The sequence below is a fragment of the Grampus griseus genome, assembly GCF_964374135.1.
Source record: "Grampus griseus genome assembly, chromosome: 1".
NCBI lineage: Eukaryota > Metazoa > Chordata > Mammalia > Artiodactyla > Delphinidae > Grampus > Grampus griseus.
In genome coordinates, this window is record NC_139017.1 from 20,578,360 (window position 1) to 20,866,717 (window position 288,358).

The following is a 288,358-nucleotide window of genomic DNA, read 5'->3' on the forward strand; positions in this document are numbered from 1 at the left end:
AAGAGGCAGAAGGAGGACATTCCAGGTACAGAGGAAAACACACGCAAAAACATTCAAAAAAAAAGATTGGAAAGAGTGGCGGTGGTAGTGGTAATAGTGGTGGTTAGAGGTTCATCTCATGGAACCTTCTAGCAGGAAAGAAGGTTTTGTCAGAGGGGATGAAGAGACAGGTAATTACAGGGGAAAGTAGAGAGGAGGAAGGTGGAGGATGAATCTGGAAAGAGAGCTGGATGTTCTGAGTAGGAAAACCCATATCTGCTTATGAACTGAATTTTATCCCATAAGCAACAGGAAGCCAACTATGTTTTCAAGTGTGGTAATAGTCTCTATCACATATATTACAGTTTCAATGTGCTAGGCATTGTCTTTTCAGATTCGTTAACTTATTTAGACCTTATACCAATCCTATGCGGTAGGTACTGTTATTATCCCCATTTTAAGCTGATGAAACCAAGAACAGAGAGGTTAATCAAGTTACCTAAGGCCACACAGCTAGGATATGACAAAGCTGAAATTTGAACTAAGTAAGGGAGCTTCGGAAAAATAACTGAGAGCAACGAGGACTGTGGTCCAGGGTTAGTGGCAAGAAGTCCAGTCTGGAGGCTATTATAATAAATCAAAAAAGAGAGTTTATACTGAGACAGTGGCTGGGATGGAAAAGTACATCAAAAGGATTCTGTGCCAAATTCTCTCTCACATGCTAGTTATGGGATCTAAAGCACTCTGAGTTCTCTAGGATGATTTCATCCTAGATTACAACCTTGATGAAGAGTCTCATTAGAAGAATTTAACAACTATGTATTACATGCTTGCTATGTGCAAGGCCCTGGGCAACTTTGTTTTACTTTCAGGTATCATTTGCTTCATTTTTCTTACAACTAAATTTCCTTGCAGGAACATAGTCTAGCATTTAAAACGTGGCATGGTATTTCCTCAGTGCACAAGTATTCCTAGAGAGATGTTCTTTTATATTTTAGGACCAAGCTAAAATAAGCTGTTCAGTGTCTTGCTATGAATTCCTGTCAGAAAGTGGCTAGGGTTTTGGCAGGGTTTTGGTGGGCAGTAGACCAAACACTAATGCTTTTGGTAAATAATTTTAACCCAAACACTCTCTTCTTGTTTCAAAATCTCCCTGGGCTAGCGGTAGCCTAAGGACTGATTGTTCCTGACTGCATTCTCCGCCCATGCCCTCTTCATTCTGCACAAACTCCCTCTGCGTAGGGGATGGGAGTGGGAGGTGGGTGTTTCTGCTCACATCGCCACCCTGCAGATGGTCTACTTTGGCAAGACAGACCAAGGCAATTTTCTGAATACTTAAGGGGATAGCTGGGTTTGGGTGTCACGTGTCCAGGCATTGGTCTCAATTTACTTTGTCAGTGAGTGGATATGATATTTGTTTGTTATTCTTTCAACAAACTTTGATTGAGCACTGTTATATGCTAGGTTTTGTGCTAAGTGCTTGGAGTCAGAGGTGAATAAAAACATGGTTTGTGACTTCCGGAAAGTTACATTCCAGCTCCCTTATCAGTCAAGTTCCAGTCAGGAAAAAGAAACCATGCAAGATATCTTAACAGAGAGAATTTAGTATTGTGAATTCATTAAATGGGTGATGGACTGCTGGAAAGGGAAAAGGGGGCATTGAAGTCATAGGGAGACAGTAGCTGCAGGAAGCAGCTCATGACTTTAGGGCTGTGGAAACAAAGAGAGAAGCAGAGTCTACAGAAGTGAAGGCTGCACTCAGAGGTGAGGCTGCATTTCTGTAGCAGATACTGTGAGGGACCTGATGAGGCTGGCTTTGGGAGTCGGCTTAAAGGTGGTAACTTGTCGTAACAGCCATTTCCAAGGTGAAGGGCCATCATAAATGATGCTGACAGGAAACAGGAAGTAGACAGGAAGGAATAAGTCCCTCTCCTGCCTCTGGGCTTCCAATCTCCCTTTAATGCCCCCACTGGCAAAACCTAACAGAGAGCAACCACCAAAGGAGAAATGTCTGTGGGGCTGCCACGTGGTGACAGAAATGCAAACAAATCAGTCATTCTAGCAGGGAGTCCAGGGTGAGCCTAAGCTGGAATTGAGCATGTTGGAGCATGTTGCAGGCTTGAGAGTTGGATTTCCAGAATTTTATTTCCGTGCTCTGGCCTCAGGGCCTTTGCCCTGGCTATTCTTTCTGTCTCTGTATACTTTTCCCCAGACATGCCTTTTTTTTGCTTTTTTCAAGCCTCTGCCCCAATGTCACTTCTTGATGATTGTAATTGCAATCCCCACCTTTTCATTGGGCCCTGTTTTTTTCCTAAGGTATTTATCACCATGTTAAATAAGCATGTTAGATTACATTAAACATTTATCATCGTGTTAAATTAATATGTTAAATTGTAATAAATTTAACATTTATTTATTGCTTTATTGTTGATTTCCTTCTCCCCAACCACCCCCCCCCCCAACCCTGCCACCTTCCCATGAGAATGCAAGCTCCACAAGGGTAGGAATTGTTGTCTCTTCTGTTTACCAGTGGATCTCTGGATATTTGTTGAATGAACAAATGAATGGATGTATGCTTAGTTGAGGAAGAGTAAGAAAGTTGTGTGGGACCAAAGGCTAATAAGACTGATTTAAAAAGACTAATAAGGACAGGTATGGTGAATTAGATATGTTGATTTCTCTTCCATGTGGAAAGAGGAGTTGCAGGAAGAAGATGAAGATGGTGTTTGGCGAACTGTATTTGCAAGATGGTTTTCAGCAGTTCTCTTTTGTGTTCAGGGGATAGAGCAAGACCTGGGTGGGGAGAGGACGTGGGCAAGTACCTCCACATTGAAGCCTCAAGGCCTGGCATCTTAGATGATAGATGTAGGCAGGTTCCTTGGGCCAGGGCAGCAGCGATGTCTCAGAAACTATATGCAGTTTGTCTCTGTTGGAGCGAATGTGGAGGCAGAGAGGTCAGCAGAGTCCATATCTATTTGTTAATGGAGTCTCACTGTTCCATTTTCCAAAAGTGCCACATAAATTTCTCCAGCATTCTTTGGGCTATACTCCTCTAATACCAAATTTCTACTTGATTGCCAAAAGAAAAAAAAGAATAAAAAATATAGAACATGACTCAAAAACCAAACAAATAAACAACCAAACCCACCCTAAAGAAAAGTACTTTAAAAGTAACTACAGTGAAAAGACTAGTCTGGTTCAATAGCACGTGTCCACTCTGTGCTCAGGTAAACTCCTAGACTCACATACTAAATAACAACCAATCCATGAGTTATTACCTTATAACCACAGGGAGATCAGATCAGTTTCTCTGATTCAGTCTTACATACTTTCCATTTAATTTTTAACAATATCCATCACAGATCTTTGGCCTTGCTTCTCTTTTTTTATTGTAAAATATTAAGAAGGATACAAAGGTGAATAGTTGTCATGTAGTACATCAACAGTCCAATGTTCTATTCATACTTTGGTGGGAGAAAAGCTTTGATGTATTTAAGAAATCTTTCCTTTAGAAATATTTAATGAATCTTGCTTGTGTGCCATAGGGTTACCAGATTTAGCAAATAAAAATACAGAATACTCAGTTAAATTTGAATTTCAGATAAGCAATAAATAATTTCTTATTAGAAGTATGCCCCATACAATATTTGGGGACATATTTATACGGAAAAATCTGAAACTCAAATTTAAGTGGGTGTCCTGTATTTTATCTGACAACACTATGTTCAGGGTAGTTTCTTGGGCAGTAAGTATTTGCAGTGGAGAAGGTCTGTCTCAGGATGAAAGACCAGAGGACTCAGAAATAACCCTCTATGATTCTGTCATGTCTACTCAAGGCAGATATATCCAACCTGTACAGTATTGTTTGATTTTTAAAGTTTTTAAGAGAATGTTAAAAATAAAGGAAGTGACTTCTTACTAATTAATCAGGATTCTTTTGTAGAGAAGGCATATTCCTCTTTAAGACATAACAATTGTTTTCACAGGGAAAGTTTTGCCTCAATCTTCCCAGCCTGTAGCTAATTTCTTCTTTGGAAATAGTTTGTATCATTGAAGCTCAGAGCTGAAAATTCAGTCTACCTAGTGGTGAGATTTTCAAGTTAGGAGAGGAAATGTGTGCCTATTTCAGTTACCAAACTGGGGAGTGAAATCATTATTGAAGAGGAAAGGCTTGTTTTCCTAGTCCTGTTGGAATTTAGCAGGTGAAGCTTTCTCTGGCAGGAGCATTCCTGCTTAGTTGTGATTTTTTTGGGAAGAAAACAAAGTGTGGTTTGTGCCCCAGTCAGATCTGCGGAATGCCCATTGCTTTTGCAGAAAGAAAAACAAGGATTGGAGTTTAAGATCATTAACTGTATAAAACTCCTTCCAAACACACCCACCCAAGCTTTCTGTTAATGAGTATCATGTCAAGTTTCCCTGGTGTGTTTCTCTTTTACACATGGAATTCCCATTGGTGTGGGTATTAAAGAGGTAGAAATATCTGATCATTATACAATGTGTCCCTGTGGAAATCACGTTTCATTTAAATTCCACAAGGGAAAAGAGGTGAATAAGACACTATTTTATTTCTATTTATAAATATGTTTACCTCAAGAGGGTATGAATCAGTGTTGAAAATATTTTAATGGGATACACAAACCTATAAAATTGACCAAAATTAGACTTAAGAAGGAATGGGGAGTTATTGTTTAATGGGTACAGAGTTTCCTTTTGGGAAGAGGCAAAAGTTCTGGAGATGAATGGGGGTGATGATTATTCAACATTTTGAACGCACTTAATGACGCAGAAGTGTGCACTTAAAAGTGGCTAAAATGGGACATTTTATGTTTTATATATTTTACCACAATAAAAAATTTAGACCAAAATATCAAAAGTCATGATTTTAAATATTTCAATTGAATTGCAACATTCCTGGGGCAGCTCCCTCTTTAGGAAGAAAACACCACCCTCAATGTAATAAGAGTCATGTTTCACTTTAGCCTAAGCGATGTTTTTGGATCACAGAAGATTGAGATCTTCATAGAAAATACCTTGCTTTTGGTACCCTGCAGTAGAGATGGGAATTATTAACTGGAGAGCCCTGGATGACCTTAATTCTCACTGATTCATAATCTTTTACTAATATAATTTTACACCAGACTATTTATACCCCAGGGAACATGCTGTTGTGATTACCTCCAATTATAGACTAGTTTATTTTTCCACAAATGACTAAACTACTGCATTAGTGTAAAGGGAAGAGGATGTAGTTTTAGATGTAATGGCTGCTGACGTTGTTGTTTATGTTGGTGGTCAAAAGAATAAATAAAGATAAGAAAAACACTCATGTATGAAATAAAGCAAATGTAGAATGTGTAAGTAAACTTTTTAGACATCTAACCTTATTAGCTCTGTTAATTAACCCATCTATCTGTCTGAACCAGTCAGTGAGTACTGAAAAAATAAGTAGGAAATTTTTCCTTAAAAATGTTCTCTCCTGGTTCACAGGAACCTGTCTATTACCCACTGTTACTCACAAGTGTCTCCTGAATAGTTGTCATGGTTCTGCAGTCAGGCTGATATCATTATATAGATATGGGTAAACTCCAAAGGCCAGGAGGGAGGTGGGGAGGAAGCTGGGTAGTAGTACAATTTTAAGGATTTCACAATAGCCTCTTGGGGGTATCGGCCTCTATCCACACCAGATAATCAGGTAACTGTACTGGGAGAGAGAAGATTTTGAACTAGTCCTGTCTCTGGGACCATTGAACTATTAGACCTTAGAGAAACCACTATGTCTAGCTGGACTTTAGCTCCTGCCTCTGTAGGATGAAGAATTTGAAATACTAGTTTCTAAAATCTCCCACCATATTTGTATATTGATGGTATGATTTGCCTCATCCATCAACCCCATGGTAACTCTGACAGTTTTCCTGTAGGGACCAGGTAACAGTGGAGGTGTGAAAATCTTCCTCCTGCCATTGGCCTGGAGAGAGAAGCTGACTCCAAAGTTCTGGTGAGAAGAGAGTGATGCAGAAAAGAGAATGCGCAGGCAACCTTGCGTCTTGTGAATTGATGTCTTGGTGTTTCATTGCTAGGAATAGAAACCTACTAACACTAACCCAAGTCAAATGGGAAATTTACTTGAAGGACATAGAATTTTCATAGAATTTAAGGACAGAAAGTTTAGCTGGACCACATGAGGGATTGGAATAAAAAACTGGAAAGATGGGAACTAAGGTGACCCTCTCTGAGATAATTCTGTCTTCTCTTTCTGCTTCTTTATCTCTTCCTTATCCTTTCCCTCTCCTCTTCCCTCTAGTTCCCCTAGCTGTTTTTTCTCTACCTGCATGGGATACCTTGCTCATGCCTAACTCAATCCTAGGCTTACGTGGCATTTCTATTTCAACATGAAAGAGAGACCAATTGGAGCACTGTATGTCAACTCTAAAATCCATGCATGAGAGACCAACTTAGCCTGTTTGGGTTGTGTCTACATCCACTTCAGTTTGCTGTGGCAATGAGTACGGATCATTTGGCTCAGGGGCTCTGGGAGCAGATTATCTTAAGCAAGATTACTTCGGTTGCAAGTAGCAGAAATCTTTGGCTAGTCAGGCAAAAAAAAAAAAAAAGTTTTGGAAGTACACAGGGATATCTCCTGTAATCAAAGAAAACAGGGCAGGTCCTGGGTCCTTCGTAATGGGTGTTAATAGATCTTTTCTTTAGGGCACTGCCATTTATGTGACTCAGCTCTTATGGCCATCTCCTGTGTTTCCCTATGCAGTGTTTAAAATTCCCTGAGGGAAGAGTCTAAATGCCCTAGTTTAGGATGTGTTCGTATCTGGATTAATCTGTTTACAGGGGACATGATAGTGCGACCAGTTTTCCCAGGACTATTCCAGTTTAAGCACCAAAAGTTCAGCGTCCTGGGATGCCCCTAAATCCTGGGCAAACCCTAGAACATGATCACTTGTGCATGAATATATGGCCCTTTAAGGGATTGGCCTATGTATTGGGGCCATTCCTACAAAAAGAGGAATGGTGGTGAGCTACAGGGAAACATCTCATGGAGTGTCTATTATATTTTATTTCTTGGTGGCCCAGCACACACACACACACACACACACACACACACACACACACACACAGACACACCCTCACCCACACAAACCCCACATATATCACACCACACATACATACTCTCTTCTTCCCTTTCTTTCAAAGACACACCTCTCTACTATATGATTCAGTTATTTCACGTACCACCACAAATGGACTGCTAACCTTCCCAGAGGGAGAATGCTCAAAGCTGTGTCTTTCTACTCCATCCACAGGTGATACTGTGCCTTCTAAGTACAGACTTTCTACATGATGTCCAGTCTTCCTTTTATTTTACCATAATCCTATCTCCATATATTGCAATATAGTTTGTTGCTGGCAAAAGGAAAAGAATTGGAAAAAACTAATATGCCATTTCTTTTCTTTTCTTTTCTTTTCTTTGGCGGTATGCGGGCCTCTCACTGTTGTGGCCTCTCCCTTTGCGGGGTACAGGCTCCGGACGCGCAGGCTCAGCGGCCATGGCTCACGGGCCCAGCCGCTCCGCGGCATGTGGGATCTTCCCGGACCGGGTCACGAACCCGTGTCCCCTGCATCGGCAGGTGGACTCTCAACCACTGCGCCACCAGGGAAGCCCCCATTTCTTTTTAAAAAGGAAAAATGGGCTCAGTGTGCAAGAGGGTATTTATTAAACAGTAGTAGCAAGCAAGGAAATAGAGGCAACGGCTCTCATTACTGTAGCTGGTAAAGAACTTTCTTCCTCCTTGGCCCATTGATTCCATGGTTCCCTAAGGCTTCAGCTGGCAACTCAGTTGGTTGGGGTGATTTGCCCAATGGGCAACCCCAGGGGTCTGAGCCCTGGTGGTCCTGCCTTTATAGAGTTGTAATCATCCATTGTTTTTAACATCTGGGTATGACAGTTTGAGAAAGCACCCTCACTTGTAAAATGTTCTCTCCGGGATTTTTCAAGTTCTTATTTTTCTTTGATGACTAGGTCAATCATCCTAGTCAACCCCATAACTCAGTATTTTGTCTGTTCCCCTAGAGATACGCACTGATTCCCTGTTACATGGAGTCTAAAGTCCAAATCTCTTAGCATAATACACAACAGTCTTCCTGATCTGGGCTTGCCTCCTTTCCTTATGCTTCCTCCTGCCTCTCTGACCGCAGACCTTGCTAAATTAACTGTACCCTCCTCCAGCTCCCTGATTCAGCCAAGCTCTCTCTGGCATCCTTCTCCTCTGCATGCCCTTCCCCACCTTGTCTGACCTTTAACTCTTATTCATCATTCATTTCGGTCTCAACGGAGGAGCCATTATCTTTAGAGTCTTGGGTCTGCCCAGCTCCCTGCACCACGCGACTGCCTGCAGCACGGCTATAGCTCCTCTGATGCTCGATGGTTTCATTGCACTTGTTTGCCCATATATCTGTCCCTGTACTACCTTAAGCTTCCCGAGGAACAGGTAGTTGTTTGATTTATTCTCTGCCTGGTTCATTGCCCTTAGTGCCTCCCTCGCTCCATAAGATAGGGGCTTTCGTCTGTTTACAGCCTACTTGTTTAATGAGTGATATATAGCAGGTGATAAAAATTTGGATTAAGGAATGAAGCAATACTGCCTTGCGGTGTGATTAACCTCTGTTTATATTTTTGTCAACTTTCAACTAGATTGTGAGGGCAGGGGTCAGTGTCTGAGTCATCTTGCTCCTCCAGGTGCGTGAACACAGGAGACCCTTGATCAACCGACTGCAGGTCGGTTGGCTGATCCGCTGGAAATAGAAGCAGCAAGGAGAAAGATTTTTGGCGCCTCGGCCCTTCAGGGTAAGCCCTTCTGCTCCCGGCCGACTGCCGGCAAACCCCTCTCTCCTTCACGAATCCTCTCTGCGATCTAGTGAGACCCCGCTGCCTCGGCAGGCAGAGCTCGCGGGGCGGGACTTCCGGTCCCGCTCGCGAATGCCTTCCGGCGCGAGGCGGAAGCCCGGCTCCGGGTCCTGATCGGAGCCGGAGAGTCCCAGGCACTTGTCTCCTCAGTGGATGCCTCTCCGCCCCGCCGCCGCCCCGCGCCGCGGGACGGGGGAGACCGGGTAGGGACGGGAGAGTCGGGACACCTCGCGCGGGCAGAGGGAGAACCGGGACCCCAGGTTTGAGGGAGGGGACCAGGATTGGGGGTCGGGGGACGGGGGCAGCCCTGAGGGCAGCCGTGAGGGGCTGAGGAGGGAGGCACCGGGGACCCTGAGGCCGAAGAGGCCCTGAGAAGGGGAGGAGGGTGGCGGGTGACACTGTGCAGGAGGCATCTCGGAGGAGAGCAGTCCCACTTGGGGGAGTGTCCCGGCACTTGGCAGATTGTCTGTGAGGGTGGCACGAGTTGGCGAAGGTTGACTTCCAGGGGAGGTTGGAGAGGAGGGAGGCAGTCCTTCTCTGAGGGTCGTAGATGAGAAGGACGTCTTGACCTAACGGATCAGAAAGATGACCAGCCACCTACGGGATGCTGAACTCGTATTGCCTCCTTTGCAATTAATGCTGGCTTTTTGATGTGCCTTTTATTTATTCATTTATTTATTTTAACCTGTGTGGATTTCGGGGAAGAATTTACATTCCCAGGGAAAACTTGAACTCTTCCTCACCCAGGTCCAACTTATGCTGCATTTCTTTGTGAAACAGATAGTGCTTTAAAGTTGTCTTCATACCAGCAAACCAACCAAAGTTTTCCTTTTGGAATCTTCTCTACCTTGCGGAGTTTAGGTTATTTCCTTTGTCATGGAATGAACTTGTAAATGCGTTTGGAATTACAGTGATAATTACATGGAAAGCCAGTGCCGTCACGTTTGCAGTTACTATTCATTGTTTTTCTGCCTAACTTTCTAATAGAGTTTTACTAAAAGTTATCCTGTTGTATTTAGGTTTTGAGTTTAACCAGTAAAGGCAATTTTAGATTAGGGTGCAGCCAATTACTAGCAATTCCTGTGGATTTACTGTTACTTTTTATTTCTGCTACAAAGAAAACGTATATATTTGCCATTGGTAGATTGTTAAAAAATATTGATAACCCAAGTTCTGTTGTTATATACACATTAGCATATTTAGTTTTCCTCATTGGCCATCGTGTACTATGTGGGCTCACCTTTATCATTACCAGAGGTTATTATTAATTTTAGTTATTGTCTACATTTTATTCATGTTTTATTGACTTGCAATTAATATGTACTTCCTAATCTACATCATATAATATCTCACTTCTGCATAATTACAAAGACTGTTTTAGCTTTAGATAGATGGCAAATTTGTATTTTTGTCACAAATGGGGTGAGGTACCTAGGGAGCGCCCTAATATTGTCATTGGTGGACGGTGATATCTGATAGTTGAATCTTTTGCTTGTTTCAAGTGTTTCATATTTCAAGTGTTAACATTTTTTATTTTTAAAACTACTGTATTGGTACAGGTATCTTTTAGATCTGATTTGGTGGTCTGTCTTGCTCTAATTCAAGTAAACTAGAACAGTTTATGTTTATTGATGGCTTGGTGTCTTGCTAGCTTGTAAACTTTTTTCCCCTAGCTTTAATGAGACATAATTGACAAATCAAAATTGCATATATTTAAGGTGTACAACATGATGATTTGATATACACATATATTGTGAAATGATTACCACAATCAAGCTAATTAACAAACCATCACTTCACATAGTTACTAATTTCTCTCTTTTTCTTTTTGTGGTGAGAACACTTAAGATCTACTGTCTTAACAAATTTAAAATATACAACATAGTATTATTAACTATAGCTTATAAACTCTTGATGGCCTTGAGAATTTATGCTTGAGTAAGATAGATCATTTCCTTATGTTTAGGGGCACAGCTGATACTTAAAAGTGGAAAGCATCGCCTAAACATAAACAATGCTGGAACATGGAAGTGAGCAAATTGAATAGTTTTTCAAATTAGAAAGTGAAAAGATGACACTGACCTTTAAAGTTATTCAATTAACTGCTATGTAGATTTCTATATGTCTTAATCTTATTTCTTTAAAGTAGACAATACTGTTTTTCTGAAAGGTTGATTTGATTTTTCTATATAATCTTGATTTAAAAATGTGTTCTTCCCCCTTTTCTCTTGGTTTTGGGAGAAAGCCTGTAGGCCATTAGATGTTAGTTCATAGGAGAGGATGTGATCATGTTGAAACACAAGAGCCCTGCATTCTGTGGCAAGTTTCTAATTATATATCTGAGTAGTATGTTTGAAATTTGATTGCCTTGTCTTCTGGATAATCTTTGGAATTTTTGTTATTTGTTCTAATTGTTGAGTACATTTCTTAACCTTCTCTAGATGAATTCTGTTTATTCTGTAGGATTTAGATGTATTTAACAGTTTAACCAAGGGTGGCGTTTTTTTTATCAGGGTGCAGCAAATTACTAGTTATTCTTATGGATTTACTATTTCTTTTTATTTCTGCTGCAGTGAAATATGTATCTGTGTATTGGAAGAACGATTAAAACAGCTGTAGTCAAAAGTGTCTTCATATACACATACTAGCACATTTTGTTTTCTTTAATAACCCATTTGTAATATGTGAAGTAACTTGCTATATTGAGTTTCTGGTTCTGTACTCTCTGATTATCAATTTTATTGTTATCTAGTCCATTTTCAGTTATCTGCATACCCTAGTGAGAAAGGCATTCCCTGCCTTTTGATAGAATCGGGAGGATTTGTTACAGCTGAGGAATACAGCTGGACAGGGAGATACCAAGCAGAGTGCTGTCGATCTGCTGATTTACCATCCAGCTGCTGCATTGCCTTTGATGCAAGATGGCCCTCAACAAGATTGGCCGAGACATAGTCGATCTCTTCTTTTAGTATCTCTTTTTGTCCTTTTCCTTTCGCTGAGTTAGACCTTTTTTCTCATAGTGTCTAGGATGACCTGGCCCTCAAAGTGTGATGCAGGGCGATTAGAGCAGCCATAAAGGACTGCAGTTATGTTAGTAGAGCCTTGTCTATTCTGCTGAGTCTGATCCCATAAGTCTTGGCAAATTTTCCAGCCTCCAGGCATTAAGTGATGGCTGTGAACCATTTGTTTACATTATTGTCGTTTGAAATATAGTTTTAATACTAAATCATAATTGATCTGGATTATATAAATGGACTCTACTTAGTTTTGTTTTGAGTGAGGCATCACATTAAATTATATATGAGCTTTTCTATTAAAGTGATAATGATATACCTCACAATTACCAATACTGTAGAAAATACACTGATTACCTTTAGTCTTTGTTGTTGTTATTATTAGTTTTTGTTTTGTTTTTAATTTGAGATCCTGAGGAAAAGAAAAACTATTGGATAAAAGATTTTGGCAGAGGTTGGGAAGGCTGACCATTACTGGTGACATATTAAGGGGTGATGTTTGGAGCTGTCTGCAATGGTTTGAAGGAGTGTCTCAACACTAAGGTTGTTTCTAATTGCCAGTGCCTGGTGATGATAAAAGGCAGAAAGACTTTTAGTTGCTTTTATCATTGTTTTAAAATACCCTACAGACAATGTGCTCCCTCTTTGCCTGCAGCTGGCTGGGAAAGAAATCCCTCCCACCTCTCCCACCTCCTTGAGAAGGACCTGGCAGAGGCTGGGAAGTCAAAGTTTGTACGGTTATTAGGAGTCTTGGAGAGGTTTGAGGGAAAGGTTGAAATGTGAATAAAAAACAAATACTGAAGTTTATTTTCAAAATTGAGAGGATGAAGGCATGGAGATGGATGAGAACATTGTATATGTGAGAAAACCAACCACTGTATATGCGTGAAGGTGTCTTAATTACAGCAGAGGAGGGAGGGCAGGCCCTAGGAAGTGATACATAATCAAGTCCTAGACTTCCCCATAAGCACTAGTAAGATAAGAAGTATCATTCAACTCCTAATATTTTAAACCTAAATGATGACTATTTCACAGTAATTGAATAAAGTTGCAAAAATCAAGATAGTACAGGGAACCACCTGTATACCCTTTATTCAGATTCACCTATTTTTAACATTTTATCTCATTTGCTTTATCACTTAAGAATAAGAGCACTTCTTTTTTTTTTTTAACATCTTTATTGGAGTATAATTGCTTTACAATGGTGTGTTAGTTTCTGCTTTATAACAAAGTGAATCAGCTATACATATACATATATCCCCATATCTCCTCCCTCTTGCATCTCCCTCCCACCCTCCCTTTCCCACCCCTCTAGGTGGGAGATATGGGGATATATGTATATATCAGCACTAGCTGATCTCCCTGTGCTATGCGGCTGCTTCCCACTAGCTATCTGTTTTACGTTTGGTAATGTATATATGTCCACGCCACTCTCTCACTTCGTCCCAGCTTACCCTTCCCCCTCCCTGTGTCCTCAAGTCCATTCTCTACATATGTGTCTTTATTCCTGTCCTGCCCCTGGGTTCTTCAGAACCTTTTTTTTTTTTTAGATTCCATATATATGTGTTAGCATATGGTATTTGTTTTTCTCTTTCTGACTTCACTCTGTATGACAGATTCTAGGTCCATCCACCTCACTACAAATAACTCAATTTCGTTTCTTTTTATGGCTGGGTAATATTCCATTGTATATATGTGCCACATCTTCTTTATCCATTCATTTGTCGATGGACACTTAGGTAGGTTGCTTCCATGTCCTGGCTATTATAAATAGAGCTGCAGTGAACATTATGGTACATGACTAATAAGAGCATTTTTGATTAAAGTAGAAAGCTCATATAAAATATACCCCCAAGTTCAACTGCTAACTTTATTTCTTTTCCTAATAAACAGTTATTTATTGGTTCTAATTCTCTGAGTTCTAGTGCTGGAAAGGACCTCGGGAGACAATGTGATTTGACTCCCTTAAGGCTAGTAAATGTTGACCAATCCAGGACAGGTAGGTTTTGAATTCTAAATGTCCATAGCCTCTTCCAGGGTCTTATCATCTTGACAGGTAGGATTCCTTTGTCTTTTTGTTGCTTTGTGGCTTATACATTTTCATTTGATGAAAACAAGCATGTAAAATGTTATTCCCTAGACCTAACTGAAATCTCCCTTGCATTCATTTAAATCCACCTCTTCTCATTCTGAATCTTGTTTCTTCTTCCTGTAGAAAACAACTGAACAACATCCTTTTTAAGAACACACAACCTATTCTATAATAAATACCTTTTACCTTTCCTTGGGTAAGACTTTTTCTCATGAGGGTTTCTACCTAAAACATGCTTTCTATCTCTTTAGTCAAGTTACAAGGCTTTATCTTGATCTATTAGGATTCTAGGTTTTTCATATCCTTTTTCTTTTAAATTTAATTTATTATTATTTTTTTATACAGCAGGTTCTTATTAGTTATCTGTTTTATACAAATTAGTGTGTATATGTCAATCCCAATCTCCCAATTCATCCCCCCGCCACCACCACTTTCACCCCTTGGTGTCCATACGTTTGTTCTCTACAGCTGTGTCTCTATTTCTGCCTTGCAAACTGGTTCATCTGTACCATTTTTCTAGATTCCACATATATGTGTTAATATATGACATTTGTTTTTCTCTTCTGACTTACTTCCCTCTGTATGACAGTCTCTAGGTCCATACACATCTCTGCAAATGACTCAATTTAGTTCCTTTTTGTGGTAGAGTAATATTCCAATGTATATATGTACCACATCATCTTTATCCATTCATCTGTCTGTGGACATTTAGGTTGCTTCCACGACCTGGCTATTGTCAGTAGTGCCGCAATGAACGTTGGGGTGCATGTGTCTTTTTGAATTACGGTTTTCTCTGGGTATATGCCCAGTAGTGGGATTGTTGGGTCATATGGTAATTCTATTTTTAGTTTTTTAAGGAAACTGCGTATTGTTCTCCATAGTGGCTGTATCAATTTACATTCCCACCAGCAGTGCAAGAGGGTTCCCTTTTCTCCACATCCTCTCCAGCATTTGTTGTTTGTAGATTTTCTGATGATGCCCATTCTGACCGGTGTGAGGTGATGCCTCATTGTAGTTTTGATTTGCATTTCTGTAATAATTAGTGATGTCGAGCAGCTTTTCATGTGCTTCTTGGCCATCTGTACATCTTCTTTGGAGAAATGTCTATTTAGGTCTTCCGCCCATTTTTTGATTGGGTTTTTTTTTTTATATTGAGCTGCATGAGCTGTTTATATATTTTGGAGATTAATCTTTTGTCCATTGATTCGTTTGCAAATATTTTCTCCCATTCTGAGAGCTGTCTTTTCATCTTGTTTATAGTTTATAGAAAGTTGTTAAACTTTCTTTTAAGTTTCATGAGGTCACATTAGTTTATTTTTGTTTTTCTTTCCATTACTCTAGAAGGTGGGTCAAAAAAGATCTTGCTGTGATTTATGTCAAAGAGTGTTCTTCCTATGTTTTCCTCTAAGAGTTTTATAGTGTCCAGTGTTACATTTAGGTCTTTATTCCATTTTGAGTTTATTTTTGTGTATGGTGTTAGGGAGTGTTCTAATTTCATTCGTTTACATGTAGCTGTCCAGTTTTCCCAGCACCACTTATTGAAGAGGCTGTCTTTTCTCCATTATATATCCTTGCCTCCTTTGTCATAGATTAGTTGACCGTAGATGCGTAGGTTTATCTCTGGGCTTTCTATCCTGTTCTATTGATCTATATTTCTGTTTTTGTGCCAGTACCATGTTGTCTTGATTACTGTAGCTTTGTAGTATAGTCTGAAGTCACGGAGTCTGATTCCTCCAGCTCCATTTTTTTCCCTCAAGATTGCTTTGGCTATTCAGGGTCTTTTGTGTCTCCATACAAATTTTAAGATTTTTTTGTTCTAGATCTGTAAAAAATGCCATTGGTAATTTGGTAGGGATTGCATTGAATCTGTAGATTGCTTTGGGTAGTATAGTCATTTTCACAAGATTGAGTCTTCCAATCCAAGAACATGATATATCTCTCCGTCCGTTTGTTTCATCTTTGATTTCTTTTTTTTTTTTTTTTTTTTTTGCGGTACACAGGCCTCTCACTGTTGCACTGTTGCGGCCTCTCCCATTGCGGAGCACAGGTTCCAGACGTGCAGGCTCAGCGGCCATGACTCACGGGCCCAGCCGTTCCACAGCATGTGGGATATTCCCGGGCCGGGGCACGAACCCATGTCCCCTGCATTGGCAGGCAGCCTCTCAACCACTGCATCACCAGGGAAGCCCTCATCTTTGATTTCTTTCATCAGTGTCTTATAGTTGTCTGAGTACAGGTCTTTTACCTCCTTAGGTAGGTTTATTCCTAGGTATTTTATTCTTTTTGTTGCAATGGTGAATGGGATTGTTTCTTTAATTCCTCTTTCTGATCTTTTGTTGTTAGTGTATAGGAATGCCAGAGATTTCTGTGCATTAATTTTGTATCCTGCAACTTTACCAAATTCATTGATTAGCTCTAGTAGTTTTCTGGTGGCGTCTTTAGGATTATCTATGTATAGTATCATGTCATCTGCAAATAGTGACAGTTTTACTTCTTCTTTTCCAATTTATATTCCTTTTATTTCTTTTTCTTCTCTGATTGCCGTGGCTAGGACTTTCAAAACTGTGTAGAATAATAGTGGTGAGAGTGGACATCTTTGGCTTGTTCCTGATCTTAGAGGAAATGCTTTCTGTTTTTCACCATTGAGAATGATGCATACTCTAGGTTTGTTGTATATGGCCTTTATTATGTTGAAGTAGGTTCCCTCTCTGCCTGCTTTCTGGAGAGTTTTTATCATAAATGAGTACTGAATTTTGTCAAAAGCTTTTTCTGCATCTATTGAGATGATCATATGGTTTTTATTCTTCAATTTGTTAATATGGTGTATCACATTGATTGATTTGCATATGTTGAAGAATCCTTGGATCCCTGGGATTAATCCCACTTGATCATGGTGTATGGTCCTTTTAATGTGTTGGATTCTGTTTGCTAGTATTTTGTTTCATATCCTTTTTAAAGTTTGGTGAACAGAGCTTAGAAGACTCTGATCAATGTAGAATAATAACAATGATAATTTATGTATAAATTATTTAGTCAATGTGTTCCTTATACAGTCATCTGATCCTTAGGGCAAGACAGGTGGTATCCCTATTTCTGAGGTGGAAAAACCTGAACTACAGAAGGGTTCAGTGACTTGCCCTACATCCTGTAGAGCTAGGCTGGGTTGGAACTGGGATGCAACCTCAGTCTTCTAACCCTAAATCCAGTGCCCTTTTCCACTGCATCTCACTTTGAGTTCCTTATGTACCATGTATTTTTAAATGTACCTTAGAATCACTTTGGCCCTCTCAATTCTTCTCCCCTTTTACCAGCGTAACTTGCTATTAGGGAAATAAAGTGTTTGTTGACTTAACTTGTACTTTTTCTTCCGCCCTTAAAATGATATCATTGCAGAATTGGAGTGAACCTGTAGCAGTCTCTTAATCCAATCTTCTACCTGATTTGGGTACCCTCTTAACACTTCTTCTTGCCTGAATACATAGAGAAACAAGGTGTTCACTTCCTTTTTATACAACCTTGGTTTGTTGTTGGGTGGCTCAAGTTATAAGGTTATTCTTTTATTTATAACAGATCCAAATTACCTGTTGCGGGTTTTTTTATCCATTGGTTTTAGTTATATCAGCCAGAGAAACATGGAAGATCTATTTTTTCTTTTCTATTTAAAATTTTGTCACATATTTAAAAAACTGTCTCTTATTATCTCTTCCTCAGGTTAAATAATGCCAATACCTCGATCTCTCACTATCCTGATTGTCTTATGGATGCTCTAGGTTGTCGGTATTGTGAAAATATGGCTTCTGTAATTGTCTGCACTATTTTAGATGTCTGATCAAGGCAGCAAATAGTGGGACTATTACTTCCTGTAAGGTGGACACCATACTCTTTCTATTACTGTATATTCAATATTATTGAAGTCCAAAATTGCATTAATATTTAAGCAGACATATCTTGCTCTTATAGTAAGCATTTGGTAAGCCAAAGCTCCCCAGATTTTTGCAGGAACTCTCTGTTAGTCTGGTCCCTGTACTTGTATGGCTGATTTTTAAATTGAAATATATGACCTTACACCTACTCTGTATTAAAGTTTTCCTGCCTGTTTTTCAGCAGTCCAGCATTTTAGCCTGTAGAGATGTATTTTGTTCTTAATATTCTTGTTTGCTTCTTAGCCATCCTTTTCAGCTGTGTCTTCTTCATTTATAATACTTATCCCTTAAAGCTTGTGTTGAGTTGGGACTGGCTTTGGGCTGATTATAGCTAAATAGCTAATGCGCCTTGTAGGGTTTAGAAGCAGATCATTTGTGGATAATTTTATACAAAGTTTTCTGCAGAGAAGTGTGACAAGTGCCAGTTCTCTGGACCTGGTTGCCTTATTCCCTGGGAGACCCAAGAGTTACTTATAGGCCATTTCAAAGCCTTTATTTTATTTATTTATTTATTTTTGCTCCCTACCACTCACTTTTACATGCATGTCTCTGAAGAATAGAAAAAGTAAATCATTAGAATTATGTTCCAATATACCTGTCTCTCTTAGCTCTTAAAACTAAATGTCACCACTTAACCTAGAATAGTTGAAAACTTGATTTAAAGAAAGTTTCTGGGACCTGACCTTGCTTATGTTTATGGTTTTGCTTTGGAGGTTAGTCTTTGAACTATATATGGACTCTTATCGACACTCTAAAGACTTAAAAACTGCCATGAACTATAAAAAGGTTTTAAAAAAAGACTTACAGAGGGAAACAATAATTAGTATTCTTGGAAGCGAGGTTTGCCAATGGCTTTAGTCAATTAATATATGTGTGTATGTATATAACATATATATATAAAATAGATAGACTTATGTGGAGATTATTTCCACTTTTAGTCAATGTCAAACCTTTAAGTTTTAAACTAGTAGTCTCTTATATAGACAGTGCAGATATTGAACATTTCTGCCCTCTTGGAAAATGGACTCTCAGTAGGAGCTTTGTGTCTGTTGCTCAAGGGCAGTTGCTTCAGTGATGACTGGGTTCTTTCATTGACTCTGTTAATCACTGCCAGTTCTCTTCACAATTGGGTAGAAGTAATCACAGCGACAGCTCCAGTGTACTGGAGGACTTAGAGGTCCTAAGCACTTGGCTTTCACAGTCATTTCTTGTATATTTTATAGAGAAGGGAAAAGGAGATATGGAAGCTGCACCTATATTGAGAGATCTAGTGTTTTTCTGTAAAAATGGCTTCAGATAGCCAGTTAAAGTTGTGTTTGAACCCTTGAAGCACATTAGATTTGTTTCCAAATTTTGGGCAAGATTTGTGTCTGTGTTAACGCAATTTGGTCAAAAAGGCTTCATTAGTTTAGATTAGTGGTTCTTAACCTGTCAGAGCCAACACTCTATTTTTATAACAAATGTTTTATAGTCCCTCCTTTACTATCCTGAAATGAATTCATAGATATACTGTAACTACTTGCAAACCTGACTGCAAAGAAATGAATATAATGTTCTAACTGTAATATAAAGGAGAAATAAAAATAAAGTCATTAAATATACTTTTTAATATGTATATGCTCTACACATACCAAGCGGTTAACTTTTTGTACCTGTGTCTAGAATTACTGTGATGGAAATCATTACAAATGCAGGCTTATTCAGATAAATTGTACTTACATACACTGAATTATATTGCTGTCATTGAGACGATTTTCCAAAATGGTGAATAACTCTTGGCAAAATTCAGAGAAAAGTTAAGTACAGTCTTACTTTGACTTTCAGAGCAGTTACATTTTGGGAGAACTTAGTGATTATTAAAAATGTGAAAAAGAATTCCTGTTTATTTGTTAAATTGAGTTACAGTCTAGGCTGAGATAATTTAAACAGTTTTTCATCCACATCTATTTCTAGTGGGATATTAAAACATCATGGGGGATGTAGGATAATCCTCTGTTGTGCAGTACTGTCCCTAGTGTTGCAGGACATGTGTCATTCCTCAGTACACCAAGTGCCTTCAGTGTCCTCAGTCATTGTCACAACCAAGAAATATTTTCACAAACTTTCAAAACATGCCTTAGGGTTTAAAATTAAACCATATTATTTTTCAGCTTTGTAAACTTAAAGGAAGCCAGTTTCTTTTCAGAGTGTGTGTAGAACTATCCTTTTAGATTAGGGATAACAAATATGTTTTAACATCACAATTCTGATTCATTGGAGATGGTTGTCTTGAGTGTTGTGTTAAAAATTCTGAGGCAAAGGCCAGCCTCACAAGGAAAGAGTATCTGATTGATTAGTCATGTCTGCCATAGGTAGAAGGGGGAATGGCTGCATGGGACAGTTGCCACATATCCCACCTCAGTATAGCTCAATATATCTTAACCCATTGGGTACCAATACCCCTACCCTATGGGATTTGGGAATATGTGGGGAAAGTTTTGGTTGTCATAGTGATAGGTGTATATTTGTGTAGGTAGCATTTACTCTTCAGGAACCAGGAATGCTAAATGACCCACAGTGCTCTGGTTAGTTCCACACTGTGGGAAAATATCCCATCCTTGAAGTCCCTCATTGAGGAATAACCAGTCTAGCTTGGAAAACAGTCTGTTTATGAAACTGTTCTGAGCCAGATGGTCACTGGCACTGGATATAGAGGTGTTTTGGCATTGAATGGGAGTGTACCATATGACCTCCCGGGTCTTTTCCAGCTCCATGATTTCATGAGTCAGAGGTCAGCAAACTATGGCCCAGAGGCCAAAGCTGGTCTGTTTTAGTAAATAAAATTTTATTGGAATATAGCCATATTCCAATTCATTCATTTATGTACTGTCATTGGCTGCTTTGGGGCTACAATGGCAGAGTTGAGTAGTTGCCAAAGAGACCTTATGGCCTGCAAGGCCTAAATACTACTGACCCTTTACAGAAAAAGTTTGTAGGTACCTGGTATCAGTAATACTTTTTGAATGGAACCAGCATGCGAACACTATTGAATACTAAATATGTCATTCTTATGTCCTTAATAGTTTCTGTGTATGTTGTGATTCTAGAATATTTTTCTATGTCAGTGTAGCATGGAGGACTAACTAATCGATGGGTCAACAATAAAACTTAGAGTTGGAGAATTTCCAGCTTGGTTTTGCAGATGTCACTCGATAAAGTAGAGCAAAGTCTACTACTTCTCTTTGTCTGGTTCCTTAATCTTTAAAATTGGGCTGATAAGTGACTTTCTTCATAGTCATGTTATAGTAATGGCTAGTTATGAAACACTTTGAAAGCCATGAAAATGAGAAAAAAAATGAATCTCAGAATCTTCTGAAATCAGTTTTGGAGTTTAAAAATTCAGTGTGGAAAACACCACTTTTTTTTTTCTCCCTGTGTATTTTAATAAAGAAGAGCACAGTGAGATAATAGCGTCGCTAATTTGTTGGCATTGTGTAGGAAATACTAACTTAAAAAATAACATTCCGGTTACATATTTAAAATGCTTTAATATTTTAAAGAGGTTACAAGAAACAGACATCTATCTGTTAATCCTCACTTAAAAAAGAACAAAATACCAGTCTGAGTATTCAGTATGTTAATGTATCAGTCAGGGTTCTCCAGAAAAACAAAACCAATATCATTTGTATATGTGTGTGTTTTTTAAAAGAGATTTGTTTTCATGAATTGGCTCACGACATTGTGAGGGGCAATTCCAAAATTTGTAGGTCAGGCTGGCGGGCTTAAGGTCAGGTTGATGCTTCAGTCTTGAGGCAAGATTCCTTCTTCTCTGGGAAACCTCAGTTTTTGCTCTTAAGCCCTTCAACCGATTAGATGTGTCCCACCCACATTATCAAGGGTAATCTCCTTTACTTAAAGTCAACTTACTGTAGTTATTAACCATATCTACAAAATACCTTTACAGCAACACCTAGATTAATGTTTGATTAAGTAACTGGGTACTATAACCTAGCCAAGTTGACAGGTAAAACTAATCATCACAGGTAGTATTTAGAATGCTTTTTGTATATTAAACAAATATGTGGTATTTGAAATATTGCATAGTGATTAGTTAATAGGAGAGTGTGTATATTCATAGCCTAGTAGTCTTTTAAGGGATTACCTGGGTTTTCAGTCATGTGTCAAATAAAGAATGGAAAATGGACAATTTAATCAACCTTGTCACCCTTTGAAGTTTAAAAGTTTTTCTCTGTTTTTGTTTTAATATGTTGTGTATTAATTTTTAAAAATCTAAGGTGCCTTAAGTAATTAAAAAAATTTATAACAATTTTTCCATTTTTATAAGTTAAGGCTTTTGGTAATCTTTTTGCCTAAAAAAACTTGTAGATCTGGGAATTAGTCTTGAGCTTATTTAGTCTAATTCCCCTTGTTTATGGTTGAGAAACTAGTCCTAGAAAGGTGGAGTGATTTGCCCAGGTATCATATCAAGTAAACGAACCAAGATTAGAAGCCAGATCTGGTTTCCAATCCAGGGCCTTTCTGCTACAAGAATAATTACAGTTAAATGATGCTAATCACGGGCAGGTTTTCTGAAGAGAGAGGGATTTTGAGTCTCTATTTAAGGGAGTGAATATGAATAATAGTTAAGAGAATAGAGGTGAAATTCATGCCATTCAGTGACACTGTGGGGAGGGAGAGGGCAGAGAGGTGACATGGGATACCCCTGGGGCTTGAAGAGATTTTGCTGGTAAATACAAGTGAGCCATTGGATGATTCACAGGGGATATTCCAAAGGACCTTAAGAGTAGGGGACACATGGACCAAGAGAAGTTACTGAGAGAGCTTTCTTTGTTGAGAGGTTATTAATAGAGAAACGTGTAGCTGTTGAAACTCAGGTGCTCTCTGTAAGCAGTATAGGGCAAGAGTTTGGAAATCCTCTAGGAGAGGATTTTAAGGACATAAGGCATAGAGAAAATGTTATCGGATGTAAATGGATCCATTTTAGAAGGTTGCCAGGTTCCAGGTGTAATCTGGGCTTCCTTACCTGTAAAATAAGTGTAATAATACCCAATGTACAGAGCTGTCATAGGGAGTAAAGGTGATAGTTTATATAATGTGCTTAACATAATGCCTGGCACACAGTACTCAATAAGCAATAGGATTTATTTTATTATTATTACATCACGGCAGTTGGCTGAGGGTCTTATAGAAGCTATCACTAGAATAAGATCCATTTTTTCCCACTTCCCTTTCCCTTATTCTTTACGTCACCTCCACAGCTCTTTATCATGCTTTTTTTCCCTCTCAACTATTTTTTATTATCCCCCCAGCAAAGGAGAAAATTATATTAAAAGACAGAAATGAGACACTAGGGAAATTTTCAGCATGCTTGTTGCTTCAGGTTTGTTGCTTGTTGCTTCCAGGCAGGTGCATATCTCTGACTCTGTATAGTACTTCTCTAACTCTATGATCCTCAAGCCAGCTCTTTTTTGAATAAACTGTGCACCTTTTGGGGGACCATATTTCAACTGCAAAATTCCGTTGCATCAAACTGAAAGGATGTACTTTACTACAGCAGTATCTCCAATTAACTTTATTGCTCCTGTCCTCCCCCCCTACACACACTTTGGAATTTAACTATGAAGATATGGTTGGAAAGGAAAATGGAGAGTACAAGATTTTGAAGTAACTTCTCCCTTTCCTCTTCAGAGGGTTATTCCCTTTAGGTTTAAGGAAAAAAAAATATTTGATGGATGTCAACTCCAAAGATAACTGGTTAAACAAAATGATGTTTTCTATGATAATTGTATCTTAAGATACGAAAACACTTAAGAATGGAGACTCAGTGGTAATCAAGTGACAATTTTTTTTTGGTGTATGGACTCAGGGTTGTTGGTTTTTTTTGGCCACGCTGTGTGGCATGAGGGATCTTAGTTCTCTGACCAAGGATCGAACCCATGTCCCCTGCAGTGGAAGCACAGAGTCTTAACCACTGGACCTCTAGGGAAGTCCCATGGGCTCAGGATCCAAAAGTGAGATTACTAGATATGAAGCATAGAGTATCTGTCTCAACTTTGGTGTGACTATTTCTGAACCAGACCTGGAAACCATTTTCACTTGTGTTCAGAAGGCTGGTAGAGTTTGCAATTGACTCAGACTGACTTAGTGTGTTTAGTTATCATTCTAAGGAGCCTTTGCAGTGCTTGAAGATCTGTTAAAGAAGGTTCTTTCTTGAAACCTTAAAGCTGAAAGAGGGCTTCTCTGCACAATTTTGTATGTTAGGGGTTTTTTTTCCCAATTTTATTTATTTAGTTTTGGTTGCATTGACTCTCCGTTGCTGTGCGCAGGCTTTCTCTAGTTGTGGCGAGCGGGGCTACTCTTCATGGCGGTGCACGGGCTTCTCATTGCGGTGGCTTCTCTTGTTGTGGAACATGGGCTCTAGGCACACGGGCTTGAGTAGTTGTGGCTCACGGGCTTCAGTAGTTGTGGCTCGTGGGCTCTAGAGCGCAAGTTCAGTAGTTGTGGCACATGGGCTTAGTTGCTCTGCGACATGTGGGATCTTCCTGGATCAGGGCTCGAACCCATGTCCCCTGCATTAGCAGGCTGATTCTTAACCACTGTGCCACCAGGGAAGCCCCTGTATGCTAGGTTTTAAATTTAAATTGAGAAATTTGTGTATGTCTACATTCATAAGCAAAGGAGTTCAGAAAAGGCCTGTAAGAAGTGAATTTGAATGTTTCTTTCTGGTGATCCTTATTTTTTTCCAAAGATGCAATTAAATAAACATTACTTTTTGAGTGATAATGATTTTTCTATAGTTTGATCAGAAGATAGGACAACTTCATATTTTCAGACCCCAGTGTTTCAAAGTATGTGGTATTCTGTTTCACAGTCCTACAGTTGATTAAGTATTGGTAGTCTATAGTAGCATTTGGTCTTCAGTAAGACACACTGGCAATTACTGTCTTTAAGAAAAAACAAGGGACTTCCCTGGTGGCTCAGTGGTTAAGAATCCGCCTGCCAATGCAGGGGACACGGGTTCGAGCCCTGGTCTGGGAAGATCCCACATGCTGTGGAGCAGCTAAGCCCGTGCATCACAACTACTGAACCTGCACTCTAGAGCCCATGAGCCACAACTACTGAGCCCGTGTGCCACAACTACTGAGCCCACGTGCCACAACTACTGAAGTCTGTGCGCCTAGAGCCCGTGCTCTGCAACAAGAGAAGCCGCAGCAATGAGAAGCCTGTGCACCGCAATGAAGAGTAGCCCCCTCTCACTGCAACTAGAGAAAGCCCATGCACAGCAATAAAGACCCAATGCAGCCAAAATTAATTAATTAATTAATTAATTATAAAAACAAAACAAAACAAAAAAACAAGTAAGTGGTGTGTTGATCATTAGTGTTTGTTCTCTGGTGCTTGGTGCACTCTCCTGCAATCTCTTCCTTTCCCGGCTGTTATTTCCTCCATTGGATAATGATGCTTTCTCATCTCACAAGTGCCCCTTGCATTAAAATCACTCATTTCTCTCTTTTGTCCCTTAATCTCTCCTCCAGATGAAATCCATTTCTCTCATAACTGATAGCTAATCCATAATTATTTGATTAAGTTAATTCAGAGTAAGGGTGGAATGACTGATAGACCTAATCCCAAGGTACATTATGTAAGTTATATGTATTTTTAAAGTGAAAAAATATGTAAAACTAAACAAAAAAACCTGTTGACTCAAAGAATTAGCAGGTGGTTTAATATATAGAGATTGCTTGTTTGCCTTGTTACTAAGAGAACATATTTCTTCCTTAGAGGAGTTGAGAAGAGGAGAAAGAATAAGGGGAAGAGACAGGACCTTTTCAATTTGACAAATAGGTATAGCTACTTCTTGACTTTTTTCCTTCTCCAGGTCTTCCCTCCATAATCTCACTATGTATTTTTTGTTTGTTTGTTTAAATACTCTTCTTGTGAAATGTAACTCATCTCTTAGTTGAAGGTTCCTATCTCCCAACCTGCTAAAAGAGATTCTCCTAATTTATATGTTGTTAAATTAATGTTTTTTTATGAAACTTACGATTTTACTTTGTTTTTCAGAATGGTTATAAGTTCTATTGACACAATGGATTTTTTCCATCAAGGAGTAAGAGTCACTACTAAATGTGTCCTGTTGTTGAAAATGTCTCTAATAATACTAGTCTCTATCTCTTGATAATATACTATATGCCAGGCACTGTACTGGGCATTTAATATACATTATATTCAGTTCTCACAACAACTCTTATATAAGGTAAATATTTATATTTCCCTTTTAGAGATGAGGAACCTTCAGAGAGTAAATGATTTGTCTAAGTTTATACTACTTATAAATGGTGGAACTAATTTTAAAGCCCATCTGCTTTTGATTATACACTGTTTTCCTCTGCATTTCAAAAGCACCTTAAATATTTTGGTGCCTATACCTACAGTGCTTTTTAGAGAGTGAGCAGCATGTTGAGTCTAGAATTTTTTTGTTTTGTATATGTGCGTACTCCTAAAAGTGTTTTATGATTCATTTATTCCACTTCAAACTTTTATTAATGCAGTCAGTTTATTATTGGTGAATGTTTTTTTTCAAGGATGGTGCTATGTAGCATCTAGCATAAAGTAGTAGATGCCTAATATTGGCCGCATGGATAGAAACAACAACAAAAAAAGAGGTGACAGATAATGTAGGGGGTATTCACATAAAAATTCATTTATTGGGGAATGTGAGGCAGGAATGTTCCTCATATTACAGCATGCTGCAGGGCAGGGTTAGAATGCAAACTTTGATTAAAATCACCCAAAATCTTTTATTTCTTTGCTTTACAACCAGAAGTTTTTGCCAGCTGAAAAGAATAATGGAGACTAATGATGAACGCATTTCCATCTGCTGCAAAAAAAAACCCCAGAACAACATTTAGACAATTTCATTCTTTTTAAACCTGGATAAAAAGGGTGCTTTGAAATGAAGAGTAAATTAGTGGCTAGCTAGTAAGTAGTTATTAGATTCCTGGGCTAGAAGCCTGTTCAGGTGATACTGACAGTGGTAGCTGCCAGTTAACAGCTCAGTCTCAAATAGTTTCTCCCTGGGGGATAGTATAAGCATTCAGGCATTCTTGGGAGTCTTTCCTTTTCACCCCCAACTGAGAGGTTTTAGTTAAAGGTGTTACTTTCCCTGAACTGCTTAGGTTTTCTTAGGCTGTCAAGGTCAAAAGCAAACCAAACTTTTAGAATTATCTGCAGTAGATCCTTTTACTCATTGGGACATGAGAGAACTAAGGTGGTTTTTTTGTTTTGTTTTGTTTTGTTTGCTGTACGCAGGCCTCTCACTGTTGTGGCCTCTCCCGTTGCGGAGCACAGGCTCCGGACGCGCAGGCTCAGCGGCCATGGCTCACGGGCCTAGCCGCTCCGTGGCATGTGGGATCTTCCCGGACCGGGGCACGAACCCGTGTCCCCTGCATCGGCAGGCAGACTCTCAACCACTGTGCCACCAGGGAAGCCCCTAAGGTGTTTTTAATAGCTAATATCTCGAATATATTGCTCTCCCTGCCAGCTGCTAAAGCTGGAGGATGGGGGGAAGATTGAATTGCTGTGTTTACAGAATAGTTGATGGTTTTTGATTCTTTTTGACATTGTTATGGTTTTTCATGGTTGCCCCTCAAGATTGATTTCGGGTGGCCTTGGCCTGCAGCGGCTTGAAGCAGGGTTTCGGTTCCTGGCTAGAGATTGAAGTCAGGCTGCAGCAGTGAGAGCGCTGAATCCTAGCCACTAGACCAGTGACCAGTGACAAGGCCCTGGACCTTCTTCAGCTTTGTAGAAATGAATTCCCACAAAGACAGAAAGAAGTGAAACAAGTAAAGTGTTTATTAGGAGGAAAAAGAGTATGTGTGAATAGGCACACACGGGCGGGCTCAGAGAGAGTCCCACCCTCATGGTAGTTTGAATCACTTATATGGGGCATTTCTTCTAGGTTTCCTCTGGCCAGTCATCTTGCTTTGTCTGGTTCTGAGTCCATATTTGGTTTATCTCAGGGTCCTCCCACATGTGTGCACGCATCTCTTAGCCAAGGTGGATTCTAGCGAAGAGGCCTATGGGTAGGTTGACATCACTCCCTTTTTGACCCAAGGAGCCTTTCTGTGCATGTACAGTCAGGAAGTTCTCCTTGACTTCGAGAATGAGAAATATGTGGTCTCTATCTGTTATCTGGGCAGAGCTCAGCTCTTCTCTTACTCCTGCTGTTTTGGAGTATCTGTCCACAGGGGACAAACTCCAGCTGCCCAGCCTGGGGTCCATTTATCCCCTGCCTCAAGATCACTTCAGCAGCAATATAGTATAGAAGAATTTCATTAGTCCCTTAATACTGTAATCTAATTATTAGTAATTAGATCTCTGGGCTCAAGTGAGTAGATTAGTAGTAACCTATATGCCTTACTAATTTTTAATGATTTAATTTGTGGTTCTTTGGTGTTGGCGTCCAGGTTATTATATTTGTGGAATGTTGTATGATGGGCATTAGGATTATCTACTTTCATCAGGGAGTGAGAACATAATTTCTTTCTTTAACTACTTAAGGTGATTTTGGACACTTCTGCTAGTGTGGTGTTATAAAAAAAATTTAGAAAGAGGATAATAATCATACGAGTAGCTAATAAATACTAAGTATTTACTGTGTGCCAATCATTGTGCTAAGTGCTTTACATCTGTTATCTAATTTAATCCTCATTGCAATCTTATTAAGGGCCATTATTATGACAACTTCACAGATACAGAAACGGAGGTATATGGAGGCTAAATAGCTTGCCTAAGTTACACAGTAAGTAGAGCTGGGATTTGAATGGGAGCAACCTGACTTCAGGGCTATAGCCCTTAACTGCTCTGCTGTACATCAAACTGATGCTTTCTGTTTTATACATAATATAGCTCTATTATTAAGATTTCCACTCAAAATTCGCCCATGTAGTGTCCTGTTAGAGTCTGTGTGTATAGATTTTCCATTTCTATTCTCATAAAACTTTCATCTTTAGTTTTAGATTCTTGCCAGTTGGTTTCTTGCAAAACTTTTAAAGCTTTTACCATTTTTATTCCAGCTAAGAGGATCATGTCACCTTGCTGACAATTTAACATATGTGCTTTAAAGTTGAGGGTAGTCAATCCTTCGTTTCGGTAGACATGAGCAGTTAAAGCATTTATACTTTATTTTGGATTATATTATAAGTTTTTGGGCAGATTTGCCACTTGAAGTTTATCTTAGACACATATAGAAATTAATTTTTATTCTGTAAATGTGCAGATGGGGAAATTCTGGAAGCATCCTGTGCAGAAGAGAAAAAAATCCACTCAGAGTTTAAGATAGATCATGCAGAATTTACAAGGTGGGTGGGGGTATGGATAATCCATATATAGGCTGTTGAATTAAAAGTTTTTTACATTTTTTTGTCCTTAGAGTCAACCTTTATATCACTGTTACTGGGAAATATCTGACTAACTAAGCTTTTACTGAACACTTTAATTCTGGGAGCACAATATCTAAATCCATGAAATAATCTTCATACAACAAGATGTTATTTTATTGTATTTGGGGATTACATGCTCATTCTGAATTTCAACAAATTGTGATTAACTAAACTGAGTTACACATCTTTGAGGTGACATAATTAATAGTCATTTTTTTTTCCCCTAGCAAGTAGTGGATAGGAAGAGTAGGTAACTATTTAATAAAGCAGCCACTGGGTTTTCTTTATCTTATATGAAGTGTTAACCTTTGTATTTTGCTATGGAAGGGGCATTTGCTTCAGATCGAACTTAATCTTTCTTCTGGAAACCTAAATATGTTTAAGCATAGTTTGGGAGCAATAATAAGCTGGAGGTACTACACATAATATAATTTTATTTAGAAGCTTTTTAGTCCTGAATAAGGAAGGAATATAATAGAAAGCCAAGGAGGCAAGTATGACTGAATTCTATGTAATAGTTGTGGAACTCATGATTAAATGTCTCATTCAGCCTAAAACAATGACCTGCTTATTAGTGAATGTGCTTCAGTGTCATGAAAAGAAGGGAAAGGAGAAAGGTATTTGTGCATCTTTGTGGCAGGCACTGTGCCACTATTGTGTTTGCACGTTCCTAGGTTAAAAACTTTGTGTTATTATCTCTTTTTTTTGAAGATGAGGAAACTGAATTTTAAAAAGCAGATGACTTGTCTGTGGTTAGAACTAATACTTGCAGAGCTGGGATTTGAACCCAGGAATATCTTACTCTAAGGCCTGAATTCATATCCTATGCTTTCTGTCTTCTTTTGGATTTTCTTCTTATTCCATTTTTGCCCTTTAACTTTGTTGGAAGTTTTCAGTTTTATTTCTTTTCTTTTAGTGGTTACCCTAAGAAATATTAATATGTATACTTGACAAAATCTAAATGTAAATAGTATCTTTACCCTCTTCCTGAACAGTAAGATCAACCTCCTTCTGATATAAACTATTTTTATTAGATGTTATAGTTCCAGGACTTGATCTTTTAACCCCAGAAATAACAGAGTGACAGTGTTTAGATTTACCTATATGCATTTATCATTTCTTTTTTCCTTCTGATCATTTGCCCATTCCTTCATGCGTATCACCTGTAAAATGAATTGGTTTTTAGCCATCCCCCCTCCCTGCCTCCCCCCTTCCCCACCCCATGGGGCTTTGTGTGGGAGGGCCTCTGCTCTGGCTCTTTACCTTGCATAGGCCCTTAGTTTTGCCTCCTGTTACTGTATTTCATATGGCTTCCATTCTCACCCCAATCAAGTTCTTACCATCAGGACTATGCAGACGCCCCTAGGGCATGCTGGCTTCAGAACTAACTCACCTCTCTAGATTTGTGCTTTCTTATCATTCCTGCCCTGGGAGCATTCCTTTTACTTTATTTATAGCTAGCTCTGCCATACATTTTAAAAAGAATTTTAAAATATTTAATGTAGCATTTTTAGGTGATCTCCACCCATTGGGTTGCCAGAAATAGAAGTTCATATTGTCATTGTGCTTGATTGGAGTGTTTTGCATTGGCCCTGGGAGGTAGGGAGAGGATTTTTGATTTATTTTAGTCTACTGTGCCCCTTCCTAGTAACTGGCAAAATTCTTTCATTGAGAGCATAAGAAATAAACTGTTTGAAGGAGAATGATGGCGTTCAGGACATGTTACCCCCCAAATATGGCACCTTGACCTATTGAATATTTTAAGCTGAAGGAATTTGAGAAATGTCAGGTACAGGTCCTGACCTTCCCCTAAGCAGGTCATAAGACACCTCAATGTATGAGGTGTCCTCCCAGTACACTGAGGAAAAGAGCATCCTTATCTCCTAAGACAGAGTAATGACAGAGGAATCTGAATGAACAGTTCTTGCTAAGTTTCCCCCAGTTTACTACTCTTAGCTCATACACATTTTTGTCCTATCATATTTTCCCGTGACTCTACTCTTCATCAAACTTGGTATGAAAAGACTCAGGTTTAACCATTTCTTTGGTCTTTATTTCCTTATGAAGGCTCCTGTGTCACATAAAACTTATATTAAATCAATTTGTATGCTTTTCTTTTGTTAATCTGTCTTTTGTTACAGAGACCCAGCTGAGAATTTAGAAGGGTAGAGGTATTTTTCCTCCCCTACAGTTTCTGGTGACCATGAAGGGATGGCTGGGACACCCCACTCGCTCCGGAAGCTGCATTTGGGATCTTGGGAAAACTGACAAAAGTCAATGAAATATCAGAATTCTTACCAAAGTCAGTTCTTCCAGGTCTCTGTCTATAGTGCTCAGTCAAGAGAGGAAGGTAAAAATTCTTTTGTCCATTCTTTTCCAAATTCAGATTAGCAGGAGAAAAACAGTTGTAAAAATTAGCTCTTTGAAGTTTGACTCTTGTGAATTTGGTTTCTGGTAGCTATTGATTATTAATCCTTTCCCTCCCAGGGACAGCTGTTGTTCTCTTCCTTGTCTCCTGTGTGTCCTTGAGAACTTGACTTGGCTTTCTGCCTGCTGGGGCATTCAGGTTATTAAACCTGTATGTGTGGGTGGTGACCTGTCAGATTGGAGGCACCTAGAATATGGCTGGACAGAAATGTGGGTTGCACCCCATTTGTGGCTAACGTCCCACCCACCACTGCCAGTTCTCGGGTGGGGTAGGGAGTTGTCTAAGTCTTTCTTTCTTTCTGCTATCTTTGGGAGTGGCTCTGGATCTTGGGTGGGGTAGGGAGTTGTCTAAGTCTTTCTTTCTTTCTGCTATCTTTGGGAGTGGCTCTGGATCTTGGGAGGGCTATATCTTCTGTACCCTCTTTGGGGAAGCCTCTTGTATCCATGATTGAGCCATAAAAGGCTCATTGGTTTTAAGTCCTAAAAAGCTTAATAGTTTTGAGTCAATTAAAATAGGCATACCTTTGGTTTAAAAAAAAAAACAACTTGCAAATATTTACTGTTTGCCTTGTGTTGAAACCTGATGATAAGATATTTGAATGGATGTATTTTTTCCAAGAGCTCTATGGTCAGAAGTTGGCATAATTGGAAGCTGATATTCAGCACTTTATAGGAGTTTTTGTTTGTTTGTTTGTTTTTTAAAGTCCTCTCTGTTCTTCTTTGGTCCTGCTCCTCCCATGGGAACTTTTCTAAATTGACTAAAACTCCCTTCTGGAACTCTTGCTGACTATATGTTCCAGCAACTCTGTCTCCTTCACTTCTGATTGGCATAATTTTGCTGAGGATAATTTGGAACTTCATTGGCTTCTTTGGGAGACTTAAGATCTCCAACTGGCTCCTCTAGACCTCTTTCTTCCATTGCTTATGCTCCCATTTTCTCCTTTTGCCACCCTTGATCTTCCATTCAATTTCCTTGACTCCTTGGATAGGTCCCTCTTCAAGCCCCTGTCTCTTCCACCCTCTTCATCTCTGCCACACCTTTTCCACTCCAGCACCTCAGTTACGTGAACTTTAGGCTCCTGCTCTCAGGGGACCCAGGGTCCCCCCAAAATAGCTATCTGAGGTTGAAAAGGAAGAAGGCTAATTGGATGGAATATTTTATGTACTCAGAAGAGCTTTAGAGACATCCAGCTGCTAGATGTCTCCTCAGTCACTTGCCTAAAATATAGTTCACAGCCTCCATAAGAGTATGTATATCAAGGAAAGTGAAAATTTAAAAAGTCTTCTCCACAAATATTGGTAGAAAGCATTAGCCTCATATTGAGTAAGTTACCTCAACTGGTCCCATTTGACAGAAACACAATTCAGATAAAGATATAAATAAAGTGGATAAAATCCAGTGATTTTGTATTACTGTGTTTTACTGACATATGGCTAGAATTTTAGAATGAAAGCTATAAAATCTTTGTTTGCATTTATCTGTATGTCTGTGTATGTCTGTGTATGCATGTTATGTATATGTGCTGTTTTTCTATCTCTGGAAGGTATTACCAAATTAATTTATAAAATCCCTTAAAGGAGTTCTGTTCAAATTGGCTTGGAGATAAATGAGCATTTATATAAATTTAGTATTCCTAAAATTCTCAGGAATATAGAAATTAACCCAAACTTTTTTTAAGTTCACATTATCTGGGCTAAACTTTGGTAAATAAAGCTAGTTTTAATATTCTTCGTAAAATAAAAACAGGTATGCCTTCAGAGTTGTCATTATTAAATATAATGCAGACATGCCATATTTTTTTCTACCTAGGCTTACTAGTCAAACAAGCTTATATTGTCTCTAATAGATATTTAAGATTATGAAACTATAAGTCCAACCTAAGAACAAAATGTGTAATAAAAATAAATTGCTTGATGTATGTCAAGCACAACAGTAAAAAAGAAAAAACAAAAACAAACAGACAAAATAACCAGGTGGGGAGAATCATGTTTAACTTTTTAGATTCTTTGCATTTGTGATATTTTTTATACTTGCCTGATTTGTCAACAAGAAAAATAACCTAAAATGATGGCTAGCTTTGTTTAATGTCTCATGAAATTTTCATGAGTAAGTCAGGCATAATTATTAAGAATAAGTGAATTAATGTAAGTAGGATAAAAGTTTATAAGCGAACTTTTCAACAATAATTATATTTTATAATATGTCTACTTAAAGATAATTTCCAAAATCTTTCTGGTAACTTGAAATATACTAAGTTATGTTAGAATGATAGATATTCATTGAATATCTAGATCATTTCCAAATAAGATAAAATACTGAAACATTAATTTGCTGAACAAAACTTATCTTCTTTTGGCTTCCTAAATTTTGTAGAGACCAAAGATATTTGGTTCTGTTAGCAAACATGTTCTGTGCCACACCAAAAAGCTATACTAAGAGGAAGCGTATGCCTCTAGAAATTGTGAAATGGTGTATTTATAAATTTGCGAAGCTACGACAGAATGTTAGTATGTAGTAGGCATTCACAATTGCATGCTTTCTAGTTTTCACTGAAAATTAGGGTTACTAAAGATTAAGGATTCTTACCAATTATGTCAGTGAAACTACTAGGAATAATGAGGACAAAGAAAAAAAACCTCTGTATCCAAAGTATACAAGGAAAATAGGATGTGTTTCTGATAAGGAAAAGTATACACAGTATGAAGAATGTGTTTTTGTTAAGGGAAAAAGAAAGTAATTTTATCCTAAAATAGAACAACTGGCTGTTCCACAGTGAGAAAGAGGAAAAGTGTGGGACAAAAACAGAGTGTATATAGAAAAAAGGGGGGGATGTAAAAGGTTTGAGGAAAAGGAATTGTATGTGTGGTCAAGCTTCTAAGATTGAATAGATTTATTTATAAGTTAAAGAAAAAAAAGATGAGCCTTAATACCAAAGTATACTGTGTGTAACTAGAATGACAAAGTTTTCTTGGATTATTGGTTTCTCTTATTAAGAAATTGTAAAAAGGTTTTTCCTTATCTTTCAAGTAATCTGTTTGCAGAACCAAATTTTGTGTTTTATCAGAATGATTTCCTGTACTTCACAGTTGTCTTTACCAGATCTTTGATTACTTAAGATTAAACAAGCTAAGCGTTTGTAAACACCTGTATAATCTTCTATAATCTGCCTTTAAGATTTTTTGTCACTTTGGTTAAGTAGACAATTAAGTATTATTTTATAATCATCTGTGATCCTATTTAATCAACTGCTCAAACATTTTGACATTTTTGACAAACTTCCCTAAATCAAATTCTAAATAAAGTCTTTTTTTTACTTAAACTAACTTTGGGGTTTCCCAGAGGGTCCTCAGAAAATCTCAAAAGATTTGTCTCCCACCTTGTAAAAGAGAAATGTTAAACTAATTAGGTTTATTTGATATATTAAACTGCATGGGAAGTGTTGTCAAAGTGATGATAAATCTTCTTTAGGTTTTATTTGTATGGGGACATGTTATTAATATAAGTATTTCAGAAATGGTATGAAGTTGATAGAATTGTCAGTACTTGATGTTCAGCATTATGTTATCAGTCAAAATTCTGGTTGTTGTGTTAAAACATTGTATGTCACTGAAATAAACAAATTTCCTTGTCAATTACATTATAATGACATCTCATCAGATCTTTAACCATGGCCATTTCAAAGTCTTTTGTCATTCACAGACAGGTGTGTTTCACTCCTGATTCTTCCCTGAAAGTGTTTACAGTCAGCTACAAGGGAGACAGCTCCATGATGCCATCACTTGAATAACTTTGAGACCAGGCCAATGGACTGAGTAAGAATTTTCTGAAGTAATGAAGAAGTTCATGGATTCATAAAACTGCTAACTCAAGATCAAACAGAACAAGTATTAATTACATGAGATTGAATGAATTGATGGGAATAATTGTAATTTTTTTAATGACTTTTGTTTGAAACATTGCTGCTTCTTTAATGTTTTGTTTTTCTCTTTTAAGCTATCTATAAGTTACAGAAATTTGGTAAAGTATACCTTTGTGAACAAAGATGAAATGATTACTTTTCTCCCTACCTGATCCTTCCAGAATTCAGAAACTCTTATTGAATATTTTTATTTTCATGGCATTATAGTTATTTGCATAAGTCCAATAAGAATCTGTTTTCCTTGTAATAGGACATAATAAAAACACTGGTTGTATTACCAAGGCTTTAACTGGAATGTTATATTGGAGAATGGTATATAAAATTATATGTGACCAGACAGATTTAAGGAACTAAGGTGGTCTTTATGGAGCTAATGCTTATAAACCCTCTTGGAAAAAAACCCAAAACCCCCAAAAAACCTGGCCTGGTACCTAGTTTACAGGGTACTCAGCATTATAGGTAAGTGAGGAAGGTCACTTCCAGGGAGACGCAAGTACCTTAAAATATTTTGGGAACTCAAGAAGAGAGACATTCAGCCAAGTCTATACGTATTGAAGGCAAAGTCTGGTGGCAAGTTTCTGGCTTGGGTACCCAGCCTTGAGAGGCTTTTAAAAGTCTAATTTGAGATTCCTTATTTAAAGGTCTGGCCAAGCAAACTTAAAAAAGGTCTATATGGTCAATCACTATTCTTGCTGCACTTATGTAAATATCAGGCCAAATTGAACAAGACGGCTTATTTTGCAAACAAATTAGTCATTTATTATCTTTGCTAGAAATGGGGGTGACTATAGAGAGAAAAATAATGTTTCAGTAGGAAGCTATAGCACACCCTTATGGGTCTGAAGTTCTAGTCCTGTTCATTGTCTTTAAGGTTTTATCTACCTGTTAATGTGACTGGATCCTGAATTCTTCTAGTTTCCTCCAGTATTTGGCTACAACTCTCTAAATTAACATTTCCAGTTTTTCTCCCACCCTTCTGACTTGGAATCACTGAGAACTAAAACTGTCCTTTCCTGAAGCCCGGAAGCTGAGGCTGGCTGACTTGATTTAAACTTCAGAGAAATCACTACAACAGATCATATATGGGCAACCTTCATGCCTGTTGCTGTGTGGGCCACTCAGAAAGTTCATGGAACACCTGATGACCTCACCAGAGACATTTTAAACTGCAAACCAGGAAAATCCATCAGATTGCTACTGCCTGTCCTCACTGTATCACCTAAAGATGCTTTAAGCCCAACATCTAGAAGTCTTAACTGACTGCCTTCTGGACTCAAAAACTGAGTTTATGTTTGTTCTAACCATCAACCTTTGTGGGTTTTTTTTGTTTCCATAGAAATGCCCCTTATTAAATGCTTGATTACTCACACCATATACTCCTACCTATACCACCACCTCCTGAAATGAGACACAACTGTTTGAATGGACTGACCAATTTCCAGGACTGAGGTTGATTCAGCGGGTTATGGGACATTCTGCCAACTCAGTTTCTGGACTATGAAACTTCTTGGGGAAGTTTCATATGGAGAATGACAGGGTTTAGGACATACTACTCCAAAATATGGCACCTTGGCATGTTGACTAATTTAAGGTGAAGGAATTTGAGAAATGGCAGGTGCAGGACTTTCTGACCCTGAAGCATGCCATAAGACCCTCATGTGAGTGATGCCGTACCTATGCCCAAAGGAAAAGGGTTAGATGGATGGACATTGAGAAGAATTTGAACAAACTGGCCTTGCTAAGTTTCCCTGTTTACTGCTCATACTCCTCTTTGTCCTATCATATTTTTCCGTGACTCTCTACTCTTCATCAAACCTAGTATAAAAACGCTCAGACTTAACCATTTCTTTGGTCTTTATTTCCTTATGAAGTTTGCTGTGTCACATAAAATTTATATTAAGTAAATTTGTATGCTTTTTTCTTGTTAATCTATCTTTTGTTTGGGCGACCTAGCTGAGAACTTGGAGGGGTTCCTCTCCTACAAGACCAAATGGTTTCCACCAAACCACTTTCCAAAAAACTTAAAAAAAACTCCCTTTACTGGAGGCTTATATTGACTGCCCTCTGGAGGAAGAAAAAAAAAATCTGAAAGCAAATCTTTTAATGGGACATTAAGTATTATTTTCTTTTGCATCTTATTCTGAGATAAACATGAACTAAGGATTACTTGATACGAGCATGGATTGCCACTTGTAAAGCTCAGGTAGGAGCATATACTCTAAGAAGATTTATAACATTAGTCTGAAATTACAATGAACATGTAAAAACTTTTTTGTATTGGAATTTTGCAGAGTTTGTTCTGTGGACTTCTTCAAGGGCCTCAGTAATCTTCAAAGAGATGATAACCATACTTTATCAGCTCTCTTTATACATTTTAGGGTCAAAAATAGTTTTTCCTTTTTTATAAAATATTTATACAAGAGAAATTTTTCTCATGTGTGTTTTAATTGATCTTCAAGTGAGAAAATCATGCATTGTGAAAAATAGTGCCTGTACTATTTTTTACTTGTTCTCCTTATTTAGCAATAAATATTAGGAGGACATCTAGAAGTAGAAAATAACTTTAGAGCAGTGTTTTCTATATTCTTGTCTTTCGTATAAACTTGTGATATGATTATCTATTTAAGATGTATGTGTTTTCCTTTGCTCACTAGATAAACACTGTAAAAATAATATTTTAATTGAAAAGATGCTTAACCCATATTTTTTTAATGGGTTAAGATTAATGTTTATTTCTGTAGTGGGCGGTGTTAATTTAGTGTTTTTGGCAGTGACTTTGTTAGTGCTAATAGAAAAGATGAGCATTCAAAGGGAAACAGTTGCTTGCTTTGAGTGGTGATGTTGAGTAATGACTAAGTACATTCATTTGCACAGCCAGTATAAACTCCAGACAGATATTTCTGTGCATTTTCCTCAATGGGAAAAGTGATTTAATCAATGGGTCATGTGATTTGGTGTTTATCACTGACTTGAGTATCTTCAAGTCTTACAGATCACATAACTTGACCATGAAGTCAAGCGGCTGTTTCAAAGGACTCTTTGCAAGTAGATTTCATTTTTTATTTTTTGGGCCATTGCCATGAAAGGAAGATTGTACAATTTGTGTATGCATATTGGAACTTATTTCCCTCCTTCCTTTCCTTTCTTCCTTTCTTCCTCTTTCTTTAAAGCAAGTTTCAATGGAAAGATTTCTATAGTACTTTTTGGTTGGTCTTCCCCTCATGGTCCCTGCCATTAGCAGATTTAGCTTTGTTCCATGGCTATTAGGCCATTACATTTTTATAAATCTAATAGCGTGTATGTTAATTGGCGGCTGTCTGTTAGAGATGACAGTAAGTCAGCATCTGTGAGACTGCAACCTCTGCATTTTATTTAGATCTGCTCCCTGTCCTTTTGTTTTAGGGTTGATGGAGAAGGAGCCTAATCCCTAAAGAATGGTATCTGAGTTTGTGAAGAACCTGCCAAGGTTGTTGTGGTGACATGTGACTGATGAACCTCTTGGATTTAGATACCTGCAGTGTTTTCAACATATGTTTAGTATTAAAATCGTTCGTGGGTCATTTCTCTTGCAGGATATGTATACATACTTGTTGTATAGAATCTTTAATACGCTGACCTTTGATTGTACTAAAGTGAAATGCTTCTCTGATGATAATTCCCTTAAAAACTAGGTTATTTCTTTTTTTTTTTCTGTCCGAGTTGCTCAGCTTCTGGGATCTTTGTTCCCAGACCAGGGATCGAACCCATTCCCCCCTGTGGAAGCGCAGAATCCTAACCACTGGACTGCCAGGGAATTCCCTAGGTTATTTCAACACTGAGAATTTCAGCATTATTATCTGGTAAAAGCTACTACTCAATTTTAAGTATTACACAGTTTGGCATTTATATATACACATACATATATGGAATTGTGAATTAAAGTTAGGTAAAAAAATGGGAAGATTATATCAGAGGCAGTGGGTTTTTTTTTGATAATAAATGTATCTTAAATTTAACAGATGTATGCTAAATGCCCATATAGACTGTTTGATGCTAGATAGAATTTATAAACAGCCATAACTTCTTCTCCCTTATCCTTAAAGACCCCACAGCTGTACTTGATGAATGTAAGTGTTGTAGTAGTTCAGATGAGAGAGGGATTATCACAGGACAAAGAGATTAGAGAAAACTTTATGGATATAATGACCTGGGCTGGGATTTGAAGATAGGATTTGGAGAGGCATAGGTGTAGAGGAGGAAATACCCAGTAGAGGGAGCTGGGGTGAAGGTGGGACATTGCAGGTGTGTTTAGTGTATGGGACACATGTTTAGGGAATAGGGAAGATAAGATTGGAGCTAGGACATGTAGGACACCGAATACCATCCTGAGGAAACTCTAAATCTTGTGAAACTGTGAGATGATTGATCATCCATTCATTAACTAACCAACAGAATAGGGTAATGGGTAAGAGCCCAGACCCTGGAAGGCCTAAACTTCCAGGTTTGAGTCCTGATTTACTACTCAGTGGCTTAGTAATTTTGCACAGGTGTCTGGACCCGCTCTGACAGGGCTTGGTTGGTTTGTGATGACAAATTTGCTAAATCACTGTGTCATTGATTTTATCAAATTTTCTAATGTTTAAGGTCTTAATAGTTCTTATAAGAAAGAACCTGCATTTTGGGTTACTGATCATAAAATATATAGAAAACTATCTTCTCATCACTAACAAAAATTTTATTATTTTACTTAGCAGTTTTTCAGTTGAGGATTTTTTAAATGAAGGATTGTTTTATATAATTTTGCTTTCTTTTGGATACTGTTGAATTAATTTTAAGTTAAATTTAAAGTGAAAATAAACACAAGATAAATTAGATTAAAATTTTAAGTTTAAATTTAAATAAGTTAAAGATAAAATCGAAAAGCACCCCAGAGGAATCACAGTTAATCCGAACAGTCTTGTACCCATTCAAGGAGTGGAATGGAAACATCGAGGGCTCTGTGTTTGACAACCCTACCCGTACCACATGTAGTGGGGAATAATTTTCACAAAGACAAGGTGGATTGATGTCTATTTGTTTTGTCATTGCTGTTGTTTTCTTAATCATAAAAGTGAGTTTGGAAAGCGTGCTGGACAGCCAGAATCATAGCCTCCACAGCCCAATACAGACTGAAAGTGGAATAGATCCCTGTCTTTGAGAATAAACCTTTAGTGAAGTGGTATGGATAGTTGAGATGAGTCACAAGTACAACCTCACAGCAGCAGGTATTAGAGTGGCAAAAGTGTGGGTATTATGTAGGTCCTTCCAGACTATCTCCTTTTTTGTTCAGGGACACTTCATGGGCTCTGATCTTGGGTTCACAGTATTTAACGTTTGGATAGCCAACAACTACTCTCTTGTACCTTGCTTATTATGACCATAATAATGGTCATACTTTTTGATCTTTAACACTGTTGTTGGACAGTTTAGTTACGTATTCAAACTGCGTGGCGAGACTTGTAACGGAGAGTGGTAAACGGGGTTTGGCCTGCGGAGAAGGGAGTAGGAAAGGCTCAGGCCTGCTGCTGTGCCTCAGTCTTTAGAATTTGTGTCCCTTTGGTTCCTGACCGCTTTCCTCATAAGACCACTGCTTTGCCATGACCGTGTGAAACTATGATATGATGTTGGGGTATTAGGCATTCATTTCATGTTATGAATTGGGGTCTAAATTCACTTGACAGAAACCAGACTCCTCCTCAGAGACCCTTAGTGAAGTAGAATTGGAGCCAGAGGACCTGGGCTTGATTCTTGGCTCCTCCTCTTACTATCGGTGTCACTATGTGCAGAACATGTTGTTGTTCTTAATCTATTTTCTCTTTAATAACGGGAAGGATAGTTATTTCTATTTCAGGTTGTTGCAGTGAAACTTAAATAAGATGCTTAGAGAGGATTTTATAAAGTTCTAAAGAGCTATTGAAATGTGAAGTGTCATTGGTAGATTGTGAGTCTTTGGAGGCAGGCAGTGTGTCACAAGTACCCACAATGCTAAGGCACAGGTCTTTAAGTTGTGAGCTCTGTGAGGGTAGGACCTTGTTTGTTGCAGCACTGTGTACCCAGCATTTTTATACAGTTGTGCTTATCTCGTGTTCTCTAAGTGTAAGAACTTTTACCATTTTTTTTCTGTTTCCCTGTTTCCTCAGAAGTTTGATTATTCCTTCTCCATCTTAGGAAAAAATGATAACAGAGCATAGCACCCTATTCTATGGCTGGATAGATAAGCTAACTAACTCATTGTGGGCTAATCCCTAAAGTAAAGAGGTGGGAAGTTAACAACAGGTTCTCTGTCTGCCTCAGATAAAAAGGAGGAAGATAGTAGATGGGAATCTGGAGGACACACATATTGAAAAGAAAAATATTAGGGTAAAAGCTAGGCAGACACAAACAGGCTTAGCAGTTCAGTGGAGAATCCAGAAAAGGAGTTTGGTTTGGGTCCAGGAAAGATAACCTAGATCATAATGGGGTACACGAGGCTTTACTGTGGAGACATTCTGTCACAGCCACGTAGTGCAGACTTTGCTTACACATCTGACGTGTTATCCAGGCTGCATGCTTTCAAAATGCTACCCTCTTTGTATTTTTATGTATGTTTACAGTGTTTGTATACTGATAGTTAAGACTTTATATTTTTAAAAACATGCTCCTATGACTCTTTTTAGTAAGCTAAGTATATCCTTCAGGTTAGTTTTCCTAAAAGTGAACTATTGACTCATATCCTGGCTCTGTTACATGTGAGCTATGTGATATTTGGCAAGTTAGTCAATTTCTTTTGAATCTTTTATCAGCTGTAAAATAGAAAAATACCTTGCAAAATTGTTGGGGTGGAGAAATATTTAAAGTGCCAAATACAGTGCCAGGTGCACAGCAGGGATTCAGTTAGTGATCGGTAGTATTTTTTGATCTAGGCTTAATGTCTAACTATTTGTATATCATTTGGCAGTACATTCCATTAATATAATATGAGCGCTAACTCATATGAGTGTCACTCTTGGGAATTTCAATATTTATTTTTCGATTAAATATACACTGTGTTCTTTCCTAGATTTGTGAGAGAGCAAGACACCATATTAGTTGTGTTGAATTATTTGCAGTAACTCAAAAGGTATATATTAGCTCTCATAAGCAGCTTCATTGAAAAAAAGGTAATTTCAAATTTTGAAGGGTCATTTATTCTTTAATTTTACTTGGGTTATATTTGTATCCCTGACAAAGATAACTAATAGTCCTCTCCAACTAAATTGGAGTCAGGCTATAAGATATACCAGTTATATCATCTTCTCTCTGTACTGGAGTTGTCATCTACTTCCCCCACCCCCTGCCCATCTTTGGTAATACAGTTGATTTTCCAACCCTAATGATCACTACTGTGCTTGATGATGTGGCCAAAGTAAGTAAGTTGTTGCCTTGCAAATATTAAAATTCTTTTTCCCAAACTATTTAAAATATATTTTGTTTAAAAACAAAACGTCAGATACATTTGGAAACATCTCAGTGCGGACTTTGTTACTAGGGTGGGAAGAAGATAAACTTGAAAGAAATGGTGTGCAGTTGTAAATTTTATACTTCTTTTAGGTAACTTTGGCATCTGTTTAGAAATTCAGCTTAATTCAGCAGGCATTATGGATTTCTATTTTGTATTTAGGATAGTAGCAAAAAGTATCAAATAAAGGAAATAGAGCTTGTAGTTAAGTATGAATAATTTTGACTCTTGAGATAGAAGGAATATGGTGTTTCATTCTCTGAGCACCAACTTGGTACTGGGAAATTTTAGTGACCATGAAGGTAAACACAACTGGGAAAAAAAAATCAGGCTTAAATTCTTCTATTCTAATGACGTAAGTGAGCACACTAGAGTTTAGAAATATTAGTACAGGGAAACTACTGTGACAGTGAAGGTTTCCTTCTTTAGCTTTATGTTGGTAAGATAACATTGCTTGATGAATTCTCAGTAAATGTAGAGAAGTAGTAATGTGTGACCAAACTTTAGGATTTACTTGGGACTAAAGCTTTGTTATCACTTGAAAGAAAAAATTATCGTTTAAACCGTTTAACATCTGGGAATGATTGTAATTGTGACAGGACAAACCTTACTTTCACTGGAAGATAGAATAGGATAGTGAAAAGAGCACTGGAATGGAAGTCTGAAGTCTAGAATCTCTACTTACCTTGTGTATCTCTACTTACCTTGACAATGGTGTGTTGCTGTGCATGCCCAACTTTAGGGCTTGATGGGTCAGATAACACTCAGTTCATGATGGGCAGCTGAAGTCTCTTGGTAACTTGGTAGCCCATGGTCAAGCATTTGGTTTCTACTAAGGCCCAGTAGCAGGCCAAAAATTGTCTTGTAAAGGGAGAATGGTTATCTGAAGATGATGTAGGATCTTGCTCCAAAATCCTAAAGGCCTGTTCCGTGATTCACTGTGGGGACCTGCAAAGGCTCACACAGCATCCCTACCTGCCAGTGACCCTTCAGGCACCATGGGATCTGCTGGATCATTTGCCCCAAGTGGCAGAGCAGTTTGCACAGCAGCCTAAACCTGTTGTAAACCTTCTCTGGTTCTGGGCTCCCCCCTCAAACCAGCAGCTGTTTCAGCCACTTGGTAAATGGGCAGGAGTAACACACCCCAGTGAGGACTGTGTTGCCTCCAGAATCCACACTGGCTCCCTAAACGTTGTACCTCTTTCTTGGTTGTGGGAGGGGCCAGATGTTGCAACCTGTCTTTCACCTCAGGAGGGATATCTTGACATGCCTCACACCACTGGCCCCTAGAAATTTCACTGAGATAGAAGGCCCCTGAATTTTAGTTGGATTTATTTCTTGCCTTCTGATATGCAAATGTCTGACCAATTAGTCTAGAGTAGTTGCTGCTTCTCACTCACTAGTCCAGTCAGTGTCAGGTCATCAGTGTAATGGACCAGTGTAATATATTGTGGAAGGGAAAGACAACTGTTAAGATCCCTGTGAAGTAAACTATGACCTGGAGAGTTGATATACCCTTGAGGTAAGACAGTGGAGATGTATCACTGGTCTTACCAGCTGAAAGCAAACTGCTTCTGGTGGGCCTTACGGACAGTCTGGAGAAAAAGGCATTTGCCAGATCAATAGCTGCATATCATATACCAGGGGATGTATTAACTTACTCAAGCAATGAAACCACATCTAGTACAGCCGCTGCAATTGGAGTCACCACTTGGTTAAACTTACCATAATCCATCATTCTCCAAGATCCATCTGTCTTCTGCACAGGCCAGATAGGAGAGTTGAATAGGGAGTGGTGGGAATCACAACCTCTGCATCTTTCAAGTCCTTGATGGTGGCCTGATCTCTATAGTCCCACCAGGGATGTGGTATTGCTTTTGATCCACTGTTTTCCTAGGTAGAGACAGCTTTAATGGCTTCCGCCTTTCCCAACGTGATAACCTTCACTCCACAGGTCAGGGAGGAGCCAATGTGGGAATTCTGCCATCTGCTAAGTATGTGTAATGCAATTATGCATTCTGGAACTGGGGAACCCACAGGATGGGTTTGGGGACCCACTAGGCCCTCTGTGAAATGGACCTGAGCTAAAAACTCCATTGGTAACCTGTCCTCCATAAGCCCTTACTGTTGGTGGAGGGCCGTAGTTTTGGGTCTTTCGGAATCAGTGTCAGTTCGGTGTCCATTAGACCCTGAGAGGTCTCATTATTTTCTTTTCCACCGTCCATAGTTACCCTGGTAAAAGGCTGTAGGTCCCTTTGGGAAGGCTGGGAGAATGATTAACAGTATACATTTTTGTAGTGTATTGGGGTCCTTTCTCAAGGGAACCAGGCTCCCTTTCATTTAAGGGGTTTGGGTCTGTAAACTGGCTCAAGTCTAGGAATTGATTGAGGGGCCATGACTCTGTTTTTATGATTTGAGTTAGAATTTTGTTCCTTTGACAGACTTTTTTGCTTATTCAGATCAAGTAAGAAGTTAGTAAGCTTTCTGTCTATTTCACTTCTAGCAATACCATGATTAGCCAACACCGTAGGTCTGTATGAATCATACTGTTCTAATCGCTGCTTTGACTCTGTTGTCATTACGGTAACTATGCCCACCTTGCCTTTGGCAGCTGAGTGCTGCCACTTGGCCCCTGCCACTCTGGGACCCAATTACTCCCATTACATTTAGGTTTTCTGGTTGAATGGTTGCAGTTCCCAGTGTAAGGTCTGGCTTACAGAGAAGAGTAATCAGAAAGCTCTTCAAGGATGCTGGGGCTCCTCTCACAAATTTATTTCTCAGAGTATTGGTGAAAGGTGTGTCTTCTGGACCCTCCCATTGTGTGTGAGTAGGTCTTATTTGACAATTCACTCTAACATTCCAGTTTCCCTAAGCCTTTGAGTCCCTTGTGCATTAAATCAAAGGGGACCCAGGGGTCAGGTATTTTAAATTTGCTCATGGTGGGCCATCTTTTGATGTTTCAGCCAACCAATCAAACTATTAGAGCCCTTTCTAATGCCCCCAGCTGCAACATTAGATGCAGAATCTTTGCTTAGTGAGCCCATATCAAGAAATTCAGCCTGATTCAACTTTATGTTCCTTGTACTATTATCCCACACCCTTAAATATCCATTCCCAGACATGTTCCGTGGGTTTCTGCTTGCATACATTAGAAAACCCAAATAGTTCTTTTGGAGTGCATGTAGCACACCTCCTCATGGGTCACACTTTGTACCTCACCCTTTAGGGACCTGCTAGGACTTGAGTCTAGTTATAAATCTAGAAGAAAAGAGGGGTGGTGGAGGTGAGTCAGCATTGTCTTACATGGCAGCTCCCTCTGGGGAGACCATTACTGTTTCATTAGGCAGAGTGGGGTTAATCCCCTCAGAGGTGGAAAGGCTGATACCAGTGTGGGTGGAGAGGCTGCTACTGCTGGACACCCAGGACTATTTGGTTAGAACCAATCCAGTTCTGTCACATTTAGCAAGAAATTTTACAATATATATGCATTCCTATTGTTATTTAACATGATTTAGTGGAAATAGTATAGGATCAAGATGGAGTTGAATCCTGGCTTAATTATTTTTAGCTATGTGGCCTTAGGCAAATAGTTCTGATTTTCAGTTTCTATGTTTATAAAGTAGAGATTATAATACATACCTGTGACAAAGACTGCCAACTATGCCCTAAGAGCCATTCTTTTTTTTTTTTTTTCTTATTTTGAGAAATGGAATCCCCAGTTCTGCCCCAAGTTTTAGCCAGCCATGACCACCGAACTACAGCTGCATTTCTCAGCTAGATGCACCTAAAAGGGGCCCTGTGACTAAGTTTGGGACATTAGGATGTTAAAGGAAGAGAAATGGACAACTTTTTGGGTCATCTTCTTAAAGAGAAGGTCATTTGCCCTGGATGTCCTCTTTGGGAAATGACAAGAATTGAAGCAGAAGCCTTGGATCCAGAGATGGACGCCAGTTGATGAAGATGGCACAACCGACTGGCTAGTCTGGGTTCCCTGGGGCAGAGCTGTTTACCTGCCCTAGATTGCTCACTTACCTTCAAACTGTTATGTGAGAGAGAAATAAACTTCTATCTTATTTAAACCCTTGTATTTTTGTTTTCCTTTGTTACAGCTGTTAACAGTTTGTTACAGTCTGCCTAAACACTGCCTTAAAGAGCTGTGAAGACTGGAGATTATAAATTGCCTAAGTGTGTGACACATAGTAAGTGCTCTGTCAGTGTTTTCTATAATTTGTTAAATATTTACTTTCTACCTGTTGTGGTGAGGCACAATGCTAAATATAAAGATCATGAAAATGATTTCTATTATCAATGGGTTTAAGAAAATTAAAAACAAGAGGCCTTTCAATTAAAAAGATGTAAAATAACTAGCAGCAACCAGTTAGAGAACAAAATTTTTGTGGTGTCATTCATAATAGTAACCAAAAATATACTTTATCTAGAATGAAATAATAAGAAATGGGCAAGAGGACCTGTATGAGAAAAATTTACAATTTAAGATATAAACGAATGTAAAAATGAATGGAGAGATTAAAATATTTAGTATTAAAGTGTTTCCATTCTTTTATGTTACTTAATGTTATAAAATGTTGTCTCTTACGAAGGTTAGTTTGTAAGTTTAATTAATGTTAAAGACTCAAGTAATGAGGTAAAGTGTGTAATGAAAAACATTGATCCTTGGCTAACTCCTTCTCAACCTTGGGTTGTTATCCCCAGAGGCAACTATTTTTAATTCTCTTTTAGCACTTTCTTCTGGTATTTACTTCCATATTTTTCAATGTTACTTATGATCTCATTTCTTAATTTTTCAATTTTAGTCACTCTGTGTTGACTTTTTAATAAGGCAAATGAAGATTTAGCTCTTTTATACCCACCCCCCCACCATCAGTTCTTTCCCTCTCCCCCTCAACTTTCTTCTCCCATAATAGTACAATTTTTGGTTAGTCACTGTCTTCATTATTATAATTATGTATCATTCATAGCTGAGCCACAAAGTGATTATTATGGTTACATTCACTTTTCCCCATAACTTATTTTTCTTGGAATTTATGGGAAATTTTCTTTTATTATATCTTTGATGATATCTTCTGCTCCTTTTTCTGTCTTCTAGAATTTCTGTAGTCTAATATTGGATCTCCTGGATTTTGATCTAATTTTCTAGTGTCTGGGAGATTTCCTCAGCTTTATTTTCAGTCTTACTGTTATATATATATTTTAAGTTTCTGCTCTCATTTAAAATTTTCAAAAGCTTTTTCTTGTTTTCTGAGTTTTTCTTTAGGCAATCCCCTGTTCTTGTTTTATGGATACAATTTCATCTCATCTCACTGAATTTTAGATTTTAAAAAACGGTTTCTTTGTGTACTGTATAATTTTTTTTTGTTTTTCTATCTGATTTGGTTTCTTTTTTTTAATGATAGAATCATTTCTCAATTGTTCCTCAAATGTTTAATTAATGCTGAAAATCTTAGTGGAAACTCTGTGTGTGTGGGTTTCACTCTAGGGCTGTTAGTTGAAGACCAGATTCATTTTATTGAGACATCTCTGATTCTTAAAACTAACAACCTTTTCTCTTCGATTGATTTGTCTTCCCAAGGAGGAATCCTTGTCTCCTCCGTAGACAGTAAAAGGCTGGCCATCAGTTTATGGCAGTTGAGTAGGAGAAGAGAGCTGGGGAGTAGGGGTTCATCTCTCTGCTTAGTATGTAAACTTGTATTTACTCTCCTTGTTTTCAGTACAGTATCTTATCCTCACACTCAGTGCCTTTAGTCCCTAAGTCAAGTCTGTCAGATTCAGTTTTACCAGAGAGTAAGTGCTTTTCTCTTGCCAGAGTGAGAGTTAGTTGGAGAATTGGAAAGGAGTGTCTAACTGTTCCTTATGCGAACTTTCTGTCATCCTCCTGATTTTAGCCCCACTCATAACTGCTCCATTCTATGCCTTTCTAGATTCTTTATTGTGAATTATTTTCTTGTTGGCATCCTTCTCTTAACTACAGATAGTTAGGTTTCAATTTTATCTGTTCTGCTAAGTCAGAAAATATTCACCCCTTTGCTTTCCATCTTCCAAAATTTTATTAATTTCTTTTGTCTTTAATTTCCTCCTGTTTTTATCCTAAGTATTTAATACTTAAACGTTTTTTCCTTTACTGTCTTTTTAGTGGAGTTTTGGGAGCGAGTGGAGATAAATGTATGTATTATCTTTTAACCAGAAATCTTTCAGTTTTTAAAAATAGTAAACAAAGTTTAAATAAAATAGCATAAAAACAAAAAGACTGGTAAGAGGAAGTAGTTTGATGCTCTCTGGGTTTCTTCAGAGGCAAACCTCATTTAAGAATGTCTTGTTTTCTCTCTGGCTCCAGCATCTTTACCCTTTTCTACACAATTGTGTTAGCACATGCAGGACCTCTGGTGTTTGGAATGCTCAGTTTTCCTGGCTCTTGCAAATTGCATTCTTGCGACTACTAAAACTCTCCCATGTCAAGCATATTCTTATTTTTTTTTCTAAGCCATTTCTGTATGACGTCTTAAATTTCTAGTCTAAAACTTGTATTGAGTCTAAATCAGTGGAAATTTTAGTGATAAATAGTGCTTTAACCTTATATCCTATATATCAGATAATGTTTCTAGTTGCAAATAACAGAAAACCTAACTAGCTAAAACAAAGGGGATTTCTTTCATTTACTTAACCGGAGAGTTTAGAGATAGGTCAGTCTTCAGGTGCTATTTGATCAAGACTCTGGCTCTGTTTCTCTGTAGTTCTCTCAGCTCTGCTCTAATCTTCATGCTGATTTTGTTTTTAGGCTGGCTTTCGTCATGGTTGCAAAATGGCTGTAGCAGTTCTAGGCGTCATATTTCATACCACATCATACAGAGGAGGAGAGGTGTTCTTTCCCAGAAGTTCCCAGAAAACATCTCCAGACGTCAGGGTGAAGTGGGGGATATTACACTGAACACCTTGCACCTGAGTCTTATGCCTTATTGCTAGAGTGAGGGTGGTTGTATTCACTCCAAACATATAGGTTGTGTGAGGCAGGAGTAGTACTACCAAAGCAAAGTAGGGGCCATGGTCATTGGGAAGGCAACCACAGTATCCATTACTGTGTTTAGTTTTAATCTCCCTGCTTTGATCACTATATAATCATTTTTATATTTTATATCATGCTTTTTATAAATTAATTTCCCATAATTTTTCAAATTTCACTAGTCTTACCCATGAACAAACCATCTTTGTCTTCATCCTAGAGGCTTTTCTTGAGAATTTGTTTCATACAAATTCTTCTCCCAATAATTCTTTCGTCTTTAGAGACTTTTTTATTCTACCTTTTTTAAAAAAATTCTACCTTTTTTATTCTACCTATTCTATTTTAGTCTCTTCTAAAGAAAAGGAACTTTTCATCTCTGTCCCTCCCTCCTTCTTTCAGTTTTCTTTACCTCCCTTCTCTCATCTTAATGAAGGCTGAGAAGAAAAAGAATTGTATTTTTACTGCTTGACAAGCTGTCTGTCTCCTGAGAGGAAGAAGTGTTCTATGGTTCCTTCTTTCACATGCTGTGTCATCCCATCTCCCTTTCTTTTTTCCAGATGTGCTTATTGAATGACAGTAATATCAGCATAGAGCCTTCTTAATGTCTCACTGTGTTTAATTTTAGTTTGCAGTATACCATTTAGTTTCTTCATCTTGAGGCAGTGTTTTTTGATTGCTTTTGAGATACTCTCTTTGTCTTTGGTTTTTTTAGTTTCTTCATAATGCGTCTTAGTGGGATAGGTTATGTTGGAGGTTCCTAAATCTGATGATTAATGCCTTCCATCATTTTTGGAAAATCCTCACCTATTATTTCTTCAAATATTGCTTTTCATTCTATTCTCTTTTTGATTTGCTGTAAGATGTTACTGGATCTTCTATCCTATGCTCTGTATTTCTTAATGCCATTTTTTCATTTTCCATCTGCACTCAGAGTAATTTTCTAAGCTTTTTCTTTTTTAAATTAATGATTTCTTAAGCTGTGTTTAATCTGCAGTTTAACCCAATGTATATTTTCTTTTTATTTCAGTGCTTATAAAACTCTGTGTTCCCTCCAAAATCTGTCTGGCCTTTTTGATATGTTTTATAATGTCTTTTATGTTTTTAAATAATTTTAAGCATACTTTGTAAGTGCTCTCTGTACTATTAACTGAAGCTTTTATTGTCTAATTCTGTTGTTTTTTGTGTCTTCTGTTTCCCTCATGGTGGCTTATTTCTTCATGTGCTTTGTAACTTTGGATTATAAGCTCATCTTTAGTGAGGCTTTATTTTTCGGAATTCTGTAGGTTCAGAGTAGTTTTATATTTGTTTTTGCTAGGTATCCAGGGGTAGTATTGGCCTGCAGTCAGTCTTTTTTATAAGTTTCAAAGCCTCGGATTTCTTGAACTATGCAGGCAGTATGAATTTGAACTTCAAACCTCTGTAAAGGCTGGCCCACAGTTCACGTTCTCAGTGTAGACTTTTTTTTTGGTCTGTTTAGAACCCTGGCCAAGATAGTTAAGCTTCTTTGCTGGGTAACTTGGTTTTATGAGGGGTTTTATTCTAACTCTCTGTCTCTCAAGGTTAAGGCCTCATCTCCAGCTGCTTGTTAGGTGTTAAAATTCAAGCCTCTTGATGATAGAAACTAGCATATCTCCCCACAGCAACCACAATCAATTCATGCGTACTGCTCCGGTTTTCAGTTCCTGTCTAAGTTTTGGCCTCTCAGTACTTAATTTCCTTCTATGTATTTAAGGGAATGTTTGTTCTATTTCATCCAGCATTTGTGAGATGTTTAAGATTGTTTTAGTTCTGGTTCTCCAGGGAATAGAGATTTGAGGCAGAGTTTCGCATGCAGGAGATTTTTGAGGTGATTCTCTTGGCAACAACACCAGTAGGGAAGTGAAGGATTGTGAAGCAGGATTGAGCAGAGGGAGAAGCTAACTCGTAGTGCAGTTGCAACTAAGACTTCAATTCTGTGGGGAGCTCTGGACCTGGGATCAACCTTCAGAGATATCCCAAATCCAGGCATGGGGCCAGGTCTTTGTACCTCAGGGAATCCTGCCCTCTTAACAGTATTTCCTCTGGTCCAACTGGCCTAACGAGGACAGCTACCACTGAGCTGAGCAATACTGGTGCCCTTCTCAGCAGTGCATTCCTTACTGCTTTGGGGAATGTAATGACCTCTGGACCCTCCTGTGGAGTATGGTTGGCAGGCAGCTTTTTCAGCCATACCTGGTATATGCTCTCTGGGATCCCGACTTCTCTGAACCTTTCATTGCTTCACTTTACTGTCTGCCGCAGTAGTTCTGGCATTTTTCCATCACTTATTGTGGACCTTCACTTATTCCAAGCTTTTAAGAGCCATCTTAGCTGTGGGGTGGTATCTTTTCCAGGGTCATTGTCAAGGTGTTAAATCTTGTATCATGGGAGGATACCTAGATAGCTCTCCTTTATCCAACTTTATATTCCATCTCCCTTGATCCAGCATCTTCAGGATCCAGCCCTACATGTACTTTTCCAGCTGCTGAGGGTACATGTTGGCTAAGTCAGTCCTGCAGCTCCTTCAGCATATAGTCCCTTTCTTCCTCAGCACATTCAGCCCTTCCCAAGCATGTTATTCGTGATTGGTTTAGAGGCCCGGAGGGGAAGTAGAGGTTGATCCTGGAGGACATAGGTTATCTTGTAAGGTAGAAACCTCTGCATCATCTTCAGGCAAGGGAAATGCTAATTCCTCAGGATCAGATAGTTCCTGGAAATCTGGAGATTCACGATTTTCAAGCACATCACCCAAATGTCCTCATGCTAAGTCTTAGGGTTCCATGCCTTCCTAATCAGAACGCTGACCTTGGTGTAGCTGATTTGAGGGGATTGAAAATTCAGCCTGGAGCTCAGCTACCCTTGTGTTCAGTCCTGGGCCCAAGCTTCAGTTTTTGTTTTTGTTGTTGTTGTTGGAGATGAGAGGCTCTTTATATGCTGCCGAGGACGTCCTTTGACTTTTGTACTGTACCATCCATTGGTGATTAATCAGTCAGTTGCACATTGCACCAGTAGCCCCCAACAAGAGCCATCTGATTGCATAGTTCTTATTATTACTGCTTTCCCCTAACTTCTCAAAGCCTGAGATGTGATATCCATCAGTGCATTCCCCTTTTACTGGTGTTTCATCCCAGATCACTAGTTGTGAAAGTTTTAACAACTGTACTACCCCCTACCAGGGGCTAATAGTACTCCATCTCCCCCTAGTGATGGGGTGCTTTGGGTGAGGGCAATTCCTGGTGTGACTCTTGGCTGTGAGCCAACAGTAGCTAACATTCTTGGCAACTGGGGGATGGAGTCTTTAGGCACAAGACCTGAGCAGTGAACCATAGTGTCCACTGCAGAAGGGTCTCAAGTATCTTAGTGTGCAGTACAGCCACAAATAAAAGCTAGCCCAAGCGTGTAGAACATACATTCTTATGTGGACTCTTTTTTTCTTAGTAGGTAATAAGTTTGGATATGATTTCTTTGAGTCATTCAGTCCTCATCTTAGCAGAAATTTCATTTTCAAGGTGTGTAAATCATTAATCATGTCACTGAAATGAGAGATCATGATTTTGAGATAAACCTAGGCATTATTGATTTATTACTTCAAGGGGTAGATACTACTTTTTGGTGATGGTGATACAATTTCTTTTTTTAGCAAGTTTTGTAATAGTGTGTCACATTGCCAGCTTATTTAACAAAAAAATACTTTTTACAGATCCAAGTCCTGAAGCTTTAACTACTGACATTCCTGAAAAAGAAAAGTCAGAAAACATGATCATACAGTTCAGTGGTTTTTTGTTTATTCGCATTTGGTTGTGTAACCATCACATCTAATTTTGGAAAAAATTTAACACTCCCAAAGGAAACCCTGTACACACTAGCAGTCATTCCTCATTCTGCTCCTTGCCCTTCCTTCCCTGCCTCACCACTAGGCAAGCACTAGTCCGCTTTCTGTCTTTATGGGTTTGCCTGTTCTGGACGTTTCATATAAATGGAATCATACGATATGAGACCTTTTGTGACTGGCTTCTTTCACTTAAAGCTAATATCTTTTTATTCCACTATATATTATATATTAATCCTAGTAGTAATTCTCTTTCTTATAATAAGAGAGAGTTAGAACATTGCAGAACAAAGCTGAAACTCTTCTAATACCATCTCTACTTTATGCCACTACTGCTCCATCAGCTGTGGCTTGGTGAGGAGTTTCTAGTTATGGGTAGCAACCATAGTATGTCACCAAAGTGGCTATATTTCAGCAGTCTCAGTATTAATTAATGAATTAATTAGTATGAATTAATCAGTAATTGATGAAGTCATTTTGGTGATTTATTTATTTACTTAATTTATTCATTGATTCATTCATTCACTTATCCATTCAAATTGACTTTGTGGAAGAATAGGAATGAGATATTGTATATATTTCAGCCTGCTCTCAGAAAGAACTGCATTCCAAGTAATAATGGGTAGTGGTTCTGACTTTTTTTTTTTTTTTTAAAAAGAAACAGCCCAGGTATTTTTTTTAAAGAAATAGAATAGTCTCATTCCATTTCTTCTCTTGTTATCTGATTATAAGAGAAGAAAAGTGCCTATTATCATCATAGTTGTTATCTTAGTATCATTTATTGGTTGCTTATAATGTGCTGGACACTGTGCTAAGCATGTCACATGAATTATTCTCTATTATTCTAACAACTTTGTCAGATAAGTGGTATTATCTTCATTTTAAGAAAAGAAAAATGAAACTCAGAGGTTGAATAACATTCAGATTCACATCTGTGCCAGCTTCAGTGTTCATGCATTTCTAGATGGCTGTTGCCTGATTATTCCTTTATAGTCTGTAATATTAATGTTAACCCTTACAAAGCTTCTGTGTAATGCATTGGTCATGATTGAAATGATATCTTCATGAAAGCCAATGGAACTCCGTAGTTTTGTGCCCTACAGCTCAGTAGGAAGGAGTGTTGCTACTTAACAGTGTGCCCAAAGAGCTGTATGTTCAAATTTATCGCCGCATATTAATAGTGTCTTTTTTTTAGGGTAACATTTATTGAGTGTTTATAATGTGCCAACCTCTATGCTAAAGGCATTGTATCATTTGAACTTAAAAACAACTTATGTGATAGTGACTTCTAGTATCCTCATTTTCCAGATAAAGCAGCTAAAGCTTTGAGAAGTTAAGATACCTCCCTTAGGTACCCTAAGTTTATAACTATGAAGAGCCAGCGCTGGGATTTGAACCCATACATTCTAGTACCAGAGCTCACACCCTTAACACACTATGCTATGCTGGTTCTCTCATTGGACATTGGTAACAGTCATTTTTACTTGTCTTGGTGAAGTTGGTCTTTCTTTCCATTCCTGTGCTGTTTCTACTTAGTGATTATCTCCTTTCAAGACCACTGGCCTTGTCTTTTCAATTTTGATAGACTGGTGCATTGATATGACTTATTTACAATTGTAGATTAATTGTATTTTAGGAAGAAAATTTGAAAGATAATGCTTAATCAAGCCAATTTAAAAAATTTTATTCTAAATTTTTTTCCATAGCAGAAATAACACTTTCATTATAAACAAAAGGGAAAACACTGTTAAACCTATTGATATTTCTTCCTTTTCTTCTTTAAATTTTTAATTTTCATTTTAAATGCTTTTTTATCCAAAATTATCATAGGACAGTAATTATCTTCTTAAAGAAATTTTAAACATCAGCAGATAAGTGGAAAGAAGTTATTTTTAAGTGGCTGTGCATTAAAAATTGCACTGTGTATATGTGAAATCCCAAAGGTAAAGCCTGATTTATTGATACCTTTAAGGATGAAGGCAGGGAAGGGCATGCTCTAATCTAGTTTCTTTCCCTTAATTCAGATAGCCTTTGGCTCCTTTGAGGAAGATAAGCCCAGAGGTGGAGGTCTGTATCTATTAGAAGCATACTTTTCAGAGGTGCTGGGTGCAGGAGAACATGGTCCTGTTTTTACTGGCTCCGCTCAGAATCTGTACCTTGCAGCCCCTTAGCGTGCATTTGCCAAGAAGGCCCTCTCCCCTTCCTCCCTTCCCTGCTGAGTACAAGTTACACAATCTCAACTTTTCCTCAATACTCCTGGATATAATCAGTCAGTTTCCTGGCACACTTGTACATGTTCTAATATTTAATAATATTTTCTTAAGGAAACCCCTTCTCTGGAATGTTGGAATGCATTCCTGTGCCTCTCCTTTTTTACTACCTATAAAAATTTTTTGATAAGGAAGTATTTCATTAGAAAACATAAAGGCTGGTAGGGGCTTCACTTATGCTCTTTCTTTTAGCCTAATTTTCTAGGCTATATGAACCCTAAATGTGCTAAAACATCAAAAAGTCGTAATGATTGACATGTTCTCCTTTTTTCCTCTCCTGGGATAATTCATACATGTTTTAGATACGTTAGGTTTTAGAATAGAATCATTGATGAGTGGTTTGAGAGTATTTATCCAAACTTTTAGTACCTGTTCTCTGAACCTTATTATGTGCAATTTGGAGTACCACAGTTAAAATTTTAAAGGGGCTGATTAGAGTTGAGTACATCTTTTTTGCCTGTAAGATACAGAAACAGGAAATTAATGATATAGTCTGTGTGTGGGGGTGATATTCATAATAATACAAAAGAATGGTGAATATTTTGGTGGCATTAAAATTTCATGGGTGAGCATGGTTTGGGGGAAAATGTCTAAAAAGGCATCATAGGGAGATGATAATGAAAAAAATGGTGAGAAATAATGGTCCAGAGTATAGATACTTCTCATATAGTATATAGTGTACAGATAGTACTATAAAGCAGGACCCACCTGTACAGGGTAATTATTATCTCTTAGTTCATATATACTGTACATTTTTATATTCTGGATGCTAACCTACTTCAAATAGCAAAATATCTAATACTGAATAGAAAACCATGTGATTAAAATATTTAGTTCTTAGCAGTTTTAAAATTTGTTTTTCATAGCATGCATGAACTTGTCATTTAAAACTAAACAGTACAAAACAACAAAAAAACCCTAAACAGTACAGATTTCTTTTTTATTTAGTATACTTATTTTTTAGAGCAGTTTTTAGGTTTACAGAAAAATTGAGTGAAAGTTAAGAGAATTCCCATATTCTATTCCCACCTCCACCAGTTTCTCCTATTGCTAACATGTTGTATTAGTGTGTATGTTAGTTACAATTGATGAGCTAATGTTGTTACATTATTATTAACTAAAGTCCATAGTTCACATTAAGATTCACTTATTGTGTTGTACAAGTCTATGAGTTTTGACAAATGCATAATGTCGTGTGTACAGCATTACAGTTTCATACAGAATAGTTTTACTGCCTTAAAAATCCTCTGTGGTATGTTAAATGAAAATAAGTCCTTTTTTCTACCCACTTTTCCAGTCTGACTCCAAGAAACTACTGTTAATATTTTCTTGTGTCTTTTCAGAAATGTCTTGCAATTTTACTTTTAATGAAACAATGAATTTTGGACCTCTTTCCATATAGTACATGTAGTTACCACGTATTTTCCAGTGGCAGCAGAGTAAACAATCTGGAAACCTCTTAAAGGAAGGGATTTTTAGTGGCTGTGAGGACCAAGCCCACAATGCATTTGCTTTGGACCAGTGCTCTTAGAATGAGACTGTAAGGTAGCATAGCTAATGCTACACAATAATGCCACTTTGGTATGAAAATTGAATGTTGTAACATATAATTCAAGGTTTTAGGATTATTGAACACATAATAACATATTATTAACGGGAGATGAAGAAAGTACTCTGACATATGTGCATATGTGTATTATGTTCACTTCATGAGTACCTTTGTCTAAATAGAAGAGCTTTTACTTAATATTATTCAAAAGAATAATAGTTCCTCATTCTTGATATTTTAAACCTTTAGATAGCTTTCAATGATTATGTGATTAAACCCTTGTCAGAAAAAAGTGTATTATGTTTTCTCTTTGAAATATAGAGCTTGAAAAAAAATATGTCAGTCAGTCAATGAGCTTGTAAGGATGTTTCAGGAAAAAAAATCAGGCATATTTTAAGCTTTCCCATAAAATTATAAGAGTATTTGCCACGGAAAAATATTTCTGGAGATTCCTGCATGATAAATTCTTGATACGTATTTTTAGATATCAGAATTAAATATTGTTCAATTGACCTAGTAGACGTTTAAAACTAGTTATGAAAGAAAGAGAACTTAGTGACAATTCAAATAAGTAAATGGACTTTTTGCCATTTTCTGTTTCCCATTTCACTGAATGGAAATTAGCACCCTTTATTAGAAAACCAAGTGTTGAATTTATTTTCCTTGACTTTCTGTATTTTTCTTACCTTTCATGTGCATCATTGAATAATTTGGTAATATGAACTTTTGATGAATCATTTAATTTACACTCATGTTCATAGCAACATTATTCATGATAGCGAAAAGAAGCAACCCAAGTGTCCATCAGTGGATGACTGGTTAAACAAAATGTGGTATATACATACAATGGAATATTATTCAACCTTAAGAAGGAAGGAAATTGTGACCCATGTTACAATGCAGATAAACCTTGAAGACATTATGCTAAGTGAAATAAGCCAGTCACAAAAAGGCAAATAGTATATGATTCCACTCATATGAGGTAGCTAGAATAGTCAAATTCATGGAGATAGAAAGGGGGCTGAAGGAAGGAGAAAATGGAGAGTTACTGTTTAATGAGTGTAGAGGTTCAGTTTTACAGGATGAAAAGTTCTGGACATTGATTGTACACAGTGTGAATGTACTTAACAATACTGAACAATACACTTAAAAATGTTTAAGATGGTAAATTTTATATGTATATTTTACCACAATTAAAAATTTTTTTAAAGCAATTTAAAGATAAACACATTAAACTAATTTTGTCCAATGGAATAGTCTAGCAAGAAGTAGAGAAGTCTAGAAGTTTGAGAGACTTTTCCTAAGAATGTACTGTCACATTTCCTAAATATTTGGGAATATGTTACTGATTCAAACTGCTAAGGCAGTGCAGAGGGAGAGAATTATTTTGGTAATTATTGTCTGCTCTTAAAAGGATTATAGACTTAAAGCTTAAAAAATTTTCTGTATAAAAGTTTTCTTTTAAATGCCATTTGACCATTTATTTGTATCCATTAGTTTTGGGTGCATGGTGTCTCCGATATAAATAATCTAATCTAGAGAGTTATAAGTCTAAGTAGATATAAGGCCAGGTTAGAAGGAAGATACCTATATCAAAATGCTAAGATGCAGGTTGAAAAAGTATAGCCTACCCACAACAAAAATTTGAAGATGTAAGAGCAACCATAAGTTTACTTCAGAGAAAAGAGGCAAATTGCGTGCTTCAAATTACTCCTGTTCACTTTTCTCAGAGTGATCAAAATTATTTGATAACAGAAAACAGTATTAGTTTCTTTTAAGTTTAGCCACCAGAACTAGGCTTTCATTTCCAACATTCTTTAATCAGTGCTGGGTTCTGAGAGGACAGTGAGGAGAAAAATGTGTTTGGATATGCTTGTCCGTCCGTATCACCAGCCTTCAGCTTTTATTTGCAGTATGTTTAGAAGGGTTCTTTAAAAAGTGATGACAGCAACAAAACCACATTACTGTGCAACAAAACCACATTACTGTGCATAGTTATACCATTTAGTTATATACTATATCACATTTTCTTTAAATTCTTAATAAATGCAAGAGTGAGCAGAGTACCTGATTAATCTTGGGTCACAGATTTTATCTTATTTATCTTTGTAACTCTAACACTTAGCCCAGTGCTAGGCAAATAAGAAGCTATTAATAAGTGTTTGAATGACTAATGAATATGTACTCCTTTGTGAATTGGGATAAATATCATTTTCATCTGTAAATCTTTCTTTTATGAATATGTTTCATTTGTTTTGCCGAGACGTTTGACTCCTTCCTTTTGAGTTCCATAAATGTCAATCAAGTAAAGTTGGCGACAGTGTTGACAGATCTTCAACATCCTTATTGATTCTGTGTCTGCTTATCCTATCAATTATTGTAAAAGAAATATTGAAGTCACCAAGTAGAAATGTGAATTTGCCTATTTCTTTTTTCAATTCTATCCAGTTTTGCTTCATATATTTTGAATCTCTTTTTTTATGTGATACATATTTAGGATTGTTACGTCTTTTTGATGAATCAACCCCTTTATCGTTATGTAGTGTTCCTCTTTACCCCTGGCAATGTTCCTTATTCTGAAGTCTACTTTGTCTCATTTTAATAAAGCCAGTCTAGCTTTCAGTAAGGAAATAAATAAAAATGAAAGCTTACTTAGCTTTTTTTAAAGTAATTTTCTTTTGTAATAGGATTCCAACAACTAAATAAAAGTATATTTAACAAAAATGTATATATATAGTGTTTACTTTGTGCCTTGTACTCTTCTCCGTAAGTCATGTAAAACTCATAAAAACCTATGAGGCGGTTATTATTATTAATGTTATCATTCCCTTTACATGGGAAAACTGAGGCACAGACAAGACAGGTAACTTACTCAAAGTTTTCCAGCTAGTAAGTGTCTCAGCTGGGATTTGAACCCATGTCTGGATTTCGGAGTCTGTTTTTAAGCACCACACTAAGCAGACTCCTATTTTTAACAGATAGCAGCTCTAAAAATTATTTCCATCTCCCTGGAAGACTGCCCATACTAGTGAGCTTATCTTATTATTTATAGTAAATTTTGTTAAAATAGAAATTTTCTAACAGTAATATTCACTGTACTTATCATCAAGCTTATTTAACGAGTATGCTGTGTTATTTTTACAGTTATGTTTTTTATAAACATATTTAAAATACGCCTAGTAATATGTATATTAATAAAATATTGATAGTGGTAAATGGGCATTATTTCAAAATGTAATGGTGTGTTTGTGTGTGACTATTGGGGTGCTTTAACTTTCTGTTGTATTGGTAAAATGTTCTTTCTGCCTGAAACATCTTTTGAAGTGTCAGAGAAGAAATGGGAGGCATGGGATCAGAAGCATTGGATTTTTTAGACATCTAGCTATTATTTTCGACATCTGTGCTAGATACCAAACAAATTTTGTACCTTGTAACGCCCTTGGTCTGCTAATTGTCTTGGTAACTGTGAACTGGAGTGTATCTGTTCCTTGCCCAGTTCTGCGATCTAGGAAGGAGTTCTGAAGATTCAAGCTCTAGATGAGTTTGAGTTTGATATTTCACAAATCAAGATACTCAATTCACTTTTTATTTATGGTTATTGCAACCCATCTTTAAAGCCTTTGGGGATATTTCTTAGTATTTCGGTTGTTTAAAGTCCCCAAATAGCCTACATTTAAAAAAAAAAAAAAAAAAGTCTGAATTCACTGTGGTATCTATTTAACGAAACCTGTCATTTTTTAAAAAAGGAATTATCTGTTATATTCAAATATAGCTACAGCAGAAGGCTTAAATATGGACAGAGCACTATTTGTCTTTTCAGGTGTAACTGTTTTAGAGAGGAATAATAACTACATTTCTTTTTTTTTTAACCTTTATGCCTTCTCTCTTTCCCCTAACTAGTACTCTTACAAATGTAGTATCTGGCAGAAATTGCTTTATGTTAAAAATTAAAAACAACAACTAATAGTGACCATTTTCTGTATAGTATTTTCCAAAGTATGTTCTGTGGGATCTAGTCTTGGGAGATGATCTGCTAGAATATGGTTTTGTAATCATAAACTGAGGAACAATTGCATAAATACTGCTCCCAGCATACACAGATCCATGTGTCACCACACAGGCGTGGAGGAGTTACAGGATACATTAACATATTAATGATACAAAGAAGTCCTATAGTAATAAAAACTTTGTTAGCTTTGTTTGTTTAGCTCAACATTTCCTGCATTTATTTTAACTCAGAACCTTTTTTCCGTTAATATCAGTTAGATGTCTGATGCCCTTTGTGCGCCACAGACTTCTCTTTGGAAAATAATGCTATCCAGTATAAAAGTATAACAGTATATTATTTTAATGAGGTTTCAAAGTACTGACCCATCAAAAATCTACCATTATTATTTCATTTATAGTTAATAAATTGATATATTTAATAAATGTTAGAAATTGTTAGAAACTTAAGGTGCAGTGTGCCTTCCCCGAATTTATTACACTATAGTAGCGTGTATTTATTAACATGTTACTTTCAAAGACTTTTAATCTCTCTACTTGATAGAATGATAAACTTCCTTAATTTCAACTAATTGGGGAATCTATGTGAATCCAAAATAGTGTAAAAAAATGCAGAGTGATTTTTAAAGAAATATAATTTTATCACTGTAAACACTTCATCTAAAATTATACTAACAGAGTATTCCCAAGTGGAGGAATCTGGGTGGAAGTTCTTTAAAGAATAAATAACAGTAACTTGTACTTAGTTCAGGTGCAGATATATAGGTACTTCTGAAATACTGAGATTATTTTAACATGTTTCTTTCAAAAGTTTTAGCTTTTATTACATGAATCTTACTTGTGCTATTTGCTTGCCAAACCATTTCTTTATAGATTAATCTATTGCAAATTCTTAATATGGTATATCTTGTAAAACCTTATTTAGCGATCCATATCCCAACTGAGATTAGAATAAAACATGGAAATAAGGCAGAGGAGAGATCTTCTCTAATGATTGCAGAAGGAAAGAAGAAAATCTCTTTTGAGCACTGGTGAAAAAACAAGAACCAAAGACTCAACCATTACAGCTAAAAGGAGTGATTAATAATTAATAAACCAAAAGGGAAGGCATCTGCTTGTTGAGTTCTATAAAAGTCCAGACTGAAGGTCAAGAAGTGTTAAATCGGAAATTGCAATCAAAAAATGACAAAGAGAAAAATGAAAAGATGCTGGAAAAGAAGGATGAGATTAATAGTGGTGGCTGTGGCAACTAAGATAATTAGATGTTGGGAAGGTCCAAAGCAGGTGCCACTTCACAGAAGAGCCATCATCAAAAGGAGCCAAAGCAGCAGCAAAAGCAGATAAATGGTGTCACTGTCATGGTTTCTGACGAAAATATTGGCGTATCACACCCCTGTTGAGGTGTGGTGTCAGGGCTAGGAAAGAAGCCCAGGGAATTGCAGTAGCTCTTAAAGTGCTATCTTTTCACATGCTAAGCATTCATTTCAAGAATATATCTAGAATAGCCCATTCTCTACTCTTTATTTTTGTATTTTTAAAGTAGCATTTACACATTTGTTCCCTAAAATCTTGTCAAACCGGTGTTCTTACCAGGCTTTAATAGACGTGATGTGTTGAGGTTTCCTCCAAATCCTTTTTACTTCCTTTGATACTTTATATTCCTTTGTGGTACAAGGAAGTATAGTAAAGCATAGTGTAGTATCACCCATTTTGTAGAAATGGGGAAATCAAAGCGAAGGTTAACTGGCTTTTCAAGGAATGGAGGGAAGGAGGCTTTAAATGTAGCTTAGAAATCAGGAGTTTGGTAAATGTGCTGCCGAAGGGAGCACAGGAGTTTGGTATTTTTATAGGAAAAAAATATTATGGCTAATTGAGCAGACTTTCTGAATTTAACTTTTTAATGCTTGATTCTACACTTAAGTATTAAATCTTTCAAGTATTATTTATATCAGTACTAACTAATCTGCCTTTCATTATATAATAGATAGCTGATCCAGCCTTTCCTTTTAAGAAAAGCCTTGATATATTAGATCGTTAAAACAAATTCTAACATTTGGTGTTCATTAGTGTTGTAACCGAAACAAAAACATTTTAATGGCTGATCCCAGAGTATTTTGAAGTTAGTATAACTTTGTTGGAAAGGTATTTAAGCGATATAGTATCAGTTGCAAATAGGCCATGAGCCAATTTTCAAAGCTGTTTCTAAGTAAGACATTGAGTATGTCAGACTGCAAAAAATACATAATGTGGCACCGTGCCACGTGGCAAGGAAACAGTGAAATAATTACAGTGGGATTTGTATTGATAATTGTATTTCTAAGTGAGTAATTTAAGATATTGTGAAGCAGAGTTTAGAATAACTACCCAGTGTGTTCAACAATCGCTTTATTTTAGTTGTTTGAAAGAGGTGTTTGGAATATAAAGAAGAATGAGAATTGCTGGACAAACTTCAAGCTAAAAGGTAAAATTTTCACTGAAGATACCTTACTGCTTGTGTTTGGCTGGCCAGAGTTTGGCAAAAGAATACTCAAATAATTTACTTTGCTTGTGGTAAATGCCGAAGAAAGGCACAGTTAATGATACATGGACATTCAAAATTGACTTGCACTTCCTTTGCCATTCTAAGGCAAAGAAAAGAAATGGAAGACAGAATGATTAGATTGATACAATCTAATAGTTTATATGTGTGTTTTGACATTTAACCATAGACATTATTGCTTGCAAGAACTCTTTTTAAAAAAAAAATCGGTATTTTTTATTCAGTTGTTTTCATTAGTGTAATTTTTCAATGTAAGATAAAAAACTTAAAAATGACATAACTATTAGATCTGTTTTCAACAAGTGTTTCTGAAACGTGTAGATTTGCAGTGTTATTCACATTACTACAATAAACATTACCTAACACAGTCCGTTATGAGTTTCTGGTTATTTGAACAACATGTTTAGGTTGTTTTGAATTATTTTCATTATGACTGTGAACTGATTTGTTTTTGTGTGTGTATTTTGGCTTTATCTGGACCTCAGTTAGTTTAATGCCAATTCTATCATAAGATAATTTTGAAGCCTTACTCTTTACTTTTTTTCCCTTCTCCGATATACTTTTTGGTTGGAAATATGTTTTGGGATATAGTATTTGGAATGTATGAATCACTTGGCATGCTTCAATATTTAGAATAATTTATGGTGAAGCTGAATTTTCAGTGACTAGTCAGTATCCTTTGATATTTTTACTTAAGCTGTAAATTTGTCAGGTTGAATTTATAGGATACTTTGAAAAAATGTTGGTTTTCTACCAGTTTAATTTTGAAAAAAATTCAACTCATTTAAAATAAAGTTTTGATTTTTAGTTTATTAACTTGTTTTTGTGTTGGTTTATTATTTATTTTGTTCTCAATCCACACGATAGATTCTTGCTCTTAGAATAAAATGTCATTAGATCCAAATAGGCTTGAGTAATTTTAAAATCATCCTAGTGATACTTTTGTAACTTTCTGTTGTTTCTTGAGCCTGTTGTTTTGAGTGAATGTTGCCTTCTGATTGTTTCCGTCTATGCTAGCCAGTATGATTTGTATGTAAAGTAAGAGCAGTGGGTGTTCGTTAGGAAGAAAAAAGATAGAAGGTGGGTCGATTTTTTTGGAAAGCATTTTCAATGATGTAAACATTGACATACTGACTAATAAAATCAGAATGTCATTTTTATGATGATGAATAAGTATAGGTAACAAGTATGGGAGAGTTTAAGAACTATTGTCAGAAAGAAAAACTATTGTCAGTTTCTGACACTCTTCTAGTCAAAGGTTCAGTAAAGCTGGAAATCTGTAAAGCTATAAGAGGATATGGTCTCTCATTTTCTGATTATGATAAATATCACTGTGTTTTATGGGTAATGGCTTATATTTTATATATTTATTTTTAATCTTTTAAAAAATTTTTAATTTATTTTTGCCTGCGTTGGGTCTTTGTTGCTGCGTGCAGGCTTTCTCTGGTTTCAGCAAGTGGGGGCTACTCTTTGTTGCAGTGCGCAGGCTTCTCATTGCGGTGGCTTCTCTTGTTGTGGAGCACAGGCTCTAGGCGCGTGGCCTTCAGTAGTTGCAGCATGCAGGCTCTGTAGTTGCGGCACATGAGCTCAGTAGTTGTGGCTTGTGGGCGCTAGAGCACAGGCTCAGTAGTTGTGGCGTATGGGCTTAGCTGCTCCACAGCACATGGTATCTTCCCGGACCAGGGTTCGAACCCATGTCCCCTGCATTGGCAGGCAGATTCTTAACCAATGTGCCACCAGGAAAGTCCCTTGTATATATTTTAGGTTACTTTAAAAAAATAGATACCATAAGCACATGGTACAAAATTCAAAAGAAATAAAAGTAGAATATCAGTCTCTCTAACCTTGCCCTTCAGCCAACCATTCCTCTCCTTGGAGGAGGCAGATAATACCAGTTTCTTAAATATCTTTCCAGAGACTTTATGCAAGTACACGCATATATGTAATGTGTGCTTGTATTTTATTTTACAATTTATTATCCAAATCATAGTACACTAAAAACAGTGTAATATCCCCTTTTTCCTTTTTCCCTATTTAACAACATGTCTCGGAGATCATTTATTTGAGAGGTGTTAATTGAGTGAGCATGAATTGGATGGAGAGTAAAGATGAGGCTAAAGCTTATGGTTCCAGGAAACAGTATGGCCTGTGACCAGGACTGGACTACAGCAGAAGGAAAAGGTTTATGATGAATGGACAAGGGTTCTATTTTCACACTATTGAATTATGTGATAGCAGAACATTTAGTCCTTGTCCACATGCACACATGTTGGGGCACAGCCAGATTCTTAGAACATTTCTTTCTTTAACCGACTGTAACCAGTTTTCGATGTGTTACATAGTCTCCATTATGTTAATTTTTATGGCTTCACAGTTTTAAAGTTTTGTAGTGAAGCTACTGTATCTGCTGTATAAAAGAATGATTTGGACTTCCCTGGTGGTCCAGTGATTAGGACTCTGCACTTCCACTGTAGAGGGCGTGGGTTCGATGCCTGGTCAGGGGAGTTCCGCATGTAGCGCAGTGCGGCCAAAAATAAATAAATAAACAAACAAACAAACAAACAAATAAATAAATAAAATGCTGAGAGAAGAGGCTAAAAAAAAAAATGAAAGCACGATTTAAAAATTGTTTCCATGTATTTCTCTCCTGTTTCCATCACAACATAGCCACTAATAAAGATATCTTTCAGTTTTTGTCTAGATATGCAGACATATCATACTCTTCACATAAGTAAGATTGTTATTTTTATTTATTTTGATGCCCAAATTATACTAGGAATGGCCAATGAAAACAGGCTACTTCAAAGCTGACTCTTGTGTCCTTTTGACATGTCCCTGTGATTGAGCCCTTTCTTATATTCTTTCATAACAAAATATTCTAGGCTCATTTTGTACTTGCCCTGCCTAAGCCTTGTACTCAGTCATTTCTCCAAGTAGCTCTGGCTCTTTTTAGTGGAGAATGGTATTTAGAAACAAAGATCTAGATACTAGCATTGCTTTTAGGTCCTGTCAGCAGACAGAGCTTGGAAATTATATATAAATGTGTGGGTATATACACACAGGTATATATATAGAACATATGTATCTATACTTACTTTTATATCAATCCATCTATATAAATAACCATGAGTTTATACCTATACCTTTAATTGTAATCCAATACCATGGGTTTTTCCCCCTAGGCTTTCCTCTTTCTATGTTAGGAAACCTGTCTTCCATTGACTGCAATATATTTACTTATTTGCTCATTTCCCTTATATATCGCAAATCTTCTGGCTACAACTGGCCAAATTTTTGCTCCAGGACATGCTGACTCTTCTCTCCCCAACAGCTGTGCCCAGCCCAGGGGAAGGGAAAAAGGCTGAAAGAGAAGGGAGAGGGAGGAAGGTCCTCCTAGTGAATTTTGGCTCAATTATTCCATTGGATGAAAAGAACTAAAGGAAGAAATTAGCCATATCGAATTTTAAACTTGAGAATAGTAAATCTCTCTTTAAAAAAAAATTGTTTCTGGCTTTCATATCACTTTTTTTGCCTTTTATTTTAAACATTTTAATCTTTAACCTACCTAAGATTTGGGAGGATTTATTCTAGGATCTAATTATATTTTGTTTTTCCAAATGGATAGCTAGTTATTCCAACATTAATATTGACTTATTTATCTTTTCCCCAGTGAGTTGAAATGCTGTCTCCATTGGATTCTGTTTTACGTTGTTCTATTTCTGTACTTTTATGTTCTATTTATATGTTTGTTTCTTCCATTGCATGCCTGATAGTGGGGTAGTGTAATAGTACTTCATAGGGTGATTGTGAGCCTTAAATGAGAATTGCATATAAAATGATTAGATGCCAGCCATATAGTATAAAGTAGCAAATACATATTAGCCATTATTATTATTATCATCTCAATGTAAAAGGAATCAATTTTTAAAATAGTAGGGGAGTAAACTGCAAAAAAGGGGAAAAAGTATAGTAAGAAATACTGGCATCTCTTTTTTTCCATAAAAACTTAGAGCTCCTCATTTTTTATACTATGCTTATAGAAATGTCAAGAGCTCATTCTTTTTATACAGATAAATTATATTAAAAAATGCAACCAAGATTACATGATGTTTATTCAGGATTATAGGTGTTCTAGATTACAAGCTCTTTGAGGGAAGAGACTGTGTCTTATTTCATTTAACAAATGTTTATTGAGCACCTCAGTATGCCAGGCCCTGAGCATAAAACAAGACACAACATCAACCTTGAGCAACTCACAGTCTAGTTACAGAAACAGTCATATGAACAAACAAATACAAATAATGTGAAAAGTGTATACACACACACACACACACACACACACACACACACACACACACACACACACCAATGTTTTTAGCTGCCTTCCACTGATGTGGAAATACTTATATCAGAACTGCACACATTCACTGAGACATTTTCCTACACATAGGGGTGGGATGATGAGAATATTTAAATAGTGTTTTTATGCTACCTTCCCATGAACTGTTTCTCAAAGTACATATTTGTCCCCGACTCCCTACCCCCTAATCTTTGTACAATACCAATGACAAAGAAGGTGAAAAGCCACATTTTTGGAATGCTGCTTTTGTATATTTTCTGCTTTTAAAGATATTAACTCTATGTACTCCATGTTTTATCCTGAATAGTGAATGCATATACTATACTACATATTAACAAAATGATGGTGATTTCAGTACCTCATTCTAACATTATTTTCTCTGAATACTTCCTCTAGTTCTGTGACTAAAATCATGTAATTAATTCATATTTTTGTAGGATCAAGTTGATGCATTTTTAAATCTAAGCATCTGTTCTATATATGTTGCACACCTGTGACAAGATGATTTTCACCATTCACTTATAAAAGAGAAACACGTTTTTAGGAAAGGGTACCCCAGCTTTGAAGCATACATTCTATTTTTTGCTTGGTAATCATGTGAAAAATACCAATTACTGAAACTCTGAGATGAATGTAGTTACTTGGAAACCTAGGATTCATACCAAAAAGGCCCTCTAAATCAAAACCATACTGCAATGCAATGGACCAAATCTGTATAACATAAACCTTTCAAGACCAATGTAGCTAAAAAATATATCCGTGATTTGGGAAGGCAGCTTTAACAAAACAGTATTGTTAAAAATAACTAAAGTGAAACAGCTGGCAACCAATCTGACAAACATGGACCATGCCAGGAAGCTGTGGAACTCAAACCACCATAGTGAGTATTCAGAGTAAATATTAGTGGACTGTTAACAGGCTGTATTTCTTTACAGTTTTGATAATCTTTTAATGCATTTGAAGTATTTTGACAAGTGGAATTACAGAATTTCCAAAGATTAAAAACCTAAATAAAAGTACCATTTCAGTTGAAATGAAAATCATGACACACATGTTATATGGCAATTGTCTCTCAGTAAAGTTGGGATAAAAAAGAAACTCATGACAATTTCAGATCTTGATGAGAGTGTAATTTAGATTTTGGTATAGTGTCTATTAAGAAAGATAATGTATCCTGGTGTCTCCTTCATTATTAGAAAGTTGTCTTTAGGAGGAATACAAATAGAGGTCTAGGCATGCCTTTCAAGTGTCAGAAAGACAGGCTGTATAGCGGGCATTGCTATAAAAATGTAGAGGCTGGCTTTGGGAGCAAACAACAGGTCTGTTTAAAACCTAGCTCTGCTGCTAGTCCATTGAACGGTATAGTTAACCTTTCTGTGCCTCAGTTTCTTGAGCTGTGAAATGTATAAAATAGATCCCCTATGGATGGTAGTTGTGAGATTTAAGTGAGTAAATACATGAAAAATGCTTACTGTGTTATTTGCACTCCAGCAAGACTTGGTAAATGGTGGCCATAAAATTCAATGTAAGCAGACATCCTTCCCTCGTGCATTTTTGCTCCAACTTTCTTCTCTCCTCTGCTTACTCTCATTTTCCCCCTTTCTCTTTAGTTTTCTAATTTTCCCACTTCTCTTTCTACTCTCCTCGCTCCTATGTTGTTCACTCTTTCTCTCTTTCTTTTAACTCTCTGTTTTCTCCCATTTTACCCCAAGTTTCTATTATCTTTAGAAATTTCCCAATTCCTATTACTTTGTCTGACAGGCCCAGTGGGCTACACTTTCTACCCTTCATAGGCCTTCCTGTATCTCTGCCTCAGGGGCTCTTAACCTGAGATCTTTGAATGCCCTTCAGAGGGCCTAAAGAACCCCTGAAATTGTATACAAAATTTTATGAAGACTCATTCTTAGAATAAGGGACAGTTTCCGTAGTTCTTTACCAGGGTTTCAGAGGGTTTCACAAATTCTCCAAGGTTGAAAACCATTGCTCCATGGGATATAACTACCCTCCCTCCCAGATGATTTGTTGGGCCTTTTTGCCATTTGCGTCACTGGTATTAGTGTACCTCTCTACATATGGAAAGGTGCTCACTACTTTGTTCTCTATACTCAAAGAGTACATGAGATTTGTACCATAGTATTTATTATAAAGGAACTTAATTCCCAGGTTATTCATTAGTTGTTGCATACTGTGTTGTGATTTCATATTTGTATGCATCAGCTTTGTTTTTAAAAATGTTAGTGGTTTTAGAAATACAACATTATGTATTCCATAAAATTATTTTCACTATTTCAAATATTCATGACAAAAATGGCCAGCTTAGTTTAAAACAAAGTAGATATTTCTCAATTTAATTTTATTTTTTTCCATTTCTGGAAACAAAGCATTCAATATTTTAGAAGCTAATTGTATACTGAAAAAACAGTTGGAATCAGTTATAAATTCACTAGGAAAAAATCCCAAATTGACAGCATTTTGGGTTTCTTTTAAGCCTTTGAAGGAAGGCATGTCAGCTATGACAAAACAGTAATGTAGACTTTTAGTATTTTTTTTCCAGTTGGTCAAAGAGCCAAAGTTGTTTTCTTAACTAAAATCATCATTCACGTGAATCATCGTGACAGCTTGAAAAATTTAGAACTCCTCTAGGGAAAGGAGATAACCAAGAAAGTACCCTAAGAAAGTATCATATTCTTCATATGTCTTATCATGTGTAAAAGTCTAGAGAAGAAAAATATTCCTTTGAAAATAGTGCTTCTTTCATCTCTGTGCTGATAATTCTGACCTCAAAAATAAAATGCCCATTTTCAAAGGCTTTGATTCTACGGGGAGAAATCAAACCAAATTAACAAACACAAACCCCGTGGCCCCATCTTTTAAAAAAAATACTGGTAATCAATCCTGGCTTAGCTAAGTGCTGTAACTGTGTGAGCTTAGCTAACACAGCGCTATATACATACATGACAAAAATAAATTACGTGCCTAGGTAGGTGCTAGGATCTGGGTGTACAATACTAAACATGGCACCTAAGGTTCTTGCCCTTAAGAAGAACAAATATATATATATATATATATATATGTATGTGTGTGTGTGTGTGTATATATATATACATATATATGTATATACACACACATATATATTTGCATATGCACATATATGCATATGCATGTATATATGTATACATACTGTATATATTTATATACAAATAGTGCAAAGTGCAGTGAAGAAATGAGTAGGGCCTGAGGAGGGAGTAAATTTTGCTTTATAATGCCACCTGCCAATAGTTATTTGATAGAAAAAGTAGAGCCCTTCACTTAGTGTTGATTAACCTGTTTTCTGTGTTTTAATAATAAAGTTAATGGCAGGCCATGATTTTTGGCTGTTCCACAAACAAGGAGCTCTAGTCATCTAAAAATTTTTTGTACCTTGAAACATAAAATTTGCTCTGGAAATGAAAACATGTAGGTATATATGCAAGAGATGTTGACCACAGTCTATATGGGGGAGTAAAACTGGAAGAGCTTTATTATTTTTCATCACTGTGTTTCCCTTACTAGTAGATCCTTTAACAAGGATGAATCGTAGAAACTGATGTCCTAGGGTGCCTGTTTTGGAGATAGCTCTGAACGCTGGGCTCTAAGGAATAATTTTAATTTTACCAAAACTAATCTGACCCTTTCACTTTTCAGGTGATAAAGTGGAGTGCTTTAGTGCCCTCCTTTTAGTTGATGAGAGGAGGATCTTATTGTGGAACCTAAGTATTCTGATCCAGTATTTGTTTGTTTCTTTTCATTGCAAATGGCTTCCCAGAAGACTGTGTTTTGAAACCTGAGTGTTAAGGAGATGAGTGGGGGTACCCAACTTCTTGAGATGCTCAAGATTTGGGGGACTAGGAGAGTAGCTTCTCTAGAGCTCTAGCAATTGTTTGTTTCCTGGGGAACTGAGGCAGTTCAGTCTAAATCATTTTCAAACTTGTCTTGGGAGCTTAAGGGTCCCTTAGAGAACCCTCAGGGTTCTCAATGGGAGTAGGTTTATCAAGAAGGGAGAGGTCTCTGCTGGTCTCCCCTTCTCTCACTTCCCTTAACTAGGGGACTCCTACTAGATACAAAGCAAAGCAAAGAACTTGAAAACAAAAGCAGATTCTTTGTCACAGAACCCTCCTGAGTTAGAGGGTTTGTATACCAACTCTTGAAGATTCCATATGAAAAGGAACCTCATCGGGACCTTTCACCTGGACTCCCCTATTCTTTTCTCCTTCTGCCATTCCTCCTCTGCCCCTCTCCTCACACAGCCATTTTGTACCAAGGGAAGTAAGGAAAAGATATACAACACTTGAACTTTCCACACTGTGGAGCTGTATAATACCATTTAGGAATGATAGATGTAAACAATTAATATTTGAAAGCCCTGAAAGTTATGTTTTTAATTATCTAATTAAATGGGAAAATATATTATCTTCATTAAGAAGAATGTATGTGGAAGTAACCAACACACTGAACTATTTAGAAAGCAACATATTTTAGCCAGTAATGAGTCTTAACCTTCACAGGATTAGCACATGGAAGTCGTTATTATGTACTGGTAGATCCACGTCACCATACTTCTTAAGTCAAGAGCGAAGTCCTCATTATAGCAGGGCATTCTGCTTTTCACAATTAATCTTAGTTGCTTGCTAAGTGCTTTCCATGCTTAATGAAACAAAATGTAGAGAGATGACTTGCTTAATTTTGCAGTGTAAAATGCTTCCTCCTTTTTATTTCAAAACGTGTTTTTCTCCCTACCTTTTGAGGACATTTTGACTTATTCAAATTTTGCATAATATTAAGAGTACCATAATTTATAAGCTATAATAATAGTATATGATTTGAATGCTTCCTGTCTAATGTCCCTGGAATTTTTCTCCAATTATAGGAGAGGCAAGACCATCACTCTCCAGTTTCAAAAAAAAGAATGCAGCTGCTTGCAAGGGGAATGCTAAACTAACAGAACATTTAATATTTTGAAAAATATGTCCTGGGGGAAAAGGCTTTTCTGTTCAAAAAGATATTAAATTATTTAATTTAGCTTGGCGGCTCCAGGGTGTGAATATTTTGAGCCGCATCACTGTCATTTATTTTTTGTTGAGTTCAATTGGAAAAATTGAAAACTATTCTGACATGCAGTCCTTTATTAGATATCATATAAACTTTTGGCTGCAACTGCCTACACATTACTGTGATCTGCATAGGCACATTCCATTTTTAGTGGATCAGTGTTTAGTTTTCAAAATTCTCAGCAAATAGCAGAGCTGCAGCCAAAAATTCCTCCACTGAGATTCCTTCCGGCCCAGATGAAACTAATAGTTCCAGGCTGTGTTGCTGTCATTCATTACTAATCCAGGTATGGCTGCTTACTGTGTTTAATTTTCGTTTTCTGAACTTAAAGGCAGTGTTTGACTTTTTCCCATGAGAAGCCAGTGATAATGTGCCTGAAATTCCAGCAACTGGAGATAGTGGGCCTTTTCCACACTGACATAACTAGGCTTTGTTTTAGGGCTAGTATAGTTATGACCGTGATGATAGACATAATACAATGGAAGACAGGCTTACAGTAGGGTATTAAGGAAAAATAAGGATGTATTAGGGATTTGCCCCAAGTTTTTGAAGTTGGTGTCATAGATAGCAGCTGTTTCCTACCACAAAATATCCTCTGATGCTGCTTGCCATTTTGGGACAGAATGTTGAATTGGATAGGCAATATGTTTTCATTTTTCTTAGAATTCTTGTTATAAAATTAGTAGAACTTTCAGAAACATTCAAAATGTTATCACCAATTATCATTTTGTTAAAGTCAGAATCATGTTGCATTTTAACCTGTTTTCTTTTTTTTTTTTTCTCGGTATGTGGGCCTCTCACTGTTGTGGCCTTTCCCGTCGCGGAGCACAGGCTCTGGACGCGCAGGCTCAGCGGCCATGGCTCATGGGCCCAGAAAACAGTGTGTAGGACTTCCCTGGTGGTGCAGTGGTTGAGAATCTGCCTGCCAATGGAGGGGACACGGGTTCGAGCCCTGGTCTGGGAAGATCCCACATGCCGCGGAGCAGCTAGGCCCGTGAGCCACAACTACTGAGCCTGTGCGTCTGGAGCCTGTGCTCCGCAACAAGAGAGGCCGTGATAGTGAGAGGCCCACGCACCGCGATGAAGAGTGGCCCCCGCTCGCCACAACTAGAGAAAGCCCACGCACAGAAACGAAGACCCAACACAGCCAAAATTAATAAATAAATAAATAAATTTTAAAAAAGAAGAAGAAAAAAAACTGTATAATATAAAGATCATAGAATTTGGAATTGGATAAAGTTCTGGCTTTATCTCTGCTGTATCTGTGACCTTAGGTTAGTGTTATAAGATCTCTGAGTCTCAGTGTTTTCATTTATAAAATGGGATAATAGATTATAAAGTTGGTGTGAGGATTAACAATATGGTAGATTTAAAGTACCTATATAAGGCCCAGGGCATATCTGGTACTCAGCAAATGGTAGATTATATATTTATTATAAATTATCTCTGTCCAGTCTGTCCACCTGCCCACCCACATGCCTATCTACTTATATTTATCTTCTAGTTCTTTTTTTAGGCCTCCCCATTTTTTGTTAATTCAGCTCTATTCTGTTGAAATTTATTATAAATTATCTCTGTCCAGTCTGTCCACCTGCCCACCCATGTGCCTATCTACTTATATTTATCTTCCAGTTCTTTTTTAAGCCTCCCCATTTTTGTTAATTCAGCTCTATTCTGTTGAAATTTAAAATATAAAATATTCATATTTTCATAAATGAAAATGAATAAATAATGGAAAATGGATAAATGAATCCATTTATCCATTGAATAAAAAGCAAAAGGTTTGCTGGCTATCCCCCAAAAGGTTTGTACGGTTGTACTATTTTAGTGTGACTTTGGTCTGGTGGTGTGTCAGCATCCTAAGTGTAGATATGTCTCCTGAGGAGACTTTACCAAGGTCATAGCCCAATGTATATGGAGTTACTACCTGCTAAAAGGAATAAATAGGATGAGTTTTCTAGCTATCGCTGGAGTATACCTGTATAAGAAGCCATCATTATCAAGAGATTTCCTGAAGAGCAAGGGGATGTAAAGAAGGGGAGTTGGTTGTAGGATTCAGATATGTAGCAGTAAAGGTAAATATGCTAGATTGACCACATGCTCCATTTTCTGCTCCACACTGAAATGACTGTAGTCTAATGGAGAGGTGAAAACAGTAGACAAAAGTTGAACAGAATTTTGGAAGATAGAAAGTGGTTGGACTAGTACTTCCTTATTCAGTAGAGCGGAGAATACAGAATCCTAAACATTTGAAGGTTGGAAGCAAATAAGAAGCAAAGTAATTGAAGAGTGGAGCCCTGGAAAACGACAGAAATTGAGGGTACCAGATATTTCTGAAAGCAGGCATGCTGGTGGAGTTGAAAACAAGAGAATTGTTTGAAAATTATATGAGGAAAAGTAAGATTCCTGGGCTCCCGTTTCTGCCGCATGCTGCCAGGTGACTGCCCTTTCCCACTCTGATGGAAGACTAGAGGTATATTTTCTAGAACCGTTGAATTGGGCATAGTTAAGGACAGGGGCTTATACCTGTTATGTGCTTGGCACTGTTATAGATATTGAGGATATATTAGTGATAAAAAACAGACAAAACTCTGTTTTTGTGAGAGGAGTTAAACAATAGATAGTAGACACAATAGTGATTTGTATAGTGTGTTAGAAGGTGATAAATACTTATGGAAAAAGGAAATAGAGTAGGGTAAGGGAGGTTGTGAGTGCAGGGTGGGAGGAGTTGTAGTTTAAAACGAGGTGGCATGGTAGGAGTTATTTGAGCAATGACTTGGAAGACAGGAAATGAGCCATGGGGATCATGGGGGAGAGTGCTGCAGGCAAAAGAACGGCCAGTGCAAAGGCCCTAATGTAGAGGCAGGCCTGAAGCAACAAGGAAGTTAGTTGGTTGGAGGAGAGTGAGAGATGAGGAGCATGGGGTGGGTGGTAGAGATCATGTAGGGCCTTTTTGGCCATTGTAAGGACTTGATGTTCTCAGAATCAGTTGGGGTAACATAGTCTGATTTAAGTTTTAACAGGATCAAAACCAGAGTCTGCCTACTAGTTGCAATACTCTCTACCCACTTCTGGCTAGCACACCGAAGGCTGCCAGGTTTATTACCGCCTCTCTCCCTCTACCCCAACAAACACACACAGGAGAATGGAGGATATCTCTCCAGGGGAAAAGAACAGCTAAAGAAAGAAGAGCTACATGTAAGGACATTGGGGTCCCCAGTGAAAAAACTGGTTTGCTATGGTGAAATCTACTAGTCAGTAAGTTCTACCTTCTACGTACAGCTATTGCTCATCGTTTTATTGTCTCATGCTTAACTTGAACAGACATGTTAGAGGAAAAGTCTTTAATGTGAAAGAAACCAAAACAAACAGGAAAATTTTAGAAAAGAATGTGAAAGGAACAGAAACAATGTACGAGCAAAAGATATTTCAAAAACCTGTAATTAAAATCTCAGAGGTAAGAGAAGTTATTGTATCTATAAAAAAATAGGATGTTCTAGAAAGGATCCTTTAAAGAATAAACTCTTTTGAATATTTAAACGATTATTAATTCAGTAGGAGTTTTGAGAGAGAAAATTGGGACTGTCTTCCAAAAAAGTAGATTAAAAAGATGATGAGACAGAAAATAAAATGGAGGTGGAAGAAAAAAGAAAATACAGTTAGAGGAAAACCAGGCTGTCTAATTATTTGACTAATTTAGGAGGAATTCCAGGAAGAGTTTGGGGTAAATTAATATTGTCCCAGTTTGTTATACATTCTAGACTCTAAATTCTGTGAGGTCAGGAATTGTATAGCATCTTGTTCATTATCACAGTATGTGTGCATGATTGATCCTTAGATACTTTGACTGAAATTATCCTCATATCACTGAGATGTATAGCAAACTGAGCAAATTAACAAAAGCAGGGGCAGCTAATTAGAAGGAAGCATTTTTTCAAGAAACAAAATCCAATCATCATTCTTTTAGTGGTTCAGTTGGGAATAATTTTTAGTCATAATAATGTAAAACACCCAATGTTGATTTAACCAGCAGTCGTGATAGAACTATATTGAGAAAGTGGGGAGGGGAATGCTATAGACAGCTAAATCCACATCCATCTATAGTTGGAAGTCAGTGTGTAATGCTTGAAATTTAAAATTGTAAAAAGCAGTTATGAACGTGTTATCTAGAAATACTAGTGGAAGGACTAGAAAGTGATAGCTGGAGAAAGATGGGGCAGGGGACCACTTTTTCACTCCCATTATCTGCCTTGTAGAACTACTTTTAACACTGTAAATGGATTGTTTTGATAAAAATAAAAATTTAAGATATTTAATGGCACTGGGCTACATCCTCCTCCACATTAAGGCAGTGCTTCTCAGCAGAATGTGGCTGTCCTTAGGCAAAGGAACCCTCTCTCTGACAGCCTTTCTGTTTTCTCTCCACTTCCATTGCTGATGCACCTCTCTTCTGAATTAATGTATTTCTTTAGACATGTTAGTACAGTCAATCAAATCATAGCCAAGTGGCTAGGAATATTCTCCCTATAGATTCTCTTTATTTTGTGGTGACTGCATTTAATTCTGAGGATACTTTTCCCCAAGACTTTTAAGTCATTGATGGTTACGTTATTGTAACTTCTAAGTACTGATAATACATTTCACTATAAAGAAAGATACTAATTTTTTTTAACATCTTTATTGGAGTATAATTGCTTTACATTGTTGTGTTACTTTCTGCTGTATAACAAAGTGAATCAGCTATATGTATACGTATATCCCCATATCCCCTCCCTCTTGCGTCTCCCTCCCACCCTCCCTATCCCACCCCTCTAGGTGGTCACAAAGCACCGAGCTGATCTCCCTGTGCTATGCAGCTGCTTCCCACTAGCTATCTCTTTTACATTTGGTAGTGTATATATGTCCATGCCACTCTCTCACGTCATCCCAGCTTACTCTTCCCCTGCCCCGTGTCCTCAAGTCCATTCTCTACGTCTCTGTCTTTATTCCTGTCCTGCCCCTAGGTTCTTCAGAACCATTTTTTTTTTGATTCCATATATATGTGTTAGCATATGGTACTTGTTTTTCTCTTTCTGACTTACTTCACTCTGTATGAAAGTCTCTAGATTCATCCACCTCACTACAAATATCTCAGTTTTGTTTCTTTTTATGGCTGAGTAATATTCCATTGTATATATGTGCCACATCTTTATCCATTCATCTGTTGATGGACACTTAGGTTGCTTCCACATCCTGGCTATTGTAAATAGTGCTGCAATGAACATTGTGGTACTTGGCTCTTTTTGAGTTACAGTTTTCTCAGGGTATATGCCCAGTAGTGGGATTGCTGGGTCATATGGTAGTTCTATTTTTAGTTTTTTAAGGAACCTCCATACTGTTCTCCATAGTGGCTGTATCAATTTACATTCCTATCAACAGTGCAAGAGGGTTCCCTTTTCTCCACACCCTCTTTAGCATTTATTGTTTGTAGATTTTTTGATGATGGCCATTCTGACTGGTGTGAGGTGATACCTCATTGTAGTTTTGATTTACATTTTTCTAATGATTAGTGATGTTGAGCATCCTTTCATGTGTTTGTTGGCCATCTGTATATCTTCTTAGAAGAAATGTCTATTTAGGTCTTCTGCCCATTTTTAGATTGGGTTGTTTGTTTTTTTGATACTGAGCTTCATGAGCTGCTTGTATATTTTGGAGATTAATCCTTTATCAGTTGCTTCATTTGCAAATATTTTCTCCTATTCTGAGGGTTGTCTTTTCATCTTATTTATGGTTTCCTTTGCTGTGCCATTTGTCCCATTTGTTTATTTTTGTTAGGTCCCATTTGTTTATTGTTGTTTTTATTTACATTTCTCTAGGGAGTGGATCAAAAAGGATCTTGCTGTGATTTATGTCATAGAGTGTTCTGCCTATGTTTTCCTCTAAGAGTTTTATAGTGTCTGGCCTTACATTTAGGTCTTTAATCCATTTTGAGTTTATTTTTGTTTATGGTGTTAGGGAGTGTTCTAATTTCATTCTCTTACATGTAGCTGTCCAGTTTTCCCAGCACCACTTACTGAAGAGGCTGTCTTTTCTCCATTGTATATTCTTGCCTCCTTTGTCAAAGATAAGGTGACCAGATGTGTGTGGGTTTATCTCTGGGCTTTCTATCCTGTTCTATTGATCTATATTTCTGTTTTTGTACCAGTACTGTACTGTCTTGATTACTGTAGCTTTGTAGTATAGTCTGGAGTCAGGGAGCCTGATTCCTCCAGCTCTGTTTTTCTTTCTCAAGATTGCTTTGTCTATTTGGGGTCTTTTGTGTTTCCATACAAATTGTGAAATTTTTTGTTCTAGTTCTATGAAAAATGCCATTGGTAGTTTGATAGGGATTGCATTGAATCTATAGATTGCTTTGAGTAGTATAGTCATTTTCACAATGTTGATTCTTCCAGTCCAAGAACATGGTATATCTCTCCGTCTGTTTGTATCATCTTTAATTTCTTTCATCAGTGTCTTATAGTTTTCTGCATACAGGTGTTTTCTCTCCTTAGGTAGGTTTATTCCTAGGTATTTTATTAAAGAAGGCTACTAATTTTTCACTTTTGTTCCAGTGAGTTATGTATAGTAGACTGTAAATTCTGTGAAATCAGGGATTTTGTTGTTACTTTTGTTCACTGTCTATCCAGTGTCTGTCATAGTATGTGCATATAGAAGATCTTCAGATATTTTGACTGAAATCATCCTCATATCTCATTGAAAAGCAGATTATGTAGTGTTTAAGAGCATGGCTTTTGAGTTAAACAAACCTGGAGTTTTGAATCCCATGTCTATCACTTACTAGCCATGTCTCTCAACTTCTCTTCCCAAACATAGTCTCCTCATCTGTGTAAGGGGGGAATTGTTCCTATCTAATGGAGGTTGTTGTGAGGATTAGGTAAAATAAAGCAGATAAAGTACTCAGCACATAGTAAGTGCCCAGTAAATGTTCACTATTGTTCTTTCTACCTTATTTTTGAGTGATGTCACTACCATTTGCTCAGTCTTTGAAAAATCCAATCTGGTTGTGAAGTAAGAGTTTTTTCTATTTGTAAGCATTCAACAAGTGTCAATGACTCGAGTATATTTCTTCAGTTCTGTCCTTTTATTCTATGTCTGCACCCATGTCTTAAGTATTATCACTTTTTGTTTCCAATTAACACCTAAAGGCCTCTACTTCACAAATATGTTTTCACTTTTTCATCATTTGTTGTTCCTGATCATTGTGTTATTGTTCTTTCAAATCACAATGAATGATTAATTTGGCATTTAAACATAATATTTGGCATTAATAAAGCAAGTTATACCCCCCAATTCTTTAGTAATGTTACTGCAATGTAGATTATATCACAACTCAAATATTTTTTAAAACAAAAATTCTGTCTCTCAGGAGATAGATTTACTTATTTTTAGTAATGTTTATTATATAATTTCTAGTATAGTGGGGAAAATGTTCTAGTCCTTCACAATACATTTTCCTCATGAGGTGTTTTGGCTGCATTAAAAGAGAGTGGTAGTAAGATAATTCTACAACTTGTTTTTTTGAAAGGCTGAGCAACCGTTTTAAGACTGGGATGTCCTCAAGGGTAGGAATCTTGTTTTCTACCTATTTTTGTCCACTGTCTGACATATAGTAAAATCTTAACTGTTAACTGAACGACTACATTCATTAATGAATTAACTATAGTGTTTCATTTGTTTATAACTTTTTATTTTGACATCAATTCAAACTTAAAGAAGAGTTACAAAGTTAGCACAAGGATATCCCATATACTGTTTACTGTTTACTAATTTTTTTAAAAATAAATTTATTTATTTAGTTTTGGCTGCGTTGGGTCTTTGTTGGTGTGCACAGGCTTTTCTCTGGTTATGGCGAGTGGGGGCTACTCTTCGTTGCAGTGCATGGGCTTCTCATTGCAGTGGCTTCCCTTGTTGTGAAGCTCGGGCTCTAGGCGCGTGGGCTTCAGTAGTTGTGGCTCGCGGGTTCTAGAGTGCAGGCTCAGTAGTTGTGGCGCATGGGCTTAGTTGCTCCACAACATGTGGGATCTTCCCAGACCAGGGCTCAAACCCGTGTCCCCTGCATTGACAGGCAGATTCTCAACCACTGCGCCACCAAGGAAGCCCACCAATTGTTTTCTAACTGTGAAATTTTTTTATATACGCATAATGTTTTTATGAACCATTTGAGGAAAAGTTGCCAACATGGTGCCCCTTTACCCCTAAATACTTCAGTATGTAGTTCTTAAGAAGAACATTCCCTTATATAAAATACAGTATACTTATCAAAATCAGGAAATTTAACCTTGATATAATACTATTTTCTACTATTTTTTTGAATCTGTAGTCCATAGTCAAATTTGTCCATTGTCTCAATGGTATCTTTTATAGCTATTTTTTTTCCTCAGTCTAGTATTTAATCCAGGAACAAACATTCCATTTACAGTTGACCCTTGAATAATGTGGATTTGAACTATGCAGGTCCACTTGTACACAGATATTTTTTCAATAGTAAATACTATTGGGCTGGCCAAAAAGTTGGTTTGGGATTTTCCTTAAGGTGTTATGGAAAAACCCAATGAAATTTGTGGCCAACCCAAAACTGAGCTTTCAAATGGCAAAAGTAATGGTTTTCTCATCAGTCTCCAATTACAGACTTGAATACACAGCAAAATTACCTGGAGTTTCTGACTAGCCACAAGAGACACACTGGGCACCCTGGACCCTATGTGAATAAATTTTGGACTCATGGAGTTCTGCTTTTGGTGAATTGGATACCGAGTTAATATCTGAGTTTGGTCTAGGTGACTTTGGATCTGCCAGATGCCTAGGAATGTTGAGGGAAAAACTATACTTTTTTTTCTGGCTGGACCTAAAATCTAGTTTTCCCAGGAGGTGAGAGTCGTCTTGTATGAGATCCCAGAGAAAATTGTAGGCACAGTGTTTTGTTCAGTGCAAGTCAGGTTTGCTCACTTAGGCACTTGAAGATAAGACCAGCTAGAACTGTGTTCCTGAGGCAGTTTTGAAGCTGTGGACATCTAGCTATCCAATGAAGAAAGTAGTTTGTTCCCTCTAACTCTACATAGAAATACTTGATCCCAATGGCCTTTTACCCTTGATGTTGCTCAGAAGACACAGGAGAGACTTTTGGTGCAGTGTGTTCTTCCACGAAAAGTAATGCAGACGCCAGAGTCCTTCGGGTCCTGAATGGCATACTAGAGTTAATGCACTATATTTTCTAAGGCTTCATGAAATCTCCTGCATGCCTAACTTCGTTGTTAGGAAAAACAGGACCTTACTTTGAGACTATCAGTCAAGTTCAGTTTGCCCCTTAGCTAAAGAGTGCTGTGGGATCAGCTTCTATCAAGGAATTGCAGGCACCCTGTTTTTTTTCGGGAATACTCTTTTTCTCATGTGGCATTCCTGCGGTGAATGGAAGACAGGCAAAAACAGTGTTTTTCAGGCAGTTTTGAGATCGCAACTATTGGCCTGGCCAAAAACTTAGTTCAGGTTTTTCTGTAAGATGTTATGGAAAAACCAAATGAACTTTGTGGCCAACCCAATACAGTACTACACAGTCTATGATCGATGCAGAGGAGCTGCAGATATGGGGTGCTGACTGTAAGTCATATGCAGAATAACACCCGCATTGTTCAAGGGTCAACTGTAATTTTCATGTCTCATTAAGCTCCGTTAATCTGGAAAAGTTCTTTAGCCTTTGTTTCTTTTTTTGACCTTAACATATTGTAAAGAGTAGAGATCAGTCATGTTGTACAATATCCCTCAATTTGGATTTGTCTTATATGTTCTCATGATTAGATTGAGGTTTTGTAGTTTTGGCAGAAAAGCAATCAAAGGGAGGTTGCGCCCTTCTCAGTATCAGTAAGCACATGATATCAGTAAGCACATGATATCAGTTTGTACAAATATTACTGATTTTCACTTGTTTAAATTCTGTCTACCAGGTTTCTCCACTGTAAAATTACTGTTTTTCCTTTGTAATTAATATGTAATTTGTGGGGAGGTACTTTGAAACTGTAAATACCTTGTTCATCAAACTTTCACCCAATAGCTGTAAGCATCCATCATTCTATCTTTCCATATTTATTAGTTGGCATTTTGCTCTAAGGAAGAACTTCCTTTTCCTCTTTATTTTTAATTTATATTATTCAAACTCATAGATTCTTATCTTATTCAAGGAGTTATATTGCATTACTGTCATTAATTATTTTGATGCTTGAATTATTCTGGATTTGGCCAGTGAGACACACTGCTCCTCTTTCCTTTTCATATGTCTTCATTGTTCTTTGAGAATTTCTTACTTTGGTATAACAAGATGTCCTAGGTTCTTTTTGTACTTTCCCTGCCCCAGGCTTTCCCTGACTCAGCCTTTTTCTAAGGTGCCCTGGTTCCTTTTAGTGGAGAATGGTATTTAAAAACTAAAATCTGGGTTATTGGCTCATTGCTACTAATGTGTCACTGGTTCTAACCCCTCTCAAGTCTCAGCTCTCACAGACTGAGCTAGAAAATATGTGTGTGTGTATGTATCTATGTCTAAATTAAAGTTCTGTAACTAATTAAGAGTTCATATTAATTTTTCCACTGAAATCCAACACCCCAGGATTTATTCTAATCTCCCTCTATATTTATAACTTCCATCTCCAACAGTGAGAAACTTAGCTCTGTGGTATTGTTTTGTATCTCGAGTGTCTTGTCCAGCCTTGACATTAAGTGATGAATACTTTAAGTATTTGAGTAAATGAATGAGTACATGAAATAGTTGTGGTATTATCTCTGTACATCCTCACGGCTGTGACCAGTACTTGGCATGAGGTAGATATTGATTAAAGCTTTGTTGAACAAATGGCTCTCTTCTTTCCAATATCTTCATTTTTCACTTTCATACAAGATGAGATATAACTCCATAAGAATATTCTTCTTTTCTACCGTTTATAGCATGAATTTAGATAAATTATTCAATGAATATGAAGTCAATCCTTTTTTTCATAAGAAAAAGTCATAAATAAAATTGCTCTATAAGAAAAATAGTTCCTTTGTTTTGTATAAAAACCTTCAAATGTGGGCAGCACCATTGAAAAGGTTTCAGCATTTCTAATTACAAAAATTGTAGCTTGCGGAGGCTATCTGGCACATTTTTCACTTTTGTCAGCTCTGGTAATGTGAAATATGTTCTTCATCTGAATTCTCTTCCTATACACCCTGCCGTCAGGCAAAAAGAATTTCCATTTCACTGCTGCTTGTCATTAAGCTGCTATAAACAAGAATGCTTGAAGATAACTTATGAGCAAGGGACTAGAAATTTCTGATAACCTTAAGAATCATTGCCAAATTATATTACTAACTCTGTGAGTAATCTGGGGAAAAACAGTAGGGTTTCATTCACCTATGCCCTCAAAGGTTATAGATTTACAATTTAGGACAAGCATTAATGATGGTACCTCTTGAAGTGGATTTTTTCCCCCTTAAACCTCAGGAAATGAGGTCTATTTTTCTCTCTGATGTAATTGAAACTAACAACTACTGGCACACAAACTCTTCGTTTATCCCTAGAAACTTGCTTAAGAACTATTCTATTTTTACTTTTTCTGTTTAACTAAATATGTTAAATATAGCATATGTATTGTAACTTCTAGTGTAGAATTCACAATGTATAATTTCTCATGTCACAGTACCAGAAAAGTAGGAAAGAAGCAAGGGGGTTAGTTTTATGTTCAGTATGACGTTTCCATCAGATTGGCCGGGAATTGATTAGTTTCATTTTAAAGAAGTTTTTCTCCAACATAGCTTCTTTAACCCTTTATAGAAACATTTATTTTAAAAAATTTCCCCTGGGCTTCCCTGGTGGCGCAGTGATTGAGAGTCCGCCTGCCGATGCAGGGGATGCGGGTTCGTGACCCGGTCCGGGAGGATCCCACATGCCGTGGAGCGGCTGGGTCCGTGAGCCACGGCCACTGAGCCTGTGCGTCCGGAGCCTGTGCTCCGCAACGGGAGAGGCCACAACAGTGAGAGGCCTGCGTACCGCAAAAAAAAAAAAAAAAAAAATTTCCCCCATGTATACAAGGGGGTGTCAAGAGTCTGTGTCTTTTAAAATGAATAGAGAAATCAAGATATTTAAAGCACTTCAGTCTGGAAAGCATTCTGTAAAGAAAAGCTTTATAGCAGTTTACCTAAACAGTCTTCTTTCCCAAGATTGAATTGTTGAGGGCAAGGTTTTAAAGAATTTTAAAGGTTCTATGTATTCCTCTCTCCCTTTTTTTTTTTTTTAACTCATGATTATGTTTTTGTTGCAGTCTAAAGGTTATCTTATATATTGTTGTTTCAGGCTTTTTATTTTCCCCATCCAGTTTTATTGAGATATAATTGACATACAGCAGCATATAAGTTTAAGGTGTAGAGCATAATGATTTGATGTACATACATCATGAAATGATTGCCACAATAAGTTTAGTAAACATCCATTATCTCATATAGATACAAAAAAAGAAAAAGAAAATGAAGAAACATTTTTTCCTCCTGGTGAGAACTCTTAGGATTTACTCTCTTAACTTTCATATATAACATACAGCAATGCTAATTGTATTTATCATGTTGTGCTTTACATCCCTAGTACTTATTTTATCTTATAACTGGAAGTTTGTACCTTTTGATCATCATCACACAATTCTCCCTCCCCCTCCCTACCTCCTGCCACTGGTAACCACAAATCTGATCTCTTTTTCTATGAGTGTCTTCATTTGTTTTGGAAGTATAATTGACCTACATCATTATGTTAGTTCCTGGTACACAACGTAGTGATTTGATATTTCTGTACATTACAGAAGGATCATCACTAGTCTAGTTAATCATTTGTCACCATACAAAGATATTACATTATTATTGACTTATAGTCCCTATGTTGTGCATTTCATACCCATGACTCATTTATTTTGTAACTGGAAGTTTTTACCTCTTAATCTCCCTTACCTATCTCTCTCACCCTCAGTCCCCTCTTCTCTGGCAAACATCTGTTTGTCTTCTGTATCTATGACTATTTCTGTTTAGTTATTTTGTTCGTTTTGTTTTTTAGATTCCACATATAAGTGAAATTATATGGTATTTGTCTTTCTCTGACTTATTTCACGTAATATAATATTCTCTAAGCTCATCTATGTTGTCACAAAAGGCAAGATTTCATTCTTTTTTATGGTTGAGTAATACTCCATCGTACGTGTATATACCATTTCTTCTTTATCCATTCATCTATCAATAGATATTTAGGTTGCTTCCATATCTTGGCTGTTGTAAATAGTGTTGTTATGAACACAGGGGTGCGGATGTCTTTTCAAATGAGTGTTTTCATTTTCTTTAGATAAGTACCCAAGAGTGGAATTGCTGGATTGTATGGTAGTTCTATTTTTAATTTTTGAGGAATCTCCATACTGTTTTCTATAGTGACCACACAAGTTTACATTCCCACCAATAGTGCATGAGGGTTTCCTTTTCTCCTCATCCTCATCAACACTGGTTATTTATTGTCTCTTTGATAATAGCCATTCTAACAGGAGTGAAGTGATTTCTCATTATGGTTTTAATTTGCATTTCCCTGAGGATTAGTGGTGATGAACATCTTTTCATGTGCCTGTTGGCCATGTTTATGTAGGATTTGAAGAAATTTCTATTAAGGTCTTCTGCACATTTTTTTTTTTTTTTTTTTTTGCGGTACGCGGGCCTCTCACTGTTGTGGCCTCTCCCGTTGCGGAGCACAGGCTCCGGACGCGCAGGCTCAGCGGCCATGGCTCACGGGCCCAGCCGCTCCGCGGCATGTGGGATCTTCCCAGACCGGGTCACGAACCCGCATCCCCTGCATCGGCAGGCGGAGTCTCAACCACTGCGCCACCAGGGAAGCCCCTTCTGCACATTTTTAAATTGGATTGTTTGTGTTTTGGATGTTGAGTTGTATGAGTTCTTTGTATGTTTTGGATACTAGTCCCTTGTTAGATATATCATTTGCAAATATCTTCTCCCATTTAGTAGGTGGCCTTTTCGTTTTGTTGATAGTTTCCTTCACTTTGCAAAAGCTTTTTAGTTTGATGTAGTCCCATTTGTTTATTTTTGCTTTTGTTTCCCTTGCCTGGGGGGACATATCCAAAAAAAATTACTAAGACCTGTGTCAAAGAACATACTGCCTATATTTTCTTCTAGAAGTTTTATGGTTTCAGGTCTTAAATTTAAGTCTTTAATACATTTTGGGTTTATTTTTGTATATGGTGTGAGAAAGTAGTCCAGTTTGATTCTTTTGCATGTAGCTGTCCAGTTTTAGTAACACTATTTATTTAAGGGGATTATCCTTTCTCCATTGTATATTCTGGTCTCCTGTGTCACAGATTAATTGCCCATATGAGTTGGGTTCGTTTCTGGGCACTCTGTTCCATTGATCTATGTGTCTGTTTTTGTATCAGTACCATACTGTTTTGAGTACTGTAGCTTTGTAATATAGTTTGAAACCAGGGAGCCTAATACCTCCAGCTTTGTTCTTTCTCACAATTGTTTTGTCTAGTCAGTATTTTCTGTAATTCCATACAAATTTTAGAATTATTTGTTTTGTAGTGTGAAATATGCCATTGGCATTTTGATAGGTATTGCATTGAATCTGTAGATTGCCTTGGGTGGTATGGTCATTTTAACAATGTTAATGCTTCCAACCCATGAACACAGTATATCTTTACATTTGTTAATGTCATCTTTCATTTCTTTCATCAGTGTCTTACGGTTTTCCGAGTACAGGTCTTTTACCTTCTTAGTTAGATTTATTCCTAGGTATTTTATTCTTTTCAGTGCAGTTGTAAATGGGATTGTTTTCTTAATTGCTCTTTATGATAGTTTGTTGTTAGTGTATAGAAATGCAACAGATTTCTTTCTTTCTTTTTTTTTTGGGCTGTGTTTTGCGGCTTGCAGGAGTTCCCTGACTGGGGATTGAACCTGGGCCATGGCAGTGAAAGTGCCGAATCCTAACCACTAGACCACGAGGAGACTCCCTGCAACAGATTTCTGTATATTAATTTTGAATCCTACAGCATTACTGAATTCATTGATGAGTTATAGTAGTTTTTGATGGCGTCTTTAGGATTTTCTATGTTTAGTATCATGTTATCTGCAAACAGTGACAATTTTACTTCTTTTCCAATTTGGATTTCTTTTTCTTGTCTGATTACTGTGGCTAGGACTTCCAATACTATGTTGAATAAAAGTGGTGAGAATGGGTATCCTTGTTTTATTCTTGATCTTAGAGGAAATGCTTTCAGCTTTTCACCATTGAGTATGATGTTAGCTGTGGGCTTATCATATATGGTCTTTAAAATGTTGAGGTGCATTCTCTCTGTACCTACTTTGTGGACTTTTTACCATAAATGGACGTTGAATTTTGTCAAAAGCTTTTTTTGCATCTCGAGATGATCATGTGATTTTTATTTTTCAATTTATTAATGTCATGTATCACATTGATTTGCAGATATTGCACCATCTTTGCATCCCTCCTACCCAACTTGTGGTTGTTCCTTCTTTATATCTTTAGTTGTAGAAGAACTTTTCTGCTAGTCTTCTGGTTTTTCTCATCAATGGTTGCTCTGTAAATAGTTGTAAATTTGGTGTGCCCATGGGAGATGGTGAGCTCACTGCTTCCTATTCTGCCATCTTGGCCACTCCTCTGGATTTATATCTTTTAAGTATAGGCATATAAAGCTAAAATCCTAAAATTGTTGTTGAAAAAGTATTTGGGGGTGGGTGGTGTTGTCATGTCATAGATTCCTTGTTGCCTGTTTTGGTTATCTCTGTAAATAGAAATAGCCACTTGATCATGGTGTATGATCCTTTTAACATAATATTGAATTCAGTTTGCATCCCACGGATGCAATGATGGTTCAGTATCTGCAAATCAATCAATATGATACATCACATTAACAAATTGAAGAATAAAAGTCATATGAACTTTAATTCTCCACAAAGTGGAGAATAAAAGTTCATATGACTTTTTTTTTAATTTATTTTATTTTATGGACTAGTACCAGATAGAGGCAGCCTCTATTGTTGTTATTATTATTTTTTTGGTTTGCTTTTTTCACCGTGCTGTGAGGCATGTGGGGTTTAGTTCCCTGACCAGGGATTGAACCCGTGCCCCCACATGGGGAGGCCAGAGTCTTAACCACTGGACCACCAGGGAAGTCCCCTGATACACTTTCTAATTAAATAATTTGTACTTGAAGCTCCCAATGGCAGAATTCTGCAAATAGCTGTAACAACTGCAGACATGCCTATAACTAGCTCCATCCATTTTGTTTGCTTCTGTTAATCTTGAGACAAAAGCATGGTCATGATATTATATCTCAATATAGTACCTCCAGATGCCATCAGGTGATCATTGCAGGTCCTGCTTCTGGAGGGCATTTACCTGCCAAGGAAGAAGCGTAGGTTGGCCTCTATGTCCTGGAGATCCCATTTCCGTTTTCACCGAAAGCATTTCATGGAGCCCTTGGGCCACTGCATACACAGCATTATAGACGAAATAGCTGGTGACAGACATGGTCATCATGTCAATATTTATTGGCATAAACTCTAAGGAAAAACTAGGTGGGCAGTCTCTAAGTATTCCACAATGAGACCCAGCAAGTGAACAATGCAAGAAATGTTTAACAAAGACCTAGAAGAATTAACAAACACCTAGAAGAATTAAAGAACAAACAAACAGAGACGAACAATACAATAACTGAAATGAAAAATACACTAGAAGGAATCAATAGCAGAATAACTGAGGCAGAGTAACAGAGAAGTGACCTGAAAGACAGAATGGTGGAATTCACTGCCACAGAACAGAATAAAGAAAAAAGAATGAAAAGAAATGAAGACAGCCTACGAGACCTCTGGAACAACATTAAATGCAACAACGTTCACATTATAGGGGTCCCAGAAGGAGAAGAGAGAGAGAAAGGACCTGAGAAAATATTTGAAGAGATTATAGTCGAAAACTTCCCTAATATGGGAAAGAAAATAGCCACCCAAGTCCAGGAAGCACAGAGAGTCCCAGGCAGGAGAAACCCAAGGAGAAACACACTGAGACACATAGTAATCAAATTGACAAAAATTAAAGACAAAGAAAAATTATTGAAAGCAACAAGGGAAAAACGACAGATAACATACAAGGGAACGCCCATAAGGTTAACAGCTGATTTCTCAGGAGAAACTCTACAAGCCAGAAGGGAGTGGCATGATATATTTAAAGTGATGAAAGGGTTGTAGGTAAAAGATTTCTCTATCGGGCAAGGATCTCATTCAGATTTGACGGAGAAATCAAAAGTGTTACAGACAAGCAAAAGCTAAGAGAATGCAGCACCACTAAACCAGCTCTACAACAAATGCTAAAGGAACTTCTCTAAGTGGGAAACACAAGAGAAGAAAAGGGCCTACAAAAACAAACCCATAACAATTAAGAAAATGGCCATAGGAAAATACATATCGATAATTACCTTAAACGTGAATGGATTAAATGCTCCAACCAAAAGACACAGGCTTGCTAAATGGATACAAAAACAAGACCCATATATATGCTGTCTACAAGAGACCCACTTCAGACCTAGGGACACATACAGTCTGAAAGAGAGGGGATGGAAAAAGATATTCCATGCAAATGGAAATCAAAAGAAAGTTGGAGTAGCGATACTCATATCAGATAAAATAGACTTTAAAATAAAGAATATTACAAGAGACAAGGAAGGACACTACATAATGATCAAGGGATCAATCCAAGAAGAAGATATAACAATCATAAATATACACCCAACATAGGAGCACCTCAATACATAAGGCAACTGCTAACAGCTCTAAAAGAGGAAATCGACAGTAGCACAGTAAGAGTGGGGGACTTGAACACCTCACTTACACCAATGGACAGATCATCCAGACAGAAAATTAATAAGGAAACACAAGCTTTAAATGACGCAATAGACCAGATAGATTTAATTGATATTTATAGGACATTCCATCCAAAACCAGCAGATTACACTTTCTTCTCAAGTGCACATGGAAAATTCTGCAGGATAGATGACATCTTGGGTCACAAATAAAGTGTCAGTAAATTTAAGAAAATTGAAATTATTTTAGGGGGTGGGGGTGATGGTGTGATGAATTGGGAGATTAGGATTGACATGTATACACTGATGTGCATAAAATGGATAACTAATAAGAACCTGCTGTATAAATAAATAAGTAAAATAAAATTCAAAACTAAAAAAAAAAGAAATCAGATATCTTTTCCGACCACAAAGCTATGAGATTAGAAATCAATTACAGGGGAAAAAATGTAAATAACACAAACACATGGACGCTAAACAGTATGTTACTGAATAACCAAGAAATCACTGAAGAAATCAAAGAGAAAATCAAAAAATACTTAAAGACAAATGACAATGAAAACATGATAATCCAAAACCTATGGGATGCAGCAAAAGCAGTTCTAAGAGGGAAGTTTATAGCAATAAAAGCCTACCTCAAGAAACCAGAAAAATCTCAAATAAACAATCTAACCTTACACCTAAAGGAACTAGAGAAAGAAGAACAAACAAAACCCAAAGTTAGCAGAAGGAAAGAAATCATAAAGATCAGAGCTGAAATAAATGAAATAGAAACAAAGAAAACAATAGCAAAGATCAATAAAACTAAAAGCTGGTTCTTTGAGAAGATAAACAAAATTGAAAAACCTTTAGCCAGACTCATCAAGAAGAAGAGGGAGAGGACTCAAATCAGTAAAATTAGAAACGAAAAAGGAGAAGTTACAACGGACACTGCAGAAATACAAAGCATCATAAGAGACTACTATAAGCAACTCTATGCCAATAAAATGGACAACCTGGAAGAAATGGACAAATTATTAGAAAGGTATAACCTTCCAAGACTGAACCAGGAAGAAATAGAGAATATGAACAGACCAATCACAAGTAATGAAATTGAAACTGTGATTAAAAATCTTCCAAGAAACAAGAGTCCAGGACCAGATGGCTTCACAGGTGAATTCCATCAAACATTTAGAGAAGAGCTAGCACCCATCCTTCTCAAACTCTTCCAAAAAATTGCAGAGGGAGGAACACTCTCAAACTCATTCTATGAGGCCACCATCACCCTGATAGGAAAACCAGACAAAGATATTACAAAAAAAGAAAATTACAGACCAGTATCACAGATGAATATACATGCAAAAATCCTCAACAAAATACTAGCAAACAGAATCCAACAACACATTAAAAGGATCATACGCCATGATCAAGCAGGATTTATCCCAGGGATGCAAGGATTCTTCAATATATGCAAATCAATCAATATGATACACCATATTAACAAATTGAAGAATAAAAACCATATGATCATCTCAATAGATGCATAAAAAGCTTCAACAAAATCCAGCACCCATTTATGATAAAAAGCTCTGCAGAAAGTGGGCATAGAGGGAACCTACCTCAACATACTAAAGGCCATATATGAGAAACCCACAACAAACATCATTCTTAATGGTGAAAGACTGAAAACATTTCCTCTAAGATCAGGAACAAAACAAGGATGTCCACTCTCGCCACCATTATTCAACATAGTTTTGGAAGTCCTAGCCGTGGCAGTCAGAGAAGAAAAATAAAAGGAATACAAATCGGAAAAGAAGAAGTAAAAGTGTCACTGTTTGCAGATGACATGATACTATACATTGAGAATCCCAAAGATGCCACCAGAAAGCTACCACAGCTAATCAATGAATTTGGTAAAGGTTCAGGATACAAAATCAATGCACAGAAATCTCTTGCATTCCTATACACTAACAACGAAAATCAAAAAGAGAAATTAAGGAAACAATCTCATCATTGCAACAAAAAGAATAAAATACCTAGGTATAAACCTACCTAGGGAGGTAAAAGACCTGTACTCAGAAAACTATAAGACACTGATGAAATAAATCAGAGATGACATAAACAGGGCTTCCCTGGTGGCACAGTGGTTGAGAGTCCGCCTGCCGATGCAGGGGACACGGGTTCATGCCCCGGTCTGGGAAGATCCCACATGCCGCGGAGTGGCTGGGCCCATGAGCCATGGCCGCTGAGCCTGTGCCTCCGGAGCCTGTGCTCTGCAACAGGAGAGGCCACAGCCGTGAGAGGCCTGCGTACCGCAAAAAAAAAAAAAAAAAAAAGACACAGATTGGAAGAATCTTGGATTGGAAGAATCAACATTGTGAAAATGACTATGCTACCCCAAGCAATCTACAGATTCAATGCAATCCCTATCAAACTACCAATGGCATTTTTCACAGAACTAGAACAAAAAAATTCACAATTTGTATGGAAACACAAAAGACCTCAAATAGACAAAGCAATCTTGAGAAAGAAAAATGGAGCTGGAGGAATCAGGCTCCCTGACTTCAGACTATACTACAAAGCTACAGTAATCGAGACAATATGGTACTGACACAAAAACAGAAATATAGATCAATGGAATAGGATAGAAAGCCCAGAGATAAACCCATGCACCTATGGTCAATTAATCTATGACAAAGGAGGCAAGGATATACAATGGAGAAAAGACAGTCTCTTCAATAAGTGGTGCTGGGAAAAGTGGACAGCTACATGTAAGAGAATGAAGTTAGAAAACTCTCTAACACCATACACAAAAATAAACTAAAATGGATTAGAAATCTAAATGTAAGACCGGACACTATAAAACTGTTAGAAGAGAGCATAGGAAGAACACTGTTTAACATAAATCACAGCAAGATCTTTTTTGATCCACCTCCTAGAGTAATGGAAATAAAAACAAAAATAAACAGATGGGACCTAATGAAACTTAAAAGCTTTTGCAAAGCATAGGAAACTACAATCAAGATGAAAAGACAACCCGCAGAATGGGAGAAAATATTTGCAAACGAATCAATGGACAAAGGATTAATCTCCAGAATATATAAACAGCTTATGCAGCTCAATATTAAAAAAACAAACAACCTAGTCCAATAATGGGCAGAAGACCTAAATAGACATTTCTCTAAAGAAGACATACAGATGGCTAAGAAGTACATGAAAAGCTGCTCAACATCACTAATTATTAGAGAAATGCAAATCAAAACTACAATGAGGTATCACCTCACACCAGTTAGAATGGGCATCATCAGGAAATCTACAAACAGCAAATGCTGGAGAAGGTGTGGAGAAAAGGGAACCCTCTTGCACTGTTGGTGGGAATGTAAATTGATACAGCCACTATGGAGAACAATATGGAGGTTCCTTAAAAAACTAAAAATAGAGCTATCATATGATCCAGCAATCCCACTACTGGGCATATTCCCAGAGAAAACCATAATTCAAAAAGATACATGCACCTCAGTGTTCATTGCAGCACTATTTACAATAGCCAGGTCATGGAAGCAACCTAAATGCCCATCGATAGATGAATGGATAAAGAAGAAGTGGTACATATATACAATGGAATATTACTCAGTTATAAAAAGGAACGAAATTGGGTCATTTGTAGAGACATGGATGGATCTAGAGACTGTCATACATAGTGAAGTAAGTCAGAAAGAGAAAAACAAATATCGTATATTAAGGTATATATGTGGAACCTAGAAAAATGGTACAGGTGAACCGGTTTTCAGGGCAGAGATAGTGACACAGATGTAGGGAACAAACATATGGACACTAAGGGGGGAAAGTGGTGGGGGGTGGTGGTGGGATGTACTGGGAGATTGGAATTGACATATATATACTAATATGTATAAAATAGGTAACTAATAAGAACCTGCTGTATAAAAAATAAAATAAAATTCAAAAGAAAAAAAAACACATACATCATGGGAAAAAAAAGAGGAGGGAGAATGATTATGAGGAGCATAAATTATGGTACGTCCGTAGTGTGCAGTGTTTTTATAGGTATTAAAAAGACTGGGTTAATTGTGTGTCTTCTGATGGAAGGCAAAGCCATGATAGCAGTGCAAAAGGCAAGTTGCAGTGTAATATATTTCATTAAAACTAAAGCAAAACCATATATATATATGTGTGTGTATATATATATATATATGAGATGTTTATATATTATTGCATTGACCAAAAAGTTCGTTTGGGTTTTTCCATACAATGTATAACAGAAAAACCCGAATGAACTTTTTGGCCACCCCAATTATTTGAATGAACATGGAAGAATAACCAGGCTATTAGCATTTACTATTTTATGGAGTCAAATTTGGTGGAGGAATGATTAACTATTTCTTCATTTATTGTTATACTGTTTAACTTGCTACAGGAAGCATCTATTACTTTTGCTATTAAAGAGATCTAACAAAATTTAAAATCAATCTATAGCTTTTTGTATTTATGATTTTTTAAATGAACTTGTAGTTGTGAAGTTAGTTAAGAGAATTTCCCACTGAAGAAGACAGACAGATTATCTGGCCACTAAATTGCTGAACTCTGGTAGTTTCTAGTTCACTGAAATTCTTCAGTAATAACATATATACAGAAAGTAATATCTTGAAGATAATTTTTAGATGTGCTTTCCCTAAGATCAAACTTTTTTAATGCTCATATTCTTGATTTACATAATGTTAAGTATTTTTTCTTATTTTATTTTAGAAATCTTTTGTATTTAGCAGTGAACTGATTAGATTAGTATATTCACCAATGAAAGGTGAATATTGTTTCCATGTGAAAGAAACCACGGCTAAAAAATAATGCCCTTGATTCAGTTAAGACTCAAACCTTCCTTTTGCCAAGAAATATATATGTAGTGTAATTAAAGTTTTTATTTAAAAAGGGAACAAAATAAACTCTTTGCATCTTGTGAATTTTCATAAGTTCTAAGGCTCTGAGCCTTCAATAACTCTAAATAAGTGTAAATGTTCTTGTACTTTTCCAGCATTAGAGATGCTTCAGGTCCTAAGAGGTTGTTTGTTTGTTTTAAATCAGAGGTACTAATAAAAGAAAAATATTTTTGAATGTAAATATTTACCAGGAGTCTGTTGGTCATAGGTTTCATGTAACATTAACAAAGCTGTTCTTCACATAAAATTTAAAAACTAGTCAATTTAAAAACTATGAAAAAAAATACCAGTAACAGTTTGAGTGTATTTGGGCTGGAGAAAACAAAATACTAACCCTTTTCTTGAGTAAGATGTGTTATGAGTTGCTCTTGTAGAAAGCTTTTATTTTTTCACCAAAGTAGCTCAAAATTAATATCTTTAAGAGACCATAAGATTGTAACCTAGACCTGATTCAAGCACTACATTTTAACCAGCGAATTCTTTCTCTCTGAGGAGCCAGTAAAGCTTGCAGAAACCATGGGCATCTGATCTAAAAGCTCATGATAACTCTAAGGATTAGTTGATTCAGACTACAAAGGAACAAAATAAATTATACATGATGAAACAATTATAAAGAAAAATAGAGGGATCTTATCTTCTCCTTGATTTTTTCCGCATTTTGAGATGTGATTTATAGGCATCTAAATTTGCATAGTTTTATAAATTATAAGTTTGCATAGTTTCCTCTTCAAGTGAAACATTAAAGTTAACCCTTCATGAGTTCTGACCATCTCTTATACCTACTATTATTATAACTCCAAGTGAAAATTAGATATTTATCAGGTCAAAGGAAACCATTACTTTAGTTTACTAATTTTGTGGAGGGGTTAAGGTGAAGATAGAAAATGAGAGAGAATTCTGGGCTTGTAATGGGGTTGGACTGGTGGGTCATTGAGGTTGGGCCTTACATTCTTGGAGGGCCTTAGATTTAAATTTTTAATATTATCCCCCAATAAGGTCATGATATATGATTGTATGTGTTTTGTCTTTGTGTTAAAGACATTAAACTATAAAATATACTATAAATTATTTAAACTCTATTTTGGCTTTTTTTTCCTTTTCCATGTACTAGGAGCCTAAAAAGAAGGGAAATAGCCAGAGCCTCTCTTGATCTGTTAGAGGGGCAAAGAGTATTTTGGATAGGGAATAACATCAGAAAACATTTATTAGATGTTTTTATTATGAATTTAAATTTAAACATTCTTGATCTTACTATCGCATTTTAAGATACATACATGATTCTAAAGCTAACCTTGAAGAAAAAAATATGAAAATAGCCAGGAAAATTTTGAAAAGGAGAGTTATGAAGGGAAATTTGATCTATCAGATAATAAAATGCGATAATAATATTTACCTCTTAGGGTTTTCTTGAAGATTAGATGGTATTATTTATTTAAAATTCTCAAAATAGCATCTGACACAGAACAAATGTTTAATAAATTTTTAACTGCTATTCTTACTTCCCTGATTTGGATATTCATTTTATTTCATAAGCATTCATTGCTTGCTATGTGTGTATGGGGAGAGGTATGACTGATTAGTCATGGTGGGGGAAGAAAATAATAAGATTAAGCTTCTGGAGTATATAATGTGATATGTCTTTATTTTTTAATAAATTTATTCTATTTATTTCTGGCTGCGTTGGGTCTTCGTTGCTGCACATGGGCTTTCTCTAGTTGTGATGAGAGGGGGTACTCTTTGTTGCAGTGCATGGGCTTCTCGTTGTGGTGGCTTCTCTTATTTTGGAGCTCAGGCTCTAGGCACTCAGACTTCAGTAGTTATGGCATGCAGGCTCAGTAGTTGTGGCTCACGGGCTCTAGAGCGTAGGCTCAGTAGTTGTGGCGCACAGGCTTAGTTGCTCTGTGGCATGTGGGATCTTCCTGGACCAGGGCTTGAACCTGTGTCCCCTGCATTGGCAGGCGGATTCTTAAACGCTGCGCCACCAGGGAAGTCCCTGTGATATGTCTTTAATCTTTAGTTAGTAGATTAAAAATGAAAGTAGAGTACCAATACTTTGGTGAGCAGTTTTGCATTTTCTATTCACAAATCCTTCTTACCAGCAATTTCATTTCTTAAATACACTGGAGTAATTCCTACATATATACAGGAGACATACATAAATAGGTTCTTTACATCACTGTCTATAATTGTAACATATCAAAACTACCTATGTGTTCATCAGAAAAGAATAGGTTAATAAATTTTGATGTCTTTATACTGTTAAGCAGTTAAAAAGAACGAAGTAGAGCTGTGTATGAACATAAATCTCAAAACCAGCATTGAGAAATAAAGTTGCAGAATGATAGGTACGGTATGATAGTGTTGTATAAAGTTTGAAAACATGCAAAATAGTACATATATTATTTATAGGTACATATATGGTAGTATAAGATAGGCATGGAATGAAAACTCCAAATTTAGGAGAGTGGTTACCTCTTTGGAGGGAAGAAAGGGAATAGGATTCCAGAATGATCCGCAGGGCCTCCATTTTGCTTGTAATGTTTTATTTAAACAAACCAAAAAAAAGGCAAATAAGTCAAAATTTTAAGATTTTTATAAACCTGGGAAACAAGTACATGGATATTCATTATATTAGTCTTTATATTTCTCTTATGTTTGAATTATTTTACATGCATGCAAATTAAGATAGATATGTGAAGATGTTCTAAAAGCAGCAAGAAGAAAGAGAAGGAACATGGCCACTGGAGTAAGAGGCGTGGGTTTGTCCTCTCTCTGCTTCTTCTTGCCTCTGTAGCCTTGGGCAAGTTGCTGTTATCTCTCTGAGATTGTTACCTCATCTGTAAAATGAGGATAATAATATCTCCTTCCCAGTTTGCTGTGAGGAATAGATAACATACCTAAAGTACTTTTAGTTCTTGAGATGCAGAAGTGCCAAGCACCGGGAATAAAATATGAACATCAACAGACACTGTCCGCACCCTTACGTAACTTCAGTCTAGTTGGGGAAATAAATGATCAATTAATCACCCAAACAAAAGTAAACGGTACCTGTGATCTGTGTCTTAAAGGACAGGTGCAAGGTACTATGAATCCTTCTAATAGGGAGTATTATGGACCATGTGTATTTGTGCCCGCCCATCCCCTCCAAATTCATGTGTTGAAACTCTTAATTCTCAATGTGGTGGTATTTGGAGTGGGGTCTTTGGGAAATACTTAGGTCTGAGAGTGGAGCCAACATGATGGGATTAATGCTCTTAGAAGAGACCTGAGAGAGCTCGCTTCCTGTCTCCTAACTGCCATGCAAGGAAACCAGGAAGGGGGCTCCCAGCTGAGCCCAGCCATGCTGGCACCCTCATCTCAGACTTCAGCCTCCAGATCTGTGAGGAATCAATGTTTGTTGTTTAAGCCACCCAGTCCACAGTACTCTTATTATAGCAGCTCAAACTGACTAGGACAAGGGGAAGTCATGAAAGGCTTCCCTGAGAAAAGCCTTAGAGCTGGGCTTTGAAGAAAAAGAGCAGGAACTTCAGTGAAGAGGGGAGGGTAGAGTGGTCCAACCTGAGGGAGCAGCCTGAAATGTTGTAGGAGGGAGCACAGCCATTAGGAGCTGAAAGGAGGCTGGCTGGTGGGATGGAGTGGAGAGTTCCAGGGGGAGAGTGGAGGTGCCGCATAATGCTGAAGAAGTAGGAAGGCCAGGTCTGCAGAACTCTGTAGGCCCTGTTGGGTAATTTGGGGTGTGAGAAGAGCAATTGGAAGATGCTGACCACTAAGCTAGAATTTCATAAATCAGGGTGAATGGAAGAAATGCTTGAAGGACAGTTTGGAAACAACTTTAAACAATGTGGCATTGTTAGGAGGTCCTAGCAAATGGTCTGCCTAACTGGCCCAGAACAATCAGAGCTAGTGGTGATGGCCTTTTAGAAGACAAGAATTAAGAAGCTGAAGTTGCATCCACAAACCAACGGGTAGTCTGTTTTAACTTTTATGCAATCAGAAGAGAGCGTTGGTCACCCAATAATCCTATTTTACCAATAATTGCTCACCTTAATGGTCATCTTCTTTAAATATCAACGTAATAGAGTCCTTAGTTGTACAGATTCTAAGTTTATGCTGTATTATACAAAGTTAGAGCCTAAAATAAATAGTGAACCAATACCAAGGAATTTAACAGTATTCTAAATAGATTCCATTGTGTGTAAGCACTGTTACCAAAATGACCACTGATATGCTTACCCCTCCTTCAACTGAAGGGCTTAACACATTAATGTTTAAAATGTTTTCCATACATTAATGAATTAAACAAATACTTGCTGAGGGTTTACTATGTCCAAGGCCCTGTGTCACATGGCAGGTGATGGATAAATGAGTTTGTTGGTGTCTTGCTTCTCACTCTGAAAGATCACTCCCTTCCCTTCCCCTGCTATGGAGCTGCTCCCCTTGGTTTCTGAAGCATTTCTATGTCACCTCCAGCAACAAAGAGGTGACCAGAAATTGGATGAGAGAAGAGAAGTGTGGGCTGGTTTTTAAAAATAGGTTGAGAAAAGAAAAACATCTCTTTCCTTATTGGTCACATTTAGAGGATGCTAAGGAACCAACTTGTTATTCTACAAACTGGTAAGTAAAGGGAAAGAAAGAATCAAGGACTGAAAGTATAAGTTTAAAAGTAGAGAATTATGAAGGTAAACATTTTTTTAATGGCTGCATACAATTCTGTTACAGGAAAGACCTTTATTTAACTAGTTCCCCATTGATGGATAATTTGTTTCTTTTCCCTTCTCTCTCCTCTAACTTTTTTTTCCCTTCTTTTTCTCCTTCACTAAATAAAGAATGGTACAACAAACATCCTTGTATACGTTATTTTCATGAACTTTTAGTTTAGTCATAGGGAAAACTGTGGTAATTAGGGATTTCTGGGTTAAAGGTATTTTTAAAGATGTATTTTTAAACTATTAATAATAATTACTGTGTTGTCCTCTAGAAAGGTTGCACTAGTTTACATTACCTCCCACAGGTATACAGTGTACTTTTCCCCGCACCTTTGCCAGCATGATATATCAGCAAACTTAAATTTAGCCTATATGATAAGTTACAATAGCATCTGAATGTTTTGAGTGTAATTTAGTTATGAGTAAGTTAATTTTAATTTATTATTATTATTATTTTCTGGCCAATTGTTCACATTTTTTAGGTGGTGCTTTTTATTACTCATTTCTATTTGCCATATAAAATACGTTGAAGTACTTTAAACCTTTGCCATATAAAATACGTTGAAGTGCTTTAAACCCAAACAAGCAAGTTTGATGCCTATTTATTTCCTTTGCCATATAAAATTTCCTTTGCCATATAAAATACGTTGAAGTGCTTTAAACCCAAACAAGCAAGTTTGATGCCTATTTATCACACGTATGTTTAGTAATAGTTGTTAAAAAATGTGGAGTAACTGTGTTGGTGAAGGAGGTGGTAATGATGAAATGAGTGAACTATGTCCTGTTTATTTTTTAGTAACCTCATGTGATGACTTGAAGGACTAAAGAAATTTTTGAAATTGTATAAGGAATATCCATATATTATAGAATTTGCAGTTTCTGTAAAATACAGCTGTCTACATTTTAACCTATAGATTATGAAGAATGTATTTTAAAGTCACTTTTTTAGGACATAAAAGTTATAAACAAAGGGAGAAGACAGAAAACAAGCTAGTCATGCTGTAGTTGCATCAAAAATGACAAGATTGCTATCTATGAAATATAAATTGTTAAAAATACAGATTGATAAGAAGAAAACTAAAATCTTAATAGACAAAAAGGCAATCACGAAAGAGGACATATATATTACCACTATATAACGGAAAAGATTTAGTTTCCCTAGTGATCAAAGAAGTGTACATTTAAAATAAGATACTGTTTTCACCTATTAGATTAACAAAATAAACACTCCATATCGTTGAAGATATGTTGAAATGAACATTCATGCGTTACTTATGGAATATAAATGGGCAGAACATTCAAGAGAGCAACTTTATAATATGTATCAAGACTCTACTTCTAGGAGTTTCAGGGAAATAATAATAAATTTACAAAAAGGTCATGTATAAAGGTATTCATTGAGATTTTTTTTTATTGTAACAAAAATCAGAAGCGATCTAAATGTTCAATCATGGGGGAATGTTTGAATAAATTATAAGGTATCTGTGAAATATGCAACTGTTACAGTTTATATTTATAAAATTTAAATTAACTTGAGAAAGTGATTTTTGTCATATTAAGTGGGGAGAAAACAGAAAGCACAATCTGAGTTATATTTCTGAAAGAGAAACAGACATGGGCCTATAAAAAAGAAAAGGCTAAAAATACCTGTGCCAAGATGTTCAGAGGATATTCAGGCATGGGATCATGGGTGATTATTTCACTGTTCATGCTTTTCTGTGTGGTCCAGTTTTTCTTCAGTTTGCATGTACTACTTTTGTAATCATAGAGAGAATGAACATTATTTACTCAAAATCATTTATTTGCATGATGACATTCCATGCTAGGGAATGCAGTCTTCCCAGGCTTTCGTAGCAGATTCCTTTTCCATGGTGTAGGCTATTCATCACAAGGGAGAACTTAGTTTTTTTAAAAAGAGGGCAACATTATCCTCATTGATTGAACCACTCAAGAATATAGATGGTTCTGTGGAAAGTGTGACTTTCCTGAGTGTGGAGAGAGAAGACCACATGTAACTTGGTGGATAGTCATCCTAAAATGTAATGTCTAGAAGAGTTCTAGAAAAGTGTTATGTATAGGAAAATTGGTTTTAACTTGTTTGAGAAAACCGAGAGGCCTACTATATCTTACTAAAGCAGAACTTGTCAATGTCCTTTAGAGTTGTTGATAAAGAAACATTTCAGTTCACACTAGTGGATTTTAATAAAGGAAAAAGATATTCACACAAGTGCTTTTATTTTTTTCTTCCTTCTTGCAGTTCTCTTTACAGTGTTGAAGAGCTGTGTTTGCAACTCTGTAATGGATTTATTGACAAAAGCCTGCTGGCATTAGGGATAGTTCAAACTTGTAAAATTAGCAACATAATATTTTCATTTGTTTTGCTTGAAGGTTTTTACAGGTCATTTATACCTTTGGTTTAAAGGAAAAATACTGCTTTGACCATCTTTAATTCTAGATTTTGGAAGATATTCCTATTTTAAAAAGAGTGGACTGGAATAATTTTTTTGGTATTATGTGTCTTTGTGTATCCAACATGTACACATAAAATAAGACTATTGTACCAAATTAAAACGTTTATGAAGGCAGTTAACAAGAATGGACCAACAAAAGGGAAATTTTAAGGTGGGGAAGGTTATGGATTTTATTTTAACAATTAACATTTAATTAATGTTAATTAATTAATTATTGATTAAAAGCAGATATTTTCATTTCTATAAAATTGGGATTTTGACAGATCTTTAAAGGAAATGCTGTATGAACATACAAGGAATTATCTAATTTTTATCTGAAATTGACATGAAGAAGTTTCAGATTTTCTTAATTTTTTTCATTATGGTTTATTTACCATATGTATTCATGTTGTGAGGTAATCAAGAATAAAATGCTGTACATTGCAAATAATTTTAAATAAAATGTACATTGCAAATAAAAATAATAATTTAATTTTTGATGATTTTTGTCTCATCTTTTAAGATTTAACCTTTAAATTTAATTCCTCACTTGAAGGCAAATGAGTTTTTCTTTACTTCTAGAGGGCTGTTCTGTCATCTGCACTACAAAGGAGCAGTTTCTCATTCTATTTTAGTAATCTGGGAATGGCAAATATTTAGAAGAACTCCAGTACAATGGCAGAAAGAGAGGGAAATTGAAGTTTGGTGGGATCTTCTCTTGTCTGCACTATATTTAAAAGTATCTTTGTCTAGGGAGGGAAGAAGAAATATTGCAAATTTTCAGGTTAATGTGAAAGAACTAAATTTTTGCCTTTGTAATTTATGAATGAATGAATGGAGAAAAATATTCTATGTATTTTTCCTTTGTTCCAGTTTTAAAACTTCCTATATTGTATGTTTTACTTTTAGGCCATTTGTCATTTCTCTGACTTGGTTTTCTATGGAATTTGACAGAACAGAGAAAAGAATTTTATGATGGAATTATATGAATTCCTTATCTTCTTATGACATGCTAAACCTACTGGAAATAAATGATGATGATGAGAATTAATATATTAAATATTGGAATAGCATATCTATGTAAATATTTAGAAATTAATATAGTGAAAAAAATTTAAATATCATATAAACTAAAAAGATAAATTTTTGCAAAGAAAGTTTTCGGAAAGAATGCTGCAGTCTGTCACATGTAAAACTTTAATGAAATGTGTAAGATTATGATTGGACCAGGCTTTAGAACATATATATAAATATAGAAAAAAAGATATAGAATATATATAAATATAGAAAAAGTGTATATCTCCATATACCAAAAAAACTTATGGGATGGTACCATTACTTAAAGAAATGCCAGTTAAAATAAGGTAGGAGAATAATTTCATGTCTTTTAAACTAAATATTTTTTGTTTTTTAAAGAAGATGATAACGCCCGGTATTTGTCAGGTTGTAGAGTGTAGAGTGCAGTTTGACAGTGCAATTTAAGTTCTATAAATATGTTCATATCCTCTGACCCAGTGATTCCAAGCATGAAAATTTATGCTAAGAAAATAATTTAAAAGATGACAAAGAAGAAAGCAGCAACAACAACCAAGGATGTACATATGTACAAAGTTTTTTACAGAAACATTACTTTTTTCAGTTTCCACATTTTCCATGATAAAGATCATACATTGTTTAGAGACAGACTATGCAAGAGTTACAAGAAACAGTTGCATAGGCATAAGCATACATGGGTTTGTAATTATACACATATGATTATAAATGTGCTTGCAAAAGGTTTATTGGATATATACATAAGACTCTGGAAATATACAATGTTTAGTGTTACAATTATATACTGAAACAAGGAAACTTGACAGTATGCTAAATTTGCTTACAAGTAGGCAAAATGCAAAATACATCTTCTGTACTAAAATGGAGGGCAATCACACTATAAGCTGAGCGGGACTCTGACCCTAAGAAAAACTACCAGACTGACAGCTCTTTGATGATAAGAACCCATCTTGTCTTATTCATCTGTCAACTGGAGAGTAGTTGGCTCTCACCAAACGATTACTGATTGGATCTGTCATTTTTTTTTTTCTCAAAATCCTGGTTGCTAATTAGGTTCCCAGACTCCTGCCAGGTGACTACTTCACAATCACTTGGGCTATTTAAAGATGCAAATTCCTAGGTCTCTTTCCTCTGGAATTCTTACTCATTCACCTAGGCTCACGGACTTTCTCTTTTTTTTTTACTTTTAATTTGAAATAATTTAAAACCTTCAGAAAATTTACAGAGAGTTCCCACTTAACCTTCACTTAGGATCATTTGTTACTGTTTGTATTCAGTTTAGGGTTTTATTTATTTGTTTATTTGTATTGTGATTATGTGAAACATCATGATTCTTAGAATCAGACAGTACAAAAAGGTGTCCTCAGAGAAATGTGAATCTATTTTTTAAAAGTTCCCTAGATGATTCTGATATTCAGCTGTTTCAGAACCACTGGTCTAGCCTATCGGGTTTGAAGTCAGACCTGAATTTAAATCCATTTTCTCTCAAGTATGTAATGGGGGTAAGTTACTTTCCCTCTCTGAGCTTCCAGTTCCTACTTCTAAGGATTGTTGTAAGGATATAAAAATATATATAAAATGTTTATGACAACGCCTGCAAAGAGTGAGAGCCCACGTAATAGCTGTATTTATGCTCTCATACATCCATTTAGCAAATATTAATTACATTGCTACTAAGTACTGAGGCACTATACTGTTTCTCAGTGATACAAAATACCTAATACTTGGTTCATGCCCTTGAGTAGTGCACATTTTATGGGGCTCATAGCAGTTTTTCAGAAAATATAATGATCGTTTCTTAACTGATGTGCCATCTATAAGGCTAAGATAAAAATTAAGTCATGATTTTATGGAAGCTTTTCTCTAGAAAGGCTAACTATCATGGTTAAAAAAAGTCTAGAGAAGCACATAGTTATGTATCTCTGACTCAAATATAAGTCATTTCAGGGTTTTTAAGATGTATAGATATCAGACCATTTGAAGTTGAATTTTCTAGTGAGTGCCCGTAGACAGGTTACGTGTTCTTAGGTACTAGACATTCAAGTGATATATATATATATATATATATATATATATATATATATATATATATATATATGTCATATGTTTTAGAACAGTGTTTTTTATTTTGGCCTTTATAATATTCAGGTATGTTCCCTGTATACCCACTTTGTGAAGTTTTTACGATAAATGGATGTTGAATTTTGTCAAGAACTTTTTCTGCATCTCTTGAGATGTTCATATGATTTTTATTCTTCAGTTTGTTAATGTGATGTATGATTTGCAGATATTGAACCATCCTTGCATCCCTGGGCTAAATCCTACTTGATCATGGTGTATGATTCTTTTAACATAGTGTTGAATTCAGTTTGCTAATATTTTGTTGAGAATTTTTGCATCTGTGTTCATCAGTGATATTGGCCTGTAATTTCCTTTTTGTATGATATCTTTGGCTTTGGTATCAGGGTGATGTTGGCCGTGGGGAATGAGTTCAGAAGCGTTCCTTTCTCTGCAATTTTTTGGAATAGTTTGAGAAGAATAGGTGTTAACTCTTCTCTAAATGTTTGATAGAATTCACCTATGAAGCCATCTGGTCCTGTACTTTTGTTTGTTGGGAGTTTTTTTATATTACTGATTCAATTTCATTACTGGTAGTTGGTCTGCTCATATTTTCTATTTCTTCTTGATTCAGTCTTGAGAGATTGTATACTTCTCAGAATTTGTTCAGTTCTTGTAGGTTATCCATTATTGGTGTATAATTGTTTGTAGTCATCTCTTGTGATCTTTGGTATTTCTGTGGTATCAGTTGTAACTTCTCCATTTTCAGTTTTGATTTTATTCATTTGAATCCTTTCTCTTTTTTCCTTGTTGAGTATGGCTAAAGGTTTGTCAATTTGTTTATCTTTTTAAAGAACCAGCTCTTAGGTTCATCGATCTTTTCTTGTTTTAGTCTCTATTTTATTTATTTTCACTCTGATCTTTATTACTTCTTTCCTTTTCCTAACTTTTGGTTTTGTTTGTTCTTCTTTTACTAGTTCCTCTAGGTGTAAAGTTAGGTAGTTTATTTGGGAATTTTCTTGTTTCCTGAGGTAGGCTTGTATCTCTGTGAACTTCTCTCTTAGAACTGCTTTTGCTGTGTCCCATAGATTTTGGATCATTGTGTTTATGTTTTCATTTGTCTCCTGGTATTTTTAAATTTTCTCTTTGATTTCTTTAGTGAACCATTGGTTGTTCAATGGTATATAGGTTAACTTCCACAAGTTTGTGTTTGCGGGTTTTTTTCATTTATTTGATTTCTAATCTCATTTCATTGTGGTTGGAAAAGATGCTTGATATGATCAGTTTTCTTAAATTTACTGAAGCTTGCTTTGCGGCCTAGGATGTGATCTATCCTGGAAAATGTTTCTTGTGCCCTTGAAAAGAATGTATATTCTGCTGCTATATGTCTTGGTGTGGACCTCTTTGGATTGATCTTGTGTATGACTCTCTTTGCTTCCTGGACTTGAATATCTGTTTTCTTTCCCAGGTTAGGGAAGTTTTCAGCTATTATGTCTTCTCTGTCCTTCTCTCTCTCTCTCTCTCTCTCTCTCTCTCTCCCCTCCTTCTGGGACCCCTGTAATGCGAATGTTAGTATGTTTTATGTTGTCCCAGAGGTCTCTTAAACTATCCTCATGTTTTTTCATTCTTTTTTCTTTTCTCTCTTCAGCTTGCGTGATTTTCACTGCTATATCTTCCACTTTACTGATCTGTTCCTCTGTATCATCTAATCTGTTGATTTCTTTTACTGTATTTTTAATTTCAGTTAATGTATTCTTTAGTTCTGTTTGGTTATTCTTTGTATTTTCTAACTCTTTGTTAAAATTCTCACTGTATTCTTCCATTCTTCTCCCAAGTTCATTGAACATCTTTAAGATCATTACCTTGAATTCTTTATCAGGTAGATTGCTTATCTCAACTTTGCTCAGTTTTTCTTCTGAGGTTTTATCTTGTTCCTTCATTTCAAAAATATTCCTCTGTTGCCTCATTTTTTCTGATTCTCTATTTTTATTTGTATATTGAGAAGGTTGGTTATGTTTCCCCATCCTGGAGAAGTGGCCTTATGTAGGTGATATCCTATGGCATCTAACAGCACACTCTCTTCTGTTCACCAGAGCTATATTCTCTAGGGGGGGGCCCCAATGTGGCTGTGTTGGTCCTTCTGTCATGGTAGGGTTGACTACTGTGGGCATGCTGGTAGATGTGACTGGCTCCCAGCCCATTTGTTTGCCAGGCCCTGCCTAGTGCAGAGGCTGCTGGCTGCTGGTGGGCAGAGCTGGGCCCTGGGGCTGGCCTGCTTGTGGGTGGAGCCAGTTCCAGGGTGGTTGGCTTTGGGTTCTGGGGTCCCAGTGCTGGTGTTGGCCAGCTGGTGGGTGGGTCTGGAGTTGGGGTTGTCCCAGGGCTGGTGCCACCCACTAGTGGGCAGGGCTGGGGTCTGGGGAGTACTGATCCTGTTGTATGCTGTTGGTAGGCAGAGCCATGTCCCAGTGTGCCTGGCTGCACAGCCTGGGGAGTTCTGGTCCTGGTACCAACCCACTAGTAGACAGAGCTGTGTCCCAGGGTCTCTGGCTGCAGGCCTGGGGGTCCCAGAAATGGTGTCAGCCTGTAAGTGGGCAAGGCTAGATCCCAGCTGCTAGGGGACTCAGGAGCGCCTACTCGTCCTGCTGGCCTGCTAGTGTCCCTGTGCAGGCAGCTGCTTGGCCTAGGGGGCTCCAGGACTGGTGCTGACCAGCTGGTGGGTGAGTTTTGGTCTTGGCATTGATAAGCTAGAGGGCATACTCCAAAATGGCTCTTGCCAGCACCAGTGTCCTCCTGGTAGACTGAGCTCCCCAAAATGGCTGCTGCCAGTGTCTGTGTCATTAGGGTGAGTCCTAGTTGCCTGCTGCCTTCTCTGAGAGGCTCTCCAAAATCAGAAAGTAGGTCTGATCCAGGCTTCTTTCAAATTATTGCTTCTGCCCTGGGTGTCAGAGCATGTGAGATTTTGTGTGCGCTCTTTAAGAGTGGAGTCCCTGTTTCCCACACCCTCTGCCTTTCCTGAAAGCAAGCCCTTCTGCCTTCAAAGCCAAATAGTCTGCGGGCTTATCTTCCAGGTTTAGGACCCCAGGGCTGGGTAGCCTGAACTTGATGTGAGGCATGGGCTCCTTGCTTCATGGGGAAAACCTCTGCAGTTGTGATTATCCGCCCATTTGGGGTCACCTCCCTGGGGGTGTGGGTCTTGACTGTATGTCTCTGCCCCTCTTACCTCTCTTGTTGTGTTCCTTTCTTTATATCTTTAGTTGCAGAAGATCTTTTCTGCTGGTCTTCAGGTTCTCATTGCTAGTTTCTCTGTAAATAGTTGTAAGTTTGATGTGCCCGTGGGAGGAGGTGTGCTCAGGGTCTTTCTACTCTACCATCTTGGCCACACACCCAGTGCTTCTCAATTTTAATATGATTCTCAGATCATATGAGGATCTAATTAAAAAGATTTGAAGTCAGTAGATCTGGCATAGGGCCTGAGAATCTGCATATATAACAAGCTGCAGGTGCAGTGGTGTGAATTACACTTTGAGTAACAAGAGTTTATTATACTTATGTATAGCCGATTCACTTTGTTATAAAGCAGAAACTAACACACCATTGTAAAGCAATTATACTCCAATAAAGATGTTAAAAAAAAAGTTTATTGCACTGACTTTGAAACTCAGTCCTTCAACTTCTTAGATACGTGCATATTATTAATGATTAATTTCACTCTATGTGCCTGTTATACCTTGATGTATTAGCTATTGAAGTCACCACTTATGGCATTTTAAGATTTTAAATTAACACTCAGTACATGAAGACAAACCTCTAACAACTAATGGGTAGAATTGAAAAATAAATGTCATGATTTGGTAATGCAGCTAAAAATATGCTTCTTCCATTTGGATCTGTATATAATTTGTGAGATTTTCTCCCCACTGTGACAGCCACTATAAATACCTAAATAAACTGAAATTGGAAACTGACTTGCAAATACCTTTATCACAAAGGGTTAAATCAAGATTTTCTTTAAAAAAGTATATATAACACTGTTCTCACTGTATCAATATAGAAACAATAAAACAATGTTTCATGAAACAGTTTTGGAACCATTAATAAATAAAATAGAAGGCTTACTTTATTATTTCCTTCATCTGTCCTTTTAAAATTTCTAATTTGTATGTGTTTGAATTTACCTAATTTCTTGATACAGAAGTACATTTCTATAATTTATATTCTAAATTAGGGATATGTGCTCAAGAATACTTTTCTAATGGGGGGTAGAAGAAAAAAGTTTAGATTTTACTGCTACGTAGCACAGAAAAGATGACTTTCTTTTGAAAAAAAAAGAAAAACTGAGGGCAGATGTTTATAATTTGCCGTCTCTACTGAATAAAAATCTCCTCAGGGCGTTTCCAGGGTATCTGATATTCAGAAGCTCTTTATGACCACCCTATGTGGTTTAGCTTGAATTTGGCACTCTTCATTCAGAACTAAATATTTATGGCAATACAAGATCCCTTCTTTCCCCCCCACAGCAGAGGATAATGGATCTTTAAGTGACTAATTAGTGTATTACATTAAATTAAGTTAAATTGATCTAGTCCCAATTAATGAGAGTTCTGGGATCTTCAAAACATAAAATAATTATTACAGGGACAGGGCTATAAATATAAATGAATTAACTCACCCAGGCCCTGTGAAAATGCAGGTTGCTTCAGTTTTATTTATTCTGAGCCCACATCTAAGTTTCTGATATACTTCTTTTCCTTAGCACTGTCCTTTCGATCTTTGCCTAGTCATTTCCTACTCTCTAAACCAGAGGCTGTCAAACTTTTTGATCTGTAGAACGCTTTATACTCTTAAAATTGGTTGAGGACCTCAAGGAGCTTTGTTTATGTGAGTCATGTCTATCAATCTTTACCATGGTAGAAATTAAAACAATTTTAAAATATTCATTGTCATTAAAAAAACAAACCTATTGCATGTTAACATAAATAACATATTTCATGTAAAATAACTATTTCCCAAAATAAAAAATTAGAATAGTGGCAGCGGTTTACATTGTTTACAAATATCTTTAAGGTCTGGCTTAATAGAAGACAGCTGGGTTTTCCTGGCTACTTTTACAAACCATCTGTTGCAATATTGCACATCATGTAGCCTCTAGAAAACTCCATTGGACACTTGTGAGAGAATGAGTGAAAAAGGCACATAATGACTTAATATTGTTTCATGAAAATAGTTTTGATCTTGTAGATCCCCTGAAAGTGTCTCTGGGCCCCCAGGTGCTACCCTTCTTCCTAAGTTAAGGAGGGAGTTGCCATGGCTGTCTAGGACCTCCGAAAGGCTCAGTCTACTTCTCTGAAGAGGTTTGGCAGGGGCATAATTAGGGACTGCTTCGGAGGTGCAGTCATCCCCTCTATTTTACTCTCCCTGATTATGTCATAGTTTCATTCTCAAACATTCATATCTCACAAGCTCCTAGCTTGTGTCTTTGCTAGGTATAGTAAAGGTGGTCTTTTCCAAGTTGGCTGAAAAATGACAAATGGATAGAATTTGCTCAGTTTTGAATTTTTCTCTTATAAGTTTTCATATGTTATTACTTTCTGTTAGTAAACATGAGGTGGGAAGACAAATGAACAATTAAATCATATCATCACTGATAATCATATAAAATTCGTAAGCTTGTTTTGTATTGTGATATATGGACCCTTGGTTGAGTTTTGTTAAAAAATATATACACAGCAATACTGTCTGCTATGAAATTATTCCTCGTTCGTATGACAGAATTAAACATATCCTGTTATATAGCATCTCACCAAGAGTCAGCATGGTATTTCCTAAAGAGCATCACGATTTTCTGGTGCTCTGCCATATGAGTAAGTTTGAAAACCCTTGTAGAGGGCAACTTGGAAGGAAATGTATAGGCTTAAACCAGTCTATTTAATATAGCATATAGAGTCCCGCCATCTCCAGTATGAGGAGATAACGGGCTGAAGGAAAAGATTTTTCACTGATGCCTCTCCAAATTGGGTAATGGCGCTGATCCACAAATTCCTTTTATGTTTCTCCTCTACGGTTTTCTGATTCAGACGACAAAGAGAGCTAGCTAGGCAGTGGCAGATCTGAATAGTGAGTGCTGAGAGATCATCTGAGGCAGGAAGCAGAGCAACATCCTGAGGTTTATTAGGTAACACTCCAGATGATGGGAGTGGCTGCCACACCCGTTACATTGCCCTTGTTTTGTACGCTATCAGATTCCGGCATTCATGCATTCACAAAATGTTTATTGGGTACTTACTATGTGCTTTAAATTACACTGAAAAAGTCAACAAAGCTCCCAAACTTATTTTCAGGCAAAGCTCCGCTGACTCTCAGAAGGCACAGTTTAGATCTCTCTGGTAAATAATACCTGCATTTCTTACTTAAGGAGGATTAACTTAGTATCAGAGGCAACTGAGCACTAATGTGGTTGGCTGGGGGCCAGCTCTTTGAAGTTCCTTAACTTGCATAGACTAACCTTGTCAATTCCAAAGGTATAGGAAGCTGGAGTGTACTTTGATGTCACAACTGTTTTGAGAGACCATCTTCTGTTGCGTTTCCTTTGAAGCAGAGTGACTCAAGGCAATCTTTGCTTACACAGGGCCAATCATTTGACCTAGAAAGCTTAGAAAGAAAAATCCTTTGCCAAAAGGGAGTTGAAGATAGCTACAAGTGATTTGAAACATCATGTTTACTTAAAGAGTTTCCAGAGAGATCATTTGGAATTAATCTGGTTTACCTAAAGGCAGAGGATTAGTGTTCAAAATTATTCCTTATGGGAACTTACAATTCGGTGTAATGCATCTCTCAGAATTCTCAGGCACCAGCATGTTTTAACTGCAGACATTTCTGAGAAGGGCCAGTTTATTGGTAAATGCACAACTATCCGTAAACACAAAGTGTGTAACTGAAATATTTTTTAAAACCAGCTAAAAAGGACTTTGAATGGGAAAAAAAAAATCACAGAAGCTGAAGGTCCAGTTTCAGAGATACCAAGTTATCAGGTTTCTCCCCTGATGTCAGGTTAATGGGAAATTGGAAACTGAAAGCTGGTGTATGTTACCCTCTTACACCTTAAAATGTTGCTTGTTAAGACAGGCACATTTTTAAAATACCTGTTTGAATACCTGAAGTACAAGCCCTTATTTTCCTGCCTGCTTGTCATCCTTCTGATTGGCTGTTCTTCTGATCATAACCAGAACATCTGGATATTTTTCAGGCAGTTGAGATTAAAAGAAACTTGTCAAAGTATTTTCTTCTCCATTACGCTGAAATTCATGGTTTAAGATACTTGTTAGTTTCAGGCATAATAGTTTCCTGAACTATTGAATAGATAATTATTTATAAATATCACAATTGGTTTTGTTTTTAATATTTTCATTTTCAAAATATTGATGTCTTTGAGAATGGAAACAGAGCATTTGTCCTAATTTAGCAGGCTGGAATGGGGTTTGGAGGTCATAATAGCAGAGAAGTGACATTGCTGACCCGTTATCATTTGATTGTTTCAGTCACTAATCTGAGTTACTGATCCTGGGTTCAGATTGGTACCCTTCTGTGTCCTTGGCTACAAATCCCTAGAATATTGACTATGGGACTTTTAGGAGTTCACAGTTTTGGGTGGGTTTGCAAAGTGGATCTGCCTGAATAGTAGGAACAAGTTGGCATTTCATACCACTTGTTTCATTTAAGATCATTTTTAGATGGTTTGACTTTATAGAGTTACCGAAAATAGTCACATCATGGCCCTACTTGAGTTTCCCCCATTCACTTCTAAGTGATGGGTGTGCAATGGAGAGAAAGGCCCGCTAGTAATTTTTAATTTTATACTAGCCAGTCATACTAGCCAATCATAATAAGCATCACATGTGAAATACAGGCTGATTACTACATGGATGTGAATGACATGAAGTAAATCTCTACATGCAAATATATAAAATACATATTGAACAAACCATCTTTTAAAAAGTAAACATTTCAAGTTATTACATGTGTTGGACAAGCCAATCTTAAAAAGGAAAGAATTTTTAAAGCAAAATTTTCATTTTTTTATTGAATGAAAAGAATTAAAAGTTCTACTTTTAGTCAATTTTTTCTGGAGCAAGGGAATGCTGAGAGTGGGGCAGTATAAAAATGATGAAATTAGAATGTCCACAATAATGGGAGAGTATTTTATTTTATTTAAAGAATTAATTTTATTTATTTATTTATTTTTGGCTGCGTTGGGTCTTTGTTGCTGCGCGCGGGCTTTCTCTAGTTGCGGCGAGCAGGGGGGCTACTCTTCGTTGCGGTGCGCGGGCTTCTCATTGCGGTGGCTTCTCTTGTTGCCGAGCACGGGCTCTAGGCGCACGGACTTCATAGTTGTGGCGCATGGGCTTAATTGCTCTGCGGCATGTGGGATCTTCTTGGACCAGGGATCGAACCCCTATCCCCTGTATTGGCAGGCGGATTCTTAACCACTGTGCCACCAGGGAAGTCCTGGAGGGTCTATTTTAAATTTTGAGTTTTTAAGTGTTTTTTGTCTTTTTTTTTTTTTTTTTTTTTGGCTGTGTTGAGTCTTTGTTTCTGTGCGAGGGCTGTCTCTAGTTGTGGCGAGTGGGGGCCACTCTTCATCGTGGTGCACGGGCCTCTCACTATCACGGCCTCTCTTGTTGTGGAGCCCAGGCTCCAGACGCGCAGGCTCAGTAGTTGTGGCTCACGGGCCTAGTTGCTCCGCGGCATGTGGGATCTTCCCAGACCAGGACTCAAACCCGTGTCCCCTGCATTGGCAGGCAGATGCCCAACCACTGCGCCACCAGGGAAGCCCTAGTTTTATCAGTGTTTTTATCAGAATGTATTCTGATAACAAATTCTGCTGCACATTGAAGATAGCAGATAAACCAGAAAGTGTTCAAATAGTCCTTATTTTCTCTCACAAACTGGGTGAGAGTAACTAAATCTTTCTAAACGTCAACAATGTTAACTTTTCTCAGAACTATGAAAATCTTAAGATTTCTTTTTATGTCATTTTATTAACTACCTTATCTTGAGTGACTGGTTTTGTTTAGTTTTTTGTGGGTTTTTTCTATTTGAAAGACCTTTTAGAAATTTCTTAGTTTATTTGGTTGTTTACTTCTTTTTAATCTTGAAACATCTAAGATAAATAATTTTTTCTAAGATTCTAATTATTTTAAAAATCCATTTTATGTTTTGAGTAGCATATGTATTATATTTCTGATTATGGTGATTTTGGCAAAGGGTGTTGAGATCCTTTGTGAGGTCAAGAATTTTTAAGGTTAAGAATGAGAGAAGGAAAACCCTCAAAATCTAAGGAAGCTAGTATTAAATAAATTGATGTTTAATCCCTTGAAAGCCACGGTTTTGCTTGGTGTCCAGTTACCTTGTGCACCTTGTCTGTTGAACTGATTGATGATAGGTGAATCTGTTTTTCCCCCAATAAGTGCTTTTCTGCAATTCCTAAAGATTCCTGTTTAAAAGGCACTCTTTCAAGAGATTTTCAGATTAGAGGTGACAGAAAACAAACAGTAGCACTTGGGACACTATCTCTTGGCTTTTGTGTACTGTTTTTGTTCCAAAATGTAGTTTTTAGTTGGTTTATCATTTTCCCCACGTGACTATTTTTCTTATAGTCATAGCCACATGTTATTCAGCTACATAAAATATATATGCTTTGGATCAAAGGCTACAAGAAACATAGAAAAAGGAAAATACCTATTATATTACAGACGTGGGATAACGGGTGAAAGTAATTTTTTAAAATGTCTTAATGGGGGCTTCCTTGGTAGTGCAGTGGTAAAGAATCCACCTGCCAATGCAGGGGACATGGGTTCGAACCCTCGTCTGGGAAGATCCCACATGCCGTGGAGCAACTAAGCCCGTGTGCCACAACTACTGAGCCAGTGCTCTAGAGCCCATGAGCCACAACTACTGAGCCTGTGTGCCACAACTACTGAAGCCCGCATGCCTAGAGCCCATGGGCTGCAACAAGAGAAGCCACCGCAATGAGAAGCCCGCGCACCGCAACGAAGAGTAGCCCCCACTCGCCACAACTAGAGAAAGCCCGCGCGCAGCAACAAGGACCCAACGCAGCCAAAAATAAATAAATAAATTTATTTAAAAAAATGTCTTAATGTTGCTGGCATTACTTCAGCAATACATAGCATTCAAAGGAAGACAATTTTCATTTTTAACAATCTTGAAAAAACTTTTGAAAAGCCGTTTCCATTTTGCTGTCTTAGAAAAGAAACCTTAACGAAGAAAGTGATAAAAAGTTTTGTATCTTCATTCCATTAATTTAAAACATTTTGAGATCAGTCATAGCTGAGCCTTTTGAGAGCTTAGCCTTTTGCGTTCTTTTGTTGGCAAATATTCTTAAATATCAAATATCAACTGAAAAGCAGAGGTAAATTGATGAATAACATATTCTTACTGATAAAGATTTCCTTTAGTATACGGAAGATTACAATCTCCAAACTTTTAATATTTTTAAGTTGCTGATAATAAAATGCCTATCGTTAGTAAATAGGGTCATTCATTCATTCAACATACTATATAATTATTGAGTGCTTTCTATATGACCAACTTCCTATATGTTGAACACTGGAGATACAATCAATAGTGAGCAAAACAGTCATGGGTTCTCGTCTTGGAGTTTATTTATGCCTTAGTTCATTTAATAGATAGTTATTAAACACCAACCATGTACCCAGCACTGTTCTACAAACTGGGGTTTTGCTCTGCAGAGGGAGAAACAAGCCATAAATAAGAACAAATAAATGATTATGATCATTTCAGGTGGGGATCAGTGCTTCAAAGACAGTAATGCAGGGAGAATTAATCATGTACCTGTGCTGATCTATTTTATAGACTAGAAGAGGAGATAAATATTAGTACAATTAGTCACGCTGACAAATCTGATAAATGCTATAAGGAAAAGTAAAGAGTGCTGTGAGACCATGTAAGTGAGGGAGGGGGGACTAGTCCATTTTGAGGGAGTCAGGGAAGACTTTCTGGAGGAAGTGACATTTGAGCTAAGACCTGAACAATGACTAGGTGTGTTAGATTCCAAGGGCTGTCATAACAAGTGCCACAGACTAGGTGGCTTAAACAACAGAAACTTATTGCTTCACAGTTATGGAGACTAGAAGTCTAAGATCAAGGTGTCCATGGTTGGTTGCATCTGAGGGCTTTGAGGGTGAATCTGTCCCATGCCTCTGTCCTAGCTTCTGGTGATTTGCTGGCAGTCTTTAGTGTTCCTTGCTTTGTAGACACATCACCCTGATCTTTGCCTTCATCTTCACATGGCATTCTCCCTGTGTGCATGTCTGTGTCCAAACTTCCTTTTTCTATAAGGACACCAGTGGTATTGGAGGGTCCCACCGTACTCCAGAATGACCTCATCTTAACAAATTACTCTGCATCATTTACCAATGAGGTCCCATTCTGAGGTACTGCGGGTTAGGACCTCAACATATGAATTCTGAGGGCACACAATTCAACCCATAACACTAGGAGTTAGCAAAGTGAGGAAGAGGGGAAGGGAAAACACGTTTTTTTTCAGGAAGAGAGAACAGCATCTGTGAAGGTCTTGTGCTAGAAAGAAGCATGGCTCATTCAAGGAATGAAGTGTAGCTGAGGCATGGCAACTTGAGAGCGAGAGTGGAGTGAGATGATTCCAGAAACATTTTGAAGGTAGAATAGATAGACAGGACCTCACAGCCAGCCAAATGTGGTGTGAAGGAAAGAATAATCAAAGATAACTTCCTACAACTCTAGTCGTGTTGAGTTAAAGTGCTTTTGCCATTTCCAGGTAAAGATACCAAGTAGACAGAAATTTGTATCTGCAGGTCAGGAGAGAGGCTGAGGCTGCAGATAAGCATTTGGGAGTCAACTGCATTTAGGCCAAAGCTGGCTAAAATGACTCAGGAAGACTCTTTCTAGATGAGGGGGCTGGGACTTAACTTAGAACCTTGAAAAGCACCTATATTTAAAGAGGAGGCCAGAACAAAAAGCCAACAAGAAGGCAAAAAACAATATGCAATAATATTAATTTAAAAAAACCTGGATCGAATACTACTTAGAAAACCAAGTTAGGAGAGAATTTTGAGAAAGAGGGACTAGTTATTAGCATCAAATACTACACAGAGGTCAAGTAGAATGAGACCTGAAAAGAGATCTCATTTGTCAATTTGAGGTCATTAGCAACCTGGTAAGACCAGACTCTGCAGCCTGGTGAAAGTAGAAACCAGGTTTTTGTGTGTTGAGGGGTAAAAAGCAAATGAGAAAGCAGAAGGAGTAAATATAGAAAATGTATTTATATGCTATATATTTATATACTTATACTATAAATAGTCAAATATGTTAAGAATTGGCAATGAAGGGAATGGGATAAGTAGGGGGGCACAAAGTTATAGAAGATGGTATGATCAAAAGCCAAGAGCAGAAAATCAAAGGGGGGTAGGAGGGGCTGGGGGGATAGGTAGGGAGATAAAGATACCTAAGAGAAATATTTCCATGTGGGATTTGCTTCCTTTTTTCCAGATTCCAAATGGTGGAGAAATCAGGAAAATGGGGAAAGTATAATGATGCTCCTGTAAGAATTAAAGTTTAGCTACCAAGGCAGAGATTGTGGATTCAGAGGAATCCATTGATATCAAGTCCAAAGCAAGAGTGGAAAAGACACACAGAGAGTCACGGGTTAAGATGAACATTTCTGAGACCCTGGATAGGAGCACGTAGGAGAAGAGGATTCACAATCAGTCTTGCCTGTGGCCGTTGCCATGTATTAGTGTGCATCCCCTGCCCTGTCTACTGCTAATTGTTAGTCATTCTTGAAAACAAAATAAGTTTACTCACATAGTCCACTTTGTATGATTCCAGTGAGTGATATCCCAAGAAATAACAAGTTTTGACAGCAAATAAGTTCTTAAATTGGTAATTTGGACATGTGCTTCTATGTTATATTATTAACCTGCTAAGAGACCCAAACCTTATGTAATTCCCATACTACCTAATAATGTTCAGAGGTTTCCAGTGTTTGGTGTTTGCCACAGGCTATGATTATTTGTAAATACTTTAATAGAACAAATGCAAAGAGATGTGAATGTGGCCACGTAGTACTCCAACATGAAATCAGAAACTGATCTATCATCTGAATTACCAAAGTACTGTTGACTTTAATGGCAAAACCAAAAACAGGGCAAGCAGACAAAATAATTTCATTGTTCAAAAAAGAAGCGAGGGGGCTTCCCTGGTGGCGCAGTGGTTGAGGGTCCGCCTGCCGATGCAGGGGACACGGGTTCGTGCCCCGGTCCGGGGGGATCCCACATGCCGTGGAGCGGCTAGGCCCGTGAGCCATGGCCGCTGGGCCTGCGCGTCCGGAGCCTGTGCTCCGCAGCGGGAGAGGCCACAGCAGTGAGAGGCCCGCGTATAGCAAAAAAAAAAAAAAAAAAAAGAAGCGAGGGCTTCCCTGGTGGCGCAGTGATTGAGAGTCCGCCTGCCGATGCAGGGGACACAGGTTTGTGCCCCGGTCCGGGAGGATCCCACATGCCACGGAGCGGCTAGGCCCATGAGCCATGGCCGCTGAGCCTGCGCGTCCAGAGCCTGTGCACTGTCAATGGGAGAGGCCACAACAGTGAGAGGCCCGCGTACTGAAAAAAAAGAAAAAAAAAAAAAAAACAGAAATGAGCTTAAATGAAGCAAAATGTACCTGAATGCCCAACTTGGAGATCACACCATCTATATAAAATGAAAGAAAATTTTCTATGCCTGGCGTGTTTGTCATGAAACAAAGATCAAGACTGTTTTGTGCGTTTTAAAATTTCCATTTAAAAAATGGTGATTTTTATATATCAAATATTTGTGGTATTACCTTTCAATTTTCAAGTGATTTCTATTGGCCATTTGTGTTACTGTTCACTTCACTTAATGTTTTCTATTATTAGATGTCTATATCAGGTACAGATCATTTTTACATGTTGTTGAAATATATAATCCTGTCACAATATATTTTGGTTGATAATAATAATAAACCACACCTTTATTATTAAGTCTCTTGTGTTATATAGAAAACCTCTGAAACTTGTAGTATAACCCTGTCATGGAAAAATTATTCACTGTATATATAATTACTGTCACTTGTTATTTACAAACATAAATAAGGGTATGAAAAATACAGAATAACTTATGATATTGAAAATTCCTGGGGATTTCAATTTCTTGTTTTCTGAATCTCAGGAATGCCACCTAAGACGCCGATTTGACCCAAAGGATAAAATTAAGGATATAGGTAGAAAAATAAGCATCTGAGTAGGACCTTTTCTTTTTTCTTCTGCTTCCTTCTTGGGGTGGAACTAAGGATGTGTGGAAATATAGATGAATTTCAGAATCTAAAGGGTGGTCAGTTTTCTCTCTTAAGAAGGAGTGAACTCACACCTCTTGATTGTGATGGGCAAATAGGCCGACCTAGGATGCCAGGGCTGGGTGATTATGGTTAGGAACGGCTGACCAGGGAGGAGGCTAAGGAAGCATGATCCAGCTGAAGGCCAACTGAAGCATAATAGGGAAATTCTGAAAGGCTTGTTGGTGACCTTTTATAGAGCAACCCCTCACCCCTTGGTGCTTTTTTGCTGCTGTATTAAATCCAAGTAGTTAACTGAATAACAATCAACTCAAAACTAATTCAATACATTTTAGTATTACCTTGGCTTATACTTATTGTCTTAAGAATAACTGATCATTTTAAAGAATACTGAAAATCAAACTTTTGCCATTTTTTTCCACCTGTGAGTTACTATTTCTTTATGAAGGGTTGCTGGCAATGCATCAGCAGTTACCCTGGTTCTAGACTCCTTATTTCAAAATAGAGGATATAATGTACAATTTACTTCTTTTTTTTTTTTTTTTTTTTGCGATACGCGGGCCTCTCACTGTTGTGGCCTCTCCCGTTGCGGAGCACAGGCTCCGGACGCGTAGGCTCAGCGGCCATGGCTCACGGGCCCAGTTGCTCCGCGGCATGTGGGATCTATCCGGACCGGGACACGAACCCGTGTCCCTCGCACCGGCAAGCGGACTCTCAACCACTGCGCCACCAGGGAAGCCCCCAATTTACTTCTTTAAAAGAACATTACTGATAGACAAATGGATCAGTGGGACAGAAAGGAATCTAGGTATAGACCCACGCATATTTGGCCAATTGATTCTTCAGCAAAGGTGCTAAGGTAATTCAGTGGAGAGAAATCAGTCTTTTCAATATAAGATGCTTGGTTATCAAAAACTTACCAAAAAAATAAATCATAGACCTAAATGTTGTAAAACCTAAAAGCAAAAATTTTACAAGAAAACAGAAAATCTTTGTGGCCTTAGGGTAGGCAAAGATTTGTCTTGGTTCATTCAGGCTGCTGTAAAAAAACAAAACAAAACAAACAAACAAAAAAGCCCATAGATTGGGTAGCTTATAAACAACAGAAATGTAGTTCTCACAGTTCTGGTGGCTATATGTCTGAGGTGAGGGTGCCAGCATGGTCATGTGAGGGCCCTCTTCCAGGTTATAGACTTCTCTTGTATCCTCACATGGTGGGAAGGGCTTGGAATATCTCTGGAGCCCCTTTTATAAGGGCACTAATCCCATTCATAAGAGCTCTGCCCATATGACCTAATCACCTCCTAAGGGTCCCACCTCCTAATACCCTTACGTTGGGCATTAGGATTTAACATACAAATTTTGGGGGGATACATTCAGACCACAGCAATTTCTTAGAACCAAAAAAAGGCACTTTTCATAAGATTAAAAAAATATTTTGATAAATTGGATTTCAAGATAATTACAAATTTTTGCTCTTCAAAAGAAACCATTTTAAAAATGAATAAGCAAGATACAAAGTAGGACAAAACATTTGTAACACAGTGCCTGTAAAAGGACGTGTATGTAGAATACTTTAAAGAACTCTTACAACACAATAATAAGGCAAACAATTTTTTAAATGGACAAAGATGGAAAAAACACTTCAATTATTTAAAACCCACAATGAGATACTACTTACAACCACCAGAGTGGCTTAAATTAAAAAGACTTAGAATAACAAGTATTGGAGAGAAAGCAGAACAAATAGAACATTTCTCATGGGAGTGTAAAATGGCCTAACCACTTGCAAAACAATTAGGCAGTTTTTTAGTAAACATACATGTACCTTACGATGCAGCAATTCCATACCTTTATATTTACCCTAAAGAAATGATGAACACATATGCCCACAAAAAGACTTATTCATGAATGTTCGTATCAGCTTTATTCATGATAGACAAAAACTGGAAACAACCCAGATGTCTATCAGTAAGGGAATGGATAAATAAATTGCAATATAGTTATTCAGTGGAATACTCCTCGGCAATAAAAATGAAAAGACTGATTCGTGCAACATTATGGATGAATCTCACAGACATATATTGAGTAAAAGAGACTTGGCAGAAAAGAGTACATAATATATGGTCCCCTTTACAACGTTCTAGAACAGGCAAAAGTAATGTATGAGTACAGAAATTAGATCATTGGTAGCCTAGGGTGGGACACGCTGAGGAGCTGGGCTGTAATATGGTATACAATATGGTATAATATGGTACAAGATGGGCTATAATATGGTACAAGAAAACTTTCTGTGGTGGTGGAAATATCTTGTAGCTTGATTGGGTTTGTTGTTACATGGATGTATCTATCCATTTGTCAAAACTCATTGAACTGTATACTTAAAATCTGTACATTTTGTTGTGTGTAAATTATATTTCAATAAAGTTTAAAAATAACATGATAGGGGCTTCCCTGGTGGCGCAGTGGTTGACAGTCCGCCTGCCGATGCAGGGGACACGTGTTCGTGCCCCGGTCTGGGAAGATACCACATGCCGCGGAGCGGCTGGGCCCGTGAGCCATGGCCGCTGAGCCTGCGCGTCCGGAGCCTGTGCTCCGCAGCGGGAGAGGCCACAACAGTGAGAGGCCTGCGTACCACACACACACACACAAAATAATAATAACATGATAAAATTGTTTTTAAAATAATTAAAATATTGTTAGCATCTAGTTTTGTGTATTTTTGAAAAAGCGTTTGTCACTTAAATTTATGGGGAGTTGGTCTGTATTCCTAGGATGCTTTATTAAACTTTCTAGGAGGCAATTCAGTGATCCTGTCATGAATAATTTAATTTTGCACCTAGTAGTTTTAGTTAAATCCAGAAATAATGAGGTAGGCCCCATTCCCTTAAGGAAACATTTCTTAACATCTGTAGCTTTCACTTTCATTTGAATGGTTTATATTTTAAAAATACATACCAGTTTTATTATATTTACTCTGCTGTATTTTCAGCGGCTAAAGTATTTGACGGTTTTAGTTAAACTACACATGCTTTAAAAACAAGAGTATGCCATTTTGGACTTACTTTCAGAAAAATTCTATATCTAATCTGAATCATAAGAATGTATCTTTTTCAATCCAAGTCTTAAATCTTCAGAGTCAGTAGTGCATTTTTGCTGTCATTTTTTTTCTGCTTTGTGTCTTGATGTCCTGCAGATGAATTTGTTTGCATCTGATTTTCACTAGCCATGTTCTTTGAGAAAAAAACATAAGCTTTCTTATTAAATCCTCTTATTTGTAAAGTTCTGGTCACTTTCTCAGGGATTGTAGCTTATAGTATATGGAAGAAATTTAACTGCAGGGACATGAACATTGTTTTGAATAGAAAAAGTCCACACTAGCTGATGTATTATAAAAGTTTAGGCCAGTATCAAAGTTTCTTTTTCAGAGGTGGTAAAGAGAATTATTTTTTTAAAGACTGAGGTCATACAGCAGGGGAAGAAACACAGTTCTTGAAGTTTCAACTTTGTTTTTAAATATGTGGCATAGAGTGTTCTTTAAAGTGTAAAAGTGATTCTATTGAAAAACAAATGGAAAATTCTTAGATAATTTATAACTCTTGAAACCCTTCCTGCTGAATTTTTAGTTTAATGATAGCAATAATAATCTTTTTCAATTAAAAATGCCTCATGGTTTAAAACATTTTCAAATGCATCATCTCATATGACCCACACAGCAGAACAGCTCACTGCGGAAGGTACGGTTTCCATTTTTAATAATGTGTGAGGTTGCATCAGGGTTTGGTTGGATTACATTACTTGCATTCCCTTACATCTATCTCTTATATATCTGAGCTCAGCTTTTGACTAGTTTAAATTAAATTATCTAGTTAGTGTACCTGGGCCCGGATCTGGTTTTTCTAAGCACACACCTAATATTGAGTTAGTTTAACTTTTGTGTTGTTTAATCTTTAATGTTTCTGGAGAAAAGATTTAAATGTCTTTTTAGAAAATAAATTGTAAATACCTTTTTAAGCATCTTCTATACAAAATAACACTTTGTATGAATATAGCCTTTTTCAGTTCATTCCTACAGTAAAGCCATGAGAGCCAAAGTTCACAAAAATTATGTTTAAAAACACATCTTTCCATGTCATTGTGCTGTCTCCCAAAATTTTCAACCTGCTGATTTTAGGGGAGAAATCAACAAAATAGAGTCTCAGATTCTAATGCTAAGAGGAAATTTAAAACAGTTTTAAGGTTATTTGCTTTCAGTATCTGCCTGAGAAAGTTAGAATGTCTTCTAAACTGATGAATTATCGTGTGTGATTTCCAAGTTGGTGAAATGGTTAATAGTAATTAAATAAATGGTTGAGAGTAATTATGAGCATTGAATGCCAACTTTTACGTGGACCGAGTATGCAAAATAAAATCTCCATTTTAATTATGTGTTCATTGCAAAGGGTGAGGGCCTTATTTTATATTGTCTGGCTTGAAGGAATGAGATTATTTAACTAAAGCAAGAGGAAACTTAATGTTAAGTACTATATATAGCTGTCTGTTGCCTTAATAAAAATTTTCAAAAAACAGTGGTTTGTTTTTAACACCCTCAAAGGTTTCTGATTTCAAGAGTTCAAATAATTTTATTATAAAGTTTAATTAAAAAGTATAATATGTGCTGTGTAATTAGGTAAATTAGTAAGATTAATTAAAATAAGTAAAATTCAATGTAGTTTAATTCCTAAAATCCTCATAGGATTCATGCATTGGATAGTGTACATTTCCTTATTAACATTAATCCTGAGAATTGAGACTGATAGTACAATGGTTAAGAGTTTAGGCTCTGGATTCAAACTGCCTAGGTTTGGTGATCAGTTCTGCCACTTTTTCATCAAATAACTTGGGACAATTTTTGTAAGCCTTAGTTTTCTCATTGATAAAATGAGGTTAATCATAGTACTTGCCTCTACAGGTAAGAATGAGGATTAAATGAGATAATATATGTGAAACATTTATGTCATACATACAAATTTACATGATACAGTTAATTTGGATTATTATCTATATCAGTAGTTGAGATACATAAAAAAGAAAATCCAGTTGATGAGCGGTTTTGACTTTACTACACACTTAATTTGTTGATTTTCAGTACTTCTGTTTTCTTTGTTCTGTTGGAGATCCTATGGAGTAATGGATTAGTCAGAATGTGGGAAAGTAGTGACCCTCAACAAATTTGCAAACTAGGTGATATATAACTAGATAGTCTGAAAGACTGAACCTTGCTTGTAGTTAAGCTTTAAATGAAAATAGCAACAACCAAAATAACCCAGAACCTACTTTTTAAAAAAACAAACTTTTTTCTAGAGCAATTTTAATTAACAGCAAAGTTTAGAGGAAGGCACAGGGATTTACCATATACCCCCTCCCCCCCCCCACATGCTTAGCTTCCTCCACTATCAGTATCCCCCCACCAGCGTGGTACATTTGTTACAATTGATGGACCTACACTGACATATCTTAATCACCTTAAGTCCAGAGTTTACATTACAGTTCACTCTTGGTGTTGTACATTCTGTGGGTTTGGGCAAATGTATAATGACATGTATTCATCATTATAGTATTATACGGAGTATTTTCCCTGCCCTAAAAACCTCTGTGCTCTGCCTATTCAGAGAATTGCTTGACAGTGTTCTTTAGTAGGTGAAAGGGAATGGAATCTAATACATAAGTGTAGGGGTTAGCCTTAGAAATGAGAACAGTTTATCTCAAGAAACAGGCAAGATGGCAGAAAATGAATTTGTGTACAGGTGCTGGTAGGTGAGTAGCTGTGATGGTTTGCAGTTGTGGAAGGTCTCTTCTGATTGCTTGTGTAGTGAAATAGATACCCAGATCACGAGCCCAACGTGAAGATAGAGAAGGATTTGTCAGAGGATTGAAGTATTAATAGTGACTAGAGACAAAAGATAGGTTTTGTACCAAGAATGAAAATTAAGATTGACCCCAGACTTCTTAACAGATGCCAGAAGGCTGTGGAAAAATATCTTCAAAGTACTGAGGGAAATAACTTAAGAGTAAAAGTGAAAAGAAGGTATTTTGGAACCTGCAGAGACTGAGGATGTATACTATTCATAGATTTTTGCCAAAAGAGCTGCAAAAGCATATGCTTCAGCTAGAAAGAAAGTGAACCCAGATGGAAAGCATGAGATGCAAGAATCAATATAAGCAAAGAAATGGGTGAATATTTTGGTATGTCTAAGTAAGCATTAATTGTAAAAAGTAAGTTTTAAAATGTAAAGTTGTATATTTAAATATATCTACTCATATAATAATGTGAAGAATTTGGAACATAGGTTTTCTTATATCAAGTTGGCGTTGTGTTTTTCCCTTTAGAATGAGTGAGAAAACAAAAAACTCTGTAAGCTGGTTTTGAAGAGCTCGTGTTATTTAGACTGCCTTTGTGATCACTGTTTAGAAACCTGAGGTGTAGTGTGACCTTAATCTACACTATGTAAAATTAGAAAGTGCCAGGCATATTTGACATTACCTTCTAAGTATACTGATCGTTAGTACTCTAAATCCTTGATTTATCAGATACCAAAGACATCCCCAGGCTCTGAGAAGGGAAGAGATCTCAGACACTAGGGAAGAGATCTATTCTTGTGTTTTTGTTTTACTTTTCGTTTTAGATATATTTTATTGAAGCATAGTTGATTTACAATGTTGTGTTAATTTCTGCTGTACAGAAAAGTGATTCAGTTTCATACGCACACACACACACACGCACACACACACACATTCCTTTTTGTATTCTTTTTCACTATCGTTTATCACAGGATTTTGAATATAGTTCCCTGTGCTATACAGTATACAGTAGGACCTTTTTGTTTATCCATTCTATGTATAATAGTTTGCATCTACTAATCCCATACCCCAAGTCCATCCCTCTCTTACCCTCCAACCCCCTTGGCAACCACAAGTCTGTTCTTTATGTCTGTGAGTCTGTTTCTGTTTCGTAGATAAGTTCATTTGTGTCATATTTTAGATTCTACATATAAGTGATATCATATGATATTTGTCTTTAGAAGACTTACTTTGGGATATTCCCTCAGAAGGAGACAGAGTGAATAAATATCAAATTAGTGCTTAAATATATTTTTAAATTTCCTAGTTTGCTTCAGAATTTGTGTTCAGATCAAATAAAACCTAGCATATATGCTGTGTACTCCTGCAATTCAGATACCTTTATGGAAAAGAAATGTAGTCTGCTTATTCCTTTCCCTAATCAGGGAGGATGAAGCTAATAGTTGTTGGACCACAGCTGAAAAATATTCTCATGTCCTTTATGTAAAGGCTTAGACACCTTTAGAAATTACTTGAAACATGGAAGGTGTTTGACTACCTGCCAATGTGAGGTTTTTCATCTATTTTATTTTTCCAAAACTAAAAAGTAATCTCCAAAATATATTTATGGGAGCTTCCTAAGCCTCTGCTCTTAAGTAATCATTCAGCCTTTGGTCTATTACATCATGATGTCATTACTGAGCCATTTGTTCTCACCTATACCAAAGGTGTTATTTATATACTAACATATTTCTAGACTTTTTCATTATCAATTAACACTAGCATTCTTGATGTTCAAAAGAGGCTAAAAGTTCATTTCTGACATCTTTTCTCTTAGTATGATACTTTATATTAAATTTAGAAAGGGTAATTTATCCTTAGTTCATTCAGGGGCTCATGTCCTAATAAAGTGATCTCTACTTATTTGATTATATTATTGGAATATTTTATTTACCTTATTAAACTATATTTTACTCTGTTACTAGAAAAATATAAAGTATACTCATGCTGCAAGTGATGTTTGCCGGTAAATGCAAATCCTAATTTATTTTGAGGCTGATCTTATTTACTTTTCAGATGAGGATTTTATTGTTAATATTTATAAAATAAAAAAGAAATTAAATAACTGCCATAAACCCTTTTAGGAGCAAGTTGGAGCACAAAAAATGCAAAAATAAGATGGATTATGACATATTAAGTGTTCTGTTGGGTTAACATTTTATTTTACTGGTAGTTAAATAATTTAAGAAAAATTTCTTCCCTTCAGTGTTAATTCCAAATCAGGCTAGTATGAGATACATATTAGTAATGCTCAGAATGGAAAATATACACCTGTGGTAGAAGAATATGTCATGGTAAATATGTTTATACAGCTGTGTGATAATGTTAGTTATTACAGAGTACATTTACAGAATCATGTAACGAAACTCATTTTCAAACATCCATTAACTTTTGCATAGAAATAGCTAATTAAAGAATAACTTCATTTTTCAAATGCAGACTGTACAAACAGTATATAGCATCACTGTCGCTATCTGAAAACTCTGAATGCATAAATTTGATTATAAGTATATGTTGGCTAATTTCTGAGGAATTATAGACTTCTTGTAAGACTATTTCTTATTTATAATTTATGCTTTCATAGAATATAACCTATTCTTAGTAACAGACTGAATTTCCATTAAACTTTATTGCACTTACATGGACTCTTCTGTCATGCTTTAATAGAATTATAACATGATTTAATTGGGTCTATGTGAAAGCTTCTTTTAGCATTAGTAATTCCATTTATTCCATAGGGTTATTAGTTTTGGATAACTTGTATGGCTTCATTCAGATTTGTACTAGAATATGAATAAATATTGTTTAAAAATTAAGTAAGCATGAGTAAAAGCAAATTTTAAAATGTACTCATAGGGGCTTCCCTGGTGGCGCAGTGGTTGACAGTCTGCCTGCCGATGCAGGGGACACGGGTTCGTGCCCCGGTCTGGGAAGATCCCACATGCCGCAGAGCGGCTGGGCCCGTGAGCCATGGCCGCTGAGCCTGCCCGTCCGGAGCTTGTGCTCCGCAACGGGAGAGGCCACAACAATGAGAAGCCCGCGTACCGCAAACCAAACAAACAAACAAAAACCTCTCATTAAAAAAATGAGCCTGCAAACCTAATTGCCAAAAGAACATGTTTAAAAAAACTCCCCTAGCTGACAAAAAAAAAAAAAAAATTAGAACATGAATTCACTACTATGCAACTTTGACCAAGGTTGTAAAATAAGTATATTTGGGATGTTCAAAGAGCAGAGGAGATAGGTTTACAGTTAAACCTATTTTTCACTTTGTTCATAGTTGATCTTTAGACTGAATAAATGCTGATTAGGTATTAGTATAAAGTAAGGATATCATAGTATTGGAGAATATCTTCTCTAAACCAAAGCCTCTTGCTGTTTGCAAGTTGAATTGTCTAGGAGACAAAGGTATCTTTGCAACAAGGGGACTGGGAGAATGGATTTACTTTGTTTCAAGTGTAAGTCTGTGTAGAGCAAAGTTAAGGAACTCTTAAAAGGAAGGATGCCAATATCCCGTGCCTTTTAATTTCTTTTGCAGATGGAAGAGATCATTTTACTGAGGGAGTGAGGTTGTGTGGGCCATCTCAAGAAGTAGCAAGGAGTGGGTGCATGCTGGCAGGCAGCAACCAGCGCTCGTATGACCCTTGTCCGTAGGCCAGAGGAGGCTGACTCCTGTTTCTGGAAGTCCAGTGGTCAGTTATTTTTCAGAAACTCTTACTAATGTGCTTTACTCAAGTACCTGTGTGTACAGCATTATAATGAATGATATGGGGTTCTAAGAAAAAAAGCGGTCGGAATTTCAAGAAGAACCACAGTGTGCAAGAGTGCTTAGTCATACCTTTGCAGTAACTGTAGATACGTGTAATGTTGCCGTTTTCTTCATTTGTTTCTTTTCTCCTATTAAATTGTTTTAAAAGCCCAGATTCCTACTCTGTGTTAGATTACAGCATAAAACACCTAATTTTTCTTCCACCTTATCTATTTTCAGTGTTATATTTTGTCCTCTCCCCTCAGTTTCCTATTTCCCCCTCAGACTGCCTCAGTTTCTGCTTGCTTCTTTTCTTCCCCATTATTTGATGTGTGTGTCTTAAATTTATCACACTGGGGCTTCCCTGGTGGCGCAGTGGTTGAGAGTTCGCCTGCTGATGCAGGGGACACGGGTTCGTGCCCCGGTCCGGGAAGATCCCACATGCCGCGGAGCAGCTGGGCCCGTGAGCCATGGCCGCTGAGCCTGCGCGTCCGGAGCCTGTGCTCCGCAACGGGAAAGGCCACAACAGTGAGAGGCCCGCGTACCGCAAAAAAAAAAAAAAAAATTTATCACACTGATACTCCGGCTGTTTTCCATTTCCCATGTTCCTTTTACCATCTACCTTCTGTTGCCCCTCTCCTTACTCTCTCCTCTTCTATCCCTATTGGCTTTAGTTTCCTCATATGTTGAACTCTTTTTCTACAAGGGATTTCTTAATTATAGGGGGTTGACTCATGTATTAGTCAAATTGTTCCTTTTAACTTTAATTTATTCTCAGAGCTTATTAGGCAGCAGAAAATAAAAGGTAACCACACTATATTCATAAGCTTCAGTAAACTTTTGTTGAACTTATTTGGTTATTTGAGGTTTCACTAAAGAATGTGAACTAGAAAAATAGCAGTGTGATAGGGAAGTGCTTTTAAGTCTGAGTATTGACATATGACGTAGTGGGAGCAAGAATGAAGTATAGCTGCCATATGCAGTGATGTGATCTTGGAATATGAGGCAATGTGCAGGACTCCCAACCCACAGGACCAGATTTTTATAGCAGGAATGCGAAAAGCAAAAACAAAACTGTACTTTAGAAAACTTTGAACTATACTTCAGAGTTTTAGAATTAAATAAAAAATAGTGACTGGAACATAGTACATTAAGATTTATTCCGACGTTGTAAAAAGTATTGCCCCCCCACCTTTCTCCTTGGTTCTTGGTCACTTGTATTCTCCTAAAAAATTTAGCTGTGAAATGGCTAGAAGTGAAATATAAAATTAAGACTGAATCATTTTATAAAATATGAAAGAATTAAGCAAATAAATTGATGGATTAAATTTATTTTTCATGGATCACATAATTTGCTTTCACATAATAAAATATTAGCTTGTATGTTTCAAAAAAGAGTGGAGATGTTACTGTTAGACCCATATTATCTAAAATATGAACTTCCACGTTAGAGAGTTTATTTGAAAAATAAGTTGGTTTACAGCATATTAAAACTACTTGAACTATATTCCTTTATGTGCTTAGCCCAAGATTTTACCCGAGATAGTCTTCCTTTTCCTATTTTCCTCTCCTTTTATTAAAAAATCTTTTGTCTTGAAAAAAGTCGCAAGATGTTAGCATTAAACATTTAGTAAAAGAGTAGATAAGAATATAAAAATGAAATAGGAATCTCTTCTTAGCATTCATCTTTGAGATAACTTTTATGAAATTTGGGATTCAAACACTCCTTGTTTCTGTATAATTGGTACACTCCAGAGCCAAGTAGGGATAACTTATTTTATTCCCTGGTTTGTACTTAAAAGTGAGAGTATTTTATTAAAAAAAAAATAAGATTCTAAACAAAAAATAAGTATGGTCTGCTTATATAACTAATAATATTATATGTTTCTCTTACCCACGCCACTATACTCTGATGCCAGGTGATCCAAAGGAAATCATTAAAATCGTCGGGCTGTTATAAAATCCCTTGCTTCTCTATCTGAAGTTAGTTTTGATCAAAGGGACAGGAATTTAATTTTTTAAAAGGAACTTTTTAAAAAATAAAAACTCTTTTAGGGAGACTTGTGCAAACCCACAATTGAACCTTCCAAGTATACTAGTACCAGAATCCAGAAATAAATGTGTGTTACTATATACATACTTAATTGACTTTCAAAATATATTATGCCAATGGGATATTAGTTTTATGCTTTGAAGTTGGGATCAGAAAAAAAATTTTTTTCTTGTGACATGGTGAGGCCTGTACATTATTACTAATTTGGATTCAAATTTTCTTTGCACCAGTTCAAGGGGCTTTGCCCTCAGAGACAAGATGACATGGACACCAGGACCTTACCTCCTTTTTTCAATCTTCTCACCTCCCCGATTTTTTCACTTACCCTCTTGAAAAGGATACAGAGTTATTTATCACTGTGAGAATAAGCACTGTCAATACTGTCCCCCTCTTAGGAGATATAATGAGAGATCTTGTAAAATTTAGTCTTCGACGGTGTCAAAAAGGGTAATGAAGTTAAGATCACAGTAGCAGAGACTGAGTGTCTATCTCTCATATACTCCTGGCTTTATAAAATCTGAGTTCAGCTGTAGCTGTCCTGGACACTGTGTTTGGGTACCAGTTGTCAGTGTGTATCAACAGTAGCCATCATTGCAAATATAATCCAAGACTAAGAAAAGCAGTTATTTCCAAAAGTTAGGTTTCTTTGATCTAAGTAAATGGTACATTTATGCAAGATTAGGGATCATTTTAGAGATTTGTGACAGTTCTACTTGTTTCTATGTAGGGCATCTGAGCTGGATCCTTGATGCTGGGTTTGACTTCTTGCAAAGCCAGCAGGGTGTGGATGCATATTACTAAGGCATTCCACTTGGCAGGGAAAGGAATGAACGCTGCATTGCCTAATATCCCATAGGGATGGCAAGGGGGAGTGCATCATGTTCCTTCGCTGTGACTGAGGGCTGTGTTGATGGTGTGCTATGTAAGGGAATGTGGCTTGAAGATATTAAGTAGAGCACATACTTAGGAATTCTTCGTCGTTGACTGAGATATCCAGGAAAGCAAAGACTATTGGGTGACAAAGCAAGGCAGACACCTTAATTTAGGAATAAAACAAAGAACTAACTAGTCTAATTCTTCAACCCCTCAATTTTTTCATCCTTCATTCTCGTTTAGTATAAGGCACTTTCAGTGATAGACCTTTGTGAAGTCTAAATACTGGATAATAACATTGTGATAAGTATCACTTCTCTGTTTCTTTTTAAGGCAGAGGTTGTGTGTATGGATGATACAATGACCTGCTTAATAAATAAAGTACTTTCTTGATGCCAGTAATCGTGTAAGCTTATTTTGTTGTTGTTGCTTTGTATTCAGAGTAACGGAATTCCCATCTCCTTTGGTGTTTCTTTGCAAAGGCAGTGCTTGAACCAGTGCTTGTTCCATATTTATCGTGGTAATTTTCAATATACAATTGGGTTGTGAGTTTTGTTATAAAGGAATAAAAATGTTTAAATTCACTTTAAGTATTTTCTCCCCACATTTTTGTCAAAAGTCTTGTGGTCTTAGGTTATTTTAGTGCCTGGAACAGGTTAACAAAGAAAGTTGTGGAATTTTCTTCTCTAAAGATGTTTAAGGTTAAGGACGCCTCAACTGGCTGCTGCAGGTTTTATCTAGCCCCAGTTATAGTATCTTGAGCCTTTTGGGGATGCCAGAATCTAGTAGTACAGGGGTCCCCAAGCCCCAGGCATGGACTGGTACTGGTCCGTGGCCTGTTGGGAACCGGGCAGCACAGTAGGAGGTGAGTGGCAGGCCAGCAAGCAAAGCTTCATCTGTATTTACAGCCGCTCCCTATTGCTCGCATTACCACCTGAGCTCCGCCTCCTGTCAGATCAGTGGCGGCGTTAGATTCTGATAGGAGCGCGAACCCTGCTGTGAACTGTGCATGTGAGGGATCTAGGTTGTGTGCTCCTTATGAGAATCTAATGCCTGATGACCTGAGGTGGAGCTGAGGCGGTGAATCCAGCGTTGGGGAGCGGCTGCAAATACAGATCATCATTAGCAGAGACGTTTGACTGCACAGAGACCATAATAAATCAGTTGCTTGCAGACTGATATCAAAACCCTATCAATGAGTGGCAAGTGACAATAAAGCTGCATCTGGTGGCAGGCTTTATAGTGGGAAGTGAGTTGATGTACTTCAACTGTACAGCTGCATCTGGTGGCAGGCTTAAAGTCAGAATCTGACACTTATTTTAGTCCGTGCGTGGCCCGCCCATTATTTGATTCACCACTTCTGTCTGTGCCTCTTTCCTGCACTGCACACTTGTCTCAGTCACAGTTTTGGGAAGCCCACAAGCTAACCCTAGCCAAAAAGAGTGAAAAACAAACGTCACGGGAGAGCTTCTTTGCAAAGGGGGAAAGACCCAATGATGAGACAGCAGAAGACTCTAAGACTGCCCACCAAAAGCAAGCTGTATTTAAAAGAAAATACCAAGAGTCCTACTTAAATTGCAGGTTCATTGCAACAGGTGATTCACATTCTCCAAGCCCGCTTTGTATGATATGTGGCGACTGGCTATCCAACGAAGCCATGAAAGCTTCAAAACTGCTTTGCCACGTGGAGACCAATCACCCTGCATTAAAACACAAGCTTTTGGAGTTTTTCAAAAGAAAAAATCGTGAACACGAAGAACAGAAGCAATTACTGAAGGCCACCACTTCATCAAATATGTCTGCACTGAAAGCATCATTCTTAGTGGCTAACCGCATTGCTAAAGCTAAGAAGCCCTTTACTATGGGTGAAGAGTTGATCCTGCCTGCTGCTAGGGACTTCTGTTGTGAACTTTTAGGAGAGGCTGCAGTTCAAAAGGTGGCATGTGTTCCCCTTTTGGCTAGCACCATAACTAGATGACTTGATGAAATAGCAAAGGATATTGAGGCACAATTGTTAGAGAGGATTAATGAGTCACTGTGGTATGCAATCCAGGTTGACAAGTCTACCGATGTTGACAACAAGGCAACAATGCTTGTTTTTGTGCAATATATTTTTCAGGAGGATGTGCACGCGGATATGTTATGTGCACTTTTGTTGCCAACCAACACCACAGCTGCAGAACTATTCAAGTCTTTGAATGATTACATATCAGGAAAACTGAATTGGTCATTTTGTGTCAGTATATGCACGGACTGAGCGGCTGCCATGACTGGACGGCTTTCTGGTTTCACTACTCGGGTCAAAGAGGTCGCATCTGAATGTGAGTCGACGCACTGGGTCATCCATAGAGAAATGCTGGCTAGCCGAAAAATGTCACCTGAACTTAACAACATTTTGCAGGATGTGATTAAAATTATCATCCACGTTAAAGTATACACCCTTAACTCACGTCTGTTCGCACAGCTCTGTGAGGAGATGGACGCAGAGAACCCACGCCTTCTCTTATACACAGAAGTGAGATGGCTTCTAAAGGGAGATCACTGGCCAGAGTTTCTGAGTTACGAGAGCTGAGCTAGAGATTTCTTTTAGAAAAACAGTCACCCCTGGCAGCACAATTCAGTGACACAGAATGGATCGCAAAACTTGCTTACTTGTGCGACATATTCAACCTGCTCAACGAACTCAGTCTGTCACTTCAGGGGAGAACAACTGTGTTCAAGTAGGCAGATAAAGTGACTGCATTCGAAGCCGAACTGGAATTATGGGGGCGATGAGTGAGCCCTGGGATTTTTGACATGTTTCAATCATTAGCAGAGATTTTGAAAGAGACTGAGCCAGGGCCTTCTTTCTCCCAGCTGGTGCATGGTCACCTATCTCAGCTTTCAGAAGAGTTTGAGCATTACTTCCCAACCACAAAAGACCCCCGAACTGGGAAGGAATGGATCCATGACCCATTTGTGAATAAGCCAGGTGAATCGACTTTGTCTGTGCTAGAAGAGGATCAACTGCTTGTGATCGCAAATGACGGTGGCCTTAAAAATTATGTTTGAGACAACTTCATATCTCCATACGTTCCAGAATAAAGTCAAGGTGGAATATCCTGAAATTGAAACAAAAGCACTGGAAAGCCTGCTTCCATTTCCAACATCCTATCTTTGTGAAGCAGGGTTTTCTGCAGTGACAGCAACGAAAACAAGATTACACAGTAGACTGAACCTAAGCAACACACTTTGGGTATCACTGTCTCCCATCACTCCCAGATGGGACCATCTAGTTGCAGGAAAACAAGCTCAGGGCTCCCACTGATTCTGAATTATGGTGAGTTGTATAATTATTTCATCATATATTACAGTGTAATAATAATAGAAATAAAGTGCACAATAAATGTAATGTGCTTGTATCATCCCGAAACCATGCCCCCCAACCCTGCGTCTGTGGAAAAATTGTCTTCCACAAAACCAGTGCCTAGTGCCAAAAAGGTTGGGGACAGCTGTAGTAGTACATGTCACAGCACACCCATGGTGGCTTGGTATAGGCATCGGACATCTTCCCTGTTGTATCCACACTTCCCAACACTGGAGCTGGAGCATTTACCAGTACATACCCAGGAGGTCCATTCTGGCTGGCAGCCCAGAAAGGTCTACCATTCAGGTATGGTAATGACCACCAGAGCTTGCTTAGACTTTCAGCATTGGGGGTTTGCAAAGAATGTGCCAAAGATGCCTTCTTTCTGAGGACCACCAATCGTTGTGATGATTTTTGTTTCAATGTCCTTGAAGTGGCATTTGTCATGCTATTAAGTTAATATGTTAAATATGTTAAGATAACCTTTTACTAGGATAGAAACAGAGGGAATATTTCCTAACCCATTCTCTGAGGCAAGCAGTAGTCTAATACCAAAACCAGACAAAGAATTACAAAAAGAAAACTACAGACCAATATCTCTTGTTAACATAGATGGAAAAACAACTCAACAAATTATTAGCAAATTAAATCCAATAATGTATGAAGAGGATTACAGTTGACCCTTGAACAACATGGGGATTAGGAGCCCCAACTCCCTGTGCAGTTGAGAATCCATGTCTGACTTTTGACTTCCTCCAAACTTAACTACCGTTAAGCCTACGGTTTACCGGGAAGCCTCACTGATAACATAAAAAGTCAATTAACACTTATTTTGTATGTTGTTTGTGCTATATACATATTCTTACAATAAAGTAAGCTAGAGAAAAGAAAATGTTATTAAGAAAAATCATAAGGAAGAGAAAATACATTTTAAGTGCGGTACTGTATTTATTGATACTGAGAGTTTGCATTGTCTGTTTACAGGATGAATTACCCGTCAGTACTTACATCAATATTTTCTTATATGATACAAAACACTGTAGATGTTATACATGTTACTAACACTAGACATTAAAAATAAAAGATAATGTGGAAAAAAAGATAACCTTTACTGTCCATAGTAACTAATCCTAGGTTCTAATGCACCCCATTTATAAATGTATTCTTTTAGCCAGGCCTATATTTTGAGTCTGACAGCACTGCCATGTTGAGATATTTTAGTCTTCTAGTATATATCTCATATTCTTATGTTCTGATAGAAATAAATATCCTTACTCCTTTCCCGTTTGTTACTGCATTTCTTATCTTTTTACAGCCATCTCACAGAATTTTATTTCATATAAACATATGAAATATGTAGCCAGACAGAACATGAGTTTCATAATTTTGAACTGCTTGAACTTCTGAATAACTAATGAGTGTGTTTTCAACATATAAAATAACTCCCGCCGTTTTTATGAAATATCTAACTCTCATAAACGTCTTCAGTCTTAGTTCGGGTAGTTTAAGGTTCTTTCCTTGCCAAACATAATATTACCACATGTTATAAAAAGTATACATAAATAAAATAGGATTAGAATTTTCATTTACTTTCATCCAGACAACTTCATTTTATATCAGAGAATGTGTCATAGTGTTACTTAATCTAAGCCTTTAGCAGTGACGACAGGTGTTTGTACGCAAGTGACACATATATTTTCCTATAAAGTCTGACTTTTGGAAAATTAACTTGCATGTATTTTTATTTCATGACATAAGTAAAGTAAGTGTAACTTTCTCCATAAATATTAGAAGTCAAACTTACAGAAAATTTCAATTTATTGGTCATAATCCTTCTTAACATATGCTGTAATACCACATTCATTTAGATTCATTTAAGGTTTGGTAACAATGCAGCTGAAACCACTAAAATAATGTTCTAATTAGATTAGAGTTAAGACACCCTAGTCTTCATTCTAGGAGTATATTTCACGCTAGGAGCATCTATTGTAAAAGTAAAAAATCTTACTTTGAAATCCTATACTGCAAACCAAAAATATTTTGGAACCTCTCCAGAGCCCATGGCTGCACTGTGCTTTGCTTTTAAATCATCGTGTGTCACCAGATTATATTCTTAGATGATCTATAGTCTAGTTATTTTGTTATGGCTGAAATGATCCAGCTTGTTTTTGATATAAAACTATCAAATCTGAGCCTCCTCTCCTCCTCTAAAATATAAAACATTCTTCATGCTTTGTGTGGGAGAAAGGCTCTCGTGCAGCATGCTGTTTACGCTGCTCATGTCAAGACAAGATGTTCACCAGAATACCAACGTGAAACCTATAATAAACTAACTTGCTTGAGTTATTTTTCACATGTAAAAAGTTCTTTTTAGTAGCAATTTTTTTGTTAGGTCAGGAGAGCTGAAATTTTTGCCTGTTGTTTTGTATTGCACAGTAAGATTTTTTTCCTTCACAGGAACAAGACTACTTTTTCTCTGAACGTTACCAACCTCTGTGCTTTTTGCTTAAAATATATATCCCAACTTCTGATCTTCATTAAAATTTTTGGTAGTGATAAGTGAATTTCATTCTGGATGACCAAAATGCTTTCTGGATTATTGAAAAAATGCACATGGTTACCTAGTTTTTAATCAAACCAAGCAAAGGATGTAATGAATAAAAATTAAGATTTCCCAGATTCACTTGTTTACAAGGCATTTTATCACAGAAATCATATTTGCTACAATAAAATCAATTGGCAATTAAACAGAAAGTCTATTGTCTATTAAAGTGAATGGCTCACTGTGGGGAAAAACTCATTTAATTTCGTTGCTTAAAAATATTTTTGCTCATGCCAAGGAAAATCCTACCTTAGAAACAAAACAAAAAGAAATTTAAAAAACTGCCCAGGAATAAGCTTGCATATTAGTTTCTGGAGTGACGTCTACTGGTTTGGAGAAAAGGGTGAAAAGCCAATTACTGACATCTCTTAGTATCCTGCAGAAATTTAATATTCAGAATTTAAAAGCAGAGAAAAGGGACTTCCCTGGTGGTCCAGTGGTAAAGAATCCACCTTCCAGTGCAGGGCATGTGGGTTCCATCCCTGGTCAGGGAACTAAGATCCCACATGCCGTGGGGCAACTAAGCCCACGTGCCACAGCTACTGAGCTCGCGCGCCTCAGCTGGAGCCTGCACGCCATGAACTACAGAGGCCATGCGCCCTGGAGCCGGCGCACCACAACTAGAGAGAGAAAGCCCATGCCCCACAACTAGAGAGCCTGCAACGAAGATCCTGTGTGCCACAGCTAAGACCCGACACAGCCAAAAATAAACAAATAAATAAATAATAAATTTTTTTAAAAAAGCAGAGAAAAGTGCAACATATTGCAGTCATACTTAAAATATATTGAATCTTGGCTGTTGTTTCTTTCCTACAACCATAGTGGAAATGGTCCTTAGGGCCCACTTAAATCAGCAGGAAAATAGGATTTTGTGTATTGAATTTTATTTTGCAGACTACATTCCAAAACTACATTTATTCTGCTTAATAAAGGATATAGGTCATAGTAACAAATTGTAAAAAATCATTTTTTCAATAAGTATTTGTCAAGTACCTACCAGGTGCTAGATCTTCCTAAGGAATATAAAAATGATAACAAAAGAGCTTGTGCTGTTAGGTATAGATTAAGAGGGTAAGAGACGTATACAAATGGCCATGATAAAAAAATTAACACGTGCTAAGTGCCATAAGATAGCTCTCAGGGTCAATAACTTAGGAGAGGATGAAAGAATTCCTGGCTTAGGCAATCAGAGAAGGCTTCATGGAAGATATGTTGCTTGTCATGTGTTGTAAAGAATGGATGGGATGGGGCTTCCCTGGTGGCGCAGTGGTTGACAGTCTGCCTGCCGATGCAGGGGACACGGGTTCATGCCCCGGTCCGGGAAGATCCCACATGCCGCGGAGCGGCTGGGCCCGTGAGCCATGGCCGCTGAGTCTGCACGTCCGGAGCCTGTGCTCCGCAACGGGAGAGGCCACAACAGTGAGAGGCCCGCGTACCGCAAAAAAAAAAAAAAAAAAAAAAAAGAATGGATGGGATGATGGCAGCTGGAAATGCAAACAAAGACCATTGCAAGTGGACGTAAGAGCATAAGCACTGAGGGGTTGTGTGCAAGCTTGTTTGGAGTAAAGCAAATTCTGTTTGGCAAGGGGACTGAGTAGGAAGGGAAAGGGCCCAGATATTGGAGGGTCTTGCGTGCCAGCTAAGTAAGATGTTTAAACTTTACTTAGTGGCATGGAGGAGCCATTTGTGTTTTCTGGACTGAGGTGCAGCTTGGTTAGATCCTTCTGTTATGATGATGAATCGGAAGCTCTGTGTTGCTTAGATTGGAATTTTAGGGGACCATAGATTAGGTCATATCTAGTAGGCTGTTGCAGTAATTCCAGGGAATAGTACATAGGAAGTGGGATAGGGAATGGAAAGGAAGGGAGGGTTTATGTGACAATGGCTAGGTCTTGAGCACAAATAAATAAGGGTACATGGTGGTGTAAAAGTCAAAGGTGCAGATCAGGTGTTCAATAAATAAATATTTTAAGTTAAAATTTGGGGGCTTAAGTGACTGTGTAAATAGAAATAGGAAAATCAAGAAGTTGTTTGAACATGAGAAGATAATTTGTATTGTACTTTATTGAATTTGAGCTGCTGGCAGGACATATATATTGAAATGTCCTTAGAAAGCAAAAGCGCCAAAAGTGGAACTTAGAAAAAAAGTTGAATGTGATGACATAGGCAGCAAGTATAGAGCAGAAAGGACAAAGGACAGAGCCTTGGACATTGCCTAAGATTTAGAATAAGAGAATTCAGAGGATCTGCCAAGAAAATGGGATAGAGGTTAAAGAGGTCGAGAGTGTTAAAATAACGGAAACTGAGCAAGGAGAAAAGAGATTACCAGTGGGGTTGGGAAATGAAGAAATGTAAAGAAAATGAATATTGGGACTTCCCTGGTGGTCCAGTGGGTAAGACTCTGTGCTCCCAGTGCAGGGGGCCCAGATCCCCTGGCAAGGGAACTAGATCCCACATGCCGCAACTAAGAAGCCCACATGGGGCTTCCCTGGTGGCGCAGTGGTTGAGAGTCCACCTGCCGACGCAAGGGACACGGGTTCGTGCCCCGGTCCGGGAAGATCCCACATGCCGCGGAGCGGTTGGGCCCTTGAGCCATGGCCGCTGAGCCTGCGGGTCCGGAGCCTGTGCTCCGCAACGGGAGAGGCCACAACAGTGAGAGGCCCGCGTACCGCAAAAAAAAAAAAAGAAGCCCACATGCTGCAACTAAAAGTTCCCGCATGCCACAACGAAGATCCTGTGTGCCACGACTAAGAAGTCCGCATGCCGAAACTAAAGATCCTGCATGCCACAATGAAGATCCCGTCTGCTGCAACTAAAACCTGGTGCAGCCAAAATAAATAAATAAAATAAATAATAAATAAATATTTTAGAAAATGAGTATTCAGAAAGGACCACTGAATTTTGGTTTTGAAGGAACAGTTGTATTAGATGGTGAGTAAGATTGTTAGAAGTTAAGGAATGAGAGGAGGTGAGGCTTGAGTATTGCCTGGCAGTGAAAGGAAAGGAAAAAATAGACCTGAACACTAGCAGGCCAAGAGAAGGATTACTTGTTTAGGCTGGGGGAAAGGAAACATTTTTTCTAAGGATATAATGAAGGAGCTAGCAAAGAGGAAGAGTTGTAGATGGACTTGGGGAGGGCAAGTGAGATAGGCTAAAGAAACAGGGCAGTGATCTGGAGCATGTAGATCTAGGGGAGCGCTGTCCAATGAAACTTGGCAGTGATGGGCAAAGTTTTCTCTTTGCTCTGTCCAGTGCAGTAGCCACGAGCCACATGTAGCTGTTGAGCACTTGAAATGCAGCTAGTGCAACCTGAGTGCAAAAATTTTAACTGCATTTAATTTTAATTACTTTAAATATAAGTAGTCACATGTGGCTAGTGGCTACCTTATTGGGTAGCACAGACCTAGTGTGTAAGTAGTTAATTTAGGAAAGAGGCATGGACATTTTGAGAGATAAGGGATGAGTTCCAGAAAAAGTTTGGGGTAGAGATGGTAATATTTGCAGGCACTCGTGGTCAAAAAGTTTCATTCTTTTTCATAAAATAGATAGCATTTTTCACAGAGAGGGTTAAGGTGGGGAGCGTGGGAAAGCTTTCCAGCAGTCCCTGTGGGGATTTCAGTGAAGAATCTGTGATAGATGAGACGAATATCAGTAGTTCCGAGAACCCTCCAGAGGTGAGAGTCTGCATTTGGTTGAGGTCTCCGCTTCCCTCTCTGGTGACTTTTTTCAGTAACATTCGCAAACCTTGGAGGAAAAGAAAAAGAGTGGGAGAGCAAGTTTAGGGGAGACCTTTGAAAGGCTGGCACAGTAAAAGGCTTGTAAAGTAAATAAATGATGACTGTCAGATCTGTATGAAGAAAGTGCAAAGCAAGGAAAACTAGAAGAGGACACGGTTAAGGACTCCAGGGCTGGAGGTTACTATGAGGGTGAAGAGCAGATTCTTTAGATGTCAGACTGTGGAAGATAAGCAAGGTGATAACATTTTCATTTGTAAGAATTGTAGCTTTTGGAGGTAGAGTTTTCAACAGGAAATGAGATTTACAAAGAAGTGATAAGATTTTAAAATGTAAATTCAGGTGAGAGGAATATGTAAGACTGACAGCACATATTTCCACCTTGATGGAAAGGAATTTTAGCATCACAGTTATTTTGTTTCTGCTTCAATTTGCTTGCATTATGGTCTTTGCTCCAAACTCACTGACTCAACTTTGTATATTTTTTTTCTTAATCCAAATTTGAATAGTAAAACTGGGATTCGTTTTATCCATTTGAGTGGTATCCAAATTCATAAAAACTGAAATCAGAGTCGAGAGGGACCTGTGAGATTATTTCATCTAATGTATGGACTTTGTAAGTAGGAGGCCCTAAGCTCTGGATTAAGTGACTGGTTCAAGGTTACAGAGCTAGTGAGTGGCAGTGCTGAGACTGCACTTTAGGACTCCATGGATTTCCCTGTTCTGGCTCTGACTTGAGCAACATAATAATGTTCTGGGCTGAAGTCTTTAGCGTGTACCTAACAATCTGTACTCTAGAAACACTAAAACACAATGTAGAATATTATCTGAAGAACTTTCCTGTCATTACTTTTCTGAACTTGTACTTTCCAATGACAAAGCTATTGACTTCACCCTACTGAAGTAAAAATCTTGCTGAAGCAGAACTCTACCATCTACCTTAGACCGCTGTTTATTCATTCGTAACTGTTTTGACATTTAACACACACACACACACACAAAGATTAATAGATGGGACTTCTAAATGTCAATAAATATAACAACATCTAGAATCACATTTTGGACTGAGTTCAGATGTGAAAGAGTTTAATGAACCAGCAGGTGTTTTTTTTCACTTTTTAAAAAGTACTAACTGTTGTGCCTCTCTGGCCAGCTCTTGTCTCTCTGTCCCTCTCCTGTAACCTTTCCGTGTTCCTAGTAATGAAGAAAGATACCTAAGTAATGTGATCCAAGAAAAAAAGGGATACTGTTTTCAGAGAACCTTAGAACTTTGTAAGGTTATTAGCATTTTCTTTTTCACTTTAGTATGTTGAGAAACATACAAAGAGATTGGAAATAATCCTGATTATTATCTACAAAATAATAATGGATTCCATGTGACAATACTAGAAGTGTACTTTAAATTGCACTGTAATTGTATTTTAACATAGACCCATTTTTAAATAAAGTGATTAAATGTACAAATCAGTACCTTTGCTAAAAATGGAAATAAGAATTTACATGTTTATGAGTTGAGTTCAGGTCTTTGGTTTCTGTGACATCTTAACTAATTTAAGAGGTTTCTTGAAGTAATTTATGGGATCCACAACTCTAGAACCTTTGTTTACATCTCTTGCAGTAACATGCACAATGAAATGGGATTAGCTGTTTTAATAAACTAAACCAAAGTACTATTCAGATGATCAAAGAATGTTAAAAATACCTTCATTTTCATTTAAATTCTGTAATTCCTTTTGGGGGATTTTTAGGTACTACAGCATTTGGCATACGTATGGCATGAAACCAGCATACCCTAAGATTTCAGGGACTGACTCTTCAATATATTTACTTGAGTAAATACTTCTCCTTTTCCCTCCCTCCCTCCCTGTCTTTTTCATCCCCAAGACTGGCTCTTTTCTAGGTAAATTTAGAAGATACAGAGATGAAAGTTACCTTTCCTACCCTCTAAAAGTTCATATACTGTCTTTAATACACTGGTTCTCAAAATGTGGGTTTCAGACCAGCAGAGTCAGCATCACCTACGGACATGCACAAAAGGAAATTCTCCGGCTCCATCCCAGACCTCAGAATCAGAATCTTTGGGGATGAGACACAGCAATCTGCCTCCTCCCAAACCTTCTAGGAGATTCTGGTGCACATTCAAATTTGAGAACCATTGGGCTAATGGCTAGAATATTATACCTTCCTTATTTTCCTATCAAGATAGAATCCACGTACCATAAAATTCACCATTTTAAAGTGTACAGTTCAGTGGGTTTTACTGTATTCACAAAGCTATGCAACCATGATCACTATCTAATTCTAGAACATTTTCATCACCCCAAAATAAACTCCAAATCTATTAGCAGTCACTCCCTGTCCTCTGTCTCCATCCCCCAACCCCTGGCATCCACTAATCTACTTTCTATCGCTATGGATTTGACTATCCTGGATATTTCATGTAAATGGAATCATACAGTATGTGACATTTTGTGTCTGGCTTTCACTTAGCATAGTGTTTTCAAGGTCCATCCATGTTGTACCATGTATCAGTGCTTTATTCCTTCTTATGGCTGGATAATATTACATTGTATGTGTGTACCACATTTTGCTCATCCATGCATCATTTAATGGACATTTGAGTTGATTCCTTGGTTGTTGTGAATAATGCTGCTATGAACATTCATTACAAGTTTTTTATGAACATACGTTTTCAATTCTCTTGGGTATATATACAGTCGATTCTCCTCATTTGCAGTAGTTACATTCTTTAAAGTCTCTGCAAACACTGAATTAGTGAATACTGAGTCATGGTTAGGTTCCTTCAAGACTCTGGTCACATTTTTGATATATAGTCAATACATGACCTTGCTTTGTGTGTGTTTCTGTTTAAAGTTACCTTATCTAATATATGTTGTTGATTCATTAACATTGAACTCACATCCAACAGCACCATTAACTCATGCCTAAGTAAACTTATCTAACACATGTATTTTCTCTGTAAGGAACATCACAGCCTTCTTGAGCTTAGGAACACTAGACAGCACTGCGCGTGACACTTTAGGGCCATTTTAAACAGTGAAATTGCCAACAAAAGCACAAAAATGTGAAAAACATGGCACCAAAATAGACTGCAAAAGGAACACTTGTTTTCAGTGTGAGAACTGAAACAAGAAGGCAGTGTGTCACCTTGTTCAACCTCACCTGGGAACATGTTTATTGGAAGACTCAAATTTTCCCCTACTCTGTGTATGTACATGTCTGAAGGACTGAGAAACACCGTGAGGATTATTTTGGGATCACAAATTTTAGCATGTAGGCAAATATGCAAATACGGAATCCACAAATAATGAGGATCAAGTGTACCTGGAGTGAAATTGCTGTGTCATATGGTAACTCTGTGTTTAATTTTCTGAGGGACTGCTGGACCATTTTCCACAGTGGCTATACCATTTTATGTTCCCACCAGCAGTGTATGATGTTCCAGTTCTTCCATATTCCATATCCTTGCCAGTATTTGTTCCCTCCCTCCCTCTCTTCTTTTTTTTTTTTTTTCTTTTTTTGCGGTACGCGGGCCTCTCACTGCTGTGGCCTCTCCCATCGCGGAGCACAGGCTCCGGACGCGCAGGCTCAGCAGCCGTGGCTCACGGGCCCAGCCGCTTCACAGCATGTAGGATCTTCCCGGACCGGGGCATGAACCCGCGTCCCCCGCGCCAGCAGGCAGACTCGGACTCCCAACCACTGCGCCACCAGGGAAGCCCCTGTTTCTTCTTTTGATTATAGCTATCCTAGTGGATGTCAAGTAGTTTTTCATTGTGGTTTTAATTTGCACTCTTTAATAACTAGTGATGTTGAACATCTTTTTTATGTGCATATTAGCCATTTGGATATTTTCTTTAGAAAAATCTCTATTCCAAAACCTTGCCTGTTTTTAAATTGGATTATTTGTCTTTTTATTGCTGATTTGTAAGTTTTTTATATTTTATGGTTACTAGCCTTTTAGTTATGTGGTTTGCAAATATTTTCTCCCATTCTGTAGGTTTTCTTTTCACTTTCTTGATAATGTTTTTTGATGTACAAAAGTTTTTTTTATTTTGATGAAGTCCAATTTTACCTATTTTTTCTTTGATTACTCGTGTTATCGTCTTTAATTTTGAAATTGCTATCAGTACAGCCTGTTAAAAGAGTTGTTTATACGTTTTTATTAAAGAAGTCATGAAAAGTTAGATTTCATGGATGCAGTAAATGATCACTTATTTGCCAATGGATGTCATGTGTAAATTTAAAGCATTTGTTTGCAGGTTTTTGTAAGGTTTTTTTGTCATTGTGGCTGTGAAATTTTTAATACTGGCATCAATAGGACCACAAATTTCTAAAAAAGCAGTGTCAAATTCATGTAACAAACTGTTTTTGTTTAGGAAAATTGAAGAGAAACACAACTGCTTTAAATAATACTTTCCTTTTTAATAGAGAAGACTCTGCCTCTTTTAAAAATTATGAACTTTCTGCCTTAAAAGCAGAGTCTCAAAAGCCATTTGTGAAAGAACACAAGAATCCCCGGAACTTGGAAATAAACACGGATTGGTGTTTATTTGTGTTACTTTAAATGCAGTAGCCCTATGTGTCAGAAAACTGAATCTGTAACACTTAAGTTAGCCTAAGCAAGCAAATAATATCAGCTAGCATGGCTTTAATCTACTAAGTAACTTTAAATCCAAAAGATCAAAGGAAGTTATAACTAAAAACAGTCCTTCGTGCAATTTCCCTGTAGAAGCAGGAAAAGGCTAGAAATTACATGTCACCTTCATATCCTGGCTTGCTGACCTTGTGCTCAGATCAAGCCCCTCTGTATGCCAGCTGTTACCATTATTGAGACCTTGCCCCCAGGGGTTAAGTAGGAGAAAAACTCTCCTGTCCTATAGGAGAGCAAATACGGAAAGTTCCAGCCCCGAACGAACATGCTTAATTCAAAGCAATCTGCATGTGCTTGTCATTCCGTCTGTCCCGCCGCTCCGAGGAGCTACTCCTGAGACTCCCTGGTTGCTCTCTGTGTGCTCTGTTCCTGCGGCCAGTTTCGGCTGTGGCCACTGCAATCATTTGCAGACCAAACTGAACCAGGGACGTTTCTTCTTTTAACATAAAGGTAATATATTTACTCATGCTTCTGTGAATGTGTTATTTGGGGAGAATTTATTTAAAAACTGAACTTTGCTGTGCGCTTCTTGGATTAATTTAAAATTCCAGCTCACAATTTTTTTTCAGTGTAAGCTTTGAACGGCATCTGAATGCATTAAAATCTTACGAAGTTTTATTGAATGATAGTCTAGCACAGTAAGGTAAGGTAAGTTGTTTCTTAAGGTTTATTCAAATGTGCTTTTTTTATGAAGTTGGGAAGAAACTTTAGATTTCAAGTTGTTTAGCTGTTTCATGATTTGAGATTCTTCTTTAACCACTATCTAGATCAGAAGTTGGAAAATACGTGCTTCTCTCATCGCCAGTTGGTAGAAAAATAGATGTAGGATTGTAGGAATCACTTTAACCACTTTTGTGAATTAAACATTGTAAGAAAATAGTAAAATATTACATCTTCCAACTTATAAAAAGAGAAGTTGAGTGAAGATATACACTTGCGAGCCAAACTTCCACAGCAAGTTGAATTTTTATCAATGTTCATTTTAAATACACATCTCGCTATACACCCTCAATTTGTTTTTGAGGTGATTAAACGTTTTGTGCATTGTATTCATTTTAATGGTGGCAATGACAGCTACATTATAATTGTATTTAGTACATAAAGTAGAAATCAGAATGTATTTGCCATATTTACTTTTGCTTAAAATTAGAATGGATAATTTACATGTGACTAGTAGAAAATTTCAAACTGGTTTAACTTGTGAAATATTTGTATGTTTTGTAGTAAAATGTAAAATTTTTTAAAACCAAGTGGATAAAAATTTGGCAAGAACCAAGGTATTTCATGCAAATCATTGACTGACCATAAATGACTTTCTTCAGGGATAATGCAAGAAATAGAGAGCATACTTTACAATTTGCTAAAATTTTCTTTAACAGGTATTCCTGTTGAAAGGAAAAGAATGACTATGTCCTGTTTACCCACAAGAGGGTTATTTTAGATGATAATTTATAATTTAAGAAAACTCTAATTCCCTTTGATGGCTGGGAAGTCACTAAACTATGTAAATAAACTCTAGAGTGTTCCACTGGTAGTGGCTTTACTACTTCCCATGGTTTTAATGTCTGCTGACACATTTCTACTTTTTAAAATGTTAAATAGTCTTGGCATTATTTTTTAAAAATTATGTCTCTTAATAAACTATCTTAGGATGCTTTCTTTGCCAAATCTTAAATATTGGAGTATTTTATTGGATGATTATACTTCATTTGTCAGTTTTTGTTTTAGTATACAAAGATAAGGCAGAGTATTTTTTATGTATTTCCATGTTTCATATAGCTTACATCTTAGATGTGAATTATAGAATTGTGAGCATGAACTATTTGCATTGATTATGAAAAAATATGTAATGTTTAAGTGTCTGAAATGAATGACCTACAAAGCAGTTTAGTAAATACATGTTAACCTTGCCTCGGTCTGGGAAATGATATATATTATAAAATGGTTTCATTCCACATTTTACTCTAATCCCAGTTGTCTTTTTAGTTTGTATTGAACCACTCAATGCTTTTTTGGCAACTGGGGAAATCTGCTTTTCAGTGTCTGCTGTGTACCAATTCTTTACCTTTCATTCTACTTTCATTTCTGGGATTGGATCAGAGCACCCTCAACAGTTCAACTCTTATAACTCTCTTATAGCTCAGTATGGGCGATGGACAGCCTTGACACACTGACCGTATGAACATTTCCAGTTTTTCAAAAATTACAATTCCTGATCACATCCTAACACGGGAAATAAAACGGTGTTTAGGATCAAGACAAATGAACTGCTTAACTTCTCAGGCTTTTGGAAAAAATATAAAACAAAGCAACTAAATATATGAGTAAAGCAAGACTTGGGGAAGAGGGTGGCCCTTTGTTCTCCCTCTCTTAATTTCTATTCTTTTATCATTTTAATCACTATTCAACAGGCTCACTTATTTCAGGCTCGCATAATAGATTCGAAGAAAACTATTCACAATAGTTTTTATTATATGCTGTCTAAATAAGGACATTCACCTATTTATATTATATGCTGTCTAAATAAGGACATTCACCTATTTAACTGAAAAATACGATTTAATTACCTTTGTGAGCAAACAAGAATCCCACTTGAACAATATAGATGGAATTTCAGTTCACCTAATGTATACAAGAAAGCAAACAGCAGAATGCACAAGTATTTATAATGATAATTTAAGTAAGGAATAGAAAAAGATTTATGAAAGGTGTACCCAGACTCTTGCTAAGAGTTACTTTACTGATCCAATTCAAATATTTGATGTTTTTCTAAGCTGAAAGTAAATCTCAGTGTCCTTTAAGTTAAAGGATGTCTTCAATTGTCTCATACAAATACCTTGAGATATGTTTCCCAAGTTGCTCAGTAGACTGAAGGATACCCCTGAGACTTGATTTGCTGGACTCTGCAGGGAAGAACCCATTTGGGGAGCTGCTCTAGGAAATTTGATTTGCTACTTCTCAAACTTCACAAAACAGCAGGGAGTGGAGCCTGGTGTCAGATACTTAGCATTGGTGGGAAAAGCTTAGATAATTCTAAGTGTAATATGAAGAAACAACAGGTTACCATCTAAATCAAACAACTTTCATGTGCTTTATGGTGATTGATTTCAGTTTTTGTCTTTATGGTAGACGTTTTTTAAAAATCCCTTCACATTCTTTTGCCTCATAATACGTGCATGTAGCATTTTCTTATTTTGATTTATCTCGGTGATGGTTTTTTCCTTTGAGCTGCTAAATTTTGAGGGTTATGAGATGTGTAAAGTATTAAACATTCATGGTGTCTTTAGACATGCTTGTGATCTGTTCAACAACATGAGTTAAACTCAGTCATATGATCCTGTTTCTACTGGGGAAGAGCTATAGTGATACAGATAGATTGCTCAATGTTTTGTGATTTTAGTTGAGGCAGAATAATTTCAGATGAAATCTTACGGCCTAAAGCTAAACCTATCACATCTTGGGGGTCCTGTTTATTACCAAAGCATCTTGTGATTAATTCTTTTTTTACTAGGATGTGAGGCTAGATAGGAGGCCTGGTGTCTGGAGGTTGTCTGACTCTAGAATTGAAACGTTTAAAATGCTTAAAATGCAATCAGAAGTATTTTTTCTTTTCTTTTTCCTTTTGTTTTTCTCTTTTTTTTCTTCCTTCCTTCCTTCTTTCCTTCCTCCTCTCTCTCTCTCTCTCTCTCTCTCTCTCTCCTTCTCTCTCTCTCTCTTTCTCTCTTTCTTTCTTTCTTTCTCTTTCTTTTTTTGGCACAAAACTTTAGGGAACATCCTCTTTTAATAGAGATGCTTGGGACTTCATATTGGATACTGACCAGGGGTTGGGGAGATATTTTTTCTTGAGGGTTCAATAAACTTGTTAGTCCAATTGGCTATACCCTAAACTCTATCCAAATGATCTATAAGTACTTGAGACTGTGTGACAAGTTGTTTTGTGTTTCCACAACATTGTCCCACATGAATTCCACACTGTTGTCTCTCAAACTAATGTCTTATTAAGGATTTCTCTTCCCTGCACCCTTGTCCCCACGCTTATAATGTCAAGGATAACCCCAAAAGAAGTAAAACTAATCCAAATACTAAAACACATGTCTAACATGGAGTACCAGGTCCAAATGTTTTTGAATATACAGCAATATTCTGCATTTCAAGCAATAATTTCTGAACCAATATGGAATATTTTGAGTGGCAGTTGCTTGCTCTTATAAATTGATCAGCATTAATTAAAAGTATAAATCAGTCGTTCTGAACCCTAGCTGCACATTAGAATCATCTGGGGAGCATTTGAAACTGCTAATGTCCACACCCCATTACAATATGAATTAAATCATAACGTCTGGGACCAGGGCCCTGTGTCTGTAATTTTTTTTCATATTACTGAAGTGATTCTAGTGTGCAGAATGGGTTGAAACCACTGTAATAGACTTGTAACTTTGTGAATATTTGTTATATTTATTGTGTTCCCTTCAAGACTTGCAGCAGAGTCCAAATGGATGTCTCAGCTGATTCTTGAGTTAAATAACAACTTTTCAGTGGGCTTTCTAGAATTTTTTTTGAAAGACCAGAGATCGACATTTCTGACTATAAAAACTTCTCTAGTTTTATTTTGTATATTCTTAGTTATGCAAATGAACATAAATCTTCAGACTTAGGGTTAAAAGAAATTATTGCAGCTTTATAGAATTGAAACTCATTCATATCTTTGAAATAGGAACTCAAAGATAAAAGAATACTTTCTCTTTCTCTTTTTTAAGGGTATTGATGCTTATGGATATAACACTTGTTGTAAGTGTGGGGAGAAGTGGTGAATATTTTGTGGAATGATAATTTTGGTGGAGGAACTTGGAAAAGAGATCTCTGAAAACTGCTTTAATAACTGCAATATAGTGATACTGCTCTTGAAATATATATTTAGGTAAATAAGTGTTTATGCTAAAAAGATGATGTTCTCGACTATCATTTATCCCAGACTGTAAAAGATAAACTTTTTAATTTTACACCCACATTTCTCTTCCCACATAGACCTTCTACCAAAGGTACATTAAACATGAAACATGAGAAAAATGAGACTGATGTTTCCACAGCCCTGAAATTCCTATCATTCACCCCATAAGTATAAATCTCAGCCTTGACAACCTAATTCATATCTAGCAATAAGACTGCTTTCCAAATGCAGTGTCTTCAGATTGGCTATGGCACATACACTATAATATCTTCCTAATGTTTTTTAACTCTTATCTATCAATATAGTTCTGTAAATCTGGGCAAGGGGAAAACTGTATCTGTCAATTTTAATTTTTCTTCTGTATCATTAAGCTGTTTGTAAATATTATGAATGGTTTTTGTAAAAATAAAACATGTAACATTTATAGTTTATCTTTATTGGTGCCTTTACCTATACATCTTGTGTATAATCATATTTAAAAGAGGTTATATAAAAATGTTAGGTATATTTCATTTTCAAAGATGATGTTTGTTAGCATAAGTTGAAACTACCTTCTTGATAATATAAATTTAGGGCTTCCCTGGTGGCGCAGTGGTTGAGAGTCCGCCTGCCGATGCAGGGGACACGGGTTCGTGCCCCGGTCCGGGAAGATCCCCCACATGCCGCGGAGCCGCTAGGCCCGTGAGTCATGGCCGCTGAGCCTGCGCGTCCGGAGCCTGTGCTCCGCAACAGGAGAGGCCACAACAGTGAGAGGCCCGCGTAACGCAAAAAAAAAAAAAAAAAAATTAATAGGCAGCAGTGAGTTTTCATTGTAGAAGAATGGTGATCCCTTATTTTCAGATTTCCTAGAACACAACAGTTTGCTTTCTCGTAGTGTGATGCAAAGCATAGTAATACCTAGTGGGTTCTTATTAAATGTTTATTAAGTGGTATAGATTCTCAAACGTATAACATTGTTTCTTTGAGAAAATGGCTTCTAATTTATTGCAGTTTATGATTAAGGGGAATGATAGCAGTAGTACCTAATTTCTGTAGAATTCTTTGCAACGTATAAAATGCTTATAGGTGATTAAATGAAGATACTTAAAGTGTTCTTATTGAAGGAGAGTTTAATTGTAGAAAGTTCATGAACTCAAAGAAAAATAAGAAAATTTAATTCATCTCAGAAGGAGAGAAGATTATGTTTCTTTATTTAAGACTATACTTTTTAGTTCCTTAAGAGGGCCTGATTCTTTGATTAAAGATACAGATTTTGCTGTCAGGTCACAATTACATTATTTTGAAATAGTCCAGACACTACATGACAACAAAGATTAATCCATTGTCTTGCTTTTCAGGTTTGGATAATATGATACATGGGTAGATAGCACTTCTTTTAATTCAGTGAAATATGTCTCTGACACTCTTGAATGCTGAATTATACCTTTTAAAACTGTCTTGGGAAATACTGAATTCAGAGGATATTTTTCACGTGGACCTTCAGACTGAATTTTATATCAGTAGCCTCTAGTGGTCCCATAAAAACTAGTTGAACTTGGCATTGCCCTAGAAGCATCTTGAGGTTGGTTGAAAAGCCTCACTTTCAGAGACATCCTGGTCTAAGATTGAATCCCAATCATGTGATTTGCATTAGTTACACTGTAATATTTTTGACCCTCAGTTTTCTCTATAATGGGTTTAACAAAATCTTCATAGAGATATTGTGAGGAAAGTGTCTGACACAGTGAGATGATAAAAAAACATTTTAATAGCCCTTTGAAGGGAAATAATATTCCTAGAGAAAAAACCTGGCTGATGTCCTTCTACCATCCAGCTTTCACAGTCCCATTCTAGAAGATGCCACAAATATACTTCTTTGTCTGTTTCTCTGGTGCGTTTAGAGCAGCTGTTTTTTCTCTTGCCATAGCACTAGCTATTAATAGGGCATCTTGGTACCAGTGATAAGAAATGAGACCATCATTTTAGGATAAGTATCAAGCAATTTTAGGGGAGCAATTTCATATTAAAACAGGTTTGGTGCATAATGAATACAGGTACTCCCAAACTGCCTTTATAACTGGTATGAAAAAAAGACTTCAGGTATCTCCAATATCTAGTACCACTTGAGAGAAAAAGATTGTCTCACCCAGTTAACTGGGCAAGGTGCTTCAATCCATATACATTACACTAAGAAGATTAAAATCTGATTGGTTGTTATTTCTATGTACACAACAGTTTAGGAGTCCTGAAATAAGCCATAATTAAACTTGGTTATCAATTAGAACCTCTACTATTAAAATTTGTTACTTTTCTGTCTTAATTAGAAAAACAGGACTTTATTTCTCTGTTAACTGGTATCATTTCCCTGCTTGTTGCATCCATTCTGCTTTAATTGAGCATCATTTTGCCATTCCTTAGGCCTGATTCTCTTGTAGCCTCCGCACCTAGTTTGTGCTTTTGCCTTGCTACACAAAGTGTGTTCCAGGGACCAACGGTATGGGCTTGTTGTTGGAAGATTCTTGTCCCACTCCAGATGGACTGTATCAGAATCTACATTTTAGCAACATCCCCAAGTGATCCCTATGTTTGAGAAACACTGTTATCAGTGTTTTGTATTTTGTCTAGTGAAACTGTGTTATAGGGAACATCACTTCTGAAAAAGACGATTGGCTACAATATGGGATCTTGTTTTTGATCCAGCCTTGCCATTTATTGTTAAGTTTGATGTTATGAATCTGATGAAGCAAAGGGTTATTCTGGAATACATTAGCTAAGCTTATGGAACGTAGTTAAGCAGAAAGCCTTCAAAACCTCAGCATCAGACTTCCTGGCCTTACCACCTGAGACTCTGTGTCTCAAGTTTTCTTTTGCAAAGTAGAGCGGTAATGCCTGCCACACCTGTTTTTCTGAGGGCTATTAGGAGGATAACTCAAGTGAGATCATGTGTGTGAAAGTGTTTGGCAATACCGCAGAGGTGTACCAGTATAACTGTTGATGCGGATGAAGATGTTGTTCCTTCAGGCTATCTGAGCCCTGCGTTTGTCAAGGATAGTGATGGCTTTGCTGAGTGGTTACTGTGGTAATTGGAACATGTCTGTGTATTCTCTTCCACATTACCTCTAGATTTTAACTTGACAGTTTTCTGGCCACAAAAACAGTTATGGCTTCCAATTGCAAGGAGCTGCTAAGAGGCTTTCATAACGCTTTTTGGATGTTGAGCCACCTAAATAGTTTGATGGCATCTTTTGGGTAAATTGTGTGTCATTAGCATATTTTCACATGTAATATGTTGATGAATAAAATTTCCATAATTCCAGCAGTTCCTACTATGATTATATGATAGCATTTCCAATGAGATACTACTTTTAAGTCTTTGAAGCAGGGTAATTTCCTTTGATCTTATAGGTGTAAGTGTCCTGAGCCCAGAGTAGGATGTAATTGTTTGAACCTTCTAATCACATGAGCTCTGATGACTTTTCTCTTTACATGTGATTGAAATGCCTCTATATTTCTTCTCTGTATTCTCTGTTTAATGCTTATGAAACTAGTCATGATACTTTTGGTTCATAGATAGCTTTGGTCCAACAAATAATAATTTATGTTTCCCAAAATTTGGAAGCTGGGAGATAAGATATATTGAAAACCTTTTTCCGAATAGTTTGTATTCATCTGTTCTTGCTCCTTAAATCCTTTTTGATTTCCTGCTTTATCCAGTTATTTGATAGATTGTGTAGGGTGCTATTGTAAGGAAGCAGATATGTACTGGAAGACAAACAATTAAAAATGCATCCAGTGAAGAGACGACTGTTTACCCTTTAAGGTGAAATAAGTTTGCTTCTGTTTTTGCATTTTAATAATAGTTATCTTCTGTTCATTATTAGTCACTGTGCTAGAAACTTTATATGTCGTTTCATTAATATTTTATTACTATGAAGACGGCACATTTGTAGTAAAAGTTGCAAGCAGTACAGAAGGTAAAATGTGAAAGTCTTCTCTACCCTTCCAAATGGCCCAGTCCAACTCTCCAGCAGGAAACAATGTTAGCATTTTCTTATGTCCTTCTAGAAATTATCTGTGTATATACTAACCATACATGTGTGTTTCCGCCACTTTTTTAATGAAATGGATTCATACCACATAGGCTCTTCTGCAGTTAGGTTTTATTCACACATGAAGATGTACTTTGGACTTCTTTCCCTAGCAATAATCCTGATTTAATTCATTCTTTTTTGTTGTGCAGAGTACCCAAGGTATAGATATAACAGAATTTAAGTCCCCTATTGATAAGTTAGGTGGTTTCCCTTGTTTTTTTTTTGTTTTCATTGTTACAAGCAGTGGTGCAGTCAGCATCTTTATCCAGACATTTATCTTTACACATTGTTCAAGTATATCCAAAGGGGTAAACTCCTAGTAGAATTGTGAGTCAAAGGATGAGGGTATTTCAAATTTTGATTAGTAGTGCCATGTTGCTCTTTTAGAAGGTTGCACCAATTTGCATTTCAAACAAATTTAACTCTAAGAAGAATCAACACTTAGAGACTCTAAGAATGTAAATAACTTGACCTAGGTTCTCAAAGTTAGTAACCTGTAGAGTCAGCTTTCAAATTCAGACCCACCCAGGCCATTTCTTCTAAGCCACAGATATCTCTGATGCCATTTTAAAACATAATTTCAGCTTTGGAACTAGGAAGCATAATTCCATATTTTTTTATATTCTCATCACTCAATCAAGCAATAATAATAATTCTTCCATTGTAAATACATAGCCCTTTATGGTTTTCAAAATATTTTTACATTCTCATAGTAATCCTATGAGGTGGACACTGGTTCCCATCCTGATTTCTACATGTGAAGAGCTGAGGCTCAAAGAAAAATATCTTAAATTTTAAAATGTAATCAAAAGATGGTCTTTGGCCAAAGGCCTTATAGTCAGTCCCCAAACAGCTAAAGCACTCAGGACATAAAAATGCTAGTATAGAAAAGGTGAAATAGGAGGTGTGAGATTAGTGGCTTCGGATGTGTTGATATTGGCATGTTATATTCATGAACAACAGGAAATACACTAAAATATCTGGCCATGGGGCTCCATCACACCTCAAGCCAGTGTCTCAAGAATAGCTTTCTTTTGACAGTCCCTGTGTGTTAGGGCCCTGGGGAAAACAGGTGATTTCAACAAAGCTCTTTTAAAATTGTTCATTATATTTGATCCAAAACTTATTTTAAACTTCCCGCATAAATACTATTATCACTGCATTTATAATCACATAGCATTACATTTATCACAATAATTCATTTTTATGATGTTGAATCTTCCACTCTCTCATCTCTTTTCCTGTTCTCTCTGGCTCAGACCAAATTTTTTTCTCATTTGTCTCATTTCTAAAGAAATAAGGTCTTTCTCTGTGTGGCCTTAAGGTCAACTCTTGACTTTATTTATTTATTTATTTATTTTTTGCCGTACGTGGGCCTCTCACTGTTGTGGCCTCTCCCGTTGCGGAGCACAGGCTCCAGACGCGCAGGCTCAGCGACCATGGCTCACGGGCCCAGCCGCTCCGTGGCATGTGGGATCTTCCCACACCGGGGCACGAACCCGTGTCTCCTGCATCGGCAGGCGGACTCTCAACCACTGCGCCACCAGGGAAGCCGTCAACTCTTGACTTTAGATCGAAACTTTGCTGTTCTCCTGGTCACCTGAATTCTTACACAAATACATCCACTGAACTTAATCTGTAAACATTTCTTAGAACAATTTTTGTCTGCTTTTGCTTTTTTATTATTTTTTACTTATAACCCACAACTTATTTATAAAGTCAATTTGATTGTTCCCATTTTATGATTGAAGAAAGTAAATCATAGAAAGCTTATATGACTTTCTTCAAATACGAGCCAAAGTCAGAGTTCAAATTATTCTTTACTCTCCACTTGTACCTACTTCATTACAAGAAATCTCCAAGTTACAAAACAAGTTGTGCTCCAGAAATCATTCGTAAGTCAGTTATTTGGCACTTGAACTGCATTTTACCACACTGGGGAAAAAATGTTATAAATGGTGATTAGGTCCCTTGGCTGGCCTGCAAAAATCTATTTAACTCTTATGTAACTACAATATGATGCATTTGCAATAAAAATAAGAGAGAATGATAGTTGTAATTCTTGTTACAAAGAAAAAGAAAAATTATTTTTCCTGACGAAAAGCAGATTTAATTAGAAGATAGGGAAACAGATGAAATTTCGGAGAGTCTAGAGAGGATTTCAGGGTACTTTGATGAGTGTTCCAGGTTGATGGCGCTCTGTCTTAAGCCCAGTTTCACTTGAAAACTTTGAGGATTTTTGTTAGATACTTCTCACTAGCGTAACCCACCTGACAGCTGTGATTATAGTTAATAGGGCTGATTGAATTGAATACCAAAAATAGGCTCTCTGAAATGATATTAACCAACCTAGGATGGTCAGAACAAATCGACAAACTAGAAAAAGTCTTCCTTCTATCCTGATGGAAGGGCCAAGAGGAGGTCTTGATTTTCCCATTCAGCCTAGAAGATTGCATCAGCTCTGGTAGCTTGGCTGAGGTCTGAAGAGAAGGCTTGGGAACATGAGTCATGGGTAGAGGCAAGAGAAAGCTTATGCCCTCTGTGAGTTCTGTGGAGTATCTGTACAATGAGAGTTTCTAATTCCAAGAAATGGCAATTTATCTCACCAAGCAATTGCTTCTTACATTTTCTAGACTATCTTTCACTTAACCATACAAATAAACATCTTAAATTTCAATTAACTTTTTAAAAACTCTAGTGCCTTTTTAGATGGCCTTTGATTAATATGTTTTATTGTTTTCAGAACATTTGCATACAGCTTTTTCTTTTGTTAACAACAAAAGGGAGGATATATCCTTCAGTAAAAGGAAGCTTAAGGTAGCAGATCTTGCTGAGATGGCACGTTAAGAAAGTGATGGAAAAAAGATTAGAGTTTCTGCCTCCTGGGTCACTTTAGGGCTCTTCCCAGTTTATCTACCTTATCTTCCCACTAGTTGGATAATACTTTTAACTACCAATGCTTTGTGTTGGGGATATCATTTGAGTGTTTTGTAGGAGGTGTTTATACCCAGGAGTGATTTACTGAAGAAGAGAGCAACTGTGTTTACTACAATTCAAAATCCTTCTCAGGGTCTTCCCTGGCAGTCCAGTGGTTAAGACTTTGTGCTTCCACTGCAGTGGCTGTGGATTCATTCCCTGGTCGGGGAACTAAGATTCCACATGCTGTGTGGGTTGGCCCCCCAGTAAATCCTTCTCAATGCTCATTATAAAAGGAAGTCGGGATTGGCAGACTACTTTCCAAACTGACGGTAAGGCTGATAAGAGAAGTAACATCTGCTTGATTTACATATATGTTTTGATATTTATAAATGCTTTGTCTTTTCCACTACAATAATTTATGAAGAAATTTTTTAACGTCTACATTAATTCTTCCATTTCTTACAGCGTTGATGTTTATATAACTGAATGGCTGTGTGTGTGTGTGTGTGTGTGTGTATGTGTGTGTTTGAGTGTTTGATGAGCTCTATCTGAAAGGAAAATAAGTCAATAATGCTAAATTTGCATCTTAGTACAGTGAGTATCTTCTGGGTATTAGTGTTCACATTGAAACGTTATGCATCATTCTGGCATTCCCTGTTCAGAAATACCCCAGTTGAGCAGTTTATAAATTGGGTGAAAATATGCATAGGAATCTTCCTCATGGGTGACCTGGGTTTGTCATTACATGTACTCAGACTGAAAAGAGACGATTTCTTCTAGTACCTGTGTGTCTGACAGAGGTGGGGAGAGACTGGAGAGAGATTTCTCCAGAAGCTGTTTTGTCCACTCAGAAAAATGCCATGCCAGAAGGGTTAGTGAGCCAAACAATGGTTTTCTTTTTTTCTTGTTGGCTTTCACATGTAGGTTAAATAGACCACTAGCATTTGATGACCTATTTTTCTTATTGCACATTTCCACATTTTGTGTGTATGTTGGTCAGAGGGTGATAAGTGGGCAAGGGGAGAGGAAGAAGGCTGTCTGGCTTTGCGTTTGTTTGTTGACTGGACAGAAACATATTACTGGTAATTTGAACACTAATTTTTCATTTACATTGAAGGCCTAGACCCTTTGGTGGAGGGGAAAAACTTAATAACAAAAATCTCACTTGAAGCAAATCCCAGCCATAGTATTCTTTTTCTTATGTGCAAGCATTGCTACCTGTAGGACATAGCATAGAAAACAAATTAAGTTCACGGCAACTTATGTGGCATGTTTTATTATTTTTTTAGCATTACATTCATTGGTGTAGGGGATAAAACTTTTGCATCTGACATCTTGGTTGCCACAGTTCTTAGCTTAGCTAATTAGTTTTTATTTTCTTTTGTTTATTCTTATTCTAGGACCTGAGTGACTTAGAGGAAAAATCATATTTTCTTGACATTTTTCAAAGACATAAAACATTCTTAAGATTATCCACATTATCTGAACCTACACAACTAATTGCTTCAGAGTAGCCCTTCATTTTGCCCATTATTCCTATATCAGAACGCCCTAAGCATGATATTATTGAAAAGCTAAAGAATGATATTGGTATTTTCTGTCTCTTCTACCCCCTTCCCACCCCCATCCTAAAATGTTCTAATTCTTAACTGAATTGCACATCTAGGATGAGGAGAGAAGACAGGCACTGAAAATAGAGATGGGGCAGGGAGGAAGTGGTCAGTGGGATAGGAGAGGGTTCTCAAGGTGCATGGTGTAGCTGGGAGGAAAGAAAAGGAGGCCTAACCCATGGCTGGTTCTGTTGCAGGTGAGCTGGGCTTCCCCCAGTGCTTTCACAACTCCTGCAAGAACCCTTGTTTTTAAAGAGCTGTTTTAAAATAGTTTTCCTATCTTCTTTACATAATTGCCTACCTGACTGTAACTGGATGATTTTATATCATTTTCTTTCTTAGGGTCAAGAAATTGGAGCATGGCTATGAACAACGGAAACAACGATTTTGTGGTTCTGAGCAATGGCAGCATCGCAACCAGTGCTACCAGCGCTAGTCCCCTCACCCCCTGTGATGGAGACCCTGCAGCCCAGCAACTCACCCCCAAAGAAGCGCCCAGAACAAAAGTGAGTCCAAATGGATGCCTGCAAGTTAATGGCACAGTTAAATCATCCTTTCTGCCTTTAGACAACCAAAGAACGCCTCAGATGTTATCCCTGTGCTGCCATCCTTGCCCATACCATCACCCTTTGACTACCCATGACAGTCACCAAGAGTGCCATCCCGAGGCTGGCCCCGCAGCACCTCCTGCTTTGGCCTCGTGTTGCATGCAGCCACACTCAGAGTATTCTGCATCTCTCTGTCCAAACCATTCACCTGTTTATCAGACAACGTGCTGTCTTCAGCCCTCTCCATCCTTCTGCCTGCATCATCCGTGGCCTGACCATTTTCAGCATCAGCCTGTGCCACAGCATATAGCCAACATAAGGTGAGTGGTCCAGTTGTTTTGCTGAACTTTCTCATTCAACTAATTCCACATGAATGTGGTTGTTGGTGTTGATTTCTCCCAAAGGAGGAGAGAAAAATGTATCAGGGATAGGAAACCAGTAAAAGTGCATATTTCAGGAATTCCCTGGCGGTCCAGCATTTAGGTCCACACTTTCACTGCCGAGGGCCCAGGTTCAATCCCTGGTCGGGGAACTAGGATCCCAAAAGCCACGTGGCGTGGCCAAAAATACCCAAAAACCAAAACAAAACAAAATGCATATTTTTTGGATTGTGTGAAGCCTACTAAAATGCAAATGAAGTAATATTATATCTATTTTATCCATTAACTTCTTAGTCAATTAAACCCTTCCTTCCATTTTCTCCTTCTGTGAACTGGTTAGATGTCCCTGCTAAGCCTTGAATTATAAAGTTCAGTAAAAGGTTCTATTGTTAGTAATTTCTATTATTAAACATGGGGGATAGATATATTTGTGATGAGGCTGCCTAAACAGGAGTCTTATATTTGCTATTATTGATAGTGATCAACATTTACAAAAAAGAAGTACAAAACCAGTTGCTTCCTTATGGGTGTACTCACAATTTCTATTCATGTGGTTTGGGTGACTGCGTAATATGTTGAGATCGTATGAAGGCAACAATTCCTTTTAGCAGATGAAACCTATAAATATGTAGCATAGGGCTTTAAAAAATATTTTTTGTAAAACGTTTTCAGATCTGGTAGATTGAAAAGTACTAGAAAAATCTCCATCATTGCCAGTTCTCCTTCCCATTTCAGGCCATAGTTTCTCTGATATGTTCTTTCCAGCTATTTTTTCTGTGGGTAAGTTAAATCACATGTACTGCAGGTGAGCAATGGTGCTATATTTTTAAAAATGCTGAATACTTGATAGAGACCAAGAATTATTTCACATTTTTTGATAATAAAAAGTCTAAAAAGAGCTAGAAGACAGCCTTCTCATTGAATATTAGGATATAATTTATATACAGGGAAATGCACATATTTAAGTGTATAGTTTGATCAGTTTTGACAAATGTATACGCTAGTATAATGCACACCTTGGTCAGATGTAGAACATTTCTGTCACCCCAGGAAGTTCCTTTATGCCACTTCTTAGTCATTCCTTCTCTCTTCACCAGAAGCACTGTTCTGAGTTCTGTTACGATAAATTATTTTGTTTGCTCTGAAACTTCATATGAATGGAATCATACAGTAGATACTCTTTTGTGTCTGGCAATTTTGACTCATAACGTTTTTGAGACTGTCTAATTGCTCTGTGTATTAGTTTCCCTTTTTATTGCTGAGTAGTAATCCATTGTATGCATATAGCATATTCACTTTTAATTAAAGAGTGAGTACAGACTTCCAGTTCTAAAATAAATAAGTCATGAGGATGTAATATACAGCATGGTGACCATAGCTAATAATACCGTATTGTATAGCTGAAAGTTGCTAAGAGAGTAGATCTTAAAAGTTCTCCTCACAAGAAAAAAAAATTTTGTAAATGTGTGTGGTAATGGATGTTAACAAGACTTATCATGGTGATCATTTTGCAATATATACAAATATCGAATCATTACGTTGTACACCTGAAACTAATGTAATGTTATATGGCAATTATATATCAAGTTTTTAAAAAGTCACATCCAGACAGGGATTAAGTAATAAATACTTTTCACCTTCATCAGATTTTAGATGCTGCTGAGATTATCTGGTTTCACTCTTTTGAAAAGAGAGGAAGAGAAAGATGGGGAAAATGACAAGGGGTGGGGGGCAGGGGGAGTCTTCTCGAGCGTGTTTCTACAGTTTCTGAATACATTTTTCCATATTAGATGTGAGAGTCTTTTAGTTTATAGAACTATAATAAAAACACTCACCAAAGCCATTTCTTAGAAGATTAGTCCTGACAGCATTGTGCTACATGGCCAGTTTTAGACTCTTTCCATTTTGAATGAAACAGTATAAGTGGTTAGTTTTGAAATTATATGGTCATAAATATTGATGTTTCAGAATCATAAATTATATGGTTGCAGGATGTGAGATGAGAGAGAATTCTACATTTTGAAGCTGATCCCTCCTTTAAAAAACTTCACAAAGTAGTAAAACAACGGATAAAGTAACCAATTGTTTCAATATGATAGGCATTGTCAGTATTTTCAGGACTTTGGCTTGGCATTTCTGAATGACCTAATTTTAAAGGAATGAGTGTCCTATATACATACAACTTTAAATAGAATGGCATTAAAAAACAAACTGATAAAAAGTGCCATATTTGTCCATCAGGAACAGTTGTAGAGGAAACTGGAATTTTACGTGAGAAATCTTTCATATTAGAATTTTATCTCAAGAATTTGAGCCTTTTGATCAACTGCAACAGACATAGAATCTTTTTAAAGATGCCTGCGAAGGAATGGTATGTGTCCAGTTGTGTATATTGCATACTTTCATTTTATATTATATATTTTCATTTTACATATTGTAACATGTGTGCTCCCAGAAACTCTTCCCTATCTGCTACATTTATGAATTTACATAATCAACAATATTTACTGAATATTTGTATGTGCCAGGCACCAAAGATGTAGTTCTAAATGAGATGAGACTTTATTTTTTCCTTCATAGAGCTATAAGCTAGTAGGAAGGGAGACAGAAAAGCAAACAGGCAGCTACAATATTGTGATAAGAGATACCAAGAAGGGACATACAGGGATGGAAATGAAAAACATTACAAATGGAGAAGAGGTTGTCTTGTAGACAGTGGGACTAGTTTGTGGAAAGATTTATAAGGTAGTGTGAGCACAGCTCCAGCACAGCTGAGTATGACTAGGCCCTGAAGGAACAAAGAGTAATAGCAAGGGGAGAGGTATATTGGGATTAAATCCTGAGGGGCATTGTGAATCACATTAGGAGATCTCAGGACTTTATCCTGAGGCCAGTGGAGAAGCAGTATAGATTTTTGTGTGTGCACGACTTTTTTATTATGAAAAAATACATAGAACATAAAATTTATCATTTGAACCATTTGTATGTGTACAATTCAGTAGCATTAAGTACATTCACATTGTTGTGCAACCATCACCACCCTTCTTTCTCCAGAACATTCTTCATCTTCCCAAACTGAAACTCCATACCCATTAAACAATAATTTCCCGTTCTTCCCTCCCCCAGCCCCTGTCAACCACCATTCTATTTTCTATCTCCATGAATTTGGCTATTCTAGGTACCTCATATAAATGGAATCATACAGTATTTATTCTTTTATGACTGTCTGATTTCACTTAGCATACTGTCTTCAAGGCTTATCCAAGTCATAGCATGTATCAAAATTTTCTTCTTAAAAAAAAAAAAAATTCTTCTTTTGTAAGGCTGAATAATATCCTATTGTATGTATATACCACATTATGTTTATCCATTTATCTGTCGATGGACACTTGGATTGCTCCACCTTTAGGCTATTGTGAATAATGTTGCTATGAACATGTGTATACAATATTTGTTGGAGTTCCTGCTTTCACTTCTTTTGGTTATATACCCAGAAGTGCAATTACTGGATCATATGGTAATCATATGTTTAACTTCTTGAGGAACCACCAGACTGTTTCCACAGCTGCTGTGCACATCCTTGCTGACGCTTGTTCTTTTCTGTTTTTTTTTTTAATTGTTTTATAATAGCCATCCTAATGGGTGTGGCATTACAGATTTTTAAGCAGAAAAGAAACACTATCAGATACACATTTTAGAGAGGTCCATAAACTGCATGGTGGAGAGTAGATTGAACTGGGTCAGGACTACTGTAGGGAGGAAGACCGTTGGAAGACTTGTTATAGTAATTCAGGTGAGAGCTGGTGGTGACTTGATCCAGGATTTAGAAGTAATTTCAGCTAGAGAGATTTATGAGGTAGAATCTACTAGGTCTGGTGAACAATTGGATATGGGGGAGGAAGGGAAGAAGAATCACAACTGATTTTCAGTTTCCTGAAACTGAAACTAGATGGGTAGATGGTAATGTTGATCACTAAAATGGAGAGGACAGGAGAAGAACTCCAAGCAAGCAGAGCTTTTGGGGATGGAGGGTGGGGCAGTAACAGTGGAAGAGTGTGATCCTTTGAGCTTTCTTGAAAGAATGAGGATGCTGAGTAATACGTAACAATTACATTGAGGGTAACAATACTGTTGGAAATTATCCTAGGATGAAAACTACAGCTTTTAGGTTCAGCCCAGCATGTATTTATTTGCAGAATTGTGCTGTGGGCAAGGAACTAAGCCAGGTGCTGTGTCTGTCTTTCCCAAACCAGTAATATACCCACCGAAGCAAATGTGGACATGGATATAGCTACTGTGTAAGGGAGAGCAGGGCAGTTGGGGATAGGTTATGCGGGATGTCCTCGCTGAGAAATTCTGTAAATGAGGAAGCCATGTGATACTTTGCTGCCTTTTATTAGTTATTCTACCCAACACTTTTAGGAAACTTAGTACGAAGGTTCTAGAGGCTGATCTCTATCAGGAATGTGAACGCTCTAAATCTATTTTCCTTTTGTGATTTCTTGCATGTTGTTTTTTAAAAAATTGATAATCTCAAATACTTAATGAAGTATTATTCAATTAATGTTTAAGATGTATTCATGACTTGATAAAAGTATATTCACATCACTTAAAAAGTATCTTAAAGGTTGATGGCCTTGGAGTAAAATTGTGTACAGATGGAAGATCCTAGGCACTTTCAATTGTTATTGCTCTTTGCACCTACACCACAAATGCGCCCACCTGGTTGGTATTTTGTTTTATTTTATTTTATTTTTATTTATTTATTTTTTTGCGGTACGTGGGCCTCTCACTGTTGTGGCCTCTCCCATTGTGGAGCACAGGCTCTGGACGCGCAGGCTCAATGGCCATGGCTCATGGGCGCAGCCGCTCTGCGGCATGTGGGATCTTCCCGGACCGGGGCACGAACCCGTGTCCCCTGCATCGGCAGGCGGACTGTCAACCGCTGCGCCACCAGGGAAGCCCCTGTTTTATTTTTAAAGTTGTTATTTGTTTGTAAAGTCCTTAAACCATAGAGAATGTTTTAAAGAGTCAAATAGAAAATATAATTTTTTCCCAGGTCATTTGCCGCCTCCTTTCCATCATTCATATTCCCATTTCCCTTTTGCCCACCTCCTGTACTACACTAAGTTCTGTTTCATCCCTTCTTGACTCTTTAAACTGTAATAAATCTATCTAAAAGATTCATTATAATCAACCACTTGTATATGTCTTTTGCTTTTTAAAACTCTCTGTTAAGCTTCTGGTTGATTAAATTAAGACCATTGCAAGGATCACATTTAGAATATTCTCTTTTGATTCCATTTATCACCAAATATTAAGTAGTTCAAATAGATCTCATTTTAAAGCTTCTGGCTTTTTCATTTATAGATTCCTAGCCTTATACCCATCACTCAGCTGTTAATTAATGTGACTAATTGAGAACACCAAGGAGTTAAAAATGGCAGAAAGTAGTCTCTCCCTACCATGAGACAGAGCCCATACCCGTAAGTCCTAAACATGGCTGATCATCAGGGTCACCAGGGGAGTTAAAGAATAAAATAAGTATGATAATAATAAAGAGAAGTTCCTTTTGCAATAGAAACAATAAAGCACTCAGGAGTTCAGAGGTGAGAAGGATCCCTGGAGGTTAGTAAGTTTAGGGGCAGGCTGAGTGAGAAGAGAGAATTTGAGTGACCCTTGAAGAATGACCAGGACATGATAAAGGGACTGCCTGCAGGATGCAGAACGTAGAAGGTGGGAGGAAGTTGGAAGGGGAAAGCGTACAAAAATAAAAGTCTACTTAGGGAAGTGTAAAGAGAAGAGGATGGCCAGAGTGAAAGGGTCATTTGGTTGGTCAGGAGAGACAGCTTTTCCTAATTTTACATCCTGAATACAGTCAAGTTATCTAAAAGGCTGAATGGTAATGATTTGCTCTTTATCCTACAGAGATCTGGAAAATGCTTCTCAGGAACCAGTCACATTCCATGTGTGCTGGTTGAAGCAAAGTTTTGAATGATTCATTTGGAAACCTTCTTACTGCCGTATTAAAGTGAAAGGGTAATGGTATTATGACACAATTAATAAGGAGTTCTGCATCCAAAAATAGCATACAAGATTTCTAATCCAAACTGTACTTACGTTTTAATTTGGTGTTGCAAAAAGTGTTCTTGATTGTAATAGGGGACTCCATAAATGATACTTGGCAATGGCCATAGACTCATTATCATGGTAGGGAACCTGTGGTAGTTTTGGGTGCCTGCCAAATGCATTTTTATTTCTCTGAAGGTGATTTTGTAGACAGATGGTCACGTTGAATGTTCCCCATGGCACCCTGGAGGAATTAGAGCTATACTGAGTTAAGAAGGCTTGGCACAGAGGGGACCACGGAACTCTAGCATTAGCTCAGCCCCTGAAAGCTTAAGTAAACATGGTCCCTGCCTCCCCATACATTGTGACTATATAATTTTTGTAACCTATATTTCCTTTCTCCTCGGGTTCTTTACTAGTTTTCCAATTTCACACTCACTTTTCTCAGAGGTTTTCTTTTTGTTTCCCCTTAGGACACTAGTTACTTTCTATGAAGGGAACTCTTTTTCCTAAAAAGTAAGAAATGAGAATTCTTGTATTATGTTAAAAGAGATAGAATCTACCACTTGAAATCTGCTTCTTCTGTATATGTTGTATCATAACGTCCAGGGGTAAATTATAGACCTGAGCATCATTTTCCAAAGGGTCTTACTTTGCTACACCTGGCCTGCAATGCTCCGCCCTTCCCCCTTCCCTGAGCCCCGGCAGTTGTGTTATTTTAGTTAGTTAGGAAATTTGAACCAAAAATCACTGAACACTTCATCAGCAGTGTAGTGTGAACCTTGGCATTAACATCAATCCCAGAGTCTCTGATTTGCCCAAAACGCCAGACTCAACTCAAATGGCTCTTCTAAGATGTCGGAGCAAGGAACGGAGAAATTCAAGGTTGCTCTCTTATTTAGCAAGAATTTAATGAATACTTAGTAAGTGTTAAGTGCTGGAGACAGAGGTAAAAACTGCAAACATGGTCCCCAATTTCAAAGATGTAGAGGTAATGTGGACAAGGTAAGATACTTAGATTTCAGCATGGGCTGACCTCAGATAGATAGCCTTCTTTTATCTACAAATATTGACTGCTGTATTCTCTGGAGCACAAAAGTTAAATATCAGAGCTTTTGCAGGAGCACAAGCCAAAAAGAAGAACCAGACTATGTATTGTTTTCTAAATTCATTTTCTCCACTTTTCCTCTCTTACCATTGGAAGGTTACTGATAGCTAAATAATCATTTGTCTTTATATACAATTGCCATAAATAGTAACCAGGACGGCTTGGCAGGTGTCTTTGGCAGGAAGGAATGGTTAAACCGCTTTCTTTAGACCTGTGATGTTCAGGAGGGTCCAATAAGATTAAAAATTCAGTTCTTCTGTCACGCTAGGCACATTTCAAGTGCTCAAAAGCCAGAGGTGACGAGTGGCTACCATATTGGACAGCACAGATACAGAACGTTTCCATCATTGCAGAAACTTTCATTGGAGGACTATCTTTCTTGCCTCTGTTAAAGCAACTGAGATCCCTTTTTAACCTCTGTGGCAGCAAATGGAGCACGTATGATGTAGAGTAACAGCAGTATTTGGCAGTAAATACCCTTTTTGGTCAGCATAATTCTAATTAATTGGAGTATGATTGCTTGTATTTTGTTTGAAATATAACATTAAGAAATGACAACAGATAAAATCTCTTTTCTTCAAAAATCTGAAAGACCAAAGCCCCATATTATAAAAAATCGTAGCCAGTAGGCAATATCCTTCGACATCTTCTAGAAGCCACAGTTACATCTTACAAAAACTTCTGCAGATCAAGCCAAAGGTGAAAGTATCAATTTATTGAATTTTTAGTTGCCTGGGCTTTTTGTTTTTTGTGTTTGTTTTTGATTGAAGTATAGTTGATTTATGGCCTGAGCTTTTTGTAAGTAGATCTAAAGTACAAATGTCAAACCAAATTTTTTCTGAAAAGTAGATAAATAAGTACAGCTAGCCTCTAGAAGTAATTGCTTAGTGCTGTATTACAGCTCTCACTTTTCTTTCCTCAATCCTTCCTCCTTTCCTCACTACACAACATGAGGTGGGAAGAGCATGGGCTTTAGAAAGGAATCCCTGTGTTTGAATGAATCCTGGCTCTGCCATTGAATAGCGTGGTGATCTTGGGTAAATCTGTCTCTGTAAAAATGGAATAACAGTGGTTATTTTTTTCACATAGCATAGTGCCTAGAACCAAATTATTAGTCTCCTTTCTCTTCTCCTTCTACATTTGTTCCTTTCATTTTCTTCTCTTAAATTTTTGTTGTTGTTGTTCTTTGCTGTGTGCACTTAATTCTGTTAGTATTGTGGCAGAAAGCAAGCTGTTACTGAATCCTGATTTAAATGAATACACGATGTATTGCTTTTCATTCTGATTTATAAATTGCGTACTTTTTACCCCATCGACCTACAGGAAAGAGCAAGTGGGAAAGATGGTCACTAATTTGCCTTCTAGAAGAGGAAAAGGGGGGTTGTTGAGAATAAATGGGCCTCTACAGTCCCAAAGACTCAGAGCCTTTATCCTTTATACTAATTGTAACATCTGATTATGACAGTTAACTTTAGAAGTCCGGTAAGATTTAATCTTGATTTCACTGAAACCAAGGTGTATTTTTACATTCCTTAAAGTAGTCAAAATTAACTTTTTTAAAACAGGATAATGTTTGTAAAATTTAAAATGTCCCAAGCTTGCTTGCCAAAGTAAGTCAGTTTGGCAGTCAGATTGAGTGAAGGCCTATTTTATTAGTGGGACTTCTTTTAGAGACTTCTTTATACTATAAATGAATTTTAGAGTGTGCTATGCCTCATGGAATGCATTGCACAGTCTGTAATACATTTCAGACTATGAGCCTTGGTCATCTTTTTCTTTAATAATAAATGTCAGGAAACAATACCCTCTTTATTTCTTGAAATTAATATAACATTTTGGAATGAAGCAAATATATTCTTTAATTACCCCCTTTCTGTAGTACTCCTACTTGTTTAGCAGGTTCTAGAGAGTAAAGAAAAAAAAAGAGGAATGGTTCAAATTTTTCTTTTCGGTTAAAAAGGTAAAATATTTAGCAAACAGTAAAACATAAAAGACATTGTTATGGATCAGACACATCTCTGACTCCAGGAAAAAAACCAATTGTACTACTGCATCTTCTTTCCAAACTTAAGTGGATTGTTAGGTGTAATTTAAAAGACTTTATAGAACTTAACATTTATAGGAGAATTTTCATTGCTATACTATGTTGTGTTCTTTTCAGCAAAATTGATTCTACAAAATTATGTCTTTTTGAAAAAAACCACACAAACCAGAGAGTCAACTACTTGGTATTTTGGAGTTTAGTGCCTGGGGCATAACTGGAACTCAAATATTTGTTGAATGAATGATTATCACTCCTCTTCCCCAATTCTCAGGACATCTTTTTTTACATGAAAAATTGACAAAGTTTAAATTTTTTAAAAAACCTCACAAAGTCAGATTGGTCCCTGCCATCAAGCCATTTATTGTCTAATAGGAGAGAGATGATTGGGGCAAAAATAACCACAGTCTCTGAGAACCAAAATCAGAGTTTAGAGGGTTATGTGAGTCCCAAAGAGGGAGATGGAGTCATAGGATAGCTTAGAGAAAGCGCCATGGGAGATGAAATGGGTCTTTCAAAAACAGACAGGAGACCAACTGCCTGAAGTATGGGAAAGGAGGCCAGCAGCACATGGGCGTGGGAGCAAGTGTGAGGCAGCCTGGCAGGCAGTGTCCTTTGTCTGGAGAAGAGCTCAGAGGAGGTGGCCCAGGGCATGGTGCCTATTGGGTTCATCTCATTCGACCTTTGGAGAACAATATGCTATAGTTAGTCAAAGAAGACTGCTCCCCCAAAACAGTGGATTCCAAATGTTGTGGAATCATCATAAAAAGCACTTATTAAGTGTCTAAGTACTTTATATGCAAATTACATAGTTCTAATACCTTTGATTCATTGATATTTCCCAAGGCTCGTTTGTTGAACCATTTCTTTTGTACTGCTTTTTGTGTATCTCCAGGGCCTACGAAGGTGCCTGGCATTTAGTAAACACTCAGAAATTGTTGAATGAAATGAATAAATAATTGAACATCAGTCAAGTCATTTTTATGCAGAACTCAATTTTGTGTTGTCTTGATAGTGAAAATCAGGCACATTGGTCTCCTGGAGTAAGATATTTCCCAAACAATGGGAGAAGGTTTAAAAGGCTTTGTTCCCTTAAAAACCCTGTTTTATTAATTGTTGTTTGAGTCTGTTTGCGGGGATAGCTCCTCCTGTCCTTTAAATTCCCCCCCCCCCAATGCCTTGGTTTTTAACTTTAAAAAAATATTACAGCCTCATTCATGAAGACGTAAGAAAGGAAAGGTAAAGCCCCTGTTCACTCCCGCAGCTCCTAAGCTACTTTCATAAATGATTCTGGAGCCCTTTTGAGGAAGACAGAGAGGAGCCAGGAGACTCTGTGCACTGGGGGGAGTCAGCCCAGAATAACCTTTCTGTTTGCTCAGCTCTGGCCACCTCTAGGATATTTGCAAATCTAGTATAAGAGATTTTATAAGCAGTCAGCAGATTATAGAACTGGTGGATGAAACATAAATTCCTAAATAAGAGTTGGGGTTTTTCTTTGTCCATATGTATTTTATGACTTAGAATAAAACGAGAGGGTCCAGGGCCAGATTTGATGCCATATTCTATATGAATTTGCTGAGTTGTTGGTTTAGGTAAATTAATTACTTCTCCCCATTTGAATGGTACAGGGAGGGCTCTAATAGTTATCAAATAGCTTGAGATTCAAGCATGATGATTTCTACAGGAATGTGAGCAGTTTACTCTTTCTAAACACTATTTTGTGTGTCTAGTAAGAAACAACGATGGACAGTTAATACATTCATTCCTTCAGACCCTCTTTGTGCATCTGTGGTCACTTGGGCCTGCCCACCTCCCCCTTCCTAAAACACTGCTTTCATTATGTCACTCCTCTGCTCAGAAATCTTCCATGGTTTCCCCAAACTCCTTGACCTGACAGTGAAGGTCCCTTTAAAGGGATGGAGTGTGTTTTGTGGGGGAAGGAAAGGTAGTTCAGGGAGGAGGAATCTTCTAGCCCTGGTGAGGAACGAGGTGACAGATATCAGTGAATAAGATTACTGTATCAGACTTTTTCCCCCTACACTTTAGAAGTTTAAATAGAAATCTGATTAATGATAGTATCTTCGTTTCCACTTATATATAATCGAGAACTAGACTTAGATACTTTTTTTGGTCCTGGCCAACACTAAATATTCTGGGTCTTTGTTTTCTAGGTATTATTCTGAAACTTTGTTTTTTAGCTGTCAGCCATTGACCTACCTTATTGGCTACCAGAAACTAAAACTACTTCATTGTAAAGCAATCGCCAGGAGAGATTTATTTAAATGTATTATTTGATTGTTAAAAGGTCTCAATCTAATGCAGAATTAAACCCTACATTGAGCTCCAAATTGTATTAATTTTTTTTAACCTCCTTACCCCTGACCTCCATCTCCCAAAGCTTAAAATTCTAAGTGAGCAGCATTAGTATCTGGTGAGTATTTTGGCTTGAGGATTTTAAACTTCATTCCAGCATTCATTCCAGCCTCTTAAGTTAGTTAAGTTTAATAAGATTTTTCTGGCTTTCTTATGAGCTTTCCTTGGATCTCCCATTAGTGATGATTATTCACATCTTATTAAGAAAAGTATATATTACACTCTCATTTAGCATGTTTTCTGTGGGGCTCACAGCAACAGTCTGGCATGAAAAAGTTTGAGTTTAAGGGCAAGTGCTTTATAATTTAGTATAACTTTAAAATGTAACACATGGGGCTGTTTGGCTTATAACCTCCAGCTTAACTATGCAAATTTAACTCCATGGGCTGAGGAAGAATGGTTTCTTTCAAGCAAACCTACTTTTCAGTCATTTAAAAATATTTTTAATTAACCAGTTGTCCTTTTCAGAATGCTAATTGCTTTAAACTGTTTCTTTTAAAAAAAAAGAAAAAGTCATTCTTAGATTCCTCTTTTGGGGTGTGCATTGCACAGGACCAGAACCATGTGAAATTCTGACCTCCGGTACGGCTCCTTCCTCCTCCCCCTTATAAGTGGCAGAGGCAAAATGTATTTGAATATGAATTTCCCATGCCTTTCTTCCCTCACCGTTTAGTGAACAGCAGAATAGCTGCCCTTTGACTACTGATCTGTGTTAGACCTGCGCGGTCTCCTAGGAGTTTCGACTCGCCCAGGAAACAACAAGAGTCGGAAGTCGATGCAAAACGCAAGAGGTTTATTGAAGGCCGGTGCACCGGGGTTCCTCGGTCCACATGCAGGAGGTCGAAGAAGAAACCCTTTTGGGCGCGAATATGTCAGTTTTATAGGTTCCCACTTCCCCGTATGTAAATTATAGATTTGGTTGTGTTCTCCTGCTGATTGGTCCCGGCTTAGGCTCGGACCAGAGAGGGAACTTGTCCCCAGCTGCCTGATTGGTCTTTGACAGACACCTTTTTTACATTTTGTTATCTCCCTCCTTCTCCCCAGCTGCCTGGTCTTTGACAGACACCTTCTTTACATTTTGTTATCTCCCTCCTTCTCCCCAGCTGCCTGATTGGTCTTTGACAGACACCTTCTTTACATTTTGTTATCTCCCTCCTTCTCGGAAGGGGGCCGGACATCCTGGAAATTCACCCATTGTCTAAGAAGCCCCTATTGTCTGGAGAGTTCTTAATCATTAGCTGGAACAATGTCCCTCGAGTCCCACATTCCCCCCTTTTTCTTGTGACTATTGATTCCAATCATGGAATCTCAACCTTCTGTTCGTAAACTTTGGTACTGTTGTCTTAACATTAGAACTAGTACAGTACTGATACGTTCTCTAATAAATGCTATCAAGCGATTTAGAACACATGGTCCAAAAGTTAAAATCAACAATAAAACAATAAGAGGTCCCAACAGAGTAGAGATTAAGGTGGTAAACCAGGGGGACTTATCAAACCATGATTGAAACCATCCTTTTTCGTTTTCTCTCTCCTTTTGCCTTTTATCTAAGCGTTCCCTTAGTTTATCCATGGTTTTGGTAATGGTTCCTGAATGATCAATATAAAAGCAACATTCTTCTTTTAGAGCGGCGCATAATCCCCCTTCTTTAAGAAACAGCAAATCTAGGCCTCTTCTATTCTGCAACACCACTTCTGAAAGTGAGGTGAGTGATTCCTTTAGTTGAGTTATGGAACTTTCTAATGCTCGAAGGTCGATGTCTACAGCCTGTCTTAAACTTGCATAATACTGGGGTTGTTGTATGAGGGCTGTGGTTCCTGTTCCTATCCCGGCAGATATTCCTAGTCCTAGAAGGACAGCCAATGTGAGGGTTACAGGCTCTCTCTTCCTTCTCGTTTTTCCCTCGTATTCATCTAAGAAGGACGAATCTGAATGATAGATAAGTCTAGGAACTAATTGCACTAGCACACAAAAATCAGCTGAATTGTTGAGAACCTCTAGAGAGACACAAGGGGTTAGCCCCGTGTTACATGCCCACCATCCATCTTGGGGAGGTACAAGATATCCCGAGCCTGAAGGGAGGCTGAAATCATGACAAAGGTGTCGATGGGACTGGGGAGGTGTTCCTATACAAGTACCATTTCCAGAAACCGAAGACAGAGTTAATTTACTGTTCCCTTTCTGTTTCCATCGACAATGGTCCGGGGAGCTGACATTAGTATAATTAGAACTATATCCTATAGCATCATAATAAGGGGGAGGGGCAGCATAACAGAGCCAACATGATTTTGTAGCCTCCGGGTTTGTAGCATTAAGGACCGTAAAGGCTGCCTGCACCAAAGAAAGCATCCTATCCTGAGGAGTCCCAGGCTTAACTGTGGGTTCTTCGGATCCAGAGGTTTCATTAGTCTCATTCTTTGTTGACGTAGTTGAAGGGGCCGGGGGAAGCAAAGGGGGGCCAAGTACGGGATTTGGGCCTATTGATATAGGAGCAGGAGTCTCAATCTTTAGCTTAAGGGTCATTAATATTCCCAAATCATATCCATTCTTGTAAAATCTAATGCCCCATGAGTGGCCATTTACCCATTTTTTATCTCTTTTTCCAGGATTACTAAAGGAAATTTTGAGGGGGTGGCACCATCCTGAACATTCGGGGGCGACGGGTCGGGGACCCCTATAAGAAGTATGAGTGTAGTTGGCTGTTACCATAATAAAATCCCAAGTTGAGGTGGGTCTCCAATAAGTATCTCCTGTGGTTTCACATCCCCAGTTTTGGCAATATAAATTTTCAGTTCCCCCACATTTATAATTCAGGGATCGGGGGCGATGGAACCCAGGGCATACATAGAAGGAGAGGGTTCTGAGCCAACTTCTTCGGACCTGGTTTTTACAACCCTCTCCGGAGTAATCAGCTTTAGTTAGAAGTTGGGACGGAGCATTATGCTGATCATAATAACTCTCTAGATCCCAATAGGGAGCTCCTATGGCCAGTTTACAGACATCAGGAAAAAGGTCTGGCCACCAGGTCCAGGGAGGGGCAGTATGGCTAATGGACCAGGTTATATCTCCAGTTTGAGAAATTACCTGCCAAGTTAGACGTTGAGGCAGGTGAGGGCTAAAATCACTTACAGTCAGTAAAGGCAGTAAAACCAAAATTATAAGTCTTAGGTTCGTAGAAGCTTGAGTTTGAGCGGGTTGTCGGTTCTTTGGGCCTGCCATCCTGATGATGCCGCCGCTGGTGCAGCTTTCACGTGTGAAGCATGGATCCAGGCAGCGATGCCGTCCACTTTTATGGCCGTTGGGGTGGTTAGGAGGACGGTGTATGGTCCTTTCCATCGAGGTTCCAACGTCTGGGTTCGATGCCGACGGACGTATACAGAGTCTCCGACTTGGAAAGGATGAGTTTCTCCCAGTGTTCCCGGTTGGTAGGCCTCGGCGAGTTGGGACCATATCTCCTTTTGGACCAGTTGGAGTCCCAATAGCCTAGCATACAAGTCAGTGTTATTTTGACAGTCTGGTTTTATTTCTTCTCCTAAGGTGAGAAGGGGAAGTGGGGCCCCGTATAGCACCTCAAAAGGAGTAAGATGGTACCGGGAAGGTGTATTCCTAACCCGGAACAGGGCTAAAGGAAGGAGCACCGTCCAATCTGTACCGCCAGTCTCCAAGGACAATTTGGTTAGGGTCTCTTTTAGAGTTCTATTCATTCTTTCTACCTGACCTGAACTCTGGGGTCTATATGCACAATGTAATTTCCAATCAGTCCCCAAATATCTGGCCACATCCTGACTTACCTGGGCGACGAAGGCTGGACCATTATCAGACCCTATTACCTTTGGTGCTCCAAATCGAGGAAAAATTTCTTCTAAAATCTTCTTGGCTACTACAGCAGCTGTTTCTTTCTTTGTTGGGAAAGCCTCTATCCATCCTGAAAAAGTGTCTACAAAAACTAAAAGGTATTTATTACCCTACCTTCCAGGACGCACTTCGGTAAAGTCCACCTCCCAGTAAGTTCCTGGGCGGTCCCCCCTGAGTCTCTTTCCAGTTTCAAGTTTCCCTTTGTGAGCATTTACCTGTTGACATGGGACGCATTCCTGCACAATTTGTTCAGCTAATTTTGTCATTCCAGGGGTTTCGTACCCAGCTTTTTGTAACAAGGCTACCATCTTTTTAGTCCCCAAATGTGTCCATCTGTGCATCTGTTGTAACATGGATTCTGCTTGCTGAGGGGACAAATTTCCTTTTGTTGTGGCCGGGATGATTTCTTCGTCGCGGCCTGGTTTTTCAGGAACTTTATCTGACAGTCCTAGAATGACTTCTCCCGATGCTATTTCTCGGGCCACTTGGTCAGCCATATTATTTCCCCTAATTATTGGGGTATTTCCTTTTTGATGTCCAGGGCAGTGGATGATACTGACTTTAGTAGGAAGCATAAGTGCAGTCAACAAAGCCATGATTTCGTCTTTGTTTTTAATTTCTTTGCCACCTGAAGTTAGTAGCCCTCTCTGTTGGTAAATGGCACCGTGGATATGAGCGGTAGCAAACGCATATCTACTGTCTGTGTAGATGTTTACTTTTTTATTCTCTGCCATCTCTAATGCCCTCGTCAGGGCAATTAATTCAGCTCGTTGGGCTGAGGTCCCTTGTGGTAGCGCCGCTGCCCATATGACTTGTTTTCCGTCTACCACGGCTGCCCCAGTTCGACGCTTACCTTCCTCCAGGAAACTGCTCCCATCCGTGAACCAGGTGAAATCAGCATCAGGGAGGGGCAGGTCCATCAGATCTGGCCTACTGCCGTGTGCTGCGGCCAGTACTTCCTGACAATCATGTATGATGGTGGAGCCTTCCAAGTCAGGATCAGGTAGCAAGGTGGCTGGATTGAGTCCTGTGGCTGGAGCAAACTTGATGCGATCTGAGTTTAGCAACAGGGTTTGGTAATGGGTCATCCTGGCATTAGTTAGCCACCTATCTGGTGGTTGACGGACTACATTTTCCAGGGCATGAGGAGCTGTTATCGTTAGATTTTGTCCTAAAGTTAGTTTGTCAGCATCTTTGACTAGAACAGCCACTGCAGCGATTATCTTTAAACAGGTGGGCCATCCTGATGCTACAGGGTCCAATTTTTTTTGACAAATAAGCAACTGGGCGATTCCAGGGACCCAATTTCTGAGTCAATACTCCTTTTGCAATGCCCTTATTTTCGGCCACATATAAATGAAAAGGTTTGGTTACATCTGGCAGTCCTAGGGCTGGAGCTGAAAGTAAAGCTCGTTTGATTTGGTCAAAAGCCCGTTGTTCCTTATCGCCCCAAACGAAAGGAGTGCTGTTTTTGGTTAGGGGGTACAATGGGGCTGCCAGCTCAGCAAACCCTGGAATCCATAGCCTACAGAATCCGGCCGTCCCCAAAAATTCTCTAACCTGCCTGGCGTTTTTGGGAGCCGGAATTTGGGCCACCGTATCCTTTCTGCTCTCCGTGAGCCATCTTTGCCCCCCTTTTAATAGATACCCCAGGTAACTGACCTGTTGTTGGCATATTTGTGCTTTCTTGGCTGAGGCTCTATATCCCAGGGTTCCAAGTTCCGTTAACAGTTTTTCAGTACCCTTGATACAATCTTCTTGGGTCTCAGCAGCTAATAAAATATCATCAACGTATTGGAGTAATGTTACCTGGGGATTTGATTCTCTATATAATGCCAAATCCTGATGGAGGGCTTCATCAAAGATGGTCGGGGAGTTCTTAAATCCCTGAGGTAGCCGTGTCCATGTCAGCTGACCAGACATTCCCGATGTTGGATCTTTCCATTCGAAGGCAAAGTAGGGTTGGCTCAGGGGAGAGAGTCTTAAACAAAAAAAAGCATCTTTAAGGTCCAAAACAGTATACCACGTATGTTGAGGTGGAAGAGTGCTCAGGAGGTTGTAAGGGTTTGGAACTGTGGGGTGGGGTCTGCCACCCGTTTGTTTACCTCTCGTAGATCCTGCACCGGCCGATAATCATTTGTTCCTGGTTTCTTTACCGGCAGGAGAGGGGTGTTCCATGCTGATTGACATCTTATTAAGATGCCCAAGTCTAGTAGCCTCTGTATATGGGGACGGATACCGTCTTTGGCTTCTCTACTCATGGGGTATTGACGGACCGTTATTGGGGTGGCAGTTGCCTTGAGTTCCACTAGCACCAGGGGCCGATTTTTGGCCATCCCCATTCCGGCAGTTTCTGCCCAGGCTTGAGGGAACCGAGTTACCCAATCTGTAACATTAACTCGTGAGGATGAAGGCTGCTCGTATAATTTACATTCATCTTCTAATTTCATAGTCAATATTTGAAGTAACCTTCCTTTATTATCAGTTATGGTGGGACCTTCTGGCTGAAAGTGGATTTGAGCCCCTACTTTGGAGAGTAAATCTCTTCCCAGCAAAGGATAGGGGCATTCCGGAATAATCAAAAATGAATGGGTTACTCGTCCAATCCCAAGATCTACTGTCCTTCGTGTGGTCCATGAATATTGTTTATTCCCAGTGGCTCCTTGTACCCATGACCTTTTAGCTGAGATAGGACCTTTTGAGTGGAGAAGGACGGAGTGCTGGGCTCCGGTATCTACCAAAAATTGAACAGGTTCCCCCTCCACTTTAAGAGTTACCCGGGGCTCGGGGAGAGGGTTCGAGCCCTGACTTTCCTAGTCTTCTTCTTCCAAGGTTAAGATTTTGTTTCTGGTTGGCCTTCCTCCATTCTTTTTCTTAGGGCATTCTCTCGCCCAATGTCCTTTTTCTTTACAGTAGGCACATTGGTCCTTGTCTAATGGTCGCCTTCTGTCTGCCGTTCGCCCTTCCTGCCCATTTCTATCCCCTATATTTCTTCCTCCAACCACAGTGGCCAGTATCTTACTTAAATTCCTCTCTTGTCTCTTATCTCGTCTTCTTTCACGGGCTGCCTGCTCTTTCTGCTTTCTTTCTTCCTTCTCTTCCTCTGTTTCTCTTTTGTTATATACTTTATCTGCCTCTTTTACTAACTCCTGAAGCGAAAATCCCTGCAAGCCATCTAGCCTCTGTAATTTCTTCCTAATATCAGAGGCCGCTTGATCAATGAAAGCCATTGCTACAGTAGCCCTATGTTCCTCCGAAGTTGGATCATAAGGGGTAAAGCGTCTAAAGGCTTCCATTAAACGTTCCAGGAACACAGTTGGCGATTCCTGGGGCCCCTGAGTTACTTCCCTTACCTTAGCCAAATTAGTGGGCCGTCTGGCCGCTCCATGGAGACCCGCCGCCAGAGCCTGGCGATACATTTTCAGGCGCTCCCTACCTTCCGGGGCATTGAAATCCCAGTTTGGCCTGACGAGTGGGAAACCAACATCAATCTCATTAGGCAGCTGGGTAGGTTGCCCATTGGCGCCTAATACATTTTTTCTGGCTTCTAAAAGAACCCGTTGCCTCTCCTCAGTCGTTAGGAGAGTCTGAAGCAGCTGCTGACAATCATCCCATGTGGGCTGGTGGGAGAAAACAAGAGATTCTATTAAAGCGGTAAGGGCCTGTGGATTTTCGGAAAAAGTTGGGTTATGCATTTTCCAATTATAAAGATCTGCAGAGGAAAAGGGCCAATATTGGAGAGGTCTATTCCCTTGGCCGTCGGGGGGGCCATACTCTCTAAGAGGTAGGGCAGTGGAGTCCGGGGAGATAGCCCTCCGGCTCCTAGTGCCTGCTGAGGGACCCCTTTCTTCTTCCATCATGGATGGTTCCCTTTGTGCCGAGGGCAGTGGAGCTGGGGGTCCTCTAGGTGGTAGGGGATTTGGGGCCGGAGGATAAGGGGGTGGGGAATCCAAAAGAAGCAAATCGGACTGCGGGTCAGGATAAATCGCCTTCGGTGGATCCGGGGCGTCAGGTAGCTTTTCCGTGTTGGGGTTTTTCTTTAAGGCTAATATCTCCGACGCTGCTGATGTGTGCGCGGACGTACCTGTTGAGGAAACAAAGGGCCGGACCCACGGAGGTGGGGAGAGAATTAAATCTTCCCAGACCAAGACATATGGTACTTGGTCTGGGTGTCCATGGGGATCTATATTAAATATTTTAGACTTCAGCAGCTTAATCTTGTCTAATAAAAAGGATCCTTCGGGGGGCCATCCTATCTGAAATGTTGGCCATTCAGAGGCACACAAAGTCTGCCACTTTCCTTTCTTCACCTCTACCGAAAAATTATGGGCTCTGGCCCGAACTTCGGTCCAATGGCTTAGGGTAAGGGAAAGAGGAGTCGTCACAGTTTGTCCCATTGTCGTCCGTCAGAGAAGAAGAATAGACCACAATACAGAAACAGTTAAAACTCCATGAAACACATATACGCATGGGCCACCGCGAGCTCGCTTCAAAACCGAAACTTCTTCAGATGGCAGTTATCACCAAGGGAACTGCCGAAACCGAGTGAAGGGGAGACAGAGTTTGCCTCTCCTTCCAGATGAGCCACCAGGGCGTCCCCTAGGGCTCATGGACGCCGGCTATTAGCACGTCTGCCTAGCCAGAGGTCCGATACAGATTCCATAATAAGCCGATTCTTACGGCTTTCCTCCGATAATGGCCCACAAAGAACAAGGGACAAACAGACAATCAAGCTCGAGCTTACCTGGTACCTCCAACTCCCGATGTTCTTGTGGTCCGGGGCGAGTGGAATCCCGGACGAGCCCCCAAATGTTAGACCTGCGCGGTCTCCTAGGAGTTTCGACTCGCCCAGGAAACAACAAGAGTCGGAAGTCGATGCAAAACGCAAGAGGTTTATTGAAGGCCGGTGCACCGGGGTTCCTCGGTCCTCATGCAGGAGGTCGAAGAAGAAACCCTTTTGGGCGCGAATATGTCAGTTTTATAGGTTCCCACTTCCCCGTATGTAAATTATAGATTTGGTTGTGTTCTCCTGCTGATTGGTCCCGGCTTAGGCTCGGACCAGAGAGGGAACTTGTCCCCAGCTGCCTGATTGGTCTTTGACAGACACCTTTTTTACATTTTGTTATCTCCCTCCTTCTCCCCAGCTGCCTGATTGGTCTTTGACAGACACCTTCTTTATATTTTGTTATCTCCCTCCTTCTCCCCAGCTGCCTGATTGGTCTTTGACAGACACCTTCTTTACATTTTGTTATCTCCCTCCTTCTCGGAAGGGGGCCGGACATCCTGGAAATTCACCCATTGTCTAAGAAGCCCCTATTGTCTGGAGAGTTCTTAATCATTAGCTGGAACAATGTCCCTCGAGTCCCACAATCTGCTAGGCCTGGAACTCTATCTTCTTAAGAAGAAATAATTATTTAATTATATAAGAGGAAATTACACCCCTCCCTGTTCTCACCCAATTTTGTATAACACAGTTCTTTTCTTGTTTACTGCAATAACTAGAGGAAAAAAATAACATAATTTCTGGCTTGCTTCTTAGGGCCAGGCTCTACTAATAAGAGAATAATTTCTTATTAACTTAAATTGGAACTCAAGCTGTTACATGAAAGCCTGATTTGTTCCAGCTTTACAGAGTTTTGAGTCTGAGTGGGACAGACAGGGAATATTGTACATTATGCACAAAGCATATTTTTCTTGTGGAACATCACACAGAAATGCCTTCATGGGTTACCAGGCTCTGTCACTAATTGATGTAACGTTTAGTAGATCCAATGAGTGTGCAGTTGTGCCTTTCAGCATTCCCATTGGATAGATGTCCTTAAATGTCAGGTATTTTTCTTTTGCCAGCAAGTTTGGTGAAATTGGCATGGGGATTTATAAATATGTGAAAAATGCACATTTTTATCATTCTTCACAGCAGTCTTTTATCACATCTCTGCAGTATTAATGTCTCCAGGGGGAAAACTGTAAATTATATAACAGAGAAATTGGAGGTGAGTTTTTCTTAGCTAATCAGTAGCCACTGGTTGCTTAAGCAATAAAGTAGACCGAAATGAAAGACAGCAAAGGAAATTCAGCAGTAGGATTGCGCATAACCCACGGACATTTCAGCAGTTTTCTGCCTTAGACTGACATATTCCTGTCAGTTATAAAGAGAACATAAATTTTTATATTTAATGTGTAGACATTAATTATTGAAGGTAGGAATGATCATAATCAGGGGTCTAGATATACCTTGAGAGGTAAATTCAACATGGGTTTAAATATGATTTTAGTATCACATAGTTTAGAAATTAAGTATTTTATTTTTCTTTAGTTAAAAGAACTAATCTCAGATAGTCTGTTTAAAAGTCATGATTTAAAAGAAAAACAGTTCATCACTGTGAATTAAGTCTATAAAATTTAAACTTCGAGTACACTTAAATGGAACATTATATGTTTTCCACTGATGAAATCTTCATCAAGATTTCAAAATGGGAAGAGATGAGGAACATTTTGAAGAGGTATATCTCCTCTTTCACCCACAGATATAGGCTTTGCATGGAAATATAATCACCTATAAAACATTTCTATGTTAATAATGTACTTGACTATATCTGGTCATGTAAGCAATTAAGAATATTTAGTTCTCCATCAACACTGCAATTTGGATCATATTTAAATTATTTCTTATTCTGCTATCACATGAGTATCTCTTTTGTGTAATTTTATAACAAAATAACCTTTCTAAGAATTTTAATAGTAAGTTTTATCATTATTACAAATATTCTAAAATATTGCAAAATAATGAATGATAGTCTCTGAGTATAAAGAATTTTTCTGGAGGGTGGGAGGGAGGGAGACGCAAGAGGGAAGAGATATGGGATCATATGTATATGTATAACTGATTCACTTTGTTATAAAGCAGAAACTAACACACCATTGTAAAGCAATTATACCCCAATAAAGATGTTAAAAAAAAAACAAAACAACAACAAAAAAGAATGTTTCAAGATTGTTAAGTAGGACTTGGTCATGCATTGTACCTGTATTTGGTGAAGAAAATGGACTTTAATGGCATAAGGTCTCAAGTTTATAATAAGAGTATTAATGATTTTATTGAACCCTTACTATATACCAGATATTGTACTATATTTTACATGCACTCTCTGATTTAATCCTGAAAACAGCCCAAGGAATTCAGAGCTATTACTGTCATTTCCATTTTATAGATGAAGAAACTATGGTTTGGAAAAATTAAATAGTGTTTAAAAGATTAATTAAATGGCTAATAATAACCAGTAGAGCCTGGAATTGAGTCTTGGTCTGTCTGATTGTGAAGCCTTTCCTCTTAATCACATCTCTGTGCTGCTCAAACGTAAGAGAATGAATTTTTTTTTTTTTGCTAAATTTTTTTAGTTTTAGCAGTAGTTCAAGAAACAATTACTGAGTGCTAGCTATTTAGTAAGCACTTGTACAGATTCATTCTTGAAACCGCAGAGCTGAGATCCCACTGATCACAGATCACACTCATCACAGATCACACAAATAATCATGAGAAGCACAGATAACTTGCCCCAGGCTGCCCAAATCCTTTTTAGATCATGGAAAGGGTATATTCACAGCGCTTCCTTGCACAGATCCCAAGGAAGAATCCTGCCTGATTTCTCCCATCTGTTTGTACCATGTCCCTAGTGTACTTAAACACTAGTGGGAGGACACACACAAGTAGGTTCTTGGACATGCTAGTAGTAAGAAATAGATTTTCCACATTTTAGATGTAACATTTCCTTTGTGTCTAAACTGAATTCTCTATCTAAATGTCATACTCCATGCTGTCATCTTCAGGGTTTTGGGTGCCTTTGCTCCAGCTCCAAGACTACCAAACAGTGCTCGCTGTGAGAAGACGGAAACTGTAGACCTTTCTTATTATGACTTCATGCAGCCTGGCATAGCTCAGTCCTCACTGCTAACTCCTAAATGTACTTCCTCCAGCAGCTTTTTCCACGTAAGCCTCTGTCTCTAGTTTACTCAAAGCACAGTTTACTCTCTCAATCCCTGAACCATGGGCAGCATCACCTCCTACTATATTATGAAAACAGCTGAAACTTTGGTGGAGTGTAGCATAGAGGTTAAGAGGGTGGGCTCTGCAGTAGATTGCCTGGGTTTGAATCCTGCCTCTAACACTAACTGTGTGAGCTTGGGCAACTTATTTAACCTCTCTGTGCTTCAGTTCCTTGTCCATAAAATCTATACCTACTGCATAGGATTGTTTTAAGAATTAAAAAATAGTTTAGGGCTTCCCTGGTGGCGCAGTGGTTGAGAGTCCGCCTGCCGATGCGGGGGACGCGGGTTCGTGCCCCGGTCCGGGAAGATCCCACCTGCCACCGAGCGTCTGGGCCCGTGAGCCATGGCCACTGAGCCTGCGCGTCCGGAGCCGGTGCTCCGCAACGGGAGAGGCTGCAGCAGTGAGAGGCCCGCGACCCGCAAAAAAAAAAAAAAAAAAAAAAAAAAAAAAGTTTAATATATTGTCAAGTGTTTAGGACAGTGTTTGGCACATAGTGAAATTCTTAAATGTTGACTATTATTATTTTTAATATATCAGTACACTTAAGCTTTTACTTTGTATGACCTCTTTCCTTTTTAATGACTTGCAGTCTTTTACCATCACTCCTTTCCTGGCGATACTGGGGTCAGTGACCTCTTTGAGAAGCTCATCTCATTTGTTCTCCTTAGTTCGAGAGCATGTAATTCCCATTTACAATCTCTTCATAAGCTGTCTTCTTTTTTGCATTTCATGACTCCATGCTTTTCATCACCCTATGCCTTTCCTTCTTATCCTATGTGCTGTGACCATTTCTGCCTTCTCTCACCGTTGATGGAGTCTCCTTTTCCGCCCTTCACATGACTGTCATTTCCATAATACCTTGCTTATTGTTTATTTCTTACCCCTTCTCAACTGTTAAAAGTTTCAGATCCCCATTTCCTGTCTGTAGTTCTCATGGTGATGGAATCCCTATAATTCACAATAGGCTGTAGGACATCTTTATTTAAATATCCTGCCAAACAAAGTATCAGAGGAAGAGCACTTTGTAATCCTTCAACTGAAGCACTTGTACCCTAAGTAAGCATAGCCACGTACTGTAACTAGATATTGTTGACCCAGGAAAGACCTTGAACTTTGGAAGAAACTAAAATTTAAGGAAGCAGAACAATATGGATTTTAAAACATAATCTGTTCAAAAATAACATAATGACAGACAACAATACCAGGACTAGTTTTACTGTAGATCAACAAAGTTCTGTTGCTCATCAAAGGCCTTTTATAGGTAATCTAAGATCTCTACCTTATAAGTCATTTGGACAGGTATTTCTAAAACTTCAAGAGAAAAGATCAATTAAGACTCACTAGGAGTTACCAATTTAAAATGTTACTGGGGGACTTCCTGTTTATCTATGTCCCTAAACTTCAGCTAACGTGAATTTTAGCTATCTAAGGTACTTAAACTTTTATCTTTGGCTGTCTTAAAAAGGGTGATCCTTTAGGCAAAACTAATCTATGGTGATAGAAGCCTGAATATTGGTTACTTCTGATTATGTTTATTGATTAGAAGGGGCACGTGCGAGCCTTTGGGGCTTCTGGGAAATGTTCTATATCTTGATCTGAGTGGTGGTTACATGGATGTAAAACCCATCAAGCTGAACACTTAAACTTTGTGCCTCTTATTGAAGAGTTGGTGAAATAGGAATGGTTTAAAAGAATGACGTAAGGGATTTAAGGATCTCTCCCCTTTAATTCTAAAATATCCTTTCACCTTCTTGGCCAGTCTGTATACACTTGGAAGGCAGGGATAATGTTCTCTTAATTTTTATATTCCTGATTGTACAGTGGGAGGGAGACTGGAGGCAGGAGGAAGGCTTAAGTGCTGGCATACTCACCTCCTCCCAGGAGAATTTCTTAGTAAACCAAGTTCCACTCTGAGCTACCACCTTGCTGTTTAAATATGTATATATTGTTTTTCCTTGATTTGAAGATAGCAAACTTAAGCTACATTTTTTAAAATAAATTTATTTAGTTTATTTATTTATTTGGGGCTGCATCAGGCCTTCGTTGCTGCGCACGGGCTTTCTCTAGTTGCAGCGAGCAGGGGCTACTCTTCATTGCAGTGCGTGGGCTTCTCATTGAGGTGGCTTCTCGTTGCGGAGCACGGGCTCTAGGCGCGCGGGCTTCAGTAGTTGTGGCACGCGGGCTCAGTAGTTGTGGCTCACGGGCTCTAGAGCACAGGCTCAGTAGTTGTGGCGCACAGGCTTAGTTGCTCCTCGGCATGTGGGATCTTCCCGGACCAGGGCTCGAACCCATGTCCCCTGAATTGGCAGTCAGATTCTTAACCACTGCGCCACCAGGGAAGCCCCTAAGTTACATCTTTTGAGCTTTTATTTTATTTTTAAATTTTTATTTTATATTGGAGTGAAATTAATTAACAATGTTGTATTAGTTTCAGGTGTACAGCAAAGTGATTGAGTTATACATATACATGTATCTATTCTTTTTAAAATTCTTTTCCTATTTAAGTTATTACAGAATATTGAGCAGAGTTACTTGTGCCATACAGTAGGTCCTTGTTGGTTATCTATTTTGCATATATGAGCTGCATTTTTATTTCGGAATCTGAAAAGTAGAGTATTCGGTGACATAATCACATTCTCGCACATATCTTGCCTTATTTACTTTCCCACTTGCATCTTCTGTTAGCCTCTCATCTTCCTATTTTGGTACTTGAGAGTAGAAATTGTATTTTTATTGCTCAAAAGTGCTTAGTGAACTGGAATTTCTAGGGCGGAGAAGAGATGACAAAATGAATGATTTAATAATGCTGAGAAATAAAGGGCTGTCCTTAGGCAGCCTTCCTTAGGGAAGGTAGTAACGCATCTTTCCCATCCTTCTGCCAAAGATTTTATGATAGAGGTAAGCCAAGATTATAAAAAGATTTAAGTTTTCCATATGGAAGAGCCAGATGTAGGGCCAGGAAGAAGGGAAAGAAAGGGTGTTTTTAACATTTATGACAAGAGAGAGCCCTTGGATTCTATATATGTAAGCCTTTTCCTCCAAAATACTTCAACCTTTGACATAAGTTAGGTTCTGGGAAAAGTTACTGCACTCAGTTGACTTAAAATTGAATGTGAGTTTACTTTGTAAGAAATATCTGTTCACAAGGAAAGTATATGGGAAACTTGCTGTAATACTGCCCTTGAGGTTCATGCAGTTAGTTGTCTTGTTATGAAGTTGTTCTGAATGAGCTGAAAAACTTTTGAAATTTCCTTTACAATCTTTGTTCTAGACTGTAATTTACCACGTGCATGTCATTGGAGAGTTAAGGTTCTTGTATTTGGTTGGGGGCCCATTTAATAACCTCTTTTGATCTTTCACTAACTGAAATTGTTTTCAAGTTACAAATGCAAGAATAGTACTGTAAACCTGTTAGTTCTTTAAAGGGAATTAGAATTTCCTAAATATATTCCATCCTGGGACTTGGCTATCTTGACTCCAGAGTAACTAAAACAGTGTGATTCTGTGAAAAGAATTGGATCAATGGATCCACTAGGACAGGTGAAACAGACCCTAGCATGTTTAAAACTTTAATAAAGTAAAACTCCTTAAAAACTCAGTGGGCTCCCGACTTCCATCTAACCCCATTCTCAAACAGGGCCAGACTTACCTTATCTTCTGATCATAGGCTGACCTCTTTCAGGAAGTAGGGAGGCAGAAAGTGGATCTCCATATTTCCGTTACTCTCTCAGCCCAGTTTCCCCAAATCTGGCTAACAAAATAGGCACCGACTAACTGAGAGATTTCTGTTACCACTATTGTAGTCCTGGAAGGAGCAGTCAACCTCTAAATCCACATTTGTCCCCATTGATAATTAAACCCAAGTGAACAACTGTTACTAGATGGCGCCAAACTGTGTAGTAGGACGGATTTGGATGGTTCAGCCAGACCATGGAAATTCAGTCTCTTAGCTGAACAGGTGCATCACGATCAGCTCGTTATTCTCACAATATCAAATGCCATATATTTTATAAAAATGAATTTTTGGACTCTACTTTTCCCCTTAAAGTGAGGCCTTACGGAAAATAATAATCGAAGCATCACAAAGTAATAGATTATTACTGGCCTAGATTATTAGTAAGTGGAATTGGGAAAAACTGACATCTGGATCAAGGATATCTCTTTAACTCTAAAAGTAGTCATCAAATTACAAAGGAAAATTCCAGCTATTGAAAATTTAAAAATGCATGTCAAAAAATCATATTAAAATACATATCACAAACTAGGAAAATTTTGATGTTTCAGAGCTTTAATACTCTTATAAGTAAAGAGGAAAGATATATATATATATATATATATAAAAGCAAAAGAGACATAAAGTAATATATTAATGTGATTACAATCATGTATATATATTAAATAAATTTGGGAAATATAATGGAAGATTAATACAGCTACTAAAAATCATGTTTTCAGAAGCTTTTAATTACATGGGAAAAACTCATAATCAGAAGTGGTAACACTTTATGCATCTAGTATGGTCCTAATTGCGTACATAGTTATGGCGTATATTTAGGCACAAAGGAAAAAATGCTGAAAGGAAGTAGATCAAAAAAAAGAATTACAGAGGTTAGATCGGTATAGTAAGAGTATGGCTGATTTTTTTCTTCATAATTTTCTGCATTTTTCAGGCTTTAAGAAAACTGTATGTTAGTTTTATAATCAGAAAACCAAACTAACATCAAAACAGAAAATACATCTCCTCAGAATAACCCTTTTAACTTGAGCACTCCTTCATGTTTTCTCTTCTGGTAAAACTCACTAGGTTGGTGAACTAGATGATTCCTCACCACTTCTTATCCCACCAGCGTGTTTGATAACTTGGCATGATAACGCTTCCTACAGCGTTTTTTCCTCCTTTGATACATACTACCAAAAATGTGTTACTACATCACAGTTCATCCATCTTCATATTTACCTAACATTAGCCTGTGGAACTCTGCCCCATCTTCCTACTTAGCCCTTTTTTTTCATAAACCACTTATCTAGCCATTTAGAAAGCCAATCTCTCTAGCTATTCCTATAAGGAGCCAGCATTCTCTTTCAAAGCATTTTAAAACACTAGTTCTTACCTACCTTATGGGGGGGAAGGGTTTATTGATTATTCATATGAAGTATTTCAACATGGAATTTTGATGAGGGGGACCTGACTTCCCAGCTTTTGCCATGGCAGAGTGTTGAAATACTTATGTGATGACTTGAACTCTCTGAAATTCCACACGAGAATACAGTAGAATTTCACAGCAGGAAAGGACCTTAGAAGTAATTTAATTCAACTCTCTTTATATTACAGATGAGAAAATTGAAGCCAGAGTGGTTAAAACCCAAGATTAATCCCCAGTTAATAGCAGGTCTTTTTACTTCTCACTGTGGTCTTTTTAATACATTATTCTTAGAATAAGTTCCTCAGCTTAGTTTCATGGTGTTTGGTATGATAGGTTTTGGGATTGCAGACAGAATCTATGCCGTTATGAACTGAATGCAGTGAACTTAAAGTTTTAGCCTAGTTGCCCTAGCACCAGAATGTAACGAGGACCTCACCACAGCTTGAGAACACGTGGTCCCACCATGTTGGGGTTTTCCTCATTCTTCTTCAGAAAATTCTTGTTTATTCTCAGTCTAATTCTTTTAAGCATAGTTGATTTTTTTTTTAACCTCAGACTTTGAGAAGAAAACTCTTTTCTGTCAGTATTATTTTTATGAAAACTGTATTAGAGTTTTGCTTTGATCTTTTTTATTAAAGCTTCTGACCATTGAGTTATATAAATTTAACTTTTTAGTTAAAGGATAAATATGAGAACCTTTAGTTAAGGAAGAAAAATCAATTTCACTATATGTTGTTGTTCTTAAAAGCATACCTAAAGAATTTCTATAGAAGTTGAGGGAATAATCTATCCTCATGGCCAGTAAAATGAAGATATCACAACAGCTGCAAGATATTGGTTACACTGTTGGAATTCATTTTGATACAGTGGATTTTTATTATTTTTTTAACTTCCCCACCCCCCCCCAAAGCTTTTTGGTAGCAGGTGTGACTTTTAACCTTCCAAACTCAAACTTGTATGATACTGAATAACTTGGTGGGGGCCAAAATATGTGGGAAATGAATTTTTAAAAGATTAATAATCTTGTAACATGGAGCTCAAATAATAGTTCCTACATTGAACAAAATGCAGACATGTTATACTAAAAATTGAAGACCAGCAATGTTGGAGAAAATAATTGGCAGGTTTGTGAATTATGATTATGTTTATAATTTTGATCTCTAGTCTAATTGATGAAAACCTTGTCCTATTAATAAAATAGATAACTTATTTTCAGGAATGCAAATAGACCTTCACTGAGGTGTTTTTATTTTTATAAATTTATTTATATATTTATTTTTGGCTGCGTTGGGTCTTCGTTGCTGCGCGTGGGCTTTCTCTAGTTGCGGCAAGCGGGGGCTACTCTTCGTTGAGGTGCGCGGGCTTCTCACCGCGGTGGCTTCTCTTGTTGCAGAGTACAGGCTCTAGGCGCGCAGGCTTCAGTAGTTGTGGCACGTGGGCTTAGTAGTTGTGGCGTGCAGGCTGGAGAGCGCAGGCTCAGTAGTTGTGGTGTACAGGCTTAGTTGTGCCGCAGCATGTGGGATCTTCCCGGACCAGGGCTTGAGCCCGTGACCCCTGCCTTGGCAGGTGGATTCTCAACCACTGCGCCACCAGGGAAGCCCTTTTACCGAGGTTTTAATTAACATACGAACTCTCAGTTGTATAATTTGTATACTTTGTAATGAAAATACAAAACATTTTTACTTTTTTACAGATAAGATCCATAAAATTTTGAAAGTGGAGAAATTTTTGTGTATCTTTCTTATCTTAATGAAAGTAATAAGATATATTTGTTGAATCAGGCTTAATGTAAACCCCCAAAATATACTTGCAAAACTGTGCCTTCAACTTCCAGATTAACCTCTGGACAACCCCTTTGCGTTGTAATTCAAAGTATCACTAGCTTCATTTCAGTAAGCACCACAACTATTTTTAATTCATTATATAGAGATAAGTTAAATGTAGTTTTAGGCATTTCTAATTGTACTTAAAGTACATCATTATATATAAATATTAAACAACCGAGAGTATGGAAGTGTGTTATACATAGAATATATAAACCTTGGTTTATCCAAAATTTCACCAGAATTTTTCTTGTAATATATAAATTTATTTTAATATTATTGATTATATAATTATATATAATATATTAATTGTATTAATATATTTTATAATTATATAATAGTATGTAATGATTATATAATTAATAACATATTGATTATACAATTAATTAAGAATACTATATATTATTATATACTATATTTATGACAATAGATACTCATATTTTGATTCACATATGTATGTATAAGGTTCTCAGAGATGCTCTGAATCATTAAAGGAAGTTTAAAGTCTTTGCCATTTCTTTTCCTCTCAGTACTGTACACCTAGAACTCTACACTAGCTCCCAACCTGATCTTTAGTGTTTCCTGCACCTTGCCACCAGATCATTCATCCTAAAATAGTGTTTTCATTGTATCCATTCTCGCTCAAGAAACTTTAGCAGCTTCCTATTTCTATCGCTTGCTTCCTGCCTACTCCAATAAGCTGCCCTCCGCACTATTCCCTCATAAGTCCTACTGACATTGCTTACGCTGCTACGGGAAGGTGTCTGACATAGGTCTTGGCACAATGTTTGTTTCCGTTCCCTCTGCTTCCTGTTTATCTGCCTGAAATCTATCTGTCCTTCAAGACCTAGTTCAAATTCTACTTATGTCAAGTTCAGGGGCTACTCTTTGGAGTACTCTGTTCCAATATTATCTCCCTGTTCCCCATTCACTTAATATTTTGTACTATACCTTTAAGTTCCAATTATTTTCTTGTATTATTCTCTAATAATTGTTTCTTGTCTGGAAGTCACATTTTCCTGGCAAATTGTCCAAAGCAGTGGTTCAAGCTCTGACTGTGTAAGCTCTATTCCAGAACCTACTGAACCAGATCCCTGGGAAGGACCCTGGAAATCTCTTTCTTTATTTAAGCTAACCAGGTGATTCCAATGAAGATCAAATTACTTGGTGTCATTTGAACTATGCAGTAAATATTTGAATTGAACAAAATTAACTATAGATTTTGTATTAAATGTATTTTGTTTTAAGTTCTTTGGTTTTTTTTTTTTTTTTTTTTTTTTTTTTTTTTTTTTTTTTTTGCCATACGCGGGCCTCTCACTGTTGTGGCTTCTCCCGTTGTGGAGCACAGGCTCCGGATGCGCAGGCTCAGCGGCCATGGCCCACGGGCCCAGCCGCTCCGCGGCATGTGGGATCTTCCCGGACCGGGGCACGAACCCGTGTACCCTGCATCGGCAGGTGGACTCTCAACCACTGCACCACCAGGGAAGCCCTGTTTTAAGTTCTTTGAAAATTTATGATCTGTGTCATAAATTTAGGTCATAATAGGTAGTGTTACCTATTTTCTTCTAGTATATAGTTACCTGGGAGACTTCCATTCTCCCCAAATTCTGTATCAGTGAGAGAAATTTTCAAAGAAAATATTTCAATCACGTGTACCTAAATGAATGCATATATAGTTTCCCTTTATAAAGTTCTTTTTCACTTATTTTTAACTTTACAGCTAATTCATGAATACATTCTCATGAAGAATTCAAAAATACAAAGTAAAACTCACTTTTGATTCCTTCTCTCATGGTAAACAAGACTGTTGATTTGCCATGTTCCCTTCTGAATTTTTAGCATACATTTACATATTTTGTATATCATTTTTCCCATAAATGCTGGATGAATTATTTTGAAACTTCTCACCTTGTCTTGGTGCTCTTTCCATATCAGTATGTGTATGTATATGTGTATGTGTACGTTTGTGTATTCATTCTGTACAGTGTTCCATAGTATGGATGTACCACCATTTATTTAAGCATCCATTAAAGATGGACCTTTAGGTTGCTCTCACTTTTTTCCTTACTGTAAACCACACCTCAGTGAACATCCTTGCATGTGCACTTTCGTGAACACATACCACTTTCTCTTAAATAAGATCTTCCTGTTCTGCCCTCCTTTTCATTTTTGGTTCACAAGCAGTTTCTCATAAACTGCATCAGGGTACTCTCTTCCAGGTTGTGGCCAAAAAGTACCGGATCAAGTCAGAAAATTTGCATTCCAGACCTGGCTCTTCATTGACTTGCTCTGTGATCTTGGACCTTTTTCTTCTTTGTTAATGTGAAAACAAAGATTAGAGGGATGACTTTTAGGGTTTCTTACAGTTCTAATGATTTCTTGTTCTAATTAGGCTTGTGGGTGTGATACCATTTATTTTTGTTATACTCAGCTAGTAGCAAGCGCCATTTGAATCTTGTAAAGTAAATCATAAAGGTTCACGGTGCTTATGAATAGAAGGGCATTACACTTTATTCCTCATTAGTCTTCTGCGTTACTGCTTAACTGATGCTCAAATGCCATTTCCAGATGAACTACTCGTCATGGTGGTGGTGGTGGTAGCAGAGGATGAGGGGAAGGGGAAGGAGGGGGAGTTAGACCTTTTTTTCTTTGGATAATGCTCAACAGTTTACAGAAAACTGTTACTCATACAGCTCACTTTCAGGTATTATCCATTTCTCACAAATCCTGCGAAATTAAAGGACTTGTTCAGATCATTCAACTAATGAGTTTCAGGGTCCAGACTTGAGCTCACATCTTTTTTCTCTCATATATATATATTCTTTTACAGATTCTTTTCCATAATAGGTTATTACAAGACATTGAATATAGTTCCCTGTGCTATACAGTAGGTCCTTGTTGTTTATTTTAACTCGCATCTTTTGATTACTTAGTTCACTACTTTCTTAAAGACAATTTCCTCATGCTCAAATATTTATTTAATTTATGCTGAATTTCTTTTTTAACATTTATAGAGAGATTGGTATTTATTACATGCTCTTTAAATATTAGTCCTCCACACCCAACCTTATCCTTGGTCTCCTAGTTTATTTTATATTTTGTGTAGTAGTGGGATTCTGGTCGGTTACAACAGTCTGAGACAGCAAGATGACCAGTACTTTTGAGTCAACAACTCTTGAGCATTCAGGACATGCATTACGCAAGTAGTTGTGGTTATTGTTATCCTTCAAATCACTTGACACAGACCATAAACATTTAGCTCTGGTGCATGAAGATAAATTAGAGACCGAGCTTAGCTTGTCTACAGGGTATCTGTTTCATCTTCACAGTAGACCCCAAGTGTGCCAGTGATGATTCATGGAAATACTTAGTGATGAAGATTGGTTTTGTTTTTGTTGGAAATCTTTTAAAGAATGCTCATCAAAGTGTGGATTCTTTATTTTCAGATACTTTCTTCCTAACATACCAGCAATGAGCTAAAGATATTGCTTGCAGAATACCCTTTTACAAAAAGGCAATGTGGCACAATCCAATGGGACTAAAGTATGGGACTATTGAGACTAAAATGTGCTACTTTAAGCACTTTCTTATTTAAATTTGGTTACTACCATGAAGTAGAAAATATATGTCCTTCATAGCATTTTAGTTGTTCAGAAACATACAAAGCTCTTTTCTTCGTAGCTTTGATTTTCCTGAATGCTAGGAAGAGCTATTTGGAATTTGTGAAACTTGATACTGCCCCTTTCTAAGTCGTGATATTAATTCTGCAGCTATGTCAACAATTGAGTTCTCTAGACGGGTAGCATGTTTTCATGTTTTAGTGGTCCCATTTCCCTCTGTCTTCCCAAAAATTATCAAAAGAGAGAGAAAAGTTGAAGGAAACCAAAAAAACAGGCCCTTTGTAGCTTTTCTACATTTTTTTCTGTTTCTTGTTAACTTTTTCCCTCACATACAAATTACCTTTTAAAAAAATCTTCCTTGCCTCTGTGCATCCCCCAACCCCCATTTTCATGATTACCCCACTCTGCACCCCGCACCTTCCCTCCTTCTGAGAACTTTACAGTGTCTTTAGTTGGTCCCTTGACCGATATATGTGCACATACCACAGTTCACTGGTCATCGGAGCTGGAGCCAAGGTTCTCAACTGCTGTTACAGTTCTCAAGTGTGAGGTGCCAGGGGCAATTAATTACTTATTATGAGTACTGAGTTATAAGTGCCTTATTTATTTTTTTGAAAGCAGAGTTGAGCTTAGCCCTACAATCATGTCAGTGTCATCCACTCGCATACAGAAATGCTCTCTTGAGTGGGAGAGAGACACTCCAGCTAGTCATCTGGGGATTGTGCACAAGCAAGCTTATTTATGCTACAGCCTGTGGGAGTGTCATGGGGCATGCAAATGTCATCTGCCTTGGGGCTTTTTCTCAGCAGAAAAAAGGGCTACAACCCTAACCAAAGAACAAGCAGATGTTCCCAACTAAGATGATTATTTTTTATTTGGTTTTTTTTTTTTTTTGGCATGAGTTTTGACCAGACAGTATTAAAAAGGTGAATGAACCTTCGAAAAACATGGTTTCTCTCGTTTGTTTTTACCAGTTGTTATTTAGCAACACAAGACTGAAGTTAGGGGGAAAAAATCATTCTGCAGATTTTATTAGATAGCTATTAAAAGTAGCAAATCGGAAAGAGGGTATAGATGGAGGAAGGCTATTTTTTTTTTTTTTTTTTTTTTTTTTTTTGCGGCACGCGGGCCTCTCACCGCCGCGGTCTCTCCTGCCGCGGAGCACAGGCTCCAGACGCGCAGGCCCAGCAGTCACAGCCCACGGGCCCAGCCGCCCCGCGGCATTCTCCCGGACCAGGGCACGAACGCGCGCACCCCCGCATCGGCAGGCGGACCCCCAACCACTGCGCCACCAGGGAAGCCCGAGGAAGACTATTTTTGATCATGAAAGTATGTGGTGGATTCCCTTGTTTGCCTCCTTAAACAAGTATGTTCTGGTAAGAGATTGTAGGGCAGAATTCAAGATGGTAACATCATGGACTTCCCTGGTGGCGCAGTGGTTGAGTGTCCGCCTGTTGATGCAGGGGATGCGGGTTCGTGCCCCGGTCCGTTAAAATCCCACATGTCGCGAAGTGGCTGGGCCCGTGGGCCATGGTCGCTGATCTTGCGTGTCCGGAGCTTGTGCTCTGCAACGGGAGAGGCCACAGCAGTGAGAGGCCCGCGTACCACAAAAAAAGAAAAAAAGATGGCAACACCGTAAACCATAAATCAAACAGGTTTCATGTTTTACCTGCAGTTGTGGTTTTGGTGTTTCAAACATCTGTTTGTCATGTCCATTAGTATAAAAACTTCAAAGGGAACTTAGGTTTTCCCAGGAGGTATCTTTGTGGTAACCTTAGTTTTTCTTTTTCAACTGATGTCAACAATTTCTACTTATTGTCTCCAGTTTAACATAAAATGAGGTCTTTACTCAAGCAGAAAGAATGTGATGAATATGTACTTGTTTCTGTCTCTTGGGAGCAAACTAGTCATAGATCCATGAATTTCTCAGTTAAAAAAAAAGTTAATGGGGGTGAGTAGGAGGAAAAAGAATATTTACATTTGTTACAACCCAAAATGTATATAATAAAATATTTTTTTGCAACTGCTTGGTATGATTTACCCCAGAGCTATGGCTCTGGGGATCACCTTGGGTCTAAAGACAACAAAATCTGTTAACTTCTTGTGGAAATTCAAGAGATAGTTTTGAGGATGTGTAACTTGAAAACTGGGAGTGAAAAATTAAGACTTTGTGTACAAGTTAAGTGATTGGCTTCTTTGGTCAGTGTCTTACTCTCCCTCTCTGTAAAAAATAAATGTTCTCGCAAAGCTCATTAATAGCTTCATCGTTGGTGTTCAGATAGCATGTTCTTTAAAAAGCAGTGTGTGGTTGTAGTGATGGACACACAACTCTGTGGAAGTACTAAAACCCATTAACTCGTACAGTTTAAATGGATGAATTATATGGTATGTGAATTATATCTCAATAAAACGTATATTTAAAGAATCAATATATAATTATATTTGAGAAGATAGTGGGGTGTTTCCCTTGGTAGATTTACCCCCCAAAACGAGTGCTCTTCATGAGTTCTTCAGTAGCAGACATTTTTATTGAAAGCTCCGTTTGTGTAGAGCAAGTTTTCAAGTGCTTCACCAGCTCCTGGGGTTGTAGGTGTGGTCTTTCCCTCTGCACTCAGATGGCCTGGCTCGACCACATCCACAAAATTGATATTGAATTAGGCATGAGAGAAACAACTGTAAAAGATTTGGGGGGGGAATCACCAAAACTTAGATTATATATTGTAATTAGTGAACTCAGGCTATTCAAAAGTATCTGAAGTCCTCCAAAACTGGAAATCATAGACAATGCAGTATGATAAGTAAGAAAAGATTGGCAGCTGAGTATACATTTAAATTTAAGTTACAATTAGATATTTAAGGAAAGTATATGGCACTTTTTTTAGAATTTTTTACTTTAACCTTTCTGATTAGCTATAAATTAATGATTCCTGCAGCACTGAGGAATAAGAGGGCCTCTATTATAGGATTCAGAGGCACAAACGAAAATTTAGAAAATGTAGTAAAGTGGTAAAGGAGCTTAGGACTGGCAGATAGGAATGGGCTGAAGTTACAAAGTGCGTGTGTGTGTGTGTGTTTAATAGAAAGAGAGATAAACAAATAGAAAATAAAACTAAATTTTCCTATGTTGATATTTATGTCCTCATTTTCTTGCTATCCATTGACTACTGACTTCAAAGCTGTTGAACCTGAGAAAAGTAATAAAAGATGCTCATTCATTAATCAGCAAACTCTGATCTGACATCCACAAAGGACTATACATTCTACTAGGTTATGGAGATGTAAACACAAATAAGATGTGGTCGCTGGGTATGATTTAATGTCAGTTTTTAGCTTTTAAAAGTGAATTCTCTTTATTGTACATATATAAGAAGAATGCACTTTAGGGGGATTTCTTTAGTAATGCTGTGAATATTCGGTCTCATACTTGCTCGTAAAGCAACAAGTTCTCTTATGCTCTTCTTACTGGAAACTCTGACTTTAAATTCCACATCTCCCAAAAGAAATAATACTTCCTTTCCTGTATGACAGATGAGTATTTTATGATTATCCCTATGTCATTTCCCCCCCGGTATTAAAGACCGACACACACAGGACTGAGAACAGCAAATTAGGAATCAAGAAACATGAGTTCTCTCTACAGCTCTGCTCCTACGACCCTGAATGATCAAAGGCAAACTGAGGCCCATCTCTACAAATAGGACCGGGATGAAATTGGAATGTGTCTCTTCTCTAACATTGTTCCCAGTGCTTGCAACCTCTGGAGTTGTTCCATCTCCTTGAGTTTAGTATTTTTAAGGGGCTTAAACTCATTAACGAGGACATGTACATAAAGCATGAAATTTAGAACATATGCATCTTTCACGTAAACAGATTAATGCAAAGTGTGTTCTAGAATGTAAGTTCCATGAAGTTTGGGACCCTGTTGGTCTCATTCATGGCTATAACAGGAGTTAAATAATTTTTTTTTAAGAATGAATACATGTATATTAGTGAGACATGTAATGGAGAGGGAAAATATGAAAGGAAACTTTAGATCTCAAAGAAATTCTAAAATAGGGCTCTAACTACTGGAAGAGTAATAACTTGAAGTAGAAAGACTAGAAGATAGATTTTTCATTTTGTTTTATTTCCTCAAAGTATGGGACAGCCTGGTGGAAGATTTCAGGTTAGGAGAGAGTACACAGATAGGAAATTTATTCAGCAAATATTTAAGTAACTCTCAGTATTAGTGTAATGGTGATCAGACTTTTTGATCTCACGACCCCTTTACACTTTCAAAAATTATTAAGGATCCAAAGCTATTTTGTTTATGTGGGTTGTATCTGATATGTGCCATATTGGAATTGAAACAAATTTAAAATTTCTAATTTAACTTATTTGAAATAATGACAGTAAGCCCTTTATGTGTTAACATAAATAATATTTTTCATGAAAAACAATATCATTTCCAAAACAAAAAAAAAAAGTTTAGTGAGATGATTAGTATCATTTCACATTTTTGCAAGTCTCTTTGATGTGTGGCTTCAGAGAAGACAGCAGGATTCTCATACCTGCTTCTGCAATATACTGCAGTCTGCTGTTCGGTTGAAATATACCAAATTATGGAGAAAACCCAGCTTTAAACAGGTATGGGGGTTAGAAAAGGGAGACCCTCACAAACTCTGTGAAGGATCTCAGGAACTCCCAGGGATCTTCATCCCACACTGTGAGAACCACTGTATTCCAGAATGGTGAAACATGAGTAGTGATTTGTAGCTGAAGAAGGAATACAATATTTCTAGTTGAAGAAGGTATTGATGTCCTATTTAAAAAAAAAAAAAGATGTTGGGGGATCCTTGATAAGTAAGAAGCAGCCTGGATTGGAGACCTGTCTGTGGCTTCTTGTTGTGAGAGAGATGAGGGAATCTGTAGCTGTAGGTTTGGGGAATGTTACATGGTATGACTATGATTCCCTGAAGAGAGTGTGATAAAAGTCTGGAAAGATGCCACCTACTGGTGTACAAGATGGTCAACATTCATTGTTAAATCCAAAATCTCTCAAATAGAATCCTTTTTAAGCCTTCCAGGATTTTTTTGTAAAGAGAGATAACAAGTAAAATGTTAAATACATATATAAAGCGTGTGTTTATATTACAATGCCTGTTTCTGATTGTTTTTTCTTTGCTTTTTTTCCAGCCCATCCAGACCTTTCAAGTTACCAAAAAGGTAAAGTAGTTTGGATTTTCTTATTAAATAAGTATGTGCTTTTCCCCTTTTAGTATTTTCTTTACATTTTGCTGCTGTTTTCACCTTCCTCGTTCATATTTTTGTGAAGGAAAACTAAATTTCCTCTGAGTTGGCTGCTTGAGGAATCCTATACCTCCAAAAGTGGTTTTAATCCCAAGGTTGACATTTAGCCTTTAAATGCTATTTGGGTTTAATCATTTATATTTGCATAATTATTTTGAATTCTTTCCTGTAATGGATTGGCTTCTCAGTGTCCTACTTATTAAGAGAAAAACTGCTCAGCCAACTACCATGACTTAAATTCATGGCCGTTTATTTCAGCTGGGTTGTCTGTGTTTCTAAACATTTTGCTATCATGTTAAGATGGAGGTATTCTTTTATGTGGAAAATTTTAATTTTAGTTTTATAGTAGAAAAGCAAAATTTTAAATGGACAAGAGGTGCTGAAAAAAGCATTGTCTCATCAGCTGTCCTTGTACATTGTGTACATTGTGGTTCCAGATATAATATTATTTAAGAAATTCTTAGTGATCTTTGAAATTCATTTGCTAAAGAAGCTCAGATGCTAATAACCCTGAAGCCTATCTCAGGAGAGTCATCCTTTCTTTGGAGTAAAATTACTACATAAATTTTAATTAGAAACTCCTTTCACATTTAAAAAATATTTTTAAAATTGTAATAAAATAGACATAGCATAAAATTTACCATTTTAACCATTTTAAAGTATACAATTCTGTGGCATTAAGTACATTCACATTATTATACAGCCATCACACCATTCGTCTCCAGAACCTTTTTCTACTTTTCAAACTGAACCTCTATACCCATTAAATAGTACCTCCTCATTTCTCCCCACCCCCCCAGCTTCTGGCAACCACTATTCTATGCTGTCTCTATGAATTTCATTACTCTAATATGTACAGTACAAATACTGTACTCTGAGGAAGAGTACAGTATTTGTCCTTTTGTGACTGGCTGATTTCACTTAGCATAATGTCCTCAAGCTTCATCCATGTTGTAGCATGTGTCAGAATTTCCTTCCTATGTAAGACTGAACGATATTCCGTTGTATGCATATACTACATTTTATTTACCCAATTTTGCAAAAAAATTATGGAAAAAAGATGAAGGAAAGAGGTTTTACAAGTAAATATGGCATATGAAGAAAATGAAATTCCATTTTTCTAGAAATAATAGGGTCTTCTTAAGTGACCAAAAGTTTTATATTTTGAAAGGTTCATATATATTTGTCTCTGTTAATAGATTGGTATTTTTAAAAACCTGAATTTATTCTTTTCAGTATATACACATAAAAATACAACTTCTTCCTAAAATTAGCCTTTTCTGATTCCCCTTTCCTACCCCAGCTGGAAGTACTCGCTTCCTTCATTGAATTCACAAAACATTTTATCTGTATCCTTCTGTTGACCTGATTTTGTAGGTATTTGTGCACCTGTCTGATTTTCTGAATTAGGCTCTAAGTTCCTTGAGGGTAATATACATGTCTGCTATTATTTTATTCCCAGAATGTCTGCCTTCTTACTATGTAATGTTAATTGTTGAATGAGTTTATTACTTCACAAGAAAGAAAGAGTTCTGTACTGTTTTCCTCTGTGAAATTCCATAAGCTTCAATCATTCCTCCCACTAAGTTGATAGTTGATGCCACTAGAAATGTTATGATTAATGACATTTAGAAATGGGTACCTTTAAAGGCCAAGAGGAATAAGGGAGAGATATTAAAGGAAACAGAAAGAAAGAAACCGAGGAAGAAGAGATTTTTTTAGGAAGCAAGCAGTAGCTAAAGTGTTAAATATTGCTCAGGTCCAAGAAGATGAAAACCAAGAGAGTTAGTTGACTTTGGCAGTTTCAGAAGAGTCACGAGAGCAAAAGCCAAGCTATCAGGGGTTAAGGATTGGGTGGTTGGTCAGGAAAAGGAGGCCTCAAGTCCAAGGCACTCATACTCTCTAAAGCCTGGCTCTGCTCAGAAAGGCAGGGGTGAAAGAGAAGAGTGTTTCCAGAAAGGCAGCAAAGGGCAAAAGAAAAAAGTCTTTGTAAGCTGAGAGGAAAATTTACTGTGGAGGGCCTTATTGTAATACAAATGGCCCATTTAAAACAGGCCCCCATATAATGTTACTACAGCATAAGTTAGCCCTGTAAGACACTTCATTTGTTTTAACAGTTATTTCTGATCTTTTCCCAGAATAAACCCAATACTAAGGTGGCTGAGCATCTATGAGGATATTTGAGGGACTTCCCATTGGATCCTCATGAAAATCCATCATGGCAGGAACAGCCTGGATCAGGGTGCCAAGCAGCCTGCCCACTTACTCAGATCCACGGTTTACCCACAAACGCAATCCATTCATTCTGTTCTTCTGAGTCTTACATACCTGTACTATTTGAGACTTAACCTACTGAGAAGTGCTACAGATACACTTTTTTATAGAGCAGTGCCATGGGTAGCAACTGCGGGCCTAACCTATGCAGCTGATACAGCAGTAGGGCCTTGAGGAAAACTGTTCCCTGGTCAGTCACTGGAAAATGACTGCCTGCTGTCACCCAGCAGTTACAGAAGTGGATTGCGTTTACAATTATGCTGTATGGTCTGAAGAGTTACAAAATCAAGATCAGGCAGATGAAAGACAAGTACTACATGGTACACAGAGGAACATACTATAGTGAGAAGAGTGGTCCTTTGGAAAATTCTTCCAATGCCCAGAAAAGCATGTGCAGGTTCTTTATTCAAATTTAAACTTAGTTAGAATATGTACCTGGAACCCAGACTCACCATGAAGGGAATTAGCCAAAAAATATAGCGATAAAATTTATAGGTCATTTTTAATTTCCTTTACTTCTCCAGTTTTCCTGCTTTATTAGATTTTTTCCCTTAATATTACAACCATCGTCTGGGTTTCGTATTATACATGAAACTTTTGTTTCCCACGTGGTGCCCATAGTTACGCAACATCTTAGAACAGACAGCAGGAAGCAAAATAGCCTCAGCAGTTGTGTGCTATTTAGGAGAAACCCTTGTCTGAATGACATTTACTCAGAGTAGCTGGGGCTTTCCCCCATGGTGCTTTATGTCCTCAGGATGGTGATTCCATTTCTTAAGTGCGAACAGTTGTCTCTAGGAAAGGTTAGCACGTGAAACATCTGCTTTGTGAGGAAGTGGACTTGTAATATAGTAAGGTTAAACGTGTTTGGAAGAAATGTGCCGAAATCACTAATGCCGTAAAGTTTCCATATGTAGTCAATGCATGGATATGGTATAGAGCAGTGCTGTAAAATCAAAACCAAATGTTTTCAAAGGCAAGAAAAAGCAATTATTGAATGAGGTTTTGAAGGTTGCTATGCATGTGTGCAGATTCTTCAAGAACACAAACAAAAAGTCATTATATGGGTAAATTAAACCACAGTATGAAAACTAAGCAATTTGGGGCCCACTGCCCTCTATTGATAACATGTTTGTAGGTAAAAATGCATAACTTCTGGTTCATTTGAAAGAAAATTGATCCATTTAACATAAAGTGTAATGAGTAATTGTGTAAGCCTGGGGCCATTTTCATTTCATAGGGCTGATATTTTAAAAGTCTAAAATGTAAAGGACTCTTTAAGTCTGAAGCAATGAACAGAAAGTCTCAAATGGGATATTGACAAAGGACTTTATTGCTTCAAACCTGTTACTTTCATCTTAGTTTGCATTTGGTAGAAGAGGAAATGAAGTATAGCGAATATAAGCTTTGGGTGTGTTCTAGAAATACGAACGCTTCTGACCACTTGGTGTTTACATTTGAACAACAACAATCAGCCTATTGTGATTTATTTGTTTTCATTACATTCAGAATTGTTCTTAAAAAGTTATTCCATCTTATCTAGCATAATTTTTCCTTAATGAGTTTTTAAATGCAGAATTTACAGTCCAGTGAATAATGTTCAAACTTGAAGTCCTTTGGGTCTAGGTGATTTTGCATAGAGAAATTAACTATTAGTGTGGCTTAGGAATTTAATTTTCAGATGACAGTTTGGGGAAGCATCTGTTTGTGGCAAGTTAGCTTATTCCTGATGTTTTCTGTTTCTCTTGTGTTTGAAGCAAGAGATGATATCATAGTGGTTAAGAGGCCAGACTCTAGAACCAGACTACCTAGGTTCCTAGCTTTGTGACCTTTTTTTTCTTTTGAGATATTATTGACATGTAACATTATATTAGTTTCAGGTGTATAACATAATAATTTGATATTCATATGTATTGCAAAATAATCACCACAATAAGTTTCGTTAACATTCATCACCACACATAGTTACCAATTTTTTTTCTTTCTTGTAATGAGAACTTTCAAGATCTACTCTCTAAGCAACTTTCAAGTATGTAATACAGTATTATTAACTATAGTCACCATGCTGTACATTACACCCCCAGGACGTGCTTGTTTTATGAGCTGGGCCAGCTTGTGACGTTGAACAAGTTATTTAGCCTGCCTGTGCCTCAGTTTCATCTCATAAAGTTGTTGTGAGAATTATATGAGATGATAATCTATGTAAAGCATGAGAGCAACTGGAACTCCTAGTGGGTGCAGGCTATTATTCTTTATTTTCCTAAGGTTGCTTTTAAAAGAACAATAATGAGGGCTTCCCTGGTGGCGCAGTGGTTGGGAATCTGCCTGCTAATGCAAGGGACACGGGTTCAAGCCCTGGTCTGGGAGGATCCCACATGCCGCGGAGCAACTAGGCCTGTGAGCCACAACTACTGAGCCTGCGCGTCTGGAGCCTGTGCTCCGCCACAAGAGAGGTCGCGGTAGTGAGAGGCCCTAGCACCGTGATGAAGAGTGGCCCCCGCTTGCCACAACTAGAGAAAGCCCTCGCACAGAAACGAAGACCCAACACAGCAAAAATAAATAAATAAAAGAACAATAATGAAAAATGCCTGTGCGAGTGCTCCCTTAATGCATAATTATGTTATATTTTAACTTCCTTATTAAAATTTAATTTGAATATCTCCGCAAAGGCAGATCTATGAATTTGAGAGATCAGAATATAAAAACCAGCCGTCTATTCTTAGAGACATATCGTAGTTTTTTTCAGAATAATGGTTAGAGCCACTAGCTTTCTTTAAACTGCTGGCATGATTTTGAAGAAAAACTCAAAGTATATGAGCAAGAAGCCTATTTCAAATGAGCCAGAAATAGCCATCAGAGCAGCCCAGTGTGCTAAATAACACTGTTGAGAATTTGAGAATAATTGTCCACAAGTTAAATGTTTCATTTTTTCTCTAATAAAAATTCAAGAAATCTGAAGTTGGCAGAATACATTTTGGGTTTTTTTTTTTTTTTTTTTTTTTTTTTTTTGCGATACGCGGGCCTCTCACTGTTGTGGCCTCTCCCGTTGCGGAACACAGGCTCCAGACGCACAGGCTCGGCAGCCATGGCTCACGGGCCCAGCTGCTCCGCGGCATGTGGGATCTTCCCGGACCGGGGCACGAACCCGTGTCCCCTGCATCGGCAGGCGGACTCTCAACCACTGCGCCACCAGGGAAGCCCGGCAGAATACATTTTGAATTTTAGAAAAGTTCAGTCTAGTCAACTTCTATGGAGCACTCAGTTCTTATAGAGATCTGGAAGCATCAGGTTAGGAAGGCATGGTCCAGGATCTTATGGAAGGGCCCAGAAACAGATATTTCAGTGGAAGGTGGTGAATGAGGGTGTGGGAAGGGTGTTGGAAGAAATGGCTTAATGGTGGGATTTGGTAACAGAGAGGAGTTTCTGAGGCGTAGTAAGAAACTAAAGCCAGCCTGTGGTGATTAGAGAGTGAAGGGAGGATAGGTACATACATGGGTGTTCATTCATCTAATCAATAGATAGTTACCAAGTACCTTTTAAAAGGCACTGTTCTAGGCACTGATACTACACTAAATCAATCAGTCAGTCAATCAATAGTCTCTGCCCTCATGGAGCTCACAATCTAGTGGATAAGTTCATTATAGTTTTAGCTAAATGGAAGGTTAACAGGTTTATGGGGAGGTTTCAGTTTGGTTTGGTTATTCTTATGACTTACACTACCTGAACCTGTTTATGGGCTGAGCTCTTTTTCAAGAACTGATGGAGTAAAAGTAGGGAGAAAGGAATAACTGGAGAAACAAAAGTTCTGAAAGAGACTGCAAGGAGGATGGAGCCTCTGTTAAAATATATTTCTTTCCACTTAGAAAGTGTAGATTTAAGAGCTTCTTTTTCCCAGGCACAGATGTAGCAGTGAAATGTTATTTGTCAGGAATTATTCTTACTCTCAATAGCCTGTAGCATCTGACCACTGCTACTTTATCACAAATAATGAGAGGACGGTGATCTTCCAATTTTCTACTACAATTATGCGTAAATGCTTATAATCTCATGAGATCTTTTACTGATAAATACCTGTGCTAGGTCTGAAATAGGAAGATTTAACAAATTGCTCTCTTAGGTAGCAAAAAAAACTTTACTCTGCTTCTAAGAGGCTTTCTTTGTGATCTCTCTCTGCTTTTGTAGTTATGCAGCCCTGATAGCAGACTGGCCTGTGGTTGTCTTGGGCATGTGCACTGTGTTCATCGTGGTCTGTGCCTTGGTTGGAGTATTAGTGCCAGAGCTTCCTGATTTCTCTGATCCATTGCTGGTAAGGAGAATTGCACCAGTAGAATCTGTTTATTTTCTTTAGCCCTCAATCATCTCAAAAGATTAAGTATTTTAAGACATGTTGCATTATGTTATTTAGTATCCCATCTGTTTTAAAAACCTTCTCAAGCCATCAGTAAGTATACAATTCTCTTTCTGAAAAGTAGAGACATGTCTGTATTCTCAGGTTCTTAAAAGGGGTCAGGTAACTTGCTCACCATCAAAAATCTGGAAATTTGCTTCTTGGTCTCCATGTTTAAACTAAAAAGCAAAAAATTGGAGAATCTGCAGACTGTAAAAACGTCTTCAAAAAGTCTTGAAGACTGAGTGTCACCTTTTTTCCCAAAGACGTTAAAGGAATTTCAGTATTACTGAGAGATTGCAGGGTCTGTTTTTAAGTAAATGTCCCTCAGAAGTGGAATAGTGAGGAAAGTATGAGCAAGGATAATGATAAACTCTTTGTAAAACACTGTTGCATGCATAACACAATTTAATTTGACCATGATTTTTTTATAACATAAAAATAAATGCCAGGTATGAATTTGGAAGAGAAGCTTCAGATAAGTTTTTTTTTCCTCTTTCCTGAGACATGTAACATACCAAAGAATCAAACTGTTTGTCACAGTAAATAGGTGATCATTATTATGTCAAGTCATCTTGTCTTAATGCAGTTCGCCTCTGGAGTAGCTGTGAGGAACGTGTATATTTTCTGTTGAAAGCTATACATCACCTTGACATTGCCTTCCCAAGCTGTTATAACTATACTTAGCCTGAAATGAAGTACACTAATGGGAATTTGTAATATTTTGCCTTAGGGTTTTGAACCAAGAGGGACTGCAATAGGCCAGAGACTGGTCACATGGAATAACATGGTGAAAAATACAGGATACAAAGCAACATTAGCAAATTACCCCTTTAAATATGCAGATGAACAAGCCAAAAGGTAATCATTTATTAACTTTTAGACAAACCACTGCTAACGAATTCCACTTTTAAACATTGCCTGAGCAAAAAGATTACATCTAAAATGTGTGGCTCAAAATCTTTGCACTGAATTTGTTGAAATTGTCATTGTCTTTTAAGATTTTGTTGTATATTAGTGAGGGTTTGGGGTTTTTCTTCCTTTTTCAGAAGTGAGAAGATTAATGTTGGCTGCTTATGTTCATCCTTCCGACAATATCAAGCGCTTCATAGGTCATGACTTTGAGGTTGTATTGTTACCAGTAGGCTTCTCAGCCTTGAAATAGTGGGGACTTGATTGAAGATCAAACTGTGTTCCATTTCAGCCATCGGGATGATAGATGGTCAGATGATCATTATGAAAGAGAGAAAAGAGAAGTTGACTGGAACTTCCACAAGGACAGCTTTTTCTGTGACGTTCCAAGTGAGTGGCTTCGTAGATGACAAACCTTTCAGAGTTTCCTGGGATTGAACATGATTGATAACCTAGACTGTCAAGAGTAGGTGGCTGGTCACACAGCTTCACTGTTTCTATCGTGCTTAAAGGGGTTTTAGCCTAATTAACTTGTAATTTTACTTCTCTAGGTCAGTCAACCACTAATCTGAATTTAGTTACCTAAAATTAAAAATTAATGAGAGATGACTGAGTTATATTCGGTTTTAAGAAAGATATAAATCTAATAAAATTCTTGACCTTGCCCCAAATCTCAACACATTTAAAAAATTCCTTGTACATTTTTTGGATTGAACCCTGACATAATCTACAGTATTATCAAAAATTTATATCTACATTGTTGATTCATTCAAAAAGCCTATATTAATAGCCTTCTTGTGCCAGCCTTGTCATTAGACATTACAGGTAGCGAGATGAACAAAATAAAGTCCAGAGGTCCAAAGCTTGAATGCCTCAGGGACCTAGCTCATATATGAATGAGAAAAGTGAGCTGGGTTAAGAATGCAGGAAGTGATGGTGATTGAGGAGAATGCAGCAGAATGTGACCTTGAAAAAAAAAAAAACGAGGGCCCAAAGATTGTAAGAAATTCCCAGAGGCCAGGAATCCAGATTTCAATGTGGAATCACCAGATCTCTAAATGTTGGCAGCAAATTCACGAAATAAAATTCGCTGTAGCCTAGAGTCAGCCTGGTCTCTGTGCAGCTGCCAGGAAGGAGTAGTTCACGGCCTCAAGGAAACATGTGTCAGTTTGAAAGTCATTGATTAGCCCTCATGGTTACGGATGAGGAATTGCAATAACTCCAGTTTCTGATTAAGTGAATATTAACATTGAAGCTCTTCTGGTTTCACCTTTTTGTTGTTGTTGTTGAAAATCCTTCTAAAATTTGTTTTTTCCCTATCTTCTTAGATCACTAGAGGACCTGATTGGGTCTTTGATGTTTCTAGATCTTGTCAATCCTCAGGGTCTTTATTTGTCTTGAAGACAAGAGTTTACTAAAGAAAACTTCGTGACCCTGAAGTTTTTCATGTAATAAAGCTTTATTCATAAATTTGCAAATTGATTTTCTTTGTCAGCACCATTAGGCATTTTAGATCCTATAAAATGAATCTACTCTGTTTCAGTTGGTTCATATTAATTTTTTTTAATGGCTGAGGAAGCAGAAACAGTACTTACTGAGCACCCGTTTTTCAGTACCTCATTTAATTCTCACACCTATTTGGGAAAGTGTTGCTGTCTTTATTTTACAGATGAGGAACCAAACCGAGGCTCAGAAAAGTTGTTAGTTGCCTAAGATCATCCAGCTAGTAGATGACAGAACCTGGTTACACCCAGTTCTAACTCTAAAGACCATGCTCTTTCCAGGATATCACACAGCCTCCCTTATTCGGAAATATATTTTGTATTAGTATAATTTTCAAAATGTTTTTTCTAGAACTCTGAACACTCAACCAGAATGAGGAGTAGGTCTGTGATCCTGGCCAGCGTTCTGTGTTTAGTTGACTGTTTTTAGTGCTTTTAAGCTGATCGATCACTTGCCGTCTTTGCTCTCTAGTTAGCTGCCAAAGAGAACATCCTTATAATCCATTCTTGATACTCCCTGGTGCACCATTCTTTGATTTTATATACCATTGGGGTGATGTGTTGTGAAATTAGGAGGGAGGCGTTCAGTTGATTTTCTGCTGAAAGTTCCTATGGGTTGCTCTTCCTAATTACAGTCTGATCAGAACTAGATATGTTACATAACTTCTACGATTTTTAAGATATAGTGAGTAGACAAAGGCTTTGAGCTAAAGCAATATTCTAGCGTTACTCTTTAAAATTTTTTTACATTTTTCTCCTGGAGTTTAATGAAAGACAGGATTCCCTACTGCTAATGAATTCCCAGGTGGTTTCCCAGTTTGAATTCTTTCTGAACGCGGAGTCTTCTGAAATAAATGAATAATTTATAACCCTTTTTCTTTTTTCTCCTATCACCAGGTGACCGATATTCCAGAGTAGTATTTACTTCAGCTGGAGGGGAGACATTGTGGAATTTACCTGCAATTAAATCAATGTGCAATGTAGATAATTCAAGGGTATGTAAAGTAAAACTGAAATATGTTTAGCACAACTAAGGTTATACTTTTGAAACTCCTTTTACTGCTGACCCTGGTGCCTGATCAGATGAAAGCACTCAAGTGGCTTACCTACCGAGGAGTAAACACCAGCAGAGTGGCTTCGCATTCTTTCGGATCCCAGGATCAAAGTGTCTCTGCTTCCCCACCTTTAAAACAAACCATCTTCCTTAATAAAGAACTCTTTTTCTTTCCCACTCATGTTTTTGTCCATGATAGTCTTTTGTATTATTTCACAGCTTATTTCCTTTCAGGATAATAGTTAAGCCTTTTTTTTTTTCTTCTTTTGTTGTATTTTATCTTCCTAATCTAGTTTCATTGTTCACTCCGTTTTCCCCCTGAGGCGATTGTCAGCATCTTAATTATGCAATGAAATGCTCACCTTTCTGGCAATCAATGGGTCCTTTGGGCCGATGACCTCAAAGGAAAATTTAGGGCACAGGCTGGGAAAGGGGACAGGAAAGGGCATAAATACAGTATCTATGGAAATGGCCAAAGTAATCCAATCCAGATTGTTCTGAACTCTAAACACCTTGCTGCTTTACAAGACAGAAAGATGCAAGAAGACAGCACCAGAAAGTGTAAAGTCACCTACCGAGCTTGGAAGAGCTGTCAATTTCTTGTGTTCAGAGGTAGTTTCTCCAAGTAGAAACTGCTGTCTGATGTCACTAATGGCCTTGCCCAAGCACAGTAACCAGGTAGAAAAGGAACTCGTGTTCTTAGCATAATTCTAAAATGTAAAATCACTGGTCAGTTGAAAATCTAATCACATGCCCTGCTGAGAGCTAGACTGACAATCCAGTGCAATGACCTGTTCTATCAACAGGGCTTCTTAATGGAACAGGAGGTAGAAAGGACTCTTTGAGATAACCCACAGACCAGCATCTCATTGTGCTGATATAAGTACGTTCTGAGAACTGAGTGGCTTACCCAGATCTCCTGACTTTATTCTTCATTCTGAAAGGCTCTTTATATATTTTGACAATAACTTTTGCATTGATTAGGATATCGGGATTTTCTGTGAGTGACATCTTGTCTCTGTGCATCTCCAAATAGACCAAAGTCACAAACTATCTATAAACAACCCAAAGTTTCTTCATCAGTGGTCAATTTTTATTTGTCATATTTTCTTCTGTTCTACAGCTACCAGTAGGTTATTTAGAAGCTATGAACATACTTCTTGTTGTGGGTTACAACCCTTCTCATATAGAGAGTTAACTCTACAGTAGTGTGTATGTGGAGCACTTGCGATGTGCAAGGCTTTATGCTGGGTGCTTTACTTCTCTCACGATGGACCTGTGACCTTGGAATAACACCATTTTTTTTTTATTGGAGTAAAACTGCTTTACAATGTTGTGTTAGTTTCTGCTGTACGATGAAGTGAATCAGCTATATGTATACATGTATCCCCTCCCTCTTGGACCTCCCTCCCCCTCTCCCCCACCATCTAGGTCATCACAGAGCACCAAGCTGAGCTCCCTGTGCTATACAGCAGGTTCCCACTAGTTATCTGTTTCGATGCATTTGCAAAATTTAGGCTATCGAAAAGAATAGCTATCTGCTTGTCTGAGTTTTTTTTCCTACTGGGCTCATAATAAGGATTGGATAGCTGTGAGTTCAAGTCTGTAATCCCTGGCAAGAACGTAACAATTTGTGATCCTCTTGTGAAAATTTGAGGAACAGACCCAAGACACGTACATCTGAATGAATGGTCAAGCCAATTGTAGTTCCACACCAATAAATGAATAAACAGAATCAAGGCCCCAAATACTACCTCAAGGAGCATGGTTGTAATTTTAACTTTTTAAATGAAATACTTTTTTGCCAGTTGCAAATGCCCTTGTATTCTAGTCTCAAACTCTACTATGAACCCAGAATAACATATGTTTCTCATAGAGATAATGTATTCAGTGATATCTTAAATAATAACTATTGGTCAACAGTTTAGATTTCAGATTATTACTGTACTTTTCTGAGTCTCCCAGCTCAAGACCCTTTGAGGATTTTTATTTGTTACAGCGGTTTGAGCAAAATGTGTCCTGAGGCTACTTGGCAGTCTTTCCCTTTTTCCCCCCCTCAAATCCTAGCTATTGTACCTAACCACTTAGTTATTAACAACTATCAAGTTGAATGGGACACACACCAAATGGTACAGAGCAGACGAGCTTAATTGTTGGTGGGTTGACTCCAGAAAGCATCTGGTAATCAGTGTAATGTCACGAGACCAGGTCTTCCAGTGGCCGCCTGCCTGTGTTGATAATACGTTGAGTTCAAATTCCAGATCCCATTTAAATTACATGCCACTTACACTCATAGTTCAGATGCGCGCTGGTTTCCAGAGTGAAGAGCTTCTGTTTCTGATGCTCGTCTACCTCCTCACAGAAATGCTTGGGTCTTTTTTTAGACTCTTTCAAAAGGAGCCTCAGTTGACTCCCCTGATCTCCTTCACTACTTTTTTCTGCACTTTGACATTCCTACGGGACACACTGGCAGAGAGTCATTAGTAACAAAGAAGTGTGTGTGTCTCTAATCTTGACTCTGCTGGAAGCCCTTTACCCTATTTCTTAGTCTTTGCATAGTGTAGATGTTGGAGCTCAGAGGAATCAGCTTGTAGAAGGGATTTGGTGACTAAGACCCATTTTACTCGGGTAGCTTTTGTGGACAGCTGGAATGTCCCCCTCACACGCTTAGAGGACCCCAGAAATGTGTTTCCTGATGCTTGTTTTAAAGACAGCTGTGGAGCCCTTGCTTTCTTCTTCCTCTCTAGGCTCCCTTCAACTTTTAGTACATGAGGAACTTGGTCACGTGGGAAAGGAGTGTCTAGCAGTTGATTGAACCTGGTATTAAGGGCTTAATTTTCTTCCCTTTTTTCTTCCCTTAGCTTCTTAACATATCTCCAACTTGGCCATTAGTTTTGAAAGTTAAGGTATCATTTAAAACCCTGCTGGTTTCTTCTTTTTCTCTCCTCTTCCTTTACTCTTATTTGAAGCCAACTCCACCCCTGCTACTATCTAACTAGGGAAGTGTGCAAAGACGTGTTATCACCACATAAGCAAAATGATCCCTAAAATTCCTGTTTGTGAATACCTAGAATGAAAAGGGCATTCCTCATAAGAGTTGCAAGAAATTGCTCTTGTTAACTCCATCCTTATTTTTATAAACTTCAAAGATTTTTAAATCATTCCTGTCAATCCCCTTTCCCAAGAATATGGCAAAGATGCAGCTGCCTTCTGCATAAAGATACACCTGCTTGCCAAGCTCCTCAAGCCCCACAATATAAAATATGACTCTGTGTTGAGTTATCTCAGTCCCAGATGACTAAGTTGTGCCGTTATCCCATCGCACTTACAGACCTTGGCACTCTGTCCACAGGTTCACATAGACCCTTACGCATAATATGCTGCTTCTCATGTTGAATTGTAACGGTTTGTTTTCTTGTCTGATTTCCCTGCCTCACTGTGAGCCACTTGAGGGCAGGACCACTTTGCCTTATTTGTCTTGATAGGTGCTCAATAAATATTTTTCCTTCTGGATGGATGGATGGATGGATGGATGGATGGATGGGGACATACTCCCTGAAAGCCTAGACAATCCTTGAGCTCCATTCCTTTAGATTCAGGGCACTGGCATCCAACTCAGGATAAATGTCTTCTCTCTGTCCTTATTTCTTACCCTGTAAAAGAGTCCTCAGAAACTGTTTTCCAAAGGTTGTACATCAGCCATCACCTTTGAATGTGAGGACTGGCCCTCCAGAGGCTCATTAGCATTTATTTTTGATAGCAGCCATCAAAGTAGTATTTGGTCTGTGTTTGTCGTGTCCAACTTTTAAATCTTTGGTCAGATACACACAGAAAAAACCCCTGCAATTCTTTGAAAGGGTTATTCAAGGACAGAATTCTGTGCTTTCATTTCCAGTTTTAGCTGGCAACCCTATTTCCTTTATCTTTGGCTTTTGGTTATTTGAGCAAGTACAAATATGGTCCTTCTAGCTGATAGTGGGTTTCGTAATGGATACAGTTCATTTTCTTCCATCTGAAAACTGTCAGACATTGGGGTTGCGTTACCTTTCTTTCGGTTCACCAGGCTGACCCCAGGGACTTGCCTGTTATTCCTTTGTGGGGTAAACCTGGTTATCTGAGAGATGCTATTCCAGGGTTTCCTATTATTTATTAGGTGGTTCAGTTTCCCCTGAGTTAGCACATGTGAATATTTTAACCTAGAAACAATTAAATATTAATTATCCTATTTTATGAAATGTCAAGTAATTATCACTCTTTAAAAATGAGCTTAAAAATTAAACCTTTGTTAAGATCAACATTATTTTAGTACACTTGTATAATAACCCTTTGACTCATTTTTCTTTACCCCCAATAGAGTATCTTAAAAAAAAAAAAAACACCCAACTTTTTATTATGGAAATTTTCAAACAGAGGCAATAGTAGAATGAATCCCTATGTTCAGGTCACCCAACTTCGGCAATTCACAATACGTGGCCAATCTCCTTTCATCTACACCTTGCCCCTGCAGAATAAGTCCCAGTAACGTGTCTTCATAGCCAAGTTATAAGTAACTTGGTTCTTGGATAAGTCTAAGTTCTAAAGAGGTGAATTGTGCCAGCTTCTCTTCTACTTTGAGAAAATATTTCAACGCGTGATTGATAAAGCCTACTTCAATAAAAGGGAAAGGGTGGTTTTAATCTTATTAGAAAAAAAAGAATACTCATGCCCTTCTTGAACTTTGGAGTTTCTTCCCTGGAACAACCTTTGGTAAATAGAGATGAGGGAAAGTGATAGGAGTGGGTCGTCTTTAGCCCTGGCACTTCCGGAGAAGTCTCTGGACAGGCTCAAGAGCAGGGGGGTATTTCTTATTCTCACCCTCAGGGAAGAGGGGCCATTTGTAACTTACAGATTTTTAAGATGATGGGATTGTGCAGGCTTCACTCTAATCTTAGCAATGCCAGCTTTGACATTGGAACAAATTTCAATTTTCTATAACAAGAACAGCCATAAGAAGGAAAGCCTTCTCCAGAAATAGTGTTCTAAATGAAATACTATCCACGTTAAATCCAGAATTGTTATACTTACTAATATGCAGCAGACCCCTGTTTACCAAAACAGAACATTCCCCAAAAGGGGGAGTTAGCCAACTTGAATAAACTTTGAAAGATGTGGAAGAAATAATTAAATTCCTATTGAAGTATTTTATTACTTGTGTATGTTTATTTAAAATCATATATATGTATATGTATATATATATATACACACATATAATTTTAATTTAGAAACATTTTCCCCCTCTACTCATGTATCAGGAAACAATTTTATTCCAGGTTTTTCATGCGTCTTTGGCATCACTGCTTCTGATATTACCAGAATCACTTTTTTGAGTCTGACCGTTATCTAGAGACTATCATCTTTGCCTCCAAGTTGATTGAAATATAGTACTTTTGTCACCAAAAATTTCACGCTGATTACCAGAAATTTTAGGCAAAGCCACAAATTCGTTTTATATATCAATTGGGCAATTGTTCTCTTAATTAATCCCATAGGTAGACATACATAAGCTTCACAGCCTATCCACTTTATTGCTTTTTAAAGTGACTTTGAAAAGGCTTGTTTACTAAAGAGGTGTTAATTTTACCTCCTTTTTGAAACCAAACTGGCATTGATTGAAATTGTTTCACACTTGTATGTCATCCCCAAATAGGAGTTCGTTGTTCAAAATGAAGTAACCTAGTGAGCCTTCTGCAGCAGAAGAGAGCAGATCTGGGGGGAAAACTCACCTTGTGTTCAAACTGGTACCTAATTCAGAGGATGATTCTATAACTTCTGTGTAACTTTCCTGTCCCTCAAGGCCACCGTCATTCAGACCTTTCTGTGAACTGATTTTAAACGTCAGTTCTTCCGCGTGTCTCTGTCTCTGCAGATCAGATCTCATCCCCGGTTTGGTGATCTGTGCCAGAGGACCACGGCTGCTTCCTGCTGCCCCAGCTGGACGCTGGGGAACTACATCGCTATTCTGAACAACAGATCATCCTGCCAGAAAATCGTCGAGCGAGACGTTTCTCATACCTTGAAGCTACTTCGGACCTGCGCCAAACACTACCAGAACGGCACCCTGGAGCCAGACTGCTGGGACATGGCGGCCCGGAGGAAGGACCAGCTCAAGTGCACCAACGTGCCACGGAAATGTACCAAGTACAACGCTGTGTACCAGATCCTCCACTACTTGGTGGATAAAGACTTTATGGCCCCAAAGACAGCCGACTACACACCCGCTTTAAAGTACAGCATGCTCTTCTCGCCCACAGAGAAAGGGGAGAGTATGATGAACATTTACTTGGACAACTTCGAAAACTGGAACGCTTCTGACGGCGTCACCACCGTCACCGGGATTGAGTTTGGGATCAAACACAGCTTGTTTCAGGATTATCTTCTGATGGATACTGTGTATCCTGCCATCGCCATCGTGATCGTCCTTTCGGTCATGTGTGTCTACACCAAGTCCATGTTTATCACTCTGATGACCATGTTCGCCATCATCAGTTCCTTGATTGTGTCCTATTTTCTCTACCGCGTGGTGTTTAACTTTGAATTTTTCCCTTTTATGAACCTCACTGCACTCATTATTTTGGTGGGCATTGGAGCGGATGACGCTTTTGTCCTGTGTGATGTCTGGAACTACACCAAATTTGACAAGCCTCACGCGGAAACCTCCGAGACAGTGAGCATCACGCTGCAACACGCCGCCCTCTCCATGTTCGTCACCAGTTTTACCACAGCGGCTGCCTTTTACGCTAACTATGTGAGCAATATCACAGCCATCAGATGCTTTGGGGTATACGCGGGGACAGCTATACTGGTGAATTACGTTCTGATGGTCACCTGGCTTCCGGCCGTGGTTGTCCTGCACGAGCGGTATCTTCTCAATATCTTCAGCTGCTTCAAGAAGCCCCAGCAGCAAATATACGATAACAAAAGCTGCTGGACGGTGGCCTGTCAGAAGTGCCACAAAGTCCTTTTTGCCATTTCAGAAGCATCTCGAATTTTTTTTGAAAAAGTATTGCCGTGCATCGTCATTAAGTTTCGCTACCTATGGCTGGTCTGGTTCCTGGCCTTAACTGTGGGCGGGGCCTACATCGTCTGCATAAACCCAAAGATGAAGCTGCCCTCTTTGGAGCTGTCCGAGTTCCAGGTGTTCAGGTCGTCCCACCCTTTTGAACGTTACGACGCCGAGTACAAAAAGCTTTTCATGTTCGAGCGCGTCCACCACGGAGAGGAGCTCCACATGCCCATCACGGTCATCTGGGGTGTGTCCCCAGAAGACAATGGCAACCCCCTAAACCCTAAGAGCAAAGGGAAGCTGACCTTAGACAGCGGCTTTAACATCGCCAGCCCAGCTTCCCAGGTCTGGATTTTGCAGTTCTGTCAAAAACTGAGAAATCAGACATTCTTTCACCAGACTGACGAACAGGACTTCACCAGCTGCTTCATTGAGACCTTCAAGCAGTGGATGGAAAACCAGGACTGCGATGAGCCTACCCTGTACCCGTGCTGCAGCCACTGGAGCTTCCCCTATAAACAAGAGATTTTCGAACTGTGCATCAAGAGAGCCATCATGGAGCTAGAGAGGAGTACGGGCTACCATTTGGATAGCAAAACCCCAGGACCGAGGTTTGATATCAATGATACCATCAGGGCAGTCGTGCTAGAGTTCCAAAGCACCTACCTCTTCACACTGGCTTATGAAAAGATGCATCAGTTTTATAAAGAGGTGGACTCGTGGATTTCCAACGAGCTGAGTTCTGCACCCGAGGGCCTCAGCCACGGCTGGTTTGTCAGCAATCTGGAGTTCTATGACCTCCAGGACAGCCTCTCCGATGGCACCCTCATCGCCATGGGGCTCTCGGTGGCCGTGGCCTTTAGCGTGATGCTGCTTACAACTTGGAACATCATCATAAGCCTTTATGCCATTATTTCGATCGCCGGAACTATATTTGTCACCGTTGGTTCTCTCGTCCTGCTGGGCTGGGAGCTAAACGTTTTGGAGTCGGTCACTATTTCGGTTGCGGTCGGCCTGTCTGTAGACTTTGCCGTCCATTATGGGGTTGCTTACCGCTTGGCCCCGGACGTCGACCGAGAAGGGAAGGTGATCTTCTCTCTGAGCCGCATGGGCTCTGCCATCGCCATGGCCGCGCTCACCACCTTCGTGGCTGGGGCCATGATGATGCCCTCCACGGTTCTGGCTTACACCCAGCTGGGCACCTTCATGATGCTCATCATGTGTATCAGTTGGGCTTTTGCCACCTTCTTTTTTCAGTGCATGTGCCGGTGCCTTGGGCCGCAGGGCACCTGTGGTCAGATTCCTTTACCCAAAAAACTCCAGTGCAGTGCCTTCTCCCACACCTTGTCGACAAGTCCTGGTGACAAGGGACAAAGCAAGACACACACTGTGAATGCTTATCACTTAGATCCCAGGGGCCAAAAAGCTGAAATGGAGCATGAGTTTTACGAATTAGAACCTCTGGCAGCCCACAGCTGTATGGCCTCCGAGAAGACCACTTATGAAGAGACCCACATCTGCTCTGAATTTTTCAGCAGCCAGGCAAAGAAGTTAGGGATGCCTGTACACACAACTTACAACAGCGAACTCAACCAAAGCACCAAAAATGAAGCCAGCTCTGCCTTGTTGCAGCCCTGTCTTGAACAGCACACCATGTGTCACTTCTTCTCTCTGAATCAGAGATGTAGCTGCCCAAATGCCTACCAACCTTTGAAATATGGCCTGCCGTCTTGCCAGCAGATGGGTGACTGCTTGTGCCACCAGTGCGCTCCGACTGCCAGCAGCTTCATGCATGTCCAGAACGGCCTGGCCCCTCTGAAGGCTGCACACCAAGCCCCCGAGGGCTTCGTGCATCCCATCCCACACATCCACCACTGTCCCTGCCTACAGGGCAGAGTGAAACCTCCTGGAATGCAGAATTCTCTGCCCAGGAGTTTTTTCCACCACCCGGGTCAGCACATTCAGGCCCAAGAAAAACTCGGTAAGACCAGCGTACACAGTCTTCAGAGCCTAGAAGAGCAACTTCCAAAGATGGCAGAGATGTCGTCATTGGTCTGCAGAAGTGCTGGAGCTTCACACAAAGCATGCTGTGCTCCTGAGACGCACCAAAGGGGACTCTGTAAAAACAGAGACATCGGGAACGTGGAGGGCAGTGGAGGGGCTGCAAACAAGGACTCCAGTTCAGTGAGTCCGACCGACAAGGCAGAAAGGCAAGTGGAGCCAGGCCTGTCACAGACTGATGTCATCGTAAACTCAGAACACTTGAGTCAGAATGAACCCCAATTCATCTTTAACCATTTAATGGGGGAGGCTGGTTATAGGTCCTGCCCAAACAATCCACAAAATCGTGGCAGGATTGTGAGAGTTAAGTGCAGTTCTGTGGACTGTCAAATACCAAACATTGAAGCCAACGTGCCTGCTGTATTAACACACTCGGAACTTTCTGGCGAAAGTTTGTTAATAAAAACACTTTAATAAATATTGTATTAAACCAATGCCTCAATTGTTCCTTTGAAATGAAAGTAAAATCCAGAAGTTTAGAAAGGGAGTCCAAAACTACAGGAACAAGCATGTTTAACTTTGTCAAAAACCATGAGATATTTTCAGATTCCATAAGAACAATCAACAAACTCACTTATCTAATAAGCGTTAGCCATTTGGGATTTTATATTTTCAAAAAGTACAGTTGTTTTTTTACATTTATACCCAGCTTGAAAAGTTATTGTCTCTTTCTCTCCACCCTCTCACAGCAGTGAGTCAGAGATTTAGAGCTTGAACTATCTAGAACTTTCATTTCTCCCTGGCAGTTGTATTTACCTGATACCCTTATTCTGGTGCCTTTGTTTGTCAGTAATAAGGACTTTTGATGGCTCCAAACAAACACTGATTTTAAGAGAGCTACTTCAGTTGGGCTCCAGTAACTAAACAACATGAAAGTTTCTATTTTTAGTGAGGCTTCATTCAGAAATGAATCGCCAAGCGTTTGAATAGTGCATTCCACCTGTCTGCACAGGTAGACTTTACATGAAGCCAATGACCCATTTATATCTAAATTGGTATCTTTTGTCCACATTAGCCAAAATGTATAGTTGTTCCATGGTTACATTTATTCACCCAGGAATCATGGGCACCATCTTGTGTCAGGCGACAGTGATGTTAGTGTCACAGAAGAGAAAGCACAGATGAAGCGAGGTGATTACCTGAAATTGTGCTACATTTCTTAAGATAAGTTGCGTCTTGACAAAGAGAGCCCCAGGTCAGATGAGCCCCAGCCCCCTGAAGCAGTCAAAATAGAGGAACTTGTTCTACGCAGGTTTGTTTCCATGTCTGCCCCTCAGGGGATGTGTTCAGACGGCTGCTTTCTCCTGGGTTCAAGTGTCTTAGGATGTGCACGGATGATTTTACTGGGCAACTAACACCTGGAAATGCTGAGCCTGCAGCCAGCATCTTAAATGACACTCATACGTCTTGTATTAGCTCAAGCTCCTTGAGCTGTTGGAGCACACTTTCTGGGTAATTCTTCAGATGACATAGCCTCCTTACAGGGTGTCATCTGATACTGTGTGCATTCCTGCCCCAGACAGGGAGAGTTCCACTGCATTCTTCTTCCTTCTGGGAAGTTTGGTCCTCTGAAGAATATTGGAGGGAATATTTCTAAATACAACGTTCTTTCCAAAAGTTATTTTCTAAGGATGGTTTTCCAACTTAGATCTGCGTGTTATTCAGGACCTGAAAACAACTGTCAAGAGTTGGGAGGGTGGGCTTCCCTGGTGGTGCAGTGGTTAAGGATCCGCCTGCCAATGCAGGGGACACAGGTTCAAGCCCTGGTGGGGGAAGATCCCACATGCCGCGGAGCAACTAAGCCCGTGCACCACAACTACTGAGCCTGTGCTCTAGAGCCTGCGAGCCACAACTACTGAAGCCCATGCACCTAGAGCCCGAGCTCTGCAACAAGAGAAGCCACCGCAATGAGAAGCCCGCGCACCGCAACAAAGAGTAGCCCCCGCTTGCCGCAACTAGAGAAAGCCGCGCACAGCAACAAACACCCAACGCAGCCAAAAAGAAATAATAATAAATAAAATAAATATTTAAAAAAAAAGTTGGAAGGGGTCTTGTGATTCATTGACTCCAACCCACCTGCACCAAACCACATTTCCGTTAAGTAGCTTTCCAGCTTTTGCTTGAATACTTCAGTGACAAGAAACTTACTACCTGACTACCCTGGCTGAACTCAACTCTGTTGTCCTGTCGTTCTTTTACACTGTTTGGCCCTCATTCTGTTCTCTGAAGTGAAAACACACATCTTTCATCTCTCTGCCAGATGACATCCCTAAAGCGATTTGAAAACAGTAATCATGTCCTCCCACTAACATCCCCAGTTCACTCAACTGTTCTTCTCATGACCAGGTTTTAAGCATTTCAAACACTGACTGAGCAATTATGGTCTCTGGATAAATAAGGTTATCAAACTCCCTGCCCAAGTGTGGTACCCAAAACAAGACTCCAGTACAACACAGGAAGGAGGACCAGCCCCAGGGAGACAGGATGGTACTTCTGGTAGTTCACTTAGAGATGGAAATAACTTTTGGCTCAAGCCTTATAGCTGCCTCTCATGCAGCTTCAAGGAAACTCAACCCACTAGGTCTCTCCCACACATACTGCTGCTAAGCTGCCTCGTCGGACCAGTTCCTTTGTAACCCCGACGTTCGGGATCATATGTGCATCCCTAGTGCACTGAATTCTTTTTTTTTTTTTTTTTTTTTTTGTGGCACGCAGGCCTCTCACTGTTGTGGCCTCTCCCGTTGCGGAGCACAGGCTCTGGACGCGCAGGCCCAGCGGCCATGGCTCACGGACCCAGCCGCTGCGCGGCATGCGGGATCCTCCCGGACCAGGGCACGAACCCACATCCCCTGCATCGGCAGGCGGACTCTCAACCACTGCGCCACCAGGGAAGCCCTTCTTTTTTTTTTTAAAATGGATTTATTGGAGTATAATTGCTTTACAGTGGTGTGTTAGTTTCTGCTGTATAACAAAGTGAATCAGCTATACGTATACATGTATCTCCTTATCTCCTCCCTCTTGCATCTCCCTCCCACCCTCCCTATCCCACCCCTCTAGGTGGTCACAAAGCACCGAGCTGACCTCCCTGTGGTGCACTTAATTCTGTTAGAAAAAATCCAAGGAAGAGAAGGGAACACTTGAAAATAGGACTCACAATCCCTAACACTAGATTCTTTGTTTTTCTTCTGAAATGTGTAAACATAAAGTTGGCCAGTGAAAATGTAGTGACCCAAAATTTGTTTGTTTTATTTTTTGTTTTTTGCTTTTTATTTATTTATTTTTTTTACTGAGCATGGACACAGATTGAATTGAAGGGCAAAGGAGAAGCAAACTTCTTTCCAGAGAGTCCAACCTGAAAGACTTTCAGGTGAGCTGTCATTTCATTTAGAAAATAAAAACTGGAGTGAAAGGGACCCAGGAGGAGGAGAGAAGTCCTTTGTCTTCTCCCTTGGGCCTCAGTTCTGTGCTGCTCCTGACCTGCTCTGCACCTGCTCTGGTTCCAGGATGCCAGGGGACCCTGTCTTCCCTCCCACCCCCCACCCCTTCTGCTTAATTACCCTCAACCTTGACTGTGGCGGGAACCTTTCCACACTGATTTCATCTACTGACTTTGGACTTGAATTTGACTGTATTTTTCATGCAGGAATTTTCTAGAGAATTTGTTACCTGGGACTAGAAAGCTTTTTTAAAAATATTATTCCTCATTGCTGGGCAGCAAAGGATCACTATTTCTAGCTCTGTTTCACAAAGACATTTCATCCATTGTCCTAGAGGGACTGCAAAGCAGAGAAGAGGCTAAATTGTAGTAGGGGAAAAGAGTCCTTTCACTGTGAAATGTTTGTAACTTGAAGGGTATTTGCTTATGAAAAGGATGTTCTTACTCTCTGTTACTGCAGCAGAACACACCTCTGAGGTTCCATTCCATGTTACCAAGTTTGTTCCAGACTTCTTCCTTGCAAGGTCACTTTTTTGCGGGCCTCTCAGTGCCGAGGTCTCTCCCGTTGCGGAGCACAGGCTCCGGACGCGCAGGCTCAGCGGCCATGGCTCACGGGCCCAGCCGCTCTGCGGCATGCGGGATCTTCCCGGACCGGGGCACGAACCCACATCCCCCCATCGGCAGGCGGACTGCCAACCACTGCGCCACCAGGGAAGCCTGCAAGGTCACTTTTTAAATCCCTACTTGATTGAAAAGTGTAATAGGCCAAGAGCACAAAGTTTTTCACAGAGAAGAGCTGTATTGTTTGAAATAAACTATTCAAACAATTGTGAATCGTTTATTCAAACCTATTTTTTTCCTTTTTTTTTCTTGCAAGATAATATACACAGCCTCATCTGTGTAATATTCATTTCTTGCGTATAATTGCTATAAAATGCACATCCTCCTAAAACAACGTCCTTTAAAGTTTGCTAAGCTGTTATTATATTAAATTTCATTACGATAATCTTTGCCCCAGCCTTAATCATTCCCAATTTTAAAACTTTTGCAACGGGTGATTTGAAGAGTAGTTTTACAAATGTGGTCTTACAGGAGATTAGGAAGTGTTCCTCGTTCACATAGTCTCACATGGAAACCATCTCTCTGCCAGGGGTTAGGACGGATTCTGAAGGAAATATGAGGAAACAATGAGTTTGAAAACAGCTGTGTCTTTTCTCTTTAATGAGGAGAGTCATTTTAGAAGAAAAAGTTAAGCCTATGGTAAAAAAAAAAATCCAAAGACTCCATTGGGTTTTTTTCATAAGATTCAGACATAATCATGAAAATAGAAATTTGTTGAATCTCCAGAGGAGATTTTTTTTTTTTAATGCAGAAAGAACTATCGTGTTCAAATACCCTTTATACCCTGGTGGATATTTCCAAAATGTTTACTGGCATTTAGTTTATCTCTAGTTGTTATGTTAAATCTACAGTGTTTTTTTTATAAAACAGCCACTTTCATTAATGTTTAATTTCGTACACTAAGAAGTTTCCTATCTTTGCATTAAATATACAGGAAAAAAAGATAAGTAATGTATATCCATGGTTGATTAGTGGAATCTTGTGCCTTTTGTTCTTAACAATATTTTAACTGCCCTAATTTTGGATTTTTCATGGGAAAAAAGTGTCATTTCTCTTTTCATCGGCTTTTGAAACCACAGCACGCACACATAAAAACAACTCATTAAGTAACCAAAATCAACACAGTTTCTTTCAACTCCCCTAATCCATCAGTTAGAACATGAACTTGACAACACAAGTGCCAACTAGGACATGGTTTCCTAACTCAGCAGAGCCTAATGGATGTTTGCTGCCCATAAGTCTGACTTACTGAGATTGGGGGCACGAGAGTGCTGTATGAAGTTGGGAGTGGGGCAGGAAATAAAGCAATGATGTTCTGAGTTCAGAAGTCATAGTATAAGAAATGACTCTTCCAACCCTGGACGTTCCACAAGGATTTTCTTTTAGGGAACCTTGGGAACCATATACTTTTAATTTTCAGTAAGAAGGTTTAATTTTCAGTAAGAAGTAAGTCAGTCGCCCAACTCGTTAATAGGAACTCTGTAGAGCACTTGCCCTCTTCTTAGGGGATTTAAGCCACCATTTGAAATACTGGTCAACACCTCCACCGTTCTCACCTGACACCTAAAATTGGATACATTTCATGATTTTGTGCTTATTATTAAAGACTCTGTGGTATTCCTGACCCTGTGACTATTGTGGTAAAGCTGGAGTTGCATTTGATGTCCTCAAATCTACTGGAATAGCTATACTGTGACATTTACCCATCTAATCATATTTTTTTCCATGTAATTTTCTGTAATGTAATCTACAGCTTCCAAAAAGTGAAGGGTAGATTCTTTGCAGCAAGAGATACTTTTCTTTGGAACCAGGTAAGGCTCTTATAAGAAGAGCTGGTTTTAATTTGCAACAAAGTAACAATCAGGGTAAAATTTGCTCAACCTCTATCCACTAATTGGACATTTTTGATCAATGAAATGGAATTGAGTTTTCCACTATTTAAAGGGGAAAGGATTTGCTACATAAGTCAATAATCTAAACACGATTACAAAGAGCCCGTTCAGCCTGCTTAAGAAAACCAACCTCTAAGAGTTTAAAAAACTACTGTAGTGTTACTGCCTTTGCAACATCACATGATCATTTACAAATATCACTGATTTTAAAAAAACAGGTCCAGTAGGAGTATCTCTAAGCAAAACTTTACCAGATGTTTTCAATACTAGTTGAGAATATCAAATAGCATCTGTTTTTAAATAGTCTTAAATGTGATCTTTGTTGGAGGCTCCCCACTCCCGTGAGAGCCATTGTTCTACCTTGGGAAGCTCTCTGGTCTGCGGGGTGACCTAGTTCTCTGCGTTCTGGCAGCAAGCAAGTGCTTAATTCAATGTAGCCTTAAAGGACGAGATGTGTAAAGCCACAAGCTTTATCGTCCCTCCCGCACAATTTCCTTTCCTGCAGAGATCTGAGGAAAGGCTTTGAGAAACACGCAAATCTCTGGCAACGTCCTCACTCAGACTGAAGTTCACTCATGTTTGTTCTTTTCTACAGTTTGATCTCTTTACCTTCAGTTTTCTGAAGAGTGTATGTGTTATTAGTCGCATATATCAGGTAGGACAGATAGATACTGAATAATCTTGAATTGCTGGATAATTCTTTCACAGATCCCAACTTGAATTTCTTTGCCCTGCCCTGAAAAGGACCCTAGGCTGTGTGTGATTGGTAGGTTCAGTAAATTTCCTTTGATGAGTGACTTCCCGGCCAATCACGACAAATTATACAGCACTTTGGTAAATATCTACACATTGACATCAGAGAGTAAGCAGAGGTTAGAAAAGCCCATTTTGAGACAAAATTCAATCCTTCCTCTGAATCACTATGATCCAGAAAACTAATTTAGGCACAAATCCTGCCTTGGTAACAAAAACTGCGATTTTTTTTCATCTGTGGGTTGATTCTTTAAAACCACCCTGGGCTGGGAGAACTCATCTTGAGCCCCGTCAGAGATGGAGGGAAGGTTTTATATTCTGTGTTTTGATGTCATATTTGGGTCTTGGGAGACTCCGACTAATCAATCTTTTTAAGCAGTTTGGGCCATTCTGAAGGGAGCTACAGGTAATTAGAGCAGGGAGTCTCTCTGATACCAAGGTGTGCTATCTGCTTCCATCGCCTGCTATTATAATTGTCTGATTATCTGTCTCTCCCACTAGACTAAACTCTTGGGACCAGGCACTCTTCAGCACCTTGCTGTGCTGAAGTAACAAAACTTTACTCCAAGTCCATTGCATTCAGGGCACAGCGGAGGGCCTCTGATGATGCAGAACCTCGGACCTCAGCTTTCAAGAAAGCTACAGTCCTTAAAAAGCAAAATTGATGCCCTCCAAGAAAAAGGAATTTGCACAGCAAGTAATTGCACAAGTAAGACTTTTTTTTTTTTAGTGGGAGATATGAAAAACATTGAAACTAGGATTCAAATAAACTGAAACAGTTTTAGAATCATCCTGATATGAAGCAGCAAAGCCTTAAAACATATCAAGGGATTTGGAGTTTAAAAACCAGAGACTTAGGTTGAAGAGCAAGACGAGCCACTTTTGAATACCTCAGCTTCCCCATCTATAAAGCTGATGATACCTACCTCACAAGGTTGCAAGGATGAAATGAGAGGAGACCTGGTAAAGCCACCACTTGTAGACATCACTGTCCCGGGAGTTGTTATGCCCCTCATGTCATTCTGGTCTCACTGGAGCACGACCTGCAAAGACTGAGCAGCCATCCTTGGTGAGCTGATTCTGTGTCACACAGATGCCATCTATATACCTGCCTGCATTGCAACTATTGTGTATATTGTAGAGTATATAAATGTGTGTACATACCTATTTTCAGTATATATATTTGTGCAAATACTTCAGTATAATAAAAACTTTATCCCACTCCAGCCTGTCTCACTATGACCATCATCGTGTTTTAAATAAGCTGTATTTACTTATGTTCCAAAAGTTGTATCAATGTTTTCATCCACTATATTCTTGGGGTACCACAGAAATATTTTCTACTCCAACTTTATAACCTATAATGTTTAAAGTTATCTTTCATATTATGGTTGTAGAATATTTGTTCATAGTTTGTAACTTACCTTTACATGATCCTCATTTAAATTAATTCAACCTACACTGTGAGGTGTCTGCTAAGTTTTGAATGAATGAATAAGTAAACTGATGGATGGTTGGTTGGATGGATGGATGTGTTACCAAGCCCAAGCTCGTGTTGCTCGCCACACCAGAGGCCAATAAATTGAGAGACGAGTTGTTGGGGCAAGGAATAGTCACTTTATTCGGAAAGTCAGCAGACCAAGAAGATGGTGGACTAGTGTCCCAAAGAACCATCTCGCTCAAGTTAGAATTCAGGCTTCTTTTATACTAAAAGGAGAGGGGGTGTGCCTGGTTGCTGCAAACTCCTTGGTGCGAGACTCCTTTGTTCTTACATCTGTCCACTTGAGTCAGGTCATGATGTTCCTGTAAACCTCCAACAAGAAAATATTATTCCCTTTTCTGCAACTTTTTATCTCTATATGAATGGAAAAGTGTTATACCTTTAGAGGTCAGAGCCTTGAGAATGGGCTATCCTGTGTATTTCAGGCTATAGGCAACACTCTTAACTTGGAGCAAAAGCAATAGAATACAAAGGTTAAAGTAAAAGAAACAGAGCCAATATGGAGTCAGATTTGTTCTTCCCTATTACAGATGGATGGTTGAAGTAGTCTAGACAGATATTTTTGCCCTATTTAATGATGAAATTGAGGTTAAGGGACTTAACTTCATCACTCAACTGATAAGTGCCAAGCTAGGAGTCTAGGGTATTTTCCAGGATATGAACATACCATGATTAAGTCATTTTTAAAAATAATTAATCATTCCTTGATATTATCTTAATTTTAACAGCCTGTATGACCACTCTTATGATGCAATTATTCATTAGCCTGTTAATCTTTATTTAGTTCTTATTCAAGGTAGATACATATTTTTCTAGGTTTTTTTTTTTTTTTACTATTTATACACGTGAATACTGCCACATAAAGTTCGTTTCATATTTATTTTGAGGGGTTGAAAAACAAAACTCAAGATCCACAGTGGTTTTTACTGCAGTGAACTGAACTGAAAATGAAAACTTCAGAAAATGGAAAAACACTATTCACATGTTTCAGAAGATACACTTTATTTTAAAATCTCCTAACATGGAATTTTTACTAAAACAGACTGACTTTTCCTTGACTTGCCTGCCATCCATCGTATAATAGATTCACTCATTTATGCAACAGATCTTGCTGAGATCCTGCACTGAGCCAACTGCTGTCTCAGGAGCGGTACCTGCAGACAATAAGGTCTGTGCTTTCTAAGAGCCCAGAGGAGTAACCAGATCTTTACAAAAGACAAATGACTGCCTGGAGGAAAAAGCAGTTTTATAACACCTGTAACAGATGGAGGATGAATATCTCTATCATACAAATCGAAAAGAAAAGGACCCCCAGTTGAAAAATGGGCAAATGATACAAACAAGCACTTTACAGAAGGAGGAATATAAATGGACAATCTGCTCACTAGATGACTTACCATTTTAACCAATCAGGTTGGCCAGAATTTTAAAGATGGATAAGGTCCACTGTTGGAGAGAATGTGGGGAAAGAGACACTGTTTGGATGAGTGAAAAGCAACACGATATTTTGAAAGGGCAGATTCTGACAATGATTGTGAATGTGTATAGTCTGTGATACAAGAGTCCCATTCTAGGAATCTTTCCTTCAGAAGGGACAGCATGAGTATGATGCAGATGTTCGTGACAAGAATCTGAAACCAACTTAACGTCCACCAATAGACCTCTGGTTAAACAAAACTATGCAATTCTTTGTATTGCCCTTAAGAGATGATGCAGATATTTATAAGCTAACTATGGTATATTGTTAAGTGGGAAAAAAATAAAGAGTTGCGAATAAAGTGTTTAGAATGACATACACAGACCTTTTAGCAGAGGGTGCACTTGGGGAGTAGAGTCCAATGTGGGACTAATTATTAACGAAGGAGTAATTTCATGTTATTTATATACTTTTTTCAATATGCTTATAATATAAGTGATTTTAACTTTGTTTTAAATATTTTTAAAATAAGACAATTGGGAAATTCCCTGGCGTCCAGTGGTTAGGACTCCATGCTTTCACTGCCGTAGCCTGGGTTCAATCCCTCGTCAGGGAACTAAGATCCCACAAGCCACAAGGCACAGCCAAAAAAAAAGAAAAAAGAAAAACATTAAATGTCCAAAGCCCTGACATACAAAGAAGATTCTAGTCACTGTAGGTTGCCGTGCCCTAGGGGAGTCTTATCTTAAGGAAAAAAACCTGAGATAGATTTTCCGCTGCCCAGAACAATTTAGGAGAGCAGGGCCTGTCTGCTGGGATTAGTGTTGGGCCTGGAGGGGGGATTAAACCACGTGAGGCCAGTCTTGTGTGTAAATGATTCTCTAGATCTCTGTCCTCTTTGGAGTTAGAGGCAGAATTATTTTTGTTTATTTAATGAGCAAAGTTTTGTTAAAACAAAAACAAAGACTGAGACCAGCAATTGAATATTGAGTGGGACAGTTTTATTGTCCAGTAGGGAACCCAGTTCATCAGCTGAGGCTCAGGACAAGAAATGGGGTAGATCTTTTAAGCCAACAGCCTGTGACCTGTCTCTGCCACATTCGGAAAGCAAAGACTGGCGTCGCCGGCTTGCCTAAGGGTGAGCTGGACAGAGGAGACAGAGCCTGCAGTGTCCACCTGGGTCACAGGAATCTGTCTCTGCTGGATCCAGGAGGTGTCAGCCTGGCAGGCCATCTGCTGCTGCCCGGCTCTGCCTGGTGCTGTTACCGAGTCCAAGCTGGTTCTGCTCGCCACAGCACAGCCAATAAATTGAGAGACGAGTTGTTCGGACAAGGTATAGTGACTCTATTCAGAAAGCCAGCAGACAAAGAAGATGGTGGACTAGTGTCCCAAAGAACCATCTTACTCAAGTTAGAATTCAGGCTTCTTTGTACTAAAAGGCGAGGGGTTGTGCTTGGTTGTTACAGACTTCTTCATGCTGGAGTGTGCTGGAATGTGCTGGAATCATTCTTGCAGCTGTTAGTTCCGAGATCTGGTCACAGTGTTCCCGTAAAGCTTCAACAAGACGATTGTTATTCTCTGTTCTGCAACTTTTTATCTCTATGTGAATGGAAAAGTGCTATGTCTTTAAAGGTCAGAGCCCTGAGAATGGGCTCTCCTGTGTATTTCAGGCTATCGGCAACATTCTTTTACAAAAGGTGCAGAGCCAGCATGACTAAGCCCCAGGCCACAGAGCACAAGGGTCAGAGCTAAGGGAATAGATCCAATATGGAGTCAGGTTTGTTCTTCTCTGTTACGGTGTCAGCTGGCTGGGTGGCCAGTGGGGTTGGTCAGCTTCTTATCTGGGCTGCCGTCAGGTGCAGAGGTAAGGCGGCCCTGGAGGGGGAGAAGGGGCCTGTCTTCTGCGGAAAGTGATGTGGTTTACTGTGGGTTCATTCTTACAGGATGCCCGGGGCCATGCTGGCCTGGGCCCTTTCTCGCCACTGTCCTGCTTGCTGGTACTTGCCTTGGACCCCCCCGTCCCCTGCTTTCTCACACTGAAGGCCCTGTGGCGCCCACCAGACCCCCTGGGAAAAAACCCACTGGGAAGCGGCTGCCTGGAGTCGGGCAGGAAACATGCAGGGCGCCAGGAGAGAATGGGCTCCTCTTCCTTATCTATGGGCCGGAGCAGGTTGCGAGGAGTAAACAGGAGGCCGCCCCAGGCCTGGAAATTCCTGAGCCGCTATTTCTTTTTAACTGGAAAGAAGGGATATCCTGACATTGATCAGCGAGATGGGCCCTGCTCGGCATCTTTTCCAGACCCACAAGAGGAAGGGCCGGGACACGGGCTTTGTCCTGTGAACCGAAGGCCAGGACGCTCCCAGGCCAGGCTTGGAGGGACAGTGCAGAGGGAGACCAAGGGCCTGGGAGCCCTGGCCGTGGGGATGCAAGTCCGGCTCCACCCCCCTCACCACTGACAATTGAAGCCCATCCCTTCGCCTGCCTGGGTCTGGGCTGTGAGTGGGAACAGTGCTGCTTGCCTTCCCAGGCTGTGTGTGACCTTGGTCCCAGGTGGGCATCCTCTAGGTCACCCACAGGCTTGTTCCCCTGTCATTCAGAAGCAACGTCTTGACTGTGAGGGCAGGAACGTGAATAGGGGCCCCCTGTCCCAAGGCACTTGGTCTCTCCGCACTGGTCCCTCTTCTGCAGAGACCCTGGAGGACAGAGCCTAAGGGGACATAGTGGCCACCTGGTGACCAGGAACTGCAGGTCTGGGTTAGAGCCTGGGTGGAGCTGGGGACACCAGCTGGGAGCTGGCCCACATTGCTGGTCCCTGTTAGACACACGCAGACCCCAGCCAAATCTGGAACAGGGACCCTCTGAGGACGCAGGGAGGACCCCCGAGGAGGGGGCACGAACCTCTACTGCGTCTGGGCAACAGGGCAGAGCTGGAAATGAACAGTGAGGCCCGATAGCCACCAGCCTCCGGTGTCTACTGAGCACTTAAAATGTGGCTCAGGCGATGGAGGAACTGAATTTTGAATTCTAATTTATTTCCTCTTAAATGGCTACGCATGGCTAGCGGCCGCCGCAGTGGACAGTCCAAGACAGGCCTCAACGGTTCTCAAACTTTCATAACCATGAGCATCACCCAAGCAGCTCGGTGAAAAGTGGGCCCACAGTGGACTCTCAGCCCCTGGGTTTCCGCAGGTCGGGAGAGAGGCCCTGAGGGGTTGGTGACGAGCCGTCCAACGGACACGGGTCACCGTCCAGATGCCCCTCCCCCTCCTTCGTTTCTCCCAGGCCCCGGCCTTCTCTGTCACTGTCTTCTTTCTTCTTTCCCTCCACCACTTCATTTCCGTTCTCCTCTGCAAATCTAACTGAACGGGCCAATGAGTGCAGAAGGGCTGCGATGCAGGCTTGATGGTGGAGGACTGAGGTGCGGAGGCCAGACCGTGCCCGCTCAGCCTGGGCCGGTGGAGTCAGATGGACTTGTGAGGGTGGACACTAATTCTCTGAACCTCGGTTTCCTCATCTGAAGAGGAGGGTTGCAACACTTACGGTCCAAGACGTCTGAAGGGCTCCGTGGCCCATGGTGGAATCCAACACTGGCAGGTTCCTCTCTGCACCCCTCAACTCCTCGCTCTTTTCTGGTCCCTTTCGGTGAAGCGGCACCCCAGCAAATCAGGCATCTCACCTCGTGCTTCTCGTTGGATCACAGACCCACCGCTCAGCATCCTCTTTGGGCCCATTGTAAACACTGTCTCTACCTGCCCCTCAACATGTTTGAATTCTGAACTTTTGGGGTTTTCATAAGAAAGGGCTTAGCAGGTAAACTGAGGGTTTGGGCTGGGAGAAGTCCTGGGCTTTCTCCAGGAGGCTGGAGAGCATGCCCCTATCATGGTAGATCAAGGGAGTCTGAAATATCCCAAAGGCCTTGGGGAGGCCCCGGGCATTTGACGAGGGTATCTGGGTGAAGTCAGGAATGACAAGCATTCTCAGAAACCAGTAGCAACTGACTGGAGCCTCAGGACCTCAGAAACGGCCACTGCGTCTCAGCAGTTTATGGGGTGAGTCTGGGTCCCGTCGTGAAGTCTGGCAACCATCTGTCCCCTGCTCTAGGGCCCCCAGGTCCCTGCTTCCCGACTGAGAGAGAATCGCTTTGCAGTGAGGAGATGACTCTTTAATCCCAGCACTGCCCCCTCCCCAGGGTCACTGTGGAGGCTGGTGGTTTCTGCCTGCCAAGCTCTTCTCAATAAATTATAGGCTTCTCAGCTTTCTCAGAGTGATCTTATTACCCCTGGTGTGTTTCAGGTTCAAATAATGCAGTCCACCTTCCTGGAAACTGGATATTGGGCTATCCCAGGGCCAAAGCACAATTGTTGCCTGATGTGGTGAAGGAGCCAGGGCTGGGAGGCGGCAGGCGGCCTCACCTCGGGTCAGGGGGCCAGAGGAAGCCTCGGATTCCTGAGGAAGGAGGGGAGCCGGCAGACCTCATGGGATCCAGACGCCCCCCTGGAGCTAGGACCAAAGTCAGGTCCGCCTGTGATCCTTGCACTCCTCTTGGCTCCCAGGAACCCCTGGAGAGAGGTGAGAGGTCGCCCTCCAGGAGAGGAAGGCTGGGCATCCCCAGAGCTGGCCTGGCCTCTAGGCCCAGGACTGTCAAGCTGCGCGGCCTGGGGATCTTACAGGAGTGATGCCCTGCACAGACCAGGATTTCCATCTCTTTCAAATTCAGGGGGAAGATTTTTGTGCGAGGAATCGGGGTGCCTCACGGAACCCTAGGGGAGGCTTCCCCAGGGGCTGGCACCCAGACAACTACCCCCAGCCAGGCTCCATCTCTATCTCTGGGGTGACACGATCGCCTGTCTCTGTGTCGGCCTCTCTCCATCTCCTCTTGCTTGGTGTGAATCCGCTTCCTCTGCCCTCCGTACAGGCTGATGGGGCCGCCCCGAATGTGTCTTCTGCCCTGAGGCCACAGCCCCAGATGCTCCGCGACCCGGGCTCCCAGAGTCCCAGCGGTACGCTGCGTACCTGACAGCTGGGTGGGCCAGCCCGGCTCCCGGGGCAGGTGGGCCCTCCTGTTCAGTCAGCCCCATGGCGGGGAGCAGAGTCACCAGGATGTGGCCTTGGCCTCTCCCCGGGCCGCATGGGGGAGCACGGCAGAGGAAGGAGGGCTGTGAAGGCGGCAACAACACCGAAAGGGGCCTGCTGCCGGAAGCTTCCTACACCCTTTCAGCTCTAAAAGCACAGAGCGCTTACCTACATTTACCTGTCAGCACACCAGCCAGGCCCTGACAGGGCAGGGAGAGCAGCAGAGCAGGGGGCGGATGGCCCTGCCTGGTCTCTCCTTATGGGCAGCAGGAAGCGCCCTGCCCTGGCCTGTTGCTCCCTTACTCTCCCAGCCCCGTTCAAGGACTGAATTCCACCCCAGGTCATCGGTCTCCGGCTCTCCCGGCACCGGTTCTGACCCAGGGCCAGCAGGTGTTTCCCCAGGCACTTCCTCCTGGAGGGCCGTTTGGGCTGGGTTCAGGGACCAGCCCATCTGTGTGCTTGAGAATTCCCCGGAAGCTGCCTTGGTTGTCGCCTCTCCCTAATCCAGCCCCAGCAGTTGAGCTGCCCCCAGGGGATTCCTTGGCCTGTTGCCTGGCCTGGCTGGCAGTCTCCCCAGGGTCCCAGCTTCCCGGGGAGGCAGCTGCCTCTGTCCATCCCCCGCTGCGTGGTTTGCATCCCAGAGGCCCCGGGAAACTCACAAGGGTAGGAAGGCAGAAGTGGGGGCCCCCAGGGGCAGGAGGAGGCACGCGTGTGTTTCCAAGCTCCCCAGGCAGGGGCAGGATGGAGAGCCCACATATCGGGCCCGTACTTCTCAAACGTTACAGGGTGTGTGTGCATACCCTGGGGATCTTGTTACAAAGAAGATTCTGAATCAGTAAGGCGGAAATGGGGCCTGAGATTCTACGCTTTCAACAGGCGCAAAGTGATACTTCTCCTGCCCGGTCCTCGGGCTCCCTGGGGACAGAGAGGGACCGCAACAGGGCGCCCAACCAGAGCTTCAGTGGCTGCCGGGCAACAGAGACCAGGATGGGGTCCCCACGGTGTACCCAGCCTGGGGCGTCCCTCCTCTTCTTCTGCAGGGATTGGGCCACAGCCCTGCAGCATCTCACAGCTGCATCCTCAGAGCCGGGGCTTCTTGCTGGACAGGCTGGGATTGGGGCTTGACAGGAAAAACAGCTGGAGCCCGAGGCGTTCACACTTGCTCAGATTTCACACTGTTGTGATTTAGGATTAGCAGGAAGGGGAGGCAGATCAGATGCTGCCATCATTAGAGGCTTATCTCCCCCGGGGCCAGCCCTCAGCCCTGCCATTTCCTCCTTCCGGCTCCTCTCTTAGCTGCGCCGGGCCCACCCTTCCTTAGGGAGCACCAGGGGGCCACAGCTGGTGTGGGTTTCAGCTGCAGGATGTGCCTTTCTGAGTCTAGTAGCCTCGAAGCTCTGGCCCCGCACGGCCAGCGGTTCAGGCAGCCAGGTGGGCTCTGGGCTGCCCACGGAGAGGATGTTGGGTCCTGCCAACAAGCACGAGGCCCCTGGGTCTGTTTGGGGCGGGAGTAGCCGCAGGACTATGGATTTGGGCGCTTTGAAATTCATTCTGTTCAGTTAATTACTTGATGCCTGCATGCACGCGGCGATTGAACACTACCTTGTGCTATCGGTGGGGGGCTCCGTGGTGAGCAAGGCTGTGACCTTGCCCGCAGTCTGGTGAGAAGGAAACCAGCAATCAGAGTGTGAGAGGGCCCAGCTGGGGCTGTACACAGGGCAGTGCCCCCACATTCCAAGTATAATCTAGTGCCTTAAGTGAGCCCGAGGACCGGGCAGGAGTAGTTTCACTTTGGCGCCTGTTGGAAGTGTAGAACCTCAGGCCCCATTTCCTCCTTACTGATTCAGAATCTTCCTTTTAACAAGATCCACATGGGATTCTTACACACCCTGTAACGTTTGAGAAGTATGGGCCTGGTAGGTGGGCTCTTCATCCTGCCGGGGAGGTTGGAGACACACACATGGCCGGTTCCCTCCCCACAGCTTCTGATTGAATTGGTCAGGACGCAGCCCTGGCATCAGGGTGTTTGAAAGGTCCCAGGGTGAGTCTATTATGCAACCAAGGCGAGAACCACCGGTCTAGAGGGACATCCTTCTGGAGGAAACGACATGCAAGCTCACTGACTCGCTCGTACACTTTCCCACTCTTTCGTTTGAACGGCACCATTGATTCAGCGTCAAGAGGGTGACCCTCCACAACTCACGAGCGGACCACAAGCACTACCAGAAACAACGAGAGAACAGAAGCAAGGGACAGATTATAGGGCACAATTCACAGAAAGTTTAAAGCCCCCAAGGCAATGCAGTGAGTCCCACGGGCGGCAGTGGTCAGGAGGGAGGTCAGGGCGCACTGGGTCTCCTGGCCAGGGTCATGGGCACAGAGAGAGTTGGGGCAGCATAAGCACAGTCGTGGGTTTGGGATCTAGGAGGCTCGGGGCGGGGTTGGGGAACGGGATCCACTTATTCCGGGCTGCGGTGGATGGGAAATGGGCACCAGAGTGAAACTGCCCAGTGGGAAAGGTCTCGAGACCTGGTCTGGACTAAATGGGGCAGGGGGGTGGGAATTGTGGGCTGGCAGCCACGGGCTCACTTCTCTGGCAGAGCCGATCAGGAAGTTTCCCTTCCACACCCAAGATGTTCTGTCTCCTTGGCAATGAGCAGCAGAGAAGGGCTGAGGATCCCCTCAGCCTCATCAGCCTCCTGCTGCGGACTCAGCATCCCGGGGTGTCTGGTGTGTCCTTAGTCGGTGACGTGGGCAGTGGGGCCTCACGTCACTGGCGTGGCTGTTCCAGAGCGCAGCCTCTCTTGGCTCTTCCTTGCAGAGCCCCTTGTGCTCCGGGCACAGCGAATCCACCGCTGACTCTAGGGCCCGGACCAGGCCCATCACGGACAGCTGTTGGAAAAATCCAAGTGGCCAGTAGCTACTGCTTTCCAATGTCTCTGTGTACCTGACACTTTATATCCATTATTCAACTAGGCACTAGAATTTCCATCTCCAGATGAGGAAATCGGGGCTCTGAGAGGGAAACCGGCTTCCCTAAAGACAGAAGCAATGAGAGCCAGAGCTGGGTTTTGCACCTGGATTTGTTTTCATGGCCCGTCTTGTTTCCACCCAGTCTCTCGCATACTGAAACCATTAGGTGCTCCTGTACCGGCTCCCACCCGCTTCCCCTCCCCATCTTACTCCCTTTTCCCATGCTCATTCGTCTCTGGAGAGAGCACCGTGAGTACAATGGGCTGCCTGGGAAGGGCCATGATCCGGCCCCTGTCACCAGGTACCTGGCTGAGAAGGGCAGAGGGGCTGGGGGCCCTAGGGCTCCCCACTGGCAGCTTCCCCAGCCCTCGGCTTAGCAAATACGATATGGGCCATATTTGTACCCCCCCCCAAAAAAAATCGGTTGTTTATTTGATATTCGGATTTGACGGGGAGTCCTGCCTTTTACCTGGCCGCCTGGCCCTGGGCCCCTACTCCCCTGGAGTCCTGCGGGGAGGTGAACCCCAGGGACAGGCAGGGAAGGAGCAAAGGAGCGCAGGGAAGGAGAGGTGGGGGCGCGGAGGGCAGGAGGAAAGAGAGGCTGAGAGAGGAGTGTGAGATGACTCCCCGTGTCCAGCCCGGTCCCAGTCTCTCCGCAGGCCGGCAGGGCTGGGGGCTGAGCTCGCTCGGCACGCCGGGGGTGGGGGTGGGGGTGGGGCTGGGAAGACAGCGCCTCCGCCCCCCGCGGGGCCTTCTCAGGGAGACGATGGAGGCGGGGCGTCTGGCGGGCGACCTCTGGGGTGTGCACTCCAGTTGCGCCGGGGAGTTAGTGCCACCCAAAGAGGAGGGCCCAGGAGTTGTGCTTGCTTCCTTCCTCCTGCCAGGGAAGCAGTTCCAGGGACAGAGCAGGGCCAGTGAAGGAGGGCTGAGCATCCGGACCGGAGACGTCGGCCCCGGGGCTTTCACCCCTCGTCTGAGCTGGAACAGCCTCCGGTGGGCCCTGGAAGAGGGCCTGCGGGGCTGGCTCAGGGCGTTCCTGGCCTCTACCCTCGGGTCCTCCGCAAGTTCCCTTTGCTCCCCCTTCACCTGGAAACAGTCTCTGCAGCTTCCTAAGGAATGATTACAGGTTGTGCCCTGTGGCTTTTTCGTCTGGGTGTTTCTGCATTCAGAAAAAATTGGGAGGCTTCTGAGCCTCTGGTTCCTCCTCTCTCTGCGTTGCTGTGTTTGTGGGATTCCTGTAACCAGGCAGACCTATTTCCAGATTCAGGAAAGGATGGCAGCCCGCCTGTGTAAATGCCTTTGCCACGTGACGGCACTGGCCCCAGGGCCCAGCTCTGTGTCGGCTGCCCCCCCCCCCCGAGCCCCCAGCATCTCCTGTGAGGCTCACAGGCGTCCTCTGTATGGCTGGCAGCCTCCACGAGGCTCCAGTCGTTGGCAGGGGCCCCGGAGCAGCAGCAAGCCTGGGTCCATGGGGCCCAGAGGGGTGTGCGGCATCCGGTAGAGACCTGTAATGTTCAGGTTGCTTAGTAAGGACCAGGCAGGTGGACATGGGAATCCACAAGATGTCAGAGGTGGATGAAATAGGGCACTGGCGACGGCAGTGGTGGGGGCCTGGGAAGCAGGGTCAGTGTCCAACCATCCCACCAGACAGGGGGTCCTGTGGAGGCTGAGTCTGACACTGGCAGGTAAAAAATGATGCTCACAGGGCCCTGGGAAGAGTGTCTCGGGCCCATCGTGCTCTGGTTGTCTGGATCGAGATTAGGGTGCGGTGAGTGAGGTGCAAGGCTGCAAAATGTAAGGAGGCATCGTGCTCAGGGCCAACCCTGCACTCGCATGACCCTGAGACCTAGGACTGAGCACCTCCTTAAAATTTGTACCTCGCTCACCTCAACCCAATCCTGGCCCTGCTGGCTGTGTCTTGGGCGACCCAGCCAGTGGCTCCTTTGGCTCCACATGACAGCGCAGGTGGGGCGCATCATGGTCCCTGGGGTTGGGTGGGGTCTTCGCCCTGTCTTTATGCACCTGTCCTGATGGGACCCCTCAACGGGCCCATGGCGGTTACTTCCCGTGTCCCCATCTCAGGGAAGGGCAATATCCATTCACCCAACTGACCGAAACAGATCCCTGGAGACCTTTTCCTTCCTTCTCACCTGGACAGCTGTGTCAGTTCCTAACTGGTCTCCCAGTCTCCAATCCCGCCCACACCCATCCATTCCTTCCAGTCAGCAGGGAGGACTTTCTAAATCCCAGATCTGGCATTTCCTCACTACGGCTCTTCTGTTTGAAAACTAAAGGAAAGGATGAAGTGTGGTCTTTGTGGGGGAGGAGTTGCCACAATTCTTTACCCAATAGAGCTTTGTTTTCTGACTATAAACGTAGCAAATAGGGAACACGGTGAAGTACCAAAAAATAAAAAGAGGATTAGTCCTTTTGGTCCCGTGAAGCGCAGATGTGGTCACATGACTGACTTTGGCCAATGAACTGTCAGTAGAGGTGACTTGTGTCATGTCAGGCAGAAGCCTCCAGAGCCAGTGTATGATTTTCCATGCTCTCTTTGCCCCACTCTGAGGGTATGTATGTGTCTGACATAGATAAGACCTGTCACTGGTAAAACTGGCCTGGATGGAGGGTAATGAGGCCACATCTCCTGATTGGTCTCCTGCCTTAGCTGGTTAGCTTTGTACGAGTGGTCATCCCATCCCAGTGCAGCCACCAATCCTGACCCAGCAGCAAGAGAACGTGGATGGCTCCATCCATGCCGTTTCCCCTTCTGGAAAGATGATCCATTCATTGAATAAATTCTTATGGCGTGACCAGGCACTAGCCAGCTTTCCAGGACACAAAGGTGAACAAGCAGACAAGGGCAGGTTCCTGCTGTCAGGGAGCTTACCTTTGTGGGCACCTGGACACACAGGTAAGTAAAATAATGCATTAATTGCAGACACTGCTAAGTGCTTCGAGGAAGAGAAAACCAGGCAACGGGTGTGTAGGGGCAACAGGAGACCAGAAAGAGTGGCCAAGGAGGGCTTTTCTTGAGAAGGTGACCTGAGCTGAGGAACCAAGACAAGGAGCCAGCCATGGAAAGAGGCTGGAAAGAGCACCCCAGGCTCTGGGGCACATTTATCATGCCCAAGGGACAGAAAGGGTCCAGCGTGTTGCTGGGGAGTCATAGGAAGGGCTGGGTTGGGAGGGGGACAAGGCTGGAGAGAGGTAGCAAGGGCGGATCATGGGGGCCATGCGCCCAGTGGGGATGTGACTCTAAGCGTCGTTGGGAAGCTCTTAGGAGGGCTTATACCCTGAGTGTGATCTACTCTGATGTACCTTGACTTACCTGTTTGAAAGCTTACTTTGGCTATTGGTAGGAGACTTGATTGTAGGGGGCGGGGGAGAGAGGTTGATGACTTTGACTCAGGTGGTGGCAGTGAGATGGGGAGAAGCACACACTTGGGACATCCTTTGAACATAGAGCTGATGAGATTGCAAATGAATTGGTTGTGGGAGGTAAGACACAAAGACATCAAAGGTGACTCCTGAGCTTCTACCTTGAGAAGGTCCAAATGCCACTAAAACCTGGACAGTAATATCTCCTAGTGGAAATAACAAGAGATTTTTAATTTCTTCAGCTGTTTTCCTAAGAAGTTGTTCTTAATGAAGCAGGGTGAGGGCTGAGGTTTGTGTCCCCCTCACACTCTTTTGTCTTCTCCTGGAGGAGGGAACATATGGCCTGTGGTGAAGCCTGAGGAAGAGGATGGCGTGTAGAGGGTTCATCTGTCTGCTTCCTGCCACGTGCCCAGAGGCTGTGGTTTATTACTGATGGTTTTGACATGAGTCTTTACTGGCATCTGATCAAGCTTGAGAAGGTCAGGGGGTTAATTTTGTCCTGAAGGCAGGCATTATGCCTGGCATCTACGCAAGAATTTAGAGTATGCTGAGAGCTCTCTGATGTCCAGCTTTGAGTGGAAGGGTGCTTAAGGCTGCACTGGAAATAGGACTTGCTCTGCCCTCAAAGACGTGGGACATGAGATGACTGACACAAGAACTCCTGCTCCAAGAAGTTCTTAAAGTGCCAAGTGAGATATTTGTGTAGGTGGAGCTGCAGAGAAGCACAGTGTATGTGCCTGGTTGGCTCCCTAAGGATTTAGGGCTTGCCCTGGTGGACTCAGCTTCCCCTCCCCCCCGAGAGGGAGTATACCTGTTCTTATTCCTGTTCTCAACATCTCGTGGGGAGAATGATTAGAGAAGTAATAAAACTATTGGTAAAGATGCTGAGGTGGGGCAGGGCTGGGGTGAGGGTACAGGTAACAGGTGTTCTGTTGAGATGCGTTACGATTGTTCCTTTGGTACCAGTTCCTATACTTCATTGCTGGCTTTGAATGTGGGACTGAAGCAACCACATGATATAGCTGTGAAATGGGTCTATTTTCTCTTTTGACATTTCTCCTCTCATCCTTTCATCTTTAAACAAACAAATAAACAAGAACAAATGAACAAAAATGCCTAGGTTAAAAAATATATATTCTCATTTAAAAAAAAAGTCAGTTTAGATGTCCCACACCTATTCAGTCTCATTACCCAGTTAACTACCAGTAACAAAAGCATTCTTCTAGAAATTTTTCATGCATAGACAATATATATACATACACATATATGGAACATTTATATACTATAATATATAGCATTGTAATATAATATAATTTTGAAATGTAAATGTCAGCAAACTATAAGGCTCTTCTGCATCTTTTTTTTTTCACATAACTTTTTAGAGTGTTCTACTTCAGCATATATAGATCCATCTCACTTTTTCAGCGACTGAATAACACTCCACCAAATTGATATACCACAATTTACTTAACTAAATTGTTAAGTAAATTGTTAATTGTCTCCAACAGTGGATAGTTAGGTTATTTCCAGTTATTTGATGCTGTAAGAATCAAATCAATGAACACGTACAAAAACACACATAGTTAAAGTTAAAAAGTGAAATAAAGACTTCACTCATTAAGAAATGAGAGAAACAGGAAGATGTGGCCTGGTAATCTCTAAGAACTAGAACTAAAAATGATTAGTGGTCGGTAATACTCTTGGGATGCCTGATAGAAAGAAACACATATCCCTTCTGAAGGATGAGGCTCTCAACCTCAGGCCAACAGTCCACTGGAGAAAGCCTAAAAATATGAGCTCAAATATTTCAAACTACAAAACAAGCTATAGCGAAAACAACAAACAGAAGCATCAAATCCCCAAGAAAATCAGATATTAGAGTTATCAAGTGCAGGCTATAAAAGATATATGCTTAAAATTATTATAGGAACTTAAAAGTAAAATTGAAAATATGAGAAAAGAACAAAGTTACTATATTGAAAAAAATATCAGGTCAACTGAGAAAAAAAACTTCTAGAAATAAAAATAAGATAGCCAGGGGAATTTAGAAACACAACCAAAAAAATTAATTATTTATAAATAGAAGAAACAATTAGTTACCTGGAAGATATATCTGAATAAATTACTCAAAACTTGGTGCAAAGGGCTTCCCTGGTGGCACATTGGTTAAGAATCCACCTGCCAATGCAGGGGACACGGGTTTGAGCCCTGGCCCGGAAGGATCCCACATGCCATGGAGCAACTAAGCCTGTGGGCCACAACTACTGAGTCTGCGCTCTAGAGCCTGTGTGCAACAACTACTGAAGCCCGCATGCCTAGAGCCCGTGGTCTGCAATAAGAGAAGTCACTGCAATGAGAAGCCCGTGCACCGCAATGACGAGTAGCCCTCTCTCGCTGCAACCAGAGAAAGCCCGTGCACAGCAATGAAGACCCAACACAGCCAAAAATAAAAATAAATAAAATAAATAAATTTATTTTAAAAATACTTGGTGCAAAGAAGAAAAGAGATGGAAATATGAAAAAGATATTAATGACATGGAGGAGGTTATGAGATGATCTAACATACGTATAATTGAAGTTCTTGAAAGAGACAATAGAGATTGGGAGAGAGGCAATATTCAAAGAGATTTTTTTTTCTGAGAAGGTTCCCAAATTGATGAAAGATATGAGTACTTATATTCAGGAAATAATGAATCACAAGCAAGATAAATAAAGATAAATTTACATTGAGATACACTGTAGTGAAATTCTCTGGGGCAGACCCTTAGTCTAACTCATGTCCTTTTTTATTCTTGTGCTAAATGCAGTAATGGTAGCAACAGTAAAGATACATTATTTTCATTTTCTACTTTTCAAAGTATTTGATAGATATGGTCTCTAAAGATGTCATAGGTAAGGCCTTTAACAGATGAGAAGATGCATGTGAAAGATGAAGGGACTAGTTCAGGACCAGCTTGCTTGGCAGCAGATGAAAGACTAAACACCTGGTCTCCTAACTGCAACCCTGTCCACTTTGTGCTCCTAAGAGAAAGTGATTTGGAAGCCTACTCCAACTCTAGAGGCAGTTGCACTTTAGAGGCTATTAAGTAGGGGCTGGAAGGAGAAGATTCCTTGATGTGGGGAAGGTCCCAGGCTGCAAGGTCAACTGCATCCAAACTTGCCCTTCAGTCCCAGGATAACTGAGATGCCTCCTGCCTCATCTGGAAGTTGCTGCCTGTTGGGGTGGGGGGATGGGGCCCAGGGGCTGTGGGAGATAGATTCCTTTCAGCTACTTTGGCTGTGAGCCTAGTTATTCCTGTTCAGCCTTTGATGTTCAAGTGGGTTTGACAGTCCGTGGAGAAAGTCACTGCTAGTGCATCAGTGCATGCTAAGTGCCTCTCTTGAGTCCCTGAGGCCTTCACTGCCTCCCTAGGTCTGTCTTCCCACTGATGCAGGGAAGTGACAGGCAGGAGACGCTTCTGCTTGAGGAAGAACCAAGCCCATCGATGAGTCAGTCTTACAGCTCTTTCTCACTTTCTGTCTCTAAGAGATTTTAGTGTGGCAGTGGTTCTGCCATAGGCTGTGTGATGTAGTGAAAAGACAGTGGTTAATAAGCGTCAGAAGTTATGGGTCAGGTCCTGGTTCTGTCACTTGTTTACTGGGCTTTGGTTTTATAATTAAGAGGTTGTTTCTAACCAGGAGAAGAGTGTGTGTACGTGAAGAAGGTGGGGATGTTTGTAGTTTGCAAAAGTGATCTAGGATAAGACTTCAACTTTCTTTTGAGTTTGCCACTGAATAGCTTAAAGTTTCTCAAATAAATAAATAAATAAATACAGGAAGGGAGAAGCTTTTAATGTTTGTCAAAATGGGACATGGGTGGAAAAGATTGAAAAACACACAACAGGAAAATCTTGGTGGTGGTATTACGGGATGAATTTTTTCCCCTCAAAGAAGAAAAGCTGAAGTCCTAACTCCAATCCCTCAGAATATGACCTTGTTTAGAAACAGAGTCATTACAGATGTATTGTAATAATTAGTTATGTTGAGATGAAGTCATACTGGAGAAGGTGAGCCCTACTCCAACATGACTGGTGTCCTAATAAGAAGATGGTCATGTGAAGAGGGAGACACAAGGAGAACCATGGGAAGACAGAGGATTGGGGTGATGCATCTATAAGCTAAGAAATGCCAAAGATTGCTGGTAAACCACCAGAAACTAGGAAAAGGCTGACCGTGGAGGTGTCTCTTAAGCACAACCAATCACATGCTCCTGCTGCTGTTTCTGGATTTTGAAGAAGTAAATAAAGATTCTGGATCAGTTAGAGACTCCTTTTTAATGGTGGCTGCAGAGAGTCTAAAGGCTCAGTAGCTGGTGCCAGCAGTGTTAAAGCAAGCATGCAGGGATGATTACTTTTGTCCTACTGGCTGCTGTACTACATTTGGGCTGGATCTCCCCCTCCCTCCCATTTCCTGGTCAGACATGTGCTCCAGGTTTTCCACGATTCTGTGAGCTACTGGCCCTCCTCTACCTAAGTGGAGGCATTTCTATTGTTTGGAACATAGAACACTGATCAGCGCTTTTACAACCAGTAAGTTTCCTTTCAATTGTAAAAGATGACTGCTCTCCATATAGTTTATCTTTAATTACCAATTAACATTTAACCCAGAACCCACAGAGTGCCAATTCCTAATCAGGGGGCCATGCTCAGAGAAAGACTACTGGCTGATTCTCCCCAGGGTGGAAGGCTCATGTAGAGTGTAAAAGGATCAGATTTCAGATATGACAAGTGAGCCTTTGGGGCACAGTCACATGAGCTACAGAGAACTCCAGATATCATCTTATCCAATCTGTTCTTTCCTGTCGGGGAAAAAATATGAAAGACTGAAATGGGTAAACAAATGATTACTGAGTGGCCTGTCTAATGCACCTTTTACAGTTCTGTAAATTGTAGAAAACTGCTAATATGCAAATGATTTTTTTTTTTTTGTCCACAGAAAAACAAATTAGTTGTGTACAGTAGGACGCAACTGATTATTGACTTGTTTTGGATCTATTTGTAAATTCATTTCAGCATCCTTTATCTGCCTATGTATATTGAACCAGTAACATCATATTGGTTCCCTCACCAGTTAGTGAATTAAATAAAATGTCTGGCATGTGTTCTTTTTTTTCATTTTATGTCAGTATGAGAGTCACAAGTATACCCTCTTTTAACAAAACAAACGAGAGATATGGGTCTTGAGCTGCTTAGTGACTCACCCAAGGTCAGAGTGTTAGTCTGGGTCCTCTGAGAAGCAGATGGCAAGATGGGATTAACCATGTATATATTTTATTAGGGGAAATGCCTGTGAGAAGCAACAAGGAGGGGACTGAGAAGGCTGGGCGAGTCATCAGACTACAATGCAAGTGTGACCATGAGTGAAGAAGAGTGGAAGGCAAGTTGGGTTTGAGTGTCCTTGACCTTGTGCAGTCTAAGATAGGCTTGTCAAGGCCATTGGGAGCCCCTGAGCCAGTCGATCATCAGAGGAGTCCTGTGACTCCTGGCTCTTCCTGGAACTCTTTGGCATTGCTTTCTCCCATTTTTCTGCATCCCCACCTGTTTCATACAGTTCCACAACTGAGCTTGAATATTTGGGGTCTTTCCCCTGTGGAAGAGGGGGTTCTGGGACTGGCCACATGGCAGCCAGTTTGGGACATGCCCTCTGGTGACTGCAGTTACTCTCTGACCATATGATGGCACTGTCTCAAGTTCAGCCTAACAGAACATGCCACTCCCCATACTAGCGTCTGTTTGGAAGCCACAAGGAAGTGAGTATCCTCAGTGACTGTGATTTGGTTGGACACGTTGGGAGAAGCAAGCAGGGACCAGCCCTATGCATTCCAAATACCCTGGGGTCTTGCTATGCTCCTCGCCTTGGAGGCTTGATGGTGCCTTCCAGTTTAGCTGGCTCACATCAATCAATGGAGATCTTTTCGGTGCTTCTGATTATAAGTTCCCTCGGATGGACCCCCAAGAACATGCCAGAGCCTTACCTCTTGGTGAGGCAGCTTCCTGTGCATTGGAGCGACCTTTGTTCCCTGGGGACTCCTGATTCTTGAATGCTGTGGGATGAAGGATGTTGCCCATGGTGGGGGGTCGGGGTGGTGTGTCAGACTCTATTCTTTCCACACACAGATCCTTGTCGTTTGAGACCATTGTGTGGAGCTTTCGATATGTTGGTTTGATGTCTTCTGGTTTTTACCACACAGTCCCAAGTGTCCAGTTTGGGGTGAAAGGGAGATGGCCAAGTGCTTATCAGGGTGGGGAGAACAGCAACAGCCCATACTCTGTGATGTTAGACGCTTTCACACTGTAATGGCTGTTTGAAAGATGCGAAAATCACGCCTAGGAAGATAAAACTCTCCTCTAGCTTTGTCACAGATTGAATCTAGCACTGAACTCCCTCAACTTCCAGTCCCTCTGTGCGTCTGCTCCCCAGACCTTTGTTCAGGTATGTGTTCTTTCACTTACAAGTGGGCGTTGGATGCCTGCTCTGTGCGCTCAGCCCCGGTAGGCAGGAATAACGACACGGCTTCTTCAGGTGCCCCTGTCTTGGGAGAGAGAAAGACTGAGAAACTCCTGGGGGACTGGGCGAGAAGTGCTGTAGGAACCAGAGGGCACCCAACCCAGGAAGGCATTCTGGAGGAGGTGACATTTCAGCCGAGTCAGGAAGGACAAAGAAAAAGTGGCCTGGCAGAGAAGCAGGGATGGTGGAGGGAGGAGGGCATAGGACGTTGGAGGCGGGGGTTGGGAGAGTTAGGGTGTATGTGGGGCAAGCTGACGGGTGAGTCTGAGCAGGCAAAGCAGACACAGAGGGGCCTGAATGCCACCCCAAGGAATTTCGTCTGGAATCGCGGGGCACTGAGGTTTGTGCGCACACCGTGACATGATCAGATTCACGTCTCTGGGCACACACAGACTCATACCTGAATAGTCTCCTTTGTCTTAATCTGACACCTCGCAGAGAGGAGGCAACACACAAAGAGGTGTAACTGACTCTAGGGACGAACCTTCTTTTACTCATCTTTAGGCAGATTTACTCTTACATTTGCGAGACCCAAGGCAAGAGTCCCATACACTGAGGCCCACATACCATAGGTCTAAATATCTTAAAGTTATAAGAAGCCAACAAACCATAAACTGTAATGTGTTCTAGTCTCCAACCTTGACGAATATACCTTCGTAGCAATTGGATGACCAGAACTTTGAATTCTCTGGTGTCTGTGCCAGAAGGGCGTGCTGCGCAGAGAGTTGGCCAAGCCCAGCCCCTTCCTTCCCAACCTCTTTCTGTTGAGGTTGTGGAGGCCTCGCTGGCACATGTGCCTCCCGCTCCAGCCCAGGGTCTTACCTTGTTTCCATCTCCCACAGATAACTGCTTTTTAGCCATCTCTTGGGAGAGATAAGCCAGGGGAAGAGTCCTGTGCAGGTCTTAGAAGCAGCTCTGGACCACGTGGGTTGGCAATGCCGGGGTCCTGGGTTCACCAAACATGATCCAAATTCCAAAGGCAGGGCATGCGCTCTGGGCAGGGCCATCCCACTGGTCATACTGACTCTGCCCCGCGGGGAGGACTGCAGCCCGAGGAAGCCCAGGGGAGGGTCTTCTACAGCACAGGTATCAGGGCAGGAAGCCCTCTTTGTCTAAGGTGGCAGGGACACTAGGCCTCATTTGGCAAAAGAGAAAGTGGCTGTGACGTGGGCAGTGGCTGATGCCCCCTGCAGAGGGTTTCCACCCGGGACAGGATGGAGGCCCTGGCTGGGGACCCAGGTCGCTCGTAAAACTCATCCACTTCAGCCTCTACCTCCCACTGCTTGGCTTGTTAGACGCCGTGCAGTCTGGGACACCCCAGCGAGGCTCTGTGCTTGGTGTCCTCTGGGCCTCTAGGGAGGAGGGCTCTCCGCACAGCCCGGAGCAGCCCATCTCTTATAAGCGTTTCTACTGTTTTGTCCTTTTCCTTCCACGAGTCTGGCAGTCCTATATTTGAGGGTCTGGGCAGGGACCTGGGCTGAGCAAATGCAACCAAATCAGCAGAGGTTTATCTGCCTTTCTCAGCCGCAATCATTGCTTATCTTCCCACTCCAACTCCTCTCTCTCCCAGAAGAATGGGTCCTGTCTTCACTCTCTGGGCATCGCAGCAGAGAGAGAGAGAGAGAGAGAGAGACAGAGGGTAGGTGGGTGACGTGGAGCCCGAGAGGGAGGAGAGCTCAGCTGGGCCTTGGAAACCAAGAGGAGGTTTATTCCATCGCCTCAAATTGAAATATTTTTCCTGGGTTCTCTTTTTGGGAACACTGACGTGTAGGAGTAATGGATGACTAGATCCCAAACAAAACAGTCTCTAAGCCCAACACCCAATAAGGTCCCCATTTAGTTCCTCCTCACTTTTCTTCCCCACCTGGCAGGCCTGGGCACACTGGCTCCCAGTGTGTTTACCTGAGCGCAGGCCGGCCTTCTCTGGGCCTCCACTCTGCCCTGTGTCTGCTCTCTCCACAGCTTAGGCCCCCGACACCTTAGTCAGCATTCAGCCAGTGTCCTGCCTCGTTCACAAACACTCGGGAGTCCTCTGCTTTTAATCTAGCAACTAGTTATTACACTTGGTAGATGGTGGGCTCTGATTCTGCACCTGGGAAGCCCTGAGGAGGCCTCTGAGAAGCACGGGCTGGCCTTCCTTGTGTGGCACACCCCACACAGAAAAGAGACCCAGAGAGGCAAAGGAACTAGCACTAGCTGACTGACTCAGGCTGTCTCCTCTATGGCACGCAAACACATCTTTTCCTAGCCTCACCAAGTCAGAATGTGAGAACTGAAAGGACCTTGGAAACCTGCTGACCTTACAGAGAGGGAAACTGAGAGGGAAGTGAGTTGCCCAAGGTCATGCCTCAAACAAGGATTTAATACCAGTTTTCTGCTGTTTTTACGCCAAACAACCTCAGAGGCCCTGCGTGATGGAATCTGCTTCCCTGGTGGGCCTTTCAGGAGACATTCACCTTTGGCCTCTATCCTAGGGTAAGGGAGGGGCTGATAAGAGTAGATACTGTCTATGTCAGGCTCCTGACCTTCAACCCCAGGAAAAGCAGGGAAGACAGCATGGCATTCTCCCAGAGCTGCAGGAATGGGGGGCAGAGTCTACAGCGATGACCTGGTGGGGTGGGGATGTTCCAGGCAGGGGCGGGGGTTTGGTGGGCTTCCTAGGCCAGACCCTGGGAGTGGAGCGTATCTGTACTAGATTCCCTGCGCAGCAACTGAGCACGTTCCATTCTTCATCATTAGCATCCCCTCCCTCCTAGATCCTTACAACTGCATAACAACATGCCATAATATCTTCCATTTTAAGCAACTTTCCTGTATCCCTGTCTGCACCTGCCTCCAGCCACTGACCCATTTCTTTGCTTCCTGTTATAGCAAAACTTTTCACAACAGAGTCTTTCCTTGCCATCTCCCATTCATCTCCTCCCATTCTCTTTCTTTTTTCTTTTCTGACTTTTTTTTTTTTTGAGACAGTCACATACCTTGAGTGCATGAATCTTAAGTGTACAGCCCAGTGACATTGTACAGATATAATCACTACCCAGATCAAGACATCCAACACTGCCAGCTCCCACAAGGCTTCCTCATGCCCCTTCCCAGTCGTTCCTGCTCAGCACCCTACCTTCCCCAAGAGGAAACGACTCCTCTGGACTCCAGACTAACACTTCAGGGGAGGTGGCATCATCTTGGATGGTCAGCTGGTGTCCTGCATATGCAAAAGATGACCACCTGTCCACAGACAGGAAATCATATCGCCTGGGAATTTTTCCACATAGAAGAGGAAGTCCCCTGGGAGAGGGGGGTCCCAGAGTGCTTGGATGTGTGTATGGGTGGACCCCAAGGGAAAGACATCCACATGAGAACACTGAAGAGTATTTTGGGTGGTGGAACCATTGGGGACTTTACTTGGAGCCTTTCAGCTGTGGATAGGTTTTCCTGTTGCCAGCAAAGGAACACTTGCAGTTTATTGCGTTTTCCTTATTATTCAGTTTTTCCAAAATGTGCATTTGGAAGCCCAACTTGGATTAATTCTTTTTAAAAAAAATATCTTTATTGAAGTATAATTGCTTTACAATGTTGTGTTAGTTTCTGCTGTACAACAAAGTGAATCAATTATACATATACATATATCCCCATATCCCCTCCCTCTTGAGGGATTAATTCTTGAAATCTAATAAGCAAACCATATTATTTGGGGGACACGTTAGGAAATTTGGTGTTGAAACAGAAATCAGATGTTCTTTGATTCATGGTTCATTACTTCCACATGTAAACAAATACATTTTCCTAAAAATTTCACACTCTTACCTCTGTAATTAAGTTCCATTCAGCATACCGAGTTACCATTCCAAATGCTCTATTTATTTGTCAAGTATTCATTTGTTTCCCTATTTTTGTACCATTCTTTTTATTTAAAGCATTTTTAATAGGATTCTTTTTTATCAGTTACATTAGGCATCATAATCTCATGTACCCAGGACTCAGTCCACATGTAATATAGCTGTTATTCTGAGGAACAATGGTTTGGGGACATAAGAGAAGGTGGAAAGGAGACAATATTCCTGGAGAAAGAGAAAGATTTCATTAGATAGAGGATGGAACCCATGGGTGGGAGGGCTGGACTCCAGATGTTTTCTTTCAGAAGCTGGAAACAGCGAGTGGTCATGTGTGAATACGTAGTGGAGACTCTGGAGGGGCTGGAGAACCCATGAGGCTCCCATGGACTTATTAACCCCTAGCTGTGATGTCAGGAAGCCACTGTTGGCCCCAGACCCTATGTGGCCAGTAACCCTGTCCTTTAAGTCCTCTCTGTAAGGCTTTGTATTTTCAGGAGTGCTTGAAAGTGCTAAAGGATCTGTGGGAAGGATTTTCCAAATTGATGTCAAGGACTGCATTTACAGGATATACCCTAGCTGATAGCAAGGCAATCCTTCACTCAATTTAATATGGTTCTTGGCAAGATGGATTTGAAAGCTGAAAACAACTTCTATAGGAAACCACCAAATAATGCCTTGCTCCAATGTCTCCTCCTGTATCTGTTATATTTTCACTGTCCCTTCTAAAAGGCTCATGTCACTTTCTTCTTAGAATTTAGTAGTAGGAAAGTTCATCTTTCCTGAAGACCTTGTAGGCTTCCTGTGAGAACCATGGAAATATGCCACTTGGATCTCCCTCTAAAAAAGGACTTGCCAATCAGCTCTGAGTTGTGCAGTCAGCTGTGAGCCTCCAGCTGTAATGTTTGAGCTAATGCCACACTCTTCCCAGGCAGCCCCCAGCCAATGACAGAGCAAGGCAGGGGCCCCAGGGAATGGCTCCTTCTGTCCAACTTGGGACTCTCCTAAAGGCACTTTTTCATCAGAGCTCCCCTTTGGGCTGGCCAAGACCTTCCTGGAGCTGCACAACAGTCAGGGGCTTTTCCTACCCCATCCTTTTTCCTCCCCCTCTCCTCTGCCTATCACAGCCCTCACAATGGGAAGGCTTACTGTTGCTCCTTCCTCCCTTTATCTTTCATACACATCACCGTCAATAAACCTCTTGCACTTCTAACTCCATCTTGGAGTCTGCTTCTCAGAATGACCCAACTGACACACTAACAAAATCATGATTCCCTTGAGTTCCTGGAATCGAGTTATACTCTTAATTGCATTATCCCAAGTCAGCAACTCTGAAACTGTTTTGCAGAACAACTGTGTTACACACACACTAGAGAGAAGATATACTTTCCCAAAACTTTAATGTCAAAAAACTCTGAGAAGTCTTGCAATAAGTACTTCTTTTGGGGTTATTTTTGCTTAACACAAGTTTTCACATATTTGAACATGGAATCCCATATATACAATATACGTATTAACATCCAATGCAACGTTAGTGTGCCTTAAAACACTGTTTGGGAAATGCTAATCTAGGTGGTAGGCATTTAAAAAATATGTATTCTTGTAATCTTCTTCTGGTCTGTGGTCTGTCTTTTCATGCTCTGATGGTGTCTTTTGATAAGGAGAAGCTCTTAATTTCACTGAATTCCATTTTATCAAACTTTCTTTTGTGGTTAATTTTTTGCATCTAATTTAAGAAATCTTTGCTTCAAGGTCATGGCAATATTCTTTCATATTTTATTCTAGAAGTTTTATCATTTTTTGACATTAGGTCTATGATTAATCTTGAATTAATTTTTATATATAGTGTGAGGTGGAGGTCGAGATTCATTTTTTTTTTTTTTTTTTTTGCGGTACGCGGGCCTCTCACTGTTGTGGCCTCTCCTGTTGCGGAGCACAGGCTCCGGACGCGCAGGCTCAGCGGCCATGGCTCATGGGCCCAGCCGCTCTGTGGCACGTGGGATCTTCCCGGACCGGGGCACGAACCCGTGTCCCCTGCATCGGCAGGCGGACTCTCAACCACTGCGCCACCAGGGAAGCCCGAGATTCATGTTTTTTTTCTTGTAAAAATCTAATTGTTCTGGCACTATTTATTGAAAAGACCCTTCTTGGGACTTCCCTGGTGGCACAGTGGTTAAGAATCCTCCTGTCAATGCAGGGGACATGGGCTCGATCCCTAGCCCAGGAAGCTCCCACATGACGCGGAGCAACTAAGCCCATGCACCACAACTACTGAGCCTGCGCTCTAGAGCCTGTGTGCCACAACTACTGAAGCCCACATGCCTAGAGCCCGTGCTCCACAACAAGAGAAGCCACCACAATGAGAAGCCCACGCACCACAACGAAGAGTAGCCCCCGCTCGCCGCAGTTAGAGAAAGCCCATGCACAGCAACAAAGACCCAACACAGTCAAAAATAGATACATAAATTTATTTTTAAAAAAAGAAGAAAAGACCCTTCTTTTTTCCTATTGAATAGCAGTCAGAAACCAAGTGACCATATATATATATATATATATATATATATATATATATATATATATATATATATATATATATATATATATATATATATTTGAACTCTGCATCCTGTTCCATTGGTCTATATGTCTATCTTTTCACCACACTTTTTTAATTACTGCAGCTTTAAAATTAATTACTGCACTTTGAAATGTGCTTACCAACTTTGTTCTTCTCCTGAACATTTTTTTTTTGGCTGCACTGCACGGCACGTGGGATCTTTGACCAGGGATAGAACCCGCTGCCCCCCCGCATTGGAAACATGGAGTCTTAACCACTGGACCATCAGGAAAGTCCTGAACATTCATGATTAATCTAGATTCTTTGAGCTTGTATATGAATTTTTAAATCAGTTTCTCCATGTTCTTAAAAAAACTTGCTGGGATTTTGATTGTGATTGCATTGACTCTATAGACCTAGTTAGGGAGCATTAGCATCTTTAAAATATTGAGTCTTTCAATTCACAGACATGGTATACATCTTTATTTATTCAGATCTTCAATTTCTTTCTGCAATATTTTGCAGATTTTTAGTATAAGGATCTTGCACATCTTTTGTTAGGCTTATTCCTAGATAGCTGATGTGTTTTTGATATTAATGTAAATAACATTTTAAAAATGTTCCAATAAAAAGACATAGAGGGGCTGAATAGATATAAAAACAAGACCCATATATATGCTGCCTACAAGAGATTTCAGATCTAAAGACACACGCAGACTGAAAGTGAGGGGGTAGAAGAAGATATTCCATGTAAATGGAAATCAAAAGAAAGCCAGGGTAGCAATACTTATATCAGACAAAATAGACTTTAAAACAAAGATTGTTGGATAAACAACAAGGTCCTACTGAATAACACAGAGAACTATATTCAATATCTTATGATAAACCATAATTGAAAAGATATAATAAAAGAATATATGTATATATAAGAAAAAATATATATATTTACTATGTCATGTTAATTTTGCTGTACAGCAAAAGAATATATACATATATATAACTGAATCACTTTGCTGTACAGCAAATATATATATAAATATATATATATATATAAAACTGAATCACTTTGCCTTACAGCAAAATTAACACAACATTGTAAATCAACTAAGCTTCAGTTAAAAATATTGATTAAAACAAAGACTGTAACAAGAGACAAAGAAGAACATTACATAATGATCAAGGGATCAATTCAAGAAGAAGATATAACAATTGTAAATATATATGCAGCCAACATAGGAGCACCTAAATACATAAAGCAAATGTTAACATACATAAAGGGAGAAATTGACAGTAACACAATAATAGTAGGGAACTTTAACATCCCACTTATATCAATGGACAGATCATCAAGATAGAAAACCAATAAGGAAACACTGGGCTTAACTGATACATTAGACAAAATGAATTTAATAAATATATATAGAACATTTCATCCAAAAGCTACAAAATACACATTGTTTTCAAGTGCACATGGAACATTCTGCAGGATAGACCACGTGCTAGGCCACAAAACAAGCCTCAGTAAATTTAAGAAAATTGAAATTATATCAAGCATCTTTTCTGACCATGACACTATGAGGCTAGAAATCAGCTACAAGAAAAAATTGCAAAAAACACAAACATGCAGAGGCTAAATAATATGCTACTAAACAACCAATGGGTCACTGAAGAAATAAAAAAATACGTGGAGATAAATGAAAATGAAAATGCAAAATCTATGGGACACAGCAAAAGCAGTTCTAAGAAGGAAATTTATAGCAAAGTTTAAGCCTACCTCAGGCTTAAACTAATAATAGAAAGATCAATGAAACTAAGAGTTGGTTCTTTGAAAAGGCAAACAGAACAGATAAACTTTTAGCCAGACTCACTGAGAAAAAAAGAAAGAGGGCCCAAATCAATAAAATCAGAAATGAAAAAGGAGAACTTACAACTAACATCCCCAAAATACAAAAGGGTCATAAGAGATTACTATGAACAATGATACACCAATAAAATGGACAACCTGGAAGAAATGGACAAATTCCTAGAAATGTACAATCTTCCAAGACTGAACCAGGAAGAAATAGAAAATATGAACAGACCAATTACTAGTAATGAAATTTAATCAGTAATAAACTCTCAAAAAACAAAAGTCCAGGACCAGATGGCTTCACAGGTGAATTCTACCAAATATTTAGAGAAGAGTTAACACCTATTCTTTTCAAACTATTTTTTTAAAAATTACAGAAGAGGGAATGTTTCCAAACTCATTCTATGAGGCCAGAATCACCCTAATACCAAAACCAGACAAAGATATCACACACAAAAAGAAAATTACAGGCCAAAATCACTGAAGCAAAAATCCTCAACAAAATATTAGCAAACCAAATTCAACAATACATTAAAAGGGTCATACATCTTGATCAAGTGGGATTTATCCCAGGGATGCAAGGCTTGTTCAATATTTGCAAATCAATGTAATACACCACATTAACAAATTGAAAGAAAATATCATATGATCAACCCAATAGATGCAGAAAAAGCTTTTGACGTCCACTTCTGATAAAAACTCTCCACAAAATGGGTATAGAGGGAACATACCTCAACATTATAAAGGCCATATATGATAAGCCCACAGCTAACATCATACTCAACTATGACAAGCTGAAAGTGTTTCCTCTAAGATCAGGAAGAAGACAAGGATGCCCACTCTCACCACTTTTATTCGGCATAGTGTTGGAAATTCTAGCCACAGCAATCAAACAAGAAAAAGAAATAAAAGGAATCCAAATTGGAAAGGAAGAAGTAAAACTGTTGCTATTTGCAGATGACATGATACTCTACATAGAAAATCCTAAAGACATGATCAAAAATCTACTAGAGCTCATCAATGTTTTTGGTAAACTGCAGGATATGAAATTAATATACAGAAATCTGTTGCATTTCTATACACTAACAATGAACTATCAGAAAGAAAAATTAAGGAAACAATCTCATTTACCATCACATCAAAAATAAGAAAATACCTAGGAATAAATCTAACTAAGGAGGTAAAAGACCTGTACTCAGAAAACTATAAGACACTGATGAAAGAAATTAAAGATGACACTAAAAAATGGAAAGATATACTGTGCTTATAGATTGGAAACAGTGGTATTTTTATTTTTATTTATTTATTTTTGTGGTACACGGGCCTCTCACTGTCATGGCCTCTCCCGTTGTGGAGCACAGGCTCTGGACGCGCAGGCTCAGTGGCCATGGCTCACGGGTCTAGCCACTCCATGGCATGTGGAATCTTCCTGGACCGGGGCACGAACCCGTGTCCCCTGCATTGGCAGGCAGACTCTCAACCACTGTACCACCAGGGAAGCCCATGGAAACAGTAATATTTTTAAATGACCATACTACCTAAGGCAATTTACTGATTCAGTGCAATCCCTATCAAACTACCAATGGCATTTTTCACAGAAGTAGAACAAACAATTTTAAAATTTGCATGGAAACACAAAAGGTCCTGAAGAGCCAAAACAATTTTGAGAAAGAGCTGAAGGTATCACACTCCCTGACTTCAGACTATACTACAGAGCTACAGTAATCAAAGCAGTATGGCACTGGCACAAAAACAGACATATAGATAAATGAAATAGGAAATCCTGGAAATAAACCCATGCACTTATGGTCAAGTAATCTACAACAAAGGAGACAAAAATATACAGTGGGGAAAAGGCAGTCTTTTCAATAAGTGTGCCGGGAAAACTGGACATATACATGTAAAAGAATGAAATTAGAACATTTTCTCACACCATATACAAAAGTAAACTCAAAATGGATTAAAGATCTAAATGTAAGACCAAAAACCATAAAACCCCTAGAAGAAAACATAGGTAGAACACTGACACAAATTGTACCAATGTTTTTTGGGGTCTGTCTCCTAAGGCAAAGGAAACAAACTCAAAAATAAGCAAATAGAACCTAATTAAACTGAAAAGCTTTGGCACAGCAATGGAAAACATTGACAAAATGGAGAGACAACCTACTGAATGGGAGAAAATCTTTGTAAATGATATGACTGATAAGGGGTTAATACCCAAAATATATAAACAGCTCATTCAACTCAGTATCAAAAAAACAAAAACAAAAACAAAAAAACAACCTGATTAAAAAATGGCAGAAGACCTGAGTAGATATTTTTCCAAAGAAGACATGCAGATAGCCAACAGGCACATGAAAAGATGTTCCACATCACTAAATCTTCAGAGAAATGCCAATCAAAGCCACAATGAGATATCACCTCACACCTGTCAAAATGGCTATCATCAAAAAGGCCACAAGTAACAAATGTTGGTGAGGATGTGGAGAAAAGGGAACCCTCATACACTGTTGATGGGAATGGAAATTGGTACAGCCACTGTGAAAAACAGTATGGAGGTTCCTCAAAAAACTAAAAATAGCACTACCATATGATTTAGTAATTCCACTACTGGGTGTATACCCGAAGAAAACAAAAAGACTAATTTGAAAAGACACATGCTCCCCAATGTTCATAACAGCATTATTTACAATTGCCAAGATATGCAAGTAACCTAAGGGTCCATCAACAGATGAATGGATAAAGATGTGGTATATACATACAGTGGAATAGTACTTAGTCATAAAAGAAGAATGAAATCTTGCCACTTGCAGCAACATGGATGGACTTGGAGGGCATTATGCTAAGTGAAATAAGTCAGATAAAGAAAGACAAATACTGCATGATATCACTTATATGTGGAATCTAAAAAAAATAAGTGAATGAATATAACAAAACAGAAAAAGACTCACAGATATAGAGGAAAAACTAGTCGTTACCGGAGGGAAGAACAAGATAGGGATAAAGGATTAAAAGTTACAAACCCTTATGTATAAAATAAATAATCTACAAGGATGTATTGTACAACACAGGGAATATAGCCAATATTTTATAATAACTTTAAATGGAGTATGACCTATAAATTTTTGAATCAGTATTTTTGTACACCTGAAACTATATAATATTATAAATCAACTATACCTCCATAAAAATTTTACTTTTCCAATTCTTTTTGCTAGTATATAGAAATACAATTAATTTTTTATATTGACCTTCTATCCAGTGACATTGTTAAATCCACTTATTAATTCTAATGGTTTGTGTATTGTTTTGGACTTTCAACATACACAATCACGTCATCTGCTAATAGAGACAGTTTTACTTCTTTTCAGAAAAACTGCTATATTTTTCTTTCTTTTGCCTTATGGTACAGTGTTAAATGGAAGTGGTGACATTGGGTATCCTTGTCTTTCTCTCCATAATAATGGTAGAAGGTGCTCTGATGACAAAAGCACTTCTCTGGTGCAAGGTAAAGTAATTGCGTTTGACCCTACACAATCCTGTCTTTCCTGCACTGAGACAGCAATCCAATCAGCACTGTTAGGTCTTGCCAAACACCGCATTAGTGTCTTGGATATAGCTAGGGCCTTCGTCTCCCAGCAAGGAAGGAAAAGGGAGATACTCTTACCACTGTATAAATGGAGAAACTGGGTCACTGCATTAAATCAAAGCAGAACTAGGACCAGAATCTATGCTGCCTACTGACCCACTGCTCAGTCCCCTGGGCCAGACTGTCCAAAGACCATATATGGGTAGAACTGGGCTGGGCTGGTGCTTGATCTCAGGCCTAACCATTCAGTTTTGTGATCAGAAATTGTGAGTTGAAGTGGTTTTGTGTTCTGTGACAGTCACCATTCCAGAGACTCTCAAAACACAGCACTCTCTCCAGCGGCACTAGGAGGAATATAGACACGGCTCTACCCCTCTGACCCCATTTGTCAGATGGGCACACCAGTCCTTGTTCTAGGTCCTTCACAGTAATTTTGACTGTCAGATCCGGAAAAGGGTTGGTCGTTGGCTGAACTCAGAGTAAATTCACTTGCACTGTGATGGTGCCCGTACCTTTGTTTCTGTGTGATTTATTCATTTGCTTATGATATTTAATAAAAATCAGACATCGCATCATTGGTGTCTTTCTAAAGCATCACCATTGGCCCCATTCGTGATGCTGACTTTGGACTAGCAAGTTGAACGGAGAGAGACTGACCCTGTTTTTATGTCTTCTGTCCATTTCTAGACTAAATTGGGGGCAAGTCTGAATCATTTGTCCTATCTTTTGGCTCTACCTTTGATCTAATCACTTCTCACCACCTCCAGTGCTAGGACGCCATCTTCTCTCCCTGCATTCTTATAGAGCTGCCCAACATTTGCTGTCATTTCCCCTCCAAACAGCCAATGTGAGCAATCACACTCAAAATCCTGTGATGGGGACTTCCCTGGTGGCGCAGTGGTTAAGAATCCACCTGCCAATGCAGGAGACATGGGTTCGAGCCCTGGTCTGGAAAAATCCCACATGCCATGGAGCAACTAAGCCTGTGAGCCACAACTAGTGAGCCAGCACTCTAGAGGCCGTGAGCCACACCACAACTACTGAAGCCCACGTGCCTAGAGCACATGATCTGCAACAAGAGAAGCTACCGCAATGAGAAGCCCATGTGCAGCAACGAAGAGTAGCCCCCACTTGCCACAACTAGAGAAAGCCCGTGCACAGCAACAAAGACCCAACACAGCCAAAAATAATTAATTTTTAAAAATCCTGTGATGATCTCTCATCACCCACAGAGTCAGCAGAGCACAATTTCTGACCAGAGCCCACCAGGTTCTGCAGGAGAGTGCCTCCTCTGTTCAGTGCCAGATCACATCTTCCCACACAGTGATAGCCAGGCTGGCCTCTTTGCTCTCCCCCAAATAGTCCATGCTCTCACCTTGAGCACTTGTTGTTGTTTTTGTTTGTTTGTTTGCAGTACACGGGCCTCTCACTGTTGTGGCTTCTCCCGTTGCGGAGCACAGGCTCCGGACGCGCAGGCTCAGCAGCCATGGCTCATGGGCCTAGCTGCTCCGCAGCATGTGGGATCTTCCCGGACCGGGGCACGAACCCGTGTCCCCTGCATCGGCAGGCGGACTCTCAACCACTGTGCTACCAGGGAAGCCCAGCACTTGCTGTTTTATCTGCCCAATTCGATGCTCTTTGAAGACACTCACCAGAAGGACTCACTCTCCCAGGTCCTCAGGTCTCTCTGCTCAAAATTCACCTCATCAGATTGGTGACCACTTCATTTAAAATAGCCCTTCTAATCGCTCTGTATCCCCTTGCCTGACTTTATTTTCAACACAGAGATTATACTTATTTGTTTTGTTGATCCCTGTATGTTGCCCCATTTTAGAATATAAACTCCTTGAGATCAGGGACATGTCTGCTTGTTTACAACTCTGAGCGTCCAGAACAGGGCTTATCATAAGTGCTTAATAGATGAGTCTTGAATGAATGGATGAGGAATCACGGATGATGATTTCTGGTCCTTGTTCAGGCAAGGAGTTTGCATTAGAGAGAGAGTTCAAGTGTCAGGTGTCCCAGCAGGGAAGCAGAGCTGGGCCTAGGAGGCTCCATGGTGGTTGGTGGTTTGGAAAAAAGGTCAGCAGACAGCTGGTGGCTGGGCTCAAGAAGGCAGATCTGTGTTTTATTGAGTTAGTTGTGCACTCGTCTCCTGATGACAAGTTTCTTGAGGTGCAAGTCTGTGTTTCATTCGTCTTTGTATCCTCAGTGCTAAATACAGTGCCTGCCACACAGATGAGGCTCCATAAATATTTCTCGAGTGAACAAATGATTGACTGAATGAGCAACTGGTGTTTCCCAGGCAATACCAGTTTTGTGGTCTGAGTTGTGTACACTTCCCCCAAGCTCACGGTTGAATTCCTAACCCCCAGTTCCTCAGAATGTGACTGTGTTTGGAGATAGGGCATTTAAAGAGATGATTAAATTAAAATGAGGCCATTAGGGTGGACCCTATTCCAATATGACTGGTGCCTTTATAAGAAAATGAGGTAAGCACACAGATATGTACAAAGGGAAGACCACGTGAAGACAGAGGAGAAGACAGCCATCTACAAGCCAAGGAGGTCTCAGAAGAAATCAACCCTGCTGACACCTTGATCTTGACTTCTGGCCTCCGGAACTGTGAGAAAATAAATTTCTATTGTTTAAGGCAGGGGTTCCCAACCCCCAGGCCATGGACCAGTACTGGTCCGTGGCTTGTTAGGAACTGGGCCAAACAGCAATGGTGAGTGGCAGGCAAGTGAGCCAAGCTTCATCTGTATTTACAGCCGCTCCCTATTGCTTGTGTTACCGCCTGAGCTCCGCCTCCTGTCAGATCAGTGGCGGCATTAGATTCTCATAGGAGTGCGAACCCTACTGTGAACTGCATGCGCAAGGGATCCAGGTTGCGTGCTCCTTATGAGAATCTAATGCCCGATGATCCGAGGTGGAGCTGAGGCGGTGATGCCAGCGCTGGGGAGCGGCTGCAAATACAGATCATCATTAGCAGAGACGTTTGACTGCACAGAGACCATAATAAATCAGTTGCTTGCAGACTCATATCAGAACCCTATCAGTGAGTGGCAAGTGACGATTAAGCTGCATCTGGTGGCAGGCTTTATAGTGGAAAGTGAGTTGATGTACTTCAACTGTACAGCTGCATCTGGTGGCAGGCTTAAAGTCAGAATCTGACACTTATTTTAGTCCGTGCGTGGCCCGCCCATTATTTGATTTACCACTTCTGTCCGTGCCTCTTTCCTGCACTGCACACTTGTCTCAGTCACAGTTTTGGGAAGCCCACAAGCTAACCCTAGCCAAAATGAGTGAAAAACAAACGTCACGGGAGAGCTTCTTTGCAAAGGGGGAAAGACCCAATGATGAGACAGCAGAAGACTCTAAGACTGCCCACCAAAAGCAAGCTGTATTTAAAAGAAAATACCAAGAGTCCTACTTAAATTGCAGGTTCATTGCAACAGGTGACTCACATTCTCCAAGCCCGCTTTGTATGATATGTGGCGACTGGCTATCCAACGAAGCCATGAAAGCTTCAAAACTGCTTTGCCACGTGGAGACCAATCACCCTGCATTAAAACACAAGCTTTTGGAGTTTTTCAAAAGAAAAAATCGTGAACACGAAGAACAGAAGCAATTACTGAAGGCCAACACTTCATCAAATGTGTCTGCACTGAAAGCATCATTCTTAGTGGCTAACCGCATTGCTAAAGCTAAGAAGCCCTTTACTATGGGTGAAGAGTTGATCCTGCCTGCTGCTAGGGACTTCTGTTGTGAACTTTTAGGAGAGGCTGCAGTTCAAAAGGTGGCATGTGTTCCTCTTTTGGCTAGCACCATAACTAGACGACTTGATGAAATAGCAAAGGATATTGAGGCACAATTGTTAGAGAGGATTAATGAGTCACTGTGGTACGCAATCCAGGTTGATGAGTCTACCGATGTTGACAAGTCAACAATGCTTGTTTTTATGCAATATATTTTTCAGGAGGATGTGCACGCGGATATGTTATGTGCACTTTTGTTGCCAACCAACACCACAGCTGCAGAACTATTCAAGTCTTTGAATGATTACATATCAGGAAAACTGAATTGGTCATTTTGTGTCAGTATATGCACGGACTGAGCGGCTGCCATGACTGGACGGTTTTCTGGTTTCACTACTCGGGTCTAAGAGGTCGCTTCTGAATGTGAGTCGACGCACTGGGTCATCCATAGAGAAATGCTGGCTAGCCGAAAAATGTCACGTGAACTTGACAACGTTTTGCAGGATGTGATTAAAATTATCATCCACGTTAAAGTATACCCCCTTAACTCACGTCTGTTCACACAGCTCTGTGAGGAGATGGACGCAGAGAACCCACGCCTTCTCTTATACACAGAAGTGAGATGGCTTCTAAAGGGAGATCACTGGCCAGAGTTTCTGAGTTACGAGAGCTGCGCTAGAGATTTCTTTTAGAAAAACAGTCACCCCTGGCAGCACAATTCAGTGACACAGAATGGATCGCAAAACTTGCTTACTTGTGCGACATATTCAACCTGCTCAACGAACTCAATCTGTCACTTCAGGGGAGAACAACCGTGTTCAAGTCGGCAGGTAAAGTGACTGCATTCGAAGCCGAACTGGAATTATGGGGGCGATGAGTGAGCCCTGGGATTTCTGACATGTTTCAATCATTAGCAGAGATTTTGAAAGAGACTGAGCCAGGGCCTTCTTTCTCCCAGCTGGTGCATGGTCACCTATCTCAGCTTTCAGGAGAGTTTGAGCATTACTTCCCAACCACAAAAGACCCCCGAACTGGGAAGGAATGGATCCATGACCCATTTGTGAATAAGCCAGGTGAATCGACTTTGTCTGTGCTAGAAGAGGATCAACTGCTTGTGATCGCAAATGACGGTGGCCTTAAAAATTATGTTTGAGACAACTTCAAATCTCCATACATTCCGGATTAAAGTCAAGGTGGAATATCCTGAGATTGACACAAAGCACTGGAAAGCCTGCTTCCATTTCCAACATCCTATCTCTGTGAAGCAGGGTTTTTGTTTTGTTTTGTTTTGTTGTTTTTTACATCTTTATTGGAGTATAATTGCTTTACAATGGTGTGTTAGTTTCTGCTTTATAACAAAGTGAATCAGTTATACATATACATATGTTCCCATACCTCTTCCCTCTTGCGTCCCTCCCACCCTCCCTATCCCACCCCTCTAGGTGGTCACAAAGCACCGAGCTGATGTCCCTGTGCTATGCGGCTGTGAAGCAGGGTTTTCTGCATTGACAGCAACGAAAACGAGATTATGGAGTAGACTGGACCTAAGCCACACACTTTGGGTATCACTGTCTCCCATCACCCCCAGATGGGACCATCTAGTTGCAGGAAAACAAGCTCAGGGCTCCCACTGATTCTGCATTATGGTGAGTTGTATAATCATTTCGTTATATATTACAATGTAATAATAATAGAAATAAAGTGCACAATAAATGTAATGCACCTGAATCATCCCGAAATCATCCCTGCCCACCCACCTCCCCCCACACCCCGCCAGTCTGTGGAAACATTGTCTTTCACAAAACTGGTCCCTGGTGCCAAAACTTTTGGGGACTGCTGGCTTAAGGTACCCAGTCTGTTTTGTTTTCTTATGGCAGCCTGAGCAGACTGGTCCACCGGTCTAGGAATAAAACCGTTCACAGTCGTGAAGCATAATTACTCCAAATCCATCCCCACCTCAAATTGTCCTCCAGTTCCCCAGAATCTCCTGGGAGTCTGAACAGATGTCTGCCCCTGCTCTTGAGCTGACGGCCATCTGCCCTCCTCCCTGTGGTGATGTTTAACATTGTGGCCAACCTTGAAGCCCCGTGGATTGGGGGGACTGGCCAGGGGGCTGCTGCCACCCCACTGCTCACCAGTTCTCACTGGGGGACACTGGTGCCAACGGGGAGGGCCCTGAGATCTCAGGACTGCTGGCCTTTGCTGCTGTCATGTTGGTGGTGGGCTGGTGACTGCCAAGGGCACTGGTGACAGCTCTGTGCACACCGGTGCTTTCACACTTAGATACCCAGTATTTAGGGGACCTGGCCTAGACCCCAGTGTGATTCAGTAGGGCCAAGACAGAGCCCAGTGAGTGTCAGATTCTGTGCTAATGACAGATCCATCCCTCTCCTCCAATCCTGGGTCATCGATATTCTTTATCAAACAACTTACAGAAATATGCAATTTTGTTTTACGAGTTTTTATACAAATGGGATAATACTGTTATTACTATTATTTTGTAATTGGCTTTTTGTTGCCTAACACTATATTTTTTTTTCTTTATTTTTCGTTTTTTTTTGGCCGCATCACACAGCATGTGGGATCTTAGTTCCCTGACCAAGGATTGAACCTGCACACCCTGCAGTGGAAGCGCAGAGTCTTAACCACTGGACCACCAGGGAATTCCCTGCCTAACACTGTATTTGAGAGATCTTTATTCTAGTAAAATGGAAAACTACTAAGGATAGTACGAAGGGACCATGATTTAACCGTTCCCTTTTTAGTAGTCCTGGTTTCCAGTTTTTCTAGTTTCTCTTGTTGCAAACAATGTTTCAGGAAACACCCTTGTGCATGTGGGTTCATGTGTTATTATTTCTTAAAGATTTCACATCTTCAAGTGAAATTTCTGCATCTAAGGTAGTGCTGGCCAATAGAACTTTCTGCAATGATGAAACTGTTCTATTCCACACTATCCAAGATGGTAGATACTTGCCAACATCTAACTTTTGAGCACTTGACACGGAGCTACTGCAACTGAGGAAGTGACATTGTAATTGTGTTTAATTTTAATTAATTAATATTTAAACTTAAGCACGCGTAGCTGGTGACAATTATATATTGGGTAGTGCAGGTCTAAGCCAACACATATTTTAAATTTTAATAAATCCAGCTAAAATGTACTTCAAGAGGTCTGTATGAGCGTGCGTTCTCGCAGACAGTGCCCATTTTCCCACATCCTCGTCAACACATTGATTTTTGCCTCGTCAACACATTGATTTTTGCCTCGTCAACTCATCAACTGATGAGTAATAGCATCTAATTGTGAGATTTAATTTGTTTTGTGTTGTGCATATTTTTGCGTATTAATTAGCCATTTGTATTGCCTCTTCCGTGACTTGCCTATTCATATCCTTTGTTTTTATGCCGCTAGATTGGCTTTCTCTTGTTATTTCTTGGAGCGCTTCCTGTCTTCCGGGTATTCGTACAATCGTTTTATACATGCAGCAGATCTTTTCCATCTATAGTAGGAGCAGGCCTGCCCCTCACCGCCCACTGCCTCAAAGAGGCCGTGCAGTGGAGATTCTGGATTTGGAAGCAAACCAGCGAGGCTGCCCTCAGCGTGAGACTAGCGTGGGTGTCGATGTGGCCTAGTTGCCAGAATGCTGCATGGCCTGTCCTCTCGCTCTCCCAGAGCTTTGCAGTCCAGCCTGAACTCTGAGCGACTCAGTCAGCTGAGCCTCAAGTGGAGCCCTGCTCCAAACGAATAAATGAGGATGAACGTTGTGACATTGGGTACCATCCAAAATGGTGTGTGTTGTCCTGCCGGATGCTGACTCTACAGGCCTAGCGCCCTTGAGCAAGGGGAGCTGGGCGATGCCTCTCGGCCCAAAGCCCAGGAGACTCCTGCACGGGTGGGGGTGGATTAGACGGCCTCAGAGGACCTTTCTAATTCCAACACCGAGTCCCACCCTTCCTTGCTTTGTCCCAGCAGAGTGCTGGGGCAACTGGTGGACTTGGACTTGTGTCCAGATATCAGCTGTGTGACCTTGGGAGGGTCTTAGTCTGATTTCCCGCATCTGTAACATGAAGATACAATTCCATGCGTGATCTGAACTTGTAGGGCTGTTGTGCAGTGTGTGTGAAATACTGGAAAGGCAACCCTAGAGCCCTGTCACAAGCTGTAAGAGTGTCTATCCCTGGGCCTGGCCCACTCTGTGCCCAGAGTCTGGCTGGGTTTCCGTGTAGAATTAAAGCAAGCTGGAGGTTTACCTTGCACGTGAGCCATTCTCTTCTTATTTTCACAAGGGGTTCCCGAGGACTAAAGGGCCCCTCTTTCTGAGCTCCTCAGCTGCTCAGCAGAGATGGCTGACCCCCTTTCACAAGGCTGGGGCCGACTGCAGTGTGCGGCCTGGAGCATCTATACCCCTCCTGCTTCCCAGGTATGTAGGCTTCTTCTATGAAGCTAAAGGGCAATTTCCTGGCTTCCAAGAGGATCATGAGGGAGCCGCAGCAGGGAGTTCTGGCGGGGTCTACAGACAAGATGAGGCTTGTCGTCTTGCTGACAAATGCTGTATCTGGATATTTCTCAGAGCAGGGGAATATCTGTATTCTTACTTCCTCTGACTCTCCCCGAAACACTCATAGTCCTTTAACTTCCCGTCACACCTCCCCAGATAGTCTGGTTCTCATCCTTTTGCCCAGAGTCGGATGTAAGGCTCCTCTGTGGAGTCAGCCCTGCTTTCAGTGTGAAACGTATTTGGTTTGAAGCCAGGGTCTGCCACTTACCAGCTGGAGGAGTTGGTTACCTTGCTCAACCTCTTTGACCCTCAGTCTTCTCATCTCTGAAATGGACATGTTGATTCTTATGGCCCAAGATTGTTCTGAGAAGTCAATGCGAGCCTTACCATAAACACCTAGCCAAGTGCCTGGCACTCGGGGAGTTGTTCATCTTTTTCTTATTATTAATGTAATTATTAACGCACGACAAATGTTAATATTGAGAGGTTGATATGGAGATGAATAAATCATGTTCTCTGCTGTTGAGAGGCTGAATCGTGTTGGAGAAGAAACACACGCATGTACAATTTGAATGTGAACAGGAGGGCCATAGAGAATCATGTTGGCTTTCCAGAGAGCAGGGCAGCTGTGCACAAAGGTGCACATCTGGGCAGCTGTAGGTGTAGACTAAAGCTCTGGCTTATGTCCTACTAGGCCCAGGTTCAGGGCTACTTCCGACTTGGGTAATAAAACAGTAGGACGGGGCTGCATGCCCCATTCTGCTCCTCTCCCTGTGATGTACCCCAGAGCTCCTGGGGGTCCCCTGTTCCCACTCGCTCTCCTGGCACTGCCTTCAGCTCATCTCCAGAGCTGCCTTATAGAATTTAGACTTTTACTCTGGATCTGTTTTCACCCCTGGGCTTGAACTCTTGAAACTGAAACTTGAACTGTAGCTGGTTCTCGAGCCCTTCACCCTTAGCTCCACGAGGCACCACTAAAGGTCAGCTCTGCCTCACGCGAACCTCAGTTCAGGCAGGAGCAGCAGACCCTGCTCATCTGGGATGGGAGTTCAAATAGGAACGGCCGCTCCTGGGACATGCCACTTGGGTGGGATGAATCTTCTGGGTTTCCTTGCTATCTCCTTGGAGGCCTATGAAATTGGGGACAGGGTGTGGATGGAAGAGTCCCTCAGCCTTGCCCTAGTCACACAAACATAGGTTGTTCAGTCCTGCTGCTATAAAACATATCATTAAGGAAATAAACAGTCAATGGACATTTAGGTTGTTTCCATGTGTTGGCTATCGTGACTAATGCTGCTGTGAACGTAAGGGTGCATGTATCTTTTTGAATTATAGCTTTGTCTGGATATATGCCCAGGATGTCTGTCAACAGATGAATGGATAAAGAAGATATGGTACAGGTATACAATGGAGTACTACTCAGCCATAAAAAAGGAGGAAATAATGCCATTTGCAGCAACATGGCTGCAACTAGAGATTATGATACTAAGTGAAGTAAGTCAGAAAGAGAAAGACAAATACCATATGATATCACTTAGATGTGGAATCTAAAATATGACACAAATGAACCTATCTATGAAACAGAAACAGAATCACAGACATAGAAAGCAGACTTGTGGTTGCCAAGGGGGAGGGAGGGTAGGGGAGGGATGGACTGGGAGTTTGGGATTAGTAGATGCAAACTATTACTTACAGGATAGATAAACAACAAGGTCCTACTATATAGCACAGGGAACTATATTCAATATCCTGGGACAAACCATAATGGAAAAGAATATGAAAAAGAATGTATCTATGTGTATAACTGAGTCAATTTGCTGTATAGCCGAAATTAACACACAACATTGTAAATCAACTATACTTCAATTAAAAAATAAATTTAAAAAATAAGAGAAAAAGAGAAAGAAAATTAGCAGTGCCTACGAGTGGCCGAATGGCGCTAAGATCTAGCCCTGCCCCCTCTTCTGGCATCATCTGTTCAACACTTCGTACTGGAGGAGAATCTGTGATGTAGACATGAGTCTGACCTGGACTAAGTGAGGGAGACGGAATTCCAAGGTGGTGGAGAAGGGGACAATACTCATTGTTAGAGGAAGCACTGAAGATTTTGTATAAAAAATAGAATTTCCATCAATGGTGATTTTTAAAAATCATTTACTCCTAGAGATTATGGCTAAGATCCAAGCATTGGCTAACATCAACATCAGTCAATTAATGAACAGACTTGCAGGAACACATAGAAAATTACGACACCGTTATCACCATATTAGCATCACCGACTTTTAGCACATTGAGTGGAGGGAACCAGCTTTAAGCTCGGCCAACACAGAGACTCTCTGGACATCCTCCCTCAGATTTAACTTGTTTCGGCTCAGGCTGTGGCTGAAATTTTATTTTTTAGAGCAAGTTAATTATTGTAAAACTCTCCTTCTATTGAGTTAATAGACAGAGAATTAAAAGTAATTGAATTAAAAACACTTTTGAGCACAAAAACAGTGTGACTGATTAACTTAATTGCCTTGTACTCACAGTTTTCAAGTCATTGAAAGCACTCTCTCCTTTTAATTAACCTTCTGGGTTTTTTAAGCTCTAAATCAGGCATTTATCAGCTCTTTGCTCAGGAACAGACACCTATGGAGGCCCTGCAGGGCAGAAGCCAGACGATACCCAAGCAGGTCCAGTCCATCAGAGCGTGAATGCTCTGGGGTCTGTCTGTGCACATAAATGAGGAGGCCCCATGGTGATCTGTGTGTGCTCTGTATTTCCAAACAGTCATGAGATGACTGTGCTCAGTTTGTGGAGGTACAAAGTGACAAGACGGGATGAACTCAGGCAAGCCCACAGAGGCTTCCTCTTCATGAATTCGATAATCCCTCTGTCTGGCTCTCAGCCCCATATGTCCAGAAACTTTGCTGTCAGCACACCAAGAATGGCTCTGTCTCTTGAGTCAAACTAACCAAACTCACAGAGGCTGATCTATAGACCAGAATGAAATCCTTAACCATTTAAGGGTTTGCTGAGTTCTCTCTCTATAGCTAGGCTGCCTGGAAAGCTAAGTGACCATTAGAAGATAGTCTTTCAGCTTGGCAGGTCCCCAAGAAGGTAGGGCCATTTGACTTATCCTTCATCTCTAGCACCTAGCACATAGTAGGTGCTCAATAAATATTTGTTAAATCAATGAATAAGTCCCAAAAGGGTAATTCAGATTTGAACAGCTAAGAAGGGAAGGATCATGGTGGTCTGAGAGTGATTAGGAATGATTGTGTTGAGAAGGTGGGTGAAAGATGGGCAGAGGCTGGGTAGGAAAAGGGGAAGGGGGCATTCTTAGCATGGGAACCTGTAAGGTGACTGGTGGTGAGAGGTCTCAAGATGTCACAAAAAATCAGTCTGGACAGACTGGGACCAGATGTGTGCGTTGGCAAGTCTCTTAAGTGGTCCTACGTGCAGCCCCAAGAAAGACAGTAAAATTGTGAGGAGCTGGTGGTTAAGTTACAGAAGACTGGTTATCCCAGTCCTATTTATAACACCAGTGTCCTTGGTCTGAAATGAGGTGGTGTGGCTGAGGGGGGAGGGTGTCCCTCAGTACCAAGTGACAAACACTGAACCAGCAGATACTCAGTGAGAGCCAGGCAGTGTGCAGGGTACAGACAATTCATGAGTTACTGGTCTACCTGCACTAAGGGGTAATCTCCAAAAACCAAATTGTGTGGTGCCCAAAAGATCAGAAGCCGGGACTTCTTGGCTTGCCAACCGGGGCTACCCAGACTTCATTCACCAGAAGTCAATTTTTCACAAGAGTTTGCGACTGGAGCTTCCTGTCTGGCAAATGACAATTTCAAGGATGATCTTTCCTGATCATTAACAGATTTTCTTTAGCAAGTAGCTGGGCGCTCTGAAACTGAGCCTCAATGCTTCTGGGCCCACGCAAGCAGAGGCAAAGAATTGTTCTAAAAGGAATCCAAATTGTCTTTATTTGGCTCTAAAAGGAGAAGCACGCTGCACCTCTGCGCTGATTTGTCCCTCACTCTGGGAGGATGACTTCGGTGAGTCCTCTGGTCACACCAGTGTACGCTGGGCTCCTATTCATTGTTCTTGGGACCAACACTGGAGAAATGAACAAAGACAAGATGTGCAGACTGGGTTGTTATGTTTCCATTTAGGAACATAAAGGCTATACAGGAGAGTTTTTTTTTTTTTTTTTTTTTTTAACTATGAAGCAACTGGCCAAGTGGCAAGCTTTTGGGGGTCTCTGGAATAGAGGAGGGAAAACTACAGAAGGGACTCTAAGCTGAGGATAAGATTGTTAGGGTTGGGGTTATAATTCCCCAAAACAAGGGCATCCGCTAAGGGGCTCATTCATAAGCCTCCTTGCTCAGTATCAAAAGCTCAGAAACGGACGTGGTGCTCGCCTCTGGGCAATACAGTTTTGCTGCTGAAAATCACAACGTTTTAGACTTTCCCCGCATTGGGGGCCTTCTGCAAAGTTGAAGGCGGCCCAGGTCCTCCCCACCAGGCTTTGGCCCCTGCTTCTCCCAGCTAGCCGCCTCCACAACTGCAGGCCAGCGTGGGGAGCTGGCTCTCCCACATCTGCCTGGGACCGTACGGGATATCGGGCATCTGTCATCCTGAGGATACACAGGACAGGGCATTGTGGGGAGGGGAGGCAAGGACAAAGGAAAGTACCAAGGTCCCGCCAATTCCTCCTAGGCTTGTAAAATTCCAGGGCCAAGTCCAAGCTCCCAAAATAGAAGCCGACGGACAGCAAACTTCCTGGCTTCAGAGGGTCCCTGGTGTGTGGAAAGAAGCTGTCGGTCTGCAGGGTCTGGGAGGGTATGTGGGTGGAGGCAGGTGGAGAGGAGCCTGAGTGACCAGGGGTGGCCACGACCCACCTGGAGCGGTGACCTCAGTCACAGGAGCGGCGGGCTCTATGCACCCCATCTTGGTGGTCACTTCTTTCTTTAGAAAGACATAGTTTGCTTTTCGTAGTCTTGGGAAGACAGCAGATGACAAAGCGGTCATAGGCTGTGCATGGCCCGGGTGACACGTCTTTGGCTCGGGGGCAGCGTATCTGGGGACACGGGCGGGGTGCGGTTGCTTCGTGTCCACTGGCAGCTGGCAAATGAGAAGCGTGTGCCTTGGTTACTGCCTCTGTTCTAAAGGCCACGGCTTATTTATTCAACTGTCGTTAAGAGCTTCTGAGTTCATCAGCAGTGTGTTGAAAATTTATAGCTCAACAATTAGCCTTTCATGCATACTTTTTTGCTCACAATCTTTTAGGTTTAGGGAACACTATTTTTGATGTCTTTGTGGTCTCTCACGAAGACCTCAGACACAGTTAAATAAAAACAAGCATCACATTAAAAAATTCAGACAGCCCTGCAGAATCAACTTGCTTACTGTGATCAGACGGGAGACGACGTTAACTTGAATCAATGGGGCATCACCCAGCTCTCCAGATGTGCTCTTGGATTTGGCAAATCGCTTGTGGGAGCGGGGGGCACACGCTTCTTCCTAAGGTGCCTCGGTTTCCTTCTTTGTTAGTTCTTCCCCTAAACATGGCTGGAGCTAAACATGCTAAAATAAACAAAGCAACGAAAGAAACAAAATCTCCACGCGCAATCCTCACGCTCAGGAAGTGTCTTCAGGTATTTAATCAGAATTCCCTCTAGGACTCCATTCATTTAAATGCTATTGAAAAGTCCACTCTCAGTAGCTAAGGAATAGCCAAGCGATGGTTCTCCCAGGTGGTGCTGGATTCCAAGGAACCATTGCCACTTTTTTCCTGGTTCCCTTTCTGTGTACAGACACGTGGGGTCAGCTGTCAACAAATGCGTCTGGGGTTGAATTGTATTGAGCACACATGGTGGGACTGCGTGTGGACAGTCACTGCACCGGGCAGAGCCTAGCTTATCAGCACCCACGAAGGGGATGAGGGTTTCACTGGGTGAAGCCAATCAGCTCCCAAGGAGAGCTGGACCAGGCCTACGACATATGGCTCCATGGGAGATGGCTTCTCCCACTGGAAACCAAGTCCCTTTGCCCCTTTTTGATCCAACCATTCTCCTCTCAAGATTAAATAAAGCTTGCACCGTTGGCCCATGCATTTCTTCCAGTTGGCTCAAGGCCATTCAAGGGTATGGGCAATACGGGCCATGCACGCAGAGAAACTGGGTATTTTCTCCAGTTCAGAGTCCAGAGAAGCTGAGCAACCAGACATGTTCACCAGCTGGCACGGTCTGGGCTGGGATTTGAACCTGGGCTGAGAGGAAGCCCACACCCCTTCACTACCCCTCCTCGGTCCTGAAGGGTCCCTCGGGCATCCAGGGGTGTCCCTAAGGGATCCCCTTCCTGGTCAAGTCTTCCAAACACCACAGCTCACAGCTCTGACCACAGCAGCCCACGGCAGAGCTGTGCCCCACAGGGCTTGGCCGGTCCTACCCAAACAGAGCCATTTTCATCCACGAGTGATGTTAACGTATCAGGGGTTTATGTAATTATTATTGTTACTTGGGTCTTGACTTCCTCTTGCCAGACATGATGTCTAAACAGGAAAGACCAGCCTTCCTGTTTGGAGATCAGTGACTTCCAGAAGCAGTTGGCCTGCGGAGCTCCTCTCGTCCCTCCTCCCCTTCATGTGGCTTCCAAAGATTCCTTTTAGGTCTTGCAGATGAGTGGGAAGTGCCAATAATAGCCACAGTGAAAGGAGGGGAAGCCACAGTAGGCCAAGTGAGTGGACACCATTGCGGCCCAAGAGATGGGCTCTGTTCCAGAAATCTCTCCCTTCCATTCTGCATCCACAGGGAGCAGTGGTGGGCAGCCTGACCCCGGGCATACGGCACAACCAGAGGGTGGGTGGGGACAAGTGTCCTGGCACCCCTGTGACCTTCCATGGGCACCTGTGCCTCATGCAGTGTCTGCTGGTCATAGTCATGGACAGTGGGGCTGGATGTGGACGAGACATCTGGCCTGAAGTCCATCTTCTGGGTTCCAGGGAAGGTCAAGGTCCTTCCCCATTATCTCCACTCCACAAAACTCTAAGTTATTTCATTTCATTTAACTTCTCACTTACTGAGCAACTATTATATGAAAGACATCGCCTGCAGAAGGGTCTCTGAGAGACCGAAATGGATATAGGAGCCCTTGTCCTGAGAAGGCCATAGACTCAGTGTGGAGAGGACCACGCAGACACACAGCTAAGCTGGACACAAAGGCCAGGGTGCAGGGACAAAGAGAAGTGGGGCCACCAAATCTTGGGGCCCGAGGTGATGCCGGGCAGCCAGCCCAGCCCAGAGGGTCACCTCACATCCCCAAGGGGCAGGGTCTAGCTCTGGCTCATGGGGACCCTTTCTCTGGGGCTGAGGGGAAGGGGTCCGGGCAGATTCTTCTCTTTCCCAGGAGCACCCTCGGGCCACCCACTCTGCCCTTCCAGGCCTTCCCAGCCTCCCTGGGTCCGCATGGGGGTAGGTGCTGTGAGAAGGGCAGGGAGGGAGGAAAGGAGTCACTTTCCCCTCGAATCCTGGAGATCCGGAGACCGGTCTCGGAGAGATGAGGTAATGTCTGTAACTGCTCCGCGGAGGAGATGGAATGTGCAGAGCCACGCACCCTCCAGACTCTCCCTCCCACCCTCCCATGCTCGCTTCTCCCTCTGGCAGCCCCCCAAATGCTGATCCTGCAGTGAAGCTGGGAGGGACAGCGAGGGAACAGTATCGATATTTAGGAGGCCTTCAGGAAACCTGGGCCTCCATCCATCAAATCCATCACCTTGTCTGGACATCTCCCTGCCCTGGCTGCCAGCACTGTCTCTCCGTCAGGGCCTGGGCCATGTGAAGCCAGGGAGGGGGGCCCCAGGAGGGAAGGAGGGACGCCTCCGATGGGCACGGGCCCAGCATGCTGCAGGCAGAAGGGTTACAGAGCTGCCACAGAGGAGGGCAGAGGCCTGAGCAGAGGACAAGGGCTACAGGGCTGGGCTGAACTGGTACGTGGACACAACGGCAGGTGTGCCAGAGACAGGGGAGCGGAAGCTTCTGCCCCACGGGGGCCTCATCACTGAGTAGACGCGTCAGAGGTGCTTTACTGCAGGGTGGCTGGGGTTCCCCAGAGAGACAGTGGAAACCGGCAGGCCTTCTAAAGGTTGGGCCTAGAACTAGCGTGGTCACTTCTGCTGCCTTCTATTGGTCAAGGCAAGCTACAGAACCAGCCCAGGGGCAGGGGGCAGGGAGCAAACCTCCACCTCTTGACAATGGACAGCATGTGTAGACGGGTAGGGAGGCGGCTGCCAGAAGCCCTCTTTGGAGACTGTCTACACATGGCACGAGGGTCACCAGGTCTCAGAAACGTCAATGCCTCTGCCCTTCCACATGGGAGGGTTCAGCCCCGAGAGCCATGAACCTCTCCTCTGAGGCTGCCAGCTCTGGAATCCTTTCAACCCCCAGAATCTGAGATCCGTAAAGGTCTACCCTCCACCCCAGCCGCTGGCCCTGGGTGATTCCCAGGAAGGAGTGTGGCCAGTGGCCTTGGTCCGGCAGCCGTGGCCCCTCTCGCTCCTTCACACAGCCCCTCCGCCCCCGCCCCCCTTGCAGACAGTGATCAGTGACCAAGTTCCGGGTCACCCTGCCTCGTGGGAAGAGAAGACCCTTCTGTGGAGCTTCAGAGGTGGAATTTGGACCAGTGGGTCAAACTTCTGGAAAGGGGGAGCCTCCTGTTCCTAGAAGTATTCAAGCAGAAGCTGGATCACCCCTGCCGGAAGGACTAGAACAAATCCGTAAAGGGGGCTCAGTCTCGAGATTCCTCACACCTTTAATCACCCTTCATGCGAACTGTCTGGAACCTACTGGGCGACGGTTGTCACCTTGCAAGTCCTGGCAATTCTCCTTTTGGGGGACAACACCCTGTCACTGTTGAGAAACAGGGGCTGGCAGGTTGAACCCTACCTTCCCAGGCATCAAGTTAATGACCAACTTGTTAGGTGGGTCTAAGTGGCTTTGAGTGTTTCTACTTCAAGATGCCTGGATGGAACTTGGGCTTCAAGGAACGAGTTTGTGCAGAGCCTTGGTCCCTCTCTCTGCTTGGTCTTTGGGCTGAGATGGAGCTGGAGGGGACTCGTAGCTGCGTTCCCTACGAGGTGCCCGGCGCCTTTTGCTTCTCACGTCTGTATTGACCACTGTCCTGGCCCTGAGCACTGTCCTTAGGCCTCCAAGATCCGTAGGGAGGCCAGTCCTGGGGGATGAGGGCCTCCGCAGGTGCGTTTCCTCTCTGGCTCACACACCACCTTGACTGTTGTGAGCAGCGGATGGGCCTAGAGGGAAGGTGGCCTGACCCTGACCCTCACACAGCGCTGGCCTGGCCGACCCTTTGAGGTCTCTGGCCTTAGGGGTTCCAATGGTCTCACTGGCCCTTGCTCTTGGCTTAATGCCAAGTGGTGACCTGCCCTTGAGCTCTGGGAGGAAAGGAACACTGTTCCTGGGTCACACAGGCCCTTCTTCTGCAAGAAAAGGGAAGAAAATTCTCCCTCATTAGTAGCCAAGGCTTAGGGCCGAAGAGGTTACCTAAAATGTAAAAGATGTGATTTGGGGTCTATCAGCTTTAATCCCCTCCTTTGCATTACCTCCTTGATCTTTCCTTTCAATAGCCTAGAACTCTTGACAAAAATAGCAAAGGTCCGAGGAAACGTGTATGGATCAGACTTTCTAGAATATTCCCAGGTCCTTCTCTGCCTGCACTTGTGCCGCCCACTGCAAGTTCTGCAGGTGAATGCAACAGGGGGTTGGCCAGCTCTTCTCATGAGCTGGCATTTCACGTGGAAGGATGGTCACTCAGTTGTTTCGAAATCAGCGTGAATGTCACACAGGGGCCAATTCTGGGATCACCCTTCGAAGCTGCTGTGTGTGGTGTATGTGGTGAGTGTGTGCATGTGTGTGTGGGGTGTGTGTGGGGTGTGTGTTCTGTGTGTGGTATGTGGTGTGTGTATCGTGTGTACTTGGTGTATGGCATGTGTGTGCATAGTGTGTACATGTGGGGTATGTGTTTACACGGTATGTGTATGTGTTTATGTGGTGTGTGTGTGCGGTGTAGTGTGGGTCCCCCCTTGAGTGTGGAGGAATTCCAGGAGGAATGGAGGTGGAGGAGGTGAGCTGATTTCCCAGGCAGAAGGCTCCTTCTATGAAGACTGCTGTTTGGTTTTTTTCTGTTTCTGTTGTTTGTTGTGACCTTGAGACTCACAGAGGTTTTCCTCCCTGAAGCGAGTGTCTGTGGATGTCGCGTGGGTCTGGTTTCTGGAGGAGGACAGATGGCAGGACGGTGGGCTCAGACCCTTGGGTGGTGCTGGCCTGTGTGGATTCCAGCAGCCGGGCTCTCAGCACTTTGCCCCTTCTGACGTCAGGTGGCAGGGACAGGCTAGATGCCTTTGGCTCAACTGCTTGAAAGGCTCTAGAAGGCATTGGAGCGTTAGAAGAAGGCCAGGCCTCGAGTTTAAGCTTTAGCCTCTTGGCTTCTTCTCTCCAAGGAAGGGCTTGGGGGAACCTTGGGCTGAGGATGGCTCAGGGCTATGGTCCTGCAGCGCCACCTGGGGGCTATGAGGAGAATGGCCACCGGAGGATGAGCCAGAGGGACGCTCCGCGGTGGGTGGCCAGGGGCTCCTCTCTGGCACTGACCCCAGAGGAGACTCCCCAGTCTCTTGGGAGACCCTGGGCATTTGCTTCCTGCTTCCATCAGTAGACAGAAAAAAACTTTCCCTGAAAGCCCTGGTTTCTGTGGGATTGCCTTGCTGGGGAATCCCAGAGCGACCAGAAGACCCCATTCCCCACCCTTCCTGCCCCACTTTTTGTCAGAATACCTGTTCTATTAAGAGGTAACAATTACTTAAAGACCCTTAGGAGATTCAAACTGGGGAGACAGTGGAGTCCGCCAGGCCATTTTATAGATGAGGAAACTGAAGTTCAGAAAGGCTGTCTCCTGACTCCCAGCCCCGAGCCCCTCCCGTTCCCCGTCCTGCAGCGTATGGTCCACCCGCCGTGCGGAGCGGGCCGTCGGACCCCAGCAGAGGGGCTCAGGGGATACACGGAACAGAACAGAGAGGACCTATGACGATCTGAAGGGAGGGAGGCTGACCAGAGAATAAGGCCAAGGAGCACGGAGCTGAATGTCTCAGAACGGGAGCTGCGGGCACGAGGTGGACAGAGTGACCCTGGGGGGCGGCACAGAGGCAGCACACTTACCGTGAAGATATCCAGAGTGAACCCTGGGTTCTAGAGAGCTGCGGCTCTGGAGAACCTGGACGCAGCTGCATGCAACCTCTGTGGAACAAAGAAGGAATGAATATTGCAATAAATTTCACATCTGAGTTCCACAGCCCAGCCCCCTTCTCCTTTGGCCTGGCCTGGCCGCCTTGTTCTCTGATGCTCGTCATCACCAACCCTCCCCCAGAGCCAGGCCACTGGCCTCCCTGCATGCTCTGTCCCCAGGCATTGGCTTTGGCTGGGTCCCCTTGCTGGGATGCCTGCTTTACTCCTCTCCTCTGCAGCAGGATGAGCTGAAGCCCCACTCAGCCAGGGGCTCCTGGAGAGGTGGATTAATTCGCCAGGGTTGCCGTAACAAAGTATGGCAGGCGGCGTGGGTGGGGAGGGGCTTAAACAACAGGAATGTATCATCTCAGGGTTCTGGAGGCTGGAAGGCCAGGATTGAGGTGTCAGCAGGGTTGGTTCCTTCTGAGGGCTGGGAGGGAGCATCTGTTGCAGGCCTCTCTCCTTGGCTTGCAGATGCCGTATTCTCCCTGTGTCTCTCCACATGGCATTCTTCCCATATTCCTGCCTGTCTCCAAATTTCCCCTTTTTATAAGGACACCAGTCATATCGGATTAGGACCCACCCTAATGACCTTGTTTTAATCTGATTGCCTTTCTAAAGACCCTCTCTCCAAATAAGGTCACATTCTGAGGAATTGGGCTTGAGGACCTCAACATATGAATTTTGCAGGGGACACAGTTCAGCCCGTAACAGTATGTAGTTCTGGTCAGACAGTCACTGGGCTCTTCCTCGTGCTAAAGCATCTGAAAGCTGAAGGGAATGGATTTCTGAATGGAAATTCTGAGCTGGAAGATGGCTTGGAAGCTCGGAGAGCAGGGAGGAGGAGATTTGGGGGGATGTAAAGGATGGGTGAGGCAGCTCCAGTAGCAACAGAAACCCTGACAAAGATCAGAGTCCTGTGGAAAGAAACAGTTTGGGGGAAGGTTTTGCTCTTTGAGTGTGAGATAAACTTCTCTTCCATCTCCTTTGGAAAACTTTAGCAAGTGTTACCTTATTTATCCCTAGATTGGAGTTCCATTTGCGTTGGGGATGCAGTGTGAGGACACCCAGATTGGCTCAAGGGCAAGGGCAAGCACCTCTGAGCAGCCCATGGAGAGCCCCAATAAATCTAGATCCTGCTCATTCTCAGACCAGTTCACGGCCCTCTGCCCTGCACAACTGAGTTGCCTTTGTTGCAGCCAAAACACCCACGTTACAGTAAACGGATCATCCACACCATTCCCACCACGACCAGCCCACTAGCTGTTAGCCTTACTTCCTGGCTGGTTCTTGTGCACACGTCCAGATGCAAACACGAGTCAGTTCTGTTCCTCCCTCACCCCACCCCAGGGTGCTTAATATATGCCCTGTACACAGCAGGTGCTCAAAGCATGCTTCTATAAACTGTAGACCTCTGGAAGGCCGACCCACCTCATGCCCCTTTATACCAGCATTAATGCAGCGCCAGGTGCATGCACACCCCCGGCTCCCCAGATGCAGGCCCAGTGCCTAGAATGTTGGTGGGAAGAGTGACCCTCACAGCTTGGGAGCGGCTCCTCCCAAGGTCTTCTTCAGATTTCTCCCTTCTCACCAATGTTGGCAGGGTTTGGAAGTTACTAGAAGAGCCCTGTGTTTACGAGGGTCTGTGGCTGCCGCTCCCTTTGATCTCAGGCCCGCCCTCAGGCAAAGGAGCCAGAGAAGCGTTTGGCACCCCAGGCAGATCTAAACCAGGCTCGGAGGGGCTGTTTGCTTCAGGCGCCAAAGCGATGGAATTTGCCTGATAGTCTCCCAGAATCCCTTCCCACTTAATAAATTCTGTTTGAAAGGAATGATAATGGTTTCAGGGACAACGTGTTCGAGATGGATTGGAACAGTCAGGAGAACAACGGGTTCAAGGCCGCCAGACCCGCTGACACAGGCTTTGCTTCGGGCCGCGTGGGAGGACATATGGGCTGTCTAGATTCTCCGCGGGTACAAATCTGGAGCTGGAGCAGGGCCGCGTTGTGAGCGGAGGGGTGTGCAAGGACAGCTGGAGCCAGAGGCTAGCACGAGGTTAGGAAGGGTGGTGGGGGAAGGGTGGGGGCAGGGTGGGGGGCCCTCTTTGATGCTGTCCCAGCAAATCAAGTCTTTTTTTTTTTTTTTTGAAGATGTTGGGGTAGGAATTTATTAATTAATTAATTTATTTTTGCTGTGTTGCGTCTTCGTTTCTGTGCGAGGGCTTTCTCTAGTTGTGGCAAGCGGGGGCCACTCTTCATCGCGGTGCGCGGGCCTCTCACTATCGCAGCCTCTGTTGTTGCGGAGCACAGGCTCCAGACGCGCAGGCTCAGTAGTTGTGGCTCACGGGCCTAGTTGCTCTGCGGCATGTGGGATCCTCCCAGACCAGGTCTCGAACCCGTGTTCCCTGCATTAGCAGGCAGAGTCTCAACCACTGCGCCTCCAGGGAAGCCCCCAAGTCTTTTTTTTTTTTTTTTTTTTTTTTTTTTTTGCGGTACGCGGGCCTCTCACTGTTGTGTCCTCTCCTGTTGCGGAGCACAGGCTCTGGACGTGCAGGCTCAGCGGCCATGGCTCACGGGCCCAGCCACTCCGCGGCATGTGGGATCTTCCCGGACCGGGGCACGAACCCGTGTCCCCTGCATCGGCAGGCGGACTCTCAACCACTGCGCCACCAGGGAAGCCCAGTCTTTTTCTTTTTTAATATATTTTATTTTTTTATCTGGCCTCTCTGGGTCTTAGTTGTGGCATGTGGGATCTTTAGTTGCGGGGTGCTGGATATTTAGTTGTGGCATGCGGGATATTTAGTTGTGGCATGCGAACTCTTAGTTGCGGCATGAGGGATCTAGTTTCCTGACCAGTGATCGAACCCTGACCCCCTGCATGGGGAGTGCAGAGTCATAGCCACTGGACCACCAGGGAAGTCCCTGCAAATCAGGGACTTGAGAGCCCCTGGTTGCCGGTCAGCGGTGCTGCCAGTAGGCCAATCACGGGCCAGTGACAGTGATTGCCACCTCTGCTGCTTGGAAGACTCGGCACTGCTGAGGGCTCTGGGCTGCCCCTATTCAAACCAGGAGGCAGAGAGCCCTGCTATGGGCTTGCTGGGAGAGGGAGACTGCTCTCAGCACATTCCCATCATTGGGAATGTATGAATACCCATGCAGTGTGTTTTACACATTGTTTTCATGTACCGTGGAGCGATAATAAAAATAAACTAACATTTTGATAGTACTTTTCTGCTTACAAATTCTTTTGTGTACGTATTCGTTGATCTCTAACTCTGGGAGAGGGAGCTGCCCCAGGAACCATCTGGAAACATATGGGAGCCAAGGAGTATATTTTAGAGAAAGCAAACATCATCATCATCATTGTCATTTCCATTTCACAGATGAGAACACTGAGTCTCAAAGAACCTGGGGCTCCCTGAAGAGCAAGAAGTAAATAGCAGAGGCAGAACGTGTAGCTCTGGGGCTTCTGCTCCTGTTACTCCTACATTCAGCTGTTTATTGAACACGTACTATGTACCAGGCTTCACAACAGCCCTGCAAAAAAAACCCTGAGTCCTGGAGAATCCAAGTCATTATTAGAGCTGGGCTTTGAACCTCGGTCCTCTGATCCCAAACCCCACGTTCCATGTGCTTCCTGGCCTTTCCTTTCCTCGGGGCGTAGCTCATTCCAACCCTACACATAAGGGGAGAGGGGAAACTCCTCCAGCCCCAGGTTGGGTAGGACTAGGACATCCCTTACAGACTGACCCGGTGAAGTCTGCCTTTTCCCTGTTAGTGTGCTGTCCTCACAGTTTGTCCTTGGATGTAGCCGAGCCATTTTTTAATAGGAGATCCACTGTGTTTGAATTTTTAGGCACACTTCGGGGGAATCAAATCTACTGGCCTCCTTACTCTTTTCATGAGCTCACTCGTCAGCCTCCCAGTGCCTGGGGTTTACTGTTTGTGCCTTCAAACGCAGGTTTCAAATATCCACATCGGTCCAGAAAAACTCTTGCCATTGTCTCCAGAGTCAGCTAAGGTGTGTGCCGGAGCTTAGGTCTTTGAAGACAGGCTTCGGAGTTTGTCACTTTCCCGTGGTGCTGGGTGAAAAATGTTGCTTTGCTTTTTTCTCTTTCATCTTTTTTTCAGGCTTGTTCTTAATGAAAAGAAATGGCAGTTGGCAACGTCCCTGAAGCCTTTTAGTGGGGCTCCCGTAATGAGGTTTGCTGAAATTCTGGGTAGGAAATGTTTCCTCTGTAGGCTCAGATGCAGGATTTAAAATTTTGTGATGTCTGTGGCCTTTTTCCTTTGAGCCAGCTGGGTTTGCCTCTTCAAAGATGTCATCCCCAGCCTTGCCAAGCTTGGAGTTTACTAATGTCCCACTGTTAGTGAGGTACCTGAGGGTAAAAATAGGTCAGTGCTTTTTCTTCCCTCTATTTTAAAGAAGAATGTGTGTGTGTGTGTGTGTGTGTGCGTGCGTGTGTATTTTCCAACACCCCATCTGTCAAAAACAGTTGAAGAAATTTTAGCTCACTTTCTCCCCCAAAAGCTTCACTCCAGGACTGAATCAGATTGTGGAACACTTCAAGGAAAAACGTTTCCATGAAAGTTAGCTGCAATTAACGAAGAGGGAGCTGCGGAGGGGGCGTAAAAGAATTCCTCAGTGTTGGCTGTAATGTCAATTTTGCTGCTGTCTGACAAACACATATAAAACACATAACAGATCCATGGCCTGTTCCCCTCCACATCCAGATTATTATGAGAAGTGAACACTTCTTTCCATTACGAATTTGCATGGCTTCATTTTCTCAGCTGAAACTTTCAACAAGATGAAATTATACACACAGGCGCACATGATAGTCTTTGAAAATACTGATGAAGAACGTTTCTTAAAAATACATAAATCAAGGAGTCAGTTCAGCCATGAATAAATTTGCTGTGTGCTAAAAGGGACGGGTTAGAAGCCTAAATGCAAAACGGCTTAAATGCTTTTTACTGACACAGGGAAGGAGTCAGCTCTGTGAAGACTGTGAGTTTTATCCTATTTGTATCTGATTTCTGTTTCTTCCAAGTTCAAAAGTATCCTTATGGCCTTATCTGTAAGTACAGCCATGGACATTTGCATAGAGGTTTATTAGTTTGCCTGGTCCTTCCCCTCTCCCCCAATTTACTCCCCCCCAGGCCCCCCCTCCCTCTCCCTCCCCTCCGCCTACCTCCCCCCTGCCCATTTTCTTCCCCACCTCCAACCGCGGGCCTCCTATTTCTCCTGGGTCCTCAGCGCTCCCTCCCCTACTGGGTCTTCTTTCCATGAGCATGTCAACACCCTCAAGGCTCTTCCATCTTAAAACTGAACAAAAGCCTTCTCTTTGCCACATCTCCCTCCACAACACCCTACATATTTTCTGCCCTTCACAGCCAAGTTGCTTGCTAGAGTGATGTACACTCTCTCACCCGCTAGTCATTCCCCAAACAACTGCTGTGTGGTTTCCTGACACTGCTCTGAGTTCATCAGTGACATCTACATAGCCACAGCCAGGCCTCCTCTTACGGGATTTTTAACAAATTGAAGTATAGTTGATTTACAGTCTTTTAGGTGTACAGCAAAGTGATTCTCATATATATATATATATATATATGAACTTTTTATATATTCTTTTTCAGCTTGTTTCCATTATAAGTTATTATAAGATATTGACTATAGTTCCCTGTGCTATACAGTGGTCCTTGTTGTTTGTTTATTTTATTATGGGATTTTCATGTAGCATTTGACAATGACCATCCAACCATCCATCTGCCCATCCACTCATCCATCTGTCCATCCACCCACCTACCTACACATCCACTGAACTACCTAGCCAGCCAGCCAGTCACCCAATCACCTATTCATCCATCCATCCACCCACTTACACATCCATTCATCCATCCATTCATCCTTTCATCCATCTACCCACCTACCTACACATCCACTCATCCATGCATCCATTCATCCTTCCATCCACCTACCTACACATCCATGCATCCACCACACAGTTGCCTGATGTGTCTCCACTTTTAGAACCAGCCCCCTGGCTTCCATGCTACTGCTCTTCCCTGGTCTACTCCCACCTACTCCTTAGTCCTCTCTCCCAGCATCTCTTCTACTTGCCCCTTAAATATCAGTGTTATCCACGGCCCTGTCCTTGACCCTGGGGTCGCTCACTGTCCACACTCTTCCACTCTTTGCTTCAACTTCTCCTTTTGTACTGATGATGCCCAAAATTGTATCTGCACCTTAGGTCTCTTCCTTAAGCTCCAGAACTCCCCTGGATCCCTCCAGTATCAGGTCCTCTGATTCTAAGTTATCTTATCCACAGCCCACTCTTCACTCTGTGATCAGAGAATGGCTCCAGAATCCTGGGGGTCATCTTGACTCCTCTTCTGCTTTGGTCAAGTTCAAATCCCTCCCATCAGGGCAAATCCCATCCGCTTAATGGCTCCTTTGTGCCTTCAGAGAAGGGGGCCCAGCACTAACCAAGAGAGCCTCAGTTCAGCCTCCAATCCACGAGCCTCAACCTGCCTGCTTCTCACTGACCCCAGCGGTAGCCCCTTGGTGTTGAAATAATAACAGTGAACATGTAATGAGTGCCTACTGTGTACCAGGTGCTCACAGTACACTTGTGCTGTGTACAAGTGTACTGTGAGCTCAGAACTAGAATTATCCCAATTTTACAGATGGGAAAACTGAGGCCCAAAGTGGTTTTTGTTGGGCCCTTCACGTGGACGGTCTCTTAGACAACCCAGCCTGTGTGGCTGTCCCTCTTGCTTCACTCCACAATCCCAGAGCAGCCACCGACCTCCAGCTCAGGTCAAAGTTCTGGGGTCCCACTTGCTGGGACCTCATTTCCTCTGCCCTCATTCCTGAGTTCCTACAAATATTTTTTTAATTTAAATTTTTTAAAAGTCTATGAACTAAAATCCTATGTCCTCAGGTTGTATCCTTCCACCCCTTTTCCTTACTGCAGCAGGACTATTTCTTCAAAATACTAGTCTAGTCACATCCCTTCTTGTTTAAAACCCTTCAGTGACACGACTTTGTTCTCAAGACAAAGTCTGAACTCTGGGCTGGGAGTGGGTCATGGAAGTTTCTTTTTATATATATATATAAAACTGAATCACTTTGCTGTACACCTGAAACTAACACAACACTGTAAATCAACTATATTTCAATGAAAGTTAAAGAAATAAAAAATAATAATTTTTTAAAAGACCTCTGTCACCACGGGTGGTGCTGAATGGGAGGATGTGTGCGGGCTTATCCACAAGGGAATACTTTGTACTGCTGCATCTCATCAATTCCAAAACACATTCTTTTCATACTTAACACTGAGCAATCAGGATGCATAATACACTCAATGGCCATTATTTAAATGGAAGTTTTAAAAATTGTATTAGTGACACATCAAATAAGGGAGTATCTTATAATCAGTGACATCTTAGATATGATGCATTATTTCACTTTTGTTTTTATAACCAACTTGGAAATCCATTGAACAAGATGTCTGTTGGCCAAATACATTGTCATCTGCTTCACGGAAATAATGATAAATCTGCCAAAGAAGCAAGTCCTTTGTCAGCTGAGGTTGTGACGCGTGTATTGTTGACGCCCTGAAACTTTGGGTCTGTTCTGACCCTTGGGAGGAGCCTAAGAGCTTCTTGTGTAGACGGTGACCGTGGTGATGGCAATCCTATCCCTAGGGGTCTGGGGAAGCTTAGATTCTATTGCTGCTTTTTCTATTACTGTGTTTTCCTGAGAGCTCAGGATTTGGGCAATAGTTTTTAGCTTTACTGGGCAGCCACTAGGGCTCGTCCACATTAAATGTCATGGTGGTAGAGACTATGAAACAACTTAAGGAGGCCAGGCAAATAGGTCTTGCGTTCCGTCTACTATTTTCTTTAGGGGTATGTTGTATAAATGAGTTAAAGAGTGGCCCTTGTGTATTGGCTCCTATGTTGTTGATTTCTTCATGCCTACCTGCACTAAGGTCAATTTTTTACACATCAAATGGCTTTTTAAAAAACTTATTTTATT

General features: G+C 40.0%; 1 protein-coding gene across 2 annotated transcripts; it reads left to right on the plus strand.

The window, feature by feature from the left end:
* Positions 1-9,014: 9,014 nt before the first annotated feature.
* DISP1 (dispatched RND transporter family member 1) lies at positions 9,015-221,772 on the plus strand (the record flags this gene model as incomplete). Of its 2 annotated transcripts, none has more annotated exons than XM_082664721.1 (8): positions 9,015-9,096; positions 162,172-162,697; positions 202,013-202,042; positions 208,583-208,706; positions 209,521-209,648; positions 209,992-210,089; positions 212,099-212,196; positions 218,161-221,772. In XM_082664721.1, the coding sequence occupies exons 2-8, from the start codon at positions 162,189-162,191 to the stop codon at positions 221,770-221,772; spliced, it is 4,599 nt and encodes a 1,532-aa protein (XP_082520847.1). In that variant the 5' UTR covers positions 9,015-9,096; positions 162,172-162,188. The 2 variants fall into 2 exon arrangements, with proteins under 2 accessions (XP_082520847.1, XP_082520848.1); XM_082664722.1 differs by lacking the exon at positions 9,015-9,096 and adding an exon at positions 148,595-148,732.
* Positions 221,773-288,358: the final 66,586 nt, after the last annotated feature.